At 36.5% G+C, this 288,358-nt stretch overlaps 2 protein-coding genes across 2 annotated transcripts; both read right to left on the reverse strand.

Moving 5' to 3' along the window:
• Positions 1 to 19,980: 19,980 nt before the first annotated feature.
• On the reverse strand, positions 19,981 to 143,550 carry LOC131068041 (indole-3-glycerol phosphate synthase, chloroplastic). The gene is made up of 10 exons (XM_058003247.2): positions 143,224 to 143,550; positions 143,017 to 143,124; positions 86,644 to 86,820; positions 48,287 to 48,361; positions 48,108 to 48,152; positions 47,609 to 47,773; positions 31,378 to 31,456; positions 21,611 to 21,693; positions 20,746 to 20,814; positions 19,981 to 20,573 (listed from the first exon to the last, which is right to left on the reverse strand). The coding sequence occupies exons 1-10, from the start codon at positions 143,389 to 143,391 to the stop codon at positions 20,481 to 20,483; spliced, it is 1,062 nt and encodes a 353-aa protein (XP_057859230.2). The 5' UTR covers positions 143,392 to 143,550; the 3' UTR covers positions 19,981 to 20,480.
• Positions 143,551 to 195,383: 51,833 nt separating this feature from the next.
• Positions 195,384 to 195,897, reverse strand: LOC131068024 (dirigent protein 11-like). Its single transcript, XM_058003230.2, has one exon. It carries the CDS (start codon positions 195,831 to 195,833, stop codon positions 195,411 to 195,413), a length of 423 nt encoding a protein of 140 aa, XP_057859213.2. The 5' UTR covers positions 195,834 to 195,897; the 3' UTR covers positions 195,384 to 195,410.
• Between the last annotated feature and the right edge of the window lie 92,461 nt (positions 195,898 to 288,358).

Genomic DNA, 288,358 nt, shown 5'->3' on the forward strand with positions numbered 1-288,358 from the left:
CAAGCTTCATGGTATCTTGACAACCTATGAAATGAGAATGAATATTGAATCTTCATCGAAGAGAGAAACTACCTTCAAAGCTTCAAAGAAAGGTAAACAAAAGGAACAAATATCTAGTGATAGTTCAAATGATGATTCAGATTATCAATAAGCATTGTTTATGAGAAAAGTTAAAGAAGGGTTCTGATAAATTCAAAAATAAGATGCCTTTTAAGTGATTTAACTGTAGTAAGGAAATCAAAATAATATAACAAAAAGTATATAGGAAAATAAAAGAAGACTAATAAATATAAAAGGAGTCTATATTCAAAAGAAGAAAATGATTCATCAGAATTAAGTGATGAGGAATCTTTGACTGAATAAATTTTGTTTCTTGCCATGAAAGAAGCACCTACTAAAAATTAGATTTAATAGAATGAGGAACATGTTGAAGAAGAAGAAGAAGAAGAAAAAGTTGATTTTTGAGTTAGAATTGATAGTTGCCTTAGCTGAAATTAAAAAACTAAAGAAGAAAAAATAGAATTTGATGATGCTGGTCCAAGAAGAGAGTGAAGAAAAACTAAGAAAATCTCAAGCACTTGAACACGTTGAAAAACTCTTGGTTGATTTCAAAATCCAGAATGAAGAAGCAAGGAAGATTGAAGAAGAACTAAAAAATCAAATCAAGCTAAAAGAGAAAAGTTGTGGGAAACTTGAGGCTGAGATTGTGTCTCTCAGAAGGTTAGATAAATATTCACCACTTCTGAACCATGCGAGAGTATAAATCAAAAAGGTTCTATGTGATTGGATGATATCTTGAGTTCACAAAAACAATCTTCTGATAAGGGTGGAGTTGGCCAATAAGAAGGTCAATGTTCTAAATCTGCACATAAGGAACAATAGACAGTATTTGGTGGAAGTTCAAAGGATTTAATGTCTTAAATCATCCATAATGCCTTCAACAAGTCTCCAATCTCAAAGCAAGCACAAATAACCAAGTTTAATAACTCTTTCTTTTATGGCTATTGTCTTGCTTGTAATTATTTTGGACACAAGGCAATGAACTATAGTGTCTACTAGAAATGATTTTAGACATATGAGTAGAAACTCTTTTGCACCTTTGAGGAATTACAATGTTATATGTTATGTGTAATAACCTTGGTCACAATGCAAGAGATTGCAAAAGTGGTATGGCATATTTTTCTAAGAAGGATTCAAAGGTCAACACAAAGGAAAGTACCAAAATTTGGAGGAAGAAGGAGAAACAAATATAAATAGAATCTTTGATTGTGCAAACAAACATTCTTGCACAAAATGAGAGATATTTGGTATGTTGATAGTGGTTTCTCTAGACATATGACTGGAGATGAGAGTAAGTTCTTGACTATCAAAAAATCTAATGGAGGCAAGGTGAGATTCAGAGATAATTCATCAACAAAGGTAGCAAGTAAAACTACACTCATGTTAAATGATCGCAAGACAAAAGTTGAGAATGTATTGTTTGTAGAAGGTTTGAAATAAAATTTATTGAGTACAGTCAGTTATGTGATTAGGAACATAGCTTAGTTTTCAATTTCAATTGTTGTAAAATTAGTAAAGATGGTGTTCACATTGTCAATGCTAGTAGGGTAGCTAACAATTGTATATTCTAGATGATGTTAAGAGTGAAACATGTTGTTTGAATCAGCTTAATGAAACACGGTTATGTCACAGGAGATTAGGGCATATGAATTTTGATAGTCTCATTCAGATCAGCAGAAACGAAGTTGTTAGAGACATGCCACAACTTACTAATCCTTCTGACACTGTGTGTAAAGAGTACCAACTAAGAAACAAACCAGGAGAAGCTTCAAATCAAAGGAGTACTCAAGCACAAAACCTCTTGAGATGATACACACTGACCTATGTGCTCCCAAAAGAACTGCAAGCATGCAAGGTAAAAAATATTTAATTCTATTGATTAATGATTATTCACCTATGACTTGGGTTAGTATTTTTGAAGGATAAATAAGAGGCTTTAGCGAAGTTCAAGGATTTAAATCTTTGGTTGAAAACAAAAAAGGTTTGAAAATCAAGTGTCTAAGTTCAGACAATGGAGTAGAGTTCACATCCAATGACTTCATAAGTTTTTTGTGAGAAACATAAAATCAAAAGATAGTATTCAATTGCTAGAACACCATAATAAAATGGAGTTGTTGAGAGGAAGAATAGATTAGTCCAATAAATGGCAAATAGCATGATGAATGGGTTAAAAGTGAGTGATTGCTTTTGGAAGGAAGCAGTCCATACATTTGTAAACATTTAGAATAGGTTACTCATTAGAGAAAAGCATGACAGGACACCATATGAACTATGGAATGGTAAGGAAGCCTCGGTTAAATATTTTAAAGTCTTTGGCAGCCCAAGTTACTTTAAAAGAGCTGAAGATAACCTTGGTAAGTTTGATCAAGTATCTTTTTAGGGTATTATTCCAAAAGCAAAGCTTATAAATGTTTTAACAAAATATTGCATAAGATTATGGAAAACACTAATGTTAAAGTTCATGAGATTTCTAACATATGTGAAAAGTTGCAAGGTTGTGATGATAGTTTATAGAATGATGAAGTTGAAAGTGTTGATTAGCAACCTTATTCAAGTATACAAGCTAGGATAGCATGTAATAATGTTTGAAATACTACTGAAAATAGTCAAAATGAAGCAATTGATACACATCCAAATATTGAGACAACATATAATCAGTTTGAGACAGTATATGCTTCAACTAGATACACTCCATCACATGATCAAAATAAGACAACCATCAAAACTTCTCTGAAGACTTCTTCTAAATTTGTTCAGAAGAATCATCCAATCAATCAAATTCTAAAAGAGGACAAAACCATTGCCACAAGAAGGAATGTTAATTATTATGAGGATGAAGACGTCTCCTTGTTTTCCATGATCAAATGTAAAAAAATTTGAGGTAACAAAAGATAGGTCCTAGGTAGCTACTATGAAAGAAGAGCTAGATCAGATTCAAAAGTGTGAAACTTGGGAATTTGTCCCAAAACCTAAGGATAAGAATGTGATTAGTACAAAATCGATCTATAGAAACAATTTAAATGAAGATGGCCAAGTGGTGAGAAACAAGGCAAGGCTTGTGTGTGAAGGATATATCCAAGTAGAAGGTAGTCATTTGAGTGAAACCTTTGCTCATATTGTTGGTTTAGAAGCAATCAGAATGTTTTTAGCCTTTTCTTCTTTTAAAAGTTTGAAAAAAAATTCACATGGATGTCAAATCTATCTTTCTAAATGATAATTTAAATGAAAAAATTTATGTAGAACAGTCTAATGGATTTGTGTTATCAGAAAATCATAACTATGTTCGCAAGATGAAAAAGGCCATTTATGGCCTTAAACAAGCACCACGTGCTTGGTATGATAGGCTTGACCATTATTTATAGCTACAAGGATTCAGAAGAGGAATAGCAAACAAAAACTTATATGTGAAAGAAGGTGGTAATCACATGCTAATCATCATAGTCTATGTTGATGATTTGATTTTTGGAAGTGATTGTGAAAACATGTGCAAAGTGTTTGCTACCAACATGAAGAAAGAATTTGAAATGTCCATGCTAGTTGAGTTATATTTCTTCCTTGGCTTACAAATTCATCAAACTGAGAAATGTATTTTTATTTCTCAAGACAAGTATATTAGAGAAATGCTAAAAAGGTTTAAGATGGAAGAATTTAATCCAGTAAGCACTCCTATGGTGACAGGTTGTAAACTTAGTAAGGATGATGAGTCTCCTAAAGCTAATCAAACACTTTATAGGTCAATGATAGGAAGTTTATTATATGTTATAGCTACTGGACCTCATATTATGCAAACAGTTTGTTATGTTTCTATATTTCAAGCTACTCCTAAAGATGATCGTGTTCATGTAGTTAAGAGGATCTTCAAAAATTTCAAGGGTACTATGGATTATGGACTTTGGTATCCAAAAGGTAATGATTTTATTCTCGTAGATTATACTAATGCAGATTGGGGTGGTCTTGTTGATGATAGGAAGAGCACAAGTGGAGGTTCTTTCTTCCTTGGTGACTGCTTGGTTTCTTGGCTAAGTAAAAAACAAGCATCTACTTCTTTATCTGCAACAGAAGAAAAGTATATTGCAGTTGTGTCATATTGTACACAAGTTTTTTCGATGAAGAAGATATTGAGGGATATTAAGGTAGAATTCAATCATCTTATTTTTATCTTTTGTGATAACACGAGTGCCATTAATATTTCCAAAAATCTTGTTATTCACTCTAGGAATAAACATATCCCTATTAAGTATCATGTTTTAAGAGAACGAGTTAGCAATCAGGAGGTTAGGCTGGAATATGTTTCAACTAAAGAGAAAATTGCAAATGTGTTTATAAACCTTAGCCAAAACATGCCTTTGAACACTTGACACGGAAGTTGAGAGTGATTTCACTCCACCATTAAAGTGTTGTTCTAACTCAAGGGGACTATTTATTGTCACATTTTATGCCCCAGTTCAGTTTTGCAAATTGAAATCAGCCATTGATGTCAAAGGGGGGGTAGTAATTTAAGGGACATTGCTTTGGTTTCAGGGTTGTTGCAGATGGAGTTGCCATCAATGACAAAGGGCAAGTTTGTTGCATATATTTTCATTGATGTAAAGGATGATTGTCATTATTCATTAAATGAGTTTTTGGAATGAAAAATGTCTTTAGTTGCTTGAGCTCCTTGATAGTCTAGTTGAGTTGCTTGGTTGCTTTCTTGAGTTGCTTGGGTGTCTACATGAGCTTTTTGGGTACTTGAGCTAGTTGGGTGTCTACTTGAGTTGTTTGTATGTCTACTTCACCTAGTTGTCTGACTAACTCAGCCGATTGCGTGTCTGCTTGTCCACTTCTTTGCCAAGTCACATTATAGGCCATGTCAACTTTGGAATATTCAAAGGGTTGACTTCTTTATTTAGGGGTTGAGTTATTTTTAAATAAGACAACTAAATTGAATGAGATTTCCCAATGTTTCTCAGCATTATAGAGTTGGTTAAATTAAATACATGTATCCACCCTATTTTTGAAATGAAGTCTGGACGACGTCAAAATTCTTATGAATGGCAAACGAGTTCATTGTAACATTTTTTTGTTGTCTAACAAGAGATTATTCTATCGTATATGCTTAGAAATTAAATTTATTGCCACGATATTCTCTAAATCATGGAAAAAAAAATTCTCTTAGATGGTGCGATGGTTAGAAGTCTAAATGGACCGAGTTGAGAGTTATTTTTTAAAACCTTACAGCAAATTGTGATTGGCTAGACTTGCATGGAAATTTTAGTGGCTTCAAAAATTTGTAATGTTTTCATAGCTAAGCCTTGGTCAATTTTACCTATGTGTGAGTGAATGGAGATCATGCCAATGGCTTCTTTTATGATGTTGTTTTGGTTTTATTTTTGTATGGATGTGAATATATGTTTTTAAGTGTGATTGGTGGAAGTTTTCTTTTTTGGTGTGTGAGATGTTTTTCTAACTTTTTAAGTATTGGAAGCTACGAGTGAACGAGTTCATGTTTGTAGTGTAAGATTTGCTTTGTTGAACGCGATGGTGTTTATGAAAGATTTTTGTTTTAAAAAGTTGTGATCGAGCTAAAGATTGAATATACGGTGACTTTCAAAAAGACCTTTTTTCAAAGGACTGTGAATTCAGATATTTTTTGCTAAGTGTAACGTTCGATCTCTATGTTATTGTGCTCATGGGAGTATAAGCAATATAATTTTTGAACAAAGGTATGTGGATAGATAAAGTTAAAAAGGGGAATGTTTATGGGGCTGAGAAGATGTTAACGTGAGTATTCTCAAGATAGTTAAGTATACATATTTTTGCAGGAAGCATTTTTTGTGGGATGAGTATATTATTTTGGTCTCGAGGGACACTTGTTTTTTTTTTTAAACAAAATAGAGAAATGAAAAGATATTGAGATTGATAATATAATGTTGTTCATTTAATTTATCCTACTCTAGGTTTACAATGGAATTTAGTGATCTTCATTCTAGCTTGGGACACAATTTGATGATCTTATAACCATGTTGGAAATAATTTGACAAGAGCTAATTCAAGTTTCAAAAATTTTATTGAGTTTGTATTGTTTGAAGTTCGTGCTTCAGTTTTCTGGAGTTGGTGCTCCAAGGAGAGTGGTTTCTCTTAGTGAGTTGGTTCTCACTTTTGTAAGTTGGGTTGGTCCTCATTTTGATTTTTGAAAGCTATTGTTGAACCATCATTTTTTACATGTAAGGGTTTTCCACGAGAAAACTTGTGTTCAAGTGTTCATGCTTATTCTCTGATGTTTATCTTTGTGGTTTCAAGTTCTAGAGAGTAAGTTATCGATTGTCGATAAATCTTCTGGAGGCAAGGTGAGTGGTGCATCCATAACCGGTGAATCCTCAAAGAGAACTGACTGACTCATGCAGCAAGAGTAACATAATGGAAGCAACAATAAAACATTGAAAGATCATAGAATTAGATAATATTATTGTCTTAGAACCTCTATTAACCAACTGGTTATCATCATACATTCATCATAGAACATTCAGTAATCAACCGGTTACATGCAGGCTAACACGCCAGATACAATCCAACCGGAACTCTCAGAGTCATCTGGATCGCTAGTCATGAATCTAAATCCTCATTCTGATCTACTGCCCTACAAATGATTACATAATACCATATATATACCCTCTAGAACATATTTGGGTCGACCATAAAAGATTACATTTACCAATGCAAGAAAATGAAACGTGTATATAAGTTGGCCCCAAGAATGAAAGAAATTCCTCCGGAAAAGAACAAATAGTGCAGATCAACAGGAAGGTTGACCAAGGACTTAGAAACATTAAGAAAGACCCAAAATAGATCCACACACCAAGAAACTACTCCAGAAGCCCAAAACTACTCCGGAACCCAGAAACAATCAAACCGGAAGCAATATCTTGTCGGAAAAGAATCCAAATGGACTGAGAATCTGGAATTAAGCACATAAACAAGCCTGGAAACTAAAAATTGGATCTACAATGAAAAGAAAGCCACCACTGAAACATACTTGTAGGAACACAGAAAGTGCACACAGAACTAAACAAGTACTAAACTGAAAGGAAATATTTTTTGTTGATGCAAGATTACTCATAAACCAAGGATGCTCCTGCATCAGACACCCTAGGTAGAAAGAGATGTTCCGTGAGAAGCAACTCATGAACATCAAAAAGGATTCAGGATATAGATCCCATGCTAATTTCTGATACAAACATCTTCCTTATCTGCAAACCTCTTCCTTAGCTCCTCTAGAACCTCAACCAGATTCTCTAACTCCTAACCCTCTTTATTTCTCTTCCCTTTCTTTAGACATGCACACTGTCTTTGCTTACTGCTCTCTTTTTGTTGTAACCCTGACTTATTTATGCCACAAGTCTTCATCCAGTTTGTCACCATAAGCTTTATGTCATATGTTTCCACCTTGTTATCAGACTTATCTATCAAATCCTTCTACAAATTTATGCCACTTTTTGATATAACCTCTGCAACCAGTTTATTAGTACTGCAACTTCTCTACAGACTCAGATTCTTCACCTTCTTCTCTTTCTCCTTCAAAGAAGCCAATGTGAACTTTTCCCCATCCTTCTCAATAGTGATTAGGTTTCTTCTACAGTCATAAATAGCTCCTCTATCAAACTGCCAAGTTCTTCCCAACAAGACATGACAAGAACTCATAGATACAAGATCACATAAGACCTCATCCCTAAAAGGCCCAATATTAAAACTCATCAAACACTTCTCTTTTACCTCCAACCTTTGATCATCTTGTAACCAATTTACTTTGTAAGGACAAGGGTGCTCAAGCCTCTTCAATCCAAGCTTCACTACCATCTCCTCAAATACCAAATTATCAGTACTTCCACTATCCACAATAACCTTGCAACACTTACCACTTGATTTGCACATAGTCTGGAAAAGACTTCTTCTCTGAGTAGGTCCAATACCTTCACTTCTCTGCTCCATCATGACTCTTCTGAACATAAGGGATTCTCCTTTCTTTGGTGCACAGTCAATTTCGGTAACTTCACCTTCTGGTTCCTCATTTACCACACAACTTCTTGCCATTCCCTGCTTACATTCATAAAATCTGTGTCTGGTTTCTCCACACTTGAAACATTTGCAGGGAAATTCTCTACTGGTACTGCCACTACCTTTCTCTCTGTGTTTTTTGATCCGGTTCTTTATTCCACTTAGGTTTTGATTCATCTTCCATAATCTGCTTCTATGTACTCATCTTCCCCTTAAATCTATCCTTCCCTCTAGGGTTATTTTGTTGTCTTCTCCTCACCTTCTCCTCAACCTTCAAATCATACTAGTAAGCCTCCTCAACTATGGAAATCCTCAACATACTCATCTCATCATGAATGTTAAATGCAAGTCCATTTATGTACCTCGTCACCTTTTCTTCATCCATCTCTATATCCAGATCTGATCATCACCTTGTATAATTCCTGAGTATACTCTTTCACATTCATGTTTCTTTGCTTCAGGTTCTGCAACTTCTTCAACAATTCCAACTCATACTCTCTCGGTATGCACTTGGCCTTCAATCTTGCAACCATATGTCTCCACTAGGTGATCTTCATTTCACCATTCTCCACTTTCTCTTTGCAATTCTTTCCACCATAAGGTAGCATGCCCTTTCAACTTAGTATGTGCCAATCGAACTCTCTATGGGTCCTTGACATCCTCAGACTCAAAGTAATCCTCCAGCTCTTTGATCCAATCAATCAGATCATCCGAGTTCAGCATTCTGAAAAAGTTTGAAACCTCCACTTTATGAACTTTATGAACTCTACTTGCTTGGGCCAATGCTTTCAAAAATATTTCCTCTCTTCTGTCTTCCAATCCTCCCGCCTCAAGCTCTTCACCAACTTCTTCATACTCATCCTCAAACTTCGGATTCCTCCACAAACCAGCCAATGTGTTCCGAATCTTGTTCCGAATCTCATTCTTGAAATCCTCCATCATCCACTCTACCCTCTAGGGGTTCATCCTTCTTGACAGCATCTCCTCCTTTGCTCTAGTGAACTACCTCAACTTAGTGATCTGACTACCATTTTCAATTGCCTCACATTCGGCGATCTATTGAACACACTTGTAGCCTGCCTCCACTTGGCACTTTGTTCACCCAAAAGAATGCCTCAAGGTTCGCAACTAGCTCTTCCACCAACCGGTTCATAACCAGCTCTGATACCACTTGGTGCAACCATAACCGATGAATCCTCAAAGAGAACTGACAAGCTCATGCAGCAAGAGTAACACAATGGAAGCAACAATAAAACATTGAAAGTTCACATAATCAAATCATATTATTATCTTAGAACCTTCAGTAACCAACTAGTTATCATCATACATTCATCATAGAACATCCGGTAATCAACTGGTTACATGCAGGCTAACATGCCAAATACAATCCAATCGAAACTCTCAGAGTCATTTGGATCCCTAATCATGAATCTAAATCCTCATTTTAATCTACTTACCAACAAATGATTATATAATACCATATATATACCCTTCAGAACATATCCAGGTCGGCCACAAAAGATTACATTTACCAATGCAAGAAAACGAAATGTGTAAATAGATCGGCTTCAAGAATGAAAGAAATTCCTTCTGAAAAGAACAACCGAGAATTGTGGATCAAAAGGAAGGTCGCCCAAGAACTTAGGAGCATTAAGCAAGACCCAAAATAGAACCACATGCCAAGAAACCACTCTGGAAAAGAAGAAAACCAACTAGTAAGCCCAAAACTACTCTGGAACCCAGAAACAGTCAAATCGGAAGCAATATCTTGCCAGAAAAGAATCCAAATGGACCGAGAATATAAACAAGCCTGGAAACCGAAAATTTGATCTGCAATGAAAAGAAAGCCACCACCGAAAACATACCAGTAGGAACACAGAAACTGCACACAGAACTGAACAAGAACTAAACTGAAAGGAAATATTTTTTGTTGATGCAAGATTGCTCATAAACCGGGGATTCTCCTGCATCAATAAGATTCAGAGGTAATTCATCAGCAAAGGTAGTAGGTTAAGGTACACTCATGTCAAATGATGGCATCACAAAAGTTGAGAATGTGTTGTTTGTAAAAGGTCTGAAACATAATTTATTCAGTGTCGATCAGTTTTGTGGTCAAGGACATAGGTTAGTTTTTAGCTCCAATTGTTGTAAAATTAGTAAAGATGGTGTTCGTATTGTCGATGCTAGTAGGGCAGCTAACAATTTGTATATTCTAGATGATGTTAAGAGTGAAACATGTTGTTTAAGCCCGCTTGATGAAACATGGTTATGGCACAAGAGATTGGGGAAAATGAATTTAGATAGTCTCATTCAGAGCAACAAAAAGGAAGTTGTTAGAGACGTGTCACATCTTCCTAAACCTTTTGACACTATGTGTAAGGAGTGCCAACTAGGCAAACAAAGTGGGAGAAGCTTCAAATCAAAGGAGTATTCAATCACAAAACCTCTTGAGCTAATACACACTAACCTATGTGGTCCCATAAGAACTGCGAGCATGGAAGGTGAAAAATATTTTATGCATTTGATTGATGATTATTCACATGTGACTTGGGTTACTTTTTTGAAGGAGAAATCAAAGGCTCTAGAGAAGTTCAAGGCTTTTAAAGATTTGGTTGAAAATGAAAAGGGTCTGAAAATCAAGTGTCTAAGTTCAAACAATGGAGGAGAATTCGCATATAATGACATCATAAGTTTTTGTGAGAAACATGGAATCAAAAGACAATATTCTGCTACTAGAACACCTCAACAAAATGGTGTTGTTGAGAAGAAGAATAGATAAGTCCAAGAAATGGCACATATCATGATGAATGAGTCAAAAGTGAGTGATTGTTTTTGCAAGGAAGTAGTCCCAACAACTATCTACATTCATAGCAAAGGACTGATTAGAGCAAAACATGATAGAACACCATATGAACTATGGAATGGTAAGGAAGCCTTGGTTAAATATGTTAAAGTTGTTGGCAACCCTTGTTACATTAAAACAAATGAAGATAATCTTGGTAAGTTTGATCCTAGAACAAATCAAGGTGTCTTTTTAGGATATTCTTCCAAAAGCAAAGCTTATAAATGTTTTAACAAAAGATTGCATAAGATTGCGGAAAGCACTAATGTTAAAGTTCATGAGATTTCTTGCATGTGTGAAAAGTTGCAAGGTTGTGATGATAGTTTACAAAATGATGAAGCTTAAAGTGCTAATCAACAACCTTCTTCTGGTATGCAAACTACGATAGAATGTAATAATATTGGAAATACTACTAAAAATAGTCAAAATGAAGCAGCTGATACACATCCAGATAGTGACACATCATATAATTAGTTTGGGACACCATATACTTCAACTGGATACCACTCCATCACATGATCAAAACAAGACAACCATCAAAACCTCTCTAAAGACTTTTTCCAGATTTGTTTAGAAGAATCATCCAATCAATCAAATCCTACAAGAGGACAAGCCTAGTGCCACAAGAAGGGATGTTAATTATTATGACGATGAAGACATCTCCTTGTTGTCCATGGTCAAATCTAAAAGTTTTGAGGAGGTAGTAGAAGAAAAGTCTTGGGTAGTTGTTATGAAAGAAGAGCTAGATCATATTTAAAGGCGTGAAACTTGGGAACTTGTCCCAAGGCCTAATGATAAGAATGTGATTGGTACAAAATGGGTCTACAAAAACAAGTTAAATGAAGATGGCCAAGTGGTAAGAAACAACGCAAGGCTTGTGTGTAAATGATATGCCTAGGTAGAAGGTATTCATTTCGATGAAACCTTTGCTCTTGTTGCTCGTTGAGAAGAAATCAAAATGTTCTTAGCCTTTGCTTCTTTTAAAGATTCTAATGTTTTTCAAATAGATGTCAAATTTGTCTTTCTAAATGGTAATTTGAATGAACAAGTTTATGTAGAACCGCTTGATGGATTAATGTTATCAAACAATCAGAACTATGTTTGCAAGTTGAAAAAGGCCATATATGGCCTTAAACAAGCATCATGTGCTTGGTATGATAGGCTTGACCGTTATTTACAGCACCAAGGATTCAAAAGAGGAATAGCAGACAACAACTTATATGTGAAAGAAGAAGGTAATCACATGTTGATCCTAATAGTCTATGTTGATTTGAATTTTGGAAGTGATTGTGAAAACATGTGCAAAGTGTTTGCTACCAACATGAAGAAAGAATTTGAAATGTCCATGTTGGTTGAGTTATCTTCTTCATTGGCTTACAAATTCATCAAACTAAGAAAGGTATTTTTATTTCTCAAGCCAAGTATATTAGAGAAATGCTTAAAAGGTTTAAGATGGAAGAATGTAATCCAATAAGCACTCCTATGGTGACAGGTTGTAAACTTAGTAAGGATGATGAATCTCGTGAAGCTAATCAAACACTTTACAGGTCAATGATAGGGAGTTTATTATATGTTATAGCTACTAGACTTGATATTATGGAAATAGTTGGTTATCTTGCTAGATTCTAGGTTACTCCTGAAGATACTCATGTTCATGCACTTAAGAGGATCTTCAAAAATCTCAAGGATACTATGGATTATGGACTTTGGTATCCAAAAGGCAATGATTTTACTCTCGCAACTCATACTGATGCAGATTGAGGTGGTTTTGTTGATGATAGGAAGAGCACAAGTGGAGATTCTTTCTTCCGTGTTGGCTGCTTGGTTCCTTGGCTAAGTAAAAACAATCATCTACTTCTTTATCTACAACAGAAGCGAAGTATATTGCAATTATGTCATGTTGTACACAAGTTTTTTGGATGAAGAAGACATTGAGGGATATTAAGGTAGAATTCAATCATCCTATTTCTATCTTTTGTGATAACACAAATGCCATTAATATTTCCAAATATCTTGTTATGCACTCTAGGACTAAACATATCCCTATTAAGTATCATTTTCTAAGAGAACAAGTCCGTAATCAGGAGGTTAGGCTAGAATATGTTTCAACTAAAGAGTAAATTGTAGATGTGTTTACTAAACCTTTGCCAAAAGATGCCTTTGAACACTTGCAATGAGAGTTGGGAGTGATTTCGCTCCACCATTAAAGTGTTGCTCTAACTCAAGGGGAGTATTTATTGTCACATTTTATGCCCCAGATCAATTTTGCAGATTGAAAACAATCATTGATGTCAAAGGTCGAGTATTAATTCAAGGGGAGGAGCATCGTTTTGGTTTCAGGGTTGTTGTAGATGGAGTTGTCATCAATGACAAAGGAGGGAGTTTGTTGTAGATTTTATCATTGATGTCAAGGATAATTGTCATTATTCATTAAATGAGTTTTTGGAATAAAAAATGTCTTAGTTGCTTGAGCTCCTTGATAGTCTAGTTGAGTTACTTTTTTGGTTGCTTGAGTTGCCTAGTTGCTTGCTTGAGTTGCTTGGGTGTCTACTTGAGCTCTTTGCGTACTTGAGCTGGTTGGGTGTCTACTTGAGTTGTTTGCATGTCTACTTCACCTAGTTACCTGTCTACCTCAACTGGTTGTGTATGATTTTCCACTTCCTTGCCAAGTTAGATTATAGGCCATGTCAACATTGGAATATTCGAAGGGTCGACTTATTTATTCGAGGGTTGAGTTAGTTTTACATAATAAGCTAAACTGAATGAAAATTTTCAATGTTTTTCAACCTTGTAGTGTAACGCCCCACTATGAGGCCCAGAGGACAAACAGATTAAACAATGGAAAATGTGAATAATTTTTTTTGATAAATAAATTAAACCACACACAAAAGAAGAAATAACATAATGTTACAAGATAAAGATAATATGGACATATATATACTAACAAGAGTCCTCAAGGCCCCACAACAATGTTACTCATAATAACATAACCATACAACCAACACAAATGGAACTTCTATAACAAGATAACATTGTCTGATACATGGATCATGATACATAATATATTGCCATGAGAATATACATAAAGAACCTCGATTACATTACAAGGTATCCATAAGGATATAATCTCCAAGAGTACAAACAATGGAGTGAATACATAAATCTAGTACATAATGAAGGTCTTCAATTTCCTCACAAGCCATCACGATCAGGATGTAGGACAAACCAAAACCCAATGGGTGTGAATAGCACTACACCCAACTATATGGTACCATAAGGTCCACCCCTCGTGCTAGGAGATATCAATCACACCCATAAGACAAAGACAAGCAAACAAGGGTACCATCATGCCTCACAAGAGAACCAACAAGATTGTACTCGCAAGAGGATCACAAGACTATTGACACATGAGAGACTCGGCTATAGCCACAAGAGACTCACAAACAAATCAACCACATTCCAGAGGCCAAGCAACCCTCAAGAAGATAAAAGGCATAAGTTACCACTAGGTATGCAATAGGGAAGAGTGTCATCACTAGGTTGTCATCGGTTACCCTGGCAGGTCTTCACTAGGCCTTGGCCCCCATCCTCAGTTACCCTAGTGACCTCTCTCGACCCCCGTTGGCCCCCATACAAACACTAGTGGACCACACCAACCTTTCGAAAGGACAAGATTGGTGGATGTCATTTCAGGCCTTCTCTACTTACCCCAAACCTAAACAAGCGTTTGTGGGTAAAAGAGGCAACAATCAATCTTTATTAATGTGAACTAACTACCCACTCAAGATTCATTAATTAAGTTTTCACTTGATTGAAAAACTCTCATTGAGTTACCCTAACGATCACTTTAGGTCCCGGCCCCCAATGAAAGCCACTCCCCCTTGACTTGCACCTAGGAATGCAAGATACATCACAAGGTCTATGACACCCAAAACACCAAGAGTCTAGACCCTTTTACCGTAGCAAGGTTGACTGACTTGCTAGAACAGGTTTACAACAAGGAGGTTCAATGTTACAAGGAAGATTGGTTGGCATAGAAGTCATACATGGCACCAATCACAATGCATAAAATGACAATGAGAAACCATATACAAAGAAGGAGCTCAACACTGACCTAGGCTCTGGAACCAATTTACATTAAAGCAACATGACTGAGTATTCAACTATGATAGACAAGATACATAAGCAAATACAAGCTCTCATAATGTCAACATAAGAGAATCCAAACATAATAAAACACCAAAGAGGCCATAATACCATCTATGCATCAATTAATTCAAATTAACATTAATTTTAATAACCCAAAATTTAAACCATTATCACTCATTTTATTCCTAATTATTTGCTCAATGATACTAACATTTCATTATTCAAACATTTAAGAAGTCAGTTCATTCCTACAATTGCTATCATTATTTTAGATTGACAGCAAATTAAATGAAGAATAGCCAAGTTCATATGAAAACATATATATAATCCTAAATAGAACTTAATCCAAAATATAACTCTATACTCAAATCTATTAACATTAATCTAAATATAGCTAATTTTATCCTTAACAACTATCTTTATCAAAACCTAGCTATCCAAAATATAACTATTTCAATCCATTAAACTATCTTACCAAAATAAACTACATTTTCCAAATTATGAATATATATAAATTTATCCAATTATTTGACCAACAACAATATACATATACCAATATCCTAATGTATAAATATATATAGTAATGACTTGATATATATATATATATATATATATATATATATATATATATATATATATATATATATAACATGAATTATTTATATTAACAAAACTATTAAATATCAAACAATTTTATTTTATTTTATTTCCACAGTGGGTGGGGTTTTCCCACCACCGTGCGTAAGCCCATGGTGGGTGGGCTCCTCACCATCGTGGGTGCCCAGGGTACCCACAGAGCAGAGCAGAATAAAAATTAAAACGATATATATATATATATAAACACCAAAACAAACAGACAAGGTTTTCATAGAAGATTTCTTCGGGGAGGAAAAATATAATCTTTTCAAATCCACGAATCCAAAAGCACAGATTCACTGCAAAACTAATTCTAACCCCCAACTTTGAATTTTCCTTTTAAAACAAAGATCAACCATGAATTTACAAAACAAGACCACAGATATAAAACTTTTCCCCAATATCAATTTTAAACCCAGAAATAGTAATCAAAATCAATAAACCCAAATTATTTCAAAATAAAATTCGATATCATAATTTTCAAAGACAAAGCATACAATATCTAAAGAAATTTTGATCAAAGCCAAAATCCAGATTTCTTTCAAAACTATCAATGAAATTCTCAAAGAAAGAGAGAAAAAAAATTCCTACCTCCAAACGCTATCTGGAACCAATGCAGAGATGGAACAAAATCAAAATAAAATCCACGGCTTCGCCAAATCCAGCCAACAGAGATCTAGAAAACTCCCCAAAAATTTGCCATACTCTTACCCATGTATTCTATTATGAATCTTTTCCCCAATTTCTTCTTTTCAACCCATATTTCCCAATATTCCTTTCAAAAACCCCATTTCCAGAATATTCATGTACAAAGAGATTTCTTTCCGACAAGAGCTTGCCCCTAATTTCCCCCAAAATATGTATATATATATATATATATATATATATATATATATATATATATATATATATATATATATATATATATATATATATATATATTTCCTCAAAATCTAACTCGCCAGCATGTGAGAACTTTTTTAATTAATTTTGCTCATTAATTACTTTTGCAACTCCCCCTCATGCAAATATAATTTGAAAATAATTAAATAGAAATTGCTTTTTAATAGATTATTTTATGAGCACAAATAAAATACCAAATAAATAATTAACTCCCTTGAAATAATTATTTTCGAAATAGCTAAATAACTTAAACCTTCTAGTTCAACAAACTAAATTAATATATTGATGCAACAATTTTCAATTTTATTAATTAATTAATCCTTAATATTTAATCACCTTTAAAATATTAATATTAATACTTCCTTGCTAATAAAACATTTCACTAACACAAGGGTAAGGGACTGAAACTAACAACTCGAAATACTTACAAGGCCAACACTAATATGACCAGCAACTATGAACAAGGGTACCTGACAAGGATCTAGTTCCCGTAGGAATGATGGTACGACAAGGGTCTGACTAATAACTCCAATTTCCACTTTACCATTGAGTTATAAAGCACGCTAAGACCTAAAAGTTCAGGTGGAGTCGATGCTCGATACCTGCAGCTACATAAACAACTTATCCAACATGTACATATAACCATATAATATCATTCCATGAAAAGGGAATGGAAGCAACGTAGCTTGCCTGTAAAGAGCAGTGCGGCGCTTTTCCCTTTCACCCAAGCACATCAAGGATAAAGCACAATGTATATCAAAACAATTAAACATCGATAAATATAATGACTAAATCCTAACATTACATATATAATCCATCTCATTAATCATCTAACTATTAGAGTATAAATAACAACATATAATCACATCAATATTGAAATTATCGTTCCATAGAGCATATTTTATTGATAGCCACATAAACCACAACAAAAGTCACCCTAAGTCAAACTAGGCTAAATCAAGTATGATCAAGGGAGGGGCATTACATGAGGAGTTGGTTAAATTAAATACGTATCCACCCTATTTTTAAAATGAAGTTTAGACGGCGTTAATATTCTTATGAATGGCAAACAAATTAATTGATTTTATAAGCCTAGTGGTGGCGGCTTATTTTAAGATTCTTTGTAACTTTATTTTGCTCTCTAACAGAGGTAATTATGTTGTGCCTGCTTGGCAATTAAAGTTATTGGCACGATATTCTCTAAATCATGAAAAAAAAAACTCGATGGCATGGCGGTTGGGAGTTTGAATGGACCGAGTTAAGTTTTTAAAAAAACCTTTAGGCAAATTGTGATTGGCTAGGCTTGCATGGAAATTTTATTGGCTTCAAAAGTTTGCAATGTCTTCATAGCTAAGCCTTGGTCACTTTCAGTTATGCATGAGTGAATGGAGATTGTGGAAACGACTTCTTTAGCGTTGTTGTTTTGGTTCAATTGTTGTATGGGCATGAATATATGTTTTAAACTGTGATTGGTAGAAGTTTTTTTGGGGGGGGTGAGATGTTTTTCGAACTTTTTAAGTATTGGAAGCTGTGACCGAAGGAGTCCATATTTGAGTGTAAGATTTGCCTTGTTGAGCATGATGATGTTTATGAAAGAATTTTGTTTTAAAAAGGTGTGATCAAGCTCAAGACTGAATATATGATGACTTTCGAAAAGACCTTTTTACGAAGGACTATGAACTAAAATATTTTTTGCTAAGTGTAAAGCTTGATATCTGTGTTATCATGCTCATGGGAGTATAGGCAATATCATTTTTGAACAAAGGTATGTGGATAGAAAAAGTTAAAAAGGGGACATGTTTGCAGGGTTGAACAAATGTTGGCGTGGGTACTCTCGAGACAATTAAGTATACATATCTTTGCAGGAAGCATTTTTTGTAGGATGAGTATATCATTTGGTCTTAAGATACTCTTGTTTTTAAAAAAAAAAACTAACTAGATAATGGATTGAATACAAGATTCAATCTTCCAATATCCAACAATGAAGTTTTTTTCTGTCAAAACACGCATGCAAATCGAAATCTAAACTAGAAACACACACATGCATGCTACAAAATCCTACTCCATTGCCCTCCTACTATCAAGATCTTGTGTTCAAATAACAAGTGCTCTCAGAAAGCACATGCATGAGAAGCTATGAAAGATGGAGATTTGAGGAAAATTATCAAAATGCAAGAAATGGATGCAAGCAACCGATTTTGAATACAAAAGTTATGGATCCAAGGCCTTCCAAGGATAATATTATAGGTCAAGGGGAGATCAAGGACTTGGCAAACCACATCCTTTACCATAGGACCCACTGTGATAGGCAATGTGAAAAGACATTGAGATTGATAATATAATGTTGTTCATTAAGTTTTATCCTATTATGGGTTTACAATGGAATTTGGTGATCTTTATTCTTGCTTGGGACACAATTTGATGATCTTATAAGCATGTTGGATATAACTTGACAAGAGCTGATTCAAGTTCCAAAGTTTTTATTGAATTTGTATTGTTTGAAGTTGGTGCTTCAATTTTCCGAAGTTTGTGCTCCAAGGAGAGTTGGTGCTCACTTTTGTTAGCTAGGTTGGTGCCCATTTTGATTTTTGAATGCTATAGTTGAACCATGGTTATTTACCCAAAAGGGTTTTCCTCATGAAATTTTGTGTTCAAGTGTTCATGCTTATTCTCTGATGTTTATCTTTGTGGTTTCAAATTCTAAATTGTTAAAATACTGATTCAGCCCCCCTCCCCTCTTCTCAATATTTTTTGTGTGCTTTTCAATTGATATATCTGACTTTTGAAGTAACCCTCTAACAATACCTCAAAAACTTGAGTATTGATAATATTCTTCATTACCAAACGTCTACATATTCATTTCCAAACAAGATCTGTAATTTTGTTTTCTATTTTAAGTTTGATGTGAATTGTTGAATATGAGTACACAATCTTTTCTAAAGCCGCTTTTCTCCATACATTTCATTTGCAAATGTTACCCACAAAAGAAAACATTAAAGTAATTTAATCTCATGAAATACTATAATCTCATTAACCAATATTTTTTTACTATAAAAAATTGAATCCGAGTCCTAATAAAATATTTAGCCATTTTGACTAAGAATTAATATCATTGTATTCTCCTTTACATAAAATCTCTTTAAAATGTCTAAAAATACATAATATAAAATTCAATCTAATAATTCATTTATCTCATTTATCTTTATCATCAACTATAAAACAAATTTAAAATAATTTCAACACTATAATAATAATTATCTCATAGTTTTCTGTTGGACGTTTGGCCCTCCTTACTTTGAACGTTTGGCCCTCCTTACTTTGTATTTCTTTTTATGATTGAATAAATTTTTACAGGCCTCTTTTAATTAAATCTCATAGTTTTTCTTAATTTATTTTTTTTTTTTTTTGTCAAGATAATGTTTGAATGTTTTTAGAGAACAAGATGAGGCCCTATGGGGTCTCAAAGCAACAGCTAAAGGCTTTCGGTACTTTAAAAGATTGTCTTACCATTTATTAACCCCTAGTAAACTAAAGGCTTTCAGTAATTTAAAAGATGGTCTTACCAAAGAGGTCTTTGTAATTTTGTACGAGTACTTCTCTCCTTTCTAGCATAAGACCAGAGAGGTTCCTTCTCGCCAAAAACCATAGTTATCATACAAACATATTTGCAACGATAAACTCTTCTTTATGTGATCACCATAATTCATTCCCCAACGGTGTGCTGGATGGAAAAGCAATGATAAGCTCCAAGATTAGATGATCGCTTTCATAACAACTGAATGATTTCAATGTTGTCAAAAGCATCATCTCTTGTACTCTCAAAATTCCCACATTTTGATGACTCAGGCTGTGGTTGTCTTCATTCAGGTTTCCTTGAAATATCCTTCCCAAATAGCCCAGCAATGCCTGCTGCTGGATCATTCTGCTTGACAATGGATTCACCAACCAGTACCTACAAAGAGTGGATATGCCAAAGAGAACTCTCTAGTTAATGGAGAAACTTACAATGTTACCTCTTATCTATGTGGGTCAAAGTTTCCACTTGCTGCGTGCATATTAAAAGACTCCTCATGAAGAATGGAAAGAAGACAGTTAACAAAATGTCAAATGCTCCACACACTTACTGCTCCTACTCCTGCTCTTTGCACAAAAGCAACATCTTCAGGAGTAAACAGTCCTGATTCTCCAACAACCTGAAATGAAAAGAAAAGTTAGCAAATTCAAAATCAAGTTATCAGAAAGCATAGTTAGAATTACGTCTGTTTTATTGATCAAAGCTAACATTTGAATAATGTAACTTTTATAACCTGTAAACAAAGAGGCTACGGCAGTCGGAAAAAACCCATGCATAGGATGTAAATAAGGTTTACAAAATGTTCACCCCGTTCAGAAAGAAATTTAATATATGACCAGGAATATCCTTTTGAGGAGATATACTATGTCAAGCTGTTTGAAACTTGCCAGGTATATTAATTCGGAGAGACTAAAAGACTATTTGAGTTCCCCTTCCTATTAAATAACCTCACTCTGAAAGATTAATATCAGACATGGTCAAAATGTAATTGGTTCCCTCGATGCACTGTCTAATTTTAACCCCCACGAAGGAAAAGAAAATCCTAGGAAAGTAGGATTTTTTCCCATAAAGGATAGGAAAGTAATGGATTTTCAAATTTTTCCGAGAAAACAAGTAATTTTTGCATAAAATTTCGATCACATTTCATCCTTAATATAACTCAAGCAAACAATTTAAAAAAAAAACACTTGAAAATCTGCTAAAATGAAATTTAATGCTACTAAATAAGAAAAAATACCAAATGATGAATCATTTAAAATTGAACAATTGAAAGCAAAAAAATCAGAAGCATCATGGAGAACATATCATATAGATATTAAATGATTTATGACCCTACAGGCTAGATAGATGCTATCTCTATAATATTTAGATTACAAGGCGAAAATACGAAAGTAAAAGTTCAAATAAATTATTACAATGATATCTCTATCACAAATTATTCCACCTCTGACACCTTGAAGAAGCTTCTCTGTATTGCGTATGTCAACAGTAAAAGTTTCTGCAAGAAAAAGAAGTGTTAGTTTTAGCCTTTTAGGTATAGCAATTGCAATTTTCTTATTAAAAATGGTTACGTATAACCCACAACTTATAGCACAAATATATATATAAATATATCGCTCTTTAGCTCTTAGTCAAAAAGATTTAGTTTATAACTTGTGTTCACATATAGAAAAGCTAAATGAGTCTGAATTTGATGTAAAAAACTCCATATACATATATAATAAGCTAAATTAAGCTAAATTAAGATAAATTAAGATAAAAAGCAAAATAAAAATATATAAATATTAAATATCATTACAGAAATTTAGTAGAACATCAAAGTACCATTATAAAAATAGGAGGTATGAACATTTTTTAAACACATTTAAAATTTATGAAAACACTTATTTTCAAGTGTTGTATTCATTAAACATTACCATCTTTAACAATATTTCTTCTACAAAAATAATTACAATATTTTTTAGGAGAAAATTTATGTATTCTAATTATTCACTTTATTAAATAAAATAGTTATATAAACTATTTCAATGTTAATTATTTTCTAATCAAATGTAATAAAATTATTATTGATAAACATAATTATATATTTGTCAATAGAGTTTTGCTTAAATGGCAAGACAATAAAGTTTTCATATTGAAGGTCCATGTTCGAATCTTCCAAAGCAACACCTATGTTGACTTGAGTTCATTAAATAGCTTTGAATATGTTGAATGGGAAAGAGGTCCCCTACAGTTATGTTGACGTGTATTTTGTACACAACCAAACACAAAATAAAATACCCAAATGGTACCTTATCCTCTCTTGATTAAAGCCTCTGAATGCTGAAGATATCGCGAAAAGGATCAATTAGGGTGACTTCAAGGTTCTTCGTTGTAGGATCTCTACGTGTGGATAAGCACCAGTGGTTGTTGTAAATGCTGTTTCTTCAAGGGGTCTTACGCACTTTCTGAGAAAGCTGGTCCATGTTGCTCCCGTTCGACTACAGGAACAGGATTTTCCTAATACTAACAAATTCTTAAAAAAGATCAAAAGATAGGGGTTTCAAGAGATGAATTCTAATCTAATCCTAAGAATGACTCAATGTAGGCTAGACTTGGTAAGATTCTACCAATTTCAGTATTGCCAAGGAATTACAACTCTACTGGAATTGATGCGATCTTCTAAGGTGATTAGTGATTTTCAAATCATCAAGGATATAGATACTATCATAAAGATACATATCAATATTTCAACAATGATTGAATGTTTAAGCAATCTCAATATCTCCAGTTGACCACACAAGGCGTCCTTACAATCAGTAAGAAGCTAGTGGTTTGGATATGAATCTCACCAAAGATCAAGCACAACACTTAGTCCTTCAAACTTAAATACTACTTCAACTGAGAATGATTCAAGAAGATAAACAACCATGAAGATAGCCACAAGTATTGCAATAAAACACCATAACTTCAATATTTTATTGATCTCAAAGCCAAATGGACAACAATTGTTCAAAATTCTTTCTTCACCACTCAATCTTACTACACAATAACTTTCTTCTCTCTAAGCTCTTCTAATTTCTAATCTCTAATTTCTAATCTTCTTCTAATGACAAAATGAAAATGAGTGAGGGTATATATAGCATCCTCAATTACCATGAACGACCCAGATCGAAAGAAGATCAATGGCTGAGATTTTGACACCTAAACCCTAATTAGGGTTTGCTACAAAAAGTTCCCCTTTTAGATGAACATTATTAAATGCATAGCCAAATATTTAATTGGCACAAAAGTCGAGGAAACATAGACCAATGAGAATTAAGATGCCACATCATCCTATAACAACCTTTCTTCTGGAACTTTGTTCCCTTTCCTATGCTCTTTCTTAGCATATCAATCGAATCTGGACACAATTCCTTCAATCTCAGCAATAGGAATCTCAGGAAGATTCTTCATTCGTTCCTCCAAATGAATGACTTGATCAAAAGCCGTGAGAAGAGCCGTTTCCCATCCAGGTTCAAGTTCTTTGATCTTCTCAATCAAGAGCATGGTAGTGAACATCAAGTCTCGTTGCTCATCTGTGATGACATTCTCCTCTTTGCAAAAGATGACCTTGACTCTATCCTCCAACTCTTGGATGTCCACATCTGTCTCAATCTCGATCCGCCTGCCAAGAATGGTACACAATACCTCAAACACTTTATCCTGAATTGGATGGATGATACCTTCAACTTGACTGCATTTGTGTTGATGTCCTCAAAAAGAATCTCTTTCATCTGGAGCAGAGCTGACCACTATAGGAGGTTATGAGTTCCTCCATCCATTATCTTTTCTTGTGCCAGGATCCGTCTTGGTGTTTGCCTTATTACTTGCAGGACAGGAATGATAACATCTCTAGTGTGAGTGAAAGTGACTACAGTTATCAATAGATTATGGATAATCTCAAGGACCTGGATAGCTCGATGAATTGTCTTCATCATTCTTGTTGCAAATTCAACGGCTACCGTGTGGGATTTATCAATCCAAGAGCTCATAAGTTGAACCAAGCTCTTGACCCTTTCTGCTTCGCCAACTGACTCAAGAGGAAGCGCTTGTAAAGGAGATACTGCTGGATCCTGACGTCTCAAGGGCTGATTGAGATGACTAAAATAGCCTCTCCAAGCACCGACCTCTCTCTCAAGCTTCCTATTATTTTCCATTTCTTCCTTAAGTTTGTCCTTAAGTGCTTCAAACGAATCGGTTGCCTCTTCCATTGCCTGTTCAATAGTGAGTGGACCAAGCTCAAATGTTTCTAAGTCATACTCATCTGCAAGAATTTCACCTTCATACTTGTCCACTACTGGTGTAGCTATTTGCAATTTCCTGGATCTTGTCTCATCTCTTATCACCTTGGACATCTTTGTGGCCTTCCTCTTTTCCATTACCTCTTGAGAATTTCCTATAAGGCTTTCTAAATCAAATACATCTTCTTCCCCTTCAACCACAATCACTCTTGTCAGTCTCTCTTTTAACCAATCCGGGATGGCAGATCTTGTTTCTCTCACTTGTATCTCTTTAGGCAATGGTTCATCTTCTCGGAGAGGAGATGTCGCTTCATCATCATTCTTCTCTTCATGTAGCTCATTAGCATCAACTTGGGGAGATTGACTTGATGAATGTTGAGGCGTCTATCCCTTCTCTGGCTTGTCATTTTGTACCATAGATTCCATAGATTCATCAACTTCAAGTACCATCTTCTCTTGGCCTTCCCCTTGGCTTGCCTTCTTTTCATGTCAAGAAGATGTGCTTGATGGGTGATCTCGATTGGCCTCTTGCTTCTTCTTGGAAGATTCCTTCTTCTCAGGTCTTTCTTTCCTCTTCGCGCCTCTAGGATGAGAAGTGTTTTCACTCACGCTTGCTTCTCCTTCCTCTGGCCTTGCTTCCAAAGTAAAAGTCATTGGTACGTTCTGCTCTCTCAACTTCTGATGTTGTACATCCACCCATCTGCAAGTACATGATAAAACAGGAGCCATCAAAGCTCTCAAGTCTAAAATCTCAGGCTCGTTCCAATCTATCTTCACTCTTTTATCTTCTTTGTCATAGGACGACTGGAGGTACCTGCCATTGTCTTGGGCCTGATCAGCTACTCTATAAACTTTGCATTTCCTAATGAAATCCAAAGGTAGCCTAGAATGCATCTTTCTTCTAACTTCTAAATCACATGAGAGATTCATCCAAAAGTCCTCTACCTGAAACTCATGTCTGTACTTCCTACCAACTGTCTCCTCCATATAACCATGAGGATCAAAATTCTCTCACGAGGCAAAGAATGTGAATGAATATAAGGATAATTCCTTCTCTGCATCTTCCGAGGCTTGAGTGTTAGGACATACCTCAACTGAATTCCCCAATATGATGGGCACGGGAATTCCATTTCCATGCTTGTGTCTGGATACCTTTGCATAAGCCGCCAATTGTCTGGTTACCTCAAGTAGCACTATCCTGTCTGTCATATACCTCAGCAGCATGTAGGGAGGTGAAGGACACCCATGAACTCTGATGTATGTAAACTTTTGAAACTGGATGAACCATGCACCATACTTCTTCACTAGTTCTTGTGCATCCAAAGATAGTCGATTGTGAATCCCACCTTGCAATATCCTAGAGATGTTCATCGTGAAGGTATCATTGACTAACTTGTAGTCACTTCCAGGTGGATGATGCAGATGAACATAAGAGTCACAAACTCTCACTTCTCCGGGTCCTCTTCCGATCACTCCTCTGTGAGGTAGCCCTGCATATTCGAAACTCTTGATCAAGGCATATATAACATATGAGCTCATGTGGAATGATTTGGTAGGTCTTAGCCTTCTTAACTGCACATCCAGACTATTGCTAATAATTTTGGCCCAATGAAGCATTCCTTTTCCTTCGACTATCACTTGAATGAAGAAGAACATCCACTTTTCGAAGTAGAAGGCTTGAGGAGCCCTTGTAACTCGATTGAGCAAAGTTATCAAATCTCTATACTCCTCCTGGAAGTCGATCCTATGCGGTGTGTTGGGAATCTTGTTCAGGCGAGGTCGACTTTTGAGCAACCAATTCTTATTGATAAGATTCAGACAGGCGTCGGGATCATCCTCATACATTGACTTGGCTCCTTCTAAGCTTTTGTAAATCATATCTTTATGCTCTGGAAGATGAAGAGCTTCACTTATAGCTTCCTCTGAAAGGTAAGCTACAGTATTCCCTTCCTTGGATACGATTGACCTTGATTGTGAGTCATAGTGGCAGGCACACTTGAACATCAGCTCATGACACTTGACTGCTGGAGGGAAACCTGCCGCCTTGATGATGCCACTTTCAATTATCTTCTTCGCAACAGGTGATGGCTTGCCAATGTAGGGGACCTCTCGAAACTTCTTCACATTGAAGTTTCCTAAGTTGGTGTCTCCGATATTACTCCATTTGGACACGATCCTGGTCTCCAATTCGTCATTCTTCTGATCTTCCTTGATGAGAGTCGAGCGACTAGTAGATGCTCCCACCTTTGGAGTCGCCATCTTGACACCTACACAACATTTCAAAATTAGTTTTTAAGCATTATATCTTGAAGTGTAGAAATTAAGACTCAAAAGGAAGATTTAAGATTTTAATTAGGAAAGTTCATGATAAATCATAGAGTTATCATTAACTAATTAATTAATCAATCACTTAGATTTTTCTAATAAAAAAGTGTCCAAAAATCAAGTCTTGAACAAGAATGTTAAGATAATTTCGCCATACCTCCTCTTGAGTGCTAAACTCTAAGAAACGATGCAAAAAATGGATTTCGCTAGGCAAAGTTTAGATCAAAGCCCTCTCTTGGATGAATTGTGCCTCCTCTAGCTTCAAAAGGAATAAACTCCACCCTCCTTAGCCTTCAACACTTAGAAGAAATTCGCTCCAATCCAGCTATATTTGTTGAAATTCGCTCCAATCCAACTATATTTCGCTCCTCCAATTTGCTCTTCCAATTTCGCACTTAGGAATGATTGAATGGATGATTAAACTTGAACAAAGCATCCCCATTATATAGAGCGCTCACCCCTTGCTTACCCTAGGCCGACTTGTAAAAAAAAGGTGAAAAAATAAATAAAATCTCCAAAAAGGGTGGCCGACTTGCAAAATAAAGGCAAAATAATGCCTTGAGCGCTTATTTTTAATTCAAAAAATTAATTTTAAATGCCTCTAAGATAAAATTTCGATTTTTTCAAGGCTTAAAATCAATTTATTAAATGCAAATGCCTTTAAATTAATGCAAATTTAATTTTAATTTTCAAAATGCCTCAAATTTAGCAATTTTGGTGATCTAATGCAAATTGGAGAATATCAATTTTTAAAACAAGGCTTAATGAAATTCCATGATGATTTCGCCCTGGACCCTCTCCAAGGGTCAGGAGCGATTTTCCAATTTTAGCCTTGAATACTTCGCATCTTGACTCCAAAAATCTTCTGGAGGATAAATTCATATCCAGTTAAGGCATTGCACTTCAAATTTTGCCATTTTGCGTGAGGAAAATAGGTGGAAATGTAGATTTCACCCTGGACCCTCTCCAAGGGTCAGGAGCAATTTTTTTATCTTAAGTTGTAATCCACCTTAGCTTGATTGTTGAACCCTCAATGTCACTTCTAAGATCCATTTCCTTGCACTACCAAGTTAATTCATCAACAATTTTGAAGGAAATAATGTCCTTAGAGGAAATTTCGCCCTGGACCCTCAGCAAGGGTCAGGAGCGATTTTTCAATTTTGGACTAAAAATCTTCATTTCCTTATCAAAACACTTTCTCACCAAGCTAGACCATGTTAATACCTCCAAACTAAGCAAGAAAATCTCCCTTCCAAGATTTTCGCCCTGGACCCTCTCCAAGGGTCAGGAGCGATTTTTGCAAATTGGGCTTAATTCTCCATCATTTTTCATTCAAACTTTATTCACCACTAGGCAATGTCCTTCCTTTATCCACTCCATCCAATTTTGCTTTGTTGTTGCAAGGTAAAATGAGAGTTTTCAAAATTTTCGCCCTGGACCCTCAACAAGGGTCAAGAGCGATTTTTCATTCTCAGCTTAGAATCATCAATCTTTTGAGGCAAACCATCGTTCATCATGTTTTTGAAGGTCTCTTCTACCTTAGCCTAACCTCGCCTTAGCACCATTTTGAAGGAAATATGTAGTTTTTGTGATTTTCGCCCTGGACCCTCAACAAGGGTCAGGAGCGACTTTTTGGTTTTAGGCATATTTCTTCATTTTTTAGACTTCAAATCGCCTCTAAGGCATAAAACATCATGTCCTCTTCCTATCCAAGCAAGATTTTGCCTTAATTCTTCAAATAAAGGAGAGAATCTTGGAAATTCGCCCTGGGCCTTCAGCAAGGGTCAGGAGCGATTTTTATAATTGCCTTCAAAATCCTGACTCTCAACAATCTCTTTTCACTTCGAGGCTATTAAAACATCATTTCAAGCTCGTGCCTAGGCTTTGCTTCGCTCAAACTTGGAGGAAAAGGTCCAATATTAGGTTTTTCGCCCTAGACCCTCAGCAAGGGTCAAGAGCGATTTTCAAATTTTGGCTTGATTGCTTCTTTGCTGATCATCCAAGTTATATTCAATGGGTAAAGCATGCCTCCTTTCATCCATTCCAATCATAAAAATCCTTTTGACTTTGCAAGAAAAATGTGCTTTTGAAAATTTCGCTCTGGGCCTTCAGAGAGGGTCAGGAGCGATTTTTGCAGTTGTGACCAAAACGCTTCACTTTTCATCTTAAAACCTCTTTGCTAAGGAAGATGTCATCTTGTTTCATGCTATGAATAGGTTTTCATGTCCAAGAAAAGTCAAAAAAATATGCTTGCAAAGAATTTCGCTCTGGACCCTCAGCAAGGGTCGGGAGCGATTTTACCTTTCCTGGGCAAAACTCCTTCATCTCATCATCTTCAATCAAGTCTGGATACTTTATCATGCTCATTTCATCCTCCACCATGCCTTTGACATCTCAAATCGACCAAACAAGGCTAGAAATGACCTCCATAAGATTTTTCGCCCTGGACCCTCAGCAAGGGTCAGGAGCGATTTTGATGATTTCAACAAGATCCTTCATCATTTCAAGTTAAAACCTTTTCAGGCGGGTGGAGAAAGTCATTCATTTTCCATTCATGTTCAAAACTTGGTCTCTTTTCCACTGCAAAATGAGGGAAATCAAGATTTCGCCCTGGACCCTCAACAAGGGTCAGGAGCGATTTGGCCCTTAGTCTCCAAAATTCATCACTTTTCTTGTCTTCAAAACTTCAATTGCCTTAAGTGACGTCCAATCATCCTTCCGAGAGACCCTACACAAAACAATTTAGAAAAGTCGGTGACAAATATGCTTAAACAACATTTTTCGCCCTGGACCCTCAGCAAGGGTCAGGAGCGATTTTCTCATTTTAGGCTAAACTGTTCAAAATTTGAGTCTCAAACCACTTCACTAGGCAAAGTCAGGTCATTTTCAAGGCCAGGAACCAGTTAGCAAGTCCATCAAAAACAAGAAATTGTGCTTAGGATAAAGTTCGCCCTGGACCCTCAGCCAGGGTCAGGAGCAAATTCTCTGTTTCAGGCATCATCTTAGTTTCCAAAAATTGATCAAAACTTCCCCAGGCAAGAACACACAATTTCTCCTTCAAAAATGCTAACACTTAGTCAAAATTGTGAAGCAAATCCAGTCTACAAGGAATTTCGCCCTGGACCCTCAGCAAGGGTCAGGAGCGAATTTGACATTATCAGGCTCTTGATCTATTTCTTCACCTATTTAACTTGGCCCACTAGACTCACTTTCTTCACTAACCATGCTTCACTGACTCAGACTTGGAAACAAACTGGACTTGACTCTAAAAAACCCTTCTTTCAATCAGGACCTAACCCGAGACCTACTTGACTCCCCTGACCTAACCAATTTGATTCCCCTGAAAGGTTTATCTCAATATTCAATCACAATTCTTCAGGGAGACACTTGACATTTTCCAAAATTTGACTGGACTTATCCTGAATGATGCCAAAAAAGAACCCCTAAGGTTTAGCCCTAACCCAGACATACCACTCACTCACTCAAAACCCTAAAAACAGAGAGAAGAACAAGCAGAAAGAAAGCAAAAACAAAAGCAAAAAGAAGGGGTCCCCATTCTAATGGGGCGATGTGTGAAATGGTCACAACAAGTTAATAGATCAAAATTAATGTATACAAGGCCTCCCTCTCAGGTGAGACAACTATAAATTTTTATTATATCAATATATTGGGTGTGGCCCCATAGCGCCACATTTACTATAAAACAAAGATATATTTAGCCAAAAAAATAATATAATAAATATAGTATTTAAAACATAAAACCTAAAAACCTAAAAAATCAAGCAGAATTAATAAAATTATATAGCCTAGCCTTCGAAAAGATTAAAAATACATTCAGGGAGCAATAGTATAAAATGGATAGATGCCAAAGTAGTGACGATTGAGAAAGTTGTGTATCCATTCAGAGCTATCGCCTTTCATTTAAACCCTTTCGCTGCAACCAACCTTATTTCCAGCCCTGATGCTATGGATATCTACTTTACACATGAAAGAATGAATGTAGAGATTCTCCAAAATATGTGATTAATCGCTTGCATAGGGAGCTCAAGAGAAGGAAAGTGCCTCTATTTCACCGTGGAAATCTCTTTGATCTGCCATTAAGATCTCTACAAACGCCTCCGCAACATCAGTTTTAACATTTTAGGGTTAGAATTTTTGAGCTATGGCACAAATATGACTAGCATGCCATATTTGCACATATCTGGCATGGTAAAAATAGATGGTATTTTCGGTATAATTGGACATGGTATCCGGGTTGTATCTGATACAATAGTACGCATACCAAGGATTTTACTTAGGCATATCCTGCAACTTGGTTTATTCTACAATATTACATACTTGGGCAATATTTGATATGAGAATTACCAAAATGCTTTCCCGAAACTTTGATTGCCGAAACTTTAAAATCACAATTGCTGGATTTAACTTAGTCACAAAGTTATTTGGGGTGAAATTGTAAATCACCAAATCACTAACACTGTATAAAATTTGTTAAATGCAAATAAAACTCTTAAGATGTGCAAGGATCAGCACCAAAAAGCAAGTCACCATGGCATATATCCTGTACAATGCATCTTGTAAAAAGAGGAACTGACCAAGATCCCGATTATTAATTCCAATAAGCTTTACTCCCTTGATACCCAATATACGATCAAGTTCCTCTGTGCTATGAACCTACAAAACAAATTGTGTATCACTTAGATGTTCTCATACTTTATAAATTGACTAGTAGAAAACTAAATAAAGGACAGATCTCTATGTTCATTGACCTGGATTCATAAACATCAACTCAGTTTAACCTCACTGTCACAGATGAAACTATGTATCCTAATATTTTCAATATGTATTATGCATACACTAAAATGGAAGATTACATCTTTCATTTTTGTTTGCTCCAGAACTCTTCCAATGCCTGTTATATGTGCTGCCAATAAAATGTAACATTGTAGATAACATAGTGATGACCCTGGTAGTAGGAATCACCTGACTTCAGAAAACTCAGGAAACCAGCTTAGAATTGAGAAGAAAAAAGTGTAAAAATGCGAGACTTATGAAGGTTCTACAAGCTTGGTTTTTTGGAAATCATCTAGCTTCCAGCTAGTCATATATAAAAAAAAAATATAGTAACTAAATAAAAAGACCAAAACTCAATAATTTTCATTTCCTACTATTATTTTTAAAGAAGGCTGTTATCTGCAGACAAAGACATAGTACACCTTTTCAAACTTATTTCACATTTCATACTCAGAAACTCCAGAACAATAAGCATTTTTTACTGTAAAATCAAGTGGGGCACTGGACAGCATTAATTTACAAGATATGCACTGGTACACATGTTTAACCATGATTCCACCACTGAAAAGCTTCCATACAAATTTTACAAAGATATCAGAAGTTAGTTGGGTCAATAAAAGAAAATAAAAAATGTGCCTTCTGAAGATATGCAGGCATTACCATGTTGTACAACAACATACACTGCTGAAGAAATTAAAAACTGCACAGAAAATAACAATAATTGAAGTAATTTGTGGAACAATGGTTTAGAAAACTCCACATATTTTTTGTGGAATAGGAGTTCACCGTTGAAAAGCTTCCATGCAAGATTTGCAAAGATATTGTATCAAATTATCAATAAACAGAACATCAAATTATGCCCTCTAAAGACGCAGGTTTACCCTATTGTACAACATACATGCCTGAAGAAATACAAAACATGCACAGAAAATAACAGTATTTAAGTAATTTGTGGAACAATAGTTTAGAAAACATCACAAATGTTTTTTGGAAAAAAAGTTTACCATTGAAAAGTTCCGTACAAGTTTACAAAGATATCAAAAGTTGATAGTGTAGATAAACAAAAAACCAAAATTGTGCCTAGAAAAGATGCAGGCTTCCCCTATTGTACAACAATATACATGCCTTACCAAATAATAAACTGCACAGAATAAAAAATACTTTCTTAACTTGTGGAGCACATGTTCAGAAAATATCACATATTTTTTGTGGTCACATACCTCATTGAGCATTCAAAAAATGTATGACAGACAAATGAATCACATCCATGACAAAAAATTTGTGCAATTAATCCACTTTCATTCTATTAATGTTGCACAGAACAAAGCCTAATGGACCAAATCGACTGGAGAACAAGGGCTGCTCACAAGGTTGAATTCTTGGGTCAATCTCTGGTGAGCTTGCACAACAAGCCCCACTAAGATACGGAGGGCTTCCCTAAGTCCTTGTCTATGATGGAACTGGAGCTCATAGAGTCTCCAAAAGAACTGTTGCTCACAGAAAATGCGAAACAATAATTGGGTCTCACCAAACAGTTGAAAGCATCATGTTATGTTCTCAATCAGAAATCTACCAATATGCTAAAAACCTAACAGCTCAGATGTGTATAATTATGTTTCTGAAATAGAGATTTGAAACTTTACGATAGAAGACTTAAGGTATTAAAAAAGAAAGCTGAAACAACCACAGTAATCTGAGATTATAATGCTATAAAATTTGAACTGATGTTATGTCTGAGATTTGCTGTCACTGAGCTGGCAAAAAAACTAAAACTTCTGAAAAAATGAAATAGGTTGCTAGAAAGAAAACCGAAAATTGTAGTTGTAATATAACTAAAGATGAAAGATACATTACAAAGGAAAGAAAATATATTTCCTCTGAAGTGTGGGTAGTAACTTGGGCCCTAACCAAGAGCAGCATGAGTTCTGCACTTGATCACAAACAGTCTTCTACAAACTGTTCACACACTACCATTCCAAGACCTCCGACACATCAACGACCTCAAGAAACTTCTACCTTAAGGCATGAGGCCTTTTACAGGTTTGCTTTGTTTGCAATTTTGCTTATGGGACAGTACATAGTATATACTTATAACTCTTCATTACTTTTAAGTTTTGTGGCTTCCTATGACATCTAAGATGCTTTACTTCGATGACTCCTCTGACAATATCCCTTGTAAGGCTTCAATTATGAATTCTATGGCAAAATTCTCTATTGAAGTGTAAAACCCATCTTGTCGGGCCATTTGAGTTACCTTCATTGTGTATACCTTTGGTTGACTTATATTGGAGAATGTGCCCTTGATACGTGAACCTAACATATTATAACATGTTGGAAGGTGTATAAACAAGAGGCTACGTCTCCCACCTATCAATCCATTCATAACCATTGTGTGAGAAGCTAAACAAAGTAGTTGAAACTTGTCGCCATATTGAATTCGATATTTATACTTAGATGTTTTGAAAGCCCAAAGAAGAAAGTGATGGTGTTGAAAATGCATCCCCTAAATTTGTAAGCAAGTTCATAGCCTCAATCATGTGATATATTTGATGATGATGTGAACAATATGGTCAAATTCATAAGAGGACTTTGTGTAACATGGAAATTTAGCAAAAGTTCCAGACTAACATGACCAAGATGGAAAATCTGCAAGAGGTACAAGTACATGGAGTATGAAAAAAAAATATGGCTGAAATCACCACCAAGTTAGATTATGTAGAAGAGAAACTACTTGCAAGTGAATGTCCAATCAACATATGCAACTATGTCTAAGAGAGACAGACACAATTGTGAGACAATATCACTTGATATGCCCTCGTCAAATATAATGAATGACATTGTGCCAACAAATGTAATAAAAAATGTAATTGATGACTATCAATGACACAATTGAGGTCCTTTGAAGATGGAAAGAGGCCAATATGCTACAAATCACAATACAAAAGAAGTGGTTGATATGATGCAAAGAAGCTGCATAGATGCCTCAATAAGTTACTCACAAACTTGAACAAAAGATATGGCCTAAGTTGGGTGGCAACGTCAATGAGGCCCTCAATTGCTTCTCCATGGGAGTTGGAAAATTTGGGTAAATGCTGGCATCATGTCTCCAACAAGCTGTCTAGGATGTGGAACCTCTCATGATTGACAACAATACATATTTCTATTACACACTCTCTCATGCTCTTATCCCTAATAGCTTGATAAATCGAAGTAGTTGACATCAAGATACAAGTGATGGAAAGCATGTCTATCTCACATGTTTTAGCATGCACTTTGAAACAGTATTAAATCCTACAGACCCAACACTATCTCAAATAGGTCAAGACAAGATAGTAAAAGAATACTTAAATAGTTCAACTTGAAAAAAAAAACTAATTTTTAAATTCTATTTTTTTAACATCATTAAACAATAGTTGCAAGTCTTAATTTTTCTTATTCATTTATTGATGCAATCCAAGTATAAAAAGTATTCAACACGCTAAGAACTTCCATGATTAGTGTAAATTTGGTATAAAGACAACATGTTTGTATATTGTGAAACCCTATAATGACATGTTCATATATAAGAATATAAAATCTTTTTACTTAGGTTAAATTGAAAGAACAAAAGCTTTAACATGCTCAATTATCAAAGTGTCAATGTTTCAATTTGAATATCATCTCATGAAAATTAAGAGATGGTTGGTAGGGGTTCCAAGGGACCATGTGGACGAAAGTCATTTGGTTCATGCCCTTGTCTGTAGGAGTTTAGGTTAATACCAAAAGATCGGTGAACGCATCTATTGAGTTGAGTATTGTTGTGACGTATTCACACATCGCCCCATTGCAAATGGGGACCCCTACTTTTTGTTTGCTAGGGTTAGTTTAGTTTGCTTGATTTCCTGGTCTTGGCTATTAGTCTTTGCAGTGAAAGTTGCCAGAGAGATCATTAGGATAGCAAGCTCTGCTTAAGTTGAAGTGGGTCAGTAAGTGGTCTAGGTCACAGTCTCTGTAAAAGCCTTTTCTAGGTCAGGCTTTGCTCTTGTTGCTAGGTGATGTCTTGTTTGAGTTTGAGAAAGTCAATGAAGCTTTGTGAGTGAATATCATCTTTGAGGGCTTGAGATTGGTCCAATTGATGAATGATGAGGTTCTAGGCACTGATTGATGTAAAATTGGCCTATTTTGGCCCTTTGAAATGCCTATGACCAAGCCTAGACTTTGAAATTTGAAAAAGGGTTTAAAATTTGAACATTTTTGCAAATTTCGCTCCTGACCCTTCCAAAGGGTAATCTTCCTTAACTCCCTTCTAACTCCTATTCTAGACCAAACTTTCACTTTAAGGCATGGATTGGGGGGAAATAAGCTTGAGTTCACCTTTGGAGCGCCTTGGATAAGCTTGGACATGAAAATTTAAGATTTAAGCCTGAAAAGACAAAATTCGCTCCTAACCCTTCCAAAGGGTCTAGAGCGAAATTCCTTATAGGTCCTGTCCTTGGCCAAGGCCAAGAGCGAAATTCTTAGAAAACCTTTTTTCCTCACCACTTTGATAGCAAGTTGGCTTGAATATGACAAGATAAAGGAGAAATGGACAAGTCTTAGGCAACTTGAATAGGAATTAAGCCTGGAAATGTAATTTTCGCTCCTGACCCTTCCAAAGGGTCCAGAGCGAAATTCTTCAATGGACCTTGTACCTTGCCTTAGCACTTGAATAACCCTGTCCTAAGCAATTTTTGAGAGCAAATGGCTTGTTTATACCTAGAGGGAGCACAATTATGAAGTTTAATGCCTAGAAGAATGAGTTATGAATAGGGAATTAAGTGAGATTACCAATTTCGTTCCTGACCCTTCCAGAGGGTCCATAGCGAATTTCACTATAGGGCCTGTCCCTGGAGAGGATCCTGAGCGAATTTCATTCTAAAGCCTTCTTGTTGATGATTTAAGGTGAGAAATATCATGTTAGAACAAATATATCATGTATACTTAATCATCCTTTGTTTGTTTTGCAGATTAATAAGATTAGGATGGAGAAAGATCAGGGCAGGACAAGGGCAAACTATTCCAGCTCCATCATCATTAAGGACGCCTCAAATGCATGGAGGACTCAAAGTGCTTCAAAGTTGGAAGACCTCAAGTGTTCAAAGAGTTGCACGTAATAGACCAGGCTTTCCTCAAGGACCTCATTCTACTACATGGAGAAATCACAGGATGTCAAGTAGAAAGATCGTATAAACATTTCAAGGCAATATGAGCTACCAGAGGAGGATTGACTTGACCATCAAGGAGGCTTCATCAAACACATGGGAGTCAAGGAGGTACATCATTCATCAAGTACATCAAGGACAAAGGACGATCAACCGAGGTCAGTACAAAGGAACGTTGAAGAGGCAGATAGTTTCAGAAGAGTTAATCAAAGTTAGCTTCTCAGCATCAACAAATTGAGTATCAAAAGAGATATGAGCAAGTATCAAACAAGGTGGCATCGCAGTCGCTATTCCTCCAGTTAGATAGCTCCACCTCAACATGTCCAGATTTAATGTACCTGACTCACCAATGATGGCACAAACTTCGAGGCACCTACCCCTGACATCTATTGGTCCACATTCATGGAATGTAATTTTTTCATTGGCTAAGGAGAGTTTCTTGTAACAAACCCTAATTAGGTTTTTCATTGTAAAATCTTGGCCATTGACATTAAATTGATCTGAGCCATTGAATTGTATTGAGAGGATTATAAAAGGCTCTGACTCTTCATTTGTAAAGGTTAATAGTTAGAGATCAGTTAATAGCTAAGAATTAGTAGCTAGAATAGTAAATAGAATAGCAATTAGAGTAGATTAGGAAGAGAAGGCAAGAAATTGTTGCCTTGATTGTAAATGAACTCCATTTTCATTGAAGTTATGGTGAAGGGTGTTGTTTCTTTGCAATATGCATGGTCTCTTGTTGAATCTTCATTTAGATGATGGTTAATTAGATTGAACGAAGGAAGTTAACGAATGCACTCGCATGGAATCTGCCTAGTCCAAACCACTAGCCTCTTGCTGACTGTAAGTGCGCCCTGTGTGGTCAACTGGCATAGAATGAGCTCAATCTCGAGTCGTCACAAGTCTATTGTTCATGCATTATCTTGAATGTTGATCAGTGTCTGATGGTGTACGATTTGAACATATTCAAAGCATCCCTTAGAAGATCGCATTGAGTTGGTGTTGAATTGTTCAGCTTGATGGTGAGACCCAGCCCAGTAGGACTCCACCTAGTCATTCATCCATCTTCTCGCATTCTAGGTCTTAGAGTAGACTTTTTGAGCCCTGTATCTTTTGATGTTTCTTTATTTTCCAGCCAGTAGATAGGATTCAAGTTCCAGCTAATCAAACGCTCAGGCATTTGAATGTAAATCCCCTTGTGATTCCAGCATAATCACATCAGACCAACAGAGCTTATCCACACGTAGAGACCCTACATATAAGAACCTTGGAGTTATTTCGATTGATCCTTAGGCAAATCTTCAGCATTCGGATAACTTTGTTCAAGAGAGGATAAGATACCTTGGTATTTTATTCTGTGTTCGTATGTGCATGAAAAACACATCAACAAGTATTAGAGTTCAAGGTCAACTAGAAGAAATAGTAAGACTAGAAATTGAACCATAGAATTTGTGTATTTGGAAGAAGATCCAAAGTAAAAAACTGTTCCAAGTGTTCTATCCCACATGAAATATCACACACTGGCCATATTAAAAGTTTTTGTAATAGAACACCATGGAAACATAGAGGCTTTAAAGTGAGCTACATACAAGAAGGGAGGAAGATGAAATGGCCCTCCAAAAGTCAAAATCCTCAGCATGGAATTATTAAAGCTGAAGGCACTCAAATTTCACTTAGAAGTAGACAGAAGCTATAAAGAGATAGTTGAGAAGGAAATAGATTGTATATACTATATACAAATGTAAAAAACAAGATCTTCCTTTAAGGCCATGGAAGGGATCTATATTATAGAGATATCCATATGGATAAATTAGAAGATAATATCCATAAGCTCCTCACAAGAGAATCAATTTGGAGATTCTTGGATATTCAACCAATTGTACATGATATCCGTGTATGAGCTACGAAAAATTGCGAGACACATGCAGAGTACAATATCTAACCACATCTACGAGGAACTTTGTCACAATATTTGTTAGTGATTTTGATCAAGATATCATGGTCCTTGGAGCACCATATTTCTTTTGAAACAATGGAGTCATGGACTATCTGTTAAGCATTCATAAATTGATTTCATCCAATGGAGGAAATGCTAGTCAAAGCCTCAATGGGATATGCTTGTATGCCCTTCTACAATTTAGTCATGGATGTAAAATGCGTTCCAAATATTGAGAGAAATCATGGGAAAGCATATATGTTCTCCTAAAGTGACTTTGGAAGAGGAGTGACAAAATGTAATGTCCCCTCTTGGAATCTCCCTAATTTAAGCCATAGAATAACAATTTAATTTAAATTTAAGAGGGTAATTACTAATTTATTATTAACTCTAAAAGATAACTTATATTGCAGTGTTTAAATAAGACTGAATTTACAACGATTCAGAAGCTCCTTCTAAAGTACAGACAGTAATTTATTTAACAGTAATTCAGATGTACTATAATTCATATTATATATAGGATAACATTCTGTTCTATAATCTTGTTTAGCTGCAAATAGATGTATCTCAGACTGTATTAAGAATTGCAATTTTGAAAGCATACAAATCATAGAAGAATCTGCTAGGATGTAGTGGCCCTACAAATGAATACTAAAATTATGCCTTAAACAAAGTATAGTGAGATAAGGAGATACCTGGTATCCTGAATGAAGACCTGCAGACAGATTAGGGTTACATAAAATTATAATATAAATGATCATAACAAACCCTAAAAACTTAATTGAATTAAGCATGAGTTCATTCTAAAGGAATTTAGTCATAGAATAGGAATAGGATAGGATGACCAAGTTTGGTGCCCAAGAAACCCTCTACCCTAGGCTCAAGGGCAGCTTAACCCCCTTGACCTCATGTGGACCATGCCATCAATGAGGTGGCTTACCTAGTGAGGCATCCTATCACTGTTTTCCTCCACTTGTCATACCTGACCAAACCCATGGTTTACATATTTAACATGGTAGAAGGTATGAAGTTTATTTCAATAAGGTGACCAGGAAGTCTATTCTTCGTAGGCCCAAGGGCAGCACCTTTGTACCGCCTTGGCCTCATGGGACTCCCCGGTCTTAAACCATGAGGTGGCATGCCTACAAGATAGCACTGTTTTCCTCACTGTAATTCCTCTCCTTTGATCATACTAAGAAACTTTCTAGAACAGATTCACAGTACTATTCTACATATATGAATTCAATATATTATCAACAAGGATTCCTCAGAATTTGCTAATATTCATCATGCGCAGAAATACTTGTGAAAGCAGTGATATATTGCATTTGCCAATGTGCATAAGTTTATTATAGACATGATTGCAGCATAGGAAATTCATAACAGGTTTGTGTGACCAGGTTACTGCCTGAAGTCTTTCCTTTTTTCTTTCTTTACTCCATCTGATCTTCTTCTCAGATATTTCTCCTTTTCGAGATCTTGCAATCTGCTTATAGTAATCACTAACTGCTGTGAATATGAGAAGTTCTGCTGCTGTTTGATCTGCTATGGGATAGGAATCATATCCATGCCTTTCCTTATATCTCTCAATGTGAGGGAGGGGTCACACCTCTTCATCATGTATGCCCTTTGGCAAGAGACACACCCTTTCACCATTAGCACCCTTTGAAAGAGTGCAACCCTTCATTATTCCTGCCCTTTGAAAGGGACACAACCTTTCACAATTGGGTCTGACTACTATTTAAATCAGATCTGCACTTCTGATTTCCAAATTATCCCCCCTCAAATGAGGTTCTCTTCTCCCTTTTATATCTCATGTTTGGGGGAGTCACAACTTTTCCTTCCATGTCTTTTGACCCTTCATTAACTTAATTAAATTTTAATTATATTTAGTTATATTCTTTTATATTTTTATTTTATTTTTTTTATTTTTTATTTTATTATTATTATTTATTATTAAATTCTATATCAGAATGGGGACATTACACAAAATATGAACAAATATCAATGTAGCATAAGCTGAATCAACTACTCCCAAAAGTTTTACCTAATGGACAATACTATTGTAAATGGATTGAAACAAGAAATTACTAAAGATGTTATGGTTTGAATGGTAGCAAAAAGGGAATGATCCATTGATGAAAACAGAAAAACCAATCTATAATGATAAATGTTGCAGAGAGAATTGATGAAGCATTCTAAAAGCCAACGAAGAAGCATTTAGTCATGAGAAATGTTAATTTTATGATCAGATTTTAGGGTAAGCAGATGTAAGACAATTTAATCAACTTTGCACAACATGTACCCTGGGAAAACCCTCCAACATGAGGGAGAAAAACCCAGCAACAAGTATCTCTATTATAATTATCAAATAGGAACAGCAAGATGCTTTTGCAATGGTCAAATGCAAGGACCAATACGAATCGCTTCACTCCTTGAAGCAAGATAGATAACTCGATTTGATCTTGAGAGTCCACGATCTTCTCTAGGTATGCGAACTGTTGTTGACGTTATGCGATCTGTGCTTGATGTCCTTCGATTGCTTATGGGAAGAGATCCAATCCTTATTTATATCCAATCGAAGACACCCCTTTCACCAAGGGTCAGCCTCCTCTGAAACAAGGCGACTTTACACAAGGGTGGCAGACTTTTGCAAAGTCGGGATTTTAGGGTCGGCTTAAACAAATATGCAAAGCCAACGGCTAATTGCATAGTCGGCCAAGGAGACTCTCGCCGCTACAATCGTCAACACTCCCTCTTAGCTAGGGAGGAATCCTTCTTGATATCTGTGTCATGGAATGACATCCACCATGGCTACTCCCAAAGGGTGGAACAGAGTTCATCACGGACAAACCGTATTCCACGTCCATACAGTCTACCGATCACCCCTGTTCATCATTTTGTCATGAACAGTAACTACCAACTCAGCACAGTCCTCCAACTTTTATCGTACACATCAGCAGTCCAGCCAAGTCAGCGCTCGTTCAACCATGGTCCTCCTTCAAGTTCATCGGCAAGCATTTGAGATCTCAAACCGATAGCCCAAGTCTCCCCGACGTCCTTTAAGAAACACTGAAACCACGAGCATCGACAAGAGTCATACCAAACTCACTGTCAGTATTATCGGCAAGAGAACAACCATTGGCAAATGTCTCATCGAAGTCACAAGTCACCCAAAAGACCAACAAGTCAATAGCAGTCCAAATGAACTCATCGGCAAGAGTCACACCGATGTTCAACAAGAACAAATCCATCTGCAGGACTTAAACTATAGGGCCAACATTCTCAGGTCTTACCGAAGAGCAATGTCACACCGACTCCCCAGATCGGCAAGAGTCTCCCCGACAGAACTTCACGACCAGACTTCTAGCATCGATGTGAGTTAGAAAACTCACACCGACAGTCCAGGTCACACCGAAAGTCGCCATCGGCAAGAGAGAGTACAAGTCTCACCAATCCAATCACTCCAATCCTTTAGCGCTAAACTGTCGGTCGCCAAGACATCTCAAGTGTCTCACCGATTCTGCTCTTCCAAGAGATTCAGGTCAGTAAGTTTGAGGCACTCAACGTGATGACATTCATTATGGCTACTCCCATGTATGAAAATGAATATGTACACAAGTGCCCATCACGGAATCACTCAACGTGATGTCGTCATCTCATCATGACATTCACCATGGCTACTCCCAAAGGGTGAACAAACACAAGTGATGTTGTCATGGAGTCTCTCAACATGACATCCACCATGGCTACTCCCAGAGGGTGGAACAAGAGCTTTCACCTCAAATTTCTCTTTCACGAAGAAGAATGCATTAACAAGGGCTTGCACCTCAAACTTCTCTCTCACAAAGAAGAATGCATTAACAAGGGCTTGCACCTCAAACTTCTCTCTCACAGAGAAGGATGCATTAAAGTGCATCTCAAGAAATCATTGATGTTGAGACTCCCTCTCAGCAAGGGCTTCATTCTCTACAATTCCAAGTTTATCTCGAAAATGCACAAACTTCACTTTGGCAAGTGGCTTGGTGAGAATATCAATTGTCTGATCATCAGTGCTAATGTACCTTAGCTGAATGGCTTTCCTTAGAACCATATCTCGAACGTAGTGGTATTTGATCTCCACATGTTTCGTTCTGTCATGAAACACAGGATTGACAAAAAGCTTCACACAACCTTGATTGTCACAGTGGATGACAGTAGGCTCTATCAATTATCCAAACAATCCTATAAGGAGCTTTCGAAGCCACACTGCTTCTTAAGCTACCACACATGCTACAATATACTCTGCCTCTGCAGTGCTCAATGCCATTGAAGACTGCTTCCTACTACACCAAGAAATCATAGCAGACCCCAAAACTGAAGCAACAACCAGATGTGCTCTTTCTGTTAGTTACACTACCGGCCCAATCAAAATCAGTGTAACCTTGTAGATTCAAATCTGCATTGGAAGTATATCTCAACCCATATCCTACAGTGCCACGCAAGTACCTCAATATATGTTTTGCTGCAACTAGATAAATATGTCTTGGTTCACACAAAAACTGACTGAGAGCACTCACTGCATAGCAAATATCAAGTCTAGTATTGACTAGATACATCAATGAACCAATCAATTGTTTGTACAACCAAATCTGAACTAGTTGTAGACTCACTCAACTTCTTCAAATTTGTCTCCATAGGTGTATACATGGACTTGCAATCCATCATTCCAAATCTCTTCAAGATATCTATGGTATATTTCCCTTGACTTAGAATAATCTCATTGGGTCTTTGCCATAACTCCAATCCTAGAAAGTAATGCATAAGATCTAGGTCCTTCATTTCAAACTCAGAAGCTAACTCCTTACATTTGTCAATGAGATGATCTTCTCCAGTAATAAATAAATCATCAACATAAAGAGCCAATATAAGAGCCTCGCCATCAATTACCTTTAATGTCTCCTCATAATCTATTCCCTCTTTCTGAGAGAATCCTCTAGCCACATATCTTGTTTTGTACTTTTCAATACTTCCATCAGCTGCATGCTTGATCTTGAAAAGCCATTTGGAAGACACAACTGATTTTCCTTCAAGTCTCGGAACAATGTCCTAGACATCATTCTTGATAATAGATTGATATTCTTCATCCATAGCATCTCTCCATACATGCTGACTTGAAGCTTCCTCAACACTAGAAGATTTAGATTCAATGATAGCACTCATTGATGCAACATAGCTTGAAAACTTATGAGGTCTTTCGCTTTCTCTGAATGTGCCTCTAGGAGCTGCAAACTTTTCTGCCTCCTACGTAGTTTTCCTAGCCCAAAGAGGTCTCTTCCGACTTATGACAATGTCTCTTGGACCATCAGTAGGTTCCAAGGGCTCAATTGGATCAACGGGCTCTTCTGGCTCAGTAGGCTCCCTCTGAATCTCAGGAGTATGATCAACGTCCATATCTTGAGGAGTCTCCTGATCTTCATTATCTATCTCCATGCATGAAGCTTTAGATCTTCAGAATGCAACATCTTCTTCAAATGTAACATCTCTGTTAACCTCTACCTGTTTCTGACCTGGAATGTAAATCATGTAGGCTTTTGAAGTTTCACTGTAGCCCACAAATATTCCCCTCTTGCCAGAAGGTTCTAACTTAGTTCTTTAATCTTCAGGTACATGAACGTACACTGGACAACCAAAGATTCTCAAATGACTGACTTCAGGTTTAACCCCTCTAAAGGCTTCTTCTAGAGTCATATTCTACAATATCCGATGGGGACACCTATTTTGAACATTTACTGTTGTTCTAGAAGTTTCTACCCAAAGAGAGGTTTGTAGGTCTTAGTCATGAATCATGGCTTTAGCTGCTTCAACTATGTACATGTTCTTTCTTTCTGCAACCCCATTTTGTTGTGGGTTGTAGGGAACACAATACTCCCTCTTAATTCCTGCCTCGATGCAGAAATTACGAAAGCTTGCGGAAGTGTATTCACCTCCATTATCAGACCTTAAGACTTTGATCCTTTTTCCAGACAAGTTTTCTACTTGGGCCTTAAACTCTTTAAATCTATCTAGGACTTCTTCAAACTCTTTAGACCTCAAAAAGTAAATCCAAGTCTTTCTAGAGTAATCATCTAAGAAAATTACATAATACAAAAATCCACTTAGGGATGCCATTGACATTGGACCACATAAATCAGAATGTTCAAGATCTAATATTTCTTTTGACCTACTTTCACTACTATAAAATGGACTCTTAGTATTTTTACCCATGGCACAACCTTTAGAAGTGCCATCATGCTCATGGTTGAGCTTAGGTATGCCTTCAACCATTTTTTCAATGATGGAAGGGCCCTGTAATGCAAATGAGCAAGTCTTCTATGCCATAGCTCGCTGAAACTGGAAGAGTTATGTAGAAGTGCCTAAACTGGATGGATGGACAGCTTGTACACACTCTCATGCCGGTTGCCAATCACACGTGCTTATTTGATGCTAGAGTTTTTGGGCCAAGCAAGAACTTTCCCTTTTGAAAATGCAACTTGATAACCTTTGTCTTCCAAGGCTGAAATGGATACAAGGTTCCTCTTGATTCCTGGCAGGAACAAGACATCACTTAGATGGAGGGGGATGCCAGATTCTAAGTTGAGAGAGATGGCTCCAAAACCTTCCACAGAGTAGCATGCATCATCTCCAATTATTACTTGAAGATTGGTCTTCCTTTCCACCAAATCTGAAAGATGTTCCCTATAATCCGTGACGTGTCGAGAAGCGCCACTATCAATCAACAAAGTGCCACTGTCGGTTGGAACATTGCTTGATAGAGCAAAGATGAATAGAAACCCTTCTTTGTTGTTTCTAGATTCCTTTTGAGGAGACACTTCACCAACATTCGCCATAGAAGCATGTTGCTTTGGCCTTGTCAAACAATCTCTTGCATAGTGGCCATACTTGTCACATCTGAAACACTGGATGTGGGAGAGGTCTTCTTCTTCTTAGAATTAGGTGCAAAATCGAATCTTCTATCTCTGTTTCTCTTGAAGTTGCCTTTTCTCCCATCTCTTCCTTTCTTCTTTGTAGTTTGAGTGGCTAGAACATGATTGTCTTCATTGTGAGAGCTTCAGCCATTTCCTCTTGCAGCCAACCTAGATTCTTCTTGGATACAATTTGCATGAAGACAATCAAACTTGGGCAATTTGGATCTCCCACTAATACTTTGAATAAATGGTTCCCAAGATTGAGGGAGACCATTCAATGCCAACATGACTAGATCTTTATCTACAACTTGATCTCCAATGGCGCATAATTGATGCCTCAGCTCAGTAATCTTCATGAAGAATGATATGACTGATTCTCCTTTCGCCATTTTGATTTGATGAAGTTGTTGCCTTAGAGCAAGGGCTCTACTAGTGTTGTTGAGCTCATAAAGTCCTTCCAAGGTTTTGAATATATCTCTAGCAGTTGTCATCTTGGAAATAAGTGGCACTAAATGATCCTTCACCAAATCAATCAAGATCTTCTTGGCTTTTATGCCAATCTTCTTTATTTGAAGTTTCTCAGCTTCATCGGCTGGTTCAAATATTTCATCCTTTTCTACGAATGCAAGAAGATCATTTTCTTCTAGTGCAATAAGGACTCTATATTTCCACGAAGTGAAGTTTGATGCACCTTAAAGCCTATCCTCAACCTTGAGTCCGTTCACCATTTTTCAATTGCTAAGAATTACTCCTTAGGATAAGAAGAGTAGAGAACTTCGTTGCTTTAGAGAAATCTGATCAAGATCTTCTTAAACCCGCTCTGATACCATGTTAATTTTATGATCAGATTTTAGGGTAAGCAGATGTAAGACAATTTAATCAAATTTGCACAACATATACCCTGGGAAAACCCTCCAACATGAGGGATAAAAACCCAGCAACAAGTATCTCTATTATAATTATCAAATAAGAACAGCAAGATGCTTTTGCAATGGTCAAATGCAAGGACCAATTTGAATCGCTTCACTCCTTGAAGCAAGATAGATAACTCGATCTGATCTTGAGAGTCCACGATCTGCTCTAGGTATGCGAACTATTGTTGAAGTTATGTGATCTGTGCTTGATGTCCTTTGATTGCTTATGGGAAGAGATCCAATCCTTATTTATATCCAATCGAAGACACCCCTTTCACCAAGGGTCGGCCTCCTTTGAAACAAGGTGACTTTACACAAGGGTGGCTGACTTTTGCAAAGTCAGGATTTTAGGGTTGGCTTAAAGTCTTAAACAAATATGCAAAGCCAACAGCTAATTGCATAGTCGGCCAAGGAGACTCCTGCCTCTACAATCGTCAACAAGAAGAATAAAGGAGTTGATTAAAGAAGTTAGCAATTAAATGACTGATATATGACTCAGTTTAGAATAAGCATGTGTAGTCATGTATGATTGAAACTGAAATGTCCTTATTTTACGTCATATTGTTTGAGAGCTTTTAGCCAATTCCAAATTCTTCTGTAAGCTTCTAGGTGTGAGAGAACTCCAAAGTCCAAACTTCTTGAACGATATAGATTCAAAAAAATTTGGCATTTGTTTATGGCATTGATCTCAGTTAGTGTTCTGGATTGCAATGATGCTTTTAGTGTTCTCGTTTGCCTTGTACATGTAGAATAAATAATTTGAAGTTCTCTCATTTTCTCATTTTTACTTTTTACCTTTTACATGTGAATAAATAACCTTTTAGATACTCAGATAGTTAACAGAGTTTTCATTCAAAAACCTTCTTACTTCAAAATTATCGTACGTGAAAACTTAAAAATTCTAACTTACAGTTATTTTTTCTCTTGTTTGATTTAATATATACATCACTTAATAGTCAACTTTTATGTACCTACAAAATTCTAATAAACATCCAAGATCTGTTTGTTTTTTATTTTTAATTATCAAAAAAGAATAGGAACACATAGCAACTAACCTCAACCAAAGCTGCCATGCCCAGAGATTTGCAAATGGAAAGCATGAGCGTTATATCTTGATCTGGCAACACAGAAGCAATCAAAAGAACAGCATCTGCACCTTTCAGCCGAGCATAATATAGCTGATATTCATCAACAATGAACTCCTTGCACAGCAAAGGGCACTGCATTCCACATTCAGGATAGGAGGTAACTAGGCGATCAATATATTAAGAACAATTGTGAGTTACTTTTTGCCTTGAAGCATCTAATCAAGAAACTCAACAAGTACACCATTGTCTGACTTCAGAAAATATCCAAAAGAAATTCTATTAATAAATATACTTTCTACAAGACCCTCACATCAATGAATTTCCTACAGACATTTTTTACTAGATTTCTTTCTAAAGAACAGGGAATAATATCTAGAGTAGGATGTTATTCATAGATTTTGCATCTTCGCCTAAAGAAGGATGCAATGACAAAATACGTCAACTGAGAAGTATGCCAAATGGGCACCTGTATTCCAGTATGTCGAATGGCCTGCAAATTTTCAAAGCTTCCCTGGAAAATCAAATGCAAACATGAAACATCAGTTATACAACACACTAAATTAACCATGAAGCCTAAGCAATATAAATCATATAATTAATGTTGGCACTAACGTATAACACTTGACTAAAATGCAAAAGTATTACCTGAAAATATTTGGAATCCGTTAAGACACTAAGGCATGCTGCTCCACCCTTTGCATAAGCTTGAGCTATTTTAACCTGTTTATGCAGAGAAGCTCACAACCAGGCACCTTAATTAGCCTAACTCTGCAATGAGAATTTGAAATGATCTAAGTTGTAAAAGGATGTACATTGTAATATACATTAGCCATCAAAGGCATATACACAACCAATAAATAGTTAATAGATAATAGATAAAACAAATGTCAGACTACTTACACCGTCGGTATTAACACGAACAGATGCAAGAAACACGTTGAAAGACAAGCATCATCCATAAGTTCAATTATATTGTAACATTTCATGGATGTAAGACTACTACGACAATTTTTCAGAAAACAAAGAGATTATGAAATGGCTATCTAACATATCTATCCCCAGTGAGCAGAAATTGATGGCCTGACACTAAAAGATACAATGAACTAAATAATTGTAGGAGCACAATATTAATACCATAGTTGAAAAACTCGCTAAGTACTCGCGAGCCAATTTTCCAAGCGAGTCACTCGCCCAACAACTTGCTGATGAATTTTTTAAAACTCACGGCAATTTTGCTTGAAAAACTCACAAGTAAATGCAAAAATCATGATTTTTCCTTAAAAAACTCATCCAAATTCATATAATTTATTTTTCTCCAAAAAGAAAATTGGGGGCCTGTTGTGACCATTTCACACATCGCCCCATTTGAAATGGGGACCCCCTCTTTTTGCTCGTTTTTGCTCGCCTTTCGCTTTGCTTTTTAGGGGTTTTGGTAGTTCGTCAGTTGTCTGGATTTAGGGTCAAGCCTTAGGGTTTCCGTTACTATCTTTTCAGGCCAGAATCCAGTTAGTCCTGAGAGCTTTTTTTGAGCTTCCTTTTGTAGGATGCAAATTTTGAATGAAATGAATTCGCCAGAATGGTCTATTTTCAATTGGCATTTTGAGTGCAGAGTCTTAAATTTGTCTAAGTGTTGATGATGAAATGTGAATTTTGTCCAATTGAGTAATTTTGACCAAATTTTGACCTTTTTGATATTTGATCCCGGGCATTGGAAATGATTTGTTTTTGCCTTGTGAAGTGATTAAATTTGTGAAATCTTGATATTTTGGCCTGTAGGAGCAAAATCGCTCCTGTCCCTCAGTGAAGGACCGGAGCTCGTTTTCAAAAAATCTCACTGTCTCTGCAGGGTCAAGATGAATTTCGAAATGGAAGTGATAGAGAAAGGCGTGATCTTTCCGTTGAATATAAATTGAAGAATTTCACGAACACGGAAATGCCCCAGGGAGCAAAATCGCTCCTGTCCCTCAGTGAAGGACCGGAGCTTAAAATCAAATATTGTTTTGTCCTTGCAGGATTTTAATGACTTGATGATTTGAAGAGGTCCAAGGAGAGATGTTTTATCAAATGAATATAACTTGAAGTGCCGTCGTGAAGGAGAATGACCCAAATATGCAAAATCGCTCCTGTCCCTCAGTCAGGGACCAGGGCGAAAACCATTGTAGCTCCCGTCCCTCTCCCAGGAACCAGAGCGAAATCCTTCATAGGGCATGTTCTGGGCAGAGATCAAGCAAGTTTTTGGTTTGAAGGCAAGAAAAGATGTGACTTGAACTCGTTGAAGACAAATTGAAGATTATGAAACGTCAACAAGGGACCCAAATGCCCAAGTTCGCTCCTGTCCCTCAGGCAGGGACCAGAGCGATTTTTTGTCTTAGACAAATTTCTTGCCAAGTTACAATGGATTCCAAGGGTGGATGAGTGGAAAGGTACATTACGAATCCGTTGAAGATAAATTTTGAAGGTGACAAGGTGAGATGAAGCCCACAAGAGCAAGATCGCTCCTGTCCCTCTCCAAGGGACCAGGGCGATGTAATGAGTATGTTGCCTTTTCTTCAAGTTCAAGACACTCCAAGTACCGGATACATGGTGGCAAGAGCATTTCGAAGCATCCCAATAAAGAACGAAGTATCCAAAGTTGCCAATATTGAAGGAATCACACCAAGACACCTAGTTCGCTCCTGTCCCTCAGGTAGGGACCAAAGCGAAATTCTCATAAATGCCTAGATTTCAAAAGTTAAACAAGTATCAAATGATCAAGAAGGATTGAAGGACTTCATTTTACCCAATGAAGGCAGTGGCAAGTTGAAGAAGGCAAGCATGAACCCAGGACCTTGAAGTTCGCTCCTGTCCCTCTCCAAGGGACCAGAGCGATATCTATTATATTTGCCAAATCTTTCCAAAATCACGTTAAGACAAGATCATGCGAGGTGGTAAAGGGTCTAAGGTGTTGTTAGAAGATGATGTGCAAAGGTTTTAAACGTCAAAATGATCACCAATTTGAATAAGGAAGCTATATCGCTCCTGTCCCTCTCCAAGGGACCAGGGCGATATTTGCTAAAGCACTTGTTGTCATTCGAAGATTATGTCAAAACCAAGTTGCAAAAGGATTGAAACGTCTTTTGAAAGGTGATGAACGAGGAGTTAAAGTCAAGAACGAAGAAGTTCAAGCTAGAAGACAAGGATCGCTCCTGTCCCTCTCCAAGGGACCAGGGCGATAACCTTCCAAACATCAAATACGCCTTGTAGAAGTCAAGTGAGACAAGCGTGGAGTAAAGAAACAATGTTATTATTCACCTTATGATGAAAATTTGAGATCGAAGATGTAAGATCAAGGAGAAAACATCTAGATCGCTCCTGTCCCTCTCCAAGGGACCAGGGCGATAGTAGTCATAAAAGGCATTTGTTCACACAAGCAAGACACTTTAGCTCGAAATCCCTAGCGAAAATGCCAAGTTCAACGTGGAGATGAAGACTTTGAACGTCAAAAATGCAAGAATCAAGACCAAGATGATGGATCGCTCCTGTCCCTCAATCAGGGACCAGGGCGATGAGGTTTGTAATTTTCCACTCTCCAAATTTTGGCGCTCAAACACATTTTTGAATTTATTTAAATGCTAGGAAAATCGATATTTAATTAAAAGCATTTAAATAGCGCATGGTATTCATTAATTAATTGTTTTTTTGCCTTGTAAAGGAAAATCGAATTTATTGATAATAAACGAAGGCATTTAATAATTAATTATTAATTATTAATAAAAATTAAAAAAGAGCGCTTGGTTTATGAAAGTCGGCCTTCTATTTTATTTAAAAATTGTTTTAAATTGCCTTATTAATTACCAAGTTGGCCTTAAGGTGAATATGAGGTGAGCGCTATAAAGGGAGGTGAGACTTTTATTTTCACATTATCATTTTATCATCTCACATGCGATCTTGAGGGAGAAGTGCGAATTGTGTTTGAAGAGTGCGAATTTCATTTCAAGCAAGGTGGTGCGAATTTATATCCAAAGGTGGCGCAAATATTATCCAAGGAGGTTCGAATTTGTCAAAGGCATTGGAGATCACATCAAGAACATATCAAAGGTGGCGAAGTTGCTATTTTGAAGGAGAGATCACGTTGAAGACTATATAACTTCAATTTTGCCTAAGCGATTTTATTCATTTTGCATTCTAGAGTTAGCTCTCAAATAAGGTATGGCGATAATGGTTTTATTGTTTTAGTTTTGATCGTCATAGCCTAAATTTTGAAATTTTGAATTTTGAATTCCTGGCTCAATCGTTTTTTAGGAAATGATAACTCTAAGACTTATCATGAAATTTCCTAAAATTATTCTCTAATCTATGTTATTTATTGCAAGATCTAGTTTCTCATTATGAAATGTTGTGTAGATATGGCAACCCCGAAGGCGGGAGCATCCACCAGTCGTTCAGCTCTTATGAAAGAAGATCAAAAGACTGAAGAAGTGGAGACCAAGATCGTGTCGAAGTGGAGCAACATTGGAGATACCAACTTGGGTAACTTTAGCACGAAGAAATTTCGAGAGGTCCCTTACATTGGCAAGCCATCACCTATCGCCCGAAGAATAATCGAGAGTGGCATCATTAAGGCGGCCGGCTTTCCTCCAGCTGTTCAGTGCCATGAGTTGATGATCGAGTGTGCTCGTCATTATGACCCTCAGTCCAAAACGATCGTGTCCAATGAGGGAAACACTTTGGCGTATCTTTCAGAGGAAGCTATAAGTGAAGCTTTCCATCTTCCAGAGCACAGAGACATGATATACAAGAGCATAGAGGGAGCCAGGTCAATGTACGAAGATGATCCAGATGCTTGTCTAAGCATAATTAACAAGAACTGGTTACTCAAGAGCCGTCCCCATCTAAGCAAGATCCCGAACACACCGCACAGGATTGATTTCCAGGAGGAGTACAGAGATTTGATTACAATGCTCAACCGAGTTACAGGAGCCCCTCACGCCTTCTACTTTGAGAAGTGGATGTTCTACTTCATCCAGATGATTGTTCAGGGAAAGGGTACGATACATTGGGCTAGGATGATTAGCCATTGCTTAGACGTACAGTTGAGGAGACTCAAGGCTACCAAGTCCTTCCACATGAATTCATACGTCATCTATGCATTGATCAGGAGTTTTGAGTACGCAGGACTACCTCACAGAGGAGTGATTGGAAGAGGACCCGACGAGGTCAGAGCTTGTGATTCCTATGTCCACTTGCATCATCCGCCAGGAAGCAACTACAAGCTAGTTAATGATACCTTCACGATGAACATCACAAGGACGTTGCAAGGTGGGATTCACAACAGATTATCTCAAGATGCACAGGAATTGGTGAAGAGGTACGGTGCTTGGTTTATTCAATTTCCGAAATTCACTTATATTAGAGTGCATGGATGTCCTTTACCTCCATACATGTTGCCGAGATATCCGACAGACAGAATTGTGTTACTTGAAGTAACAAGACAATTGGCAGCGTATGCGAAGGCGTTCAGACACAGACATGGGAATGGAGTTCCAGTACCTATCATTTTGGGCAATTCAGTTGAGGTATGTCCTAATGCTTTAGCTATGGATGATGCAGAGAAGGAGTTAGCCTTGTATTCTTTTTCAACCTTTGCTTTGAGGGAAAGCTTTGATCCACATGGACATTTAGAGGAGACAGTCGGCAGAAAGTTTAAACATGAGTACCAAATTGAAGATTTTATGATGAATCTCTTAGATGATCTTGAAGTGAAACGAAAAATGCATTCTAGATTGCCTTTGGATTTTATCAGGAAATGCAGGATTTACAGAGTGGCCGACCAAGCACAGGACAGTGGCAGACATATCCAGTCATCCTATGATCGAGAAAGTAAAACAATGAGGTTGGATTGGAATGAGCCTGAGGTCGTGGATCTAGATACTTTGATGGCTCCAGTTTTGTCTTGTACTCGCAGATGGGTTGACGTACGGCATCAGAAGTTGAGAGAGCAAGGCATAGCTATGACTTTCACTTTGGAAGAGAAACCAGCCGAAGGTGGAGCTAGTGTAAGTGAAGGCAATCCTAATCCTAGAAATTCAGGTGAAGGTAACCTTCGATGTGCCAGTGAGGGCAATCTCCATCCAAGAGGTTCGAAGAGGAAAGAGAGACCTGGAAAGAGAGAATCTTCCAAGAAGAAACAAGAGGCTAACAGAGATCGATCATCCGGTACTTCTTCTAGACCAGAGAAGAGGACACTTCAAGTGGAAGAATCCATGGAGTCGATGGTACAGAATGATAGGCAGGAGGGAGGACAGGCACCGCAAGGGTCACCAGATGGATCTCTCCAAGATTATGAGTTAGATGAAGATAAAGAAGACAATGAAATAACATCTCCTCCCAGACAAGAAGAAATAGTACATAAGGAAATTCAAGTTCAAGAGACAAGATCAGCTATCCCAGATTGGTTGAAGGAAAGATTAACCAAGGTGATCGTGATAGAAGACGAAGATAATGCAATTGATTTGGAAAGCCTTGTTGGACGTTCTCACGAAGTACCAGAGAAGAGGAAGGCTACCATGATGTCCAAGATGATTCGAGATGAGACTGGATCCAGAAAACTATAGATAGCTACACCGGCAGTAGACAAATATGAGGGAGAGATCTTAGCAGAGGAATATGATATACAAACATTTGAGCTAGGACCATCCACAGCAGAGCAGACATTGGATGATGCCACCGATTCATTTGAGGCATTGAAAGACAAGCTTAGAGAAGAAATGGAGAAGAATAGAAAGCTTGAGAGAGAGGTCGGCGCATGGAGGACATATTTCAGTCATCTCAATAAGCCTTTGGGACGTCAGGATCCAGCTAGATCACCAGTGCAGGCACTTCCACTTCAATCAATCAATGAGGCAGAAAGATTCAGGAATATGGTCCAGCGTACGAGTACTTGGATGGATAAATCTCATACAGTTGCCGTAGAGTTTGTTACAAGGATGATGAAAATTATTCATCAAGCTATCCAGGTTCTTGAGATAATCCACAATTTGATGATAACAGTAGCCGCATTCGCTCATACCAAAGATGTTATCATTCCGGTCTTGAAAGTCATTAGACACACATCAAGGAAGGTCTTAGCGCAAGAAAAGATCATGGATGGAGGACCTCACAGTTTGCTTCAGTGGTCAACCTTACTCCATATGAAGTGTGTTCTCTTCGAGGACATCAGTGTTAAATGTGGCCAAGTTGAGGAGGTGATCAATCCGATCCAGGACAGAGTATTTGAGGTACTTCGTACCATTCTTGGCAGGAGGATCGAGGTCGAGACAGATGTGGATATGCAGGAATTAGAGGATAGAATCAAGGTCATCTTTTGTAAGGACGCTAATGTTATAGATGAGCAATATGATCAGATGTTTGCCACTATGCTCTTGATTGAAAGAACAAAGGAACTTGAATCTTCATGGGACGCAGCTCTTCTAGATGCATTCGATCAAGTCATCCACTTGGAGGAAAGTATGAAGAATCTTCCCGAGATTCCAATTGCAGAGATCGAAGGAATCGTGTCAAGATTCATTGCATATGCTAAAAAAGAGAATTGGAAAGGGAATAAGATTCTAGATGACAGGTTGTTATAGATGACATGGCATCGTATTTGTCATTGGTTCATGTCTCCTAGGTTTTTGTGCCAAATTTAATATTTGGCTATGCATTTAATATTGTTCAGTAAAAAGGAGGCCATTTGTAACAAACCCTAATTAGGGTTTAGGTGTCATGATCTTGACCGTTGATCTACTTTCAATCTGGACCTTTCATTGTAATTGAGGATGCTATTTATACCCTCATTTTTCATTTCATTTGTAATAGAATAATTAGATATCAGAGAGTTTGTTGTATTAGAGAGATTAGTGTTAGAAGTAATTTTATTTTGTAGCAAGATTGAGTTTTGAGGAAAGGAATTCAAGCAATTGTTGTACATGATGACTTGGAAATCAATGAAATATTGAAGTTATGGTGTTTTGTTGCAATTTTCTTGGTTATCTTCATGGTTGTTCAATTTACTTGAATCATGCTCAATCAAGGTAGTGTGTTAATTTGAAGGACATAGTGTGAGACTTGATCTTTGGTAGGATTCGTAATCCAAACCACTAGCTTCTTGCTGATTGTAGGAATGCCTTGCGTGGTCGACTGGAGAATACCTGAATCACTTAACCTTCAATCATCATTGTATCTTGGATATGTACCTTCGTGGTAGTGTCTTTGATCTTTGATGTGTTGAAAAATCATTTGTTACCTTAGAAGATCGCATCAATTTCAATTAAGTTGTTATCTTATGGCAAAATTGAAGTTGGTTGAATCTTACCAAGTCTTGTTCACACGAAGTCACTCTTAGGGTTAGACTAGATTAAACTTCTTTCAAAACCCTATCCTTTTGTTATTTTTATTTTTTTTTTGAAGGCTTCTTAGTTTAGTAAAATTTTAGGCTTTCGGAAGTGTAAGACCCCTTGAGGATACAGCAAATCACATCATACCACGGCGAGCTTGTCCACACGTAGAGACCCTACTAACCAGAACATTGGAGTCATCCTAACTGATCCTTCATGCGAATCTTCAGCAGTTAGAGGCTTTATTCAAGAGAGGATAAGATGCCTTTAGGTATTTTATTCTATGTATGATGGTGTACAAAATACACGTCAACGGGGCCATAGCCTCTGAACCCCCACTTCCGGCCTACACGAAAATTCAGTTCCCCGCACCACTTCTATTTCTGGCCCATGGGAAAATGAAAGTTTGTTTCCCTGCACCCCTTTTATCGTTGGGTTTTTCTCACATCTAACACCTTGAGGCTTGTGTAGCTTATCATTGCTGCCCCTTGAACCGATTAGGATTTTTAGTTATTGGGATCTCTTGTCATATAAGAAATTTGATTACAATGAGTGGATCTAGGAGTGGAGAACAGAATTAAACTCTAATTTTGATTTATATATGACGGAAACTAGTGATATGCTCAACAAATTTAGTAATATCTGTGGTTTTGAAGAATAATTTTTAAAATTTATGTATTTTAAAATGTTGGATAAATTTGCTGAGTTATTGCCGATTTTTTCCCCCAAGTTTTTTGGCAAGTCCCAAGCTTTTAAAAAAATTTGGCCAGCCTAGTCATTGCCAAGTCCAAGTCTTTCAACTATGATTATACATACAAAATTTGTGTTACATTGCATCAAAATGATGAAGACAAAGGAGTTTATGCCTAATTCTATATTATTCCTCATTCTATACTAACAAGATGAAGACAAAAACTATATTTAATGCTATAGGATAGTAATCAAATGCTCTTAAATAATATCAATCATTCTATAATGCCATATCAAATTGTTATGTCCCATTTTCAAATAGAATACCATCCAAAGCTCATATACCTTTGTAATTCCCATATGCACTATAATCCATGCAAGGAGGCAACAATGCATATTAAAAATATCGATAATTTTATACAAAGTTATTAAGAAAACTGGCGGATCATATTCTTCTGTGTGCATGTCATGCCACACAAAAGGAAACACAGTATTAACCAGCAAATCGCAGCATTCAAACCATGCATAAGCAAAGGAAATAAGAACATATTACACCATAATTATTAAAATACAGCAAAGGATGGGAGCAGCAATTAATCATTAATAAGTAACAATTTAATAGTTACCATTAAAGAACATCAATGTATATTAAGCAGCGATTACATTGTGAAAGGCTGCAATACAAATGAAGAGTCATGATTGTTTGAAAAGGTATGGGTGGTTTCTCTTTCAAGAGACAACTAAATGAATGGGTATGTCTATTCTTTCCACCATGGAGAATATAAATGGAGGAGATTGAAGAAGACAAGGAAGTGAAAGGGATCAAGAGAAAAGTATCTGATTTCAGAATTAATAAGTGCGAAAGTCAGCAGGCTTTGATATTTACAAGGTGCTTGGTATGATGCATAGTACATAAAAATTCTTATCTTGTTGATTTGTTTATCATGTCTTCAATTTAATAATACTTAAGAACGATAAGTAATTAATATAATGCTTCTAAATTTCTAATATATATTTTCATTCCTGCTATTATTCTTAATACATGCAAAATTAATTATATAAATAAGGATTCCTTTAGTGCTTTATCCAACCAATCATCCCATTGTGGAGTGAAGGACGAAATACATGATAAGGAGGAGCAGCACTGAGTTCCCCCATCAAGTACGCCAACCCCTATGTTAGAATAATAATTCCTTATATTGTTAATGTAAAAGTTTGTTCAATTTACAATTCAATATGCAAGATGTATTCTAATTTTAATCTTTATACATCTATGTATTTTATCTCTATTATAATTCTGACTATCTTCTTTGTTTGGCAGGTAAGGGGAGTATTTATTGATTTCGATATCCTCTTTCTCAAATGCCATATGATATATATATATATGAGAGGGGAGGATCAAGCAGTGCCTTGACCGGTCATGTCTTATGGACATGACCGATCAAGACACTACTTGATCGCACCCTTTGGTATATAATATCAACCGGTGTTAAACATATTTGTCAGCCCGATATTAATCAGTGATCACATAACATATAACATATTTGCCAACCCGATATTAATCGGTGATCACATAACATATAACATATTTGCCAACCCGATATTAATCGGGACTCACGTAACATGTTAACCGATATGCCAATCGGTATTAATGATGGCGTTTGGCATTGCAAATTAACCGAAGTGAATCGGTGTCTATGTTAACCGACACCGATCACTTAACTAAGGGTTATATTCATTAATCATTAATAGGTGCATTACTATGCCACCCAATAGTAATATAATAATCACTTGTTGAGAACACATCCGATATAGATCAGGATAGATGATTAATTAGATAACTATCGTTGATTACCAATATGCCATGATTATCGATGAGGAATAATCATCAAATAAAATAGCTTGAAGTTTTTCTTAATGGTTTAATCGATAGGATAAATGATTGAATGAGAGGATAAATGATTGAATGAGAGACCATTTATCTCTCATTCAATCATTTATCTTACCCTAGCTACCATGCATTAACAGTTAATGGTCAAATTAGGTTGTCAAACTTCATTAATGTCTGCAGTTGTAGGTAGTAGGTGACATTAAATATCTACAATATCTTTTGTAACTTCTATATATTGTATTTTTTTCTTCAGTTAATAGAACTAAGTTTTTTACCAGCTCATTTTCCTGAACAAAAGTCTTCCTCGTAGTCAATGACCTCCCGCTGTGTAAAACCCCGAGCAACCAATCTAGCCTTGTACTTATCCAAAGTAAGTACCATCTGCATGATACTTGACTTTGTAAACCCATTTACAGCTGATAGGTTTCTTCCCAAGAGGAAAATCAGAAAGAACCCAAGTGTTGTTCTTTAGAAGACTATGGTATTCTGTCTCCATAGCCTTTTCCCACTCAAGAATGGCTTTAGCCTCGGAACATGTCTGGGGCTCATGGATGTTGTGGATGTTGGCCACAAGTGCAAAGTTGACAATATTCTGCTGCTTTTGCTTGCGGCGAACTGATCTATCCTCAAGAAGCTCCTCATCACGAAGATCTCCTATTGTCTTGGCCCACCATTTACGTCGAAGGGTAGAAGTACCAACATCTGGCATTGGAGGAACATCCCCTGGAGTTTCTGGAACAAAGTCATCTGGATGTGAATCCTGAGGAAAATCAGGTGGTGCTATATCATGACCGGTAGATTCCTCATCTTCAAAGTCAAAATGCTCTGAAACCCTCCCATCATGGGAACCAAGAGGAAGACAAACACCAACATCAAAAGTCTTCACAGACTGAGTCACAGGACTAGGAGGAGTAAGTTAATTAAGTTGTACATTGTAATTATCTTGGTTAGGGGCAACCGAGGGGTGGCAGTTGCGGTGCGGCGGTTGGCGCTCGCACCCCCTCGGCATCTTTATATACTTCTGAATGTAACTTGTGAAGGACAAGGACTACAAAGGGAATAACAGCTTTTATATTTGACCTGATATCTATGGCATTATTATTCTGCATTACGTGCTTTATCTGTGTACTTTAAGTTATTCACCCGAGAGGGTAAACATTTGGCGCCGTTGCCTAGACGTACTCAGGAACGAAAGACGTGGATGGCGCACGGACATGATGGGCCTACCCGTTGGTGAGATAAACCCAGAGGCCGACGACGCGCAAACGGAGCTCTACAACGGAGAAGACACTACGACGAGGGAATTTTCAATTCTGCTCCAGGTAGCCATTGAGACCTACGTCTAACGAGAGGCCACGAAGGCGGTAATCCCACCAAGTGCCGTGTGGACAGCACTGGAGGTTAGCCCGGCAGTAAATCGGTTGATGAACCATCTTCCTCGGCTGCTTGCACAAGCATCGCTGGCACAACAAGCTCGCCTGGAGGAGATTGCCCAGGAAGAGCGATGCCAACAAATTCTTCAACAGTACGAAGAAAGTAGCCGTCAGGAAGCGGAGCGGGATGGCACCAGGCCAGGAAGGAATTGAACCCTGAATCCCATCGGGATAAAGGACTATCCTATATTTAAATAAAAGTGTCATAATATTGACACAAGTTGTATTGACGAAATGAATTAATAAAGGCGTGTTCTGGTTTATGTGTTGTGTGTTAATGCATTAGTAGCTTCTGCAAGATAAGACTCTCCTAACTCATTAATCTCCTCTATTCTATTATTAGTTTACTCATTCATGCTTTATGTTTATCAGACTATAACATTGGTCATAATTATGATATTGATATTGGATAATGATAGATTAGATTGACGACCTGCTTAACTATGTTAAGCATCAATCTAAATGCTATCGGGGTATTAACCCGATAGCATATAATGCTAACAGCTATTGTTATTGTTTACGTTATATTAATCCATTATTATATGCTTTGATACCGATTCATTATCGGGTATGTTTTATATATGTAACAATTAACAAATGATACCGATTCATGATCAGATATGTTTATAAAGCACTGTTACCATTAACAATGATACCGATTCATTATCGGACATGTTTATAAGCACTGCTATCATTAAAAGATACCGATTCATTATCGGGTATGTTTATAGCACCGATTAGTTATGGATCGGTTGATGTTAGTAAGGGTCACGACCAAGTGACATCTTGGTCAGACATGTCTAAAAGACATGTCCCATCAAGGTGCCACTTGATCGTGGCCATCCTACTATTTATACATCATTCCAATCAAAGGAGATGACATTGAAATCGATACATGTTCATCCTCCTTACCTGCAGTAAAAGAAAGATAACAATATTAGTGTCATAGGCATAATATCAAAATTAAAATACACCATCCTGCATATAACTTGTCCATTAAATTGGAAATTACAATACATTTACATGGTATCAGAGCCAGGTTGATCGAACTTGAGGCTATTTAATTTCGTGAAACAAATTTAAGAACAAGTTTATATACTACATCACATTTCTTCAAATGGCCAGTGCTATCAGATTCGAAGACAAACTCGGAGGTGGCGATGATTTTTCAGCCTCGAAATTCAGAATTCAAATGATCTTAAAGGAGAACAAAGTGGATTCATTTGTTCAAACTAAAAATGCTCAACCCGAAAATGAACCTGACAAAACAGCATGGATTGAGGGAAATGAAAAGGCAATAAAAATAATAGTTGATGGGGTGAGAAACAACATAATGCCCATCATAAGAAAACATCAGATAGCCTATAAAATGTTCAAAGCTCTTGAAAGCACATTTGAGATATCAAATGCAAGTCAAACTCTAGCATTAAAACGAGAAATAAATCATATCACCATGAACAAAGGGGAGACAATCAACGCCTACTTTATGCGGATATCAGTTCTAAAAGATGAACTTGCAACTCTGGACTACGAGATCCAAAGCAAAGAGTTAACACTCATTGCTTTAGATGGGTTGCCTGGTGGATGGAGCAAATTTGTCCAAGGCATCAGTGCAAGGTCCAAATATCCCAAGTTTGAAAGATTAAGGGATGACTGTCTCCAAGAAGAATAAAGATTGAACAAAATGGGAATGAAACACAAGAATATAGATGAAGACCTACAAGTTCTAAACACCAACTCCACCATTCAAAACAAGAAAAGGCAGTTTAGAAAGAGAAAAGGTCGTCAAGGCAAGAATACTTCAAAGAAGGACTTATCTCACATTCAATGTTACAGATGTGATCAGTTCAGACACTTCGTTGCAAAATGCCCGGAAAGAACCAAGAAACATGCTACATTTGTCAAAGCAGGAAAGACTAAAGGGGAAGATGACTCCGGGAAATACGTATTCTACTCAGCACTGACAAGTCAAGCTTCTAACAAAATCAACTCATGGGTGATTGACAGTGGTTCATCCAGGCACATCACTGGGTTTAGAGAAGTACTTGATTCCATGACAGAGGAGAGTGATGAGGACGTAACCATCGGAGATGACTCCACACATCCAGTCAGAGGAGTAGGAACCTGCACCATCAAATTGAAGACAGGCATAACCTTGCGGCTTGAAGGAGTACTATATGTCCTCGACATCAAAAGAAATCTAGTCTCTATATCGACACTGGAAGATAACGGATACAGAGTGACATTCATGGACAACAGAGTATTGGCGTGGCCAAGGAACTCCACCATCAAGAAGGCAAAGACCATTGGACAGCACGGGGCTATTTGTATGAGCTGTGCACGGAACCCAATCTAGCCCTAATCCATGAAGCCACTAATGCAAATGAAGTTTGGCATAGAAGATTAGGCCATCTGAATTTTAGGGCTTTATCTTCAATGGGAAACCTTGTCACAAGTCTACCCAAGTTAAAGCAAGATCATTCAGGGGCATGCAAAGGATGTGCCCTAGGTAAGAATACCAAAGGTGCATTCCAAAATAGTACTAGGAAAACTAGCAAAATTCTAGAATTAATTCATTCTGATGTATGCGGACCTATGTCCGTATCCTCTCTAGGGGGATTCTTGTATTATGTAATATTTGTTGATGACTACTCTAGGAAGACATGGATCTACTTTCTGAAAAGTAAAGAATCAGAAGAGATCCTCTCTAGGTTTAAAGAATTTAAATCACTAACTGAAAACCACTCAGGAAACAAAGTTAAAACTCTAAGAACCGACAATGGGGGAGAATACACATTAGATTCATTTAAAGAATTTTGTAGAGATAATGGGATTAAGAGGGAGCTTACTATACCTTATAACCCCCAACAAAATGGGGTAGCGGAAAGGAAAAATAGGACTATAGTTGAAGTTGCCAAGGCCATGATCCTAGATCAAAACCTCAACACAAATCTCTGGGTTGAAGCATCCAGCACCGCTGTATATATACAGAACAAGTGCCCTCTCTCCCCTCTTGAGGACAAAACTCCTGAGGAAGTATTCACTAAGATTAAGCCTGATATTAGCCACCTTAGGATATTTGGATGTCCTGTCTATATCCATATACCTAAAGAAAAGAGACTAAAACTAGAGCCTTCTGGAAAAAGAGGATTGCTTGTAGGATATAGTGAAACCTCCAAAGCCTACAGAATCTATGTACCTGGTCAAAGAAACATTGAACTAAGTAGGGATGTAATATTTGAAGAGGACCTGGCTTTCAAAAGAGCTCAGAACTTCTTAGAACCTGAAATCTATGTACCTACCTCTAACTTAGATGAAAATCTTGCCCCTGAGTTTCAAAGGGAGAATCTAGATGAAACTGAAAATGAAAATGAAAACTCACCTAGAAATCTCAAGAAAAGACCACTATGGGCCACCAAAACAGTAGAAGAAGCTCAGAGGTTTGTTGCTCCTTCTGGAACCTTCAGAGAAAGCAAAAGACCTAATAAATTTACTAGCTATGTTGCTCTTATGAATGATCTATCTAAAAACGAACCTGATAATGTAACAGATGCCCTTAAACATCAAGTATGGAAGGATGCTATGTCTGAAGAGTATCAATCCATAATGAAAAATGATGTATGGGAAATTGTTCCTAGGCCAACTAAGAAGTTTGTTGTTTCTTCTAAATGGCTCTTCAAGATCAAACATGCAACAGATGGCAGCATTGAAAAATATAAGGCAAGATTTGTAGCCAGAGGATTTTCTCAAAAGGAAGGAATAGACTATGAAGAAACATTTGCTCCTCTAGCCAGATATACCTCAGTAAGGGTTGTACTAGCCATTGCAGCGGCAAAGGGATGGAAGGTACATCAAATGGATGTAAAGACAACTTTTCTTAATGGAGAGATATCTGAAGAATTATACCTAGAGCAACCTGAAGGGTTTGAGATCCATCATGCAGAATCTCATGTGTGCAGACTCAAGAAAGCTCTATATGGGCTCAAACAGGCTCCCAGGGCCTGGTATGAAAGAATTGACACATATCTATCAAAACTAGGCTTCTCTAAAAATGATGCAGATCCTAATCTCTACTACAAACAGAATAAAGGTGATATGCTAATGATGATTTTATATGTTGATGACTTATTAATCACAGGAGAAGATCACCTTATAGATCAATGCAAGAAAGAGCTATCCAAAGAATTTGATATGAAGGACTTGGGATTCCTTCATTATTTCCTAGGGTTGGAAGTATGGTAGAATCCTGATAACATTGTTCTAAACCAAGGCAAGTATACATTAGACATCCTGAAGAGATTTGGAATGCTCAACTGCAGACCTATGACCACTCCAATGGAAACCAATCTTCATAAACTTAAAGAAGTAGCAGCAGAATCACCTTCTACTGACCCCACTCTATACAGGCAAATGATTGGGTCTCTTATGTATCTGGTAAATACAAGACCAGATATCTGCTATGCAGTAAATGCCTTGAGTCAGTTTATGTGTAAGCCAAAGGAGATACACCTGGTAGCAGTAAAACACATTATGAGATATTTACAAGGCACCTTAAACCTTGGTCTCAAGTATAAGAAAATAGATCTTAATCTACACGGATTCTCAGATTCAAATTGGGCTGGAAGTGTGACTGATCGGAAAAGCACCTCTGGGTGCTGCTTCAGTTGGGGATCAGCCATGATATCCTGGAGCAGCAGAAAGCAGTCTTCTGTAGCGCAAAGTTCCACCGAGGCCGAATACATTGCAGCCTCCATGGCTGCCCGAGAAGTGGTGTGGCTTAGAAAGTTGTTTGTGGGATTGTTTGGTAATCCAATGAAACCTACTATCATCCATTGCGACAATCAACGTTGCATAAAACTTTCAATGAATCCAGTGTTCCATGATAGATCCAAACATATTGAGATCCCATACCATTATGTACAAGACATGGTAGACAAAAATGTGATCAAATTAGAATATGTTAGTACGGGAGATCAGACTGCAGATATTCTGACCAAACCACTTTCCAGAGTGAAGGTTGATCACTTCAGAATGGGTTTAGGTATGATAGAAAGGTAATCTGCTTTGTAAATAAGATGTTGAAACTGTAAACTTCTTTTGTCATGTTGAGACATTCTGGGTTTTACCCCCTGTGTTCATATCTAAGAGGTGACGATCTCTCAAATTATGAACACTTGTATGCAGACATCATAAGGTGACGATCTTATGATTCTCAAACCAGTTATCATGTTGGATCTCTGGTATGTCATGGATGTGCCATGATGGTGTTGTAATAAAACATTTGAATGAAATGTTTGTGCACATATCACAACCTGGATAAGATGAGAATTTAACCATCCTCATATGTTTATCCTCAGTATCGCGTGTTTAGGCAATACTGATATCATGTGTTTAGGTGATATCTTGTCATAATAAAATGATGAATCTTTTATATCACATGGTTGGGTGATACTCTATGTCACATACTTAGAGTAATGTTTTATGTTTGTATCCTATGTTCTGATGGTAATTCATATCATATGTATAGATGATATATATTCTTGGAGACTGACATTTTTGAAAAAGAAATGTGATGCAAGTTACTTTATCTTCCAAAAGCTAAGAGGGAGTGTTAATGCATTAGTAGCTTCTGCAAGATAAGACTCTCCTAACTCATTAATCTCCTCTATTTTGTTATTAGTTTACTCATTCATGCTTTATGTTTATCAGACTATAACATTGGTCATAATTATGATATTGATATTGGATAATGATAGATTAGATTGACGACCTGCTTAACTATGTTAAGCGTCAATCTAAATGCTATCGGGCTATTAACCCGATAGCATATTAATGTCGATTCATATAATGCTATTGTTATTGTTATTGTTAACAGCTATTGTTATTGTTTACGTTATATTAATCCATTATTATATGCTTTGATACCGATTCATTATCGGGTATGTTTTATATATGTAACAATTAACAAATGATACCAATTCATGATCGGATATGTTTATAAAGCATTGTTACCATTAACAATGATACCGATTCATTATCGGGCATGTTTATAAGCACTGTTATCATTAAAAGATACTGATTCATTATCCGGTATGTTTATAGCACCGATTAGTTATGGATCGGTTGATGTTAGTAAGGGTCACGACCAAGTGACATCTTGGTCGAACATGTCTAAAAGACATGTCCGATCAAGGTGCCACTTGATCGTGGCCATCCTACTATTTATACATCATTCCAATCAAAGGAGATGACATTGAAATCGATACATGTTCATCCTCCTTACCTGCAGTAAAAGAAAGATAACAATATTCATGTCATAGGCATAATATCAAAATTAAAATACACCATCCTGCATACAACTTGTCCATTAAATTGGAAATTAGAATACATTTACATTGTGAATTATGGAAATGTATGGGAATTAATGCCCAACCTATTAAATAAAGATAGAAATAAGAAAGCAGAAATGGACGAGTGGGAGGCCGCGCAAAGGGCCTTGATTCTGGAACAGCAAGTAGAACGTAGACGAAGGCTGAAGCAACTTGCCGAAGGACGACCTGCCAAAGGGTGGCCCGAAGAGAACCAAGGAGGTGTCACGGAGGGTGTAGAAGCCGAGGGAAATTACTACGCGTCTCCAGAACACTGTAGGGTGCAGAGCCACGAAGAGTTTCTGGAGGAAACAAGGTTACGGGGGAATCTAGTTGAAGAGACTCGAGATCAGTTTAGAAACTTATCCCTTATGCCACGAAGTGAGGATCACCAGAGGGAGCCAAGAGTGGGTGCGGGTGAGAACGGAGGGGAGGACAACCGTACGGTTGCAGGTGCCACACACAACAAGCAAAGCACCGTACCTCCAGTCACCTACGCGAGACACACCACCGGCGCCGGAGGGAGCGGCGCACAGACGCAACCACAGCCACCTCCAGGAAGACGACCCCCCTCGATGGCGGGCAAACAGAAGTTGCCTAAATTCAATGGAGATGGCAACGATGACCCCGTACGGCACTGTCGTACATGTGAGACAATATGGTCAGCGAACGGGGTAGTTGACAAAGCGGATTGGGTGGTGCAGTTCCCTGCCACCCTGAGAGGAGTAGCCATTGATTGGTACTCTGATGTGGACAAAACAAAGGTGGGAACATGGGATGACCTACAGAAAGCTTTTGAGGAGGAGTTTCGACTCCTTCGAGATGATAATGAGATCGTGGCGGAGATACTAAGCACAAAGCAGGGAAAGCACGAAACAGTGCGAACATACAGCTGACGATTAAAGGAATTACTGGGGAAGATGGAGAACCAGCCGGCTGACGGACTAAAGAAGAGATGGTTTGTGGAAAGGTTGTGGTCATCCCTGCGGAGGAAGATGAAAATTGTACCGCCCACCTCATACGATGATGCATACAACCGTGCGATGGACTTGGAAAGTGAAGACAAAACATCACGGAAGAAAAAGGACAAGTCCTCTGGAGAAAGCAGCAGTGACGAATCATCAAGTAAGAAGGTGCAAGCTCTTCAAAAGGATATGCACCATATGTTGAAGGAATTTAAGAACATGAAAGGAAGCACGAGCAAAAACGAAGACGTGTGGTGCACTGATTGTAAGGAAGAAGGCCACACAAAAGGCCCCTGCCTGAAAAAGGCCTTTTGTGAGATTTGCCAAGTGATGGGACACTCCAAGGAATGCCCATACAACATGAAAACCCGAAGTATGCAAATGAGCCAAGTGTTGTTCACTAAGCAGGCCACAACATCCGCACCAGCAGGTACGGTCTAGCAAACCAACACAACGGCATCATCTGGAGGTTATCGGGACAACAGACGTGGCGGAAGGAATAACAACAATAACAATAAAGAAAGCCGTATCCAATATGACGCCAAGGGCCGGCCAATGACCCAATGTAGGGCTTGTAATCACTGGGGGCACTTTGCTCGTGATTGCACGAAGGAAGCCACCCCTCAGCACCTGTGCCGATGGTGTCGGCCAGGCGACCATGAGGACGCAAATTGCCCAAATGCAGGGGTTAATCTCCTCGACATTGATAAGGCTGAGAAGACTGGTGAGAAAGAAGTACTGGCGATCACCCGCGCTCAGACGAAAAAGGCCACTTATCCCGACCCCGTACGGAGGAGAGATTACGGGAGGCAAAGGCCAATATTGAACGTGAGATGACGGCCGAACGACAGAACAACGAGGTGGTGAGTACATCATCCCGTACGGAAGCTGAAAATAACATCATTGGGCAAGTACTGCAAATGGAAGTACCTATAGGGGTAAAGGACCTTCTAGAAACAATGCCAGAATTAAGAACCGCCATTTTTAGTTCCATACAAACCACCGCGCAGGCACCTTTGCCTGCCACACGGGCAGAAGTTCCGGTCAGCCCCTCGGCTGACCCAATGTTGTTGGCCTTAAATAGTGGTCAACATCCTGCTGTAGTAGAGATGGGAATTCTCGAGGCTATCCTCAAAGACACCATCGTGGACGGAGGTTCAGGGGTGAATGTACTACAGAGGATACGTGGAAGAAGCTGGGGAAACCAACACTATGGCCACCCACGTTCAACTTGGTAGGTGCAAACCAGCACGGCATCAAGCCACTCGGCACCCTGATGGCCCAGCCGGTCACCATCGGCACGCAACCCTTCATACTAGATTTTGTGGTAATCCCACTCAAGAAGAGGGGGTACGACGCCATCTTAGGCAGAGGGTGGCTAGTTACAGCAAAGGTGAACCACGACTGGAAAAAGAACACCCTTTCTATGGAGAAAGGGGGGCAGAAGTACACCATTGATCTGAGGACCCAGGTTGTCGGTGAGGAACTAGCATCATCTTCGAAATCAGAGGGTGAAGGAAAAGGTGACCTAAGGGATGAAGGATGGGGCTACAGGGAGTCCAACGACGAAGGGATTCTCAAACTAGGAGAGTGCTCCAAGAATGAGACAGGGTCATTGAACAAGCTCTTCCACTGGCAGATGGAGGATTACGAAATGTTCCAGAGCTACTGGCTCGAAGTAGAGGAACCAGAGCAAGTAACAGAGGAGGTGTACCTGCCAGAATACAGAGAATATTGGAAGGGAGACGCCCCAAACCTCGGTGACGTAGATAATCCCAAGATCATTTGTGTCGGCAACAATTGGAACCCTGTGTGGAAGGCCACAGCCTTCAAAATCTTTATTATTCTTCTTCTTATGTACGGGAAAGAGACCATGGTCCCTATAGAATTTGTGGTTCCAGGTCTTCGGATGGCCATTGAAAATAAACTTGCCACCAACGAGTCCAAATTGAAACCCTACCACAAGAAGCGCGCAGGGGACTCGAGAGGCCGAAAGGACACCCGAGAGTCCAGAGGGGAACCCGATAGGATGGAAGGGGACCTGAGAGGCCGAGCAGGCAACTCGAGAGGCACGGGACCAAAGCGGGAGACTCTCGGCCGAGGCAAACCGAGAAAGGGCGATTTCCATAGGCACGAAACCCAAGCTGAATCTGGACACTTCAAAAAAAAAAAAAGGACGTATGGTCGTACGGGTCCGTACGACAGTTGACCATACGGTCGAAATTTATTAAAAAAAGAGAGAGAGAAAATAAAGAAGAAGAATAACCAACACACAATAACAACAAAAAAAAAAAAACGACGGTGGCAGCACCGACGGTGGATACCACCGCCGCCGCAAGGAATAAAGGCACCACGGACATAAAGTCACCGCACAAACAAACACATAGTCGTACGATGGAGGGGTGTTGATGGCACGGGCAGGTGGTCGTACGATTGGAGGTGTCAATACCGTACGGAGAGGTTGTATGGCCGGGGTGCCATCGGGGACATTACAGTGGAAAAAAAAAAAAACGACGACGACCAGATTGAAAAATCATTTGATGACATGTGGAGCCAGGACGCTGAAAATATTAGAGTGGAGAAGAAGGGTTTTGACATCTTAAAATATCACAGAAATTATGCGCACCATGGACTTTCGTGTAGTTCTGAAGGTTGTTCGGGGGGAGTGCACCTGGGGCGCTACCCCCAGTTTATTTTTGAGCTACAATACACTTTTTGAGTTGAGCGAAGGGCATCAGAGAAGGCACAGTAAGTGTTGGGTTGTCTCGTACTGTGAGAAAGAAGCCTACAGCTAAGCATTGGCGGGGAAGCCATAAGCCGTAGAGGGAGACGGATTTGGAGGTTGCGAACAAACAGAGTTTGAGGGAAGGCATTGCAAGAATGCGAAATCATACAGCACCAAAGAGTTATTCAGTTCAATTATTAACCTTTGGAGAGTGTGATGGAGGATTTGAGGCGTCTCCTAGCCTTTGTGCCCGAAAGTTGTGGCCACTTCCAGGCATGAATGGTACGCTTTAAGGAACTCGGAGTATGTCTCGGCTGGACGTGAGATTACCTTGGTGGAAGCACAGAGGGCTCGGGAGGAGCTGACCACCAGGTTGGAGGCAGTACTAGCGTGAGACTGAGCTCGGCGTACCCAAGAGTTGGATGCTGAAAGGGCAGCGCGGGTGGCTATCGAGGACAAATTGTCTAGGGAGACGGTATCATTTGAGTAGCAATTGGTGGAGGCTGAGACTGAAATGCGTGTTTTGCAGACAAGTTTGGTTTAGGCACAGGAGGACTGTGTTGTCAAAGGAAGCAATAAGAGTGAAATCCGCACTTGAGCATCGGATGGTAGCAAAAAAGGGTTTTCAGGCGAGGACGCAGCAGGTGTATGAGTTCCGGGCTCGATGGCGTCAGCAGTTCTGTTTAATGTCATCTCTATTTTGTATTAAGTCGTCCGGAGACGACTTCTTTTCTTTTGGGGGGGATGATGTTAGCGGCAATATTGTACATGAAAATAAAACTAGTTAATTAAGTTGTATGTTGTAATTATCTTGGTCAGGGGCAACCGAGGGGTGGCAGTTGTGGTGCAGCGGTTGGTGCTCACACCCCCTCGGCATCTTCATATTCTTCCGAATGTAACTTGCGAAGGACAAGGACTACGAAGGGAATAACATCTTTTATATTTGACCTGATATCTATGGCATTATTATTCTGCATTACGTGCTTTATCTGTGTACTTTAAGTTATTCACCCGAGAGGGTAAACAGAGTAGAAGGCATAAATGGACCAGTAGACTCATCAACCACAACATCACGACTGAAAATGAGTCGATCTATCTCCACATCAATCAACCTGCAGGCCTTGTGGTTGTCGTTGTAACCAGTAAACATAAGTGTTTACCTTTTTGAATCCAGCTTAGCACGTTTGGCATCTAGAATCCATACATGAGCCGTACAACCGAAGACTTTCAAATGGCCCACTTTAGGCTTGCATCTTGACCAAGCTTCTTCAGGAGTCATCTTCTTGACAGCATGTGTAGGTGACCGATTCGGAAGGTAGATTGCAGTGTAAACTGCTTCAGCCCAGTATTTCTTAGGAACATTGTGATGCTCTAACATAGAACGAGCCATTTCAGTAATGGTGTGATTTCTAGGTTCAACGACACCATTTTGCTGAGGGGTGTATGGTGTGGTGAGTTAGCGTTTAATGCCATGTGTAGCACAAAATGTAGAGAAGTCATTGGAACAAAACTCCCCCCCATTATCTGACCTTAGAGTGACAATCTAAGAACCGGAATCTTTCTCAACTAAGGCCTTAAACTACTGAAATGTACTGAACACATCTGATTTATTTTTCAGAAAATACACCCACATTTTACGACTAAAATCATCAACAAATAACAAGTACCTGCAACCAGTAATAGATGGAGTGTTCATTGGCCCACATACATCAGCGTGAACCAACTGAAGGACCTTGGAGGCTCGCCAAGAATCACCATCCGAGAATGGTGTCCGATGTTGCTTCCCAGCTTGACAAGCTCCACAAACTCCATGATTTTGAGGTTGGATCTCAAGTAGACCAACAACCAAACCCTCCCGATATAATTGAGAGAGATAGTGCATGTTTAAGTGCCCATAACGTTGATGCCAAAGTGTTCTGATGGATGTACTCCTAGCAACCAGAGCGTGCTCCTGAGAATTGTCAAAATCAGCAAGTCTATACAAACCATGATCCTCAAGTCCCATAGCGATTGTAGTGCGAGTCTCCCTATCAACAATGTTGCAGATGGACGATCTGAAGACAACATCTAATTGAGGAGAATGCCTCATGATCTGAATGACAGAGAGGAGATTATGTTCCATGCCTGGAACATAATAGACATCAAGAAAAATTAAATTTCTACCTCCTGAGTGAATTTGGACAGTGCCCTTACCAGCAACTGTGTACTCTTCTCCTCCTCCGAAGATTACTGAATCTGAGAATGGTTCAAATTTCGTGAACCAATCCCAACGATGAGTAAAATGCCACGAAGCCCCTGAATCAATATACCAGGCAGAAGAGTGGACTGGATCAACTGTTCTCTTGGCCATAAAAGCATAGAATACAGATTCTTTCTGCTTTGAGTGCTCTCCAACATTTGCCTTTTGTTGAGACCCTCCCTGCTTCTTTTGTTCAGAAGCTAGTCGAAATCGACACTCGGCCTTCATGTGACCAAACTTATGACAATATTTGCACTAAACATTCTTCTTCTTCTTCTTGTCTTGAGAAGAACCAAAGCCTTTCGGCTGAGAAGATTGAGCCTTCCCTTTGTTCTTAGCAAAAGATTTGGCAAAGAACGCTTGCTCGGTGGAAGTCGAACTGGTACTGCTTCCAAACTGCTGACGCCACCGATCTTGCTGTAAAAGCTTGTTACAAAGATCAAAAAACTTCAAATCAACGTCAGTGGAAGTGATATTGAAGGTTTCGATGAAATGCTCATAAGATTTGGGCAAACTCTTCAAAGTGATGACGACCATGTCCTCTTCCTCCATTGTGCGACCAATCGCCTCAAGTTGGTCACGGATGTCCTTGATCTTTGTCAAGTGATCCTGCAAAGGTGTCCTCTCGTCCATCATAATCGAAAAGAGCATGTTCTTCAGAAAGAATGCCCGACTCTTGTTAGAGGTTTCACGGAGACTCTTCAAATGATCCCATATCTCCTTCACAGTTTTTCCGGACAATACCTAAGGTAGCTGCTCATTGGTGATGGAGAGATTGAAAACCCTAGGCCGCGAAATACAGAGCCGTCGGAAAAAAAAACACAGAGGTAAAAATCGCGGGTTTAGATGAACACAGATCGCGGGAATATTTCTTGGTGCCGAAAATGAAACCCATTTTTCGCGAAATAACGAAAAAATAGTGTCGCGTCATAGAAAAACGAAATCGCGTGGAAAAAACACGCGACAATGCCCAGAAAAATGGTCGTCAGGGGTTGCAGACAAACCCAAAAAAATCATGATTTCACACAGGTTGCAGAGGCAAAGAAACATGCGCGAAAAAAATACGACCTTCGACCTGCAGACTGAAGCTTGAAACCCTACCACACGAACAGATCCGTGAATTCGGACGCACAGGCCAAAGGTTTTGCTGGAAAACCCTAGACGGGTTCTCGAAAAATTTCGAAAATATTATACTGGACAGGATTTTCGAAAAATTTCTTTACCTACGCTTTGATACCATGTTCAGGAAAATGAACTGGTTAAAAACTTAGTTCTATTAACTAAAGAAAAAGATACAATATATAGAAGTTACAAAAGATACTGTAGATATTTAATGTCACCTACTACCTACAACTGTAGACATTAATGAAGTCTAACAAAATAATTTGACCATTAACAATATAAGGAATTATTATTCTAACACCCTAGTATTATAGTAATATTGTAAAATTTATCTTATAATGGTCATTTAAGTCGTTTAGATAGTAACTTTCTATTCTACAAGCTAGTTAGTTAGTATTTAGAATCTTTCTATTTTGTCTTTAGTTCTCGATTATTTCCGTTATGGAAAAAATTTCTGTAATTGCTTATATTATTCCACTCTTTCGTTAATATAACAATCAATTATTATTTCATGGTATCAAAGCATAGGTTCTCTTTTGGCGAATTTTTTGGTTCTTCGTGATCCATTTACTTAGAAATTTGGAGGAAATTTCTAGAAGTTTTCTAATTGGTTTTTTTAAAACAAAAATCATGGTTTTTTGGCAAATTTTTTTATAGAATATAATTTGTGGTTTCTTCTACTCGAGATCGAGGGTTTTGTTTTCTAGTTCGTGTCCCTTTTTCCAAAAGAATTTCAAGGTTTTTTCCTCTGAAATCTCGCATCTAGAGTTTGACGATTTTTCCACAAAATCATGATGCTGTTTTGCAGCAACTTTTTGACGATTCCATCTTTGACAAAAAAATTTGACGATTTTTTATAAAATCACGATTTCTTGCTGTTCATTTTTGTAAATTTTTTGATTTTTAATCAAACTTGGGTTTGCTTCAGCAAGAGTATTTTTCACAATTTTTTAATTAAAATTGTGGGTATCAGTTTTTTGCAGCATTTTGAGGTTGTGCGTAGGGTTTTTAGGATAACGACGATTCTGCAAAAGTACTAACTTTTTGTACAATTTTGTTCCTATTTTTCTCCGAATCAGTGGAGAGTTTTTGACATGGTTTTTCTCTAACGATTTTTGGCAAAATAGTGGATTCTCATAACTATGAAGGTTTAGAGTGATTTTGCGGGTATTCAAAATTTTTACATAATTTTTTAAAAACAAATCATGGGTTTCAGTTTTTTTGCGACTTTTTATCAACAAAAATCAAAAGTATTTGAGAAGTTGTTTTTTAATCTCCTTTTCCATGTCTCTAGATAGCGGGAGAATGTCACTATTGTGGTAAACTTGGTCATATGAAGAAGTTCTACAAAAAGTTGTTGGCTGATCAAGAAACCAACCAAGGAGGGTCTCACCCGTAAGCTCATATCGCAAATCATTTAGAGAAGGGGTCAGCCTTCTATGCATTCATGGCCAAGAGACCAGCAGATCATGACAAGTCTTCTACATAGTAGTTTGTAAAATGACCATTAAGGGAGGGTATTAAAGTATTCTTGTAATATTTCACTTATAATGGTGATTTAAGCCATTTAGTTATTAACTTTCTATTCTGTAAGTCAGTACGTATTTAGAATCTTTCTATTATATCTTTAGTTTTTGATTGTTTCCATTATGGAAATATTTTTTGCAATTGCTTATATAAGGAGCATTCCTCTCCTTTGTTAATATAACAATCAATTATTATTTCACCTAGGCAGGGCCAAGAGGCTGAATGACTAGGTGTTTATTCCATGCTCTTGAGCTTGATTGGAAAGGACAAGCTCCCAACGCCTTATATGATTTCCCGAGGGATTCCATAGTCTGGATTAGCTGTTAGGGAAAGTCTTTAATCGAATCCCGCACATCATGTAATTTGCAATGGTGATGTAAGGATTAGGATTCTCCTTGTAATATTATTGATTATATGTTTTCCAATCTTTCATGAATATTAGACAATCCTCATCAATTATATTAGAAATGCTAACTAACTTGGTTGCAGGATCTAAATCAAGATAAAGTTGGTAATTTTGCATTTCTTAAAGATAAAACTGATCGTGATAGGTATATTAATAAATTATAGTTTCTCACAGGTTTTCTGTTTCAATCAAATATTATCCTTTGTAAACAAATAAAACACACCACCAAAGGCAGCAAGGCTGAAACCCCTTGGTAGTGACCCTCTCAAACCATATGACATTCATTGTTAACAATGTTAAGTATTAAATACCTCTTACATTTTAACTAACCCCAACCCTCCCGCATCTATCCTCAACCCACCACCCACTGAAAAATTTCAGAATCCAGGCTAACACAAGATTCCTGCTCTTGAGATAATGTTCTTCCAAGAGGAGGATAATCTCTATAGGTACTGCAGTTAATGCCATGGCCAGTTGATATTCTTGATCTAGTTGTTGCTGCCAACACTGTATTCACTATTGTTCCAGCTAATTCTACTACCCACATACCATCTAGTCTGCAGGATTATATGGTTGAAGTGTGAAATTACCAGAAACATTAAATTTAATTTTTATTATTGTGTGATATAATATTCTTTGGAAATAAGACATTGAAAATCAGAAATTAAAATTTGTGTAACAAGGATTTCCATATAGCCGGGGCCATAATCAGAGATTACAGAAAAAAAAAGCCAGCAGAGTTTAGCAAACTCCCTAGAGTAAATCAAGACTCCTCAAGTATAGAACAAAGGATAATCCAACCAACTGTAAACGAAGGTGAAACACAAATCCAGGATCTCCAGAGATGCCGAAAGAAATATCTAACAAACAAGAGGGCCTAACTGGGATATTCAAAGAGTAATAAAATTATTATTAACTAATACAATCAGCAGCAACAAATCCATCCTTGTGACTCGAGATTCCTGAGTTACGGTTAACCAAGCTATTCTCCTCAATTGCATGCTTATCCTCGTATCTTTCTTACAAAATCAATCACATATAACAATGACCCACCCTCTGGAAGATCAATGGATAATTCATGCTTTAGTGTCTTCCTTCGTCTAGGGCTTTTTGCATCCAACAATTGATGCTTTATCCTCCTTGATTTCATCAATATTTTGCTGGCATATGCAATTGTTAGAAGTCAATAAAAGATCTTCTAACAAAACCTTACTCTTACATGTTGGATCCCTTGTCTTTTTGCACAATGGTATGCTCCTTCAAAATTTATTGTAGCTCTAGTTTTGACTATTCTTCTTTCTTTGAGAACATTTTGTTTGGCTCCTGTTGAGTTCTCCTCCCTGTCCTGGGCTCCTTCAAAATTTCTTGTAGCTCTAGTTTTGTTATTCTTCTTCTTTGAGAACATTTTGTTTGGCTCCTGTTGAGTTCTCCTCCCTATCATGGGCCCATTCTTCATCCTTAAATCATAGAATTCGCTGAAAGACAAATAAATACAGACCAACTAACTTAGAGCATTATATTCCTCACGATATTTGTTCACATCATTTACTACATGAGGATGAGATCGTTGTTTCTCTTCTAGTTGATCTTCTTCCCTTTGTAGGAATATGGCTTGTAAGGTCTTAAATGGGGGTTGATTGAATTACTTCCTTCTTCTGCAATATTTTAAACTAAGTTAAAGGCCCTCAAATTCTGAGAAAATTCATGTAAGGCCCATGCTATTTTTGAGCTAGTCTCTCATGGAATTTTGGATTTCCTGAGCTAAACTCCCTTGACTTCAACAGAAAGTTTCCTGCAAATTTATTTCTTTTTTCATCTTGGTCACCTATGACTTTTTCCTTTTTCCTTTCTCTTTGATAATATTTGGTTTCTCTTTCACTATTGTCCAAGACAAAATATGCCTACAAAAATTAGCTATTTCCACACAACCTAGCAAAATCAAAGCTCTAATACAATAGTAAAGTCCCCAATTAGACAACCTTAGGAAATGGATGAATTTTCAAACATATGCAGCAGAAATAGTGAATCAATGTCAAATATAGGTGTCAAACCCAACTAAATTAATGTTGATCAGCAATATGTCCATATTGCAAATCCCTTATCAATCAAAATGCATGTTATAAACAGATAATTCAACCATCCCCAATGCTGTTTAAGAATTATGAAACTCTCATATCAAATAAGTGCCATTTGCACTAAAATTTTCAATGGAATTTGGTAATACCATTTTGCAGCTGAAATTGTTGTTCAAAGTCTAATATGAAATTTTGTGTATGCATGCTTAGATAAATAGAATTGCTTATTTGAATTTGCAAGCTTTGTATTGCAAGTTTCTATAAGTTGGTGATTGTGGCTTTGCACACAATTCTTGATTGTTTTTGCTGAATCATGCATCTTTTGTTTAGATCAATTCAATACTTGTGTTAAGAACACTCTTTGGTTTCAATCTTCAGCTGAAAAGTGCGAGTCTACTGCCGGAAATTGCACGCTGAAATCTCCCAATTTGGTGACTATGGCAAATTAAATAATTAATTAATTAATTATTATGTTGTTTTAAAATGCTTTAAAACAACTAATATTTAATTAAAAATTATTTAAATTAAAGTGACTTTTGGAGAAAAATACATAAAATATTAATAAGTTACTTTATGACTTAATCATTGTTGGTGTTGGAAATAAGCCACACCCAGACCGGCGATGGACTGGTCCAAGAGGGGCCAGTAGCTCACTGGTAGAGCACTCCAGCAATGTATGGAAGGTCCTAGGTTCGAGTCCTAGCTAGTCCATGTCTCAACATGGTATCAGAGCCAAGTCCAGGCTCGGAGCCCCAAGCACATGCAAGGTGTGGCTTAAGGGGGGGTGTTGGTGTTGGAAATAAGCCACACCTGAACCGACGATGGACTAGTCCAAGAGGGGCCAGTAGCTCAGTGGTAGAGCACTCCAACAGCATATGGAAGGTCCTAGGTTCGAGTCCTAGCTGGTCCATGTCTCAACAATCATAAAATTTAAAATAAACGGTTGCCAATATTATTATTAAAATGGACTTTGATGTGGAAAAGAATCATCATTTGGGAAAATATTTTATCATGAGGTTTGGAGAACTTGGTTACAGGTTCAGCACCCGAGGATGGAAACCGTTGGGATTTGTGAATTGGATGGAAACCCAGTTCACTCTGTTGGGTGGATTCATCTAAGAATTCACATGGAGCTTTATTGACTCATTTTAAGGATTTATCAAAAATTTGTGTATCTTTATTGAAAGACAAATTTCAGATGTTCAAGAATCAATATAAGGGTTATTTGCAGAGATAAATCTGTGATTTTTAGAATAAAATTGTTAAAAGATTCGATGTTGTTAAACAATAGAGCGAGAACACTATATAAAGAAGTTACAAGAGACTATGTTTCTAAAAGAAACAATCGTAGACTAAAGCTAAAAATAGAAACTAACAAAAGACGACTAAAATGACTAAGATGACCATTAAAGAAACATTACAATATTCTAATACCCTCCCTTAAAGGTCATCATTCTAACTACCCAGAGAAAAACAAAGAAGGTTGCCCCCTTCTTCTCAGAACGTCTTGCGACATGAGCCTGCCACTGACCTTATCTCTGAGATGAGCCTACCACTGGCCCTGCCACTGGCCCTCCCAGAATATAGAGAACTTCTAGATAACACGAATCGTCCACAAACTTTTGCAGATGAACATGACGCCCCAAAACATATTGCAAGAAGCCACGATTTTTGAGGAAAAAATCGCCAAACCCAGAAACTGAAGTTTACAAACCATCGTTTTTTCAGAAAAAACAATAAAAACCCTAAGACAGGAACACCAGTACTCATGATTTTTGAGGACAAAATCATGCAAAACCCAAAATCCCATGCAAACATAGAGAATTATAGATGACCAAACACGATTTTTGAGGTGAAAATTTGATCAAACCGGACACGATTTTTGAGGTGAAAAGTCGATCAAATCCGGACACAATTTTTTAGATGAAAAATCAATCAAAACCGGACAGGAAAACCCCCAGAAATCCGAGGCACAGATCAAAATACAAAACTTCATTTTTGAGGAAAAATGGTAAAACCCAACATAATTTTTTAAGGATAAAAATTATTAAAACCCTCCCAGAATTTTTTAAGGGCAAAAATTATTAAAACCCATCAAAAAAAAATTTTAAGGAAAAAATTTATAAAAAGCCATCAATATTTTTTTAAGGGAAAAAATTATAAACCCAACAAAACATCTCTAGGCGACCAAACAAAGAGGCAGATTGTGTGCACTGGTCGCATTGTTGCAGGGAGATGAAGACATCGAACAAGGCCCGACTCCACGAATCCCTAGACCACAAGTACAGAGAATCTGAAACCCTAGGTCGCAAGATGCAGAATACAAATGTGGGTTGCAGATTTGAAACATCACAGTCGCGAATAGAAACCAGAAATCCATGGGCACGAAAAAACAGAAGAAAACCTTCACGATCTTCAAACACAACACCCAAACTACCCACAAACACAAGTCCATGAACCCACAAAAATTTCGAATTATAGCTCCAAAAGAGCCCACGAAATTCTGCAAAGATTTCAACAAAACCTCCAATGATTTATAAAAAATCGAAAAAACAAATTTCTGGAAAAAAAATCTAGATAAGAAGAGGTTACGAATTTTTTCTCAAAAAAATCGCCAAATTTTATGAAATCCCATTGGCCTACTCTAATACCATGTTAAAATATTCAATGTTGTTAAACAATAGACCAAGAGCTCTATATAAAGAATTTACAAGAGACGATGTTTCTAAAAGAAACAATTGTAGACTGAAGCTGAAAATAGAAACTAACTAAAGACGACTAAAATGACTAAGATGATCATTAAAGAAACATCACAATATTCTAATAAAATTACTATAACTAGGAAACAATTAGTTATTCCTGGGAAATCAGAAATTTTATATTTTTAACAGAAAAACTATAGTAATATTATTAAAACCTTTGGCATGAGAAACAATTTAGTTGCAGCTCTTATTTGGGTAATTAAGACTAGCCACCAATATTAACTAATATTCCTTGTTCTTGAGGCTCGATCACATACATCTGGGCAATTCTCATTGGATGATTTAAAATGTTTGAGTTATTAAGGTTTGAACTAAATTGCTCAGCATTGAAATCAAATACCTTTGAGGCCACATGTTTATTTTTTGTCGAGCTGTGAAGTTCTTTACTTCTAAAGACCTGTTAGTTGAGACAAATATTGACTATGCACAGTTAATTTTGCAATCGTGGTTGTTCCTGAAGGGTTGCGGACATATTTCAAGGCAATACATGTGAGTAGAGAGTTTGTGGTTTGTGTGAACCTTCAACCAAAGGTCACGGTTACAAGGAAGGTCCTGTGGAATCTAAAAGACCCATTCTGCATTGTGAATGCCTTTCCAGGCTGCGTGAACTCTTTCCTCATGTCCATGGATCATTTGCAGGCCATCACACTGCTAAACAAGGGATTGCAAGCTATTGGCGAGTGCAGATAGAGCAGTTTATGCTAATTCATGACTCATAGGATTTGCTGGAGGCTATTGACAGTGGTGTAAGAATTTTACGGAGTTGATCTATTATGTTTCTATTTGCGAAAGAGATGTGTTTCTATTTGGGAAAGAGACTAGGCAGCTGTGCACTTATTGGAGTTTAAGCAGAAGTCTCTACATGAGTATCTTAGATGCTCAGTTATATGTACTCTGCTATATATCAATCATAGTTACTAATCAGTATTTCAAGTCTTGGTAAGCATTGCCACTTTTTATTGAGGCGTAAGGATTGGTAGTCACCATTTTGGGGAGTCCCTAGAAACATAGATTTCCTTAAGGTTGTTGTTACTGTTATTAAACTAAAATTGTAATATTTAACTTATAATGGTTATTTAAGTCATTTAGTTAGTTTTTAGTAACATTATATTCTATAAGTCAGTCAGTATTTAAAATCTTTATATTTTGTCTTTAGTTCTCAATTGTTTCCATTATGGAAAGATCTTTTGTAATTGCTTATATAAGTAGTATTTCTCTCCTTTGTTTAAATAACAATAAATTATTATTTCATGGTATCAAAGCGTAGGTTCCTTTTTTGGCGAATTTTTTAATTAAAAATTTGTGGTCTTTACCTAGAAATTCTGAGGAAATTTTTAGAAGTTTTTTTGCCTGATTTTTTTGAAAACAAAATCATGGGTTTTGTCTATAAAATCAAGCGTTTTTGTTTTTGGTTCATTTAAAAAACAAATCGTGGATTCATGACCTGAAATTTTTGGGAAAAATTTTCAGAAGTTATTATGAATGATTTAAAAAAAATTGTGGAAGTTATTTGCTCAAATGAACGTTGTTTTGCTAAAGATTCTATTAGAATAATTAATTGTTTTAGTCAGTTACCTTTTTAGTGGTTCTATTAATGGTCATTTAGTTAGTCATTTAGCTTTTTAGTTCGTCATCTTAGTTGTCGACTTATTTAGCTTTTTAGTTCATTTAGTCTTTTAAGTGCAACTATTGCTTATTTTATAAGAACGCATAGTTTGCCTTTTAGTGTTTAGCTTTTTAGCTTTATTTAGCGTTTTAAGCGTTTTAGCTTCATGTTGAAGCTTTAGTTTAACGGTTCGTTCTTTTTAGAACATCGTCATGTAGTTCCTTTATATACGGTTGTATATTCGTAATTAATTCATCCAATTATTCAAAGATCATTCAATTATTTTTCAGGTTGCATCAAGGAATCGTGGGTTTTCTTTGACTGAAAATCGCGATTTTGTTTTTTGAGGTTTTTGTGGGCTTCTTTTTAGAGATTTCATGGCAGTTTACTATCAAATCGCGGATTTGTTCCATTAAAAAATTTGCGCGTCTACTGTATTGTTTATTTTGCACGATTTTTTCAACAAATCATGGATGTTTCCTGGTCATTTCTACTCATGACATGTCGTTTTTCTTTCTTCAATGGCTACAACTAGTTTTTACTGTGCGCAGGGTTTCAAGCAAACGATTTTTTGATGATTTTTTTACAAAATTGTGGCATTTCCTAGCTCTTTTTTGCTCACGTCGAGATATAGGGTTTTCCCGCTGCCATGACTGGTGTCTTTTCGATTGCGGCTAGGGTTTCTATGTCCGTCTTTGATGAAGATTAGCAAGTTTTTGTTCACCTTGGGTTTCTAGGGCAAACTGAGTTTTTGCACAATTTTTTTACAAAATCATGGGTGTTGATGTTTTTCTCCAAAGCAGTGAAGGTTTTCTTGACCTAATTTTTGAAATTTTTTCACAAAATTGTGTTTTGTGTGCCTAGGTTTTCTAGGGCATATAGGAGTATTTGCAAATTTTCTGATTTTTTTATGAGACTTGGGTTTGCTTTAGCAACCAGTTTTGCACGATAAAATAAAAAAACAAATCATGGGTTTCAATGTTTTTCCCAATTTTTTATCAACAAAAATCGAATGTATTTGAAAAGCTGATTTTTAATCTCATTTTCCGTGTCTTTGGATAGCGGGAGGGATGCCATCATTACCCAACATCACTCAGAGGTTCAACAGCAAGAATTACAATGCCCGGAAACAGAGGATGCTTACTATTTTTGAGTATTGGTGCCTAGATCAGATTATTCTGGGTAATTTAGTTCATCCCACAGTGGCAAGCAAAGACCAAGACAAGTTTGATGAGCATAATCATGAATCAGTTATGCTACTCAAGTTATCAGTCATCGATGAGATGCTTCCACAAATACCGTCTGGCAAGACTGTTGCATAAATTTGGACTCACTTGAAGGATCTGCATGAGACGTCAAATAAAGGCAAAGCTTCCTTCCTTAAAAATATGTTCTCATTTATGATGGATGACTAGATGTCTTTGCAAGATCATTTAATGAAGATCAAAGACATTCGCGATCAACAAGAGACCATTGGTCGCAAGATGGAAGAAGAGGATATGGTGGTTATCACGCTGAAAAGCTTACCACGATCCTATGAGCACTTCATCGAAACTCTCAACATTACCTCCACCAATGTTGACTTGAAGTTTGATGAACTATGCAACAAGCTCTTGCAACAGGACAGGTGGAAGAATCAGTTTGGTAGCAGCAGCAAGACTACTAGTGTTGAACAAGCTTTTACTGCCAAAGACAAAGGCAAAGGCAAGTCCTCTTAGTAGAAAGAACAAGACAAACCTGATGATTCTTCAAAGAATCCGAAATCTATCACATGTCACTACTGTGGTAAACTTGTTCATAAAAAGAAGTTTTACAGAAAGTTATTGGCTGATCAAAAATCCAACCAAAGAGCATCTCAACAGCAAAGTCATCTCATAGAGCATTCAGAGGAGAAGGGGCAGCTTTCTATGCATTCATGGCCAAAGACCAACGAATCATGACAAGTCTTCTACATGGTAGTTAGTAGAATAACCATTAAAGGAGGGTATTAAGTGATATTGTGATATTTAGCTTATAACGGTCATTTAAGTCGTTTAGTTAGTTTTTAGTAACTTTCTATTATGCAAGTCAATTAATTAGTATTTAGAATCTTTCTATTTTGTCTTTAGTTCTCAATTGTTTCCATTATGGAATGATCTTCTATCATTGCTTATATAAGGAGTATTCCTCTCCTTTGTTTAAATAACAATCAATTCTTATTTCAACTGTTAAACATCATTTATACATGTTTCCATCATTGCTATTTGAGGTGTTGAAGATATAGAGCAATAGAGTCAATTGGTGCTCAGAGTTTTAGATGGAACTTGTAATTGTACCATATGTGGGAATTTATACACTTCAGGCAGTTCAAACTTCATTAATGAGTTGTGTTACCGAGTTGTGAAGACTCGAGCCAAACTTGTATATACTGGTATTCTCATTATCAATAAACTTGCTACAAACAAGGTCAGATCTTCTGTTGTTACTACTGAATTTCTATCAGAATACATTTGAACTATTTTAATACTCTAGAAAGATTCCTGTTTGGAGCATTTGTCACATGTTTATGCACTGTTCTAGATTCTGTACATTTGAACAATTCTCACTATATTTATGCATACATAAATTTAACAATGCATATTTCTTTCTTATAGGCAAATTAAAGTTATTAATATATTTCTAAATTTCTTTAAATATACTTTTATTACATTTTTACTTTCTAGCAACTATAAAATTTTCCATATCTATTCAACTACTTATCAGTATATAGATTTATTTACATACTTACAAGCACTTATAAGTATACAATAGATCTATATGTATTGATTTATTTTTATTTTATTATTCTTTTGGTTTATTTTACAGACTTTTTGTCCTCTCTTTTCTTTTAACTCACACCTTGAGTTTCGCATACAAGCTCCCCTCTCTGCCCCCTCCCTCCCCTATTGTAGTTTGTCTAGGTCTGCAACTTACCATTTCTCCTTCTCCTTATGCACTCTTTCATCCTGATGATGGATCCTCGAGTGTGATCCAAAATGTTGATGCAAAAACTTTCACACAATCGAATACAGAAACAGCAGATCATCAACATAATGGATTGTGTGGAGTATATCGTTTGAAGTTTGCACTAAAGAATTAGAAATTAAATTTCCTGGTCAATTGCAGTTAGCTATGCAATTATTATAATGAAATTAGGAAAGCTTATTGTTTCATAGCCTGCTTCAGCTAAGATCATTTAAATCAATAATGGTCAGCTTATTACATATATACTCTTTAGAATTTTGGAATACTTAGTCATTTGCCTGAAAGTAAGTTGCTTATTTTCTCAGCATGGAATTGGTGAGACCCCTGGCTGTTCTCTATGCTCAGAAAGTCCTCATTTAGGATTGTAAATGTAAGTATAGTTTCAATACGTGTTACGGACAAGTTGTACATAACAATTGCCCACAGTTTGGGTATTGTGGTTGCACATCTGACCTTTGAGCCACTGAGCATTGCTGTGTTTTGAACATATATAAACCACTTTTATTTATCTTTAACATTTGAAACTGAATCATCAATTATCAACTGAGAGATGGGTTTTGTTAACAACTAATCACAAAATATACGCCAATGGAGATTGGCTCAAAACTATGCAGTTGAATCCCAATAACACGTAACATAAATTGATACAGTGCAAAAACACCACTTACTTGAAAATTATCAACTGTGTTTTGTATTTAATTTGTCTATTTTGTGAAAATTATTTTTTTATATATTTTTGTATGGCTGTACCCAGCCATAACAAACCTTGGTAAAAAAGATCACCAAATCACCATACCCAAAACGTGAACTTAGAAAACATTAAATACAGTAGATTGAAGATTACTGATTGTAATTTTGTATTGGCATTTGACATCGAATCAATGAAATTATGATTCAATATCAAATGTCAATACAAAATTACAGTCACCCCCAAGGTGTAGACAAATCAGCAAGTCATTGAAAGACACAAATGTATGGCTGCTGTTCAAACCCCACCACACCACAAGCGGGGGCCACATTGCCTCAAAAGATTTATGGTAAGGATTTGCCCATAATGATATATAGTTGTGTGGTTCTTGATTCTTCTTGGAAAAAAGGAAAATTAAAAATATAAAATCATAATTAATAATCTTCAATTCTCCCATATTTGGAGTCAAGTCCATATTTATGGATTTGTTGATTCAATGTCAAATGTCAATATAAACATACAAAATGTCAAATGTCAATGCATGGGTTTAGCCAAGGTCAACCCCAAGGTGCCAAAGCCAGACCCTGGGTGAACCCACAAGCCATCCTGAACTGTATTTTTCCAATTCAGTCAGCTGTTCTACTAAAACTAGCTTCTTCGGGTTATATAAATATATAAAAAATAGTGTGAAACTGCCAATGCAGATAGGAAACCATGGTGACAATAAAGTTCTCATATATACAAGCATGTTCTCATAAGGCAGAATTCAAAAGTATCCTCTTTGTGAACCTGCTACAAGACATAACTTACCAATTACACTTAGATTTCATATGAAAAACATCCAAAAATATGACATTGAATTTTCGTTCAAGAAAAACTGTGCCTAATAAAGATTCTTAAAAATGACTGAATTATGATATGTGGCAAATTTTGCAAGTTTTGAAGTTTACATGCATGCAACTGTGTGTGTAGTGCATACATCTCTTATTCATTTATTCATTCTTCGCAGAACACAAATTGAGACTTGTTCCTTTGATTTTAAAAAAATGACAGTGTACAAAAACTCATCGCACTCAAAATTAAAAAGATGGATACTTGATGAAAAAGAAAAGGAAACAGTATTAGAAAAGCATTAACGAGACACTTACTGGGTCAAAGTTAGGCTGAATTATCCCTCTACTAGGTGATGCTTTCTTCACTTCTGCTATTAAAGCTGGTAAGCCAGTTTCCGCTGCACGGACTTTTAATGCTCCAATAAAATCTCTGGGAGGCAATGCATGTGGCAGAGCTTCTTTCACACTTTCCAAATGCATGTTTTCTTTCATCTGTTTCATTCAAAAAAAATTGTGTAAATATGTAGTAGTTTGAATAATAACGATTATCAGACACAACAGAAGACTGAATCCCATAATACAGAGAAATAAGCTAGAGAGCATCCCAATGATTGGCATCCCATCATATAGTTGAGTTGGTCCACCCAATCCTCAACCACCACTCATCATTTACTGATGCAGGGATGCAGTTGAAGCCCCTCACTGCTCCATTCTCACACACATATTGTTGAAGTGGTTTGTGTGGAATAGCACAACAACAAAGGAGAAAGAGAGTTGCAGATGAACAACAACAAGAGCCTTGCCTGTTTCATTGCAATTCTTCCTTCCATTTACTTGTGCAGATTTTTTAGTGGATTTCCAAAGGCTTGACATAATTTGTTAAGGTTTTGTTTTGACAGCGATATGTGATTTTCCTCAACTTGGGAGCATTATTGATGCCAAGAGGCATATTAAAGTAATTATGTAATGTATCTATAATGATCATTCAGTTAGTTAGTTTAGGATCTTTCCCTTTTCGTGTTTAGTTTCTTTTTGGTCTTTCGTTTCTATTTTAGAAACTTTGCTTGTAATTGCTTATTTAAGGAGCCTTCCTCTCCTTTGTTAAATACAACATCGAATTATCATTTCATGGTATTCTACAGTTGTATATAGGTGTGACAAGGTTGTAGGGAAACGTCTCCCCTACCACCTGGTACAGGTTTGCATATCCAATACTGGCAACGCCTATGGATTCATTGGTTCATGGGCGGGAGATGGAATAAGGTATCCCGACATTTCCTCGCCGGAAAAAGTAGTCAACCCTAAAACGCGACTTTTCTAGCACGTCAAAATACTTGCGGGGGTAAAACCAACAACGTTTGGAGCCATTTCGTAAGCCACGCAAAGGGCTTTTGCAGTCAAAAAACGTCTGGAGCCTTTTCTATGCAGAATTTTTACAGATCAAAAAACGTTTGGAGCATTTTTTATGCAGATTGTTTACAGATCAGAAAACATTTGGAGCCTGTTCTAAGCCGCACAAAGAGATTTTTATGGATCAGCAAGGCACGGGATTCCGTTTTTTTTCCCGCAGAAAAAAAGGTATTTCCAATTTTGTTTTACTATTTAGTGAGTGTTTACACGTGCATGTGGATGCATTTTAAATTTTTTTCTGAATCATTCAGTGTAAATAATAAAATATGTATTATTATTATTATTATTAACCATCGAGCATGCTGCATTTTATATTTTTTATATTTATAATAATTAATAAACTAGTAAAAATTAAATTATTGAGTATAACAGTTAACTATATTATTAATTTATTATATTTTATTTTCTCTGAGTATAAAAGTTTTCTTATTGAATATATATTTTATTATTGAGTATAACTGTATAAATTATAAAACAGTTAAAATAATAAACTCATAATAGTTGGATTTTTCACAGAGTATATAATTTTTTTTATACTAAACTAATAAACTAATTTAACTGGTTAAAAATTTTAAAAAGTTATATACTCAGTAAAAACTAAAATCCCACTGTAATAAAATAATAAACTAATTGGTATAATTTTTTTTACTGAGTTATAGTAAATTAATAAACTGTATAATAATTTCTGGTAAATTAGTAAAAAAATTATATACTCAGTACTGTATTACTAATACAGTACTGAGTATATAAAAAATTTTACCAATTTATCAGAAAGTAATAAATTATTATACAGAATTTGAAATAGATACTGGTAAGCAAATCGAAATCAGAAGTATCATACACTAAGAAATTAAAATCAGAAATCAAATACCACAAAATTAACAATAAAAAGATGAGAGAACTAGACCTAAGACAATCAAACTCAAAAATTAAGCACAGAATCTAATATTCTTTTTTTTTTTTTTTGTTCAGATTCAAAATGTCTGTCGGATGAAGACATGGATTGTACCCACTATGGAAGTATGTTGACCGTGTTCCAGGGCCAAAAGGATCAAGTGGAACAACCACTATCAAATGTAAACTTTGTCCATTGACATGGAAAGGTACCTACATGAGGGTGAGGACTCATTTCCTTCACTTGCCATGTAACGGTGTTGAAGGTTGTACAAATGAGTCTGAACGATATGATGCTATAAGAAAACAAGAAAGGGCTGATGGGAGAGTTGCTATTTGAAGCTCTCATGCTTCAAAAATAGGGGCAACTACTACAGCTTACAGTCATAATATAGAGTCAAAGGTGGATGTAACTTCTAGAGATGTAACAACTAAACAGGCTCACAAAAGACCACACATTGGCAGCTCAAGCCCCATTGGAAGATTGTTTGATGTGCAAGGTCAAGAAGCAGTTGATGCAGCAATTGGACGATTCTTTTATGCAAATGGAATACCATTTAATGTTTCTCGCTCACCATTCTATGGAGAGATGGTCCATGCTATCAATAATGCACCAGCAGGCTATAAACCACCTGGGTATGAAAAGCTTTGCACTACTCTAGTTGATAAAGAAAAAACTTGATTAGAAAAACAAACTGCACCATTGAAAAGAGTGTGGGCTCAAGAAGGATGAAGTATTGTGATGGATAGGTGGACAGATACTAGGAATCGTTCACTACTTAATATCATGGTAACATGCAGCAAAGGGCCTTATTTTTTGAAGGCAATAGATTGTTCAGGGCAAGAAAAAAAATGCAGAATTTCTTCATAACCAGCTATGTGACAGCATTGAGGAGGTGGGGACATCACATGTAGTCCAAGTTGTTACTAATGCTGCCCCTATTTGTAAAGCAGCAAGCATGTTGGTGCAAAAAAGGTACAAGCAGATATTTTGGACACCATGTTGTGTGCCATTGAATGATGCACTCAAATATATTGGCAAGTTCCAATGGATTTCAGATCTCATAGAGAAGGGCAAAAAGATACAAATGTTCATATGTAACCATCACCACACACAAACCATTTATCGTAAATTTGCCAAGGAGAAAACTTCTCAAACTTGCTGATACACGTTTTGCTTCTTACTTCATTCTTCTTGACCGCCTTTGTGAAGTCAAAGGAGCTTTGTGTTCCACGGTTGTTAGTGATTCATGGGAAACTTGGAAACAATCTACATCAGATATTGCAGTTGAGGTGAGAGGTATGGTCCTTGTTGAGCATTTTTGGGTTGATGTTAAGTTTGTTGTGGACTTTATTAAGCCCATATGTAAGGTGATCAGATTTGCAGATTCAGACAAGGCATGTTTGGGAGAGGAAGCAATAGATTCCATGTGTGAGATAAAGAAGATAACAAATGCAAATGATATTTCTCTATATCCTTTGATAGAGGAAAAGTTACATGGAAGGTAGTGTTAAAGTGGATCAGATTTATATATAGGTAATTTTAAATTATAATGTAGTATAGAATTATGCACAGTAGTATGTATGAATCAGAATTTCCTCTAAAGCTGATTACACAGTTTAGATTATATTATTTAATGTAACTGAAGATTACACAATATTCTGTATAATGTTACAACTTATTGTATTGCAGATCGCTGTTGTATGCACAATGATATCGACTGCTCCTATTATCACAACAACTTCAATATTAGTCATCGAATGGAATGGAGCCAAGATATAAACTCTCGATGATCAACATAGTCACGGCTCTATGTGGAATCAACATGATTCCACATAGAGTCGTGACTCCTATGTGGAGCAACGACCATTGATAACCGTTGATAGACATACGCAATGTTTGATTAAACAATTAGTGATCAGTATAATTAGTATGACCGATACTATGACTTAATAAACACATTTAATCATCGCTCTTGATAATCGATATACAAACATAATCAATACTATGTATAATCCGATTGTCATATTGATGATTATGGAGCAAATCGATCATCATACAACATTGTGATCTGTGATCAAAATATGCATATACAGTGAAGCACAATCAAGGGTAGGAATAAAAGAATTTATCATACAGATGTCTAAGGCTATTAGGCCAAGTAGATATTACAACGGTTAGAATTATCTAACCGTTGCTACATATTATTTCAACAGGTAGAACAAACTTAACACACCTCTTCATTGTGCTACCTATGCCCTTAATCCTAAATGGTATGATATAGAAGTGACCAAAAAGAGGGCTTCACATCAGGACAGAGGCAATGAAGGGATTTTGGGCTGCGGTTAGATTTATGGCCGAGGTGAGGAAGCTTCAGTTATGAGGACTCAATGGAATAAGTTTTCACGTGGGCAGGGTGATTTTGTTTCCGTGGAAGCTATATATGATATGAAAGTAAAGAAAGACCCTATAGAGTGGTGGTGGAACCATGGAAGTGAAGCCCCTGAATTGCAATCATTTGCAATACAATTGCTCTCACAAGTAGCCAACTCTTCATCTTGTGAGAGAAATTGGAGTACTTATGGGTTCATTCATTCACTAAAAAGGAACTGATTAGGATCAAAGAAAGCAAAAAACCTAGTGTACATTTATAGCTCACTTCATCTTCTCTCTCGTGTAGATCCTGGATACAATGAGGGTCCTTCAGCAAAATGGGATCAAGATTCACCTAATGGAGAAGTTGCAGCCATTGCAGATGGACTAGCTGATTTACACCCTATTATTCTACCACTAGAGGAACCTAAATTTGAGAGTGATGACTATTTGGAGAGCCTCATAGCTGACAACCTTGATATGGATGATCATGGTGAAGAAGAGTAGATGATAGATATAAGATTTCTGATTTTTGTTTTCAGTTTTTTGTTTGCATATCAGCTTGCTGCTTATCAAGCTATTTTCAATATGTAATCACTAATCATTTTGAAACTTTGACACAATGATTGTATGACATTTTGATTTGACTCATTTCACAATTATGTACCTAAACTTCGAAGTTAATGTTAATTCTTGTTTTGAAGGTTCAATGTCATTATAATTTCAGATTTTCTATAAATTATTATATTATATTTTTAAAAAAATTGGCGTTGTACCGGTACCAATACCAATCTCCGGCATCTCCAAGTACCCCCGTATCCATGCAACCTTGAGGTGTGAAGAACTTGTGTACATAAAAGCCCCCCATGATTTATATTGACGCCCATTTAACCGTTTTAGATATTACTTAAAATTATATCAGTTAGCAATTGAAATTTAAATCAGTGTAAATGCAGATGTATTTGAAAGATGGCAGATGGTGGAAACCCTACCCATAAGAGTATGGCAGCATAAATTTTGCTTTGCACATCCAGTCAAATCTAAAGATCCAGAGAGAAGCAATGCATTTCTGGGATATATAGTTGTAATGGTGTTGTTTTCTAGGGATGCAGAGATTTGAACTAGAGACATGTTTGAGAATGGGGGTCTTCAAGAAGTGGATGATTTGAATGTTGATGATAGCGTGTGTTTGTAGGCAGACAGAGATCCCATGTCTGCGGTGGTTACACAATATGAACATCCACACAACAAGGTTTTGAATACGGTAAGGAAAAAATAATCATACTATTTGATATTTTTTTCGGTTTGATATATGCACATATAAATTTTCAGTGTGCGCAGTTTTTAATGATGGATGTGGTGAAATGTAAGGTGATTAATTGGTGATTTGGTTATATTATTGAATTTGAGCGGGTTTTCGAATGTTCTATTTTTTTGGTTTGTTTGTCTATTTATTTATTTTTATTCTATGCAATGCAAATTTTAGGGCGCAATGAAACGAGCAGTTTATTAATTGATGATTGTCCAAATTTGTGAAGTTAGATGGAGCTTTAGAGTGCTAAAAAAGTTTTTTGTTTGTTTGGATATTTATTGATTTATGTACTACATGCATTGTGAATTTAAGGACACTAAAATGTAGTAGTTTATCATTTGGGTTATATTAGTTAATTTAGATGGGGTTTCAAAGAGTTTTTTCCTTTTTATTCAGTTTATCTGTGCAGGCATTGTGAGAATGCAGACAGTATAACATAGTAAAGTATCAATTATCTGTTTAGTCAAATTAGTGAATTCAAATGAGATTTCAGAGAGCTCTTAACTCTTTTTATTTTATGGTGTATGTGAGCTTCTGGATTTGACTGTGTGTGCCTTTTTCTTATCAACGTTTCGAATCATACTCTATGATTCATCATCAGGATAGTGAGCTAGAGAAGAGAATGACTATGTGTGCCTTTTTGTTTCATTCAGTCTATGCATTACGAATTCAGGGATGATGAAATGTAGTATTTTACCAATTGGTGATTTGATTGAATTTTGATGGATATTTAGAGAACTCTTAAATGTCTTGATTTGAATTTGGGGATGTTGAAATGCAGTTGTTTATTAATTGATTAAAAAAAATAGGCACCTTAAGAAGGATATGTCTCGGCATTTTTTACATAAATTATTAAAGATGTATATGCTAGTTAAGTAATTACTTAGAGTTTGAGTGATGATGCCAAAACTATCTAAGAAAGGAGAAAGAAGCTTGATGGAGCCAAAAAAAGCAGGCATTGGCGAAAGGCAGGTTGGCAAGTCATACTGCCAGCTAAACCGGTCAACATTCTCAGAAATAACAAAATTTGCCATGGGGGCAAATACAATTCCACTTGGAAATTGCTAGGCCCGAACAAACAATTTTGATGAAGACAGAGGATGTGGGAGAAACAAGGGAGCAAAGAATTGGGGAAGGAATTGGCAAAACTACAGAACAATCCAGAAGGAATTACCTAGATCTAAAGTGAAGATTGATTCCAGGTTCACAGGCAAAACTGCGGCAAGGTTACCCAGCTCAGATCATAATAGAAGATCGGCCAGAGCGATCAAATCAGATCAAAGCAAAAGAGATTATATAGGAAATGGACGGGTCCATAAGAATAGAAGCCTTCACGCAAAGCCGCCTTCTGGAAGACAAGATTCGAGGAAAGCAGACAAAGGGCAAGAATGGTATACCCCACCCGATAAAAATCAGTGTTATGGTCATTTCATCTAAAACCCTAGAGCCAATTGTGGGACAATTCAAAAAATGTGGCCTATTTATGAAATGGACTAGAGGAGATTCCCTGGTGGACAAAATCATCAATTGGCGGACATCTCAATACGGTGGACGAGTAAGTGCCAAAGCCCTTGCTAATGGTTTCCTTCTCATTGATTGCATTGACAAATTCTTGAAGAAAGAACTATTATATGGAAAACCTATATTCTAAGAGGGTTTATGTTTTTATCAAATAGATTGGGATCCTAATTTTAATCCATTAAACCACAAACCTAGCAGTTCCCTAAATGGATTAGACTTAGTAAACTTCCTTCAGAATACTAGTATCTAGACGCCTTGGAGCAAATTGAGGAGGCGTTAGGATCCTGTTGTGACATTTTCACACATCACCCCATTGCAAATGGGGACCCCCACTTTTTTCTGCTTTCTAGGATAGTTGTAGAGTCGTGTAGCTATTAGCTTTTATTTGGAAGAAGTGCAAAATTGAAACAATCAAGAAATTTGGGTAAGGTATGAAAATGATCTAGCCTTCCAGTATTTCCACACCCCCCTTCCAATATTTTCGCACCCCCTTCCATTATTCTCGCACCCTCCTTCCAATGCTTTTGCACCCCCCTTCATTATTCTCGCAACCCCCTTCCATTATTCTCGCAACCCCTTCCATTATTCTCGCACCCTCCTTCCATTATTTTCATACCCTCCTTCCATTCTCATCGGCACCTCCTTCCAATGATATCGGCACCCCTTGTCATTGACTGCGATGAAGTAGGAAGGAAACTAAGAAATTTGATCAGGTCAAGATCAATTATAGAATGAAAGATGGCGATGTTTCATGATGTGAGATGTTATGAATAATGAGCCACAATGCATGCGATGCATTCAATGACACTAAGCTTGCATGATGAAATTTTATGATATGATCAATGCAAGTTGTAAGTTCAATGAAGAATCCAAGTGATCGATGTAAGGCAATTAATATGAGAGGCAAAACGAAATGAACTTATTCTTCCAAGATTCCACGATTTTGAATGAAGTGCTTTCATTTAGAGATCGAAATGATAAGTTTTGCAAACATTAAATGAATGGGGATAGATCACCTTATTGTTTTAATTGAAAATACATTTAATGAAAGTCACCAAGCGATGTGTGATGATGTATCGACCTCTTCAAGCAAATATAAGCCTAGAATTGATCATTGCCATTAGATTAGCAATTCAACTCTCTGTTCAATTATCAGCAATCCTACTACATCAGCGAATTAGTTTAAGTGCCAGCGATTTTGATGAATTCATGAAGTACAATTCTCACTTTGGGATTGTTGTGAGGTATTCACACATCGCCCCATCGCAAATGGAGACCCCCACTTTTTTGCTTTCTAGGTCAGTCCTCTTGGCTTAGTTCTTAGTTGTTGTCGAGTCTTTGCTATTAACCTTTTATTTGTAGTTGCTCAGGAGCTGGCCAAGTCTTTCTCTTTGAGATAAGTGAGGTTTAACATTCCCTTTGCCCAGCCAAGGCATAATCCCTTCCTTTTCTCCTGATCCTGTCAATGGGTGCCCAAACCCAATCACTGATTGTGTCACACATGTTTCCTTCCATGTTGTGGTTCTTCGTCTCTTTCAATTTGTCAGGATCAAAAATTCTTTCTAATTCTACCATTCCCTTTGGGATAGTGTTTGTCTTTAAATTCAAAACTCCTTCGGCATCAAATTCGGCTTCTCCCACTTCTTCCTCATCAATGATCTGGGTTAGGAAGATATCTGTGTTGGTTAAGAAATCCAATATGTGCTTGTCGTCTTCGAAAACTTGAAAATTGGTGATGTTATCTGGGACCGAAGGGACTGATGTTAACTCAACTGTGAACTTCTTCAATCCTTCTATTGCTAACGGTATCAATGAACTGGCGGCTTGTGCAAGGGAATTAGCCACTTGATTTTGATGCCTATATATAGAATTGATGTTGAAGGCCTCAAAACTTTCAATGAGGTCCCAGACTCGGTTTCGGTATCTGGTCAACCTTTTGTCATGGCAGACATACTGCTTCCTGATTTGCCTTATAGCTATTTCTGAGTCTCCATACACTTGTAGTATTTTTTCCTTCTTTTTGATAGCTAACAATAACCCATGAATCAAAGATTCATATTCAGCTACGTTGTTGGTGCAAGGAAATTGTAGTCTGTGAGCGGCAAGGTAGGTTTCTCCCATTGCGCTAATTAATTCGAAACCGGCTCCGGATCCTTGTTTGGACTTAGACCCGTCGAACCTTAATGTCCATATTGCATTTTCTAGATCTTCCGTCTCTTGGTCTCCCTGACTTTCGGTTGATGTGTCGGATAGAGTTTCATCTTCTGAAGAGCTTTCCACCTCTGACTCTTGAACTTCTTCTATAATCAACGTCTGCGGGGCTCTTTTGTATACTTGTTCTAATGCGGTCTGACATAAAGCACAAGACAGTTCTGAATGGACGGCATTATGTATTCTACACCAATTTGGAAGAAGCAGATCTCGAATTGATGCCAAGTTACCAAGTTGCACACTTTGCTGTATGTTTCTATGTACAAACCTTCGGAAATTTTCAAACATTCCATCATCTTCTTGGTCAGATCCTTGATCACTTTCGACGACAATTTCTGTAGATTCTATCACTTCTTGCTGGTCGTCTTTATCTTGTATGTTTTGTATCATCAGGACCTCACCCACTTTAGGCTTGTATGTCCCCAAATCAGATTCTAAGAACAGGACCTCATTGTCTTCCCCATACTCGGTTATCATAAGTCTCAATCTAGGAGTGTTGTCGATCTTGATTTGATTCGGGACTCCTCTCCATGGTAGCCACATATGTGCGAAATCAGTTGACACATCCATTCAATTTTCATGACCAATCTCTACTCAGGAGCATCCCATATGAATCTGGAATATCTACTACTGATATGTCTATGAAGTTTTGAACCCTCGGGTCCGCGGCTAATTGCATGTGGATGTTGTTCAACTCGCCCATGACTGGAACTTCTGTCTTGTCTAGCTGAGTGACCTTTCTTTTGGTAGGAGCGGGAGTTATACCTAGTCTTTGACAGACAACCAGGGGCATCACATTGCTGGAAGCTCCTGAATCATAGAGGCAATTGTGTAATAGTTTCCCAAAAATTCTGACTGACAGCAGGAACGGGGCTGGTTCATCTTTTCCATGGGAAAGAGCTGACGAATCCCCACTGTGTTCTTGATGTTTCACTTCATTGACCTTTGGATTGTTGTCCTTTACTAGACCCTCTTCATTTGAGTGATCAGTTTTGTTTTGAGATTTTCCTTTCTTGACCACATCCTTTTTAACGGCAATCTCCTTTTCTGGAGGGATCTGACTAGTGGTGAGGCCTTCTTTGATAGTAGGTTGAGTTCTCTTAGTTTCGCCTCTTTTGAGTAACACCTTTCCTTCTAACATGTCTTCTTTTTTGGCTGGGAAGGTTATGGTCTGGACCATACATTCGTCTTGTTCAGATTGCCCTTTGTTATCGGCTTCCTCTTGGGTCACATTGATGGTAGCTTGAGCTTTGTTGGCCGAGTCCTGAACATTTGACCATACTGTACTAGATTCACTCAAACTGTTGATCACTGCATCTTTGATTTCTGAAACTTTGAGCAACTCATAGAGTGATAGACTAACTTTAACTTTCTTGAGTTCTTCTAACACCAACGTGGCTAGTCTTTTCATTTCATTGCCCATGGGGGGTGCAATATTTCCTTGTCTGTATCCTTGTGTATTTTGTGGATATTCTGGATTGTTGCTGGCTTGTGGATCTGGAGGAGTAGAGAAATTGTTCAGAGGGATCGATGTAGTTAGGGGTTCTTGATTTCTCTGATTTCTATGATAAACCCTTTGGTTCACACCTCCCGAAGATTGGTGGAATACCTCTTTTATTCCCTCGACTAGGACACTGTTGTTCAAAGGTGGAAAATAATATTCTGAGTCTTCAACGGGTCCATTTGCAGATGCAGGTGGGAACTAGGAGCCTGGAGGTACCATCGGTCCATTAACAGATTCTGGTGGAAATCTCCCATTTTGTGCTTGATTATCTTCTTCTTGTGAATATCCGTAACTTTCCACAATCATGGCTTGATCATATCGTGTAGTTGGGACCATTTCATATCCAGTTGTTGGTGGATTTTCAGGTGGATCAGTGCTACGCATTTCCTGCTGGAATATGTCGGCTGCGATTTTGAATTCCGGACATTGCAACTCAGAATGTTGGTTCGTATTGTGGAGTCTACACCAACTGGACAAGGCCGCCTCTGCTAGAAACACTTTACTGGCAGAATGATTTTCTTGGTTCTAAGAATTTGGTGGGTTATCTAGTGGCGTCACCACATTTCCATTATTGGGAGCCGTGCTCCATGGTCTCTTCTGAAAGCCTTGGTTATTATTTCCTTGATAATTATTTCTGAAACCTTGGTTGTTATTTCCTTGGAAATTTTGATTGTTCGCATGTTGGCCGTGGTTGGCCCTCTGCATACTTTGGAGTTGATTATTTTGGTTCCTTAAATGAGTTACTTCGGTTGATAGTTTCTTGACTTGTTCAATCAACTCTTTCATTTCATCCTTTTCTTCCTGTGTTCTTGACGAGTTTGTTGCATTTTGCAGGTACACAGGTTGTGCTGGTGGAGCTTGTGAAATTGGAACTCCAGGATGAAGGACCAACTGATTTGTCGGCTGCACACTCGGATATGTTGCTTGTGGAATCGGATTCATGACTGGAGTCTGGTTTGTTAAGGCCATACCCACTGCTTGCATTTGATTTGGTGTTGCGACAGGTCCCATGTGTAGTAGTGGTCCAGTGATGTTCTGTCCCATGTGCTTACTAACTTCAATAGCCTTCGCGTATGCTGCGTTTAGATCATTTGGGATAGGATGCGTCCTTACAAACATAGCAGTGAGATGGTCTAAAGCCTCATAGTAGATTTCCCTTAGGTCCGCAATGAGATAAGGATGCCGTAACATCGTGTATGCGCGGTGAAACCTGTTGTTAAAGGAAGTGATTGGTTCATGTTCTCTCCTTCGGACCTCAACAAATTGTCTATACAACTCAGCTGGTGTGGTTGGTATACCAAACTTGGCAATAAATGCATCTTTCATCGCGTCCCAAGTCCTAATTGACCCTATAGGCAAATGAATGAACCAAAAGTACGCCTCTTCTCCTAATGAGTAGGGAAAAAGCCTACATGCTACATCTCCATATTCGATTTGTCTGTTACGAAGATGATCTTCGAACATCTTGATATGATCCTCCGCTGTACGATTGAAATCACTGACATTGAATTTGGAACAAAAGTGTTCTGGATTCTTAGGCATATCACGATAGACCGCAAATTCCAATGGTGAGGGATTGTTGATTAGCCAAGTTGCGCCATTAAGTGCATGAGCAGGAGGAGGAGGAGGAGGAGGAGGAGCATGGTGTGCCATCGTACTCTTCGAGGCTTGGAAGTTTGTCGAGGGGCTTGATGAACTAGCCTGGCCTTTCGTCTGAGAAATTGCTTGGATACTTGCTTGAATCGCCTCTTGTACTTGTTCTTGAAGAGACGGAGCTTGTGATGACTCAGGGGATTCCTCTAATCTTAGTTCAAATTCCTTGGGAGTATCTTCTCTTTTGACTCGCTTCGCCTTTGAAGTAAATTGAAGCTCACTTAGATTCTTGATGCCTGGTGTTGACCTTAATAGTCTTTGATGTTTCTCGGGCGAGAAAGAACCAATGCGATCCAGCGTGAAGTCTTGCGAAGATTATTGTAGGTTCCTTTGATTGCGAAGCTCTCTAGCTGCGACTCTTCGGTGTTCTTCAGCCCTAGCGAGAAAGAACCAATGCGATCCAGCGTGAAGTCTTGCGAAGATTATTGTAGGTTCCTTTGATTGCGAAGCTCTCTAGCTACGACTCTTCGGTGTTCTTCAGCCCTATCTTCTTCTTGTTCCAAGATGATTCTCACTCTGTTATACTCAACTTCACTTCTCCTTACGTTCCACGCTAAGTGATTCAATCCCGAAACAATGTCTTCTTGAATGTCGCCTATCTGCAAATTAGGTTGCACTACTTGATTCAATCCCTCATGTGGCAACACCATCGTGATTCATGATCATGCTTGAAATGTATTCTTCTTTTTTTTTTTTTTTTTTTTTGGTAAATTTTCTAAATAGTACTGTTCCTTTGGATTACTTGGTTCAGACGGCCCTCCTTCTAGCGCCAATTCTGTTGACGTGTATTTTGTACACAATCATACACAGAATAAAATACCCAAGGGTACCTTATCCTCTCTTGAATAAAATCTCTAACTGCTGAAGATATCGCAAGAAGGATCAGTTAGGGTGACTTCAATGTTCTTTTAAGTAGGGTCTCTACGTGTGGATAAGCACAAGTGGCCGTTGTGATTGCTGTTTCATCAAGGGGTCTTACGCCAAATCCGAACTGCAGGAACAGGGTTTCCTAATACTAACAAGCTCTCAAAAAAGATCAAAAGAGTAGGGCTTGCAAGAGATTTAATCTAATCTAACTCTAAGAATGACTTAATGTGGACAAGACTTGGTAAGATTCTACCAACTTCAATATTGCCATAAAGTAACAACTCAATTGAAATTGATGCGATCTTCTAAGGTAACAAATGATTTTTCAATTCATCAAGGATCATAAACACTGCCACAAAGGCACATGTCCAAGATACAACAATGATTGAGAGTTTAAGTGATTCAAGTTGATCCAGTTGACCACGCAAGGCGTTCCTACAATCAGCAAGAAGCTAGTGGTTTGGAAAGTGAACCTCACCGACAATCAAGTCCAACACTTTGTCCTTCAAATTAAAACACTATTTTGATTGAGAATGATTCAAGAAAACGAACAACCATGAAGATAACCACAAGAATTGCAATAAAACACCATAACTTCAATATTTTATTGATCTCAAAGCCATCATGAACAACAATTGCTTGAAATTCCTTCTTCAAAGCTCAATCTTGCTACAAAATACTTGCTTCTATCAAATTGCTAATCTCTAATCACTAATGCTGATATCTAATCTCTAGTTTCTAGTTACAAAATGAAAAGAAATGAGGGTATATATAGCATCCTCAATTACAATGAACGGTCCAGATCAAAAGAAGATCAATGGCCAAGATTATGACACCTAAACCCTAATTAGGGTTTATTACAAATAGCCTCCTTTTTACTGAACAATATTAAATGCATAGCCAAATATTAAATTTGGCACGAAAATCTAGGAGACATAGACCAATGACAATTAAGGTGCCACCTCATCTATAACAACCTCTCATCTAGAATCTTATTCCCTTTCCAATGCTCCTTTTTAGCATATGCAATGAATCTAGACACGATTCCTTCGATCTCAGCAATTGGAATCTCGGGAAGATTCTTCATTCGTTCTTCTAAGTGGATGACTTGATCGAAAGCCTTGAGAAGGGCAGCGTCCCATTCAGGTTCAAGCTCCTTGGTCTTCTCAATCAGGAGCATGGTAGCAAACATCTGGTCCCGTTGCTCATCTGTAATAATATTCTCATCTTTGCAAAAGATGACCTTGACTCTATCTTCTAATTCATGCAAATCCACATCTGTCTCAACTTCGATCCTCCTGCCAAGAATAGTACGTAGTACCCCAAACACTCTGTCCTGGATCGGGTGGATAACCTCCTCAACATGATTGCATCTAGTACTAATGTCCTCGAAGAGAACTTCCTTCATCTGGAGTAACGTCGACCACTGAAGTAAACCATGAGGTCCTCCATCCATTATCTTTTCTTGCACTAGGACCTTCCTTGATGTTTGTCTAATTACTTGCAGGACAGGAATGATAACATCTTTAGTATGAGCAAAGGCAGCTACCGTTATCATCAAGTTGTGGATGACCTCAAGAACTTGAATAGCTCAATGAATGGTCTGCATCATCCTTGTTGCAAATTCAATAGCAACTGTATGGGATTTGTCAATCCATGAGCTCATAAGCTGAACCAAACTCCTGACCCTCTCTGCCTGGCCAACTGATTCGAGGGGAAGTGCCTGCGCAGGAGATACTGCTGGATCCTGACGCCTCAAAGGCTGATTGAGATGGCTAAAGTAGCCTCTCCAAGCACTGACCTCTCGCTCAAGCTTCCTATTCTTTTCCATTTCTTCTTTAAGCTTGTCCTTAAGTGCCTCAAATGAATCAGTGGCATCATCCAACGTCTGCTCGGCTGTGAGTGGACCAAGCTCAAATGTCTCTACATCATATTCCTCTGCGAGGATCTCGCCTTCATACTTGTCCACTGCTGGTGAAGCTATATGTAGTTTCCTAGATCCTGTCTCATCTCTGATCATCTTGGACATCCTAGTGGCTTTCCTCTTTTCTGTCACTTCCTGAGAATTTCCAACAAGGCTCTCTAAATCAATCACATTATCTTCATCCTCGATCACAATCACCCTTGTTAGTCTCTCCTTTAACCAATCTGGAATGGCAGATCTTGTTTCTCTAACCTGTATCTCATTAGGCAATGTTTCTTCTTTTCTGAGAGGAGATGTTACTTCATTATCTTCCTTATCTTCATGTAACTCATTAGCTTGGAGAGACCCACTTGGTGACCTTCGAGGTGCCTACCCTTCTTTATCGTTTTGTACCATTGATTCCATAGACTCCTCCATCTCAAGTGTCCTCTTCTCAGGTCGAGAAGATGTGCCGGATGAACGATCTCGGTTGGCCTCTGGCTTCTTCTTGGAGGATTCTCTTTTCTCAGGTCTCTCTTTCCTCTTCGAGCCTCTTGGAGGGGGATTGCCCTCACTTACACTTCGAAGGTTGCCTTCGCTTGCATTTCTGGGATTAGGATTACCCTCACTTACACTTGCTCCTCCTTCAACTGGTCTCTCTTCCAAAGTGAAAGTCATAGATATGCCTTGCTCTCTCAACTTCTAATGCTGCACATCAACCCATCTGCGAGTACAAGACAAGACTGGAGCCATCAAAGCCTCTAGATCCACAACCTCGGGTTCATTCCAATCTAGCCTCACTGATTTGCTTTCTCGATCATAAGATGATTGGAGATGTCTGCCACTGTCCTGAGCTTGGTCGGCCACTCTGTAAATTTTGCATTTTCTGATAAAGTCTAAAGGTAATCTAGAATGCATCTTTCTTTTCACTTCAAGGTCATCCAAGAGATTCATCACAAAGTCTTCTATCTAAAACTCATGCTTATATTTTCTTCCGACTGTCTCCTCTATATACCCATATGGATCAAAGTTCTCTCTCAAGGCAAAGAATGAAAATGAATATAAAGCTAACTCTTTCTCTGCATCATCCATGGCTAGAGCATTAGGACATACCTCAACTGAATTCCCTAATATGATAGGCACAGGAACTCCATTTCCATGTCTGTGTTTGAATGCTTTCACATAAGCTGCCAGCTGTCTTGTTACCTCAAGTAACACTATTCTGTCTGTCGGATATCTTGGCAACATGTAGGGAGGTGAAGGACATCCATGAACTCTAATATATGTAAACTTCTGGAATTGGATAAACCATGCACCGTACCTCTTTACAAGTTCTTGTGCATCCTGAGATAGCCGGTTGTGAATCCCGCCTTGCAATATCCTGGTGATGTTCATCGTGAATGTATCATTGACTAACTTGTAGTTACTTCCTGGCGGATGATGCAAGTAAACATAGGAATCACAAACTGTGACTTCCCCGGGTCCTCTTCCAATTACCCCTCTGTGAGGTAGTCCTGCATACTCAAAGCTCCTGATCAAGGCATATATGATGTATGAACTCATGTGGAAAGACTTGGTAGCCTTCAGTCTTCTTAACTGTACGTCCAAGCAATGGCTAATCATTCTAGCCCAATGGATTGTTCCTTTTCCCTGAACTATTACTTGGATGAAGTAGAACATCCACTTCTCAAAATAGAAGGCTTGAGGAGCCCCTGTAACTCAGTTGAGTAATGTTATCAAATCTCTGTACTCCTCCTGGAAGTCGATCCTATGTGGTGTGTTCGGGATCTTGCTCAGGTGAGGACGACACTTGAGTAACCAATTCTTATTGATGATGCTTAGGCAAGTGTCTGGATCATCTTCATACATAGACCTGGCTCCCTCTAAGCTTTTATAAATCATATCTTTATGTTCTGGCAAGTGAAGAGCTTCACTGATAGCTTCCTCTGAAAGATAAGCAAAAGTGTCTCCTTCCTTGGACACTATCGATCTGGACTGTGGATCATAATGGCGAGCACACTCGATCATCAACTCATGGCACTGGATTGCTGGAGGGAAGCCGGCCGCCTTGATAATGCCACTTTCAATTATCCTCCTGGCGACAGGTGATGGCTTGCCAATGTAAGGGACCTCTCGAAACTTCTTCACACTGAAGTTCCCCAAGTTGGTATCTCCAATGTTGCTCCACTTAGACACGATCTTGGTCTCCAATTCTTCGTTCTTTTGATCTTCCTTCATGAGAGCTAGACGACTGGTGGATGCTCCCGCCTTTGGGGTCGCCATTGTAACACCTACACAACATTTCATAATAAGAAATAGATTTTGCAATGCATAACTATAGATTAAAGATTAAATTTAGGAAACTTCATGATAAGTCTTTGAGTTATCATTTCCTAAATACGTTTGGGCTTACTGAAATTTCAAAATTTCAAAATTCAAAATTTAAGGCTATGACGATCAAAATTCAAAATTCAAGACAAAGGAAGACTTCGCCATACCTTACTTGAGAACTAACTCTAAAATGCAAAATTAGGAAATTCGCTTAGGCAAAAATGAGGTTTGAAGATTTCAACGTGATCTTCTTCTAGCGAATGCCTCTTCCTTATCAACTTCGCCAACTTGGAGTCTTCAACGTGATGATGGCAAATTCGCTCCACCACAAACCAAGTTCGCACTACCTTTGATGAAATTTTGCACCTCCTTGATGAAATTCGCACTTCTTCCTTGTCTTCTCCAAATCGCATGCAAAGGAATGTTTGAATGATGATTTGAAAATGCAATATCACACCCCCCTTTATATAAGCGCTTACCCCTTCAATTACCTCTAGGCCGACTTTTGGAAATAAGGCAAAATAAAAACAAATTTTAAATAAAAATCAAGGCCGACCTTTTTAAAATATGGAAAATAAAACCCAAGCGCCCCAATTTATTTATTTAAAATAACAATTAATTAATTTAATGCCTTCGTATTTAATTATTTCGATTTTTTAAAAGGCAAAATTAATTATTTAAATGTTTCATGCGCAATTTTTAAATGCTAACTTAATTGAATATTTCAAATTTTATCGATTTTTAGCATTTAATATAATTTGAAAATTATGTTAGCGCCAAAATTTGGGAGATGTAAAGAGGTACAAACCACATCGCCCTGGTCCCTGGGAGAGGGACAGGAGCGAACTTTGCATTTACCCCTTGGCCTTTATCTTCCAAGTTGCCAAATTGATTCGTGAGGTAGGCAATGATCTCCTTGTTTGTTTCACACACGCCAAACTTCTTCTTTGTAAAGCAAATTTGTCCTTCAAGTGGTTTTCGCCCTGGTCCTTGACTGGAGGACAGGAGCGAATTTAGTTTCTAGCTCAAATTTGTGATCTTTTAACATTCATTTCTTGTTTATCACCTTTCAAATGACATTTTCAACCTTGTATAACTTTGCTTTGATGTGATCTAGGAAAGGAAATGATTGATTTTATGAATATCGCCCTGGTCCTTGACTGAAGGACAGGAGCGAATTTGCCTCTTTGCTCAAGTTGATCACTTTTTGACGTTTGGTTCCTTGCATATCATCTTCTCAAAGACATTTTCGACCCTGTGTGACCTTGTGCGACCTTGCCTTGATGTGGTTTTTGAAAGAAATGGCCAATTTAGTGAATATCGCCTTGGTCCTTGACTGAAGGACAGGGGCGAACTTTGGTCTATAGTGCAAATCCTCCATCATATTGATATCAATTTGTCTTCAAGGCGTAAAATGACGTCCTTTATTCCTTCTTGAACACTTGAAACGAACGTGGCCTTCAAAATTTAAGCATACTTAGAGATTTCGCTCTGGTCCCTAGGAGAGGGACAGGAGCGAACTTGTACTTGTAGGCTCAATCACTTTTTGCCAATGCTTAAAACTATCTTCAACGGACTCGTCATGCTCCCTTTCATTCACCTTTGACATGGAATTCGTTTCATCTTGGCGAGAAATTTGTCTAAGGAAGAAATCGCTCTGGTCCCTTGGAGAGGGACAGGAGCGCCTAGGATAACATGGACTTCGCTTGGCGTTTTTGTAATCTTCAAATTATCTTCAATGGGTTCGTTACGCCTCCTTTGCTTGCCTCAAACTTAAAACTTACTTGATCTTTGCCCAAAACTTGCCTTATAAGAAAAATCGCTCTGGTCCCTGGGAGAGGGACGGGAGCTATCACTAAAATTCGCCCTGGTCCCTGTGAGAGGGACAGGAGCGATTTTGCTTCTATGGTCAATTTCCCTTATGATGGCAGTTTCAAGTTATATTCAACTGATAAACTGTATTTCCTTTGTTCTTCTCAAATCGCGAAATCGTTCAAATCTTGCAAGGGCAAGGCAATTTTGGATTTTAAGCTCCGGTCCTTCAGTGAGGGACAGGAGCGATTTTTGTTCCTGGCACATTTCTTTGTTTGCGAATTTCTTCAAATTATATTCAATGGAAAGAACATGCCTCCCTTTATCTCTTCCAATCCAAAATTCGTCTTGATCCTGCAAGGACAGCAAAATTTTGGGAAACAAGCTCCGGTCCTTCAGTGAGGGACAGGAGCGATCTTTGTCCTTGAGGGCAAACGTTCAACTTTTCTTCGCAAACGACTAAGTCTGGACAATCCGTCATGTTGATTTCACCTTTCATTATGCCCTTAACACTTTAGTTTGATCAAAATGAGGTCAAAATGGCCCAAGTGAGTCATTTCGCCCTGGTCCTTGACTGAAGGACAGGAGCGATTTGGCTTAAAACTCCAAAAATTTGCCATTTTCGACTCTCAAAATCTTCAAAGCTTCCAATTTACGTTCAACTGTATCTCCTGGCGACCCTGCACAAGACAAATGAAACAAATTAATAACCAGGATGCATAAAATATCATTTTCGCCCTGGTCCCTGGCTGAGGGACAGGAGCGAACTTGCTTCCTTAGGCCAAAATATCAAGTTTTTAAGACCTCAGTCACTTCAAAAGGCAAAATTAGGTTATTTCCAATGCCTGGGATCAATTGTCAAAATTTCCAAAATTTGGCCAAAATCACTCAAACAAAATTTCAAAATTCCATCATCAACACTTAGGCAAAAACTCAGACTCGCATTCAAAATTCCGACTGAACCTAGACAGACTTACTTGACCCCCTGACAACTCACCTTACTTCAAAATTGCACCTTACGAGAGGAAGCTTAACAATCTTCAAAATTGGACTGGACTCTGGCTTAAAATCATCGAAACGGAAACCCTAAGGCTTAACCCTGGTCCAGACGACTGACCCACCTACTCAAAACCCTAAAAGCAGAGAGAGAAACAGGCAGAACCGAGCAAAAAGAGGGGGTCCCCATTTTAATGGGGCGATGTGTGAAATGGTCACAACAAGCAGCTACCCTTAACATTTCCTACCACTCCCCCCTCATATTTCTCTCCACCGTATCACATTACATTTTGGGCCCCACAAATTCTAAAATGGAGATCTAAAAGGTTTTCTTAAGACAGAGTATTTCACTCTTCTCCCTCTCTACCGTATAACTGTTTGGGCCCACAAACTTTAAAGAAGGAAATTTTAAAAGGCTCCACATGCTTTGCCACATCGTTGCTTGGGCCCCACCAAACTCTAAGGTGGAGATTTAAAAGTTTTAAGACATTTTTTTTAAGAGAAAGAAAAGAAGAAAGCATCCACCTCACCATTTCCTTGCAAGGTGTGGAGTTAATGATAAGGAAGCTGGCTCTTGAAATTAAAGACGTGTCCTTTAGACCAAAACCATTTGAGATTTTAAATTCAAATGAAGTAAATTAAAGCAAATTCAAAATCAGAGTATAAATGAGCAGAAGCAGATAACAACATAAAGGAGCAAATCCATATTAGAAATAAGGGAAATCAGATTCGAAATTTATTTCCAGATTTGAGAAAACATTGTTCTCTTTCTAGTATCTTGATCAAAATATGTTTGTTTGCAGGTCTAAAGGGAGCAAGGATGCATGGAGCATGGAACGAAGGAGATCAATCAAGAATTCAGGTTTCACATTCAATACAGGGAGAGTGAAGAACTAAGAAATGCAAATTTTAACAAGGAAGAGTGGTGGATATCCATACAATTCAATCACAGATTCAGCTCAGTTCAGATCTAAGTGAAGATCATGTGTGAATTCATATCATATAGGCTGCACCTATACAATGGGATCAACTTTCAAAGAAGAAAGTGACCTTGATGAGTGCTTGCTCAGTTAGTCCAAGATTGTACGAATGAAGCTTACAAAGCTGCTTCAAAACAGACTACACAAACGAAGCCTTAAGGGCTGATTTCATGAGGAGCAACTAAGTGATCAAAGTTGATCAATTTAATCATCTGCTACAAATGAAGCACCAGATTGATCTTCCTTAGAAAATGAAAGGTTGGCAAATTACTAAGAAAACTGCTCATCAACTTGAGATCATGAGGAGTATTTGAACGATGTAAGAGGAAGAACTATAACTACACTTAGAAGGGAAGATGAGGTAAAAGGAAGTGGTGAGATTCATGTCCTTGTAAAAGCCATAAGGTGAATTGCAAAATCTTGTTATATAGGCCCTGTCCTTAAGGAGGTTGTAGAGTGAATTTCACCTATCTTGTCCTTGTCCTTGCAAAGGACAGTAAGCAAATTTCACCTATCTTGTCCTTGTCCTTGCAAAGGACGGTAAGCAGATTTCACCTATCTTGTCCTTATCCTTGCAAAGGACGGTGAGTGAACTGCACTTTGGGTCTTGTCCTTACTAAGGACATAGAGCGAAATCCTCATCAGGACATTAAGCAAGTCTCTTCACTTGATCATGTATCTTCCATCAGCTTAGGCCTTGTCTTTGGAGAGATCATGAAGCGAGATTTGATAGGGCTTGTCCTCATTTAGGTCATGGAGCGAAGTTTGTTATAGGCCTGTCCTTAGAAGGGACATAGAGCGAATTCATCTTTTAGGTTCTGTCCTTCCAAAGGACATGGAGCGATCTGCATGCCTTGTCTTTGCTGATGGTAAAGAGAACCTGAGTATGAGTGTAAGGGTGAACTTGGTTTACAATCATGCCTTGCCCTCACCATGGTCATAGAGCGAATCCACCTCTTGAGTCTTGTCCTTAGGCCAGTCACCAAGCGAGCTTGACAATATAGGTCCTATCCTTAGGGAGGTCATAGAGCGAGTTTTACCTATCTGGACCTTGTCCTTGCTGATTAGCATGCCGTTTCCTTGCTGATGGTTGAGCGAGCTAGAATCTGAGCTTTGTTAGAATCAACTCCTTACTGGCTGATCATAGAGCAGACTTGAGTATGTGTCTTGGAGCAAAATTAATCATTTGATTATGTCCTTACCTTGGTCCAAGAGTGAACTTCATTTGGAGCTTGTCCTTAGGGAGGTCAGAGAGCGAAAAATGATGATATAGGTGCTGTCCTCATCAAGGACACAGAGAGAAAATTTTATATAGGACCTGTCCTTAGAAAGGACATGGAGTGAAGCACTTGTTTTGACCTTGGCCACCCAAAAGACATTAAGCGAAGTGATAAGAAAAGCATACCTTGCAAAGGTTGAGGAGCAAAAAATGTTGATATAAGTCCTGTCCTCATCAAGGACAGAGAGAGAACTGCCTTAGGAGACTTGTTCTTAGAAAGGTCAGCCAGCGAACTTTATTATAGGTCCTGTCCTTAGGAAGGACAGAGAGCGAATTTTTGTTATAGGTTCTGCCCTCGTCAAGGACACAGAGCGAAATGCATTATATGTCTTGTCCTTAGGCCGGTCATGGAGCGAATTTTATCATTATAGGGCCTGTCCTTGGAAAGGACATAGAGCGAGCTGCTAATCTTGACCTTAACCACTCAAATAACATGAAATGAATTGATGAGAACATGCATTACAAAGGTAAGCAATCAAATTTGACATATAGGTCCTGTCCTTGGGAAGGACAGAGAGCGAAAATTTCATTTATGCCTTGTTCTCTCAAAGGTCAAAGAGCGAAATCTATGTTATAGGTCCTGTCCCTAGCAAGGACATAGAGCGAAGTGCATGTACCTTGCATGAGATCCAAAGTGAAATTCAACAAGGCAAGTATTTTGGCACCTAAACAAATTCAAAATTTCAAATTGCTGAGGGAAAACAATGATTTACCAAGTCGGCCAGCACCAAGAAGGATAATTTACATTTTGTTTACACCAGATCAAGTCGGCCTTGTATCCCAAAAGACACACCTCTACCCTAGGTCGCATATATATGAGAGGTTGAAAAATCATTTTAACATCAAGTTAAATCCCTCTTTATAAGCAGTAGATCACCGAATCACTCCAGCAAGACAGCGGATTTCTCCAGCTAGACATCAAATTTTGTCAGCACATAAGCGAATTTCATCAAAATATAAGTGAATTGCTCCAGTACAAGGGCGAAATCAGACTTTGAAGGTGCAGACCTGATGATCAAGGAAGACAGATTTCATCATTAGACAGCCCAGATTCACCCTTAGACGTTAAGTTTACCTCTTAGACAGTGAATTCAGTTATCAAAAGGAGCAATCTCCCCTATAGAAATACATATCAGACCTGCACATGTAGAATAAGAAATTAAGTCAAAATGATAGTATGCAAGGGTCATATACCATGTATGTTTGATGCCCAATTGTTTATTTTGCAGGAGGCAAGGAGAGAGATCAAAAGGGCCAGGTTGAAGGAAGATCGGAACAAGGATCTGTTGATGTGTTTTTGTACACGACCAAACACAGAATAAAATACCTAAAGGTACCTTATCCTCTCTTGAACAAAGTTTCCCGACTGCTGAAAATCTCGCCGAAGGATCAGTCGAAGTAATTCCAAGGTTCTGATATGTAGGTTCTCTACGTGTGGATAAGCTCTTTGCGGTACGATGTGATTTTGCTGGAATCACAAGGGGACTTACTTTCGACGACCTGAACGTCTAATTTGCTTTGGATACTACTGGAACGTGGAATTTCACTGGCCCTTGATTTTGAAAAAAGGAAAAAGGATAAGGGTTGGAACGGGATCTATTTCTAACACTAAGAATGTAAGAGCAATGAATGACCTTTGATGAAATTCTAACTAAGTCTTGCTTTGACATCCTAGGATCATCTCCACAAGATTAGTGCGATCTTTTGAGGAAAGCTTTATGATGTTTAGATCACCGCTACAAGCATGGGCACCGTCAGGGTGATGCATATCAATGAAGAAGCAATAATTGAAGTTAAGCTTAAGCTGAATGATTCCAGTTGACTATGCAAGGCAAGTCTGCAATGAACAAACCGGTAGTAGTATGGATATACGAATTTCACCATTGATCATACAAATTTCTTCCATTCACCTAATAACATGAAATCAAGTTTGAGAAGTATAGAGACCATGCAAATTGTTGAATCGACCCATAGAATTCACCATTTCTTCAATGAAGTTTACAAGTCTTTTGCAACAATATCTTGGCAACAATCTTTGCCTTCTCTTTCTACTCTACTCTAACTATTTCCTACTCTTTGACTATTCACTATTAGCTAACTATTAACTATTTACCTTTACAAATGAAGAGTCAGGGCTTTATATAGAGAACCCTTTACAGACAGGCGACTCTAATTGACTGAGAACCAATGGCTAGGATTACAAGATAGAAACCCTAATTAGGGTTTGCTACAACAAACTTTCTTAGCCAATTAGAAAATTACATTCCCAGAGCGAGGACCAATAGGAAGCATGGGTAGGTACACCGAAGTTTGTGTCGCCTCCGATGAGTCGGGTACATTGAATCTGGACATGCTGAGATGGACCAATCCGATTGGAGGAGCAGTGACTGGGATGCCACCTTGTCTGACGTCTACGTCCTGGTTGATTCTTTTATGTCTCTGACGTGATGAATGATGTACTTCCTTTGCTTGATGAGGCTTCCTTATTGTCAAGTCTTCCTTCGTCATCATGTGGTCCCTTAGCGTGGCGAAGTGAAGGTTTTGGCAACTTCTTGAACACCTGTAGTTTTCCAACGTTTCAAAACACCTCGAGTCCATCTTTGTGCCTTTGGAATGTCCTTGATGAGGATGGACTGGAATAGGTCATCCTTGTCCTGGCTTGGTCTCCTCCCATCTGCAAAATAAACCAAAGGATGATTAAGCACATATGACATATTCATTTCAACATAGCATTTTCCACCTTAAATCATTAATGAGAAGACATCAAAATGGAATTTCGTTCAATATCCTCTCCAAGGACAGGCCCTATCAAAATTTCGCTCTGAACCCTTTGGAAGGGTCAAGAGCGAATTTTGACAAAGTTGCTCAATCAGACCTCATTTTCAACATTACTTCACCAAGATCAAGTCATTTACCTCCAAAATTGCCAAGGAATAGGTTTTGCTCAAGGACCGAGGCAAAATATTAGACCACTTAGGAATTTTGCTTTGGACCCTCTGGAAGGGTCAGGAGCGAAATTCTTGTTTAGGCTCACGTTCTATCACTTCTCCACTCCAAAATGTCTTCCAAGGCAAGCATAGACTAGTCTTCTCTCCACCAAGGCCTGGGAATCCATCTCTTGACCTTCATCATGAGCAAATTAGGTGAAATTGAGAATTTCGCTCTGGACCCTTTGGAAGGGTCAGGAGCGAAATTCTAGACTTGCTTGTTTTCCTTCACCTAAGTCTACTCTTTTCACTTTTCATACCTAGATTTCATTCTTGGATCCCTCTCTCAACATGACAAAACTTGCTTGACCCTCAAAATGGCTAGAAAGGAGAATTTCGCTAAGAATCTTGGCTAGGGACGGGACCTATTTAGGATTTCGCCCTGGACCCTTTGGAAGGGTCAGGAGCGAAATCCTAGTTTAAGCTCAAAATCTTGATTATTGGTGGCCACAATCAATTCAAAGGCATGCCTAGGGGTCCTTCCAAGCTCAATCTACCTTGATCCACACTTAGCTTGACACAAAAATGGAAGGAAAAGAGGGATTTTGGGAATTTCGCTCTGGACCCTTTGGAAGGGTCAGGAGCGAAATTCTAGACTTGAGCACATCTCTTCATTTTTTTCAACCCCAATCCACCTCAAAAGGCAAGGACACATCATCTCACTTCCATCCACACCATAAAAAACCAAGGATTTGACCTTCTCCAAGGGAAAAAATAGGTGTTTGCAAGAATTTCGCTCTGGACCCTTTGGAAGGGTCAGGGGCGAAATTCAAGATTTAGGCTTGATTCTTCATTCCCTTCGCCCTCAATCACTTCCTAAGGCAAAAAACATGTTGATTTACTTCCAAATACGCCCCAAGGGACTAAGATCTTGGTCCAAACAAGGAAGAAATGGGTGTCTTCTTGGAATTTCGCTCTGGACCCTTTGGAAGGGTCAGGAGCGAAATTTGCATTTTAGGACAAATTCTATCACGTCTCTCACTTCAACTCACCTCAAAGGTCAAGGAAACGTTGCTCCATTCTTCCCTAAGCCATAAAAACCAAAAGTTTGACTTGATTTGCAAGGGAAATAGGTGATGTTAGGAATTTCGCTCTGGACCCTTTGGAAGGGTCAGGAGCGAAATCCTAGTTTTTGCTTAATTCCTTCAAATTTGTTGATTACTAGCAAGTCAAAGTCATGCCTAAAGACATCTCCAATCTTAATTCATCCTAACCCATACTTGACTTGGCACAAAATTGAGAGAAAAGAGTGGTTATGTGGATTTTCGCTCTGGACCCTTTGGAAGGGTCAAGAGCCAAATCCACATTCTAGGCTTGACTCTTCATCTTTTCAACTCCAATCTTCTTTGCAAGGAAAACATACATCACTCTTCGCCCAAGGAACAAGGTTAGTAGCCTAAGCAAGGAAGCAAATGAGGTTTATGAAGAATTTCGCTCTGGACCCTTTGGAAGGGTCAGGAGCGAAATTCATCCTTTAGGCAAAATCTTCATCTTTCAATGCTTTCAACCACTTCTAAAGACAAGAACACATCAATCCACCTTCCAACATGCCTTAGAAACCAACACTTGGCCAAAACTAGGAAGGAAATGAGAGTTATGGGGATTTTCGCTCTGGACCCTTTGGAAGGGTCATGAGCGAAATCCTCATTCTTGGTTGATTGTCCACTTCATTTATCCAATTCTCTCTCAAACTTGATCAATTTCAAGTTTCTTTCATCATAATCAAAGCAATCCACCATCAAACTAGCTCCAGACAAGGCTAACATAGAGCCTAAGGCAAAAAAGAAGGTCAAATGGAGGATTTCACTCTAGACCCTTTGGAAGGGTCAGGAGCAAAATTATCCTTCCAGGTTGATTTCCATCATTTCATCGCCTCAAACCTCCTCTCCAAGGCAAATATGCATCCAAGTCTTCCAAACCATGCCTTAGAAGGTCCAAACTTGGTCAAGTTAAAGAGCAAAATAGAGGAAATATGAATTTCGCTCTGGACCCTTTGGAAGGGTCAGGAGCGAAATCCATGTCTTACGTCAAAATCTTCATTCCTCAATGCTTTCAATCATTCCTGAGGCAAGAACATATCAATCTACCCCCACCATGTTCCAAGGAACAAGGATGTTAGCCCAAACAAGGGAGAAAATAGTGTCTAGGGAGAATTTCGCTCTAGACCCTTTGGAAGGGTCAGGAGCGAAATTCACATATAGGCTCAAATCTTGACTTCATTTCTCACATTTCTTCATCCAAACAAGTGTTTTGCCCTCAATAATGCCTAGGAATGAGTTAGTTCTAAGTTTGGATCAAAGTAGAATGTCTTATAGAGGAATTCGCTCTGGACGCTTTGGAAGGGTCAGGAGCAAAATTGAAATTCGCTTTGGACCCTTTGGAAGGGTCGGGAGCGAAATTTGACATTTCCTTATATCTTTCTTCTTTCTTATACTTTAAGTTATATTCCATATATACTGTCAGGATGTTTGAGAGTGGTTTCGGACCTCCAGGAGTTATAATGCGAAATCTAGTTTTTGGAGGATTTTTCAATTTTCCAGACGATCAAATTTTAGGATCAGGATGACATTCCAGACTTAGCCAAATTTCAAGACATTTGAGGATCAGGATGACATTCCAGACTTCATCACTCACCAATTTGACTTAACTCAAACCTTCAAAGATGATATTCACTCACCAAGCTTCATTGACCTCCTCAAACTCAAACAAGACACAATTAGCAACAAGAGCAAAAGTTTGTCCTAAGGAAGACTTTCAAAGATGACCCTAACTCGGAGCATCCACTGACTCACCTTTAGCTAAAACAGAGCCTACTCTCTTAGTGATCCCTCTGGCAACACTCAGCATGCAAAGGCTAATAGACAAAACCCTAAGAGACCTAGAAAAACAAACCCCAGAAAGCAAAAAGTAGGGGTCCCCATTTGCAATGGGGTGATGTGTTAATACGTCACAACAGGATCTCAACGAGAAAATTTCAGCATCAAGAACAAGATACAAGGAAGATGCCTTCAAAAAGATTCATCATGCAAATACAAGAACATCAAGGGGAGAAGATCTCAAGATATTCAAAGATTCTCACCACACCCTGGAGACATGAAGAAGATTGGAGTGAGGATCTTAAGGAGAAGTCATACAATCACTCCAAAGCAAGTAAGGATGGAAGAAGGAATTAGTTACATCAATAATTCCCATCACCACTACTTTGAGCAAGCTAGATAATGTTGAGGATCAAGAGATATCTCTTGATATCTCTTCATGATGATGAATCTATCTAGTCTACAAAGGTGCAAGTTAAAGGTGGTGTCCTAGTCATCATCCCAGTCACCATTCACCAATCAGGGAAGGTCTACCTCAGCGAGTCTTGATTCAATGTACCAGACTCACCCATGGATGCACAAACTCCGATGTAACTACCCTCAATATCTATTGGTCCACATTCTCTAAATGTAATTTTCTCATTGGCTAAGGAGAGTTTGTTGTAACAAACCCTAATTAGGGTTTTATTGTAAAATCTTGGCCATTGATGGAGAATCAATCCTGGCTGTTCAATGTAAATGAGCTCTCTATATAAAGCTCAAACTCTTCATTTGTAAAGGTTAATAGTCAGCAAATAGCGAGTAGAATGGCTAATAGTCAATAGATAGTCTTAAGAGAATAAAATAGTAATTAGAGTAGAGTAGAAGGAGAAGGCAGAAATTGTTGCCTAAGTTGTAAATGAACCCCATTTTCATTGAAGTTATGGTGAAGTGTGTTGTTTCTTTATAACGTGTATGGTTTCTTGTTGGATCTTCATGTTAGATGATAAATAATTAGATTGAATGGAAGAATTTGTTGAATGTATTTGTGTGGAATCCACCCAGTCCACACCACTAGCATCTTACTGATTGTAAGTGTGCCTTGTGTGGTCAACTGAAATGATATGAGTTTAACTTCGAATTGTTATCCATCCATTGCTTATGCATTAACTTGAATGGTGATCAATGTTTGATGGTATCGATTCAAACATCTTTGAAATGTCCTTAGAAGATTGCACTGAGCTTGTGTCAAATTGCTCAAGTTGATGGTGAGACCTCGCTCAGTAGGGTTCCATATAGTCATTCATCTATGTTCTTACATTCTAGGCCTTAGAATAGACCTTCTCAACCCTTTACTTTTTGCCATTTTTTCAAAATCAAGCTAGTTTAGGACAAAGAGCATCACTATATAGCAACATCAGATGATCGAGTTCCAGCAAATCAAGCATTCAGGCATTCTAATGTAAGTCCCCTTGTGATTCCAGCATAATCACATCAAACCAATGAGCTTATCCACACGGAGTGACCCTACATTCATGAACCTTGGAGTCTTTTCAAGTGATCCTTAAGCTAATCTTCGGCATTTGAGAGATTTTGTTCAAGAGAGGATAAGATACTTATGGTATTTTATTCTGTGTTCGCATGTGCATAAAAAACAGATCAACAGGGATCAACAATTTTATTATACAGTCCAAATTTGAACCTCACATGACCAGCGATTTTTAAGACTACTGATTTTATTTGGAAAGCAATCAGACTGGAGCGAATTTGCCAGTTAAGGGTGGCGATATGGTTGGATAGTGAACTAAGTCATACAGTGATCACATTATACATGGGCATGCTGCAACCAGCGATCTCTTTTAGGGTCTGTGTGTTCATCTTCACATATAAAGGCAGCAAGTTTGTCACAAGTGATTTTCTCTAGATTGAAAAACGAATTTGTTCTCTGTGCATCCATTTTTACATACGTCGATCTCACTATGACTGGCGAATTCATTTCTGTACATGCAACAACTTCATTCAGTGAAGATTGACCATGACCAATTGCACTTTGAGCCTCAGCAAATTCATCTCATTTGATCAGTAAATTGTCATCGCTTTGAACAACAAATTTTACCTTTTGGACGGCAACTTGATCATACATATTAGTCGAATTCATTGATAAAAGGCCATTTTGACAAGTCACTGCAATCAAATTGAAGTTACCAGCACATTTTAGATTAATTCGCAGGTCTGAGACAGGTTAATTTTATTATATCAGACCTTATTTCAGTACTGGTAAAGGATGGCTGGAACACGACAAATTCACATCAAGGAGGACATTGCCTTTCAAGTCGCAAGATCTACAAGGCAGCGGATGGGATCGTCAACTTGCAAGCAATCAAGGCAAAGGATAGCATCAACATCAAGCATTCAAGGACGAAATTTTCACAACCTTGAATTTCCTTCGGAAATCCAAGAATCATTGTCAGTATAGCCAGATGGAAGCTCCAGAATGCAAGTGATCAAGACAAGACATAGTTTCAGAAGAGTTAATCAAAGTTAGAAGATCGACATGAGCAAAGTCATCATCACACCAGGAGCTTGATAATGCTGAGTGTCAAGAGATATGCCTTATTCAATTACACACTTGTGATGAGTTACAAGGAACAAGTTGAGGTGGTGCTTAGTCATCATTCATCCAATCACATTATTTCATGAGAAGGCGTCCAGATTCAATGAACCCGACTCATCCTATAAAGAAGATAACTACTACATGGGCACAAAGTTCAATGTACCTACCATCATCATCTATTGGTTGAATTTTCTATGAGGGACATGTGTCCCATCAAATGTAAATATATCATTGGTCAAGCATTAAATGCTTTGCAATAGGGTTTCTATCTTTCAATCTTGGCCATTGATCATGAATCAATCTAAGCCACTGAATTGTAACAAGAGCACTATATAAGGCTCCACTTCTTCATTTGTAAAATTAATAGCGAATAGACAGAAAATAGATAGTAGTTCAAGATTAGCAAGCAGATAGTTAGAGTAGAAAGAGAAGGCAAAGATTGTTGCCAAGACATTGTTGCAAGAAGCATGTAAACTTCATTGAAGATATGGTGAAATTGATATGTTGATTCAACAATTTGCATGGTCTCTACTTCTCAATTTGATTTTGATGTTGTTAGATGAATGGAAGACTTTGTTTATGATCAATAGTGAAATTCGTATATCTATACTACTAACACCTTGCTGATGGTAAAGTGCCTTGCGTAGTCAACTGGATTCATCTTAGCCAAAGCTTAACTACAATTATCGCTTCTTCATTGGCATGCATCAACTTGATGGTGTCTATGCTTGTGGTGATGATTTGAAAATCATAAAGCTATCCTTAGGAGATTGCACTAACCTTGTGGAGATGTTCATTGCATGTCACAGCAAGACTTAGTTTGAATTCCACCAAAGATTGTCTATTGCTCTAACATTCTTAGAGTTAGAATAGCCTTCCTAAACCCTCATCCTTTTTTTCCTTTTTTTAAAGCAAGAGAAATCCTGCGTTCCAGCATCATTAGAGCATTCAAGCATTCAATGTAAGTCCACCTTGTGATCCCAGCAATATCACATCATATACAACTGAGTCTATCCGAGATCACATCAAGACCTGACATTCGAGAACCTTGGAGTCATACCACTTGATCACGCAGCTTAGCATTTGGGAGTCTTTGTTCAAGAGAGGATAGAATACTTAATATTTTATTCTGCGTTGAATAGTGCGTAAAAGCACCATCAACGGATCCCTTATTGGAGTAGAGGAGGACTTTTTCTTCAGAAAACCTAGAGTGAATGCCAAGATCTTAGTAGATCTAGACAATGATTTAGGGAATTTAGACAATTTGGAGATCATCACAGCAAATGGGAAATGGTATCAAAAAATAGCAATGGATTTAAAAGAAACAAAGGGGAAGTGTGTCCTTGGGTTAGGATACACAACCAATTGTTCCAAGTATGTAGAAGGGATAAGCAGGAATAAAGAGATGGACCCGACCCCTGATCAATGTATGAGCAAACTATACAAGCCAATACTGCTAACTACGAGCTGGACGAAGGGGAATCGATTGAGCCCGAGTCCGGATTCTTGGAAGTAAGCAGAAGCAATGTTGAAAATTCTAAGGAAAACATTCAGAAAGATGATGAACAAGATAAAGAGAATGAAACACTCAATGAGGAAGATCTAAAGTTCCTCAAACAAGAAGCTGAAGCCTTACAAAAAGAAATTGGCAGACGAATCTATACTCTGAGAATTGAGGAGCAAAGTAAAGGGGAAGGTATAGGACCTCTCAAAATGAAAAGAAGTGTAGGAAACACACTTGAACTTTGCCTGGAGAAAATAGAAAAGGTCATTCAAGAAGCTGATCCAAAGAAAGGCATGCAAACAGAGCATGGGTCCTCGGAATCGAAGGGGGATATTAGGAACTCAAAAGATAGAGCCGAGAATGATGATAGATCCCAGAGGGAGCAAAGAGAAAAGATGGAACTTGAAGCAATATGTGAATTCTTGGGCATCACTCAAATCTCAGAACAAGAGCATGAGGAGACTATCAGAGAAAAGTAGGAATTGATAAAGAAAATCTTGGATTTGGATGAAATGGAGGAAGCTGATCAGGATGCCCTGTTTGGTGATGAGGATATTCAGGGAGAGGATGAAGAACAGGAAGTCAATAGGGAGATGGAACTTTTTCAAAACATGACAACAACGTTAAACCAGATTGTGGGAAATTGCTAGGGAAAAGAAAGGGCAAAAAATCTCTCTCTGAACTAAGATCAATAGCTCGAGAGGCAGGGGATCAAGCCAAAATCACAACACTTCTGAAACCAAGGAACGGCAATACCCTTCGCTAGGAGCCATGATACTCCTTACATGGAATGTTAGGGGCTTGAATGCCCCTAACAAACAGCGCTTAGTCAAGCACTAGATTTCAACATCTAAGGCTAACATCGTAAAGATACAAGAGACAAAACTGACTAATGAAGAGATACAATCATTTCACAAAAGATTAGGTAATTGGAAATTGGAATGGATCCAATCAAAAGGGGCATCAAGGGGGATGCTATCCTCTGGAAACCAAGAGGACTTTCTTTTGAAAAATTGGCAAGTGGAAGGAACTAGATTGGTGGTACCGTCAAAAGCCTATTATCCAACCTTAGCTTCAATTTAGTGAATGTCTATGGGCCAATCCCCAATATCAAAAAGAGAGAACTACGGGAAGAATCGGATACTTTCTTAGTATCCTTCCCATCTCCTCATACTATATTTGGGGGAGACTTCAATGCAATTCTGCGTTTGTCAAAAAAGAGAGGTGGGATACAGAGAGTCAATCAATCACAACTTGATTTTGTGGAGTAGGTTAGAAGAAGTAGTTTGTTGGAAATTGAATTAGAGAATGGGGTTTATTTTGGAATAACAAGAGAGTGGGCTTCAGCCACATTGCAAAAAAATTGGACAAGTTCTTTTTTCATGGGGATCTTTCTACTTTCCCCTTTGGTCTCAAGGCATCCATCCTCCCTTGCTCTCTTTCTTATCACTTTCCCCTGCAATTATTGATAACAGGAGATAAAAAACCAAGAGGTTGTCCATTCAAATTTGAAAACATGTGGATAAGAGATACAAACTTTTTCAATATGATAGAGACTTGGTGGGGGGAGGAGCAGTTTGCGGGCTCTAAACTATTCAGCTTCATACCTAAACTAAAATCGATCAAGCTAAAACTCTTAAAATGGAACAAAGAGAACTTCAAGGATATCTTTTCAACCAAGAAGGAAATTGAAGGAGATATGGAAGCTCTAAACTTGCTGGTCTTGAAGCATGGGATGGACCAAAAGAAATATTATAAATTATTAATGAGATATGAAGACATCTTAGCTAAAGAAGAGATTTTTTGGAGGCAGAAATCTAGAGAAACATGGCTGGCAAAAGGGGACAAGAACTCTAAATTCTTTCACAATGTAACCAAGCAAAGAAGAGACATTAATAGAATCAGCAAATTGAAAAAAGATGATGGATCAATATTAGAAGACCTGATGGAAATTGCTCAATACACAATCTCTTACTTCCAAGACATTTTGAATAATTGGGAAGGATCAGACTAGAAGAATCAACAGGATTTCATCACTAACATGCCAAGAATAGTAAGGAGGATCAGAACAGAATGACGACTGGGAGGTTCACTAATGAGGAAATTAAAGCAACTCTAGATCAGCTACATCCAGTTAAGACACCAGGCCCAGATAGTTTCCTTGCTGGTTTCTTTCAAAAATGTTGGCATATTTTGGGAAATGATTTAGTAGAGGCCTTCGAGGCAGCACAGAATTCAGGAAGATTCTTAAGAGAGATCAACAATACCTTAATAGCTCTCATCCCCAAGAAAGAGAATGCCTCTAGTTTGGATGAATTTAGACCTATACCATTATGCAGCATGATTTATACGATAATGGTAAAGACAATGGCTAATAGACTAAAACTCATCCTTTCTCATATCATCTCGAAAGAACAGACAGGTTTTGTTCCAAGGATGTAATGTCCCCACTTTGAAATAGAATTTAATGCTAAATATTAATCATAAAAGTAAAATTTAAAAGAATAAAAAATAGTGCTCCACGGTGACGCGTCCCCCCCCCTTTTTGGCTGCGTCTCCGAGATGGGGACGTCTCTAGGACGGGGGGACGGGGACGCGACGTCCCCCGTCGTCCTGCCACCGCCACCCAAGCGCCGCCGGAGATGGGGAGATGTCTCTGCGTCTCCCAAAGAGACATGGAGGCCATGTCTCCTTGGGAGACGTTTGGGCGTCTCTGAGAGACGTGCAGACGTCTCTCAAGGGACAGGGAGATGCCCAAACGTCTCCTATCGCCCCCACGTATATGCAATGTTTAAAATTAAATAAAATTTTAAAAAATGACTTTTTTGGGGGTTAAGGGGTAAACTCTAATTGGACGTGGGCCAATAATAACACCCGACACCTTTAGAAAATAATAAAAGTATTGTTGGCCTCGCGGGGCGCTGCCCCTCGACCCCACCCTGTATCGCGACAAGGGACACACAAGGGGCGCTGCCCCCAAACCCCCGTTGAAAAATAAAGGGGGAAACCGCGCCGATAGAAGTAGGGAAAATCTAACCTCCGAATCTGATTAGGCTCCATATAACAACACAACTTAGAAATCTTGGTATTTAGATTTAGTATTTCAAATTTCCTATAGTCTCATTTGAAATGTAATTCTTATACTGTAATACTGTCATACATCTTTTCAAAACTAGTTTTTCAAGTACTATATGTATATGTATAACTATATCAGCATCACCACCCCGCCACCCCCCGTCGTCCCCAAACTTAGGCCCTTGGTCCCCCTATCCCCAATGCCCATGGAACACTAATAAAAAATAAAATTAAAATGAAAATATAAAAGAACATAATTAAAAAATTTAATTAAGTTAATGAATGGACAAAAGGCATGAAAGGATAAGTTGTGACTCTCCCACATATGAGATATAAAAAGGAGAAGAGAGACTCATTTGAGAGGGAATAATTTTGGGGAATCAAAAGTGCAGAACTGACTTAAATAAAAAGTCCAGATCTGATTGTAAAAGGTTGTGTCCCTTTCAAAGGGCAGAAATAATTAAGAGTTGCACTCTTTCAAAGAGTGCTAATGGTGAAAGGGTGTGTCTCTTGCCAAAGGGCATACATGATGAAGAGGTGTGACCTCTCCCTCACATTGAAAGATATAAAGGAAAGAAATTAAAGCATCCAGTAACATCACCATCAATCAGTTCAGATTAGAACTGTCATTAAGTAACATCTTTGTTCTTGGTGGCGGAAGGAATACAGATAAGGAAGGTGTGTGAAAAGAGAGGCACACAGACAGACTTAAAGGACGGAGTATCTGGTATGCGAACTTGCACAAATACGTGTAAATTCTGTAATTCTATTACAACTAGTTCTACACAATAAGATACGCATAACATCACTGCATTTGAATTATACATATCCTCGCATATCTAGTTTGTGAATATACTTGGAGTCTGGAAATCCCATGCAGGTTGACATATTCAATCTTGGTGAACACTTCATAAGTAAGTATGACTCAAGGTAGTGATTTGCAGTAAGGAGAACAGTGTTGGGTCACTTTTAAAGGCACGCCACTTCATGATTTAGGACCAGAGAGTCCCATGAAGCCAAAGGGGCATAAGGGATGCTGCCTTTGGGCCTGTAAAGGAGGGGCTTCCTGGGCACCTTGCTATAAATCACACATCTTCTGTCATACTGACACAATTTGTAACCCCAGATTGTGGGATAGATATAGCAAGTGGAGGAGAACAGTGATAGGGTGCCACACTAGGTAGGCCACCTCATTGATGGCATGGGCCACTTGAGGTCAAGAGGGTTAAGCCGCCCTTGAGCCGAGGGTAGAGGGCTTCTGGGGCACCACACTTAGCTATCCTACTCCACAATCTGTTCCTATGTTTAGGTTCTTGAGAATAGGTTCATGCTATACAAATAATAGGATTTTAGAATCTGTCATAAATCTTATAAATCTATATACCCAAATCTATATACCCTAACTTGTCTGCAAGATCCCACCTCAACATATCAGTTATTTCTTTATCTCTTCTACTTTGCTTAAGTTATATCTTAGTAAATCCTTCAGGGTTTATAGACCCTTAAATTGCAATTACCATAACAATCTGTGACATATCTATTTTTCAATTAATTTAGATACAAGATTATGAGACATAGATATACAATACAACTTGAATCTGTTATTACTGTTACTGTTTCAGTTATATGTAAAATAAACTTGAGTTATTAATTAATGAACTATTGAACTGGATTAACAGCACAGTGGGCTTAATTTGGGGAATCCCAGTTAAGGACATTACAAAGGAGATCCATCCTAGATGGCGTGATGATTGCCCAAGAGGCAATACATTCAATTCAAAACAACAAACTTCCAAGTATGCTAATCAAGTTGGACATAAAAAAGGCCTATGATAAGGTGGACTGGAGATTCTTGTGCGAGTGTTTAGAGGCTTTTGGATTCTACAAGCAGTGGGTGAATTGGATCTTCTATTGCATCTCCCGCCCAAAATGCTCTGTTATTATTAATGGCTCTCCAGAAGGATTTTTTGAAATCTCACGAGGATTGAGACAAGGTGATCCCTTTTCCCCCTTCCTATTTATCATTATGGTTGAAGCTTTGGGTAGGACTTTTAGGAAGGCAAAGGAGGTGGGGTTAATTGAAGGAATAAAAATCACGAGTGGACTACCTGCGATCACCCATCAGCAATTTGTTGATGATACAATGTTATTAAGGGCAAGAAAGAAAAGGGAAACACAACAATTCAGGAAATTTCTTAGACAATATGCATTGGCATCCGGGCAAGAGATCAATCAAAACAAATCTGAGGTTTTCTTTTTCTATGTGGAACCTAGAAAAGAGGCTGAAATTCTTACTACTTTGGGATAAAGAGCAAACAAATTGCCTTGTATATACTTGGGACCACCATTAAACAAAGGATTACGCACTTCAAAGCTTTGGGACCCTCTGAGAGAAAAAATGGAAAAGAGGTTAACCTCATGGAAAGGAAAATGGTTATCTTGGGCAGGAAGATTAGTCATGCTGAAATCAGTCATATCTGTTTTATCTGTGTATCTGCTCTCTTGTCTCAATCTTATTGTAGGGGTGAATTCAAAACTGGCGCAGTTGATGAGGAATTTCTTCTGCCAGGGTATTGAGGAAAAGAAGAAAATGGTAAGGATCTCTTGGGATAAAATTTGTAGACCCAAAGAACTAGGGGGTGCCGGAATAAGAAATCAATTGTGGCAGAACAAGACTCTTGGAGCCAAATTAGTCTAGAGGATGTATAAAGAACCCCACTTAAAATAGGTAAGGATTCTTTAAAATAAATATTTGGAAAACAAAGAAGCATGTGGAATTCTACGAACTCCCAACCCTCCAAAGGGTTCTAGGGTATGGAACTTCATCTTGAGCTACAAATCAGTCATATGGGAGCATATCTCTTGGGATATTTTAGATGGTAGATCAGCCCTATTTTGGGAGGAATCTTGGGAGGGCTATCCAGCCATTGATAACTGCATGGACACTAGGAGGATTAAAGATCATTTCAAACAAGTGTGGGGTGACAGAGTTAGAGATTATGTAAAGGTGGATGAGAATCATCCCTCAGTAGGTTGGAAATGAAAAAAATTTGCAGGCTGTCCTTTGCCAGCACAAGATGTGGGCCAACTCAAACAGATTTTAAATGAAAGATTGGTAATATTCAAGCTTGGGCAGGATAGATTGGTCTGGACTGAATCAAAAACAAGGTAACGTAATACAAAGGAGGGGTATAGGATCATCATGCAAAAGATACAAATACAAAAGACAAAACTTCCGATAGATCTTTGCTGGAGCAAACAGGTGCTTGCCCAAAGCTGGAGTTTTTGCCTGAGCTGCACTCCCAAGGAAAAATAATTACAACAGAATGGTTCAAGAAAATAGGATTTAAAGGACCTTCAAGGTGTGTCTTATGCAGAAATGCAGAAGAATCAGTTGATCGCTTATTGCTTAATTGTCCATATTCACAAGCATGCTAGAGATGGTTGTGTGCTACATTAGGTTGGGTAACAACCCTTCCTAGTGATATATTGAGTCTTTTCAAATGTTGGCCTCAAGGAGGCAAGAAGGATCTCTTTGGAAATCTTTGGATTTGTAACCCATCACTTTTATTATGGGAATTATGGAAAGAAAGGAATTGGAGGATATTCCAAGAATAGGCTATGGATAGAGAGTTGCTACTAAATAAAATTGAGACAGCCATTGTGGAGGTTGTTAATAGCAGAAACTCTACTCACTTGGCTAAAGGACTTTGCTTCACGGAATGGGACAATTGCATTAGGAAGGGCTGGTGTGGTCTGAAGATCCCACCCTTCTTCGGTAAGAGTGGGGGTTTTTAGTTTTAAAAAAAAGACAATCCTGTTCCTGGAAACCCCCTCAGGTTGGGTGGTTCAAACTAAACTTTGATGGGGCTTCACGTGGCAATCCGAGGTTATCAAGGGCTGGAGGAATAGTGCATCTATGGGACAGCTCAGTAGTTGCTAGATTTGCAATCCCATTGTCAGAGGATACCAACAATATAGCTGAATTCAAGGCTTTGAAAGAGGGTCTTTTGTTATGCAAAGACTTGGAGATCGAGAGGATTGAAATTGAGGGTGATTTAGTAATAGTGGTCAATGCACTTAGGACCAAACCAACTGTAATGTCCCCACTTTGGAATAGAATTTAATAATAAATAATAATAATATTAAAATAAAAAAGAATAAAAATAAAATTAAAATTAAAATATAAAATAATATAATTAAAATTTAATTAAGTTAATGAATGGTCAAAAGACATGGAAGGAAAAGTTGTGACTCCCTCAAACATGGGATATAAAAGGGAGAAGAGAACCTCATTTTGAGAAGGGGATAATTTGGGAATCAGAAGTGCAAATCTGATTTAAATAAGAAGTGCAGATTTGATTGTGAAAGGTTGCGTCCCTTTCAAAAGGTAGAGGTAATGAAGAGTTGCACTCTTTCAAAGGGTGCTAATGGTGAAAGGGTGTGTCTCTTGCCAAGGGCATCCATAATGAAGAGGTGTGACTGTTGAGTTTTGATGATCAGAGATGTAAGCAATCAGACATGATAATTAGGTGCTCGTTCAACCACTGGCAATGAATCATAGTAGCCCTCCCAACCATAGACGATAAACTGATATCGTCACCCCCGAGCACATCTCTTCTCAATCTATAGATCTGCTATGTGATATCAATCTCCTTTGATGGTTCATGAACTGCTGTGGCATATTCAGCCTGTCAAGGAATGTTCTATAATCTTCAACCTGATATGAATTTAATGCCTGATCTGCAGATGAAGAAATACAGTCTACTGAAGGATGATTGTCGATCTGCAGATGAAGAAATACAGTCTACTGAAGGATGATTGTCGATCTGCAGAAGGATACCGAACTGTTATTATTTTTCTATTATCTCAAAGAGAGGAGATCCGAACTCCTATATATCTAGCCCAATGAAATCACAAGAGAAGTCGGCTCCCTTCAATATGAGGCACCTCCTCAAATGATGCAACGTGAATTTCCATTAAGGGGTGGCAGTCTTTTGCCAAAAGTCGGCCCCTTTGATAATCATACTTATTAACAACCCGATAATGCACATTTAAACATCAAACCCGATAATGCACATATGATCTAATAAGGATATTAATAGATTAATATAAGTTTATCGGTTCATCAGATGTGTAAGGCCGGTAGGCCAATCACACATTTGTTCTTGCTGAGTCGGCCTGTAGGAGTCCGACCGAAGCTATATCATCAACATTGACCTCTCCCTCACATTGAGAGATATAAAGGAAAGGAGTCAAAAGCATCTAGTGACATGATCATCGAACAGATCAGATCAGATCAGATCAAAACTATTATTAAGTTACAGGAATTGGCAGCCTCCTAGTAGGGGACATTACAGTGGTATCAAAGCAATGATCCTGCCATCCTGTAGGGTAAAGAATCTAAAGATGAATCAATGAATCATCCTAGTTAAGGAAAAAGATCTAACAATATGTGCATTCACATGTATCCGTGTTTGCAGATATCCATGTGTATGCTTCGTGTTTTCAAGTGCATGCTCCGTGTTTGATTCATATCTAATGTGTTTGTTTGCTCCATGAGTGTCTATGATTACTATAGACATATTTATTTAGGAACATTGTATTTGAGGTCATAGTTGTGTGTCATGCTTCTAATCATAAGTTCTTAACATTAAGTGATATCTATGATATTGTGCAAACCATTTAAGAAGTGATGCGAGACAGGGATGAGAGAAAACTTGTCTTAAAATTACATAATTATGAAATGTATATGCAATTCATATTATCATTTGTATGAAGAATACCCTATGATGCATATGTTGAGCGAGCTGCCATGGTAGTAATATAAGGAAGTACAAAGAGGGAGAACGGTGATGAGGTCCTCCTCTAGGTAGCCCACCTCATGGTAGTTGACCAATGGTCCCATGAGGCCAAGGGGGTGTAAGACGGAGTCCACCACTCTTGGACTTAGAGGGGAAGGACATTCAGGCCACCTTATTGTATCAAACCAAAAACTATCATAATTGATTATTAACAAGGGGATAAGGATGGAAGTGATGAAGGGGAACGGTGATAGGATACCTCACTAGGTAGCCCACCTCATGGTAGTTTGAGGCCAAGAGGGCTCTGGCTTTCACTCCACTCTTGGGCCTAGGGTAGAGGGTCTCTTGGACACCTCCTCATTCTTCTTACTCCCACTTTCTTATGATTGAGATCCTATAGCGAGTTGGACCAGACCTTGGTTAAGTTAATTTATGCTTAATTATCTTTCTTTAGAGATTTATATTATTAGTTCCAATGGTTTCCTAACCTATTGCAGGATCTCAATCAGGTACGCATCTTGTTCCATTTGTAGTTTTACATAAAATGGTGATTTAGGGCAAGAACTAGGGTTTTTACAAAAAAAGTAGCAGCATGTTTATTCTATGAGTGTTTTGAAAGCCATTTCATATTGGGAATCATTTTGAACATTCCATGATCATTGCTTGAGGACAAGTAATCTTGAGTGGGGTGGACTGTAATGTCCCCACTTTGGAATAGAATTTAATAATAAATAATAATAATATTAAAATAGAAAAGAATAAAATTAAAATTAAATTAATATAATTAAATATAATTAAAATTTAATTAAGTTAATTGATGGTCAAAAGACATGGAAGGAAAAGTTGTGACTCCCTCAAACATGGGATATAAAAGGGAGAAGAGAACCTCATTTTGAGAAGGGGATAATATGGGAATCAGAAGTGCAAATCTGATTTAAATAAGAAGTGCAGATCTGATTGTGAAAGGTTGCGTCCCTTTCAAAGGGCAGAAGTAATGAAGAGTTGCACTCTTTCAAAGGGTGCTAATGGTGAAAGGGTGTGTCTCTTGCCAAAGGGCATCCATAATGAAGAGGTGTGACCTCTCCCTCACATTGAGAGATATACAGGAAAGGAGTCAAAAGCATCTAGTGACATGATCATCGATCAGATCAGATCGAACTTTTATTAAGTTACAGGAATTGGCAGCCTCCTAGTAGGGGACATTACAGCAACTCCTAATTGGAGACTGAGATCTTTGTTGGATAGGGCGCTAGAGATTTTAGAATTATTTGAAGATTTTAGCATCAATCATATTTTTCGAGAAGGAAATGTAGCTGCGCATAAATTGGCAAACATGGCAGCTGATGGACTTATCTTTGGCAAAATAGGCCTATTAGAGTAACTCAAGTTAGCAAGATAGTACTATTTGTTGGTGTTGGAATAAGCCACACCCGGACCGACGATGTACTGGTCCAAGAGGGGCCAATAGCTCAGTTGTAGAGCACTCCAGCAGCGTATGGAAGGTCCTAGGTTCAAGTCCTAGCTAGTCCATGTCTCAACATGGTATTAGAGCCAGGTTCATGCTAGGAGCCCCAAGCACACGCGAGGTGTGGCTTAAGGGGAGGTATTGGTGTTGGAATAAGCCACACCTGGACCGACGATGGACTGGTCCAAGAGGGGCCAGTAGCTCAGCGGTAGAGCACTCCAGCAGCGTATGGAAGGTCCTAGGTTCGAGTCCTAGCTAGTCCATGTCTCAACACTATTTGGACAAGACGGTGAATGGGATGGAGTTGAAGTATGGTATTGAAACATAGTCTAGATGGAGGCACGGGTGAACTTTGCTGTGGTTGACCACGAGTTCCTAAGAGGCAACATGGGAGGTGGTTGCATATTAATCATTTGGCGATCATTTTGAGATTGTTATCTTTATCCCGCAAGGCAATATGCATAACCGATGATGGGGGGTGTTGAAAATTCACTTGGTTGGTAGCTAGCAGTCGATGTCTTGATGTATCCCTATGTTGACTCTAATTTGGATTGAGATGCCACAGAGTCTTCATGATGTTTGCCACATTAGCTCATTAATGGGAACATTTTTTAATCAATATTTTGGCAGCAAGACCGACAGCCTGGATAATGTGAGATCAAAAGGAAATCTTATGGACAGTACTTGGAGTTGGTTATTATTGGCCACCTCAACCAGCTGAAAGGACGAGTAGTCCTATCCACATGCGGCCATAATGGAGCTTTTATGATCCATCTCTTTGAGTTGTTAGGATTGTCAGGAAGCTTTTGCCATAAATAAACGTCCTCGGCAAGAATGAGATTCATTTATCGCTTTGATCTCTCTTCCCATTTCTGCTCCCTTTTCTTGTTCCTGGTTTCCATGGATTCGCCTATAAGATTCATCGCAGATAAAAGACAAATGTCCTTCTTGGGCCCTATGACTAATAAGCGACTAGGCGAGGTGCTCAATCATTCCCACAAGCTCTTCATTCATGTAGTCAAGAAAATCTTGGGTGGCAAGTTTATCCGAGCCGATCATAGATATAGAATTAACACTAACATTCCTGCAGTGTTTCTCGCTACTGTTTTGATGGTTGATGAGCGGAAAGTTGTGGCTGGGGAGCTATGTCGTCGGGTTTTCAATAATTCCTTCTTGGGGAATCTTGATAGAATTCTGCATAATGTGGAAAGGAATCTCACGATTCCTTATCCTATGCATAATTTTGTTGTCATGCATGCTGGAAAGGCAGTCCCTAGGCTTCCAATTCTCACAATTTGGGATGAAGAGTCATTCGACATTAGGAAGCCTATTATTTGGAGGAGTCTGGACTTTCTTAAGAGGCTGATGGCCTTTACCCCTAATGGCTTATTGAGGGATGTTGTGGGTGATGCTGTGAATGAAGAGGAGGATTGGGTCTATCAGTATAACTATAAGTATGATGAATGCTTGGATGGCTTGGGCAGTGAAAACTCTAGTGAGACCGAACCAGAATAGATGGGCGAGGAAAATTAGAATCTTCCTGCTACTTTGGTCAATACACAACTTGGCTCAGGCACGGACATTGCTGGTCCTTCATTCACTCCTGCTGCTAGCGACTAGGGAAAGGCACCTGTCGGTGTTTAAGGTGCTCTTTACATGTTTCGAATGCTCATCTATGTCTCTATCCTGTTATGTTTGCCATTAGGCCTGCTATCTCGAACCCCATAAAGGGGGCATTTTGTGATCCGGCTTACTGATGTTCTTGGTTGCAAAAGTTGTTTTAATATGGATAGATAGGTTTGGAGATTAGGGTTGCTGTTTATAAGGCAATTTTGTTTGCAATTGCCATTTTCAAGGACTGGCAGTTGGCCTAGAGCTCTGCTCGGCCTCTCTGCTCCTTTTTTTTATAAACCTTGTTCTGATAATATAAAATCTTTGCGGCTTCGGCCTTTTACTGATCAAAGAAATAATAATAATAATTACCTAGAGTTGGAGTCAAAAATTTTAATGGACTTTAGAAGATAAGTAGAGAGCATTTAAGTCACGATTTATTGAGAGGTGTGTTGGATTTATGGTGAATGGGAAGGACAATGTAATGTTCGCTATTTTACCCACAAACACTGAGTTGTTGGTAGTAGACATGGATTGAGGTTGACTGGATCCTGTCAGCTGTTAGATTTTGTTAGTCTTTTCATTAGTAAATGTAATATACACCTCTTTTTTTGGGGGGGGGTTTATGTTTTACCAACCAGCTTAGCAACAATCAACATGAGATATGATAGGTCACTGCTGTAGCAATTGCTATATCATTTGATAATGCAAACAAAGGTTCCCTGCTGATGCAATTTTCTGATTTGATATTTATTCAATTGCTCATGCAATATGCTGATTACATAGCTCTTCAAAGGGAAATTTTCTCAATTATCCATTGCAACTTGAAAAGTTCATACATCAATCAACAATACTAGCAAAAATACCTTGAAAATGCAAGTTATTACAACTATTCAGACCTATTGCAGCAATTCTGGAAAGTGGACAGTCATCAGCTCTGCTATATCAGTCTTCTATGGTTCATTTGTAAGGTCTCCAAGGCAGCAATAAGGTTATTAAACCTCCACACACCAAACCCAACAGTTCAAGAATGCTCAGACCAATTATTCTTCACTCCAATGGCATGAAATCACCCTCTACAGGTCTGAAACCTGCTCAGAATAACCTGCAACAGCAAGCTGGGCACTAATGGAACAGGGGTGGCTAGAAATAAAAACCAAAAGGACTCATTTCTTGGCACCAAATCTGCAAGGGATGCCACCTAGACGCCACAGAAGGAATGATTTATAGCCACTATCATTCAGCCCTGAATACTAAAAGGGTTCCCACATGCTCCTTTCGGTGCTTGTACAGCCTGCTCATGGGGCGATTCACTATGAAAAATCAATATCTGTCAAACCCCTTGATAAAACACATTAAACTTGATTGCCTAACTCCTTGGATGATTTTTAAACAGTACCCACAAAAAGTTCATCAAACCCTAGACCTTCATGTAAATGTTATTCAAACTTATGTTCAAATCTAAGTTGTAGGAGGTTTGATATTCTTTTACAGTTATTGACTGTTGCTTCTTATATTTCAGATTGCTGTAGATGAGATTAATTAATTTCTATATTGCCTACAGCATTTCACACGGCATCTACTTATATGTGATGCCCACCGATCAAGGCATGCCTTGACTGGACATGTCTCTTGACATGCCCGATCAAGACATGTCTTGATCGGTGCACAAGCATCGTTTCATTTAAAGTGTTTACCGATAACCATCGGGTCACGTCGAATGCCATTTAATGTTTAACAACCGATAACAAATCGGTTCACGTCAAATGCTATTAATATTAACAACCGATAACAAATCGGTATGATGAGATTAATACGATAACTATTTATAGTTATCATATGATAACATCAATCGATGCTATCATATGATAACTATGATAGTTATCATAAATCCGATCTGTTCTATTGCAATCATAGCATATGAAATATGGTCATAGCACGATCGATTACATTTGGTAATGATGTCCAAGTATCGAATTGTGCAATCCGATGTTTGGATTGTGGAATGCATATAAAGATGATTAAAACAAGTTTATTCATTCAATCATGAAGTCTACCATTAGCTTGTAGTTACATCGATAAGGTAGATGATTGAATGAGAGATAAATGAAGTCTCTCATTCAATCATTTATCTTACCGAAGCTACTTAGTTTCAACACTCCCTCTTAGCTAGGGAAGATAACTGGAGACCTATGTAAACATTGCAATAAACATCACATTACTCATAATAGAATGTATTACATGACCTCGTAATACAAAGGATCATATCACATATACTTGTGACATGATGTATCACATAATAAGCGACACAGGAATATATCACATCATCTCGTGATATCAGTATCGCATAACACGTAACACCTTGGATATAAAATACTTGAGAATGTTGAATTCCCTTATATATCCAGGTTATGGTATGTGCACTGACATTACGTCACATAATGTCTACCACAACATATCATGGCACATCCATGAGTCAAAATGATATCAAGTCAGCATGATATCAACATTACAAGATCGTCACCTTATAATGTTTAATACAAGTGTTCATTGTCTAAAAGATCGTCACCTTTTAGAAATGTACACAGGGGGTGGAGCCCATAAAGTCATAACACAACAAAAGAAGTTTACACATTAAACATCTCATATATTAGTACAGATTACAAAACTAATTATAACTCAATCATACCAAAACCTTTCCTGAAGTGTTCAACTTTCACTTTGGATAGAGGCTTGGTCAGTATGTCTGTTGTCTAGTCTCCTGTACTAATATACTGCAACTAAATCACATTCCTATCCACCATATCTCTCACATAGTGATAAGGAATCTCTATGTGTTTGGATCTATCATGAAATACAAGGTTCGCAGAGAGTTTTATACAACTCTGATTATCACAATGAATAATAGTAGGCTTCAGTGGTTCTCCGAATAATCCTACAAGTAGTTTCCGTAGACATACAGCTTCTCGTGCAGCCATGGAAGCTGCGATATATTCGACCTCTGTAGAACTCTGAACTACTGAAGATTGTTTCCTGCTAATCCAAGATATCATGGTTGAACCCAAGCTAAAGCAGCACCCTGAGGTGCTTTTCCTGTCAGTCACACTTCCAGCCCAGTCTGAATTAGTGAACCCATGAAGATCCAAACCAATATTCTCATACTTGAGTCCATAGTTAAGAGTGCCTTGAAGGTATCTCATGATATGTTTTACAGCCATGAGATGAATCTCCTTAGCTTCACACATGAACTGACTCAAGGCATTTACTGAATAACAGATATCAGGTCTAGTATTGACCAGGTACATTAATGATCCAATCATCTGTCTATAGAGAGTAGGATCTACCAATGGGGAATCTGTTGCTGCCTCCTTCAACTTGTGAAGATTAGTTTCCATAGGAGAAGTCATGGGTTTGCAATTCATCATACCAAATCTCTTCAATATGTCTAAGGTGTATTTTCCTTGATTAAGTATAATACTGTCAGAGTTTTGCCAAACTTCCAATCCAAGAAAGTTATGTAGAAGGCCTAAATCCTTCATATCAAACTCTTTTTCAAGGTCTTTCTTACATTGACCAATAAAGCGATCTTCTCCTGTAATCAGAAGATCATCAACATATAAGATCAATATCAGCATATCACCTTTGACTTTCTTGAAGTAAAGATTTGGATCTACATCATTCTTTGAGAATCCCAATCCCAGGAGATAGCTGTCAATTCTTTCATACCAGGCCCTGGGAGCCTGTTTTAGACCATATAGGGCTTTCTTTAATCTGCACACATGTGTCTCTGCACTGTGGATCTCAAACCCTTCTGGTTGTTCTAAGTAGACTTCCTCCTCAATTTTACCATTCAAGAAAGCAGTTTTCACATCCATCTGATGGACTTTCCAACCTTTGGCTCCTGCAATGGCCAGTACTGTTATGAGTCGAACTTATGACAGAGGTGTATCTAGCAACTAGAGCAAATGTCTCATCATAGTCTATTCCTTCTTTCTGTGAAAACCCCCGGGCAACAAATCTGGCTTTTTGTTTCTCTATGCTACCATCTGCAGCATGTTTGATTTTGAATAGCCACTTGGATGAGAAATGGATTTCCCTTTTGGCCTAGGAACAATTTCCCACACATCATTGTTTAGGATGGATTTATATTCTTCCGACATGGCATCTTTCCAAACTTGATGTTTAAGAGCTTCTGGTACACTAGAGGGTTCTGATTTGGAGAGATCATTCATTAGGACTACATAGCTAGTGAATCTTCGGGGCCTCTTACTTTCTCTAAAAGTCCTTGAAGGAGCTGCAAAGTCCCTTGCATCTTCCATTGTTTTGTGAACCCATAGAGGTCTTTTCTTAGGGATTTCTTGGGGAGGAATTTGTACTTCATTTTCTTCTGAACACTCCCTCTGAATCTCGGGAGTGGGATCCTCTTCTAGGTCTGAAGATGGAGCATAGATTTCTGACTCAATAGAGTATTTAGCCCTTTTGAAGGCTATGTCTTCTTCAAATATTACATTTCTACTAAGTTCAATATTGCTATGTCCAGGCACAAATATTTTGTAGGCTTTAGAGGTTTCACTATATCCAACAAAGATTCCTTTTCTTCCAGAGGGTTCTAGTTTTGTTCTTTTCTCTTTAGGTATATGAAAGTAGACAAGGCATCCAAATATCCTAAAGTGAGTGATATCGGGCTTTATCCCTATGAAAACTTCTTCAGGAGTTTTATCTTCAATGTGGGAGTGAGGACATCTATTTTGTATGTATACAACAGTGTTGGAGGCTTCTGCCCAAAGATGAGTTTCTAAGTTTTGATCAAGAAGCATGGCTTTGGCTGCTTCTACAATGGTTCTATTTTTCCTCTCAGCAACCCCATTTTGTTGGGGATTGTAAGGGACAGTGAACTCCCTCTTAATCCCAGCTTCTTTACAAAATTCCCTAAAAATGTTAGGTATATTCCCTCCCATTATGAGTCCTTAGGATTTTTATTTTCTTTTCGGAAGAGTTTTCAGAGAGAGATTTGAATTCCTTAAATCTCTTGAGGATCTCTTCAGATTCTTTACGTTTAAGAAAGTAGATCCAGGTCTTCCTAGAGAAGTCATCAATGAACATTACATAATAAAGGAACCCTCCTAATTATGGTACAGACATTGGCCCACATAGGTCAGAGTGAACTAGTTCTAAAACATTGCTTGTTTTCCTAGAACTATTTTGAAAGGAACTCTTAGTATTTTTGCCTAGGGCACACCCCTTACATGTACCAGAATGGTATTGTTTTAACTTAGGCACCCCAATTACTAATTTTTCCATTGAACATAAAGCACGAAAGTTTAAATGACCTAATCTTCTATGCCAAATTTCATTAGAATCTGCAATCTCATGAGGTAGGGATAGGTTAGATTCAGTACATAAATCATACAAATAGCCTTTTCTATGCCCTAGGGTTATAGCCTTCTTGATGGAAGAGTGTTGTGGCCATACTAGAACTTTACCATTCATGAAGGTTATTATGTACCCATCATCTTCAAGTGCAGATACGGAGATTAAGTTCCTCTTGATGCCAAGAACGAATAGAACTCCAATGAGTTGGAGAGACATGCATGTCTTCAGCTTAATGGTGCAGGTACCAACGCCTTTCACTGGATGTGCAGAGTCATCACCAATGGTTACTTCTTCATCAATTTCTTCTAACATGGAATCCAATAATTCTCTATACCCAGTGATGTATCTTGAAGACCCACTGTCAATGATCCAGGTGTTAGATTTATTGGATACTTGGCTAGAGAGGGCAGAGTAGAATACATGCTTCTCGGAGTCATATTCTTCCCTTTTCACTTTTGCAAATGTAGCTTGTTGTTTGATTCTATCCGGACATTTTGCTGCATAGTGTCCATATTGATCAGACCTAAAACACTGAATGTGAGAGTTGTCTTTCTTAAATGACCTTTTCTCATGTCGGTTCTTTCTCTTCTTGAAATGTTTCTTCTTGCTTTTCTTGTTGGAGTTGGTATTTAGAACATGGAGATCTTCATCTATGTTCTTTTGCTTGATCCCCTTCTTATTTAACCTTGACTCCTCTTGAAGACAATCTGCTCTTAGCCTATCAAATTTCGGATATTTAGCCCTTGCACTAATGCCTTGGACGAATGTTTCCCATGTACTAGGCAACCCATCTAGAGCAATGAGCGTTAGCTTTTTGCTTTGGATCTCATATCCAAGCATTGCCAGTTCATCCCTTAGGGCTGATATCCGCATAAAGTATGCATTGATTGACTCTCCTTTGTTCATACTTATATGATTTATTTCCCTTTTTAGAGTCAGGGTTCTACTTTTGTTGTTTATCTCGAATACACGTTCGAGTGCTTTGAACATATGGTAGGCAGTGTCATGCTTTGTTATTATTGGCATAATGTGATTTCTCACTCCATTGACTATGATCTTCATGGCTTTTTCATTTCCCTCAATCAATGTCGATTTGTCAAGTTCATTCTCTGGTTCTTTAGATTCAACTCTTACAAATGATTCAACTTTATTCTCTTTTAGAATCATCTTAATTCTGAATTTCCATGCTAAGAAATTATCGCCTCCTTCAAGTCTATCCTCAAATCTGATAGCATTAGCCATGGAAAATGTGATGTTTATATCTTCGATTTGAACTTCTAAAATTTGAATGCCTTAGGTTCGATCAGCGTGGCTCTAATACCATGTAAATGTTATTCAAACTTATGTTCAAATCTAAGTTGTAGGAGTTTTGATATTCTTTTACAGTTATTGACTGTTGCTTCTTATATTTCAGATTGCTGTAGATGACATTAATTAATTTCTATATTGCCTACAGCATTTCACACAGCATCTACTTATATGTGATGCCCACCGATCAAGGCATGCCTTGACCGGACATGTGGTGCACAAGCATCGTTTCATTTAAAGTGTTTACCGATAACCATCGGGTCACGTCAAATGCCATTTAATGTTTAACAACCGATAACAAATCGGTTCACGTCAAATGCTATTAATATTAACAACTGATAACAAATCGGTTCACGTCAAATGCTATTAATATTAACAACTGATAACAAATCGGTATGATGAGATTAATACGATAACTATTTATAGTTATCATATGATAACATCAATCGATGCTATCATATGATAACTATGATAGTTATCATAAATCCGATCTGTTCTATTGCAATCACAGCATATGAAATATGGTCATAGCACGATCGATTACATTTGGTAATGATGTCCAAGTATCGAATTGTGCAATCCGATGTTTGGATTGTGGAATGCATATAAAGATGATTAAAACAAGTTTATTCATTCAATCATGAAGTCTACCATTAGCTTGTAGTTACATCGATAAGGTAGATGATTGAATGAGAGATAAATTAAGTCTCTCATTCAATCATTTATCTTACCAAAGCTACTTAGTTTCAACACTTCATGAGCATTTTAGTGAGTTTGACTTGCATAATGAAGAGAATCAACCCAGTCTGATCTGCACTGTGAAAAGCATCAAAAAGCTCCCTAGAATCAATGCCACAACTCAACAAAGCATTACCACAGATACCCTAAATCATCCACCAAAAAACCCTAAAGGTTCTCATCATTTTTTAAACCCCAAATCCAAGAAAAACAGCAATTAAATCCTCTGTGTTTCCTGTGTGAAAACACGTGACCAGCTAGGGTGGGATGCCACAACTCAACAAAGCATTACCACAGATACCCCAAATCATCCACCAAAAAACCCTAAAGATTCTCATCATTTTTTAAACCCCAACTCCAAGAAAAACAGCAATTAAATCCTCTGTGTTTCCTATGTGAAAACACTTGACCAGCTAGGGTGGGTCTCTCACCACCAAAACCAGCAAGATGAAGAGGATTTTCGTCCTCAACAATACCTGGAACAACCCAAATGCTCATTCTGATAGCATATATATATGTTTGCAAACTCTGAATCAATGAAATGAGAGCCAAACCCCCAATTTATAGGGTTTGGAGGGAAATCAAGGCACTTTAAAATTCAAATATTTTATTTTCCCTCAAAAAGCTCCAATATTATCTTAAAACAACTTAAGTCTCCCCCCCCATCATCTAGGCATCGAACTTTGAGGGTCAATACATAACACTTCAATATTTAAATTTTTGACACTAAAGTGAATAATTAAATGTCACTTTATTACTTTAGAGAAAATATTAATATAATATCCATCACCTAAGAGAAACTTGAAATAGAAAGTTGATCATGTCGGAACATAACTGATGTTGAAATATGATCACTGATGCTGACACAAGCACTTACTATAAATCACTAAGAAGATAACAAACCCAGAAAAACCCAGAAATATCGGTGTCAAACAAGCACATACTATAAATTATTAAATAGTAGTGTTCTCTAAGGATTGAGGAGAACAAACCCAAAAAATCCCAAAAAGATTCAAAATAAAACAAAACGCTACAAAGAGCATTGTCACCAATTGACAAATACACAGCTGTCAAAATCCAAGAAACTATAACCCGAGCTCTCCAACAACATTGGAAGACTTCCCACACACCTGGGAACTTAAGGAAAACCCTGAAAACTAGAAAACGCTCACAAAACAAGATGGCATAAAAATAGGGACATTACAGTCAGTTGGTTTAAGTTGTGTCAATTAGATAAGGAATGCTGCAATTATTCTATTACTTATCTTCAGATAAATAGGAATCAGCTTCAATTAAAAAAGGATTCAAGAAGTGAGTTATCTGCCTAAATTTTGGGAGAGTGTTTGTCAGTTTGTTAGCATTGAACATAGGATTAATTACCATAATATGTGGATCGCATGAGTTGAAGATTATATAGGTAGTGCTGGGAAGAGGAAAGGCATCAGTTATTATTAAAAACACAAAAACTTCATTCTGTTTACAGAAATCGGATGCTGCTACAGCAGCTTGTTGCTTGAGACAAAATCCCCAAACTTTTTCAGGTTCTCGTAAGGAGAGAAACCATTTCAGATATTCGGCAGGCAGTATAGAGCAGCATGAAGGTTATTCCGGGGTATTCAGTGGACCAAGGCAACAACGAGGTCATTCTGAGGTCTTCAGCAGTACCAGGTAGCAGCAAGGATCACGCAGAGAAATTAGTGTGGGTGAGTAGCATAAGTTTCTTGTATTGTTTGTATGTATTTCAAAAAGACAAAATATATACATCTGATATCATAATTGTTTCTGGGTTACTTTCTGTGTATTTAGACTACTTACTACAGTCTTCTTCTGGGTTTACTATCTATGTATTTAGACTGTGTTACTACATACAATTTAGCAAGTGTGAGATGAATTGGAAAGTGCCAGGAGATTTTCAAATCTGGATTAATACAAATGGAAATGGACAGAATAATTATTTCATTGAATATCCATTGCACTATCAATCTGCAGTTCTGAGAATAGCTACTACTGGTGCAACAAGATGAACACTTGAAAAGGGAAGAGAAGATACAGGCAGAGGCTACTAAGGTGAGAGATCTATGCTAATTTCTCTAAATGACTACCTGATTTCTGCAATTCATCCAAATGAATGCCAAATAAGTGAAGTTGGAATCTCTCTTGTTTGTTATGGCTTTCCTCCATCAAGAATCTTTTTATAACTAGATAAAAATTTGTGGCTTAAAATTGGACTGCAAGTGGGTTTTTAAAATGGGTCAAGCAGGGGATTTATTTGATCTCTTTTTAAAGACTGCTTCGATGACTTAAGAATTTGTTAAATAGACTTTCGGTACTTATACATTTCCAAGATGCTGTAGGGAGATTCGCATTTAAACTATGTTTGGGCTGGTAAGAGTGCAATTAAAAACTCCATTTTAGTGCAGTTGAAAGCAGTGATTGCAAAAGCAAGAGCATCGCCGATGTATGAAAATAAGGAAGCAGGTGAGGATTCTCATTCACATCACTTGCAATCTAAGAAGAGGATCATGTTGAGGTTGTAATCTGAATTTAAATTTTAAGATGTCAATTCGACCATGTGACATGAAAATGACAGCTTTCCATTCAACCCACCTGATCAACAATGAGATCAACTACTTTGAGTTATGGCTGGGACATCAACTATTCCATTTAAATTATATGGTTGCAATGTCAGAGGCCAGATTTTTTCCCGAAATGGCAGCAGCTTCTGCCTTATGCACTCTGTTAGACCTTGATTTTAATGAAGCAAAATAGAGTGGAAAGATCATTTTACCCCTAGCTTCTTTCTAATGAGATGACCATAAATCAGCTAAATGTGGACTTTGAAATGATGAATGAAGCTATATAGAGGGGATAATTATTGAATCATTTGTGGAGTGGCGAGAACATAAACCATCTGGGGTGACAAAAAACAACCAATATAAGGCACTTCAGCAGCTACACTGATCCAGTTCTCCACTTTCAATCTGGCATCCACATTGATCCGATTCACTATTTTCAATCTGATTCTCCATTTCAAATGCCAAACCAGACAACCAAAGTAGTAGCAGCATCTCCTCATCAGCAACCTGTGACTTTCTTTTGCAGTGGATTCATTTGAATATTTGAATAATATAGTGGGAGAGCCTCAATTGGGTTCAAAAAAGTCATTCAAGATATTGATATCCATATTTTGCCCAAAGTGGGGCACATACATGATGGTCTTTGAAGCTAGAAAATATCAAGCTTCTACCAGATGGAGCTAGTTGTCTGCTACTGAGTCCGGAGAATACGATCTTCATTGATTGTAAGAACCAAGCAACAGAGTCTGGAGATTATAATTTACATTGCTTGAGAGAATCAGCCAGAATGTACACAGCACACCTACATTAGTGTAGGTATATAACTCTGGCATTTGAATGAACCATATTGCAAGAGAGCAAAGATATCCACAATGATGCTTTTTCCATCCTTTGAAGGGTTAGACATATCCACAGGTGAGTTAGGCGAAGGGAATAAAAACTCTCTTAATATGTTATGTTGGGCTCTGGTCGAGATCTCAGGATTCAGAACTATACCCCGGTCATGGTTTACGCAGCTATTTAGTCTTTTTATGTTTTGATGTTTGTACATATGGGCTATGTTCCAAGAACAAGTAAAAGTTGTTTGTATTAGTCAAATGAGAGCCAAACTAGCTAGTTTGGAGTAATTTTGAAATTTATGTCCAGACTATACTGTATTTATGGACTGCATATAATCGGCCTTATAGTTATAATGCCAAGGTTCTGGAAGTTTTAGCTGTTACAATCCTCTGGAAGCATAGATACACTGTGTTGCAGTCCATTGGAACATCTTATTCTGTTGAATGTAAGGAATCCCATACGCATTTTTTGTATCTGCCAGAAAAAAAAATTGCAGGATCTTCTGGACAATTTAAATCATTGAGGAAAACTCTGTAGCTTCTGTTTTCTTTTTTATATTTCACGAGAGGGGAAATAAATTAATAATTTAAACCCTGAGTATCATAGAAACTTAATGGATCAGTCTTTTTTAAATCTTTTGAAAACAAAAGCAATGAAAAATTCAAGTTCAATGGGTAGCCAAATAATCTAAATATTTGCCAAAGGGAATGAACTAAATCCATATATCATAGGGGCTTTCATGTGCTAATTGCTAGAACTAGAGAAGAAGTAAGGGAGCAGTAGAGGATGCCTGGGTTAAAATAGCCAAGACACATGATATGTGTTGAAAAAGAGAAATTATTGCATCCAACTATAAATGACGGAGGTTACCAGTTAGCAGTGCAAGAAAAAAGTTCCCACTAAATAAAACTAAAATTTGAGAAAAAAAAAAGCGTTGATGTAGAAGCTTGCCTGTGCAACCTCTGAACCCTTATTCCAAACAATCTCCTCCAATATATTAGAAGGAGCAGAACTTCCTTCATCCCCACTGTGAGGAGGATACCTTCTAATGCCAACCACCTGGACAAAGCCCACTATGAACAATAATTAAAAAAAGCACCCCAACACAATGCATAATCCAGTGAACTGACAAGGAAAACACAATGCATCTTATTATACCTGTTGTGCACTGCAGACGAAAGTGGAATGTCTGTTGGTGGCACTGGTGTTCCACATGAATCTTCTGTATCTCAAAAGATGATGGTGATTTATTGAAAATGGCCTACAACGGTCCTTCTGTGGGCTTATAAGGGCTGAGAATGAAACCCCCCATGCAAGACTTCCCATTATTAATATTTTGCCTTCTTACAAATCCCTCACTCTATCCAAGAGTCTACTGCATTCTTGCAAGCTGAGTTGAGGAGCTGAAAATCTGCGATTTGGTAGAACAAAATTAGTTTAAGAAGTCTTTAATCTGACATAAGATCGATCATAATGGATACAACACAGCACGTTTTTTCAAATAGAAGAGACACATTTATTGTTCTAATGATTTAGATTAGTTTAAAGATATAATGATAAAAGAATATAGATTAGTTTTAAAGAAAAATTATAAGGAGAAAAATATACTAATAAGAGACGCAAAGCATCATGTTTCTGTCATTAGTTTGAAGTACATAAAAGTAAAGATGAAGATAGACGAGGAGAGGAAGAGAGAGAAATAGATAGAGAGAGGTAGAAGGAGAGATAGAGATAAGAGGATTGATAGATAGAGAGAAAGATGTAGAGGGAGAGATAAAGGTAGAGAGAGAGAGAGAGGGGTAAATATAGAGGGAGAGGTAGAAGGATAAATAGAGATATGTGGCACTATCATAAAGAGATAGAGAGGTAGAGATAAGTATATATGTTATTTGCTTTTATTTTAGATAGATTTTTATATGAACTACGATTTGTTAATTTTCTAGGATGTTAAGGCTATTGTTTAATTTATGCATATTGGTAGTTGTTTGGTTGCCTCTCATGATGTAATTTTTTCCTTTGCTCCATTCAATATCTTGGTGCCCAAATTGGGTTTTATGCTTTGAAAGTCACCAATACACTCAATCCAATTTCTATGAAGCAGCCAACTTCAATTGTGGAAATTATCACGAGGATTGGACCAACTGACAAGGATTCTGCAAATCCTTCTACGCTTCGGGCTCTGCAAAACTCGGGAGGGTAATCCCTTTAGTGAATTTTTTGATCTTTGCACCACACTCAAAGATTCACTAAAACAAAGCAGATGATCTCATAAGCCGGCTCAACAACAGGAAGAATACTAAAGGATGGCAAATCCTTCAGTGATCCTCAACCTAACCGGAGCATGAGATGGGTAAGATAAACAATAACAGACATGAAATGAAAGGTATTCTGATAATCAACAAATTATAGCGATTCATCAGTGAAATTGAAACAAGACTGGTATTTAAAGACAATTACAAGCAGTGATCAGTGCCTTACTCCATTGGGCACCTGAAGATACAAAATGTAAACTGAAAACATGACAGAATTTTATCTAATAGTATAAGATCTAAGATAATATTGCCTTACAATATATCTCATTTGCAATCCCAACTTAAACTACTTATCTAAATCCCTACATAAGCCCTATCACTCTGTAATCCCACTCAAGTATTTAATCGACCCCTTAGGACGAGGCATGAAATGAAAAATTGCATACATCATAACAATGCAACAAATGAAAAAACCCTTGATTCTATTCATTTGAAAGATGATAGAATTATACACCGGAGAGAAATAGATCCGAATTTTATTTCTATTGAATAAAATTACTACTTTTGTCACAGAATAAAATTTACATATAACTCCTTCAAGAACTAGCACAAAGCTTGACACTAAATGCTTTTGATTTGCTCTGTAAATGACTTTACAGCTTCCTTACTTCACCTAGACTCTCTACTGGAACCAGACAAGGAAACCCTAAAGGAACTAGAATCTTCAAACCCTCTAGAGACTCCCCAAATTTGAACTCGTTAAATGGCCTTGATTTCCCTTTTTATAGAAGAAAAGGGAGCAACAAGCTTCAGGCCAAGAGACACATGTCAACAACATATTTACTCTCAACAATTAGGCCCAAAAGGCCATATGTTGTTACAAAAATATTCTATATCCATGCACTGGCGCTTGTGAATCAAAATTTTCAATTGAAAATTGGTAGAAGCAAAACTACTTGAGTCATGCCATTATCACCCTGATGCCTTCATGTTACGTTCTATTCAACAGAGCGTTTCCCTTCTTGGAAGGGATATTGGATCCAGGCAAGAAGAAAAGTCGCATTTAAACTAGAGGAGGAGCTTTAGCCTTCATGCCCAAGATCAGAGAAAGTAGAAGGAGGAGCTTAAGGGGAAACATAATATGTTGGGGAGAGGTCGCAGCTTCCATGCAGTCACAGAGATGACTAGCTTCCACTCCCCACCCAAACAAATCCTTCTTTCATTCCTCTACGGGCTCCTTCGAACCCCCTGCCATCCAGTGGCAGAGTAGAAGCAGAGGTTGTGTCATGCATGGCCTTTGTCTATAAGAAAAGGCTTTCATGCCCCCTCTGGAAATCCTTCTCACTTTCACAACCCCTCTGACAATAAACACACTCACACAGAAGAAAAAACACACATCTAGTATCACAGAGAACACAACAACTCCATGCACAATCCTGCTCAAACATCATCTTCCTTGCTGAGGAAAGAACTGCTCTCAAAAAATGAAAAGGCTTCTTTTCTCTTCTACCAATTAAGTCACCACCCCATTGTATTTATAATAAAAAACACTTCATCTGGTGATGCTCATTCACATGAAAAATCATCATTTTGGTGCTTTCAACTCAACCTGCCAGCTATGGATTCTAGAAATCATGCCTATCAAATCCACTACATCCTGCTAAGGTTCATCTTTTGTGAACGATTTTGTTCTGATTTTATTCTTCCTTGATGTACAAATTTTGCGTCAGAATCCCTGACAACAAGCAACCTCTGATTTCTCAGAGAAACCCGTGATCTCCCATCTCTAATTCACAAGCTATCCAATCCTTTCATGCCTCTGAGACATCATCCTTGCTTGTTTAATCAATCCTAACTCAGTAGAAATCTTCAAACTAGTCCCTCAGGAATGAGTCAACATCCAAGTGTCCCAACTTGTCGCTATCTTGTTCCATGTCGACAAGCCTACATTTTGTTTGTTCTAACTTTCCTGCATGAGTGACAAATATTACCTTTGATTACCTTTTAAAAATCAGTTTGAAACTCTGTTGTAGATCTTGCCCAGCCTGGAAAATCAAACGATCACTAATGGTCAATCTGGCATTGACCTTCCATCGCGGCTTGTGGACCCATTAAACATGTGACGTAGCAGTGCCATATCATCTCCTAACCTAACACTGTCAGCAACCCCACCATCGGTCTTCTTGGTCAGCCTGGGACACATGGCATCATCTCATGATGTCGCGGTCCTTAAACTTCTTGCATCTTCCTTCCCGAGGTTATGAGAGTCGTTAGATCTGTTCACACTTTACCGTGCAACCACAATGCCCGCCAACCTTTGGAAATTAAAAGTCAAGCACCTTTTCACCCAAATTATAACACCACCATCCATTTGAAACACGTGCAAATTGATGGAACCATTAGTAATCTAGTCTTTACCTCTTGAGAACCGATAATATGAGGATTTTGAATAGTCAAACCACCGGCTTACCCTTCTCCGTCAAGGACACGTGACATCATCTCGTGATGCCGCGGTCCTTATCTTCCTTGCACTTTCATCCGCGAGGCTGCGCAAACTGTAGGATCTGTTCTACCTTTATCCACTGCCCGAAGTATTTAAAATTTTAGACTTAGGAAAAATATAAAGGGGCCGACCAAAAACAACTTAATGTTTAGGAAATACAATGGCCCCACCAACGATAACCAACCCTTGGCTTAAGTGGAAAAAGGTAATGACGGAATATAACAGGCTTAGGGTTTTTCTTTTACAAGACTTAATTAGAAATTCATAAACCCTAAACCCTAGACCTTGAACTTTGACAGTGGGCAAAATAAATCCAAAATAACCAATATTTTGACTCAAACATGAAAAATTTTGTGCAGTCATTTTTAGGACTATCACAATAAAAAAGTCATAGCATTGGAGCGTGATTATGATATATATATTATAAAATCTAAATATTTATTTTATTTATAAATTTAAAATATTTAGTTTTTCAAAGTGAAAATGGAGGCATGGCTAATATTAGGTGAGGACATTATTGTATACATTTTAAATTATAATCCCCATAAAAATAATTTGATATTAATAATTCAAAGTTTGATATGTGTTAATTTTACTAATATATTTTATATTTTTATTTCAAAGATAAAAATAATGAAAGGAAAACATCCATGTAATCATAGCAAGTTAGAGGAAGATTCTCCATAAATTTTGAAAATTTTATTTGCTAACTTTCACTTTAAAGTGATTTTAAATTTATAAAGTGAAATTAAATTTATGATCCAACTTTAGTTATGAATTTAGAAATAAGTTTCCTTGATATTTGGAATAAGAATTTTGTAGTTTATAGATGATTTGGTAGTTTGTTATCTAGATAAGTAAAAGTAATTATTTTTTCAAAAAATCTTTAAAATACTAATAAAGTTGAATGGTTCTAAACGAGTCTACTAAGAATTAAATTTTTTCTCTATTACTATAAGAGATAAGGCTAGAATCTCAAATGACATGGATTGATTAAATTTTTCTGAATCTCAAATTCTTAATCAAAGAAGTATTAAGTTACACTTATCTTTCTAAATTTAAAATAAAAATAATTTAAATTTATTAAATCATTTATACATAAAATAAAAAATAATAATTTTACTAAAATAAAATATACATTAAATTTGATTTTTACATGAAATTTAATTTCACCTAAAATTTACTTCTAACTATTCTTCTATTCTTTTACTATTAAAACTATTGTATACATTTTCATCATTTTTCATATAAGAAATGGATTTTGTTTATAAGTAAAATCACTAGATAGGGCCAGCACCCATTGTGTTAGATCAAAAAAAGGATTTTTACAGTGTTTCAGGGCAATGCCAGTTCCCAACCAAAAATGAGATCATCTCCTACAGCTACAACTACACCATCATCCAAAATGTAGAAAAACAAACCACCTACACCTATACCTCTAACAGACCAACTACACACAGTTCTACTAATGATTTCAAACATGACATATATACTTAGGTAGTGACTAATAACAAAAAGGCCCCAAACCAGGTAGCCAAGAATCCTCTAAGAATGCCCGACCATAACTAGTAACCAATCCTCACATACCTACCAGTCGCATCCTCACGTTCCCTTTCCAACTTCATTTGCCTGCCTTGTCTAGCTTGTTGCACTGCCCAACAATCTTGATCACAGGTGGCATGGACCTCAGTCCTAGCAATGTCCTCCACATCACGATCGTCATTGGAGTCCATTCCTCTCCTCGACCAAGCATCATACCATCTTGTTCGTATCATCAAGCACAAATTTGTCTTCATCCAAGAGCCCCCCTATGGTCAAAATATCTCAATACTACTTTGCCTTGACATGGTTTTTAATCCCAACCACAAACAATAGGAAATTGATGCTTCGGTCCACTTCATTCCAACGGGCCCACGTCACCTTTAGTTGCAGTGTGGTCACGATTGGATACCTGTGCGCTTGCCCCAAGTAGTATTGATGTGGGAGGGTAAATCACAAATTCACATCTAAGTTATCCAGTGCAACATCAATCTCTCCCAAAAAAGCATGTTTGAATACCATTTGGGTAAGCTTCTTTGACCATTCCTTCGAAACGCCCATGTACAGAAGCATGGTCAAGAAGAAGGCGGGGATATCAAAACTTACCTGATATATGTGATGGGACCACATGAATTCCCTTCCCAAGATTGTCTTCATAGCATGTTGAATGTACTCATGATTGCTCTCCAAGACCCCACCTAGTCGTTTGTCTATGATCTCACCTAAGAAAGCCATTTGTAGTTTTGTGGCTATGATGACGATGGGCGTATCCATTGTGCCCTACTCAAACGCGATGTTATCAAAACTAAGAGTGAAAGGCTTCCTCATCACAATTTAAGGGTGGTTCTTACACCTAAAACCATTCCACATTTATTGGCATTAATGTTTCATCATAGCTCCTGTAAAATCACCGCATGCAGCTGGTCATTTAGGGAGTCGTTGTGTTAATTAGGAATACTCCCAAATCCTCTTGGGAAGATCGTGCCAACTCATCACACCAATGAACATACCATGCAATTCGATGATCATACCACCATATCTCATATGGGGAGGACATAGTATCTTGTCATCATTCTAACACACAACCCTAGCCATTCCACCCGAACAACTAGCAAGCGGGGCTACATGGAGTATCAGTCTGCCCCTCCTCCCCGCAAGCGTGTTGATTTCCTACCATTCTCTTTGCTTGAGTCATCAATCATGGTGTTTCCTTCTCTATATATGTGGCTGACCTTGAAATCCGCCAATCCCTCAATAATATTTATGATGTGTACAATCCATCTATTAAGCCTCCAATCTGATGTGGAATTTAGCTGAATTGCATTGACTACGATCATAGAATCACCCTCCAGATGAATTTTCGTCGCATTTACCTCTTTCCCGAGCTCGAGACGATGCAGCGTAGCATGGATTATGTCGCATTGTTTGTCGCTACCCCAATGTCTTATGAGCATTTCACAATAATATCTGCATTTTCATTCCTTACTTCACAACCAATCCCACTAGGGCCAGGATTTCCACTCGCCGCCCCATCAAAATTTTCTTTGACCCATCCAGTTTCAGGGGCACACCATTAAACCCAATCCCTCAATTTCCTCTTTCGATTGCAATTGTCATCACCCATCATTTTGGGGATCGCCATACCTTTGAATGTTTTGGTCATGATGTCATCCCACATTGTGAATACACTTTTCCTAGCAGGTTTTGATTTGGCCGAAGCATTTGCAAGCTTGGTGATAGAGTCCTGCATCTTCTTGATCAACCTATCTGGTGCAGGGCACCTAACACTCCAAGTATGAATTTTTTGTTTCTTTTCAAGTTTGTGAGTTATCTTTGTGATGTAATAATGGACCAACCATTTAGGACTCAGTAGAGCCATGGTTGAGTTGTCCAAGTTTTGGTTTGAGTCGATTGTGTTCATGATGCTGACAGCCTGAGAAGTGAGATGCTTAGGTAGTTCACAAGTGAAGTACTCTAGATGAATGTATTCATGTATTGGGGGTCAATTGTGTTGTGTTTATGTCTTATAGGGTGTTTGAGGACCTTTAGGAGTCTTAAAATGCATTAGAATGCAAAGTTGCATCCTAGAGCCAAAAGATGTAAAAAGTTGTTGAGCAACATTTTGCAATTTCTTGCAAAAGTTGCATTTTTTGTTGAAAGCGTTAAAAAATTGGTTGAAACAACTAAAACAAGAGTATAAAAGACAAAATTCACTTCATTGTACGGGTTGGAGGATTGGAAATGCAAGAGCAAGTTTTTGGATTGTGAAGCAAACTTGTTTTCACCGGTTTTTGATAGTTTTTCACTTGTTTTCATTGCTTTTACGGTCCAGTACGGACTAGATGGTGTAAAATCATTGCAGTTCATGAGTGTTCATTGTATTTTTCTTCATTAAGTTTGATTTGTAGGTTTGATTATCCCAGGTTGCAGAGATTTCTTCCATACTTTGCAACTAGGTGCAAAACCCTTGCAAGTAGGGTTTAAGAGCAAGAAAATGGCTCTAACCTAGGCATTCTTTGATGGCACCTGTTGAAATCATTAAAAATCATAGGTTAGGGTATTTACATATCTTTAGGATAGTATTTGTGGTTTTGCAGGTCCTTGAGGAGGAGAAACAATGAAGCCCTAGGCTCACCACTGGGAGTAGGTGAGTTAGGACAACAAGAAAAGTGTGATTTGTGAGCACATGTGGATTGGTGCAGGACCAAGTGACACATGAATGTAAAGCCCTTTGAGTTCCCTTGAATATTCCTACATTGTTTGGAGCAGGATTTTTGTCTGGTGAGGATTTTTAGACACATCTTGCCAAGTCACTTGGTGATGCCTAAACCCTCCAAAATAGTGCAGCATTGGAAACCCCACTTGTACGGATAACCCAGATGCACTTTTCCAGAATTGTCTGTAACTTCCAAAAGGGTACTTGAATCCATGATTTATTTCTAGCTTTGTTTGGTAATTTTACAAACTAAGACCCTAAAACCACCAAGGGAGGGCTAATGCAATTGGGCCTATTTTGAGCCCGGTAGAGACCTAGAAAGGCTAGGAAGCCAAAGCGATGGGTTTGGTGATCCTAAAGCCTCAAAATACTTCAAAGAAACCTGGTAGATGCATTGAGAGCCCATTGGAAGTGGTTGTGTGTTGAGATCCTTACACGAGTGGTTGGAGCCTTGGAGTGGCGTGTGTGTGATTGAGGTGGCAACCTCAAGAGGTGGAGTTGATTGTCCAAAAACCATTGGCTATACCTAGGAGGAAAGCCAAAGAGGTTCAGACCTTGGAGGTCTCATTAGCATAACCCCTACTAAGTGCCATTGGATGGACTTGAGAAGTTGAGTAGGACAAGTCACTCAAGAAGGTGTATTGAATCAAGCTCCAAGACTCGCTGCATCACTGTGGTATCAGAGCCATTCTTTGAAAGATTTGGTGTATGTCAGATTGTGAAGAATCAGAAGCAAGCTCAATGCCTCCAAAGGAAATGACTCCATAAGCCATCTGTCAGTTGGTGGCAGAGATGATATAAGGATTGAAGGATGCATAAGGAAGTAGAGGAACCAAAGAGGTTAAGAAGGAGAAGGGAAAGGTTAAGACAGAATGGGGTGATGAGACTGATGAAGAAGTGGAAGATGGAGAGGAACCAGTAGCAGTAGCCATGCATCAAGACCAAAATCTATTCTTGGATGCAGTCAAATCCATTTCCAAAGACAACATGGATGGATTACCCACCTATGGAGGAAACCTCAATGGAGAAGAGTTGCTAGATTGGATAAAGGCTCTCAATAATCACTTTGATTACAAAGAGGTAGCAGAAGAGAAAAGAGTAAATGTGGCCAAATCAAGATTGAGAGGATCAACATTAGTTTGGTGGAATATGATGCAAGAAGAAAGGATAGAAGAAGGCATGAAGAAGATAACTTCATGGGAGAGTATGAAGATCAAACTTAAGGCACAATTCCTTCTAGGGGATTATGAAGCTCAAATCCATAAGAGACTGCAAAATCTAAAACAAAGGGAGTTAGATGTCAATGCATACACTGAGGAATTCAACAAAATCAGTTTGAGGGATAGGAAGCATGAGAATGAAGTGGAGAAATTGGCTAGGTACATGAATGGCCTTAGACATAATATACAAGATGAGATAAGTATCCTCACACCAGACACTGTCCATAAGTGGTTTTAGTTGGCCCTAAGGGCAGAAGAGAAGATCAAAAGGAGGAGTGAACAAAATCAGAAATATAGGGGAGGTAAGAATTTCAGAGGTAGAGGAAGCTTAGGTAGAGGGCAGCAATCACCAAGAAATGAAGAGCAGTACAACCAAGAAGGCAGTGGGGACTCTCAAAGAGGAGAATTTAGAGGATCCTATAGAGGAAGGAGCAATTTTAGGGGCAGGTTTAGAAACTCAGGAAGAGGAAACGTAGTCTTCACCGGTAGGTGTTGTCATTGCAATCAAGTTGGGCATACCATGAGTAAGTGCCCGGGAAAAGCCTCAAGCTCAACAAGCTCATACATGGGGGAAAGAAGAACTCAATTGTTACAAGAGGAGGACATTTAGAGTGTAACTTATTCAATCAACAAGGCAGGGCCAGTGACAGATGGAGAAAACTTGATGATGAGGAGAACAATGCTCAAGATATCCCAAGCTCAAGAGCCACCACAGAGGAAAAGTTTGTTCAGGACCACTTGTAGGTCACATGGGAAGATTTGTAAGGTGATTGTAGATTCAGGTTCCACTAATAATATTGTCTCGATTGAAATGGTGGACAAACTCAAACTAAAAAGATTACCTCATCTCACTCCTTACAAGGTATCATGGCTCAACCGGGGTCAACATGTCTTGGTTGATGAACAAGCATGGGTGTATTTTGAAATTGGTGAGTATAAGGATAGATTATTATATGACACAGTGCCTATGGATGCTTGTCATTTACTGTTGGGACGTCCATGGCAATATGATGTGAGAGCTACTCATGATGGAGAAAAGAACAACTATCTTATCACTAAGAATGGGAAGAAGTACCAAATGGATCCACTACCTGATCCAAAGGAAGAAAAGAAAATAGGCTCAAGTGTGATGTTGATGAGAGGTAAGGAGTTTCTCAAAGTGTTGAAACAAGAAGGTCATCAAGGCCATGCTATAGTGTTGAAGCCTAGAGATGAAGCTAAGGAAGATCCAATGAGTGAAGTGCCTCAAGAGGTGCAAGGTCTACTATAAGTGATAGGGGATGACATGCCTGATTCTTTGCCTCCAATGAGAGATGTGAATAATCAAATAGACTTAATACTAGGGGCCAATCTGCCAAACAAAGCTACCTATAAAATGACACCTAGTCAAAATGAAGAGATCGCCAAACAAGTGCAAGACTTCTTAGATAAAGGGTTTATCAAGAAGAGTCTGAGTCCATGTGTTATTCCTACTGTGTTAGTGCCTAAAAAGGGAGGCAAATGGAGAATGTGCACGGACTCTAGAGCAATCAATAAGATTACTATAAGGTATCAATTTCCCATGCCAAAGATTGAGGACCTATTGGACAATCTAGGAGGTGCAAGCTACTTCACAAAGGTGGAATTGAAGTCTGGTTATCATCAGATTAGAATCAGACCTAGAGATGAATGGAAGACAACCTTTAGAACCAATGCAGACCTATATGAGTGGTTGGTGATGCCATTTGGCCTCACCAATGCACCTAGTACCTTCCAAAGGCTCATGAATGAAGTCTTAGTTGAGTTTATTAGTAGACTTGTTATTGTATATCTTGATGACATTTTGATCTTCACCAGGTCCAAGGAGGAACACCTCAAGCATATGGAGATGGTCTTGAAGAAGTTAAAGGAGGCTCAACTCAAGATTAACCTTGAAAAATGTGATTTTTTGAAAACAAAGCTTGTATACCTTGATTTTGTTATTTCTCGTGGATGTTTAAAGATGGATCCAAGTAAGGTAGAAGCGATACTTAATTGGCCTATCCCTAGGGGCATAAGTGAATTTAGAAGCTTTCATGGAATGACATCTTTTTATAGGAAGTTTATGAGAAAGTTTAGCCATGTTTGTGCCCCTATTCTCAATACCATCAAAGGAGGGATTAAGTGTCACTTTAAGTGGACAGAGGAAGTCAATAAGGGGTTTGAAATGTTGAAAACCAAGATAGCAGAGCTACCAACCCTTAGATTGTCTGATTCCAATCAGTTGTTTATAGTAGAATGTGATGCAAGCCAAAGGGCGATAGGGGCAGTTTTAAGCCAAGAGGGTCATCCTATAGCTTTCTTCTCAGAAAAGTTAAATGAAGCTAAGAAAAGGTACTCCACATATGACTTGGAGTTGTATGCAATGGTTCAAGCATTGAAAAAGTGGCGTCATTACCTGCTACCCAAAGAATTTGTAGTCTTCACTGACAGTCATGCCCTTAGTTTCCTCAATGGGCAAGAGAAGTTGAACCAAAGATACCTAAAGTGGGTTGAGTACTTACAATCCTATACATTCACTATCAAACACAAGAAAGGGAAAACCAACAAAGTAGTTGATGCACTAAGTAGGAGAGTCATGACTATGCAGGAGATACAATTGCAAGGTGTGGGTTTGAGTGAGTTAAAAGACCTCTACAAGGATGATAAGGATTTTGCAGAGATATATAATGTTTGTTCTCATTTTTCTAACACCTCACATATTTATTATTCAGAATACATGATACAAGAGGGTTTTTTGTTCAAAGGTCATCTTCTTTGCATACCTCAATGTTCTATGAGGAAAAATATTATCCAAGAGAAGCATCAAGGAGGTCTAGGAGGTCATTTTGGCATTGATAAGACTTTGGAGCAGGTTGCTAGGTTTTATTATTGGCCCAAGTTGCAATCAGAAGTGAGAAGGTTTGTAGAGCAATGCACCATCTTCCAACGAGCAAAAGGAACATCAAGTAATGCAGGTCTATATCAACCCTTGGTCATACCTCAGAGGCCTTGGGAATGTTTGAGCATGGATTTTGTGTTAGGCTTGCCTAGGACCCCAAGAGGATTTGATAGTGTGTATGTGGTGGTAGATAGGTTCAACAAAATGGCACATTTCATACCTTGCAAGAGCACCAATGATGCCACCTATATTGTAGGCCTCTTCTTCAAGGGGATAGTTAGAATTCATGGTCTTCCAATCAGCATTGTTAGTGATAGAGATGTGAAGTTTTTGAGCCACTTTTGGAGGACACTTTGGAGGAAGTTGGGAACCAAGTTATCTTTTTCATTTTCCTATCATCCTCGATCAGATGGTCAGACAGAGGTAGTCAATCGGTCATTGGGTAACTTGCTAAGATGTCTTACAGAACAACATGGGCAGACTTGGGATCTAGTACTTGGACAGGCAGAATATGCATATAATGACTCAGGTAATCGTAGCACAGGTAAAAGTCCTTTTGAGACAGTGTATGGATTCCATCCTAGGGGCATATTAGAGCTCATAGATTTCAGTTCAATGGCACCTAAGAGTGCACAAGGGGAGAACTTTGCAGAAGGTATTACAGAAGTGCATGATAAGGTAAGATAGTCCTTACAACAAAAATCCGAGCAGTATAAGGTTCAAGCTGATAAACCAAGGAGAAATGTACAATTTAAAGTGGGAGACTTAGTGTTATCATACCTTAGGAAGGAGAGACTTCCAAAAGGGCAGCCTATCAAGCTCATGATGAAGAAAATTGGACCTCTCGAGGTGGTGCACAAGTATGGGCAAAATGCATATGAAATTGAACTTCCTCCTACCTTGGGGATATTTCCTATTTTTAATGTATGTGATCTCTATCCATACAAGGGAGTGTCACCAACAAATCAGATGGACATGCCATCATTGGTTCATGAAGATTGGATAAAGGATTTGCCACCTAGTCAACCGGTTAAGTTGGAGAGTATCTTGGATACCAAGATAGTAAAGAAGACAAGGAAAGGAGTCTACAAGAAATATCTTGTCAAGTGGGAAGGGTTACCTAATTCAAATGCCATGTGGATGTCAGAGACAGATATACTTTAGCATGGAGTGGAGATTGCAGACCTTTTAACTCAAGGGACTTGAGTTCTTTGTCCCAGGGGAGTATGGTGCAGGGCACCTAACACTCCAAGTATGAAATTTTTGTTTCCTTTCAATTTTGTGAGTTATATTTGTGATGTAATAATGGACCAATCATTTAGGACTTAGTAGAGCCATGGTTGAGTTGTCCAAGTTTTGGTTTGAGTCAATTGTGTTCAGGATGCTGACAACCTGAGAAGTGAGATGCTTAGGTAGTTCACAGGTGAAGTACTCCAGATGAATGAATTCATATATTAGGGGTAAATTGTGTTGTGTTTAGGTATTATAGGGTGTTTTAGGACCTTCAGGAGTCTTAAAATACATTAGAATGCAAAGTTGCATCCTGGAGCCAAAAGATGTAAAAAGTTGTTGAGCAGCATTTTGCAATTTCTTGCAAAAGTTGCATTTTTGGTTGAAGGCATTAAAAAGTTGGTTGAACCAACTGAAACAAGAGCATAAAAGCCAAAATTCACTTCATTATACAGGTTGGAGGATTGTAAATGCAAGAGGAAGTTTTTGGATTGTGAAACAAACTTGTTTTCACTGGTTTTTAACAGTTTTTCACTTGTTTTCATTGCTTGTACGGTCCAGTACGGACTAGATGGTGTAAAATCATTGCAGTTCATGAGTATTCATTGTATTTGTCTTCATTAAGTTTTATTTATAGGTTTGATTGTCCTAGGTTGCAAAGATTTCTTCCATACTTTGCAACTAGGTGCAAAACCCTTGCAAGTAGGGTTTAAGAGCAAGAAAATGGCTCTAACCTAGGCATTCTTTGATGGCACCTATTGAAATAATTAAGAATGATAGGTTATGGTTTGTAAATAGATTTAGGATATGATTTATGGTTTTTCAGGTCCTTGAGGAGGAGAAACAATGAAGCCCTAGGCTCACCGCTGGGAGTAGGTGAGTTAGGACAACAAGAAAAGTGTGATTTATGAGCACATGGGGATTGGTACAGGACCAAGTGACACGTGAATGGAAAGCCCTTTGAGTTCCTTTGAATATTACTCCATTTTTTGGAGAAGGATTTTTGATTGGTGAAGATTTTTAGACCCATCTTGCCAAGTCACCCGGTGAGGCCTAAACCCTCCAAAATAGTGCAGCATGGGAAACCCCACTTGTACGGATAACCCAGATGCAATTTTCCAGTATTGTTTGTAACTTCCAAAAGGGTACTCTAATCCATGATTTATTTCTATCTTTTTTGGGGAATTTTACAAACTAAGACCCTAAAACCGCCAAGGGAGGGCTAATGCAATTAAGCCTATTTTGAGCCCAGTAGAGACCTAGAAAGGTTAGGAAGCCAAAGCGATGGGTTTGGTGATCCTAAAGCCTCAAAATACTTCAAAGAAACCTAGTAGATGCATTGGGAGCCCATTGGAAGTGGTTTTGCATTGAGATCCTTGCAGGAGTGGTTGGAGCCTTAGAGTGGTGTGTGCGTAATTGAGGTGGCAACCTCAAGAGGTGGAGTTGATTTTCCAAAAACCATTGGCTATACCTAGGAGGAAAGCCAAAGAGGTTCAAACCTTGGAGGTCTCATTAGCATAACCCCTACTAAGTTCCATTGGATGGACTTGAGAAGTTGAAGGGTTGAGTAGGACAAGTCACTCGAGAAGGTGTATTGAATCAAGCTCCAAGACTCTCTGCATCACTATCCCTATCCATTGATTTCTCATTGAATATTATTTTCTTTCTTTCTTTCCATACCTCCCAGTCAACTATTGATGATATGACCTACCATATACTTCCAAACACACTCTTTTGGTTATTCCTAGGCCACATACATAACCAATCTTTCAAGCATCTAGGTAGTGGGGTTTGAAAATTGAGCTTTTGTAGAAAGTACTTCCAACATCTCTCTATGTATGGGAAGAGTAGTAGTAGATGATTCAAATTAACTTCATGGTTTTTACATAACATGCACCTTCCAAGCCTAGTTATTCCTATTTTCACCAATCTATCATGAGTTAGGATTCGGTTCTGAATTGTCAGCCATGAGAATGCCCCGGCCTTAGGCAGATTAGATTTGCCCCACAGAAGGTCCTTCGACCACTATTGATCATTCAAAATGGCTTCCTTGACTCAATATCCCATCTTAACCTTGTACTCTCCATCTTTTGAAGCTCACACCACCTAATTTCATCAACTGCTCATGTCCATATGATACATCTACTTGTTAGTAGCCTGTGTAGTTCATCTTTTTGTTCTTGTGGGGCATTGATTGCTTTTAAGGATTTCCAGCTCCATTTCTGCTTGCCATTGATATTATTTATATATCCATAATCACAAAGTCAGTTTCCCCAAATTCTTGAGGTTTCTTCCTTAATGATGTCTAGATGGGGGAAGGAATTTAGCTAAGGGTGTTCATCCTAGAAGAGTCCTCCTAGAAGGAAACACTCTATTCGTTATTCACTTCCCATGGAATATGTTTGGTTATGATATCTCTGCATTCCAGAATGAAATTCCAAATAATTGATCCTTTAGGTGAGTTATGTGTATTTAGGATCATAATTAGCTCATTTGAATCCAAGTATTTGCTCCTCAATATTTGTACCTATCTACGGTCTCCATTGTGGAACATATTTCAAACTAGTTTTGTCCCCATAGCCAAGTTCATGATGTGTAATTACTTGAGGCTTGCACCTTTATCTCCTGGAGGTTTGCATATCTTATCCCAGGACATCAAGGGGATTTTGTGGTTGTCTTCTATCCCATTCTAAAAGAAGCATTTCATAATCTAGATCAGGATATATTCCATAGACTTGGGGATCTTCATGCATGACATGGAGTAAATAGGGATAGCAGTTAGGACTACTTTCAACATTAGTATCCTACTAGCTAATGATAGCCATTTCCCTTTCCATAATTCCATTGTCCTTTTGCAGCTATTGATCAATGATTCCTAGTAGTATTTTTTGTTATGCCCACCAAATAGAGGAATCCCTAAGTACCTTCTAGGGAGGTTGGTAGCTCCAAGTCCCAAAATCCTACCAATATCCCTTTGCAAACTGGGTTGAACATTTAAGAAGCACACATTTGATTTCATCCAATTAACTGATTGCCCCAAAGCTTTATTATAGTTATCTAGTAGAGTTCTGATACTTCTTGCTTCCCTTTGTGTAGCATCCCCAAAAAGAATCATGTCATCCACAAATTACCACCCTAGGAGTGATTTCTATACCATGCCACTACCCAATGCTTCTAAGACGAGATAGTGCCCTACCCAATGCTTCAACCATAATTATGAAGAGGAGAGAGGATAAGGGGTCTCCCTGTCAAATGCCCCTAGTTGACCCAAAGAAACCATGTGCCACACCATTGACAAGTACTAAGAATTTTGGAGTGGATATGCAACTATTGATCCATTCTACCCACCTATCTCTGAAGTCAAACTTTCTTAGGATGCCCAGTAAGAACTGTTTGTCCACCAAATCATAAGCCTTAAGTATATCCAATTTGATCACCATACTATGATGCCTATTTTGCCTCACCATGTGAGTAGCCTCATGAGAAACGATTATGCCTTCCACTATAGATCTGCCTGGAGAAAATCCACTCTTCTCATCTGAGATGATCTTCCTTAGCATTTTTTTTAGACGATTGACAATTATCTTGGTTACTATTTTGTATGTTGTATTGGATAGTGCAATAGGCCTGAAGTCACCCATACAACGTGTATCCTTCTTCTTGGGAATAAGTACAATAAATGTATGATTGAGGGAGCCAAGCATTACTGATCTTCAACTAGATTCCTCCACCACCTTATGGAGATCATTACCAATGATATCCCAAAAGGCCTAAATTTTTTTTGCCAGGAAACCATCTAGTTTAGGAGCCTTGTCTGACCCAAGCTGGAAAGTGGCCATCTTTACTTCCTCAATGCTGACAGGTTTGAACAATTCCAATTTTTTGTCTTCATGAATCATATTAGGAATGTGACTCAGAAAGTCCTCCCTTTCTATGACATGATTATCTATAACCTTATTCAAAATTGATTGGAAGTAGTATATCGCCTCCATGATAACTGTTGATATGTGGCGACTGATCATGTAAGTATTGTACACTCATTATGTATCCTCGTTGAGGTTCTGGGGTAGTCCAATCCTTGAGTGAGGGTTTGAGGGTGATAGCCCCAAAGAGCACAGGTTTGGGGGCGCAACTCTCAAGAAAGTGAGGGTACACCCCTGAGGAATTTTTTTTTGCCGTTTTTTTGTTGAAAAAAAACCGACAATGAGAAAACCCTAAAAATAGATGACTTTGTATGTTGCCCTAAAAATTGCATGTTATAAGTGCCCAGAATGTAAAAGGAATTGTAATGGTGTTGTACTGATTTATTAGATAATAAGAAATGATTGGACGACTGTGTTTTGTGGATGTAGCCCATCTTGGGTGAACCATGTTAAATCTTTGTGTTATCCGTGTTATGTATTTTTTTTTCATCTTTTGTGTTTGTATATGCATATAATTGTTAATTCATATTTGCTCTGGATCTGCGTAAACCCTAACATTAACTTCCTTCAAAGATTGTGTTCTAGTGCCATCTTCCCGTTCTATTTTTGTAATTCTGCTCTTATCCCTATTTGCAATTGGTGTTCTATTAAAATATTTGGTATTCCTATCCCCCTCTTTTAACCAGACCTCTCTTGATTTTTGGCACCAATAGATTTCTTCCCTAGCCATTATCTCAGTAAGTTCCGCTTTCAAATGTTGCTCCCGCTCAAAATCCTCTTTCACCATTCCTCTCTCAATAACTTTCATATTTAAGGCTTATATTTCCTCTTCCACCCTATTTTTTCATCAAATATATTGTTAAACTGAGTTTTATTCCAGACTTCAAGCTTATTCTTGATATGAGCCAACTTCTAGCTAAGCAGATACAACCTCGAATTGGCCCCCACCTTGACTTCACTCACTATAACTTGATTAGTCTATGTAGTTTAGCATCTCTTAACCACATATTCTTGAATCTGAATGGGCTACCTCCATTGGGAATCTTTGCATTAATGGTAAGTTGAATCGAGAAATGATCTAAGATAGTGAATGACAATATCGTGGCCTAAAAGGAATCCTTCAGATGCTTCCAATTCCCATATAGCATGAACCTGTCCAATTTTTCAGCAATGCTGGTGAAGCCTAGCCTCCTGTTAGTCCAGGCGAACCTCCCATTTGTGGCCTCAATCTCTCTCAGATTATTTTTCATCAACAAAGCCTTGGAAATCCAATCGAGTTTTGCAAATTTGCTACAACTCGCCCTGTTTCTCCATATTATTCAATGTAGCATTGAAGTCGCCAGCTAAAATTGTGGGCAACCCACTCTGCAACCCCAGCCACAACTTTAAGTCCTGCCACAAGTTCTTCTTAAATCTATTGTTGAAATTGGCCCATACACATCCATGACCAATATCTCCCTATTCTGACTCAGTATCTTGCACCTGACCACCATCCAATTTTGACATTCTTTCACCAATGAGAATTGAGTTGTTAGAGGGTTCCATATGATACCTATACCTCCAGACACCCCAACCACCTCTACAAAACATCCTTCCCTTTTCTTCCATATCCTCATTTTATTATGAGATTCCTCCTTGTTCCATTTGGTTTCTTGCAATACCACCATATCAACTTTGCTTTGATCTATTTGACGCTTAATTAAGCGTCATTTGCTAGGTACATTCATGCCCCTAGCATTCCAAGTTATGAGTTTCATGCATCCTTGGGAAGGATAACCTCCTTCCCATTTCTCAATTTCATTTGACCTTTGGTGCTCGCTACCATGGCCAATTTGTCTTTGTTTATAGTTTTGGCCTCCCTCTTCTTCTTTGCTTCCATATGAGGTTTCTTTAGTTTAGACTGTGTTTAATGTATGTCACACTCTTCCATGATGTTAATTTGATCTTCTCCAAATTATTTTTCTTGATCCGAGTTTGAATCCATGCTCCCCTCCTCCATTAACTCATTCTCCTTGACATCCTCCTTATCCCCTTAAATGTATTCACTCATCCTGTTCAACCCTGGTGTGAGTGCCTCCATATTGCCCAAAGCCTTTATTTGATTATCTATGTTTGATGAGATCCAAGCTTCCCCCTAACATACATTTCTTATCCCAACACCTCCAGTCCCTTTAGCGAAGGGAGACACCATTTTAGACTCCATATTAGCATTGTTGCTAGTCTTATCCAAATCCAGATCCTAATCCTTCCAAGTACATTCTACACTATTCTATTTGTTAAGATCTCTAGAGAGGTCCATCATGTTGCAAACCATCTTCTCTTCCTGTGGTGTGAATGTCTTCTCGTTACGTGATTCAATCTCTAAATTGACCGGGCCCCTATTGATTATATTTGTCAGATTCATCATGAATAAATATTTGCTTCCCACAATTGCCTTAATGAACTCATCCTCCCAATTATGCTCTAGTTCCTAGCAAGTCTTTTGATCACTTGAACTTGTCTTTATTTTCTACCTTCTCATAGTCCGATCATACATGCTGCCCTTGTTGATTCATACTGTTCGCATATAGTCCAAATTCCCATGCTCCTTTGATCTACAAATCAGGCACAAGACTAATTGATCTTCTCTTTCTACTTTGATCATTTTTTTCTCATTCTTAGTAAGGAGATTGATTAATTGTGGGAGTGTCTGTTGAGGTGTTATCCCTGGGCACAACCTAATATAAGCCCCTTGGCTTTTATCAACCATAATCTCATCCATAGCAATGAAGGAGCCCAAATAACTGCCAATGCCTCTTAGGATTCTTGCTTCCCAATATTCAAGCAAAATTTCATATAAACTAACCCAAATTGGCCCTTCCCCTAATTCATGCTTCCACGGATTAAAGTTTGGGTACTAGTCAGTCATATGAATACCTGTGTTATTTTAATTATACGTGATGATTGTCCAAACTAATGGAAAAAGTTGAATGGATAAGTATTGCCTTAGGAAGAAGTAATAAAATATTTTTTCAATTATTCATTATAAATTAACTAGCATATATCTTAAAATTAATTTATATAGAATACATTAAAGATATCCTTGTCAAAGTGTCTATTTTTTTATTTACTTTGGTTTAGTTATTCAATTTAATTGGAATAGTGGACAAATATATCTTCTATATGGATTCATTTTAAGATATATATGCTAGTAGGAATGGGAGATAGAACATGTAAAAAAATAAATCAATTTTAATTTAATATTAATATTAATACTACTTTAGTTTTAATTAATATTTATATTGAGAATTGGTGTCTCAAACTCACTAGTTTAAATCTTGATCAGATAACATTTGCTTCCTGCAATGAGCAGTTCGGTGTGACTTTGATTTGTCTTGGCGACATCAAGCATAGAAGGGATTTCAATGTAACTTTGGCTTTCATTGGGATGCTTCTAGTGGTTGGTCGAAGCCATGTCTTCCTCTGATGAGTTCCCATTTCGGTGTGACTTGTCTTTAGTATAGGTGAAGAGCTATTTTTGATGTGACATTAGCTTTCGGTCAGACAATTTGAGTGATTAACCTTTGTCATGTCTCTCACCGATGGACTATGTTTTCAATGAGATAGCTGATGAGCTTTGGCGACAAGCTAAGGATTTCATTGTAACCTTGGTGTTCAATAAGACTCTTCTTCGAGTTAGCTAAAGGCATGTTCTTTGTCGATGAGTTCATGTTTTGATGTGACTTTTGTTGAGTCGTGGCAAAAGAGACTATTTCGTTATAGTTTTGTTTGGTTTGGGCGATGTCAGGGATTTTGGTGTGACTTGAGGTTTTGGTAATTCTCTCCAAGCGGTAAGTCAAAGTCATGGCTTCTCGCCAATAAGGCTTATAAGAAGTCTTGGTGACGTCAAACATTTAAGACTATTTCGGTGTGACTTTTGTTGGTCTTTATGAAAGAGCAGATTTCAATGTGACTTTGGCTTTTGGTAAGACGCTTCAAGTAGTTAACCGAAGTCACATCTCTTACCGTTGAGCCATTTTCGGTGTGACTTATGTTGGGTCTAGGTGACGAGCTGATTTCACTATGACTTTGGTGTTCGATGAAATGTTTCAAGTAGCTAGCCGAGGTCATGATTCTCTCCAATGGGATCCTTTCAATAAGACATGGAATTGTCTTCCTGATAAAGGATTTTTGGTGTAACTTGTGAGTTTGATAAGACGGTTCTAAGAGGATTGCCAAACTTGAGTCTCTTGCCGATAAGCCATGAGATAAACTGGGACCATGGCTGACTCATGCGAAGTTGGAAGCCGATGATTGTTCCAAATGGGGATAGTTGTCGATATCCTTTGAGACTTAGTGGGGACCACGATAAGCTCATGTTGACCTACTGAATTGGATTTTGATGATAGGTCCAATATGGAATAGACTATTTGATGTAGATTTATCAGTGTTTATTCGACAGTTTGAAAAGCCCGATGGTTGGAGCCATGAGGATCTGAAACAAACTGTTTTCTTCACAAAGAAATATGAACATCTAAAGAAATGATTGCTAGAGGGTTGGAAGTTGGTTGACTATGTAAGTTTGTTGGATGCCGAATTACAGAACGTTGTTCCTGTTGCATGTGTGATCTGTGTGGATGTAATTCAATTTGGAATGTGTATGCTGCCTAAATAGAGACTGTGAATGTATACTTGAGAGAATAATTTGTAACGTATGTAATAGAAATTTTACTGTAATAAAAGCAATTCTTCTTTGGTGGTGGGTTTTTCACCCGTAAGGGTTTTCCCATTTAAATTTTGTGTATTCTCTATGCTTGTGTATATCTTTTGTTTACTCTGTCATTATGAAAATGTTCATCTCAATGACTACAATTAAAATTGAAAGTCACCTCTGCTTCTCTTCTCTTTGAATCTAATACTATGGAAGACATTTCTACTTTGTGATTTCCTTACAAGTGGTATCAGATCTTGCTTAGTTGTGTTATCCTTATGGGTAGGACATGTTGTTTGTGTTAATTTTGTTGTGGGGGTTTTGTAGAGTACTGAGATTGCAGATTGAGATGGCAGGAACATCAAGAAGAGTAGACATTGAGAAGTTCAATGGTAGAAACTATGAGTTATGAAAACTCAAGATGGAAGACCTATTGGTGGACAGATACCTTTGGGTTGCAGTGTCTGGAGTTAAACCACCAGGAATGGAACGAGAGGATTGGGATCTCACAGATAGGAAAGCCAAAGGGATAATTAGACTCTTCCTTGAAGATTCTATTTTGTTGAATGTTCATGAGGAGAAGATCCAACAACTACTATGTGGAAGAAGTTTGGCGACATTTATCAGGGAAAGTCTCTGGTGAATAAGTTATTCTTAAGGAAAATGTTGTACTCCTTGAAGATGAACGAAGGTACATCTTTAACAGAACATCTGAATACTTTCAACATGATTGTTGCATAGTTAACTTCTGTGGGTGCAACAATCAATGATGAGGATCGATGTATGCTTTTGATGCTCCTTGCCTGACACATGGGATCATCTGGTAATGCCCATTGGAAGTACAACCACTTTCAAAATGGTAGATGTGGTTGCTTCACTATTGTTAGAGGAAGCACAAAGGAAATCTTCTAAGACGGTCAAAGATACTCTGGCTATGCGGGGCAGATCAAAGGAAAAAGGAAAGTAGAAGAAAAGAGATCCAAATCCAAGTCACATGGGAGATCAAAGTCTCTAGGAAAGAAGTCCAAGGCAAAGTGCTGGAATTGTCGACATATTGGCCATATCCAAAAGGATTGTGAGGAGAAGAGAAAGTCGAATGCTTCTGACACTAAATCTTCTCAGAGTGATGCTAGTGCCTATAGTACTTCCTTAGCAACATGACATCTCAATAAAGGTGAGTCTTGGTATTGAGTGCTTTGATCATTTTCTTGGAAAGCTTAATGATGGTGCAGTGTTGTTTTTTGGAGCTTAGCATGGTTTGATCATGAAGGTGCTCTGGAATATGAAGAGACTTGTGGATCTCCTGAAGAGCTATTTTCTAGGTTGTTACTGGATGAGATAGTTGCAATTCTACATGGATGCTTTGTGCATGGTGAGAGGAGGTGAAATTCTTTTTCTTCATAGGGATGTTGATAGTGATTAGTAACTCAACATTTATGTGGTAGCTTGATAGATTCCTAGACTATGTGTGCTCGATGTGGACATGATTGACAAATTGGATCTGTGCCAGATCTAGTGCTTAAGTCATATTGTTTGCATGAATATTCCATTTGATATCTCAGTTTGCATGTAGCTAATGTGATAGTGAGTTTGTATGTAGTTGATTGGATCTTCGAGTTATGCAGTTGTGTGGGTTGATCACCTATTCAGTTACAGTGAGATATCTCAAATGTGGACCTGTCTATACCCACGAGGTCTAATTAAGTGCTTATGTAGACTTGTTAGCTAGCCTTGTCTATGGTCAATTGTGCATTGGTGTGGTTGCTTTGAAATAAGAGGATGGATGATAAGTGAGTACTTGGATAGTTGGTTATGAGGTCCTATAGCATGTTGCATTTACTTGGTTTGGAGATCTTGGTTTCACTTGGTGTGACTAGTAGTACACCTGTGTGTATGGACCTGGAAGATTTTTATATTTGGAAGATGGTGTGTCATGACGCTTGGAGAGCTTGGTACCACGGATCAGTGGGAGCTTTAGCAATAATTGTATATTCACCAGTGGATGGTGGATGATCTTATTAGTGTGCAGATGTTTGGAGGATGCCTTAGATCTTGTTGTTGCAGAAGGGTCTTTCACATCTGTGGGTACACTTGTAGGAGATGGTTATCTTCATGATATGTTGACACCTTAAGGGCTCACAGAGTCCTTGATCAAGGTGTTTTTTATGCTTGACAGGTGATATTGGTTTAGAGTATGCTGGTGTTATGTCAGGGTACACTCTTGATACTAGTTTAGAGTCTAGCATAATACATTGCTTTTGAGACCATGGTATGTTCACTTGGAGCATGTAATCTCCTAAGAGGGGATGATAAGATCATGAGGTCATGATGGGTTCTTGATTATGTAGATTGGAGCTTTGGCAGTGGTTCGATGAGTTTTCTTTGTATTGGGTGCGTTGGTCATATGTCTGAGAACTTCATGTGAATATTGAGATGCATTTGGAGTTTGATAGGGATAGATCAATTGTTGGTACTCATGGATACATAGAGACTTAGGTGAGGCTATGGTTCTCTTGAGATGAGAGATGCATGCTGAGGTGGTTACTCTTGATGATATTTTAGCTATCTAAGTCCGAGGAGCCTACATCTTGGTTGGATAAGAATTCAATAGAGATCTATGAGGAGATTGCTCTTGGATTAGTCATGATAACTTGGAAGGCTTGGAGGAGCATTCTCGTTCCCCACTCTTGGTCTACTCGACAGTTTGTCACTTGAGAGATATTTCCCATTGTTTCTTAGGTGCTTTATGTTTTTTTTTCATACTCTTCGATCTTGAGCTAAAGTTAGATAGTTCTGGAGGATTCATTGTGAGAGATGGATAGCATGTTTATCTCCTTAACATAGGAGATGACAATGGGTTAATTTCTTGAAATAGGAAATGAAATAGTTTGATTTTGTCTTGGGGTTATAAAGGAGATGTTACTTGTCACAGTTGACACTAAGAGGTGTATGTATAAGGACGTGCTGCATGTTTATGGCTTGCAACTTTCTCTCTTTGGTTTTTTAGTGATCTTCATGGATGTTCAAATTCACTTAGCATTGGATGTGAGATTCTGTATGGAGCTGCAGCGATCACTAGTTTGTGGTCATATGTTATTACTTAGGTGATGACATGTATATTTTTGTATCTCTTTTTTCTATTAGATGTGGAGTACTTGGAAGAGCTATGTGAGACTTGTTGAGAGAGGTGTTTCTTGCAGCAGTATTGTTCATAGGATGTGCTTATCTTTGTGGATGGCCCTTGGTACTACATGGTTACTGTTTCTATGTGTTGTGATTGGTAAACTCTTTATGTTTTTAATTCTTTTCAGATTCAACATTACCCGTGCAATGGGAGTTTCTGGATATGTTTGGTCTTCATCAACTAGTTTGCACAATCTTGTGGTTGTTGATTATGGGTTGGTTATGCTAGTGGAATGAGTTTACTAATGGTAGATTCCTCAATGGTATGTGAGATTGGATGGTTAGTACTTGCTGTGGGTGCTATTTTTCAATCCCGTGGATTTATTAGCTGGATGGGAGTAGTCATTTTGGCTCTTGTTCTAGTTGGTATTTAGTATTGAATGTTTTGGTGCTACCATTAACTTCTTCATCAAGTGGGAGAATGTTTAGAATTGGTGTCTCAAACTCATTGGTTTAAATCTCGATCAGATGGCATTTGGTTCCTATAATGAGTAGCTCAATGTGACTTTGATTTGTCTTGGTGACATCAAGTATAGAAGGGATATCAGTGTAACTTTGGCTTTCAGTGAGATGCTTCTAGTGGTTGGCCAAAGCCATGTCTTCCTTCGATGAGTTCCCATTTCGACGTGACTTCTCTTTAGTCTAGGTGAAGAGTTGTTTTCGATGTGACATTAGCTTTCGGTGAGACAATTCAAGCGGTTAACCATAGTTAATATGTCTCTCACCGATGGACTATGTTTTTTGATGAGACAACTGATGAGTCTTGGTGACAAGTTAAGGATTTCATTGTGACCTTGGTGCTAAATAAGACTCTTCATGGAGTTAGCCGAAGGCATGTTCTTTGTTGATGAGTTCCTATTTTGGCGTGCCTTCTGTTGAGTCGTGGCGAAAGAGATTATTTTGATATAACTTTGTTCGGTTTGGGCAATGACAGGGATTTCAGCATGACACGAGGTTTCAGTAAGTCTCTCCAAGCAGTAAGTCAAAGTAGTGGTTTCTTGCCTATAAGACCATATCGATAAGACTTATAAGAAGTTTTGGCAACATCAAAGGTTTAAGACTATTTTGGTGTGACTTCTATTGGGTCTAGGTGATAAGCTGATTTCGGTATGACTTCGGTGTTTGATGAAATTTTTCAAGTAGGTAGTTGAGGTCATGATTCTCTTCGATGAGATCCATTTTATAAGAAATGGAACTGTCTTGGTGAAAAAGGATTTTCGGTGTAACTTGTGAGTTCAATAAGATGGTTCTAAGGGGATTGTCGAAGTTGATTCTCTTGTTGATAAGCCATGAGATGAAGTGGGACCATGATTGACTCATGCAAAGTTGGAAGCCGATGATTGGTCTGAATGGGGATAATTGTCGATAGCTTTTGAGACTTAGTGGGGACCACAATGGGCTCATGTTGACCTACTGAATTGGATTTGATGATAGGTCCAAGCTGGAATAAACTATTTTGATGTAGATTTCTCGCTATTTATTCGACAATTTAAAAATCTTGACGGTTGGAGCCATGAGGATCTGAAACGAACCATTTTTTGGATAGAGAAATGTGAACATCTAATGAAATGGTTGCTAGAGGGTTGGAAGTTGGTTGACTGTATAGGTCTGTTGGATGCTGAATTGTAGAATGTTGTTCTTATTGCCTATGTGATATGTGTGGATGTAATTCAATTTGGAATGTGTATGTTGTCTGAACAGAGACCATGAATGTACAATTGAGAGAGAATAATTTGTAACTTGTATGTAATGGACATTTTACTGTAATACAATTGATTTTTCTTTGGTGGTGGGTTTTTCACTCGTAAGGGTTTTCCCACGTAAATTTTGTGTATTCTCTATACTTGTGTGTATCTTTTTTTTACTCTGTCATTCTAGAAATGTGCACCTTAATGACTGCAATTGAAATTGAAAGTCACATTTGCTTCTCTTCTCTTTGAATCTAACACTGTGGAAGGCATTTCCACACTATTCTTTCCTTACAATTTACTTTTATTCTTCAACTAGGGTTAGTTCAATTAGCATTATGGTTATGGTTAACATTAAATTAGGGTTAGGATTTATTTATAGTTAGGATTAGTATTTAATTAGGATTAGTATTCAAATAGGGTGAGGGATAGGGTTCAATTTGGGTAAGGATTTAATAAGGGATAGTTTTTTGGTTCATTTAGGGTTATGATTTAGTTAGGATGAAAGTTGAAGTTTTGTAGTGTAAATAATATCACAAATGTTATTTAAGCTTGCAAACCCTCCTAAATCAAGTGTTGTAACTCTCATAGGTTGCTAATGGCATTAGGGAGGTTATGTAAGTTTACACACTTTTTCAAGTAGTATAGCTATGGTAGGGTGCCAATGGTCTCAAGGTTGGATTTGAATAGATAAAGATTGGGGTTAGAGTTATGCTAAGATTTGGCATTGGGATAATCACTAAAATATAGTTTAGTTAGGCTTACAATTACAATTATTATTAGTCTTGGGGTTACAAATAAGGTTAGGGTTATGTTTAGGGCTAGTTTGAGAGGTAGGATTAGGGTTAGTGTAAGGATTGGAGATAGAGTTAGGGTTATGGTTAGAAGTGGAGTTAGAATTAGTTCTAGTACATTATTAAAGTTCACATTATAATTATATATTGACTCATCTAGTGTGATGCACTAAGACAAAATTTACTTCTAGTAAAATATGATTGTAGAATATTGAAACCACGAATTTGTGGGCTATCTCCAATCATAAATCAATACCGAAGCTTTTAGTGATCTTATATATGGTGTATAACAAAACATCATTTAGTATTCACATTAGAGGAAATCCTTTAATTGCTCAAATATCATTGTTAAAGTCATCTATATGTTAATCCAATTAGATTAGTGTCAGGATTAAAAGTTATGATTCAAATATGATTACACATAAGGCTATGTGTCGACTTGAATTCCATCATCAGAATACTACCCGCAACATATTAGTTTCACAAAATACAAAGAAAATGCTACAGGAAATCCAAACTCAACCAATGAAACTACATGAAATTGATATAAAATAAAAACTCTATTATTACCTTCATGATTTAAGTCTCATTGTGTCCTAATTCCACTGTTCCTAGTTGCAGATGATGTGCTCTTAAACAAGCACTGGTAGCTTCCAAGATGGCATATGAAGAATGGACTGATAACTGATAGTTAATTGATACTATGATATGCAATGCAAATGATTTAAGGTTAAATGATTATGCTAAATGATTAATGCTAAATTGCTAATTGCTTCAAGATAAAAACTCACAGATGCATAAGTTTTTCTTAAATTGTTAACTTGAAAACTCACTTGAAGACTAATTCATTCTCAACTCAAACTCCCACATTTATAGACTCTGAGAGGATAAGATGATGTGGTCTAGATCAACAGTCATGATCAGATCTGCAGATTTGGATGACTTTGAGCAAAGGTGAAGGTTGAGAGAAAGGGGGAAGGAGAAGACAAGTGTCACTCATCTCACCTTGACTGGGTTGTTGTCTGAGGGAATCTAGGGATGGTTGAAGAAGATTTAGGTATGAGAGGACAAGTGGACTCAAGTCCTTCCTAAGATATAGGGATGTTGGAGAGAATATAGAAGAAGGTCAAGAAATATGTGTACGTACACAATATTTTATTTATTTTGGAAGTTGAAGATAAGTGGCTAATAAATGATTTATTTATTTTAATTTTGTTGAATTAATTTAGCCACATGATGGATGAGTTGGCAAAGGAAAGATGAAGTGGAGATGAAAGGTGAGTTGGAAAAGGGGTTTAAATAATTTTAAAATATTTAATATTTGAGACTATAGGATAGAAGAATAATCATTAAATATTAGATATTTAATTGATTAGAGGAATAACTAAATATTAGATATTTAATTAATTGATTAGAGGAATAGGATAAATGAATTAATTAATAAAACATTTCAATTAAATTAATTAATACAAAAAGATGAAATGAATTAAATAAATTATTCTTTTCAAATTAACTATTTAATAGAAGAATAATTATTAAATAAATATAAAATATTTATTTAATTTCTCATAGCCATTTTTATGTGTATACATTTTGCCCCTCTTTGAAATGATGTTGAGACAATGTTGTTTCAAAGATTAAATCAAGTCTTGATAGTGCGCTTGATGCTCTGCAAAAAGGATTAGAAAATCTGTTTGATGACAACACACACAAGAGCACAAGAAACAAATGTTAGTGTTAGCAACAAAAGATTACCCTAAACATGCATATCAAGAGAGATATTAAGCGTGAAATAGAAAGCATACAAACATAGAATAGATAAACTATACTCCTCCAAATGCTAATCAAGATGCTCATAGTTGCTCCTCCCTTGTTCCTCTCCTCTCCAAGTTCCACATGAGTGTAGCTCTCAGCTTTTAGCACTAGCCATGGATGCCATATGGAGATTCAAGATGGTTGAATATGATAAACAAATGCTATGCAAGTGTAGATAGTGATGCTATGAAAAAGCTCTATGCTAATACCAATATAACAACAATACTCTAATGCTTCCTTCTTTGCTTTGAGGAGAAGGGTTCTATTTATAGAAGAAATGGAGAAATGAAGGGTTAAGATTGAGAAATCTTAACAAGGGTTAGGATTGAAAGATATTCAATCCATGTGAGACTTTCAACCCAATCTCATGTTGACAAGTGTCACCATGAGGAGGCTTGAGAGGGGAGATAAGGAGCATTAAATGCTTGAGCGGACATGATGGTTACCCTAGGGGGTTGGGTTAGGGTTAGGTTAATGGATATTCCTTTTATCCAAGGGATAAATGAATGTGGAAGGGTTAAACGGTTACCTTAGTCAAAGAAATAAATGCTTTGAAGAGACCCATGAGTCAAATGGATGGTTAAGTTAGAGGAAAGTCTCTAACCAAAGGTAAAAGGTGAGTTAACCATAAATGATTATGTAAGAGCCTTTAATGGTTTGGAAGACTTTAGAGGTTAACCATTTGAAGATATAAAACCTTTAATGGTTATTGAAGACTTTGGAGGTTTTTGAGAAGTGACTTCCTTTTATTTAGGAATGTGACAATGATTAGGATAGGATTAGGCTAATTAGAAGGAGTTAGAAGAATCTAGAAGGGATTTAGGCATGCAAGTGGATTTTGTAGGAGAATGCAAGAGGGAGGAATTTTGAGATTTTCAATTGAAATAAAATCATTTATTTCAATTAAATGGTGTAATTTGCATTTGGATAGATATTTAAATAAATATTAATTTATTTAAATGTGAATTTGAATTTTGGATTTTATTTAAATAAATCTTAATTTATTTACATGAGAAAAAGGAAGATAAAGCATTAAATGCTTGAAGACTTTGAGGGAAACCATTAAAGGCTTGAGAAGACTCTAGAAGGAAGCCATTAAGTTTGAAGACTTTAAGGGAAACCATTAAAGGCTTAAGAAGACTCTAGAAGGAAGCCATTGGGTTTGAAGACTTTAAGGGAAACCATTAAAGGTTTCAAGTGGGTGAGGATGAATAGGATTTTAAATAAATAATTTATTTATTTAAAATAGTTGCGCAACTTGCATTTGTAGGAAAATGCAAGTGGGTGGAGGATAAAGGTGATTTAAACAAATGTTAATTTATTTAAATGTGAGAGATGGGATTTTGGGGGATTTAAATAAATATTAATTTATTTAAATGTGAGAGAAGATTTAATTAAACAAATATGATTTATTTATTTAATTAATGGTCTGAATTTGGTTAAGTGAATTAAATCAAATAAATCGAATAATTTATTTAATTAATAGGAGAAGAGGGTTAAGATGAATTAATTAAATATTAATTTAATTAATTATTTATTGATGGTTAAATAATCAAATAAATACTAAATATTCATTTAATTAAGTGGACAGATTTATGTGACTACAATGCCTAATGGAGATAAAAATCTTGATTGTGTGCCCCCTCGGGAGATTGATCATGAAATTGTTGAAAATTTTGGATAAGCGATTGATCTCACGATTATTGATAAGGTCCTTCAATTAAATTCATTTATGAAAAATAAATTAAATTGCCCCATTTAAAAGCATTAATTACCCTTCCAAATGGTAAATAAAAAAAAAACCAAAGGTAATTTTAATTTCATTTGTATCCTTGTCAGCTTGTGAAGAGAATTGTCGTTGGTGAGATGGCAAAATGGTGATTCCGTTAGAGAACTATCCATTTGAGCATGTTCAACGATATCAACGACCTCCTAACTATGGTTATTCGGTATGTACCTTATCCCGAGCCTTTTGTGCAGCTTGTCATACGAATTTCCTTGTTTTTTGGTGCGTGTGAGGCTTTTTTGATTTTTTTCGATTTTTGGCTTTATGTTTTAACGAAATTTGTTTTGTATGTTAGCGCTGTTGCATTTGATGTTAGTTTTAGCGCATTTGGTTGTTTTGTTCACGCCTTTATGATGTATGTTAGCGCTTATGCTTTGAGTGTTTGCGCATATGTTAAAAAGGGTAGCGCATATGAATGTTTCATGCTTTTGTTCCAAGAGTTAGCGCTTTTGCAAAAAAGGTTCATGCATATGTGTGTTTCAGTGCCCATGTTTAATAGAATAGCTCTTTTGTTAAAAAGATTAGTGCTCTTGTTTCAGATGAATTTGTTTGATGTTGTTCATGTTAAAATTCATTTTGATGATGTGATTGATGCATTTTGATGCACAATTGTGATTGATAGGTATTCGATTGATGTCTTGATTGAGAGAAATTTGATAATGTTGATTGATAGGATAAACGATTGATTGATTTGATTTGATTGGTAAATTGATAGATTATCTCTAAGAAACCAATGCAGTGTCTGATGAAGAGCATAACAGAGTTTGATTGAACTCAGTGATTGATAGAAAACCATGATTGATAGGTTTATATCAATTTGATAGCCTGATTTGCTTCATTTGAAAAGATGTACCAATTGTTGATGTGATAGATTAGCGATCTCTTTGATTTGATAGATAGATGAGTGATGATTGATAGAGATCAAATTCTCTTGTTAAATAGGAGAAACGCGATGTTCTACAATGTCGGGAGAAATTCTCGGCTATGCGCCACTTAGTGCTAGAGCTTACACAGGCTGAGATTAGACACATAGATGCCTGCAGATTATGCCATTTGTTATATATGCCTGATATTACCCATAATAGGGGATTTTTGACTCGCTTAGTAGAGAGATGGCATAGCGAGCATAACACTTTCCACCTGCCCACTGGTGAGATTAGTGTGACACTTGAGGATGTCTACATGATTCTCCACATCCCCATGATTGGTGAGTTATTCCAGTATGATTTTCAGGATCATGGAGGGACAGAGGCTTGCAGAGCTATATTTGGTGATGAGAGAATTTCTAAAGGAGAGATCTGATGGGAGGATGTGATCATGTATTACGAGACTCTCCCCGTGATTCTTGCAGGTTTGATTGGGGGATTTATTTGTCCAGACAAGAGATCTTGAGGTTTTGTTGTTGGTTGGGGTGAGATTCTTCATAGCATGATGCAACATCAGACTCGATATGTGTGGGGTGTTTGCATGCTCGCTCATTTGTATCATGATCTTCATCAGGTTATTTTTGATGAGAGTGCTAGTCTGTCTACAAGATGCATGCTTTTATAGATCTGGTGCTGGGAGCACATTGCTATTACTCAGCCTATCCATCATAGAGTTCATGGTGAGAGGAAACCATATGTCTATTTATACACAGGTATCCTTACTCAGCATAAGATGGGTAAGATGGAGTATTGGCATTGGGTTCTAAATTCATTGGATAGTGTCATTTGGAGACCTTATATCGACTGTGAGCCATGGATGGATGATGCATGAACATTACCATATATTATGCAGAGTAGATATCTCATTGGTCGGACTCCATACATTATTGAGTGAAAGTTGATTAGTCACATTTTGAGATAGTTCGGTATCATTCATCACATGGCTACTGGTGTCACTATCTATACATGACGGTACAAGGATAGGCGAGATTAGGGACCATCTTTGTCTTTTGAGATAGTATGTACAAAGTTTCTAGCTACTCCTAGGGTGGCTTATGATTTGAGATTACACATTCTAGATCCTAGGGTGATTGCAGATTATGCTTAGTACATTCTTGCACACCCATTTCTTCGTATTACTGATCCAGCAGACCCTCCTCTCAGCTCAGGATATGAGGAGGTTGATTCAGATGATCCTATCATTAGGAGACAGAGATAGAGATAAGAGCTTAAAGCTGCTCAGGAGGCCAGAGGCGATGGAGATGAGGGAGGAGATGGAGGCGGAGGCGGGAGGAGATCCAGATGGAGAGGAGGTCGATTGAGGGTCTGTGGAGGACCTTTTGGACCAGTTGGTAGGATTGGGAGACCACTTCCCATGGGTGGGAGAGATGCAGGATGGATTGGGAGGGATACTGGTAGGGAAGGTATGAGATCAGTGAGAGGGTTAACCTCTATAGGAGGAGGCAAGATTACTAGACTGGATGGGGGTTGCAGGAGGGGCATTGATTTTGGTCAGATTCAGCCAGACCCTAGGGTTATTGCAGCTCATGGTGGAGAGGAGGAGGATCTAGAGGATCATGTTCCTCTTATTAGATGATGGGTTCTGAGAGCTACTCGGCCTAAGATTCTAGCAGGTGGACAAGGAGATGGAGATGAGGGGATTTAGGGTCATGTTCCTCAGCAGGATACCTTGGAGAGTTTCAGAGCATAGATAAATCAGCTTAGAGAACATGTGCAGACACTCATGACAAAGAGAGACATGGATGTTAGGAGACAACAGGATACTCAAGGTCTCCTTGATCACATTCAATAGGTTGGATTGGGCACTCTCTTAGTTGATACCGTTAGATCACTATTTTGGGCCGGGAAGGAGACATCACACTGGCGACGATTATATGAGGATTTAGTTGCAGAGAGCTAGAGGGCAGGTAGCTATCATACCACTGTGAGGATGGATACTAGTAGTGGTGGACTCATGGGACCTCCTCAAAGGAGTGGTGATTGTGTGAGACAGGCATCTGGAGGATCGTCTCACCCACAACCACAGAGATGAACAAAGTCAGGTGGTAGTGGCATAGGACAACCTTGACTTGATTTATATTTGATGAGGCACTTGTATTTTGATCTGATATCATTGTATACTTAGACTTTTTATTGTTTTATGATGATCTATATGTAGACATGGACTCTATATGATGATCTTTTATTATGCATGTTACTCTATATGATGATCTATATGCATTGATTACATGGATGATGTTATTTTCTTTCCTTTTATGATGATGATGTTCTATATGATGTAATGATAAATGCTTTTGATTTTTTTGATTTTGATGATCATGGATGCAAATGAAAATGATTACTAACTTAAATGATGCAAATGCAATGATCTATATGGGAATGTAAATGAATGATTGATTTAATATGTAATTCAAATGTTTTTGATTTTGATGATTTAAAAATTCAAATGATGATTATGAAATGCAATTAAATGAAATGAAAGATGATTGAAATGATTCTAAAAATTAATGCACCTACAATGATCAAATGCAAATTGTTTTTGTTTGTACAAGTATACTCAATCTTTATTTATGACCGTTGATCTATGAATGAAATGAAATTCTTATAATGCAACTGACAATGAATGCTTATAATGCAGATGAATAATGAGCTAATCTAAAAAAATGATCTAACTAAAATGATACTTCCATTCTTCATATGCTATTTTGTAACAGTGCTTGATTTCATCATTGAGCTTTTAAAATGTTGTAAGAAAATACAAGCAACTTGACATAATGACTCAAGATGACTTGAGTATTTCTTACATGAATTTTGATATAGCAAGTTAATACAAGCAACTTGATATAATGAATCAAGTTGACCTGAGCATTTCTTGCAGAACAAACAAGGATTATCTCTTTTCATGCATGACTCAGAACATCCTCCTTGATCTTTTTCCGATCATATCCTTAGATAAGTACATACCTTAATAAGAGATAAACCACATATAACAATCAAAGAAAATAATCATGCCCCATCATAGCTTCTCTAGTCATGGACAACCTTGAGTCGCATAGAATATATGATTAGCAATAAAATCAAGATATAAATACTGTATCTTGTATGTCATTCACATGTTCTCATGGTCATTAACTATTATAATCATCTTGATGAATGATCATTGATAATCCTTTATTACTTGTTGGTTGATTGTTTTTTGTTTTCTAAGTTTCACGATTTAGTTGTCATAAAATGCCTTGATCTTCGTTGCTTTGTTGCTCGTTATCTGTTTCAAAACCCTAGGTGTTTTTGGTTTTTCTAAGTTTTCCGAATGTTTTGGATTTTCAAAGATTCAAAAGATCACCTTAGCAAAAGGAAATAGGATTTTGCCCCCAGTGGAAACAAAACTTTATTACGGATGTATGAAAAATGATCAAGATCCAAACCATGGCGGGATACAAATGCAGATATGATTGATTATGATAAAATCTAAAATAGTGACTATGATAAGTATGTCAAATATTGATAACTATTGGTAAGGTGCATATTTCCTGCTAAATGGTTCAAAGTAATGGATGCGGAAGCTGAATGGATGAGATAGGACAGATATAAGCGATATATGTAATAGGATGAAGTGGATAGGTGTGTGAAGCGATCTCATAGATGGAAGAACTCACTTTTTAGATAGTGCCTGTTTACCAGGTTTTCACTATCTAAATTTATTGCATTTTTTCCATATTTTGATTTTTTTTTTCACTGTTTTATGCCTTTTTAGGGATTTTCTACTTTTCTGATTTTTACTGATTTCTTCAAGACTTTATATGCTTTTTCTTGATATTTTTTCCAAGAATTTATATCTCAAGCATAAAAATTCTTGAGATGGATATAATTGATAGGTTCATCAAACTAATCACCTTCAAGGGTAGATAACTTGTATGCTCCTGAGCCATATGTTGCTACTATGACAAAAGGACCTAACCAATTTGGTTCAAATTTACCCTTCTTTTCTCAGTCTTGTTGGTTTCTTGGATTCTCCCTTAGAACTATATTTCCGATCTGAAAAATGCGTGGCTTGACTATGTGATTATAACTTCTTGCCATTCTTTGTTGATATACCTTCAAATGATCTATTGCATTTTGGTGATGTTCCCAAATCAGCTCAAGTTCTTGAAGTCTAGAGACTCATTCTTCTTCTTCTGGAATAAGACCTTTCAAGGAAACTCATAGAGAAGGTATCTCTACTTCTATTGGTAATATGGCTTCTGATCCATAGACTAAACAATATGGAGTTGCCCTCGTTGGTGTGCGGATGCTGGTTCGGTATGCCCAAAGAGCAAGATTTAGCTGAGCGTGCCGGTCTTTTCCAGCTTCATTGACTGTTTTCTTCAAGATTTTAAAAATAGTCTTGTTTGATACCTTAGCTTGACCATTTCCTTGTGGATAATATGGAGTAGAAAACCTATGTTGGATATGGAATTTCTCACATAGTTCCTTCATATCTTGATTCTTAAATGGTCATCCATTATCAGTGATAATGGTCATAGGAACTCCATAGCGATAGATTATATAATTCAAGATGAATAATGATATTTGCTTTCCTGTCACTTTTGTCAAAGGTACTGCTTCAATCCATTTAGTGAAATATTTAGTAGCAGTCAGAATGAACTTATGTCCATTAGAGGATGAAGGATTTATCTTACCTACCAAATCAAGGCCCCATTGAGAAAATGGCCATGATCTTGCTATAGGATGTAATTCTTGTGCTAGTGCGTGGATGAGATTCCCATGGATCTGGCATTGTTTGCATTTCTTGGCATATGTGAATGAATCTCTCTCCATAGTAGGCCAATAGTAACCTATACGAAGAAGTTTCTTAGCAAGTGTTAATCCACTTGAGTCTGTGCCACAAATACTCATGTGAAATTTGTTAAGAAATTTCTCAGATTCTTCTTGTTCGAGACATCTCAATAAAGTGCTATCTAGACCTTGCCTATATAAGGTATCAACATTAATAGTATAGCGGGATGACTGACGGATAAAATTTCTTCCCTGATTGCGGGATAGGTCAGGAGGAAGGATATTCTCTTTTAAGTATTGATAAGTTTGGCCGTATAAGGATTGATTGGTTCCTATTATATGAAAAATCATGTAGGTATGCTGGGATTGAATGGTAGGGGTTAAGATATCTTCCACTAGGAATTCATAACACTGTCGATTCTCCTGATTCTGCAAGAGAGATGCTATTGTAGCCATTGCATCTACTGCTTTATTCTCATTTCTTAGGATTTGAGTGAATGATACTTCTTTAAAGTTTTCTTTAAACTCTTCTACCAATTGTTTGTAGGGCACGAGATTGTCATCCTTAGTTTGATAATCATCATTTATTTGGTTGATGATAAGCTGTGAATCACCATAGACATGTAATTCCTTGATATGCCATTGAATAGCCATTTTGAGACCAATAGTCAATGCTTCACATTCTGCAGTATTGTTTGTGCATGGAAATTGCAGTCGATATGATTTTGGAATTGTGTGTCCTTGAGGTGTGATGAACAAAATTCCTGCGCCTGATGCATATTGTGTATAAGAACCTTCAAAGTACAACTCCCAAAATTTTGTACTTATTGTCAGAATGTCTGCATTAGGAAATTCAATGTGCAATGGTATGTCATCTTGTAAAGGCGCTTCAACTAATTGATCAGCAATGACTTGTCCTTTGATAGCTTTTCGATCAACATATTCTATATCAAACTCACTTAGTACCATAACCTACTTTGCCAGTCTGTCTGTCAAAGTTGACTTGCTCAGCAAATACTTTAGTGGATCTATTTTTGCTATCAGTTTCACAGAATAAGTCACCATATAATGTCGCAGCTTCTGAGTTGCAAATACAACTTCTAGGCATGTCTTCTCTATTGATGTATAATTCAATTCATAGCGGACAAGTATTCTACTGATGTAATACACTGCTCTTTCTTTACCTTCTTCATCATGTTGTGCTAGGAGAGCTCCTAATGATATATTTGTCATTGAGATATAAAGTAACAATGGTTTCCCTTTGATTGGTGATACAAGTACTGAGGATTCATGAGATATTCTTTAATTTGCATAAAAGCCTCTTCACACTTCTGATCCTATTTAAATGGAACGTTCTTATGTAAAAGATGAGTGAATGGATGACTTCTATCTGCTAATTGAGAGACAAATCTTTTGATTGATTGCAATCTTCCTTGTAAAGAACACAATTGACTTATGTTCCTAGGTGACTCCATTTCCATGATAGCTTTGACCTTTTCTGGGTCTACTTCAATTCCATGAGCTGATATAATGTACCTAAGAAGTTTTCCAGAGGATACTCCAAATGTACATTTCTTTGAATTTAATCTTAACTAATATCTTTCAAGCCTATCAAAAATCTTGCCCAAGATGTTAAAATGTTCTTTTCTTATATGAGATTTTGCAAGTATATCATCCACATAATCTTCCATAAATGTATGCATCATATCATGAAAAACTATTGTCATAGCTCTTTGATAAGTTTCTCTTGTATTCTTAAGCCTAAATGGCATAACACTCCTGCAGTAAGTACCCCATGCATAGGTGAATGTTGTCTTTTCTTGATCTTCAGAGGCGATTCTTATTGGATTGTATCTTGAGAATCCATCCATTAATGAAAACATCTCATGTCCTGCTAATAAGTCCACAATTATATCAATGTTGGGTAGTGGGAACTCATCTTTGGGACATGCCTTGTTCAAATCTCTGAAATCGGTGCAGACTCTTATGCTTTTATCTGGTTTTGACACTGGCACAATGCTTGAAACCCATTCTGGATAGGCAATAGGTCTTATGAAACCTACATCTAATAACTTCTTTAGCTCAACTTTTATAAGGAGAGTGATGTGTGGATGTAGCTTCCTTAGCTTTTGTTTAACTGGTTTTGCTTTTAAATCCATATTGAGATGATGCATGGTAAGATCTGGATTAAGTCCTGGCATGTCTGCATAGGACCAAGCAAACTTTATCTGTCTTTGTCTGAAGAATTCTATGTATTCTTTTCTCTCTTTATCTGATAATGATGTAGCAGAATGAAGTATCTTGGGATCCTTTGGTGTGCCAATATTTATTGCTTATGTTGGTTTTATTAGAATAGCAGATCTCTCCTAAAAATATGCAGGGAGGATGTCAAACTTTCCATCTTCTGGCACCTCAAAGAGGTTTTCACTGTCAGATACGTCCTTTATTTTTCCTCTTGATTTATCTAGTGTTGCCATGAAATGTTTTTTAGCACTAGGTATTTTTCCTTGTTTTATTTCAATTTTGCGACTCGAAAGTTTGGCAGTCTCTTGATTGCAAGAAACGTTACTTGATTCCGCGATGGAAGATATCTTAGGTGTTATGGGCTCGGCAACATTAAGATACACAACTAAGTCATGGTCTTTGGAAAAGACATCCAATTCAAGGTTTTCTAGGCTATCCCAATCAATTAGTTCTGGATGAAGAAGGGGTAAATCATAATCATCGTCATTGTTAGGTGCTTCAAGGCTCATGACATAATAGTCATAATTTGGCGTAGAGTAGGTAATGTCATAGATAGAATGATCTTGATGATAGTCTCTCCCAAGTGTTCTCCAATCAGTTCTAACAAAATCAATATTTGTATTTTGTGGTTCACACTCAAGTGACTCTTCATCTGACATTTGTCCCTCAAACAAATGGATTATATCAACACACACATCCTTCTTGATTAATTTCAATAGATTCATTTGTATTTTGAAGTTGAAATACTTGTGCACATGATATAGAGGATTCTTTTGATAGCTTCTGTCTTCTCTCAAACTCAACTTCTTTTGGACTAATAGTCAATCCTACTTGAATATCTCTTAGTTCTTCTATGGTTCTTCCATACCTTGGTACATCTTGCTCCTCATTTGATAGAGATATGATATTCCCGATGCTTGATCAATATCTGTTTGTGCTTCTTGTGGCATTACTTATTGGTCTTTTTCATCCGCTTTCTTTTGTTGTCTTTTATATGCCTCTTTTCTTTGGATTTTGAGTTCTTCTTGTCTTCTTTCTAACTCTATCCTTTGTTTTGTAAAAGACAAGTCTTCATTTGTGATAGTTGCTTGCTCTTCATTCTTTTCATCACTCGTTACACTAGATGATACATGTGGACCCCATTCATATTCATTTGAATCTGTCTCTAAACCATTGTCTAGAATTACATCACTGTGCCATACAAGAATATTGTATGGTGCAAATAGTTCTTGGATTTCTGTCATCTCCGCTTTTACTACTTCTGGAATATCTTGTTCAGATTTAACATTTTCTCGTATTCCTTGAACTTGTATATTAGATTCTTCTCCTCTTTTGATTGCAAGTTCTTCTTGTTGTTTCTCATATTCTTCTTGTTTTTGCTTATTGGCTACTATTTTTGCTGCTTGATGTAGCTTTTCTTGCCATTGTTCTTCTTTAGAACTGATTTCTTTCTCCACTTTGGTTGTTGATAATTATGCTGCTGTTGATTTGATTTTGGATATCCAAGTCCTAATTTATCTTCTTTAGATTGTGAGTGAGGAAAATAGGTTATGAAATACCTTGATGTCGCTTACCAATTGGTCCTTTTCCTTCATATCCCATTTTTTGCATGATCTTATAACCATTGCCATATTTCTCTATGGGAATATTGACTTCTACAACTGTTGCTATAGTTTCATTTTCATCTTTGTACAACCAACCAAGAATGTCCGTGTCTTCAGTTTCTTCTGCAAGTGTTCCAGCTCTAACAAATGCTCCATTAAACATTTCTTTTGATTTTTCTGAGATCCGTGGTTGGATATTTGTAGGCTTTCCATATGATTTAGGTGAAAGTGGAAAATTATGCAAAGAATATTTTCCCATTCCTTCATCATTTAATTTGAGCTTTTTCTCGATGGTTTCCCATAAATTTTCTTGAATTTCTTTGGTAGGATATGTTTCACACTGACACCCAGTCTACACCAGCAAAAGATCTTACCGACACCCCAATCGAAATGGAAATTATAATGTTTTGTATTGTAATTATATTGTATAGCCGACATGATTTATTGTAAAGACTCATATATGTATGAGATCTTATAGGTCATTTTGTAGAGTGAAAAAATATGTATGGTATGTAAGCGAAGGAAGGATATGTAATTAGGTAATGAATATGAGACCGAATATCTGTATATGCATTTTGATGTAATAATTTTGATGAGCAAATAAGAGCAGAGCATAGCAAAGAAAGGTTTATGGCAGAGGTATTTGACAAAACTTAAACCGGTACTGAATCCAACATTGCAGATGCTATTTTGAGCAATACATTGCCATTGGATTTAATCATCCAATTTTGTAGTCAGTGTGACTCCTTTTTGTGATTGAGCAGTGAGCTCTAGGCTATTGGCCTTCCTGCATGTGCAGGCCCCTAGTGTATCGGTAATATTTATTCATATTGGCCAATGAGTAAATATTGTGGGTCACAAATCCCATTGAGGTTTTTCCCCTACCGCGTTTCCTCGCCAAAATATCTATGTTATGGTGTGCATTGATGGTTATACTGTTATTTCTCTTTATTGCTTTATTTCTTGTTTATCGGTACATTAATTTGGGTTGTAAAGTTGCAAACAAGTTTAAATATTTCATTTACCGGTTAGACACTGATTCACCCCCCCTCTCAGTGTCTTTGGGATTGATCAAGTATCTAACAGGATATACTGATTCTCTGTTATGTGGAACTCTTGTACCTTGTGTTGGCTTTAGATTATTGCAATATTGGCTAGAGTCTGCAATTATAGTGACCTCTTGTCCCTCATGAGGAAACTTTACACATTGGTGATATGCAGAAGGAATTGTTTGCATGTTGTGAATCCATGGCCTTCCCAGAAGAATGTTATAAGAGAGATTCAAATCTAAAACCTGACATAAGTATTCCTTTCCATAGGTCCTATTTTGATTGGTAACACCACAGTTCCTTTAGAAGAACGCTCCTCTTCATCATAAGCCTTAATGGTTATTTTCTTCTTTGGATCTACTGCATTTTCTGAATATCCCAAAGCCTTTATTAAACTTAATGAACAAATGTTTAAGCTAGCTCCACCATCTATGAGTACGCGTTTGACACAAGTTTTATTAATGGTGACTTCAACATGTAAGGGAGCATTGTGAGGATGTTGCAAGGATGCGTCATCATTTTCATAAAATGATAAGCAATGAGGGGCTATAAGGTGTCCCACCATGTTTTGGAACTGATCTACATCCAAATCTTTTGAAACTGTTGTTTTCGTTAGAACTTTTTCCAAAATTTCCTTATGCATAGGTGAAAATTTGAGAAGCTTTAAAATTGATATTTGAGCAGGTATTCTTTGTATTGTCGTGAAGTGGAGGTTGATTCAATTTGTTATACCTAGAAATGAGACCTTCGCTTTACTTCTCGTAATAACGTTGATTGGTTCCAAATGTGTGTTATCTTTAACGATGATGACATTTACCACATCATCATATGTATAAGTGTAGTTTACTTTGGATTTGCCTTTTTCATCTTTTGATTTAGATTGTTCACCTTTTTCATAGTTTGGAAGCGGAGTTTTGAATGCTAGGTGGGATAAATTTGTCTTATGACTATCCACTGTGATAGTTCCATTATCGGTTAAATCTTGGATAAGGTGTTTCAATATTTGACAATCATTAGTTTGGTGTCCTTTATTTCGATGGTAATTGTAAAAATGATTGTCGTTCCACCAATTAGGTTTGACTTGTGGTTCATAACTTCTTCCTTTTGGTAAAATAATTAGTTTGTTCGCAAGAAGAGTTTTCAAAGTTGATTCCAAGGGTTCTCCAATGTTTGTAAATTTCCTGCGAGGATTGGAGAAGAAAGACTTGGATTTATTGTTTTCTTGATTGTTATTTCTTGATATTTGACTCGATAGATTAAAGATTGGTTGCTATTTCATAGCATTACTATCGTCATTTCCCCCATTGATGACATTCCTATTCTTTGACCAGAACTTGGGTTTGTCATTGTTGTGGTTGTTGTAAGAATTATTGAAAAGCTTTAGCTCTCATTTCTCTACCATTGCATTTTCTATTTTTAGACCATTCTCAATCATCTTGGCGAAAGGAGGACATTGCATTTTTAGACGATAACTCATTTCATTGATAAGATTATCAATGAATATGTCCATCTTTTCTTGATCAGGTACATCTCTTGGATACCTATTAAACATTCGTTTCCATTGCTGCAAGAAGATCATGAAATATTCACCATTCTTTTGTTTAACATTGCATAAATCCAACATTGTTATCTCATTCCTTACATTGTAGGAGTATTGTGAAATAAATCTATTCACGAGTTCTTCAAAATATTTGATTCCACATGGTAATCTTGAAAACCATTCCATTGATTGTCCATGTAAACTCCTAGGGAATAGACGCATCAGGTTAGTTTCGTCGTGTGCAAATTCCATACTCATAGTACAAAACTCCCTAATGTGATCTTGAGGATCAGATTTCCCATCATATTTATCATATTTAGGGATTTCACAATGTTGTGGAAATGGTATCATATTCAAACTTTTATCAAAAGGATATGGGCAGATATTTTCCAATGAATACTTCTTGGAGCTTGTTCCATTCTGCATATCTTGTATTTGTTGTTGTAGAGTTTACATTTGCTAAGTGAGTTATAACAATGGATTATCCATACGGTTTCTCCTTGTCTCTTCATAATTTCTTTTATCACTACGCTCTCTTCTTGTGTCATCATGTTCTTTTCTCGTTTCTTCATGGATTTCTTTGTTTATATCTTCATTATTTGGATCATCTGTGTTTTGAGTGTTACTTGTCTCCGCATCTTGTTTCAAGCCTTCTATGTTAAATTCTTGTGGCAATTTAGCTCCTGATTTTGCCAACATCAAAAGATATTTTTCTTTTTGCTTTGCTGATAATTTTTTCATTAGTCTATCAAATTTGAAATCTTGCTCAAGGTCTCTAATGGTGTTATTGACCGCTTCTTCATCAACAACCGTATACCCAAAAGTTTGGAATGTTGAATTATCTTCTTCTTCCATTTGTTTTTTTGTTTTTTGAGTTGTTCATATTAAGCTCTAGTCCAAACTGGCATGTGATTGTTTCGAATTTTTTGAATTTTCTAAAGACAACTCAATAGGTGATTATTGGTTTAGGAAGGTATGCTTTGTTGATTTTACCACTGTTGTTTGTTCATTGTGATAAAGCGTCTCTTTGTTGAAAAGCACATCCTTGCAAAATTTCTCCGTCAAATTTTGTCCCGTAGCCATGTAAATAGTGACGAAAATGGTGTAGGAATGTCCTATGTTTTAATAAGATCCTACAATTGATATACACGAATCTTATCCTTTTCTAAGTAGATTTATAATTGGGTTTTCTTTTCTTAAGGCGATACTTAAAAGTCATATAAGCATATGATAGTTTACAAGTTTGCTTGATTCCAATGTGAGCACAATTCTGATTTTGATATAACCTAGGTTCAAAATAAGAAAGATATATCCAAGGTAATGAACACAAGGTGGATTGATCAAGTTTCGTGATAGAGGATTTGATATATCCTGATGAGAAACTGATAATGATGTTATTTTTCGCACTTAAGATGTTTTAATCAATAGCTTATTGAATGTTTTATCTTTATGGAAACCTTTTTGGAAATAGCCTGTTGGATTGGTGACCCAGTTATCGAACTAGTTTGAAAATGTATGATAGTTTAAAGACAATTCTACTCAAGAAGTGTTTTGATATTGACTTTGAAATTTTGGTTTGATATGCTCTGTCTCAGATGTGAGAAAGCAAATATTTATGCTAATGTTTTGGTCAAAAGTGCTAACTTATGGGACAAAAGCGCTATTTTGTTGCTTGAAAGCGTTGCTCTGACTATGTTTCAAGGATTCTTTTCAATTTCTCCAGCAAGTTGTTCAATTTTTGCTCAGTTTTAGATGACGAATTTCTTCAATTTTTGACCATTCTGAGCATGTATAGACATAGAAGACACAATGTTTGAAAAATAAAATGCACAAGCAAGTACAAATCTTATGGTAGGCTGAGACAATAATTGTTGAATCTCACATGGGATTTCCCTCGAGGCTACGCTATTGAAAGCACTCACTTCTCTGGGGCAGCCACCCTCGACACTCACTTCTCCGGGGCAGCCAAGCACCAGTTTCCATGACAACTCCCCATGGCAAAATTTATATCTCTACTAAGAACCATATGTGTGTGAGCCACTTCAAAGGTCCGACCTCCTGCGCCAACAATTAGAAGGATTTTGGCAACTAGTACAAGTGGTTTTTAATAAAGGCTTCCGGGCATGTGGTCATACATGTGGCACTTTCAGATCTGTATATACAGAAGGTTCCCAGCCTATAGAGGTTATGCTCCATAGGGTTTATGGGGAAACATAGTGTCGGTATGAACTTATCAACACATGTTGCTTGTGACTTTCGTTACAAATATGATTTATTTAGAGTGGATTGGAAGGAGTCGGTATTAGCCCGTTTCCACTTTGGGTCGTTCCCCTCTCAATGGCCCCGTCAAGGTAGCTCAGGTAGGCAGACCCTCTAAAGGTTGCACATAAAAGAAAGTAGGTCTGATTTTCTGATCACCATATTAAGGTGAGAGAATACTTACCTACTACTTCATCAAGCACAAAAAACACAAGTTTATTTTAGCCCTCTACAATCTATGTGTAACTACTTTAAAGAAGTCACTCAAAATGCAAGTTGCATGTTGCCAATTTATCCCCTTAGTTAAGCTAAATGAGCAAGATATGATGTGTTACTTTCCAAAATAAAACTCTTAATTAACTACGTGAGGAAATGCATAAAATTTTCTTAAAAACGATCCTGCAAATAGATATGTTAGTAGTTTGAAAATTTTAGTTCTTGGACATTCGGACCTTCAAAAAAAGTTTTTTAGTTGCAAATAAAAGTGCTATCCTAACAAATGCGTTGTCTTTCACCTCAAAAGCGCTGACCTAGAGGACAAAAGCGTGAACCTGCGAGACAAAAGCACTACTCTGCAGACTAAAAAGCAGAAATCAGTGACAAAAGCGCTGACCTAGAGGACAAAAGCGTGAACCTGCGAGACAAAAGCACTACTCTGCAGACTAAAAAGCAAGAAATCAGTGACAAAAGCGCTAACCAAAATGACACATGCACTAACTTGTGAGATAAAAACACTATTCTAAGGATTAAATGCATCGATTTGCAGACAAAACGCTAACCTAAATGTCAAATGCACTAACCTGCAAGGCAAAAGCGCCAACCTATTAAATAAAAGCGATGTTGGAACTCACACAGGCGTGAATCTGGATTACAAATGCGTCAAACTTGTTTTTGCGAGAACTAGACAAGATATTAGAAAGATATATGCGAGGCTCCGGCCCCACGGTGGGCGCTAAAATGTGTCGACTTGAATTTCATCATCAGAATACTACCTGCAACATATTAGTTTCACAAAATACAAAGGAAATGCTATAGGAAATCTAAACTCAACCAATGAAACTACATGAAATTAATATAAAATAAAAACACTATTATTACCTTCATGATTTAAGTCTCATTGTGTCTTAACTCCACTGTTCTTGGTTGCAGATGATGTGCTCTCAGACAAGCACTGGTAGCTTCCAAGATGGCATATGAAGAATGGACTGATAACTAATAGTTAACTGATACTATGATATGCAATGCAAATGATTTAAGGCTAAATGATTATACTAAATGGTTAATGCTAAATTGCTAATTGCTTTAAGATAAAAACTCACGGATGCATAAGTTTTTCTCAAATTGTTAACTTGAAAACTCATTTGAAGATTAACTCTTTCTCAACTCAAACTCCCACATTTATAGACTTTGAGAGGATAAGATGATGTGGCCTAGATCAACGGTCATGATCAAATCTGCAAATTTGGATGGCTGTGAGTAAAGGTAAAGGTTGAGAGAAAGGGGGAAGGAGAAGACAAGTGTCACTCATCTCACCTTGACTGGGTTGCTGACTAAGGGAATCTAGGGATGGTTGGAGAAGATTTAGGCATGAGAGGACAAGTGGACTCAAGTCCTTCCTAAGATATAGGGATGTTGGAGAGAATATAGAAGAAGGTTAAGAAATATGTGTACGTACACAATATTTCATTTATTTTGGAAGTTGAAGATAAGTGGCTAATAAATGATTTATTTATTTTAATTTTGTTGAATTAATTTAGCCACATGATGGATGAGTTGGCAAAGGAAAGATGAAGTGGAGATGAAAGGTGAGTTGGAAAAGGGGTTTAAATAATTTTAGAAATTATTTAATATTTGAGACTATAGGATAGAAGAATAATCAATAAATATTAGATATTTAATTGATTAGAGGAATAACTAAATATTAGATATTTAATTAATTGATTAGAGGAATAGGATAAATGAATTAATTAATAAAACATTTCAATTAAATTAACTAATACAAAAAGATGAAATGAATTAAATAAATTATTCTTTTCAAATTAACTATTTAATAGAAGAATAATTATTAAATAAATATAAAATATTTATTTAATTGTTCATAGCCATTTTTATGTGTATACAGGTTCAATAAAGGTTATTATTAGGTTCAAGTTTATGATTAAATCAAGGTAACATATAGGGTCAGGTTCATGATTCAATAAGGGTGACATATAGAGTTTAATTATGGCTAGCAATTAAATTATTAATTAGGTTTGATGTTCAATTTTAAGGTTACTATTTAGTTACAGTTAGTTTTTCAATTTAATTAGAGTTATTTTTCACTTTGGATTAAAGTTATATTATCATAGTGTTAATTCATGGTCAGGGTGAAGTTTAGGGTTTGAATAAGAGATAGAGTTTTATGAGGGTTTCAATCTATTAGTTTTAATTACTAGTACAATGATCAATTATGCTTACTATTAACTTAGGTTTTGGGTTTTAATTCAATTAGGGCTGGTTTTCGTTTAAGGTTAAAATTTAATTAGCCAACCCTAACTCTAATTATCTATCTAACTTTAACCCTTTTAAGTTTTATATGATTTATTTTTATTATAAATTAGGGTTTTGATTTTATTATAATAATATTATTATCTATTTATCTTATTATTATATTAGTGAGTTTTTTCTTATTATTCTTATTATATTTTTAAATTATTATGTTATTATTAGTTCCTCCCACATGCAATCCAATGCTTTCACCAAACTTATTAATTGTCAAAGCATCAACCAATTAGAATCAAGAATTAAAATAGGTTGACCACATTTTCTAATGTTTATATTTTTTTAGAATTATTTTAAAATATACAAATTGCTTTATCTATTATTTTATTGGATAATAGTACTCGATAGTCATATTGGGATGATGTCAACTTTGTATTGTTCTATCAATTTTTTTAATTTTTAAAGTACTATTAAAATAACATTCATATTTGGACAATAGTATTACTATTATGAAATAGTGCTTGAATAATGAATCTTACTTTATGAGATTCTTTTCTTTGACTATGCAATAGCGAAACATAGACCTATTTGTTTTTTATGTAACCAATATTTATATTATACAAAATATTCATTATAGTTATATATATAGAATGCAAATAAATAATTATTAAAATTGATAATAATACACAAATAATTGGTGATATAGACAAGAGACTAGATGAGGCAAGCAATTGAGATTTTTCGGTTGCATGTGCTAGGGTTTTAACCTATACATGCCCTTCTGCTTCCTTTTGTGTGCATGTCTCAGTGCTTTCAGGGGTTTGTTTTGATGTGAGCCTGGGTGGGGTGGCACTAAGGTGTTAGGGGGTTTATTGGGTGTTTTTTTTGTAGATTTTTTTTTCTGCTTCTTTCTATTTGGTCTTTATATATCGTGTGTGGTTATCAGTGCTTACCTCTCTTGATTTATACATGGCATCTATGGTCAATTGCATGGACTCCTCTTTTGATTGGTGGGATTTCTTTCCTATTTTTTATTTTGTTTTTGTGCCCTAGGTGTTGGGATTGCAATGGAGGGTAGAGATGATTCTCCAAATTTGGGGACTTCTAATGCTTTGATCATTGTTAATCCCTCTTCACCAGTGCATGTGAAGGCTATGGAGAATTTTAAAAAGAAGACTACGAGCATAGTTTCGTCCTCGATGAATGGTGGACCTTGTATTAAGAATGTGAATGACTATTTGGAGAGAAGACAAGATCATCTTGTTTTGGTAATTTAGCTGGAGACAATTAATGAGGATTTTGCTTATTTGAACAATCATTCTCTTATTTGCAAGTTCATGGGGCTTCAAATTTTTGTGCCAATTTTGCAATCATAGGTTCAACGGATTTGGAGATAATCATAGTTGTCAAAAATTACTTTCTAGTTGTTTTCTCATACATGACTAGTAGAAATAAGGCATTTGAAGATGGTCCTTATTTTTACAATCAAGTCGAGCTCTTCATCAAACCCTAGCATGTGGGGTTCAACTCTACTAAGGAGCTTCCATCAAGGGTCCCTATTTAGGTCCGTCTTCTTATTGAATGTTATTACGCACATGACAACTAAGAGGGGAGGGGGGGTTGAATTAGTTGTGCACACCTCTCTAAAATCTTTTCCTTAAACCGGGTCCATAGTAACTTAACTTTATCACTTAATCCTTATATATACTATGTGTGTAATGATCAATTCATGTATTAGTAGAAACTCCTATATCATGTGTCATAATTGTTATATGTAAGCTTATATGGTGTAAAATGTGTTCTTGGATAACTAGAAAAAAAAATTGTTTTATAATATAAAAGACTATAGTGAGAAAGAGTGAACTTGAGAATCTTTGTATGAATTCAATGATTAGGAATACATCAAGGCCTTTAGGTGTACATATCAAATGCTTAAATTTTTAATATCTTAGTTTTTCATTTATCCTTCTTTAATTCTTCATTATCAAGAATTTTAATTTTTTGTCTTTTTTTTTCTATCCACATTTCATTGTTTTTCCTTATACATTTTTATGTCAAAAAATGAAATCCATCTTATAGTCTCATTTTAGTGCATGATTTATTGTTATTGATGTTAAATCACATTTATATGCTTTTACAAAGTAAATTGATTCATTGGTTAGTATGTAAGGTTGGAATTTTGAACAAGCTTGTTATGAAATGTTTTTAATTATTTTTTTTGATGAATATATGTGTAAAATTAGAGGGGCACAAGGTCAACCCTTGAGTCATATTTTGAAAATGTGAGACTTTATTGCTATAAACAAATGAACGTAGGTAATAAAACTTTTTTCCTTAAAAAAATAGGTAATATATGTAGTTAAATTATGTTGTTTCTTAGTTTTACAAATCCTTCATGACCTTTAATATTAGTCTACTTTATTATGTTTTCAACTTTAAAGAAAAGGTTTATTATAAGTTTGGGTAATCTAAGTCTATCCATCTTTTTATCATTAAATCTTATAAGAAGATTTTAGTAAACTAAGATTTAAATTTTTGTGTGTTCTTTATCAATTCGTAGTCTATAGTTTATTAATTTAAGATAATTAGGTCTATTTTTGTCGTATTAATAATTTTCATGCTATTTCGCTATAATCATTTATATTATATGTTTATTTATGTTTGGTTATTGTTTCAAGGCCTCTAAACTTTCATTTTGAGGTGTTAGAATTTAATTATTTATAAATTTCTTATTAATTTCATTTTTTTTCTTCTAAAGATTGTTATATCTTTCAAGGAATAAATCCATAAAATATATTATTATTATTGAAACTCAATTTGGACAAATTCACACTATATACTCTCCTTAGTTATGCCTCTTGTACATTTATTTTCATACATTTATTAAATAGTGGAAGGTTAAGAAAGAATAATGGTTTATTTAATGACTCTCATGTTTTGTTAGGGACCTATTTTATGCTTGCACTACCTAATTCCACATAGATATATTTTAAATATGAAAATTATGCTTATTTTAATTAAAATGTGAAGAAGGAAATGGTAGGCCTTTGACATGTAAGGACATGGAAAACACACGTTGATAGATCTTTATCTAATCTTTTCAAATTAAAAAAATTCTCAAAGACAATATAAACATCTTTTGAACTACAATGGTTAGTATTTGCTACTATTAAATGAAGGAAAGGTAGAGATATGATTATGCTTTTGTTTGGTATCTTACATGTGTTTTGAACTATTTAACACATATGCTACCTAATTGGATATAGATTTATTTTAAAAATATTCAAATTATGCTCATCTCATTAAAATATGAAGATGGAAATGGTAGACTCTTGATAAGGACATGCAAAACATATTTTGATAGGTCCTAATCTAATATTTTTAAATTAAATAAAAAAAAATAAAAATTCAAATATCGACAATCTCAAGGATTCTTTATTTGACTATTTTATGTGGAGTGGCCATCTCATGAATCAAAGTGTTTAGTTTTCCCTAATAGTAAATGGAGGAAGGGTAGAAAGAGGATCATACTTTTGTTTGATGTTTCTAATGTTTTTTGGACTATTTTATATATGAACTATCTAATACCACACATATGTATTTTAAAACATGCAAATTAAACATACCCTAATTAAAATATCAAGATAGAGATGATAAGTCTTTGACATATAAAAACATGAAAAATATATTTTGATAAATCATTCTAAAATAAGTTCGGATAGATAGCATAGTTGAGTTGGATTGTGGGCTTGCTCCCATTGATCTCGAGTTTAACTATGAAATGAGTGGATACCCCAAATTAACCCCAAAGAAAAAAAAAAATCTAAATTTTTTTTAAATATTGACAAACTCATCTATTTTTTATTCTACTACTTTATGTGAATTGCACATATCATAATTCACAAGAATTAACATTCCCTGTTGTTAACCACCACACCCAGTTTTTTCCCCTTATTTCTTTGATATTAACCAACACACATATGTATCTCAAGAAATGAGAGGGTTAGTAGTCCCTTCTATTAATCACCACATACAGTTAAAATTTGAAAAATTCTGATAATGAATCATATTATAGGATTCACAGAGTCAAAATAAAAAACTCAATCACATCAACATGAAGTGTAAAAATCTAAAAATCTAATGTAGATCAATTGTTTTTGATTTATTCGAAGATGACCAGGCATACCCAATATAGGAAGTGAAGATCTTAATTTACTCGGAAGGTAGTGTTGAATTTGACATAACCAACATAGTCATCTGGATCAGCATTAAGAGTAACGATGGAATACCCACGAGCATACCTCAATTTTCCCGTTCCTCCCACCACAGAAACTTCTGTTCCAGAGGATTTTGTCCAGAGATCTGTTCCATGGAATTCAAGTGTGCTTCCATTGTATTCTTTGTTCTCAAACACAACAGAGAAAAGCATGTGAATTGCATAGCCCTTCACATCTGAACTTGCATATAATCCTTTGGCCCTTCCCACAACAGAGGAGAATCGAGATGGCCCTTCAGTCAGAAGATCGTCCATAACCAGCACTGTTCCAAAGTTTAAGAGCTCTGAGGATGTCCCATTTACTCCTGCTACTACTATGGCTGTTGGGTTGGCTTTCTTCACTACGTCATGCATGTAAAACACAATATTCTTCTCTTGTATGAATACCCAAGAAGAAGAAATTAGGGTATAGAGGACAAGCGTGAGGATTAACATTTGTGCAGCCATTGCAAATCTGTAATCACAGAACATGCTTTCTGATACAACTAAGAATACTTACAACACTACAATGAATAGAAAGAGAAAGATACTCACAGTACAACAGAACTACTTCAACTCAAATGAATAGAAAGAGAAAGATACCAATAACGTGTGATTACTGGAATATTTGTGCAAACGGCTATATCAGCATCAACTCAAATGAATAGAAAGAGAAAGATACCAATAACGTGTGATTACTGGAATATTTGTGCAAACGGCTATATCAGCATCAACTCAAATGACCACTTCTGATCTTGTACACAAGAAATTCTGCTGCATTCATCCTTCATTTCAAATCTGTAATCGTAAAACCTCTGAATACTGACAAGACTTCATTTAATAGAAATTGAGAGAGACTGACAGTACCCACTGTTTAAGAACATCATCACATGGCTGGACAAAAATTTACTGTGCAAGGCGAAAACAATTATTGAAATTTATTATTTTAATAGCATATTTGGTCAGCAACAACATTTCTCAACCGTGCATATTGCCAATTATAAAGACAAATAGCATAAATTTCTTAAGATGACAGTTTTTAAAAGATTTTTAAAAGATTTTTTTACATCTTTAGTTAATGAGTGATAAATATGATATTCAAAAAAGAGATGTCAATATGCAATGGAATCTTATGGTTGGTATAGTGTTTTTAGTTAAAAGAGATTTAGTTTTGGAACATATATAAATTATAAATTATTGATAATTATTTTATGTGTAAATTAACAAATGATTAATTTGTTGATAACTATTTGATAATCTATTTGATCAATAACAAAAACATACAATAATGCACATTGTTGATAATAATGATATAGTTGAACATCTTAACTACATGACAGTTTTGAACTAATCTAGATTTTTAAATGAGTTTGTTTGTTAAGTCTTTTGTTTAAATTTAAGATTTCAATTTCACATTATTAAATATGATGCTTCTTAAAAGGTTTCAAAAATATAAATTTTTAATATCTTTAATAAATGAGTGACAATTATGATACTTAAGAAAGAGGGGTCAAAGTTGGATGAAATTTTATTGTGGTAATGAGATTTATCTATATATATCTATATGTGTATGTATGTGTAGTGTTGTAAATTATACCCAATGCATTTATGACACTCTCACATTATGCTCGGTGTATTTATGATAGAGCTCATGATCGATATTTCATCATTCTTACATCATGAACTCCAAAGACCAAGCAACACCAATCACCCTGAAACCTCATTTGTGATTATTATGGGTTGGATGGTATTGCGACATGAGGATGTTCGTGTGGTGTGCAAACGTCCCAAAAGATTCTGGAACTCGAAATAGCATATTTCGCATCAGGTTTTTGTTGATGTGTGTCCCTTCGCTTGGGCGTGTCCGAAACGGTCACTCCTGCCCATTCTGAGTATCAAATCCTCATTCTTTGTTCATTGTCTAAGCTTTGGATCTTCATTCTTTGGGGCTCTCATTCATACCTCTTGGCTCTCATTTGCTACAACGAAGCTCTACTGAAGTTTACACTAAGAGCATTATCACATTATCTCAAGAGAGGGATTTGGCTATAACGCTTCTTCTTCTCCCTTATCTTGTTTATCTTTAATCTTGCAATATTACATCATCATAGTTATCAAATATTTAAATGCATCTATCATCTAGTTGCATTTTGATCAGTTTCTCTTAGTATCTCTTGTAATAGGGGTTTTCCTCCATTAAGTGAAGTTTGCTTCTATTATGTTATCAATTTATCTTTTATCCAATCTATTTATCTATCAGGCTATCTGTGGAGGTGGAAACACCAAAGCGGGGGTTTGGTTGAGGCGAACCCCTATACAACCTCAACATTTCCCGTCTCAATGTGTGTAGGCGACGAACATATTCAGAAGTGAGGAGCTAGATTTAGAAGTAACTTTACATAGTTTCAGCATTTTGTCCCTACAAACAATAACACAACGTGCAGATGTCCTCATGGCGCGCTAGCGTCCGAGGCCAAGACTCTTCTTGGTTGACAGTAAGACTCTTTTTTTCATACAATTATCGTTTATATAGTTAATTTTTTTTTAGCATCATTGGATGGTTCATTATTTAGTATTTTCTATTTTGAGTATGTAAGTAGTTTTCCATATCTTCCTAGCTCACCAGAGCACTAGTTTAGTGAGGTAGCAAAGGTAGGTTTGTTCCTTGGGATCAATCATCCTAAGGGTAGAAAATCCCATCCTCTACAGTATGTATGCATAAACAAATGATCATATGTTTTTCAAGATGGACTCTTTTGTGATCACCAAAGAACTTATGAATATTATATAAAAATCACAAATATGTTAAAAAAGTTTTTTTATTTAATATTAAATATCATAACTATTCAATATGAGTTATGTATAAAATAAGGTGCACATGTGAACAAGTATTTATCATTTATACACAAATTCCATTCTAGGTGGCAATATACATGCATTGGAGTACTTAATATTATAAGTTTGTTCTATGACAAATATTAAAGATGAGTACAATGTAAACCTTGTATTTTATCATAAAATATAAAATATTTATTAAAAAGTTTTATGAAAATTGGAACTTGAATATAAGTTATGTTTTAAATAATGTTTTAGCTCTATATCGAGGTTAAACAAGTCATTTTTTGTTGGAAACATGAGCTTGTGTTGTCATTGATGTCAAACTTGTTGTCATAGGAGACTATGTGCAGTTTGCATGTTGTTCTCATTGATGTCACACTTGTGTATACTATTGACAAAGGTGGAGAAGAAGTTGCTTTTGTTCAATTGTGTTTTCAGTGCAGTTGTGGTCATTATTGTCAATTTTGATTATTGCTTGGTATGTACGGTTCGAAAATGAGGGTTCATATTTTGTTATTGATGTTTGGTGGTGATATTAAGTGAATATATGTTGTTTCTGAAAGGTGACAATAGTGGAAGTTGAAATATGTAGGAAATAGTATTTAAAGTCTTTATGGGAGAATGCTCCACATTCCTTTTCTTTTTCTAGTTGATGGCTTGCAGCTCTGGATTTAATATCTATGCTTTGTGGATGTTGCACTCTTATGTTTTTCAAGTCCTTAGTTGTTCATATGTTGAAAGTTTTTGCAATTTGCTAACAGTGAGGCTGTTTGTAGGGACTGGTCCAAAGAATGCTCCATAATGTTACTTCAAGTGTTGTAGCTTGGAGGACATGTTCATATTGTTTGTGTAGTGTTCCAGTTGAAAATTCAAGTTTTGGTTTGCTCTGCAAGTGAAGTTATATTGTTTTGTTGTTTGACACTATTTGTTATGTTGGTCTCTGGTTGACTTAGTTGGTTTATCTTATTTGGATCATACTCGTTTGGTTTGCATATGGATTCAAGGTTGAGTTAGAGTGTTATTATGGGTCTTACCATGGTGTGCATAGATCCACGTTGGATAATGTTTTTGGGCTGATTGGTTAATGTGCTTTATTCTTTATCTACACGTTATGTTTGATGCTGACTTTGGAGGATATGTTGGTATGTGTGGTTCATTGGGATAAACTTAGGAAGACATGTTGTGATGTATTTGGGTCCCCTTTATCTCCCGGAGTGGATCACATTTAGTGCAAGTGTTCTTGGTGGCTGACTTTGTGTAATTTATTTTTATTTTGTCTGTGGCTGACCTAGTTGAGTGTTTCAGTAAACAAGTTGATATAAATAGATGTGCAGATGTGTGAATTATGGTGTGGATTGATTGAGGATGATCCAGAAGTATATCTATGGAATCAGAAGTGTGAATATCATTTTGTGATGGGTAAAAGCACAATGTTGTGCCACACTTTTATAAAGGAAGTGGCCAACACAACTAAAATTGTTTAACTTAGATCGCATAAAAGTGACATTTCTAAATTGAATTTCAAAATGATGTAAATTGATCAAATATAGAAATATTAATGAAATTTATGTTTGTTATTTTAATTTTATTTATTTTTTTAAAAATTTGACATTTGTTTTATATATTCAAAGACAGATTTTTTATTGGTGAAAAATGCTGAAAATCAAGGGTTCTAGTCGGCATCACCAAACAAAATGAAAATGAACTTATTTTTTTGCTGATTTTAATTTTCTAAATAGAGGACATATCTATGCAGTGTTAAAATAAAAATTTAAATTTTGATGTATATTTTTCTCCTAATAATATTTTAAAGTCCAACATAGCTGAATTTGGTAGTTTTCATTCGGTGTCACCTTTTGTCTACTAAATTTATGATTATAAAAAAAATTATACTCTTTTGAAGAAGATTCTCTCATCTAGTGAAAAATATATTTTTAAATTTTTTTAATATCATTTAATATTTTTTAAAAAATTTCTAATTAGCTTCTTTTTTAACTTAAAAAACCTATTTGCAATGTTTAATTAATAAAAATATTAAAATTAATCAAAATACTAAAAAAATTATATGTTCAAATTCGTGACTTCGAGCTCTACAAAAGGGTATTTTTTGATTTTTGTAAAAAAATATTCAGTTTGAAGAAAAAATGAGCATAAGTGAAAAGTTTCAGAAATATATACAAAATAGGTGATTTTCAGCTGCCACATCACTTGCCACATAGGTGAGTTCGACCAAACTTAGTCCGGCTATACTCGGTTTGGTCAGAATGAGTTCGGTCAAACTATTTTATATTTTTTTGAAAAATTCTAAACTCAAGCGCTCACAAAAACCGCCTAAATGGTGCCATGCTAATGACACAAGGTGTCACGTGGTAGGGTGGTAGTCTAGCCGGACTACCCCCAGTTAGCCCCAAGTGCGACACAACTTCATGCTTTTTCCCTGATGTGTTTATGGTCAAGAGATCCTACTTTAATTAACTTTATCGTTTCTCTATGCCTACTGAAAGACAATGAGTTCTTTGGAAGCTTGTGTAGATCTATATCTTGTCTTGGGATCATGTGTCTCAATAATGCAAGTCCATTGCATATTGCCTTAAGGTTGTGCGCCTTAGCCTGCAAGTCTAAATCGAGAGCAGTGAGCTTCCTGGGCCTTGCGCCCAAAATATTGTATTAACTATTTATATTATGAGCATGTGTTTCTCATCATGGTTTTTCTCACACTAAGTTTTCCATGTAAAAATCTAATGTTCATGTGTTTGGTGTTCATTGTTTCATCTTTCATTGGTGTTTAGTTGGTTAATGATAATTAATAAGTGTTTGTGATTGAATAAAAAGTTTAAGGAGTTGGACAAGATTTATTCACCCCCTTCTCAGTCTTGTGGTGTGTTCAACACTTTTTTCATCTCACTAGCAAAAAATATAGTCAAATTAAAGTTTACTAATTTATTTTATGAATTAGAATGAGATGGGGCACAAGGTACAACAATAACTTTTTTTTATTTTAAAAATTTGGTTTTAAATTTTAAGAATTGCTATTCTTTATATTAGTTAACCTATTGGAATCATTGTAAATATAGCATGAATTGTAGTCCTAATTCAATTGTATATACTATGTGGATAATGATTAGCTCATCTACTAGTAGAAAGTCTTATAACATGCATCATAATTATTAAATGTAAGCTTATATGATGTAAAATGTGTTCGTGGACACCTAGAAAAAATGACTATTTTATAATATAAGACTACAGTGAGAAAGGATGAACTTGGGAATCCTTATATGCATTAATTACTTAGGAATACATCAAGGCCTTTAGGTGCACATATCAAATATTTGAGTTTTTAATATCTTAGTTGAACTCATTTATCTTTCTTTGCTTCTTCATTATCAAGAATTTTAATCTTCTCATATAATTTATTTGTCCCCTTTTCTCTCCATATTTCATTGTTTTTCCTTATACGTTTTTATGTCAAAAAATGAATCCATCTTATAGTCTCATTTTAGTGCATTCTTTGCAATTATTGATATTAAATCACATTTCTATGCTTTTATAAAATAAATTGATCCATTGGTTAGTTTGAAAGGATGAAAATTTTGAATAAGCTTATTACAGAATGCTTTCAATTTTGAAAAAAATCCTAATGTGAGATTTTATTATTGTATACAAATGGGTGTAGGTAATACTTTTTTTTTAATAAAATAGGCACTACGGAGTTAAATTATGATGTTTCTTAATTTTACAAATGTATACATGACCTTTAATATTACTCTACTTGATTATGTTTTCAATTGTAAAGAAAGGTTTATTGTAAGTGTGGGTAAACCAAGTCTATACATCTTTTTATCATTGAATATTATAAAGAGATTTTAGAAAATTAAGATTCAAATTACTTATTTTATGTGTTCTTTATCAATTCATAGTCTACAATTTACTAATTTAAGATAATTAGGTCTATTTTTGTGTTGTTAATAATTTTCGTACCATTTTGCTATAATTATTAGTTCCTGCCTATAACTATAGGTGAGGCTGCATTTTTTTTTTTGCTCGGTAATAATGTTTGATTTTATTAAAAATTTGGGTTTTTAGCTGGCCCGAACTAGATGGGGCTACATTCAGGGAGCCACCTCCCCACAATAACTGATCACTTAGAGGGTCCTTGATTACAAAGTTGAATCACATCCCCTGCCCCTTGAGCATGAAGGAGTGTGCTGATGCTCTCCTTCTTCTCTCTACTGTCTCTCTTCCTCTTAATCTCAATCCATCCAGCTTGTTTTGTTGTTTCTAACATTTTCATCTGGGAAGCATCCAACCCATTCTTCCCTCCTTCATTTGGATTTTGCAAACCCATTTGTTTTTCAAAACACCCCCTTGAGTTGCACCCTACCTCTGAACTAAAATTTGCCCTCAAATCATCACCGCAAGTGGTAACACCCCCCACATTCACTTCACCCCTAGCATCAACAGCCAAACCCTGTGTATCCTTCCTACTCAAAGCTTGACTTTCACTCTCCTTAATCACCAACACCTTGTCACTACCATCCTTCACACTCTTAATGGTATTATCTACATTCGTTTCCACTGTGTAGTGCTGCGAAGTCACCTCTTTCCACTAGGTTGCATTTTTGTCTGTTCTACGTTTATCACAAAAAGAAGCATTATACCCAGTCTTAAAGAATCTCCTGCATCAAAAGGGAACCCGTTCAAAATCAACAAGTTGAACCTAGCTTCCTTTCAAATTTTTGATAGAAATATCTTAAGGGAGAGCCTTGGATACATCCATTTCCACCAAAATTTGGGCAAAGGTAGTGTGCAGCAGATTTAGAGAGCCTTCATCAACCATCAAGAAGCTACCAAGAGAGTTGCCAATATACTCAAAATAGGAGTCAAACCAAAACTACATGGGAAGATTAGGTAGCCTCACCCACAAGGGAGCTCGATCAAAAGATTCAGTCAATGGGTTAAAATCTAGATGCCAAGGCTTCAACATTAGAGGGTGATTGTCCTCTCAAAACCATTGATTGTGACAAAGAATCTTGTTTCTGTCCAACACATTCTCAAAAATAACAACAAAAAAACCTCAAGCATGGGGGTAAATTTGAACACACCCATCCAACAAAGGCTCTCAATGAACGTAACTCAATTTATGTAGATCACAAAGGCTGGGCCATAGGCCTCTAAAACACCCTAACCCAGAAAAAAAACCATTAAATTGTGATCAACCTCCTTCTCCACCTCCTTTGATTTAGGATGTTCACATCATATGACAGGTGATAAAGATAAATTCTTGAACTTTCAAGAATATAATGGAGGTCTAGTGAGATTTGGAGATGATAAAGCTTGTCTAATCAAAGGTAAAGGTACAATATCTCTTGATGGTAAGCATAACACTGACAATGTTTACTATGTTGAAGGTTTAAAGCTTAATCTTTTGAGTGTTGGTCAATTAGTTGAGAAAGGATTTCAGTTACAATTCAAAAATGGAAAATGCAAAATCATGAATAAAACTGGTTTAGAAATTGTAACCGGTAATCAAACTAGAGGTAATATCTTTCATTTGAATAACAGTGAAAAGACATGCTTGATTGCACATATTGATGAAAGTTGGCTATGGCATAAGAGACTCTGTCATGTAAACTTTGATTGCATGGTGAAAATCAGTACTAATAAGGCAGTTAGAGATTTACCTAAAATTGGCAAACCTCACAATACAATATGTAAGGAATATCAATTTGGAAAACAAGTTAGAACTACCTTTAAAAGTATTCCAGAAAAATCCAATAATGCTCTTGACTTAATTCATATTGACTTATGTGGTCCAGCTGGAACCAAAAGCTTGCAAGGTGATAGATATTTCATGCTAATCATTGATGACTATTCTAGAATGTGTTGGGTTACTTTCTGAGAGAAAAATCAGAAGCACTTGTGAAGTTCAAACTGTTCAAAGCAATGGTAGAAAATGAAACCGGTAAGAAAATCAAATGTCTAAGATCAGATCAAGGAGGAGAATTTACATCTAAGGAATTTAATACATTCTATGAAGTGAATGGAATCAGAAGACAACTATCAGCACCTCGGACACCACAACAAAATGGAGTTGTTGAAAGGAAAAACAAAACTATCTTGGATGCAGCTAGAAGTATGTTATTAGAAGAAAATCTACCACATGTATATTGGAGAGATTGGTATGGAAAAACACAAGGAAACACATGTTACTCTCAGGGGGAGAGATTGTTACTTTGGGAGAGCTTACTTATATTTTGATAATTATTGGTATTTTGGTATTTGGCATTTCTATTTTGGCACTTTGATGTTTTTTCATCTTGTGTTGCCATCAATGCCAAAGGAGGAGATTGTTGGTATTTTGGTATGGTTTTGTCATTGATGTCAACACCTACTAAACTTACTTCAGAGAATCAACAATATTCACCGGCAAGCAAATGACTTATAATGATCACCGACACTTGGAAGGGCATGGAAAACACTTGGTTATGTTGAAGACATCGTGTGGACACATTGTCTTGGAGATTTGTTTATTGGTATATTCGTATTTGCATATTTGCTGTTACCGACAAATAGGTCCAGGTTATACATCGGCAGGTTTATCTTTTCCAGATCAACATGACATGCTATGGAGATGATTTATTATTGTTGTAAATGCATCAAGCCGACATGTTGAATCGGTTATTGCATCGGATATTGTTTTGTTTGTAAAATGATTTTATTGTAATATCTTGTAGAGCCGACCTACTAAAATTGGTCTTAGGTTATGATATAAATATAAGATCTTATTTGTAAGATCGGTAAGGGAGTGTGAAAAAGAATTGTGTGAAGGTATATGCAAGATTGAGCAGAGCTATACACGCAGACATCATTTGAAGGTGAAGCAAGGTTTTTGTGAAAGCATATCAGAACTACACCGGTACTGAATCCAGCATATGAAGATGTTATTTTGAGCAATACATCCTCATTGGATTTAACCATCCAATTGTAGTCAGTGTGACTCCTATTTTGTGTTTGAACAGTGAGCTCTAGGCGCTTGGCCTTTCTGCATGTGTAGACCCCATTTGTATACACTTACTATCTGCAATAGTATCATCTGATTGTGGGTAAGGTTTCCCACCGTGGTTTTTCCCCTTATAGGGTTTCCACGTACAAATATTGGTGTTATGTGTTGTGGATGACTTTGTCTTTTTGTTTCATGCATTAATTTTTACTGGTATTGCAATTATCTGATAAAATTGTTCATTGGTATAAAAGACTGGTTCACCTGTATTAAGCAATAAGTTGGTTAAGTTGTTTTGTTTTGAATTTATTAGACAATTGATTCACCCCCCCCTCTCAGTTGTCTTTGGGACCTAACATAAGCCCTAACCCAGAAAAAAACCATTAAATTGTGATCAACCTCCTTCTCCACCTCCTCTGCCAGATTAACTATGATAGGTACACCATCCTCAGGCCCAGAGCCCGAAATGGAGGGCCTTGCCGACTCTTGAATCTAAGGGATTTGCCCCTTCATTTGGGACCTAGCTGAAGAAAAAATACCAACCCCCTCAATCCCCCGCTCAGTTCTCTCTGACCTGCCTTCCCCCGCACCACAACCACCTAGGGGTCAAGGCTTCTTACCATTATTCCCATACTGAAAGCCCTTGTCTGCACAATGAAAATGGCTAACATGAGGAAAAAAAGGAAACTTCTTATTACCACGCAAGGAAAAAGAAGCAGCCTTCACCTGAGAAGAAAATTTTTGAGCCACTGCAGCCCATGAACCATGCCCTCCAGGCAGAAATGAGCCCACAATAGGACGCTGTTGAGGCAAAACCCTAGCTACGGGAGCAGAACGCAACGCCAATAAAAAGAGGTGAGGCTGCATTTTTAACAATAACTAACAAGGGAATAATAATAACAACCAATCAAAATCAAGCAAATGAATTTCTTCCAAAGTTGACAAGCATTTGATTATGAAAGTAAACATTTTTTACAGATATGTCAAAAAAATTCATTTTATTGTTGTTATGACTGGACAATACATTTGTCACTAGCCAATTTTTTTAATAAGACTAAAGTGTTTGACGCGTGACATTGTAGTTTATAAATTTAAAATAAAAGTTTTAAAATTTTATGAAACTGAATTGATTAATTTTTTTCATAAATCTAAAATATAAGTATTTTATTTAATAAAACATATAACATATATCATAAATCATTTTTATATTCAACAATTAGATTTAGATTTTTGTATATTAAATTAATTTTTTTGATTGGTAAGAATAGTTTTTTATTAATATTTACAAAAGAAAGTTTATATTTTTAACTAAACGAAGTCATCAAAATCACCTACCGAAAGGCATCCAAAATACCACCCATCTAAACCACCCTACAGGAACCAAGAAACCACCAAACCCAATGACTCATGCAACCACCACCGCCTAGAAAATATACAGTATTTGCGAGCATACAAAATTTGCTTGATACAACCTCCCAGCTTATCAAAGTTTATAAAGTTTTGTATGGTTTGCGTAAAAAACTCTGGAAAAAACCTACAAGGATTAACCCCACAGACTGAAAACAAGAAAACACACCATGTAATAGAGAATAGACCATTGGAAGCTACCTGGAGAAATTGCTAGGGTTCATTTGCCACTCGCTTTCTCTTCCTCATCCATCATCCTCCACATTCCATCGCTCTCGCCTCCTCTATGGCTTGTTGCAGTTCAACTTTGATCTCCATCAAGTCCACAAAAACCTTCAAGGCATCCCATCCAATGCAAATCTCCTCTCTGAATCGTGCCTTCGTATCATCATCACACCACCTCACAAACGAGATGAAATTTTCCTCAACCACATGATGAAAATTCTCAATACCTTCACAAATGTCAAAACCACCACCAGGAACTGCTCACTCGATAATTGACTCCATCTGCAAGCAGTAATCTTTCAGGACAATGCCATTCATCACCTTCATAATCGACTCCACAAAATTTTCCAACTCCAAATCCCACACCAAGATGAGAGAGTACACATCCATGTTGGTTTTGTATTGATGTTCAACCACTCCAATGGTTCCCCCCGAATCCTCTACACACATTTCATCAATTTTTCATCTTTGAAGAGAAACATCCTATTTAGCCACCTCTCTTAGACAAGTCTGAGAAACATACAAAGTTGTTTCTTTGTTTTTAATGTGAAATTCACCTCTATTTCTTCCTGTTTTGATAGTGATGCCACCTCCACCAACCTTTACCTGTTATTAACTTCACACAACGCCTCTTGAAAATTTGAGAACACTGCACTGGGAGCCATAAAAACCAAACTGCCAAAATTAAAACACCCATTTAATCTCCATAAATGTAGTGTACCATCATTCCTCGCCGCCCTTACTAGCCAAGTTGGCAGATTTCACACACTTTCCAAGGATGGATAAATGTAGGATCATTTATGACTTGTACCTGCCATAGAGGATTCAAACATTCTCATCCAACGATGTCCATCTGAAATCTTTAGAATTTATTTCACCTTCATGAGAGTTCATTCTCCAAGTGTACTGTACTTAATTCGGTGACAAGTACCATCATCTACACCTCAAAACACTAAGGACAATGCCATCAATGACCAACTAGGCTGACCAAAGTACTTCCTCATTAGCACTATCCCACCATCAGGTTACAAAAGGGTCCAACTCACATACCACATTGGACAAAAACTCCGCCACCCCATTCCCTACCCTTCTAATATGTGATTCAAAAATATTGAAAAGAAAGTAACTTTGAATACATGATTGAAATAAATTTACTAATACACCAACTTGGAGAAGAGCCCTTCAAGATTGCATCTACTACAATTTTGGAATCTCCTTCTCAGTGTACCTTCAAAATTTTAAGATTGCTAGCCCACTCGACCGTAAGCAATGCTGCTTGCACCTCCGCCTCATTATTAGTCCCATCCTGCAACCTTTGGGCTCCTTTAATTAACACCTTTCCTTTCACATCACAAGACACACATCCTGCACCTAAGATTCCCATATTGCCTCTCGAAGCCCCATTGAAATTTACTTTAACCCACCCTTGCTCCGACTTGACCCAAACACTGTCTGATCCCCCTCCATCACTAATATTAGCTCTAGAAAGCCCATGAATGGGCCGTATATTAGATTAATTTGTTGGTGTAATTATTTATTCACATTGGATATAATTACACTTTACTTAAGTTGACTTAGGATAATTCATTTAATAGTAGTTTGGATATGAGACACTTAGGGAAGTGTGCGCATAGGGATGATGTATGTAGGAGAAATTCCACCTTTTGTGGTCTTATCTTGTTGTTACAATCTGCCTTCAGTGGGTGATCCACCTCATGTGGAATATTTTATTATTTCTCCTACCTTCCCTACCTACCCTTGTTTCTCATTGAGCCACATGTCATGATTGTGTGCTCACATATCCATATGGTCTTGCCTTTATAAGCAGACTCATCTTCATTGTATGTAATTTTTGATGATCCAATTGATCAGTATTTTTTATCTTGATTAGAATACAGTTTATTCTTATCAATATATTTTTCTCTCTTATTGTGCTATCAATTGGACTCTAGATCTTGGCAAATTCTCACATGGTATTAGAGCCATTAGAGTGCAATTGGTTTGCTATTTGAAAGAAATTTGATGCTATTTGGGGTTGTGTATTTTGGAGAGTTCCATTGTAGGTTATTATTGAATCTTGATGGGTCAAATTTGAGGTCACCATTGGATTGAGGAGGTTTGAGAAAGTTAGAATCACCTTTTGTTTTGTCCAAATCTGACATCCAAGGTCAAATCTAGAGTTGTTTGAAGGTGGTGACTTGTCCCAGGAGCAATCTGCAATTTTGGAGCATTTTTAGCCAAATCTGTCGTCGTCATCATGCTCAAAAGGCCCAAAAATCACAATATTGACTATCAATTCGTCGAAATCGGCCTCTGTCACCTTGAGTTGAAAAAATTTCCCCTCCTTGGCAATCGTACGAACTTGCAGGTACAAATGATTTAAAAAAATATATTTTCTATTTTTTAATATAATTTTTCAAAATTATTTTCTATTTTTAAAAACAATTTTTCAAAAAAAAAAAAAATCGAATTTATAATTCACCGGGGGGGGGGGGGGGGGGGTGTATATTTTTTCTATTTTAAATCAAAATCGAAAACTTTTTTAAAAAAAAGGCGATATTTCTTTTTAATGAAAAAATAGTTTTAAATTTTTTTAAGTAGTACCTTGCGGGTATAGGGTACTTGACAGGGGCCTGCCTACGTAGACCCTGTCGGGCCCTATAGCTCGTAGGGTCCCATACCGTATGGTACCCTGCTACGCAGGCTACTATACAGTCTGTTTTTAAAGTTTTTTAATTAATTTTTTTTTTTTAATTTCATTTTTTCATAAATGTTTTTTAAAATAGTTTTTTTTTATATATGTCAAGAAATTAAAAAACATGGTATTTTTTTTATAATTGTTAATAAAGTTTAATTAAAATAAATAAAAACAATGTATTTTTTGCTTTATTGTTTATAAAGTTTTTTTCATGCTTTTTAATAAAATGTTTTTATTAAACTTTTAGTTAAGTTTTTAAAAACAAAATTTGCATGTAATAAGAAAAATTGGGAACAATTTTTTATTGCACACCTTCATACCTATTTGCAGTGTCCCCAACCGACAGTCAAGGGGGGGGGGTCACTTTGCTCCTTTATATCTCTTGGCAACATCCCAATCGGAGGCATCTTCGTCTGTTGTCTTCTACAAGGCATCATTTTGGTGGCATCATCTTCATGTTTCCAAATTTGCATCATCTTCATGTTTCTAGATTCGCATCATCATGTTGTATTCTCTTGCATGAGCTATGTCGTAACATAATAAAATAAAGTGCCACAACTCTTTGTACTCTGTCATTGATGACATATTTGATGTAATCCTCTTGTACACGTAGATTACGAATATTCATGTGAGACCTTTATTCTCTTGTTGAGAAAGTATTTGGATCGAGTACATCTTCCATTGGTGTTCATTTATTTGTCTCCTTGTGAGACTTGGTGCATAGCTCTCGTTGAGACTTAGATTGTACACATTTGTACATGGCTCCCGTGAGACTTTGATTGTATCAATATTCTTGCCATTTATGAGTATTCAGGTGATGCTCAAAGCAAGTTGTCTCCATGTCTGATCTTCATTTTGTTGCAGTGAGTGATTCATCATCATCAACATTGGTACCTGGTTTTGTCACGTTTTGACATTATTAGTGAGGCATTGGCTCTATTTCTTTCTTAGGGGATGGCATTTTGGTCAACATCTTGGACCATCTTTGGAGGAGATTCTACATTGAGGGAGGGGCTTCATGGTCTCTCTTCTTCTCTTATGGGGGGACTTTTTCCTAACATGAGGTTTTGTTCTTCTCATACATCATTGAGAGCATTGTTTGCTTTCATCATCTCTCTTTTGGGGAGGGAGTTTTTTCCCATTAGATTTTTCTTTCTTTCTTCATTTGAGAGATTACATTGGTTTGCATGAATTTTCATTTGTACATGAGTACCTAACATGGCCTCGTAGCCGGGACCCATCTTGCATTGTTAGCTTAAGTGCATTCCCCTAAGTTGCACTTAAGGGGGGGTGTTGGTGTAATTATTTATTCACAGTGGATATAATTACACTTTACTTAAGATGACTTAGGATAATGCATTTCATAGTAGAAATGGATATGAGGCACTTAGGGAAGTGTGCACACAGGGATGACGTATGTAGGAGAAATTCCACCTTTTGTGGTCTTATCTTACTGTTACATTCCACCTTCGGTGGGTGATCCACCTCATGTGAAATATAAAATTATTTCTTGTACCTACCCTACCTACCCTTGTTTCTCATTGAGCCACATGTCATGATTGTGTCTCACATATCCATATGGCCTTGCCTTTGTGAGCAGGTTCATCTTCATTGTATGTAATTTTTGATGATCCAGCTGAGCAGTATTTTTCATCTTGATTAGAATACAATTTATTCTTATAAATCTATTTGCCTCTCTTATTGTGCAATCAATTGAACTCTAGATCTTGACAAATTCTCACATAATTAAAAAAAATGTTCAAATAAATAAAAATAATTTATATATTTTTATTTAATATTTTTTAAATAAAAAAATATTAATATTTAATTTTAATTTTATATTAATTATTAATGTTTTATTTTAATTTTATATTAATTATTTTAATTTAATTTTATGATTAATTACTTGGATGTTTATATTATCTATATATCTTATTTATCAAATTTTAAAATATATTAATATAATATTATTAAATAATATTATATTAATTAAAAATTTCTCAAAATGAACTTTAGAGCATTCATTATGAAAACCTAATTAATTTTTCTTTTTAATTTCTTGCTTGAATATGACTAATGTAGCTAACATTACAAAAATAAAATTTCAAAAAAATAATATTAGAGAATTAATTATGAAAACCTAACTACTTTTTCTTTTCAATTGCTTTCTTAAATGTGATGTAACTAACATTACAAAAATAAAATTTAGAAACAATAATATTGAAGAATTAATTATGAAAACCCAACTACTTTTTATATTCAAGTACTTTCATATTTTCTTGAATATGACTAATGTAACTCACACTAGAAAAATATAATTTTGAAAAAATAATATAAATCTCTTTTCATCAAACTAAAATATAGATATTTTATTTAATAAAACATTATCTATCATAATTTTTTTTTCCAATAATTAAATTTAAATTTTTTTACGTTGGATGAATTATTTAAAAATATTCAACTAAATTAAAATAATTAATTATTTTTATAAAATATTTTTAAAATAGAATATTCTTAATGTTTTATTATAATGAATAATTTTAATTTAATTTTATATTTAGTTATTTAGATTTTTTTACTATCCATATATCTTTTCTTTAATATTATATTATATTAATATTATATTAATATAACAATTAATTAAAAATTCCTCAAAATGAATATTGGAGAATTCAATACGAAAACTAACTACCTTTTCTTTCTAATTGCTCTTTTGAATATTTTCTTAAATATCACATTACAAAAAATAAAATTTAAAAAAGTGATATTGGAGAATTAATTATGGAATAAAGGGGTAAAAACTTTATTGAAAATCAGACACAAGAATGACAAAGAGAACCAGAGCCTTGAGGCCCCAAAAATGAACCACAAAACTAGCCCCCGATCAACCAACTTCATAACTATCCATGTCCTCAGCAAAAATCTTCTGCAAGTCCTGACAATAATCCGAGGAGAGATGCTCCCAACCTTCAACTCTCCAATCACTACCATGTTCTGAGGCCCACTTAGCCAAACAATCAGCTGCTCTATTTCATTCACGAGGAATGTGGATGAAAGACACCTGCTCCATTAAAGAACTAATTTGAAGAATCTGCTGAACAATCCTTGCCAATTGCCACTGAATCCCACCCACCTTCTGCTCAGTCAACAAGTTAACAATAATTTGTGAATCCAATTCGCAAATAACCTTCCTTCGTCCCAACTCCCAAGCACGCTCTAGGGCATAAAGAATCACAAATCCCTCCATAAAATTATTAGACTTCCACCCTTTATGCACCAAAAAGGGGAAAACCACCTCCCCCATACTATTTCTACCAACACCACCAACTCCAGCAGGGCTTGGGTTACCCCTAGAGGAGCCATCGGTGTTAATCTTGATAAACTCATCCTGAGGGGGTATCCACCTTCCCACCCTTTGAACCTTCTTCATAGCACGTCTACCTCTCCCGACACAAGCGGAGGCAGGAGACAACTCCTACAAACCAAACCTACTCACAATATCCGCCTCATCTCTACCCAGAGGAAAATTCATCTCATATTTAGCTTCCACCGTCTCCCGAATCATAACAATGATTCTATTCCACACTTGCTGAACTAACAATCTGACCTCATGAAAGATCCTTCTGTTCCTCTCGAGCCAGATCTGCCACAGAATGAAAATGGGCCCAATATACCAGACAGTCTGGAGGAAGGAGGACAAGATAGGAGGTCTGCCCAAACTCCTCCAAAACTCCACCAGAGAATCTGCGTGAACACAAGGATGCTTCCACACCCTCCACTAGTAATACCAAATAAGAAAAGAGAAGGGGCATATGAAGAATAGGTGTGAGGAATCTTCCTCCCCGTTACCACACAAAACACAAATATAATGCCCCAAGAATCCCTGCTTGCGGATATTGTCCCAAGTTAGGCATCTATTCAAAGCCAAAGTCCAAGCAAAGCAGTTACACTTCGGCCAAGAAAAATTATTCCACACCTGTTTCCACCAGTGCACCTCTCTTCCCTCCAGTCTTCGGTTCAACAGTTCTCGGTATCCACTAGCCATAGTAAAGACACCCTTAGGATTTGGAGACAAAGAAAGTCCATCCCTACCCTTGAGGGAACTACAATGTCTACTTACCAGAATGCCATGCAACTCAGCACACTCTTCCTCCATCCCAACAACTAACCACTCATTATGAGCCTTCCACCGCTCCAAATCCAGCCACTTACACCTATAAACAGCCTTGAAGTCACTCACCCTTGACCACCCTACCTCCAAAAACCTTTGGCACAGATTCCCAAGGTTAGGAAACTAATCAAGGATGGGGGGGTATCCATCCCAAGAGTCGTTCCAGAAAAGGACCTCTTCCCCCCTCCTGCAAATCCAAAAGAGTCCTGCCTTAATGAGAGAAGCCCCCCTCTTGAGAGTATACCAGATCATTGAGCCTTTTCCCTCAAGCGGATATTTGGGGATTTCCTCCATCAGGATCCTCTGCATATATTTGTTGGCCAAAATCCTAGCCCAACCTCGATCTTGCTCAACACACCACCTCTAGTACAATTTAGCCTCGAGAGCTTCCCCAAATAAAATAGACTACCTTAAACCAAGCCCCCCTGACTGCTTCGGGCTACACACCAAGTCCCAATTGACAAGACTCCATTTGGAAGAGGAAAGATTGCCTGCCCATAAGAATTGCCTAGCCAGAGAGTCCAAACCCTTCAAGAACCACTTAGGAGCCACTTGTACCATACATCGATAAACCGGAAGAGCCTGAACCACCGACTAAATCAGTTGAACCCTTCCAACAAAGGATAACCATTTGTGAGTCCAGTGTTCAACCTTCGTGAAAAATTTATCCAGGATACCCTGCCATGACTCCCTAGGAGGGTTACTAGGAGAAATAGGAATACCCAAATAAGTCAAGGGAAGAGAGCCAACTTGGAATCTCAAGACAAGAGAAATCCTCCTTTGAATAGTTCCAGGAGTGTTGAAAAAGAGGATAGAAGATTTATCCTCATTGATCAACTGGCCCGAGGCCGCAAGATAAATATCCAAAACCTTACGCAGATTAGTAGCTTCTCTGATCTGAGCAAGTCCCATAAGGGCCATGTCATCAACAAACTGCAAATGAGACTGCGGTTGCAAGTCATTACCCCAACTCCAACCCTGAATAATACCTAGACTCACATTATGCTTAATCAGCCTCCCCAGACCCTCAGCCAGAAGAATGAATAAATAAGGGGAGAGGGGGTCCCCCTGGAGAAGACCCCTAGAAGCACCAAACAACTCAGTATGACCTCCATTGATTAGCATAGAGAAAGAAGTAGACATAACACAACTCATAACCCATTGGATCCATTCATCAGCAAAGCCAAAATCCTTGAGGATCTTCTGGAGGAAGGACCACTAAACTCTATCGTAAGCCTTAGCCATATCCAACTTGATAAACATAGCTTTTTCCTTGGAGGTTGCCATATAATGAATGGACTCCGTAGCAATGACCACACCATCCAAAATTTGGTTCCCTTCCACAAACCCACTCTACTTCTCAGAGATAACATCCCCGAGATACTTCTTCAACCTATCCGCTATTAGCTTAGAGATGATCTTATAAATCACATTGCAGAGAGAAATAGGGCGGAACTGGCCTAACCGGTCGACCCCATCACACTTGGGGATTAGAGAAATGAAAGTCGCATTCAAAGCCCGAAGCATCTGCTTATTCCTCTAGGACTCCTAGACTACTTCTAGTAAGTCCAGTTTGATAATATCCCAGAATTCTTGAAAGAATTCAACCGGGAACCCATCCGGTCCAAGAGCTTTTCCTTTCCTCATGTGAAAAACAATCCTCTCAAGTTCTTCCAGCAAAATAGGATCCAAAAGCTGCTCATTCTTCTCCCGAGTGACAAGAGAAGGAATGCAAGAAAGAACCCGATTCTCCTCCACCGATTCCCCTTGAGAGTCCTCACTTTAGAGGGACCAGAAATACTGTAACGACTCCCTAGAGATCTCCTGCAAGGATAAACACTGTTCACCTCTATCATTGACCAGAATAGGGATGGAATTTCCATGTCTTCTTTCTTTCATTGAGTTGTAGAAGAAAGCAGTGTTCTTATCTCCCACTTGAAGCCAATCAATACGAGCTCTTTGTTTCCAGTATATTTCTTCCCTAAGCTCCCATTCCTCTACAACCTTGACAACCCTGTCTTCCTCCCTAAGAAAGGCCTTAGACAAACCATGCTCTTTGATTTCATTGGTGATGCCATTCAACATAATTTGAGCAGCTTTCTTAGCATGAAAAATGTTCCCGAAACCCTTATGGTTCCACTATTTAAGCTGAAACTTAACAAATTGCAGCTTCTTGGCAAAAGTGTACATAGGAGTGCCAAAGGCCAGCCTCCCTTTCCTCCACCACTCCGCTACAAGAACCTACAAAGAAGGATCCCAAAGCCACATAAGTTGGAATTTGAATGAAGGAGAGCAAGCGACCTGAGTCAAAGAAGAAACCAACTTGATGGGCCAATGGTCTGACCCTCTCTAGTCAAGAATCTCAGAACTCGTGGACCACCCCCCACCAATCCAAAAACTAGAAACCAGAAAATGATCCAACCTCTCTGCAATCCAAAACTTCCCCACCCTCCTATTGTTCCAAGTGAACAAACCATTACTAGGCTTAATGTCAACAAGATGCAACGATGATATACTATCCCGAAAAAGGAAAGAAGAAGGTTCCAATGGCATAACAATCCCCTTCTTCTCACTCAACTCAAGGATGGCATTGAAATCTCGTGCCATAATCCAAGGATGAAAAGGGACCAACCTTCACATACAAGAAATATGAGACCATAAGTTCTGCTTACCCTGAAGATCAGTAGGGATGCTAGATGTTAGAAAACAAGATGAATTACCAAGTCTCAAGACTAGAGACAATCTCGGATAATGAAGATCTGAAGGCAACCCACTGGACAAGGTGAAACCTTAAAGGGTTCCAAAGACAGGCCACCCCTCTAGAGGAACTAGCTGCCCCAATACACTGACACTTGCTTTGCCCCCACAGCTTCGGCACCAAACCCATCATACTCTCCACCAAAATTTTAGTTTCTTGCAAGAATAGGACATTAGGTGAATGATTCCTAATCAATTCCCAAACAAATTTTTGTCTAGGGCCATTGTTCAAGCCCCTCACATTCCATGAAAGCAAAATCATTTTGGAGGATTGGAAAAGTGAGAATCTAGAGTCTTTACTGACCTTGACTCAACCAAATTCTCCCCCATCAATTTGATCTTATCCAAATCCTTTTTTCTACCAACCTTTGAGTTCTTCTCCAAAGCACTTTTCTTAATATCTTTTTGATGTAGACCCAGGTGAATGGAGGACTTATTACTTTTACCCCCAACCAGTTCCAATTTTAGAGTTGTCAGAGAACCCTCCCCCCAACCAAATTCACCTCCAAACCAGAAGTGAGTCTCACTTGGACCCCTACTAGCTGATCCATCTCCATTTGCTGGCTTTCAACCACTTGCAGAGCCTAGGAAAAGTCCTCAATCACTCTTTCTGGAGCCCCCCCTGATGCACCTTGGTCCAAAGGGGCTAACCCCAGGTTCACCTCCTGCTGGCTAAGGTCATCCAAGGCCTCGAATTTGTTAAAGGTATCCTCCTCCTATCTCTCCTATAAGGACCTCTTTTGTCCTCGATTCCTATTCTTTGTCTTAACCGAGACAAAACCATCAACACCCACAACCTCGACCGACATAGCAAATTTTCCTTTATCAGCCCCATCTAGGCTGTGGGCCGACATCCGAGGTTGGTGCACCACCGGTTTATATCTAGGGCACTTGCACTGTAAATGACCATACTCATGACATAGATGACACCAAAATGGTAAAGTCTCATAATCTAACTGTTGAACCCAAGAATAAGAGCTCGCACACATATCTATAGCATCTGGTATAGGTTTAATAAGATCAATTTCTACATAGATACGTGCAAAGGTCATTACCATTCTCCCTAGGGTTTGTGTTGAAGATCCCACTGACTTGCCAAGCAGTGCAACAAGCATGCAAAGCACATCCTCCTGACAATATTCCACTAGAAAGCGTGGTAAACAAACCCACACTGGAACCCTATTTAGGAGCTCCTCCGAAGGGTTAAACCCTGCATGCCAAGGTTTGATGAACAACCCCACCTGGTTGTAAAAATACGAGCCTCCTTCAAAAACCCTATTGCGATCCTCCATGCAGTTGAAAGTAACCATGAAGTAGTTGTTTGCTAGCAACATAATCTCCATTTCCCCTTCCGGTGCCCAAGTCCTCTGCGCCTAGTTTTCCAAAAACTGCAAAGAAACCCTCATTCCCAAAAACTTGCAATATAGCGAGTGTTTTGAAAAGTACTCAACATCTTCAGCTATCATCTCTAGAGGAATAACCAGCCTCGGCCTCTCACTGCATCTCTCCAAACAACCATTAACCTTCATAATGCGAGAGCTACCAGCACTACCAGACCCTGAATCTGAGGAAAAAAGATTATTGTTAAAAGTCTTCATGCTCTGGGTTGGGGATTTTAAGCCCACCGCAGCACGAAAATCCATGGCGAGAGGTATCTTCGAGGCCTCACCACCAATAATCGATATTAGATCTCAAAAAATATGGGGAACCCACACCCCAAAGGGGCCCACTAGAATGCACGGTACCCAAGACCCCACCCCTCCCAAGCACCACTAGGATGAAGATCCAACCGAAGACCCCAGCTCCACTAGAAACCCTCGACTTGCAGAAAAAAGGACCCCAGTCGCGCAACCTACACCCCTCCTGCAGACCACCGCTCTACTCCCCACACCCTCGGCCTCTCCCTGCCCTGCACAATCCTCCACTGCCCACCCCCGACGCCCTGCATGCACAACCACTCACAAGCTAGGGCATCGGTGCCCTAACTCGACCCTCTGCAACCTCCCGCATGCACATCAACATCGCCATTGGAGAATTAATTATGAAAACCTAAATATTTTTTCTTTTAAATAAACTAGACTTGCAAATAAATCCAACTACCCAAGAAATCGTTCAGTGATCTAATGAATGTTAAATAGTATTGATTAATAGTTATACTTCTTGCAAATTTAACTATGACACTAAATTGAAACTCTTAGAATGTTGACTAAATTAAATAATAATTTGAAATCAAAATTGCAAATTTGGTTTTTAATTTTTATTACACTTAAGTCTATGAAATTTTGAAGTCAAAACAAAGAAATTTCAAGTTATGCCTCTTGTAAAATTATTTTCATACAATAGTGAAAGGGTACATAAAGGACTATACTTTATTTAATGGTTCTCATGTTTGGTTAGGCACCTATTTTATAGGGGCACTATCCAATTGCATATAGATATAATTTAAATATGTGAATTATCTTTATTTTATTCAAAATATGAAGAGGGAGATGGTAACCCCTTGACATGCAAAGACATGGAAAACACATTTTGATAGATCTTTATCCAATCTTTTTAATTAAAAAATTCTCATATTTTTAAATATTGACAATCTTATCAATTCTTTATTTGACTATTTTATGTGGAGGGAACCTATTTTGAACTACAATAAGAGATATGATTATGCTTTTATGTGGAGTGAACCTATTTTGAACTGCAATAGTTAGAGATATGATTATGCTTTTGTTTAGTGCCTCACATGTTTTTGGAACTATTTTATACATTTACTACCTAATTGGATATAGAATTATTTTTAAAATATGAAAATTATGCTCATCCCATTAAAATATGAAGATGGAGATGGTAGACCCTGAGAAATATTTTGTAGTACTTATTCTCACTATTATTTGTAATATATTTTATAAGGGGTGATGGGTTGCACTAGTATCTGTAAGGGTGGGTTGTGAACATAATAATTAAATTTTATTTTCTCCACATGTGGATGTCTAGAATGGGATAGTTTTTGACATGGGAAGTGGATAAATTAGTGACTTTTGGGATTCTCCAAGTGGATGTTTGGAAGAGGCAACATGTGTTTCATGGTATCACACCATTTATTGCATTTAATGCAATTTATATCTTTCATGTTTGGGTGCCCAAGTTAGAGAGAAATTATTGAATCCATAATTGATGTCCTTTCATCTTTCATGGACGTAATACTGTAAGGGTTGGGGACATTTGGAATGAAGAGCCTTTCTTGGATACCCTGTTTGATGGTTTTCAATCTCTTATCATTCTATATAAACAACTCTTTAGATATATGATTAAGAAGCAAGATATCCCTTCACACAAAAGATCATCTATAACTAGCACTATTCCAAATGTTATGAGCTATGAGGATGTCCCATTTACTCCTACCACTACTATGGTTGTTGGGTTGAATTTCTTTGATATGTTGTGCATGTAAGACACAATTTTCTTATCTTACATGAAATCTCAAGAAGAAAATATTAGGGCATGGAGGAGAAGTGTGAGGATTAACATTTTGGCAGCAATTGCAAATCTATAATCATAAAAAATATTTTCTGAATAAATATGTAGTCTCTTCAAAAACACAGTGAGAACCTTCAAAGATTGAATTATAGTAGCCTACATTGGATAGGAACAATGGGGTTTCTCTGTTTTAAAAAAATATAGGTCTGATTACTTCGGCCAACTCAGAAACACAATCCAAACAATGAGTTAGAATTCATAAGGAGCATTCACAATCATACACCATTTGATATCAAGGTAGTGAAGTGATGAATAAGATAATAATTTTACCTTGAAGGCAATAGCTATTATCAGTTGGTAGGGTTTTGGACCAAAAGGACAATCATGTTAAGGAGATTCAATGGTGAAGTAAAGAGATCAAGTATGAATAATAAGGCCAAAATCCATGAATATAGTAATAGAAGCTTCAAAGAACAATTCATGAACATTGTCAAGCTTAGAGAAGTACCTTTAACATTTAGATCAATGGTCAGAAGGAGAAAACATGAGATTCTTGCCCTAGATAATGTAGTAGTGATAGTGTTAGCAACTCCCTGCTAATAAAGATGATTTAGTATTTGCAGTTTTTGATCATGAGCTATGAATACCAGGCAATAAAGTGCAGTTAAGAGATAAAGGCCATTGTCAAGTGAAGGGAGTCTTAAGTCTTGTTGTGATACCCCACCAAGAAGCCCTAGAGGAACTAACTAACATTCCCAAATTAGAGTGAATTTTTTTTTTTAAAACTATTAAGTGAATGTTTTATAACATTAGAATGATAAAATTAAACCATAATGCACAAGCAGAAAAAATCTATTAACTTTCCCCCTAAGGTTTCTCAATGATGTTACTAATCTAACCATACTACATTTGAGGAAAATGAACTAAACAAAGATAACCTTGATACATAGGCAAACATATTCCAAAATAACAACTAAAGTAATCCATTGAAGCCATTCATTGAACCATACAATTAAATTGCATAATATAAACAATTTCTAAAGCTACATTCATTGAAAAACAAATAAGGATAGTTTATCATAACATACAAAGTACTATATAATGAACATGTACACATTTAATTTCAAGATCAATGTTTTCATTTACAGACATAAAAACCTATCACTTAAATCTCATATCACTTGCATCAAGATTACATCATAAATACATCATAGTTACATCATTTTTACACCATTTTCCATGTGGGCATGTCCATACATATTTACACCTAATAAACATATGTACAATATGACAAATGCATAAAATCTCCATTTGACACACTGAGCTGACCAAAACCAAGAGTAGCAATTTGGATCAGGAACGAAACCAATCCACACATAGACAGGTTCAAAATCCCCGATGGAAGAAGGTGTAGACACCTAAAATTAATATTTAATTAATTTAAGCTTATCAACATAATTAATTAACTTAATTGTGTTATCCTTATTCCTCTCAGAATCAATTAAATCTAATTTAATTAATCCTGTCACTATAGTCCAATAATTAATTTATCAAATAAATTAATTTCCCCTATTCTTCTAAAGTCCCCTCCAATAATTATTTCCTCTAAAACCCACTCAGTTAATTAATTCTAATTAATTAACCTAGTCATGTGATTCCTACAAATCACTTTTCCTAATCCCACTCAACCTAATTAATCCTCCTTGAATCTCTCATAATCATGCTTATCAATATTCTCCAATTTTTAATTCCCACTCATGTCACATCAAACTTTGAATCTCTCAAAGAAATTCAAATTTCTTTGAATCCCTCAATGCATCCTTATTTTGGAATTTTTAATTCCTCAAGTTTGAAATTCAAATTTCTCCCCCCTTTTTCCAAAGGAATTTTATATTCCTGTTTATTTTCCCAAGGCACCCTTGATCCATGCCTTCTATCCAAAATCAATCTCGACCCTTCATAATCAAATCAATCTTGGCCCTCCATTGGCCTCCTCCAATCTATAAATTTGGAGCATATTATCATCACAAGAGGATCCACTTCTCATGCATACTCATGCTACTCTATTCTCCTCTCATCCTCTTCTAAATCCTCTCTCAAATCTATCAAATTCATAATCCATCACTCAAATCCAACAATCCAATAATCCTTAATCCATCTTGTTGAGCACAAAGGAGAGCATTCCACATCACAAGCAATCAAAGGAACACATGAAGTGGAGCATCATCAAAGGGCACCTTCACTTCATCAAGCTCAATCTGAAGGAGAAGGTAAAATAGCAAGGTGAAATGGTCTCTTTATGTTTTTAGCATTTTCATGTTTATTTCATTATGTTTTGATCACTTTCACCTCTTATCCATTTTCCCCTCTTCATTTTGGCATTCCCGGTGGGACTCACGTCCCTAAATTTAACCTCTTTTTGCAAGTTTTTGTGAATTTTTGTCGCAGGTTCCGCTTCAGCGTGAAAGCTTGCACGAGTTTCTATCTAACATAGAACGACTCTGTTTCTTTTGTCGTATGGACCACTAAGAAAACTTGTACGAATTTCTGTATATATGTTGTGTTGATTCTTTTCTTTCTGCTTTCTGTCCTCTATACTGAAACTCGTACAGGTTTATGTCTTACATAGTACGAGTTTCTATGTTCTTTCGTATGTTTATCTGGGATTTGTCGTATGAGCCTGTAGAATAAATCGTACAAGTTTCTGTTTCTGTTTACTCGTATAAAAAACAAAGAGTTTTTTTAGCAGTTTTATATATGGAATATAACATTTAAGTATAAGTGACATTTTCCTCTTTTCTTTTCTCTTTCTTATACTTTAAGTTATATTCCATATATATTGTCAGGACATTTGAGAGGGGTTTCAAACTTCTAGGAGTTATAATGCAAAATCTAGTTTTTGGAGGTTTTTCCAAATTTTAGACTTAGTCAAATTTCAAGGCTTTTCCAGGATCAAGAGTTTTTGGATGTTTTGACAGTCTAACAAGTGTTTGCAGATCTCATTTGTCAAAGGATTCATCAATCAAATCTACGCTTGTCAAAGAATTCATTTTGAAACTACTAGCCAAGTGCTTTTGCAGGTTGCCTTGGAGATTCAATTAAACTGTGTGTTTTCAATTTTTAGGCACCTAGATCTTAATTAGGGGTAAAAGAACTCTTGCTTTTTGTGTTTGAGGAAAGTATTGAGGTAGGAGAGTATGCTCTTGTCTACATAGACAATCAGAAATCCCGACCCTCGAACCTTTTCTTGTTTGATTGCATGCTTACCCTTAGCGGGCCTACCCTCCCAACTTGCTCTTTGAGAAGATAAGAGAGGAATGACCCAAGTGAGTACACCCGGACCTGGGGTTACCAACTCACTATAATAAATAGGCCATTGACTATGAAAGGGTCAATGGTTGGGGCTATATGAGAGTTCACTCTCACATTGGGTGCTTAGTAGGATCCTAGAGATCTCAATCACGCTTGCGTGACTACTAGGTTCTTGGTGCTTCGTTGGGCTATAGGCCTCAATTGCGCTTGCACAACTTCAAAGGGTAGCTCCTAACGGGAAGCCTTACTAAACACCTTGTTTATAGTGGCCAAAAACCTTCTAGTCATTGGTGCAGGAGGTCGGACCTCCGAAGCCACCCATATTTTTATGGCCCTTAGTAGAGAAACAAAGGGTGCCATGAGGAGTTTTCATGGGAATTGATGCTTGGCTGCCCCGAGAAGTGAGTGCTGTGGAGGGGAGCCAGTGGGGTCAAGCATCTAAGTGTCTGCTCTGGGTAAGCGTAGCTGGGAAACCAATTGGGATCCATTGACTATTGTCTTTTCTCGCCATAGGATATGTTGTGAAGGAGCATGAGTGTCTTTTAAGTCTAACTTATTTTGACCATTGTGTTTTCTTTACTTGACATCTCTTGCCAAGTCCATCCCCCACAACCAATCAATCATCCCTCTTTCCAAACTCCATCTTGTCATTATCCATTTCTATCTATAAAAGAAATTATCCAACCCCCAATTCACTTTCATCCATCCAAACAATCATCCTTCCTCAACTAATATTCATTCTTCCTCTAATCCAATCAAATCTCCAAAATTACAATCCAAATCCAAATCCAAATGCAAATCCAATTAAGTCCTAATCCAAGGACTAATCCAATCCAATCCAATCCAATCCAATCCAATCAAACCAAATCCAATCAAATCCAACCTAATCCAACCCAATTCAATTCAATCCAATCCAATCCAATCCAATCCAATAAAATCAAATCAAAACCAACTCAATCCAATCCATTCAATCAATCAACTAATCCAATCAAATCAAGTCCTAATCCAAGGACCAATCCAATTGAACCAATTCCAATCCAAATAAAATCCAATCCAATCCAAACCTAATCAAATCTAATCCATCATCATTCCAAGCCAAATCCAAATCCTCATCTTAATTTAACATCATCTTCATAATCTTTCCCAATTCCAATCTAATCCTTCACTCTCAACATGGCTACCCAAAATTTCAAAGCTTGGTATGAGAAGATGCTCATGGAAGTTTACGAATCTTCATACCAAGTTAATCCCATAATCTCCCACTCTCCTATCATACCTTCACCCATCCCATCTCAACACATTGCACCCAATCCCAATCTATACCATATCTCTTATCCTTCTTCTACCTTCGACAAGGGAAATCCATCTTATTCCACATCCATATCTCCATATTATCCCCCATCCACATACTCTTCTAATCCAATATGTATACCTCCATCTCCCCCCCCATCTACATCCCAATCCCCATCCTTCTACAACACATTCATTAGCTCTACTCCCCATCCAAATCCTTTACTCCATAGTCCTCCAATCATTAATCCTAATTCCCCAATCCATTATCCTAATCCTCCATCCAATTCCAATCCCAATCCCAATCCCAATCCCACATCTAATCCCAATTTTCCATCTAATCCCAATCCTCCAAAGTCCATATTTTCCACATCCTCCAAATCCATCATCCATAATCTTATCAAAGACATGCTAGCAAAGGAGACAAAATCCTCACCTCAAAGCAAAGTGGCCAAATCTCCTCAAATCCTCCATCCACCCCAATCACTTCCACCTCAAAACAAATCCCAATCCCCCACACTTAATGATACTCCCATTTCCCCATCTACTCACATCAAAGCTTCCATACCTTCCTCCATCACACAATCCCCACAACTCCAAACATGCCAAAAGCTTTTTCTAAATCATGCTAGCATAGAAACCTTTCCATCTCATGATACATCTCCCTCCACTCCATCTCATGATGCATCTCCCTCCACTCCATCTAATGATCCCATACCCTCCACTTCCTCTCATGATCATATGATTCCTCTATCATTGTATGATCCTCTTCCATCTCATGATCCAATCACCCCTCCCACTCCATCTCATGATACCCTCTCTAGTCAAGATCAAAGTCCCCCTTCATCTCCATGTCATGATCCCAATCCATCTAAAGATCTTAATCTTCCTTCCACATCTCATCCCCCTCAAAATGGACTCACATCTTGTTTCCAAAATAATAAGGGTCCTCAAGATAATGCTCAAGATGTTGGTACATTCTCTATTCCTCCTAAATCCAAATTTCCATACAAATCAAAATCCCGTTATCCCTCATCTTCCGCATCCATTTTGGGACCCTATGTTCCAAAGTTAAACCCTTCATTCCTTCCATCCATTTTGGGCCCCTATGTTCTGATGCTCAATCCTCCATCCCTTCCATCCATAATGGGTCCTTACATCCCTCCATCCACCACTCCATCACCTCAAATAATCCCTAAGCAATATCAACAAAGGCACACATCCTTGGATGCCTCCCAACACTCTCTTTCCACCATCCCATCCATCAATCCTTCATCCTCATGCACCCATCCCATTGCTATTGGAAGCAATTTGGATGCCCAATCTAAAAAGCATAAAATTCAAAATCCACAAAAATCAAAGGATCAACATGTCCCCTCAAAACGACATGCTCAAAAGAAAAATGTGATCCGAAAGAAAGAAAATCAAAAACTATGTGGATTCCCAAAGAAGCAATGCATCCCAAAGAAAAATCAAAATTCGCATCCAAACTTGTTAATCCAAAGGCACCATCCATTCATAAGTCTCCCAATCCCCCATCTAATACTCCATCTTCAAAATCCATTTTGGGTCCTTATATCTCAAAATCCACCATCCCAACCCCTTCCTCTATTTTGGGTTCTCATTTCCCAAAATACATATATAATCCAAAATCCTCTCTACTCCACCACCCTTCAAGGTGTGTGCCAATGTTGATCTTCCATAAATTCATCAAAACCCCATCCATTATCCACCATCCATTTTTCACAATCCCATTCCGTTAGTCCAATCCTTTCCAAATCCTTATCTTCCATCCCCTATCCATTTCATCTCCCTAATTATTGTTACCAACATTTATGAGCATACCTCTAGTTCAAAGAAATACTAAGGGATACCATCTATGGAACTAGATGCTTGATTCCTCCCTTCCTCCTTCATGCATCCACTATCTTCCATATCCACTCATCCTCATCCTTATCCATCCAAACTAGTCCAAAAATTCAAAAAAATAAAAAAATCAAGAAAGAATACAAAAAAATAAAAAAAATAAGAAAAAAGTAAAGAAAAATCATTTCATCCAATGGTGAAAACCACTTTTTGTGGTGACTTGGGTAAGTACCATGATGAAAACTTGGCAAACAAGTGTCATGTGTAATCCCCTCATCCCCTTGTACTCTACACTTGGGGGAAAGCTTCATCCACACAAATCCTCACATCCATCTACATATCCTCCATCTCATATCCCTCATCCTATCAAAATAAATCATCCATTCCTATCTTTCATCTTGATCATAAAAGAGGCAAAATAATGTATATGCATATATACTTTGGAACACACAAAGCCTTAAATACTCTATCATCCATATCCATTACACATTATCCTTCCACCTCATACATATTTATCCACCATCCTTGCATCCTTAATTCCACTACCTCTAGTATGGGGCATTGCACTCCTTTGCAGCATAGTCCTTGGGTCTCCATCACCCAACTATCCATCCTTTATTCCTCCATATCTTATCCATATCCATCCACTCCACCCACCCATCTCCTATCCAAACAATAACTCCCTCCTTCCATCCATCTATCCTCTTACCAATCCTTGGTTCTCCCTTGTCATTGGTTCCATTCAATCAAATCCTATCCACCAATACACCCCATCCAATCCCATCTCATCCAATCATATTCAATCAAATCCTATCCACTAATCCACCTCATCCTATCTAATTTCTAATCCAATCCTATCTTATCCAACCATATTCTCCATCTCTTCCAATTCAATCATTAATCCCATCCTCAATCCAATCCTATTCAATTGTCCATCTCCCTTTTCATCCTATCTAATCATTTATCCTTCTTCTAATCCTAGCCAATCCATCAAATTGAGCTTTTCCCATCTACCTGAGCTTGCACTAACTTGTGCCTAATCCAAGCACCCATCCATACTACGCTAATCAAATCCAAGTGCAAATCCTCTCATCTGCAGATCTTACACATCCAACTTGTCTTTTGTCATCCATCAATCAATCCATCACCCTGCCCATTAGGAGGCATCATTACCTAGTCTGACAGTTTATCCAAATCCATATCCTACTCTTGGAAAGAGATATTAGTTGGTCATGTGCATGTTGTTTGCATGCTTGACCTTTTCGCTTTGTTTTCATCTTGTGTCCTAGGACTATACTTGTTTAGGACTGCCTTGATCATCCTATATCTTGGTATGTCTTGGCTGGTATATAATGGGGCATACTTTTCATGGCATGGTGTGTTTCAAGGTCTTCCTTGTTGGAACCGACAACCCTGCATTAGTGTTTATCAACACTTGCATGATTGTGTGCAAGGCATTCCTGTTTGACTGAGCGTCAGTCCACGCCTCGGATTTTCATATCATCCTAGTTCTTATAATCAGTGGTGTAGACTATCCATGGCAATATCAAATCTAGGTTTACTCTCTATACTTGCTCAATAAGAAATCCAATCCATTTATCATTTCTTTGTCTCATTCCATTCACAACACTCCAACTCATCATACTTCCCTCTTTCATTATCTTCATCCTTCATCACTTATTCTTCTAATTCCTTTCGAGAGAACACCCGTGTTCTTCAAACTCACATGTCCTCTCAAGGGGGCAACCACTGCTTCCTCGTCATCCTTCCTTCTTATTATTATTCCTCATCCCATGACTGGGGCATCATGCTACTAGTCCTTATCCTTTTTCTTCATCTCATGACTGGGGCATCATGCTACTAGTGTTTATCCTTTTCTTCCACTATGTTTTATTCTTCTTTGTTATAGCATCATTTCACGATGCTATATCAAAGAGGGGCAAAATATAGACAACTAAAATTAATATTTAATTAATTTAAGCCTATCAACATAATTAATTAACTTAATTGTGTTATCCTTATTCCTCTCAGGAATCAATTAAATCTAATTTAATTAATCCTGTCACTATAGTCCAATAATTAATTTATCAAATAAGTTAATTTCCCCTATTCTTCTAAAGTCCCCTCCAATAATTATTTCCTCTAAAACCCACTCAGTTAATTAATTCTAATTAATTAACCTAGTCATGTGATTCCTACAAATCACTTTTCCTAATCCCACTCAACCTAATTAATCCTCCTTGAATCTCTCATAATCAAGCTTATCATTATTCTCCAATTTTTAATTCCCACTCATGTCACATCAAACTTTGAATCTCTCAAAGAAATTCAAATTTCTTTGAATCCCTCAATGCATCCTTTGGAATTTTTAATTCCTCAAGTTTGAAATTCAAATTTCTCCCCCCTTTTTCCAAAGGAATTTTATATTCCTGTTTATTTTCCCAAGGCACCCTTGATCCATGCCTTCTATCCAAAATCAATCTTGTCCCTTCATAATCAAATCAATCTTGGCCCTCCATTGGCCTCCTCCAATCTATAAATTTGGAGCATATTATCATCACAAGAGGATCCACTTCTCATGCATCCTCCTGCTACTCTATTCTCCTCTCATCCTCTTCTAAATCCTCTCTCAAATCTATCAAATTCATAATCCATCACTCAAATCCAACAATCTAATAATCATTAATCCATCTTGTTGAGCACAAAGGAGAGCATTCCACATCACAAGCAATCAAAGGAGCACATCAAGTGGAGCATCATCAAAGGGTGCCTTCACTTCATCAAGCTCAATCCGAAGGAGAAGGTAAAATAGCAAGGTGAAATGGTCTCTTTATGTTTTTAGCATTTTCATGTTTATTTCATTATGTTTTGATCACTTTCACCTCTAATCCGTTTTCCCCTCTTAAGAAGGCAATGACCACCCAATCATGTGGAACTCGAAGGACCATCCCCCGTGCTAGGAGATAACATAAGGCCCTCAAGAATACAACCAAGGAAACACAACACATGGTCTAAACACACTTCCACTAGGTAGAAACACAATCATGATAAACATAGATAAAACTCCAATCAAGAAAACTCTAGAGGCTACAATCATAGAGATAGGACACTAGTGTTCACAAGGGGACAATGCCATTGCATAACTTGACATGGGTTATCCTAGCAGGTCTCCATAGGCCCCGACCCCCATCCTGGGTTATCCTGACAGCCTCTCCTGATCCCCAAACCTCATTCAAGACTCATGCAGAGCCAAAATACCTTTCAAGAGGACAAGGTAGTCAATCACTCCATTCTAGGCTTTCCCACCTCATCTTGAGCATATATGAGAACTCAATCCATGAGTGGGGAACACTTAATCTTGTTTAATGTGTTTAACTACCCAACCCCCTAATTCATTAATTAGGTTATCACTTATTAAGAAAAATTTCCAATGGGTTATCCTGTCAGCCACTTTGGGCTTCGACCCCCACTTGGAAGTCACTCCCCCTCATGAAACTAAGCCTACCCAAATCCAACCATAATTAAATAACCAAATAATAAGATCCAACCAAGTCTTGGATAAAATTGCATCTCAACCACATAAACATCAAATACAATAGCTTCCAACAAAGACCACATCATAGCTCAATTCCCATAAGGAAAGTAATGTTATAATACTGAGAGACTGATAAGCCACCATAGCCATCCATAAGTAAAGCCCATGTAGAAATAAAAATAAAAAATACTGTCAATAAAGACAAAGCTCAAAGACCAACCTCTGGAGCCTCAAAGACATATGACCCAAAACAACATAAAAGGCACAAAACCCTAACCCCTGTTGGTTAAGTTACTATAACATTAAAGGTCAAGTGTTTGGTTTATTTAAACATCAAAACAATTTCAAAGTCAATAATACTCACATCAAAGGCATAAAGTAACCTTGGCCATTTAACTTCTCAAAAAGCTCCAATACAAAAACCACCATTACACTAAGCCACATTCATCCTCTACTCAGGTATAACACACAAGAGGAAACCAAGATGAATAATACAAGACAACTCATGTATACAAAACCACTGATGGGAAATGATGAGAGGTGACATAATAGCAAACATCATAATTATAGCATCCTCATAAAAATTAATACAAGTTTATTTTCATTAAAACCATAAACTTATTTTAATAAACCCATTTAAAACACATATAGAACACACATTCCCATTTAAAAATATTATACCAATATAATCCTCCAAATAGATAAATTTGACCAAAAAATAACCAATAACCCATTACATTGTAGATTTTCAACATAATAATTTACAAAAGATTAAATAAACTTTTTAATCAAAATATGTGTCAATGGGGTTTCTTTTATATATATGTAAATTTTATTTATAACTAATAATTTTTTAATTTTTAATTTTGTTAAAAAAGAATTGTGACAACCATGGGGATACCCACGGTAGTGGGAAGGTCCACCAGTCGTGGGCTTACCCATGGTGGTGGAAGCCCGACCCTACCGTGGGCACCCACGGTGGTGAGAGTCCCCACCCACCGTGGGCTTACCCACCTTGTTGTGGGCTTACCCACGGTGGTGGGTAACTCCACCACCATTGTGGGGAGCTCCATGGTGGTGGTTGCCGCCAAACGAAAATAACAAACTCAAAATAAGGATATTTTTATTATTATTATCGATTTGACAAGGAGATCCACGGTAAAATAAAATAATAATAAAATGTCCTTTTTTTGATTTTGTTATTTTTGTTTGGCGGTAACCACCACTATGGAGCTCCCCACAATGGTGGTGGAGTTACCCACCACCGTGGGTAAGCCCATGACAAGGTGGGTAAGCCCACGGTAGGGTGGGGCTCCCACCACCGTGGGTAAGCCCACGACTGGTGGAGCTTCCCACCACTGTGGGTATCCCCACGGTTGTCACAAATTTTTTTTAAACAAAATTAAAAATTAAAAAATTATAAGTTATAAATAAAATTTACATATATATAAAAGAAACCCCATTGACACAGCTTTTGAATTTTAAATGAAATTTATAATTATAAATCTGTAAATAAAATTTTACAGAGATCAAATAATTATGACAGAGAATTTGATAATAAAAAAAATATAAATTTAAAAATTCCCTGACATCAAATCCATAGCCAAAATTTAATAATCCAAATTTAATACATACAATATACAGATTTACAAATTGAAAATCAACCGACACTTAAAATCAATAATGTGGATGTAGACATGGAAACACCAATTGAAAAATAAACATGTTTGAATGATAATGAAATGAATGAATATTTTCAAATTAAAAGTGATGTGCTAGACAATCTTCCTGACTTGGTTTCGTGGAGACAGATTAGGACACATGCAAATAGATTGTTTAGACAATTTTTTTAATAATAAGAAATTTGGGTTTCAATGTCAATTAATGTTTCAACCAATTAAAATGACTAAAATGCAAAAAATGATGAAGAAATTAGGCTTTTATGTCAAACCCAAGAAGAAGGATGAGTCTTTAAAAAAAATTGTATCGACTGTTGCTAGCGCCTTTGATACAATCAGAAAGAAAATTCGTTCTAAAGATAGGAATTCAGCACAACGAGCAATAACAACAACTTTAGTAAGAAAAACAACTTCTAATAAAAGAATGAGGACTAACATAAGTGGATATCTTAATATTCGTCATAAAACTTTGTCAAGAGATGTAAAGAGAAGAGTTAACTTTGAAAGTGATCCAACAAACAATTTGTGGACTTTTAGTGGTAGACTACCAAGGTCTGATATGAAACTTACTGGTAAAGTCAAAACTTTGATCAAAATTTTTTGGCATGATAATACGAGAGTATCACATAATGCTAGAGATGTTCTCGAATTAAGAGTTGGGTCAAAAATTCGTGATCCACATCCAAAACACCTTTTGGACATGACTCCAACTGAATTGTACAAAAAAAAATTGGATGATAAGGTGTTAACTATTAGAATTAGTCAAAGGTCTTTTGAAAAGTGTAAAACTTGGTATGTTTGGATTAACAAGGAAAGAGTCACACGTTGTTGCAAAACTCATGTTCAATTTCATTACCATTATGATGTATTTCGATATATATGTGTTACCATGCATAGTAATGGAATGTTGCAAGAATGTGGTATAAATATACCACCTGAAACTATAAAGGAGTTTATATCAATTTTGTTTTGCAACCCACCTAATGAGCAATATATTCTTTTCAATGCATGTGTTTCTGGTGTATGTGATATATGTGGCAATCTTGCATTGCTGGGTGAATGTTTGCATGAAAATATTTCAATTGATTTTGGACAACAATTAGTTGATGTAAAAAGATTTAAAACTGTTGAGTATCCATTGAAGGATGGAAAGGTTGGAAGACGGTGCGATCTAATTACTGAAAAAAGTTAGCGTTCATGCATTTATGAATGAATTTAAGAGTAAGATCGTACCTGAATATGTGAAACACTCTCAAAATTCTAGATGGCTCGATGGTCAGTTTAGAATATGTAAGAATACATTTCCTGTTGGTAGTATACTTTCAGTCATTGACTTTGCAGAGAACTACACGCTTGCACCACAAGATGAGGTCCAATCACAATATTACAATTCAGTGCAAGTAGCAATTTTTGTTCACATTGTCTATAGGCATGCACTTGATAGTACATAAGAGGATCACAAAATTTTGAGAGGACCATTTCTATATAAGTGATAATAAATTACACTCATCAGAGTTTGTCCAGTTTTGCTTCAAGACCTTTTATGAGAATTTGAGGGAGAGAGAAATTCAGAATACACAACATCTAATATAGTCAGATAATTGCACAAGGCAATTCAAAAGTGCTATAATGTTTTATTGGTTGAGTAGGATACATAAGCAAACTAATATCGAACACATGTGGAGTTTTTTTGAGGCTGGACATGGGAAAGGAGAACATGATGGTGCCGGTGCATGTGTTAAGAGAGCCCTTTACAGAGAGCAACTCAAATTTGAGGAAAAGCTAAATTTAAATATGCAAGTGCAATTATGGGTTGGTGTAGTGCAACTTTATCCAAAGGATCAAGTCAGAACTCTATAATCAGATGTTTATTTTGGCTAGTTGAAGAGGAAAATATCCTTCCAAGATATGATTGTGATACAATCAATGGGTCAGCTAGATGACATTCATTTAAGAGTTCTAATTCTAACACTTGGACTATATGGACTAGGGAGATTGCATGTTTTTGTCAATTTTGTGTTGCAGGTGAATGGGAAGAATGTGAGAATACATAATGGGTTGAAGAGTGACAACAAATCCTTAACACCTAGTGAGACACAATATCAAGATGTTTGAAGAAATGAAGACCCAAATCATGCATTTGCATCAGAAGATTATGATCGTGTTTCAGACCTCATACAACCTAGTAATTTAATTCAATTTCTTGTTTATAGTTTTAAATTATATTATTTATTTATTGTCATATAATTTATGATTGTATTTGAATTATAAATTCTAACAAGTTTTATTTCTACATGTACTTAATTTTATTTTCCCGGACATGTGTATGCTATGTTGCAGCTAGGATAATGATGAGCAGGTTGAGTATTGTCTAGCTAGATGTGTAGAACCTAAGAAAAAAATGACATGTCATCAAGTAGATGATGATGGTTTTCAATATCCAGTTGGGTCTATTGTGGTAGTTGGCACATGGATATGCAAATACCTAACAAGAAGGAATGGCTTACCAGCTTATGAAGACTACCAATCAGAAAAGAAGATTATACACTATTCTCATTTGGTGGTGGAAACAAAAATCAAATTAGAAAGATACAAAGGGAGACCTGCTAATAAGGTATTATGGAAACTTTCAATGGAAGAGCATGATGCAATCATAGATGCATTGTAGAAGAGAGAGGATGCAGATGGTACATTAGGTAGAATCAAATTTATGCATGTAAGTTTGTGTTAATTGTGTGAACTTTTTAAATGTAACTTTCTATATGTATATATGTCTTCTTTATTCTTATATGTAGCTAATTAATTTGGTGTTCCGGTGTCAAGTACAACTTTATGTAACATGGATGACACTGAACTTGTGCATCTTACAACTTTTGGCTAATCAAATTTGTAATACTAGGTGAGTGCAATTCTTTTATTGTTGTTATATGGTAATACAAGATGAGGTCCTATAATTCAATTTAATTATGATAAATTTTTGTCTTTGTCCCTTTAACATATATATTGTTGTTATATACATAGGTAAAATGAAATTTTGGTATTGAGATGTCAAGTACAACTCGACGACATGGATGACATAGATACAAATTGGTGAGTACATTAGATTGAATAAAATACATTTAACTTTTTATAGCGTAAATTGAACTTTACTTTTAAATATATATTTTTAATAACATTTGAACATTTTTTTTTGCAGGACCCCTAGAAGAACATACGTGCACATGAATTATTTATGTGCAACAACACACAAGTGCATTGATATAATTTTGGTTTCATAAACAACATTGTATTCATCTACTTTTGTTAAATAGATAAACTATGTACATTGGCCCCATGTTCACTAATTGATGATGATAGTTATTTTTTCTTGTCAATTGATGTTTCATTCAATATAAATAAGTTGATGTTTGCTTATATATATGTATGTATATGTCCTACTCTAATCTAGTTCTCATAAAATCAATTCATCTTGTCAATTACATGAACAAATAAGTACATAATAATGAATGATAACAAGTCTATGTTATAAGTCCACCATAGTACTCATTGTGAATATTATTATTTCAATTGTAAAAATGACCCATTCAATTATTTAGGATATATATTGTTTTTAAATTACATCTTTTAGTGAACAATTCAACAACTTCATCCTATCTCTTCATATTCTAATTTTATTGCTCCGAAAAATGTCAATTTTAAAGGCTAATTGTTTCCCATCACTATTTATGCTAAACCAATATAGATCTAGCATTTAAGATTTTGTGTTCAATGACAAGTTCAAAATTCATTGGTAATTATGAATTAGATTGAAAAGAAGAATGAACCAATTAATTTTTATTACATCCACGTCAATAGATACAACATTATCATAAGCATTTACATACATGTCATGTGTGTCTTTAATTTATATGTATATTAGAAAACAAATTTGGCTTAATGCCAACAATGTGTCATGATTTTTCTACACATAATAAATTCCCAATATGTTTTTAGTACCCCATTTGTTTTTGACACACATTTAAGCATATGTTAAATTTCATTGAAATCATTAGATTTAAAGGATGTAACCACATCAAGTGGACAAGACTATATGCACATGTATTCATCTCAAATATCACAAACATCTTTCTTAGGTTTTATTTTCCATATGTATAGTATTTCAATTTTAGATCTAGACTATCACACTAGTCATAACATATCATTTGACCCAAAGGGAGAAGTCAATAGTAATTATTAAAATAGTTGAGTATTACTTATCTATCACATTTTCAATTATCATTCTCATCTCTTTTAATAAGATTCGAGTTTATATTGCATTGTTTGTTCTATTATTTTATTATACAAAATTGATGAGCTTTATGTGAACATGCAAGATTTAAAACTACCTATCACATTGTTCTAGGTTAAATTTTTTCTCCACTCATAGTTAATTAAAATTTATTTTATTTCTATAAAATTTCATAACTATTATATTTTTCATCAACCTATGCTTCTAGTTAAGATTATAATGTCTTTTCATAATTAGTAGTTTTATCTTTGATCTTTAATAATGTCATATCATGTGCATGTGCGGGCCTCTAGAATGGAATATGATATTGGAGAATATGTGCCTGTCATATAATCTTTGTCTTTTATAGTTTTAGAATGTCATATCATGTGCATGTGTTAAAAAATTTAGTTTGATTATTTTCTACCTAGGATGCATGTGTGAGCCTAGAATGACAACACGACACACAAATGTCTTGTACAAGTAAAGTGTGAAAAAATTCGTACTAGAGGGCACCAAATCACATAACAGCTGATGATATATAATCACATAACAAATATTGATATCATAATAAAAAGGAAATGACATAATAACAAGTTCTAGTCCAAATAACATAACAAGTCCTGATAACATAATAACAAGTCCTGATAAAATAATAGCAAGTCCAAATAACATAATAACAAGTCCTGATAAAATAATAACAAGTCCAAATAACATAATAACAAGTCCTGATAATATAACAAGTGTCATCATAAAAATTCTATAATATAATAACATAACATGTTCTAACATATATAATCTAAGAGCTCTCGTACATCTGATCTGTAGTCCTCTTCACTCACATGAAGATAACTGAGATGCATCATCCTACTGGATGTGCTCCTGAGATGCACCATCCTATGTGTCTACAATATCAATGTCTGTGCCCTCCTATACATTATTAAAAGATAACATGAGAAGAAGTTATGTGTGTTTAATTCAAATGACTTGCATAATTCACTTATAAAGTAATTAAATAATGAATATTTAAAATAAATTACCATACGACCGTGCTCTGTAATGCCCTCAGTGGTATGAGGAGGTCCACTCTCATGAACAAAAAAAGTGGCTGCAGTCAAGTCCTATACAAAACAACATTACATCAATTTTGATACCCTATAAAAGACAGATACACAATAGACAAATTAGAATTTATTTTTTAAATCATGACCTCAAATGACAATGTCGATGGTTGCATTTGGCTCAATCCCGTAGCCATACCAAGACTGATAGTGGTGTCGACCTGAACAACATACATAAATCATGAATCAAACTTGTATATATATAAATTATAAAGTATATAAAGACTACAAGTTTATGGAAGAAAAGCATACATATGGTGTCTGAGGTGCAACCAAAGTCACTGATGGGTGAGGACGTACACGTGATGCATCATCAGATAATCTAGAAGCCTACAATTGCAAAAAATGGGCATGAATTAGAGTTGTACATAAATTAGTAAGCATGTAAACACTTCAAATTAATGGATGAAAAACATACTAGGGGTATATGAGGTTGAGCCTTAGTGATCGATGGGCTGGGGCATGAAGAACTGCCAACCTCAGTGTTACACGAAACACCCTACAAAATTGAAAAAAATATCATATGCATTATTAAATTCAAGTTTTAATTGTTTATTTTAAATGTACTTCAATGTATCTAGACGAAAGTGCATACTGTAAACGGGGGCACCGACATCTCGAGGTATCGAGGTAAGATGATGGTGGTCCCTCGATGACATGGTATGAACTCTCCTCTGTTCAGAAAAAAAATGACTCATGTTATGGTTCATATATGTATATATATTGAATTTAATATTGCAATGTAAATTATATAAATAAATTTATACCTCTGTAGGATGATCATCATCTATGCACAAGAGATTAACATATAAAGAGATCACATCATCATGTACACCCTCGCCAACATCATCATATCCACCATGGGCCACATCAACATCGACAAGATCACCATCTCTTCCATGGGAAACATCACTCTGGGGACCCTTACATATACCCCCATAGCTCATGCAAACATGTGCTATGCTGGGGGCATCCCTCACCTGGTGCAACTGATCTAACAAATCGCCCGTAAGGGCACTCAATAAACCAAGATAAGCTTCAACTACTTGATGATGAATGAGTGCAGGAACAAATGGTGCGGGAAGAAGAACATGGGAATCATCACGCACATGATTTATAACTCCATCACTCAATTTGGCCCCTGGCCTATCCTATGGCATGCCTCAGTCAACCCCCTGGAATGATCTGATGTCAAAGTAATTGGGTTTTTTACCCAATTCAAATTAAGCCCATAATTTTTTCAAAAAATATATCGACACCTCATGATTAGAGTGTGGTGGATGGTCAAATACCATCCACCAACACTCCCAAAAGCGTGCAACTATCTGTGGGTGCCTACACCATCTAATAGATATACGTGGCTTCTTGGGATCTATCTCCTCACCCGTTTTCAGGTTCATAAAATAACGTTTCAAATTATTTTTTGTTATTTTCAACTCATTGAACTATTTATAAGATAGGCCATCGGAATAATAAGAACGCACAGACTCCCTCCACATGCGATAACTATCCAACTCATCATCCAATGTCTGTACAGAACGGACAATGCCTTGCATACTATCTACAAGGCATAGTAGCTGGGGAGGAGGATGAGGCTCATGTCTAATAGTGTGAATATCCCTCATGGGGGAAGCAATATTCCTCCTCATGCTCTCCCTCAACTTCTCGGGAGTAGTTGGGGGTGGAGGTGGCATATGACCTAACATATCATCTATGTCAAACTCATCCATGATGTGAATATAATATGCATATATATACAAACATGAACATTTACAATTACTATTTAATTTAAATTTCACCTTTCAAGAAAAAAATTATAACTAAATACAATATTTAGAAATATAAATTTAAACATTCAAAATTTTATGCACGATTAAAATAAAGAGAGAGAGAGAGAGAGAGAGAGAGAGAGAGAGAGAGAGAAATTTAAACATTTAAATATATGTAGCATTGGGGTGAAAATGGGTCTAAGGAATCTTATGTCATAAAAGGTCCTACCAAGGGGTCCTAGGTTATATACTAAGGGGTACTAGGATATCATTTTATCTTCTAACTATACATGTTTAACATTTTAAAAAATTTAAACATTTAAACATCTAACTATACACATGTATAACATTTAAATATATGTAGCATTGGGCTGAAAATGGGTCTAAGGATATAGTAGGATGTATTAAAGGGTTCTCGGTTTCTTACAGGATCAAAAGATGTCTTAGGATGTATTAAGGCTTCCTATAATGTCTTAAGAGGTCCTAGGATGTACTAAGGGGTCAGAGAGAGAGAGAGAGAGAGAGAGAGAGAGAGAGAGAGAGAGAGAGAGAGATTTAAACATTTAAACATCTAACTATACACATGTATAATATTTAAATATATGTAGCATTGGGGTGAAAATGGGTCTAAGGAATCTTATGTCATAAAAGGTCCTACCAAGGGGTCCTAGGTTATATACTAAGGGGCACTAGGATATCATTTTATCTTCTAACTATACATGTTTAACATTTAAAAAAATTTAAACATTTAAACATCTAACTATACACATGTATAACATTTAAATATATGTAGCATTGGGCTGAAAATGGGTCTAAGGATATAGTAGGATGTATTAAAGGGTTCTCGGTTTCTTACAGGATCAAAAGATGTCTTAGGATGTATTAAGGCTTCCTATAATGTCTTAAGAGGTCCTAGGATGTACTAAGGGGTCAGAGAGAGAGAGAGAGAGAGAGAGAGAGAGAGAGAGAGAGAGAGAGAGAGAGAGAGAGAGAGAGAGAGAGAGAGAGAGAGAGAGAGAGAGAGAGAGAGAGAGAGAGAGAGAGAGAGAGAGAGAGAGAGAGATTTAAACATTTAAACATCTAACTATACACATGTATAATATTTAAATATATGTAGCATTGGGGTGAAAATGGGTCTAAGGAATCTTATGTCATAAAAGGTCCTACCAAGGGGTCCTAGGTTATATACTAAGGGGCACTAGGATATCATTTTATCTTCCAACTATACATGTTTAACATTTAAAAAAATTTAAACATTTAAACATCTAACTATACACATGTATAACATTTAAATATATGTAGCATTGGGCTGAAAATGGGTCTAAGGATATAGTAGGATGTATTAAAGGGTTCTCGGTTTCTTACAGGATCAAAAGATGTCTTAGGATGTATTAAGGCTTCCTATAATGTCTTAAGAGGTCCTAGGATGTACTAAGGGGTCTGTGTGTGTGTGTGTGTGTGTGTGTGTGAGAGAGAGAGAGAGAGAGAGAGAGAGAGAGAGAGAGAGAGAGAGAGAGAGAGAGAGAGAGAGAGAGAGAGAGAGATGGGGGGGTTATTGTTCATTTTCTATCTATATTTTATTGTTTGTTTTTTGTCTAGGGTTTATTGTTCGTTTTTTTTCTAGGGTTTATTGTTCGTTTGTTTTCTGTCTAGGGTTTATTATTCGTTTATTTTCTGTCTAGGGTTTATTGTTCATTTGTTTTCTGTCTAGGGTTTATTGTTCATTTACATTTTTCTTTTTGTTTTCTACCTAGGGTTTTAAGTTTTAACTATTTTTTATTTTTCACGTTTTCTACAATATTTGAAAACTAAAAACAACCATTTTAAACATAAAATTAAATAATTTTTTTACACTATTAAACAAAAATGTTTTTTCAAACTTTAAAATTTTAATCTACTTGTTACAATTAAAAAATAACAATAAATTAACATGTTTTTAGAAAAATAATAATAAAAATTGAAAAAATATATAATAAAAAGGTACGTACTTTGAATGAGGAAAAAAATGGTCTGGGGGGTTGGTTGACAAGCTAAAAACGGGCACCCATGCTTCCTGAAATCGCTTACCCATTTTCTGAACAGTGAAATGAGGAAAAAATGCCTAAAAAAAGAAATTAAGTACATTTACAAAATGGGCGCCCATTTTTTACAAATTAGGCACCCGATTTGTAAAAATCGCGTGCCCGTTTTGCTTCAGGGGCCCAAACCAAAAATAGTCGTACGTTTTGAAAACATCTGCTTGTTTATTCATGGCTCGAGCCCTCAAAGCGAAACAAGCACCCGATTTCTAGTGGGTAATTTTCCCAACCCGTAGACTTTCGTGGGATTGGGACCCAACTTTCAACTCTTACCCCCAACAAAGACATATACACAACATACCAGGGAGATCAGATTTTTTGCCTAAGTGACAATTTGATTAGTTGACACTGAACATAGGCCATTTCTCTATTACCGAGCAAGGATAAGGGTATGAACATGGGGCCTTATGCTATCTCCCACAACTTCCATTAGGATTATGTAGGCACACTCAGACATGAGAACTAGGTCGGGTTGATGCCCTGTACCTGCAAACCTGCATCACCGAGCAGAGCATATATACAACAACATACATATATCCAGCAATTATATGCACACTGGTGAAGGGGAATTGTGACATCCTGTGTCTCTCCGAAGTGATTGACGGAAGATCATCCCCTCACACCCCATACAAAATCAAACACATAACATGAAATCTAACACATGATACATCTCATAAGTTAAGTGAATATGTCAGTCCATGGGTCAGTACACCTAAATAAAATCTAACATCTAATCTTACACAAAGAAAAAGTGCATAACTAACATATATCAAATCAAAACATCATAAAATATCTCAATCAAGAGGAATTCAATCATCAATAAGGAAGTCAAAAGCACACATGAGATTCATTAGTGTCTAACATAACTATCATAAGATTGATTCTTGGAGGGGCATTACACTTATAGCAGAGGTTTATAAAGAATGTGCTCTCAAAATCATATAGTACAAAGGTTTGGAGATCAGACTAGGGGTTTGAAATACAATTATCATGATTGAAGATATACTGAGAGAACTATGAAGATTTTGAGGCAATCAGTATAGTGAAAAAGGCAGTGATCTCCAGCTCAGTCTAGGAATCTTAGGGTTGAAGAAAAAAATGAAATCTCTAAGATTTAAGCCAGTATGACTAGTAATTTGTAGAAAACAATGCAAAGTAAATACAATCTTTGAGCCAAGAAAAGTGCCCTGACAATGATTATGAAGGAGTAGTATATTCAAACCATGAAGGATTGCCATAACCATATAAGGGCATATAGATTTTAGAGTAGTACTAGCTACAATGACCATAATGCACATAGATGACCAAAATAGTGAAGAGACAACAATGCAAATATTAAAGATAAAGGATAAGTCCTTGACATAAGAGCAGGTAAATAATAGTTTTGTGTCAAAATAGTGGTTATGGGAGGGTCTAAGAAATCTATAACAGTAAAAAAATATTTAAAGACCTAACACTCAATTCACAGAAGGAATGAATCCAAGGAACAAGGCACCCATGTTAGCGCATAGAAGCTTCTAGGCCTAAGTATGAAGAGACAATGATATATTGAAGTTGTCATAAAAATATAAAGATAGAATCCCATATGACATGTTTCAAGGATGAAGTCATAGATGACCAAATCATCAAGAAATGAAAGGAGTGGAGTCTTCATAAAGTTTTAGTTACAAATTTTAGATCAGAACAATGATCAAAAGAAGACTAAAGGTCTTACTGGGCAAATATCATATGGAGGGCAAGTTTGTTACAAGACCAATATAGTGGATATATCAATATTTTTAAAGACTATCAATGGGTGAAAAGAACATATTCCTTGCAAATCAAAATGGGGTTTATTGGAAAATTTTGGTAAAAATATTTAATAAATACCCTATCACAAAACCCTTACCAGGGACTACCACAATAATGAGGTCAAAGGGTACTATAGATGCACAGTCCATGATAGAGCTAAGGTAGCATTGCAAATGCCATTTATAGTCATACCACATAACAAAGGGAATCACTATTAAAAGATAGTGAAATAATGATGATTATAAGGTGGTGAAGATATATTCCATTAAAGATCAATGAGCTTATCAGAGATTCATCATGCTCAATGCTAAGTCCTTACAATCACAATCATAAAGTATGAAGCAATCAACAAGAATATAATGAAAATACAGTCTAAAGATAATCAAGAACAAAGCAACAATCTAAGTCACAAAAGCCACAACTTTAATGAAGGGAGTATCTAAAAGGGTATGAACATTTTAAAAGATCAAACAATGAAATAAGGGTTTCTTTGTTGTAATTGCAACATTTTGTGATTGTCAAAATAGAGAGTCACCAAAAGATAGAGTAGAAATTAATACACTGAAAAAAAGCTGTCATAAACTGTGTAGAACAGTATGAGGGGTCAATTCAAAGAGCAACTTAATGGAAAAATAGAAGTCTTGGTGTAGTTAAAAAGACAATAAAAATAGTAAAAGCAATGATGTCAAATGGTGATATTTGAGCAAAACACAGTCCGAGAGTTGCAAGAATGTATTGGTCAAGCAACTGGGCAGAGAAGACTGTTGGCTTGATGATGTTTTTTGTAATGGATGAATTTATGTGTTGTCATTGATGGCCCATACACACACACATATGTTCATATTGTCATAGTAATCTTAGTTAAGACAAACCGGTACTACTCCTAAGTCTTTTTATTGCAAAACAATATCATTTGTATAGAGAAGTATAATCGGTATATGTAAAAAACTGGTATATGCAGGAATGGCAATTGGTTTTGGTCAATTCCATTGACACCAATTTGGAGATACCAAAAAGAACAACAAGGAGGTGAATGGAGGACAATTGGTATGTGAGTTTGAAGTAGTTAACACTCAACCGATATCGGTGTTTCAACTGGTTTCACTGATTGTGTGATGAGTTATCACTAGTTGTAATGAGTTATCTCTAACCAACATTTTTGGCAGTGATCTATGATATGTTATGGAAGATTGTCCAGATACACTAAACCTAAGAAATTGTGTTGAGGTTCTTGAGCTGACATGAAATCTAATGTCTATAAAAAGACATTGTGATGAGCTATTTTGTAATGCAAGATACAAGTGATGTTATGAGTTAGAGTTGATACAATTTATTGAAGGAGTTGTAGAGTATGTCGGTGATGCAGTATTGAGTTAGCAGAAGAGGATCCATACAAGCAAGATGTGCTATTTATAGATCATACCACCTATTGTTTTCTAATCACTACAACAGTTAAATCCCCTAACCGGGTGAGCTCTAACAAGCTTCATTGTACAAATCCTCTAACCAGGTGATCCATTAGTTTGGATTTGAAATCCTCTACCGAGGTTACTCCTAACAGGGTATTACCTTTAACCGGGTATAGCTCCTAATAGGGCTTTGGGATCTTTAATAAGATTCGCTCCTAGCAGAGCACTTTGTAGACCTTAACCAGTCAGTTACCTATTTCTGTAGATAGTTAACTTGTGAGTCCCATCTCACCGTGGTTTTTCCTAGTTGGGTTTTCCACGTATAAGCACTTGTGTTATGGAGAAATTTTTACTTGTTGTGGATGCTTCTATAACACTTTGGATTGCATGCAAAGTATTAAGTAAAATGGTTAATTATTTTTACTAGTCTGGGTTTAAAGTGATATTATTTTTTCTATCACTGATTCACCCCCCTCTTAGTGCTTTATAAGTATATCAAAGACATGTCTCAAATTTAATAGTAGAAGAACAATTTAAGAAGTAGCATAAGGTGAATGATAAGACAATGAAGGTTGCAAAGCAATAGTTAGCACCTATGCATAAATAAGGAGCAACATACTATGAACAACCACAGTATCACAAAGTGCTATGGTGATAAGAGAAATGCAATCATAGTTGACTGATCTTCCTAATGGTTCAATGATTAGACCTTGAAGTCATACCTCAGGGAATGGACATCTGACTAAGTAATTATCTCTCATCATGAAGGTTCATTTAGTTGTTAACCTAAGGTGTATAATTGAAATGGGTCCACAAAGTATATGCACTAGAAAGACTGAAACAACCACTTTTCCTATTTCTGGAATTGAAATGTTTCTCTAAGACAATGCTAGAAACAAATAACTAAAATGCTTGTAAGGAAAGATAACTATCTTCTAAAAAAAAACTAAGAAAAATAGAACTTATCCATGATCAATAAACAAGATTCTACTAAGTTCGTGGTGGCTGTAGGAACAATTACATGAAGTATTCCTGTGGCTGCAGGAACAGTCTGTGATCAAGATAATGCTAAGTACAAAATAAGAAATGACTGATAAAAGAAACCAAAGGAATACTCACTAAGTGGGCCCCCTTAGTAAGCATCCAAATAACTGAATTAAGTGCCTGGAGCTTAAAGTATCATCTTTATTGATTTAAAAGTACTTGACAACATAACAACAAATTACTTGAAGTCTGCTTCTTTTTAACTCAAAACTGTATTACAATAACTGAAACTATCTTATTCTCAACCACCATACAAGAGAAGGTGGGAGGTTATTTAAAGAATTAAATTCCTAACTAACTAGCATACCATTCCCAAAGTTCAAGGAGGATGATTTTATTGAACAAGGAGAAAAAGAAGGTGAAATTACAAATGTTGAGAATCAGTCAAAGTCTGTTGGAACAACATAGCGAATCTAGGATAACCTCAAATCCTAAATCTACTCCTTCAACAAAGGAAATCATTAAGTCTTTAGATAAGTCATAATGAACCACTTCCAATTGCCTACTGACTCCTTCAAGAATAATCCTTGTTGTCCTTTTCCTGACCAACAACTCCATAATCTTTATTGCTGAACATCCTAGACCGGTTCACCATTCTTCTTTAATCCCATATGAAATTGTTAACGTGCACAAATATAGGCGTAATTATTCCTACTAGAGTAACATTCAAAATCTACATGCAACATTACCATGGATATTCCTCATAGCACAATTACCTATTATATTGCATCAAAAAGGAACATATCAAATGAGTTTATGTCATATGACCATATCATCAAGACATATAAAATATTATCACTTAGCAAAGGTTCTAAACTCAAAATACATAACTAGACTCTTAATGTCCTAGTAATGACAGATACACATAGATAAAATAGAGCCATTCTTTTGGCTCATCATTCCTCCCAACCTAAAATCTTGTTAGTCCTCCAAAAGATGAATATGTTGCATTCCTTCCCCTTTCTTGAGCTCTATAATTAATGACTTGAGTTTGTCTTGAGCCTCCTGTAACAATGTTCCAATAAAACCCCTTGTTCCTCTCAATCCTATCCCATCTAGCTTTTTCTGTTGTCTCATCAAATTAATTGACATACCTGTTACAATCTGGTATTGGCCATAAAAGTATAGGTGGCTAAAAGAGTAAAGGAAGCCAATTATTCATTTTTGTTCGTCCCAACTTAAGGTACCATAAAGTTCTTTTTAAAGCTGCATAGTAATTTTGCAAAGAATGTGGATATTCCATCTATAGTTCTTCTGTAAGATTGTTCCACCTTCTTGCTACATGACCCAAAGATGACTGTGCCTCAGAGGGCCTCATTGCCTCAAACTCCTTATATGCTTCTTCCCTCAAGAATAATATTTTGGGCTTAAAATTAGGATGATACAACCCTTTCTGCCAATCATAATACAGTCTCTTGGGATTATCACTCTCTTCTCTTATTGGCAAGAGAATTCTAAGTTCTTCTTCTTGATAAGTTTTAGCTTCTTTACCGCTTGCATGTTCATTATGGATCCAAGATATTAGTGCCCTTAAATGTATGACATCAATATATAAAAGAGGGTTCCATTCTCTATCACCAGGTACTGCATAGTTGTGCAAATAAAATTCACAAAGCAAGTTTCTAATTATAGTAGGAGAGTCCTGATAAATCTGATAAAAGTCCTGAGCAGTTTCCAAGGAATGATCTCGATTTGAAAGAACACTGGACATTTTGAAAGTGAGGAAGCAATCCTTTAAATACATGGCATAGACCGTAGGTGGTGGTATACACTCAAGAATGTTGGAAACCATAGTTACCACAGTGTCCATTTTCCCTTTAAGAGTGACAATCTCTTCATCTTTCTTCTTAATTTCCTTTTGTAGTTGATGTTTCTGATGAACTTATAAGACACTGAGAGGGGGGGGGGGGTGAATTAGTGCAAGAAAAAATAATATAAAAATGATCACCAACTTTAACAACTTAAAACTTATCAAGCACATGAGAAATATCACCACATAATAAAATGCCCAATAAAAAAATTCCACATAACACGAGATTATACGTGGAAAACCCAAAAGGGAAAAACCACGGTGGGAGTTGGTACCCACAAGATTCACTATCTGCAGAATAGAAATCTTGACCGGTTAAGGTCTTACAACTATGCCCTGTTAGGAGTAGACCCGGTTAAGAGTCACCCAGTTAAGGGATTTGAATGATAAGCCTTGTTAGGAGAAATGACCTGTTAGGATCAACCTTGCAAGAGGATTTGAGACTCTGATTTAGAGCTACCCTATTAGGGGATTTATAGATTAAGGCTTGTTAGGACCTACCTAGTTAGGGGATTTTGCTGCTGCAAACTGTTAGGAAAACAACAATGATAAGAACTTTAAGTAACACTTTATGTGTCTGATAAGATCCACTTTTGATCCTTAGAACATCCACAACACTTCATTACATAACTTTCCTAATCACCCCACGATCACATTCATAATATTCGCTCATGAATTCTCTCTTCACACACATACCAACTTTATACCTCATCACACTTTTTACAAACATTTACATTTAGTCGGCTACAACCTTGGGAAAATTTCCTAGGTTCAATGAATCTAGACAAACTTACATCACCACTTTAGATATGTCGTCCACTAACATAACAAATTAAAACTTGTGTCGTGTTACCGATTTAAGTGTCTATATCACTACCGGTTAAGTGTTCGACCAGTTTGTCTATTTTGTAAATCAAATCTCGCTCATCCAGTTGAATCTACCAATGCGGTTGTGAACATAGCTCCAAATACCTGTCACCATCATTGTTGTGAAACCGCATCATCCAACTCTTCATGAATCGCCTATACCGGTTGTTAGAATGCAACTCTATCTCAATTTACCAATTGAGATCCTAATTATCCGTTCTTTGTAAAATTGTCTTTTGTACTGGTTATACCTTACCGGTTGGCTTCTAAGACTTAGATTACTACAAAAACATTGTTGCCATCAATGACAACACAAAACTTAGTCATTAAACATGAATCTCAATCTCTTCATCACATTCACTAACTAATCATATGTCGGTTGGATAACAACAACAATCTTTATCGGTTTAGTTAAATGCCAACAATCTCCCCCTTTGGCATTGATGGCAACACTTAGGAAAATTTTTGTCAACTAAGTGTGCAAAACAAAAATTGACTACATGACATATACTCCCCCTTAGCAATTACATGCTATAACAAAATAAATACAATTAATAGTTCTTATTTCCGGTGTAGCAAGAATGGATTCACATTCTTTGTATGCTCTTTGTAATACTTCGACCTTCGATATGAGCTATGTTTGAAGTTCCTGCAGGGATCTGACTCTCTTCACTTGTTCCTGCTCATATACTTTCAACTTGTTCTGAAGTTCTACAACTGATCTTCTAAAATGAATAGCAGAGTCATTAAGGGGTTTAAATGACTCACTTAAAACCTCAAGTTCATGCTCAACTTCTTCTCTTTTCTTCTTCAAATCAACACAAAATAAGGAAAATGTTGAAATAGTAGAGAGGATTTTACCTCCGGTTTCTAGTGCTTCCTTCAAATTATCCTTATTAACAATAAGAGCCACTTTACCTTTATCAATTTTAGACATCAAGTTCTATGTCCTCTTCTTCTTGTAGTTTTTCTCCACATTGACATAAGCTGCATCCTCTAATGACTTCATCTGCTCTTCAATATTAGAAACAAGTTGTCCAAGCTTGTCAATAGGTGTGGAAAAATTTCCAATATCAGTCTCTGGTAGGAGACCAGACAAAATATCTACTGCACTCTTTATGGTCTCTACCTCTTTCTATTGTTCTTTCATCCTCTTCTTTTTATCTTGGGATTGCATAGTAGTTACAATCTCCATTAAATCAGTAGAACTCAGTTTATCCATGTTAAGAGGTCCTTGGATGCTTAATGCATTATCATCATATTATTCATCAATACCTTTCTTTTTGGAATCAAGTGACAAAGGTGTCACTATGGGTTCAGTCTTTTTGCCTTTTTCTCCTATGTTCCCTCTTTATTTTCAGTTTTCTCTTCTTCCTTTTCCTTTTCAGTTTCTTCATTCTTCTCTTCTGCTTGCTTTTCTTCATTACTTTCCATTACCAGTGGCGGTTGAGTATCTACAATTTGATTATCTACCGGTGGTTCCTCATCCTTCTTTTCTTCATCATCTTTCTTTCCTTCCTATTCTTTATTCTACTCATGTTGTTCAAACATTTGAATATCTAAATCATATACATCTATATTATCAACAATATTACCATATCATCATCATTAGGAATAAACATTGGTTCTATTTGTGTGTTCATCGGTTGGTCATCTAACACAATGTCATCAGGCTTAAAATCAGTAGGTTTAATACCTTCAGGAAAATATTCACCCTTAATCTTTACAGGTTCAACATCCTTATCATATTCCTCTTCGATAGGAATTAGACCCAAAGACTTCTTTAACAAAATTTCAGTCTCTTGCTAGGCTGATTGAGTCTCACTGATTAACATCCTTGTCAATCTTTTCTTAGATCTGAAGGAAGATTTTGCATTCAACAAAATATCATCTAATTCTTCCTTTGTGGCTTCCGGTTGAAAGCTTTTGAGTGTATACTCAACAAATTCTCTGTCCTGCTTCATTGCAGCCTGCCACCTTGCATCAATTTTGTTGTATAATGAATTTGAAATTTGCCCTTGCAGCTTAATAAGGGCTTTACTATATTTATTCATCACATTCACAACTGCATCTTCTATTAACCTTTGTTCATTCTCACCAAGATTATCATACAATTTATTCAATCCCTTAAGAACACCATATTTCATAATACTTTTTAACAATTTATCAAGCGCAATAGGTTTATTTACCGGTTTCTCCACAGATTGTATAGTGGAGGTTCCAAAAACCTTAGATTTCTTGTGACTAGTCCTTAGGAATTTCTTCTCTTTCTCAGATTCAGTGTCTTCATCATCTGCATCTATCGGTGCTAGTTTTTGAGCTTGTTGCTTCTTTTTTTTACCAGTTTTAACCGATATAGTTGGAGGATCAACAACCTTTCCTCTTTTCTGGAATTGAATCTTTGAAGATTTTACTACTAGTTTCTCTTTCTTTTACAACTGCTGGTTTTTCTTTTCTGCAGCTTTCCCTTTTCTAGCTCTAGTTTGCATACCGATGGAGGTGTCGATTGGGGTACTAGATGTCCCAGCCTATTGAGAAGCATGCTTTTCTCTAGCTTCAACAATGCCTTCCTTTGTGAATCTAGCTTTCTCAACAAAGGCTTCAACTTCCTTTCTAATTTTCTTAGCTATCACTGGTTGGTTAAGTTCAAAGTGTACTTATAGGGATTTCTCCTTGTAAGTACCAAGCATCTCTATTGTGGTATCAACTAGTTGTCTAATTAGATGATCAACGTATGCAATTAATAGATCTTTATCAACTTCATACCCCATGGGCAGGACCCAAGTAGTTCGGGGTTCTATAGCTTTCATCATACAAGTATCTGTGTCCACCATAAAACAAATTGTTTTCTCATACTAGTTAACTACCTCTTCCGGTATCCTTTCTCTTGCATGCATTTTCTTATGAAAATATTTGAAGTTTCCACATGCAATCTTATCAAAATCATTACCTAGCATCCTGATGTTGTTCTTCATTTGCATCAAAGCAGGTGTTCCTCCAATCCATTGAATATCACCAATACCAAGAAAATAATTTTGAAAATAAAAGAATAGACCAAGAATGAGCTGACCAAATTTGAACCTCAATCTTTTTTCCTTGTTAATAACCTCCAAGTTCAACATCAATTGACTCTGCAATGCTTCAAATAGATCATAATCAACATCTTCTATGATTATCTGATAATCAATATGAATAGTAGCTACCGATACACTGTTCATTCTGCTTGAGTAGTATACCCTGCAACCAATCACCATTGAAGCATATTTCACTATCAGATCAATGATATTATTCACTGTCATAGCTCTGCTATCCCATTTGGATCTTGCTAGCTTTTCTACATCATTCTTTGGAACAAATCTCAGTAAAGGTACTTCACCAGTTGCACAAAGTCCGATGACTGCATGAATGACTTCCTTAGAGATTTTATGTGGTCGATCAAGGCACATAAATTGATCATGTATCCTTCTAAGCACATATCTAACATGTTCATCCACAAAGTCATCAATAAAGTTAAGTGCATGATGAAACCCTTTGTTGGTAACCTTCTTGTATTATTCCTTCAAGATACCATTTTCATCACATAGTGCTCTATATTGATAAAAAATAGCAACCATACCCAAATCTTCCACTTTGAAATGGTAAAATGATCTAACATCTTCAACATGTAATATACTATAGGGTACTCTGGATAGGGCTCTGACGGGGTCAGTTTCTTCAGATTTAAATGGATGTCTTTTGAATTCGGGTTGTGGCCTATCAGTAACATCAACTAGGTGTGGTGTATCCATTTTCAAAAAATAACTCTTTAGAAATAGATTGCAAGATCTTTGAAAAATACCTTTTCCCGCTTCAGCACTAGGGTTTCAGACATCGACGAAGTTCTCTAAACTAATTGTCGGTCGTAGATCGCACCAAAACACTTCAATATATGTCAAATAGGTTAGATGCTACAAACACAAGTTCTATTGTTCTCTATTCGCTCTCCAAGTGCTCATACAAGTGCAATGTGACAAATAAAATTAAAAAAGTTCCCTTTATTTGCCCATTATCTACCACATTAAATGCCATTACCGGTAAAACCCTAAAATATCTTAAAACACAATACCGGTTCACATAACACATCAAACCTATTGGTTTGATCATATCATCACTTCTTAACATCATATTACTTCAAAGTATGCAGATTTAACATACCTCATGGTCCTTCAGGGGGTTCAGAGATAGATCTAACATTAAGTTCCCCCTAAGCTGTATAAAAAACTTAGTTTGTCGGTGAAGGGTTCTCCACACTAGGTGAAGAAATAGGATCCTCAGATGATTTTACTTCAGTTATCTCATCATCCTTCTTTTTCCATATTCTATTCATTTTTTCTCTGGTCTCCTCCATATCAACTTTCATTTTCCCTTTCCGGTCACCTGATTGATTCACCAGTTTGTTCACTATAGCTTTGCATAACTTTGTCATATGTCTTGGTTTATGAAAATGACAACAAGCCATACCAGAAGCTCTCCAAGGTCCAATATTGCCTATGCTAGTCCTTCTTTTGCAGTTCATAGCCACATGACCAAAGTTATTACAAATTGTGCATACCACATTTGTTCTCTTCTCCATCTCATAGAGACTATGCCGGTTAGCATAGGGTCTTTGCCAATTTAGACTTCTCCAATCATTGAAATTCCTTCTCTAATCACCAATAGATCTCTAACTCATGTGAGGTATTGGATTATTAGCTTCATACCTACATTCAATAGATCTATGCCCATACATGTTGCATGTGTAACAATAACCTTCAAAGCTTCTAGGCATATATCTCTATTTAGTATTAGGTCTATAACTAGTATTAACAGCAGATCTGCTTCTACAAACATTAGCAGTATGTCCTCGCTTATGGCAATTGAAACAAACAGGTTTATAAGATTTCTTACCAGTGGTTTTCTGAGTCTTAGGAGCAGTTTTATCTTCATGCATGTTGACCTTAGTACTGGAAGGTTCTCCTTTCTCAAATGTATTGTATCCTAACCTAGATGTATCACCATTCATCCTTTGAGATTGGATCTATTCATCCAGCATGGTATAGCTCTTGTTAAATTTTGCAAGTTTCTCATTAGCTTCAACAAGCTCTTTAGTAAGATCTTCATTCTGCTTCATAAGAGTCTCTCTAAGAGAAATTTCCATATCAAGATTTGCTTTGATTTCTTAATTTTCTTCTTTCTCCTCATGCTAATGTGCATATAGAGTGCCATTTTCCTGATTTATCTTAAAGATCTCATGATTTTTCTCTTTGATCTTGCCTTCAACTTCCCTCCTTGCTTCAAGTTCTTGACTCATTTGGATTGTAAGGGCTTCAAGCTCTCTCCTCAGGTTAGTTTTCTCACCATTTAGTTTCTCCACTTACTCAACCAATGCATCTATGTTTGCTTCATTAGAAAAGTTGCTGTCAGAGACTTCCAATAGTTATTCAATAAGCTCTTTCCTTTTAGCAAGTGAAGTTTTATACTTGCCTCTCAAAGGTTCTAGGGCATCCTCAATTTCAACAAGTTTAAGAGACAACTCTCTATAACTCATGTCCCCCATGTCTTCCTTATGAATCCTTCTCAAGAAGTTAGGCCTCAAAGAAGGTTGGCTTTGATACCAATTGATGAACTTATAAGGCACTGAGAGGGGGGGGGGGGTGAATCAGTGCAAGCAAAACCAATATAAATTTGATCACCAAGTTTAGCAACTTAAAACTTATCAAGCATACGAGAAATATTACCACATAAGAAAATTCCCAATAAAACAAATTCCACATTCCACAAGAGATTATACGTGAAAAAACCACGATGGAAGTTTCTACCCACAAGATTCACTATCAACAAAATAGAAATCTTGACCGGTTAAGGTCTTACAACTATGCCCTGTTAGGAGGATACCCGGTTAAGAGTCACCCGGTTAACGGATTTGAATGATAAGCCTTGTTAAGAGCAATGACCTGTTAGGATCAACCTCGCAAGAGGATTTGAGACTCTGATTCAGAGTTACCCTATTAGGGGATTTACAGATTAAGGCATCTTAGGACCTACCCCGTTAGGGGATTTTGCTGTTGCAAACTATTAGGAAGACAACAATGATAAGATCTTCATGTAACACCTTCTATATCTGATAAGATACACTTCTGATCCTTAAAACATCAACAACACTTCATTACAAAACTTCCCTAATCACCGCACGATCACATTCACAATATTCGCTCATGAATTCTCTCTTCACACACATACCGACTTTATACCTCATCATACTTTTTATGAACATTTACATTTAGCTAGCTACAACATTGGAACAATTTCCTAGTTTCAATTAATCTAGAAAAACTTACATCACACACTTTACATATGTTGGCCATCGACATAATAAATTAAAACTTGTGTCGTGTTACCAATTTAAGTGACTATATCACTACCGATTAAGTGTTCTACTAGCTTGTCTGTTCTGTAAATCAAATCTCGCTCATCCAGTTGAATCTGCCAATGCGGTTGTGAACATAGCTCCAAATACTTGTCACCATCATCGCTATGAAACTGCATCATCTAACTCTTCATGAATTGCATGTACCGGTTGTCAAAATGCAACCCTATCTTAGTTTACCGGTTGAGATCCTAATTACAAGTTCTCTGTAAAATTGTCTTTTGTACCCGTTATACCTTACTGGTTGGCTTCTAAGACTTAGATGACTACAAAAATATTGTTGCCATCAATGACAACACAAAACTTAGTCATCAAATATGAATCTCATTCTATTCATCACATTCACTAACTAATCATATACCGGTTTCATAACAACAACAATCTTTACCGGTTTAGTCAAATGCCAACAAATTCTCATTTTCCCATTCTGCTTCCTTACCCATCATATCTAGATATAAATCAGTTGCAACTAACATCTAAGAAAAAGGAGTAGGCCTATTCCTAACTACCTGAAGAAACATCTTTCCTTTCCTATGTTCTGCAGTCAATTGTCCCTGCTCTGCCATTTGTACATTTACTGGTTCCTATGCAAGAGTTTCTTTTTGCCTTATCTCATTTTCTTTCTCTTCTATAGGAGTTACTTTCCTTCTCAACTCCAGGGGTCAGCTGCATTTTTTCTTGTTGTGTTTCTTCTTCAATGGTAGAGTTTTGCCTTTTCGCTATAGGAACTCCCTCCTATTCTATCATGAAAGTAGTTGTTGCAGATTTTGTGCCTTTTTCCTATTCAATTACCTTTTCTACTACTTTTGCCAAATTATCTAACCCATCCATATTCCCTTCATCACAATATTGTCCTTATTGAACTTCTTGTTGTTCTTCAATGCCATGTTCTTCCTTAGAAGTTTGATTTTTTTAGAATCTTCACTCATTTCCCCTTCCTGCTCAACTTTTTCTTTGTTTTTCTTCAGACTCGGTGGTTTGAGAAGCTGAGTTTGAGGAATCAACTTGAATAGGTCCTCTGGATTTCACATTTAAGTTTTTCTTGGGCCTTCCTTTAAGCTTATGACTTCTTCTCTAAAACTTAGTTGGAACACTCCTATGGGTTCTAACAAATTTAGATTTCTTTGTACTCTCTTTAAATTAAAGAGCCGCAACAAGAGATTTTACAACTCCCTGGTTTTTCCTTCCAAGGGTTAAAGTTTCTTCTTCCAATTCCTCATTGAGTTTTCACTTTCCACCTTTCTTGTGCTGGAATCTTATAGGATTCTCCATACTAGGGTTTTCTTCTACAACCTCAGCTATCTTTTTTCTTTTTCATTTGTGCAGGAAGTGGGTTTTCTTCTTCAATTTCAACCTCGGTTGACTTTACTAGCTTACCCTTTTCCCTTCGAGTAGAAGCCCTAGTTTTTCTATAAATGTCCATTAAAATATCTCCACTAGTGACTACAGGAATTCGATCAACATTGCTAGGGATTTCTTTTGTTGCAGGAAATTCTGCAGTAGAGATATCCTTGGAACTTGAGGCTCCAGGAGTGGTTTTCCTTTTCTTCTTGTAAACTCTAGTCTCTTTTTCAGAAACCCTTTTCTAACCCTTATAATTTTCTACCCTAAATTTATGAAGTGAAACAAAATCCTTCCAGGACAACTGAGAAACATCCCTCAATGACCATTCTACTAATAATTTAATTAAACAATCATGGGAGACCAAATTTGACCTACCTTTTTGGAATTCAGTGGCCATGATCATCAGGAGGTTATACAACACATTTAGAACGTTCATCCTAATTCCATGCCTGAGATGACTAAGCAACTTGAAGTAAATTGAGTGAAAACAGGACTGTCTCCCTTCACATGTTAAATACTTAATTATGTGAACAATCGCTGCCATCCATTTATTTGGTAAAGAGATTCTTCTGGCCCCTTTCTTATCAACAATCAGTGGATGATCTCCGGGTCTTGTAAATTCCACTTGGGCACTCTTGGCATCCTTTGATTCTGGATACTTTTCTCCTTCAACAGGTAAATCGGTGACTTCTGCAATCCTTTCTTCAGTGGCTAGAACTCTCAGTCCTTTAACATTTGCTTCTCCATTAGAGAATGTCATGGCAAACTCAGTGGCTATTTCTTCATTAAAATCATCCAACTTCAAAAAGTAATTCAACCACCCACTCTGAACAAACTCTTGACCACATACTTGATCCTACAAAACAAAGCTATGAACTGTAGGTTCGTGCCTTATCAAAGATCCCATTATTGTCCTCTTTCAGTGCGGTTGTACAATACTCTGAAACCTTCTATTTTAACTTCTTACCAGAGTCTCTTGTAGCTCATAACTTGTTATTTTTCAAAGAAAACCCTTTTTGACCAAAAATAACTGAGAACAATGATTGGCAATCACAAGGGTGATAAGACAATGTAATTATGACTCATAAAGATGACATAATTAATCCAGAAAGGCAACTCGTGCAAGGGCTTTCAAAAAAGCTGCATGCATAAAATGTCATAATCACTTTATTCACTTATCTTAAAATTTGATTTTCATAAAAAGCGATACAAAGTATTGATGATGTAAGACATGAAAAAGTCAAATCACATGTAGGAATGAATCAAATCACGATATACTACCCCCAACCAAAAGTGTGCCAATTGTCTGCACATGGCAGAAGAGAAATTATAGAAAGGCGATGAGGAATATACATGGAAATTTTTATGTAGATAATGAATGAATCTAACAGGAAATAATGCTAGCATCAATTTGTGACGTACCTAGAGTGATGCGGCATTATGCATGTTAGAGTCCTTTAAGCATACCTGCAGTTAACTTAATGATAAAACTGAAAAAGCGAATGAACGTGAAGTGAGGTGAAGTGATACAAAAGATATGAAAGTGTCATGGAGTGAAGTACAAATGTTATTATGGAGAAATAACTTCCAGTAATATGGAAGTGTTTATTATGAATCAATATAACTGATTAATCAGAAGGAAGGACTAAGGGCCCACCTTCATCGACTGCAAGAAACTCAAAGTTTGAAGCTGCAAGAGAATCAAAGTTTAAATTAAATTATTTCAGGAACTCTTCTTTAGACGAGGGATTACAATAAAACTTCAATCTATGCCCATTGACCAATAACTTGAATCTTACAGGATCAATTTTTGTGAGTTGAATAACGCCATTGCCAAACACCCATGATGCCTCATATGGGCCTAGCCATCTAGTGTGAAGTTTACCTAGATTATATTGATACCTGGAATCATATAGGAGAGCCCAATCTCTTGATTGAAAGTTTTTATCCTTGATATATTTATCATGCCATTTGATTCATTGATTTTGCAGGAGTTCTATGTTTTACAGTGCAGTTGTTTTGAATTCATCTAACTCATTGAGTTGTATAATTATTTCTTGTTATGTAACAGTAATATCCATCCCCAATTCAACTGTTGTTCTTAAAGTTTTAAGCTCAAATTCACTGGACATCATTACTTTATTTCCATATAGCATCTTAGAAGGAGTAAACCCTGTTGTTGTTTTCCATGATGGCCTATATTCCTAGATTGCTTCGGGTAATCTAGCTGCCCAATCTTTCCTATGAAGATTAATAGTTTTGGTTAGGATGCTTTCAATTTCCCTATTTGTAATATCTTCTTGTCCATTGGCTTGAGGATAGTATGGTGTAGATTTCCTATGCCTGATATTGTATTCATTCACTAATGTTGTAACAAATTGAGATGCGAATTATGCTCCTTGGTTTGTGACAATTTCTCTAGGAACTCAATATCTTGTGAAGATTTCTTCATATGAAAATTCAACAACTTTGTTATCTCTTGCATGCTTCATTTCCTTAGATTCTACCCATTTGGTGACATAATCAGTACAAACCAAAATGTAAGACTTACCATTAGAAGGTGGATCAATTGGTCCTACAAAATCAAGGCCCCATTTGTCAAATGGTGTTACCATCACTTGAGGATGCAAGGGCATCTCATTTGATCTGGTTGGTCTTCCCACCCGTTGGCATCCGTCACATTGAGTTGTATACCTGGTTTCATATTTATGAATGGTTGGCCAATAATATCTGGTGTTAAGTATTTTGATAGCTTTTCTCTTAGTTGAAAAATTTCCCCCATAGGGTTCATCATGACATGCATGAAGTATGTCATATGCCTCATCTTCTCTCTCACACATGTTCACACTACCTGATTCGGTCCTATGTAAAATAAACATCCTGCTATCTAGGTGAATTTGAAACTTTTCTCAACAAGTAATTTCCTTTCTTTTGGAGAAAAATGAGGGGGCACCTTTTGAGCAACCAAATAGTTGGCTATATCAGCATACCATGGTGTTTGAACAATAATAGAGAATAGATGCTCATCTAGAAAGGAATCATACAAAATGGGTGATTCTTGGTTTTTTGTTAAGCGTGAAAGAAAATATGCAACTACATTTTCTCTTCCTCGTTTGTCTATGATTGTGATATCAAATTCTTGCATTAAAAGAATCCATCTTGCCAACCTTCCTGAAATTGAAGGTTTGTTCATGAGATATCTGATTGCTGCATGATCAGTGTGGACAAATACTTTATATCCAGTTATATAATGTTTGAAGTTATTGTGAGCATAGATAACTGCCAACATTTCTTTCTCTGTTACTATGTAGTTAAATTCAACAACCAACAAGTTTTTGTTGACAAAATAGATTGCATGTTCCACTGTTGTCTCTTTTTGTCCTAGAACAACTCCAATTGCATGATCAGATGCATCGATGTATATATGGAATGGAAGTTCCCACTTAGGACCTTGAAGTACCAGTGCATGAGTTAATGCTTCCTTCAACTCAGAGAATGCTTTGCTGCATGAATCTGTCCACTAGAATTCTACATCTTTAGTGAGGAGTGTATACAGTGGTGCCACAATTTTATTGAAATCTTTGATGAATCTTCTGTAATAACATGCATGGCCTAAAAAAATCCTAACATCTTTCTATTTTGTTGGTACAGACAAATTATAAATAACTTAAATCTTTGCTAGGTCTACTTGAATTCCTTTATGAGAAAGATAGTGGCCAAGCATAATACCTTCCTGCATCATCATAAAACACTTCTCACTAATTAAAGACAAATTGTAATCCTCACATCTCTGTAAAGTATTTTCTAGGTTACTCAATGCTTCTTCAAAGTACCACCATAAGTAGTGAAGTCATCCATGTATATCTCCATACAGTCATGAGAAATATCTGAGAACAAGCTTATAACTGCCCTTTGAAAAGTAGCTGGGGCATTACATAAACCAAATGGAAGTACTGAGTAGGCATAGGTCCCCCATGGGCATGTGAATGTTGTCTTTTCCTGGTCCTTAGGGGTTATTCTTATCTAGTTGTATCCACTAAAACTGTCTAAGAATGAAAAATATTTCTTCCCTGCCAAGGAGTCCAACACTTGGTCAATGAAAGGAAGAGGAAAGTGATCTTTCTTGGTTGCAGCATTAAGCTCCCTATAATCTACACAAACTCTCCACTTTCCATTTTTCTTAGGAAGAACAACTAGAGGTGATACCCATTCACTTTTAGAAATGGGATATATAAATCCTGCATTGAGTAACTTCTGCACTTCTTTCTTAACTATTTCCCTTAATGTAGGGTTGATTCTTCTTTGAGGTTGCCCCATTGGTTTACAATCTTCTTTGATGTAGATTCAGTGTGTGCACAATTTAGGATGCAACCCTTTCATATCTATGTAGTCCCAAACAAATGCTTCCTTATGAGACTGTCGTATTCTTGTTAGAGACATAGTTTGTTCTTGAGTAAGGTGACTATTAACATTCAACCATTTATTTGGGGCCACTTCAACTTTCTTAGTTATCTTTATTATAGATGCTCCAGGAAAATGTGGAATTGTAACTTCATGCGGCAACAATGTATATAGTAAATCTATAGCTATAGGAGATTCTGCAGAAGAGGCTGATAGTAATGGTTACAAAGAACATACATTTTGTGCATTACAGTCACTAGTTTGATCAGGAATTCCATATTGATTTTGCAAAATATTAGAGAGCACATCCTCTTCTTCTTGAAGTTGCAAGAAGGGTCCCTTCTTATCATCATCAATTGTTGTATTGTATTGAATTTATTAGATTCTTCTTCTATATCTAGCCAAACTAAGTGCTCTTGCTCAAGTTGAGGTTGCACAAGTGAATATAATGCAAGTGTTTTAGTTTTTGTCCCATCAGAAATGGTCATGTCCCTTGACCTACATCCTATGAAAGCATCCGTTGTGGCTATCCAGCCTCTACCCAAGATAATATGAAAGCCTCCTAAAGTTTATTTAGGTGAGAGGATGACAAAGTCAACTAGATATTCCCAGGAATTCAATGCTACAACAAGGTCTTCCACCATACCATCTGGTGTAATAGTAGAACCGTCTGCAAATTATAAGATAGTAGTTGCAGATCTCAGGTTAGTGATGTTGAGTTTCTGCATCACATCCTTTGTCATGACATTTATAGCTGCCCCAAGGTTAATAAGAGCATTCTGAACTTGAACTCCATTAACGACTACTAATACAACAAGACTTCCTGGGTTTAAATACTTATTGACACAAAATTTACCTAGCATAAGGTTTGCTAATTGGCCTACAACATGGACCGTATGTGGGTCTTTCTTCTTTCTTCCTAGTTTTTCAAACAAGCTTCTTTAATTGCCTTTCCATATATTGAAACATCCTTTATTGCTTGAAACAAAGGAATCTTGACACATATATTCTTTAACAGATCCACAATATCAAATATGGGTTCTTGTTTTTGTTTGGTTGACTCTACCTCCAATCTTTGAGGAAATGGAGGTGTATTGTTTGATTCTTGTTGTTCTGGTCTTGATGGAACCGGTGAGTCTTTGACACTTTGGTGGATATGGCCTTCATCAAGCATTTCATTTATAACTGGAGGTGAAGGTGCAGGAAAAGTTGTTTCTGACCTTAAATGGATATCACTAATACTAACAAAATAGGTAGGCTATTGATTTGGATCAGTAGGATAAACATGTTGTTGTTGTGGTTGTTTATTGTTAGGATTTGGCATGGGCTGAGCTAGCAACTGAGTAGGTTTAGGCGGGGTAGCAATATTTTTATTAGGTGAAGGCATTAGAGCTTGCTGTTGAGACTGTTGAGGAGGTTGTTGGAAACTAGAGGAGTGATTTGGCCATTGCTGTCCTCCTCTCCACTGAGGTGTTTGTTGCTAGTTTCCTTGAGGTGGTTGTCAATTTCCTTAATTTCGTTGCCATGGAGGAGGGGAGTTTTGGTAATTGGTCCACGCATTCTGGGAATTATTCCAATGTTGTTGAGGAAAGTTCCCATAATAGGGAGGATATTGATGTTTTCATTGATTACTAGAATTATATGAATTTTAATAAGGACCATTAAAGGATAAAGGATCAGGTGGCATACCTTGTCATGTAGCCCATGGTCTTCTTTGAGATACATAAAATATTTGGTCCTCTTCTCTTTCAATAGGTTTGAATTCTAATGAAGCATGATGGTTTTCAATACTCGCTATTGTCTTTCATCTGCAGTCTCTTTTCTTCTATCTACAGTGAGGGCAACATTCAGTTAGGATTGCCTCTTCTTCCTCATGCTTCCTTTTTACCTAAAGTGTGTCCAGCTATGTGGCCATGTTATTTATAATACATTTCTTGAAGTTAGATAGTAAGTGAGTAATTTCCATGCTTGAAACTCCATTGGAGGATTTTTCTTTGGTAACTTGATATCCTCTTCCCTTTTTCATAGCTGCCTGGGAATGGTTCTAACATATCTTATTTAGATCTTCCCAAGGGAATTGAGTGATGTCTCCCCCTCCTATCAGGTCTAGAGCTTCAATACAATCGTCACTTATTCCTTTGAGAAAAAGCAACTTTTGGGACTCTTGATTAAAAGTATATAATTTGAGTTTTTCTTTAGGCAAAAACAAGAACCTTGAAATATAGTCTTCCAAATTTTCATCATCTTTAAAAGTTGCATCCTAAAGATGTCATCTCCCCTATTACCACTTCTGCAATATTCTTTGTATTTATCAAGAAACTTAGTTTTCATGGCTTCCCAACTGTCAACAACATCTCTCCCTAGACTCATAAACCATCTCAGGGCTCCTTCTTTCAGAGTACTAGGAAACAATTTGAGTCTATGAGCATCAGTAGTGTAATCATATCTCCGACAGAGGATATCAAATTCAAACAAAAATGTGTCTAGATCCTCTGTTACAACCCCATAAAACTTAGGGAGAACTGAAGTAGGGATATTCTTGAGGTTATTACTATCTTGTTGATCAGTGATAGGGAATTCAAAGGTAGTTTGGTTAGGTGGATTTTGGCCCGCCATCCTTTCCTGATAAAGTATCAAGGCAAATGGGTTCTCAACAAGTTCTTGGTCTATAGGATCCTCAATGTTGGTAAACAACTTAGCCAATGGGTTTATATTTTGGTCTCCATCTTCAAATATATTATAAGCTTGCTCAAAATTATTACTAGGATAGGGGTTGTTAGGGAGAAACCTCCCTAAAGTGTCTCTTCTCCTAGGCATGCAGTAGTATTATGGGTCATTACTCTAGAAAGGTAAATGGAAACAGGGTTTTTAACTAGTCAAAATAAAGTACAATTATTAAGGATTGCAAAGATTTCTACTTTGACACCATCCCCGACAACGACGCCAAAAATGACTGATCTTCCTAATGGTTCAATAATTAGACCTTGAATTCATACCTCAGGGATTGTAAATCCAACTAAGTAATTATCTCTCATCATGAAGGTTCATTTAGTTGTCAAACTGGGGCGTATACTTGAAATGGGCCCGCAAAGTATATGCACTAGAAAGGCTGAAACAACCACTTTTCCTATTGCTGGAATTAAAATGTTGCTCTAAGACAATGTTGGAAAGAAATAACTAAAATGCTTGTAAGGAAAGCTAACTATCTTCTAAGAAATGACTAAGAAACACAAAACTTATCCATGATCAATAAACAAGATTCTACTCAGTTTGTGGTGCCTACAGGAACAATCACAGGAAGTATTCCAATGGCTACAAGAATAGTCCGTGATCAAGATAATGCTAAGTATAGAATAAGAAATGACTGATAAAAGAAACCAATGGAATAATCACTGAGTGGGCCCCCTTAGCAAGCATCCAAATAATTGAATCAAACGATTGGAGCTTAAAGTATCATCTTTATTGATTTAAAAGTACTTGGCAACATAACAACAAATTACTGGAAGTTTGCTTCTTTTTAACTCAGAACTATATTACAATAACTAAAACTATCTTATTCTCAACCAACGTACAAGAGAAGGTGAGAGGTTATTTAAATAATTAAATTCCTAACTAACTACCATACCACTCCCAAAGTTCAAGGAGGATGCTTTTATTAAACAAGGAGAAAAAGAAGGTGAAATTACAAATGTTGAGAATCAGTCAAAGTCTGTTGGAACAATAGAGAGAATCTAGCGAAACGTCAATCCTAAATCTACTCCTTCAACAAAGGAAATAATTAAGTCTTCATATAGGCCATAATGAACTACTTCCAACCACTAGCTGACTCCTTCAACAACAATCCTTGTCATCCCTTTCCCGACAAAAACTCCATAATCTTTATTGTTGAACATCCTAGACCGGTTCAACATTCTTCTTTAATCCTGCATGAAATTGTTAACATGCACAAATATAGGCCTAATTATTCCTACTAGAGTAACATTCAAAATCTACATGCAACATTACCATGGATATTACTCATAGCACAATTACCTATTATATTGCATAAAAAAGGAACATATATCAAATGAGTTTGTGTCATATGACCATATCACCAAGATATATAAAATATTATCACTTAGCAAAGGTTCTAAACTCAAAAGACATAACTAGAATCCTAATGTCCCAGTAATGACACATACACATGGATATAATAGAGCCATTCTTTTGGCTCATCAATAGTCATCAAAGGGAATTTGTAGACCTTGGTGACAATATTTGACAATATTTTAATTTCAAATTTAAATTTCAAAATGAGTTAAGGGGGCCATCCAAAGGTAAATCCCACATTTTGGGGATTCTTTTAAGGCCTAATCAATAGTTCAATTACTAATTTAAGGGCCCCCAGGGGTGAGTCATCAACCAAGGGGAGTTTTAGAAGCACAAATAGCAGGTAAACTTTAGTTTTGACCCTTATTTTATGAAATTTTCAAGCTGATACGCCCAACAAGAGGGATTTAAAATTCACAATCAATTAATGAATTGATTTTGAGGACAAGGAGAAACCAACACACTTACAAATCAACTCAGTCATCAAGCCAAAAGGAGCCAGAATTTCAAATTTCAAATTGTTGGAGCAACTTTTCAATAAAAAGCCAAATTTCAACTCATTTTCAGAGTCAGTTCTTGCTTTATTTTCTTTATGTACAACAAAAAATTTGTCTTTTAACTCAAGCATTTTGAGTTCTTTGAAGTATTTTCATGTATTGTAACTAGATGGTTCTTCAAAATCAATAAGAAAGCTATTGTTCCTGCATATTATCTTCTCAAATTCATGATGTTTGCATGATCTTATGAAATTTATTGTGAAAGTTTCAATCCTGTAGTTTCATTTCATCTATGTTATGCTATTTAGCAAGCAATTTTAAGTGTTGATTAGGTTGTATGTTGTGTGAAAATCCATTTCAACAAGCAATATTTTATGAACATATCATCTCTATGCAAACTGAAACAAGTTACCTTCATATGAAATATTTATGGTCCACTTAGACATTGATAGGCTATGAATAATACCTATTTTCGTAGTTGATATAGTTGTAATAAGTCATTTCAAAATCAGAAAAACAAAACATCTTGGTGCATCACCTCAAGTTAGTGTAGGTTTTCATTTTCAAGGCATTTTTCCTTGTCAAAAAATTATTAATTTAAAAAAATTTCAAAGGGAACTAGCCCTCTCTAGAGGTCTACTTTCGCTATAGGGTACTAACAACTTGAAAGTAGTCCCATGTTTCACAGGTTGGCTGAGTCTAGGCTTAGCTAGGGTGAAAACCTTAGTGATAACAATTATCTCCTTAATGAATTTGAGTTAAACAATATAAGTATTTTAATTGACAATTAACAACTCTCCCATGATTATCACATCTATTCATTAGCCCCTTGAATCTTGGTTTAGACTTGAAATCCAAGATTGAATCTTAGCCATGCTTTTTATTTTTATTTTAGAAATCTATAAATTAAACTTATTATTTATCATTGAAAAAACACTTTCATACATTTAAATTTAGTAAGTTTATCATGCAAGAAATGTAATTGTTATGTTGACTTATTGAGCATCCATATTAAAAAATGAGCACATCTTTACATTAAGCTCAATATGATGTTCACATTGATTTAGAATAATATAGTGTTTTAATTATTTGATTTTAAAACTTTTATTTATTCTATTTCTCATTGTGAACATCTATATTTTAATCAAAATGTAAGTGTTTACTATTCTTGTGTCTAGGAATATACATGTTCAAAGTTTCAAATAAGCATTATTAAAAAAATATCTAAAAAATATCTATAAATTTAGTTATTGACAAGTTTTATATATAAAATAATGTTCTTCCTTTTCTATTTGATCTTTCATTAAGGCTGATTTGTACTTTGAATTCAATATGTCAAATTAAAGTTTACTAATATTTTATGAATTAAAATAAAATGGAGCACAAGATCCAACAATAATAAATTGACCATATTTTTAGAATTGACCATATTTTTTCTATTAATCAACCTATCACACCATTGTAAATCTGTTATAAATTGTACTCTTAATCCAATTGCATATACTATGTGTATAATGATCAGTTCATGTACTAGTATAAACTCCTATAACATGTGTCATAATTCTTATATGTAAGCTTATATGGTGTAAAATGTGTTCTTAGGTACCTAGAAAACAAATATTGTTTTATAATATAAGAGACTATAGTGAGAAAGAGTGAACTTAAGAATCTTTGTATGCATTCATTGATTAGGAATACATCAAGGTCTCTAGGTGCACATATCAAATGCTTAAATTTTTAATATCTTACTTTTTCATTTGTCTTTCTTTAATTAATCGTTTTGTATGATTTATTTGTTAATCCATATTCTATTGTTTTTTCTTATATATTTTTATGTCAAAAAATGAAGTGCATCTTATAGTCTCATTTTAATGCATGATCTATAGTTATTGATTTTAAATCACATTTATATGCTTTTACAAAGTAAATTGATTCATTGGCTAGTTTGTAAGGATGAAATTTTGAACAAGCTTGTTATGAAATAACAACAACAACAACAACAAGTGTAAAAGTAGAGGGACAAGTAGTTAAATTATGTTGTTTCTTAATTTTAGAAATCCTTCATGACCTTTAATATTAGACTACTTGATTATGTTTTCGACTTTAAAGAAAAGGTTTATTATAAGTTTGGGCAATCTAAGTCTATCCATCTTTTTATCATTAAATCTGATAAAGAAATTCTAATAAATTAAGATTGAGTTTTTTGTGTGTTCTTTATTAATTCATTGTCTATAGTTTACTAATTTAATATAATTAGGTTTATTTTTGTTGTATTAATCATTTTCATGCTATTTTGCTATAATCATTTATATTATTTGTTTATTTCGGTTTGGTTATTGTTTCAAAGCCTCTAAACTTTCATTTTGAGGTGTTAGAATTTTATTATTTATAAATTTCTTATTAATTTCATTTTTTTTCTAAAGGTTGTTATGTCTTTCAAGGAATAAATCCACAACATTTATTATTATTATTGAAACTCAATTTTGACAAATTCATACTATATACTGTCCCTAATATGCATCTTGTAAATTTATTTTCATGCATATTTTAAATAGTGGAAGGGTACATAAAGGATAATGCTTTATTTAATGACTTCCATGTTTTGTTAGGGACCTATTTTATGCTTGCACTACCTAATTGCACATAGATATATTTTAAATACGAAAACCATGGTTATTTTAATTCAAATGTGAAGAAGGATATGGTAGGCTCTTGACATGTAAGGCTATGAAAAACACATGCTGATAGATCTTTATCTAATTTTTTTAAACTAACAAATAATTTCAAAAAAATATTTTAAATATTGTTTCAATCTCATCAATTATTCATTTGACTACTTTATGTGGAATGTACATCTTTTGAACTATACTGGTTAGTATTTCCTACTACTAAACAGAGGAAAGGTAGATATATGATTATGCTTTTGTTTGGTGCCTCACATGTTTTTTTGAGCTATTTTATACATATACTACCAAATTGTACATAGATTTATTTTAAAAATATGCAATTTATGTTCATCTCATTAAAACATGAAGATGGAGGTAGTAGACCTTTGATAAGAACATGCAAAACATATTTTATAGGTCCTAATCTAATATTTTCAAAATAATTTTTAAAAAAAAAATATTTAAAATATTGACAATCTCATGGATTCTTTATTTGACTATTTTATGTGGAATGACCATCTTATGAATTAAAGTGTTTACTATTCTTTAATATCAAATGGAGGAAGTGTAGAAAGAGGATTATGCTTTTATTTGGTGCTTCTAATGTTTTTTGTTTTATTTTATATATGAATTATCTAATACTATGTGGATGTATTTTAAAACATACAAATTATACTTATCTTAATCAAAATATGAAGATAGAGATGATACATCTTTGATATATAAGAACAAGAAAAATACATTTTGATAAAGCATTATCTAATTTTTAAAAAATATTCTTTTTCTAAAAAATTATTTTAAATATCGATAAACTCATCCATTCTTTACTCTACTGCACATATCAAGAAACACAAGAATTAGCATTCCCTACTATTAACCACCACACATTTTCCCCCCTCATTCCTCTTAATAGAAATAGAAAGATAACAACAATGCTGTTAATTACGTGGTTGGACGAGACTTTAGCTTACAAGATGCGAACAATTACTCATAAATAAACATATGTAAACTTTAAAAGTCATCACAGGACCATGTTATTATCCAAATTTCAATAATTGTTTAATATATTTTGTTAATTAAAGTTTATGGTTTCACTTTATAGTTGAAAATAAAATTAGTGATTAGAGAAGTTTTTTATTGATGCAAATAACTTGTGATTATTGGAATATTTATGCATAAATATTGAATCAATTGTACTAATTTAAAAAAAATAAAAATAAAAATGGATTATTCCACCAAACAATGATAACTTTTTTATTCTTATACATGATAAATTTTATTACATTTATTCTGACAAAAAAATAAAATATTAACTATAAACATTTAAATCACATATAAATTAAAATTTATCAACAACCATTGCAATTGCAAATCTGTAATATTAAAACCTCTGAATTCAAGAAAGAATACTGACAAGACTTCATTTAACAGACATTGAGAGAGACCGACAATACCTACCGTTTAAGAACATCATCACATGGCTGGACAAAAAATTATCGTGCAAGGTGAGAACAACTTAAAAGTTCATCACGGAGAGCCATCTCCAACCCACGCAAAACATGACGTCATTGAAATTGATTATTTCGAGCCCACTGTTTTTCTAATAGGGAAAGATATTAGTAGTTACTATAGTTAATTTTAGATATCTATAGATTTTAAATGGATGATTTTTTTTGTTGTTGTTTTGTATAGACTTAATTATTTATAGCTATTGTTTTGACTTCAAAGAGGTAAGGATGCAGATCAAAAAGTACACATTTCAAATTATCGTCTGATATCTATTTAAAGATGCCCCAATAACCATTCACTTAAAATTGTCAATATTTATACACAAATGACTTAGTAGTTGTGCATAAATATTCGAGTAGTCCCCCACAAATAGGTCAATTATAAAGAAAAAAGATAAAAAGTGAGCCGCTATTAGTAAATGTGAAATTTATTAATGCCATTTTAGTTATCATTTTTTTTGTTTTCTTTAAAGTTAATAACTAGGGGGTTGGGTTGACAAGGAGTGCTCTTCCCTAGTGCATCATGTCAATGATAAAGACAAATAGTCTAAATTTTTAAAGTAGTACTCGTGGTAATCAGATTTAGTCTTAGAATTATACACACACAAAAAAACTTAAGAATATTATATAAAAATCATAAATATCAAATATCATAACTATTCTTATAAGTGGATTATATATGAAATTATAAGATGCTCATGTGAACAAGTATTGCTTGTACATACACAAATACCATTCTTATGAATACATCTAGGTGGTAATGTGCATGTCTTGGAGTACTTAATATTATAAGTTTGTTCTATTACAAATATAAAAGGTGAGTACAATATATATCTTGTATTTTATTGTAGACACCTAAAACTTGCACAACTAATTAAATGAATTTTTATTCATTTAATCGTCTATTAATTAGACTAAGGTTTAATTAATATCCCTATCAACCTATTAATGAAATTAAACACTTGATTAAAATCCATTTCTTTTAGCTCAGCCTATTAATTAAACTAAGGTTTGATTAAGTACCCCTCTAGCCATTTAATTGAATAAATCTTATTTATTTAATTAAAACCCCTTTTCCCTTTTAATTGAATTTATATTTAATTAAAAATTCATTTGCATTTAAATAAATCATTATTTATTTGTGAATAGTCCTCCCCACTTGCAAAATCCTACAAATGCAAGTTGCATCCCTTTTGGCTAAAATATATCTTTTTATTTCATCTAAAATACCTATTTTCCTCCACTTGCATTCTCCTACATTTCCCATTAGCATGCTAATAGTCTTCTAGAACCCCTCTAACCCCTGATTAATTAGCCTAATTCTTCTAATCATGTCACATCCCTAAATTTGGGGGATTCACTTCTCCAAATTTGGAAGAAAGTATTCTAAATGCATTTAAGACTTTACCTTCTTCAACAAGTTAACTTGTTGAGTTTTCCAAACTTGTAAAGTTATCTAACTTTCAACAAGTTAACCTCCAAAGTCTTCAAAGAGAATTTAATGCCTCTTACAAGATATCATCCTAGCCCATGATGGTTGTCCCTTTGGCCATCCCTAAACTTTGCACAAGAGTTTACCTCTTGGACAATAGCATGCTCCCTTGGATAATGGCATTATCCAATGATGTCATCCCTTGGTGGTATCCCTAATGCTTACTTAGCATCTAATACTTACTTAGCATCCTCTCAAGCCATCTCAAGGTGACATTTGTCAACTTGGGATTGGATTGAATTCCTCCCATGGATTGATAAATTTCAATCCTATCCCTTGTTGACATTGCTCAATCTCAACCATCCATTTCTCTATTTTCTCTATAAATAGAGTCCCTTTCTTCATTCTATAGATCCATCCACTTTATGCATCCTTATTATAGTTGTTTTTGCAGGTTATCAAGGAGCTCTCATTGTGCCTCTCTCAAGCATTTAGGCCATCCTACTTTCATCATGTTTAGATTATATCACGTGTTAGATTAATCATTTAGCTTAATTGCATATCATTTCCATAGCATTTTCATCATCATCTTAGCTTAATTAGATAAAAAATCCTTCAATTTAGAAACACACCTCCATTTTGCATATCATCTTCATATCAATAGTTTTTCATCTAATCACTAAGATCTTAGTTGCATCCATTTGGATTCTAGTTCATCATTTAAATCTGTTCTTTAGGTTGTCATCTTAAAGATCAAGTGCTCTTCCAAGTGAGGGCCACCTTGAATCTTGAAGATCCTTGGAGATAGAGGACAATGAGACGATTTTGAGAGTTTTTTATTAACTAATGTGTTTGATTGATTTTAATCTCTAATGCAATGTCCTATTGGTGTGTTTGTGTCTCTTTTGTAGGTGCAAAGATTTGAGCATACATTTATCATAAATTATAAAAGGCTATTCAAAAGTTTATGATGATTTAAATTTGAATATAAGTTATATTTTAAATAGGAAAATGATATTTTTATAACAATAAATAATATTTTGTGGTCAATTATTGGATCATTTATATTGGATATAAATGTTAGAGATAACATAATTTATGGTTACAACTGGTATTGAGACTATCTAGACATTCATGACAAAGTTTTGGTAAAATATTTAAAATTTTATTTAAGGGCATCGCTCACTAAATGTGTTTGTTAGGATTAAAGTTCCATCCATTTTGTAAATCCTATGACATGGTTCCAACATTCTTAGAATTTTTTTGAAGGCACTTGGAGTGTATTGGATAAATATTTTGTAGTACTTATTCTCACTATTGTTTGTAATACATTTTATAAGGGGTGATGGGCTGCACTAATATCTGTAAGGGTGGATTGTGAACATAATAATTTAATATTATTTTCTCCACATGTGGATGTCTAGAATGAGATAGTTAATGACATGGGAAGTGGATAAATTAGTGACTTTTGAGCTTCTCCAAGTAGACGCTTGGAAGAGGCAACATGTGTCAAATAGTATCACACCATTTATTGCATTTAATGTAATTTCTATCTTCCATGTTTGGGTGTCCAAGTTGGAGAGAAAATATTGGAGCCAAAATTGATGTCCTTTCATCTTGCATGAAGATAATACTGTAAGGGTTAGGGAAATTTGAAATGAAGAGCCTTTTTTGGATACCTTGTTTGATGGTTTTCAAGCTCTTATCATTCTATATAAACAACTCTTTAGATGTATAATTAAAGAGCAAGACAACCCTTCACACAATCATCTATACCTAACACTATTCCAAATGTTATGAGCTATGAGGATGTCCCATTTACTCCTACCACTGCTATGGTTTTTGGGTTGAATTTCTTCGATATGTTGTGCATGTAAGACACAATTTTCTTCTCTTGCATGAAAGCTCAAGAAGAAGATACTAGGGCATGGAGGACAAGTGTGAGCATTAACATTTGGGTAGCCATTGCAAATCTGTAATCACAAAAAATGATTTCTGAAGAAAAATTTGGTACAATAAAGAATACTCACAATACTTAAATCAATAGGAGAAAGATACCGACATTACCTACTATTTATGAACATCATCACGTGGGTGGACAAAAATTTACTGTGCAAGCTGCGAACAATTATTGAGAAATACTAGCCAAATAAACAAACACATGTTATAATTAGAAAAGTCATCACAGTACGCCATCGCCAAAAAAGTCATCACAGTACGCCATCGCCAACCCACCCAACACATGATTTGATTGAAATTGATTATTTTGAGCCCACTGTTTGTTAACAACGTAAAGAAATTCTCAATAGTACATATTGTCAATAATAAACAAATAGCTTAAATCTTTGAAGCAGTTTATTTGATAAGTTTCTCATTAAATATTTGATTTCAATGTTCATATTATTAAATATCAAAAACATAAATTTTTCATAGTTCATGTTGAATTAGTGTAGTTTCTAGATTCAACTATATGTAATTTTTTTCTGCATCAAATTCGCACCCAATTGAATCCAGTAACTACACTCATTATTAAATATGTTTTTTCTTAAAGATTTTAAAAATATGTTATGTGTGATGAATATGATATTTAAAAACAAGAATTAATAGTTGGACAAAATCTTATTGTTGGTATCTATGACTTGTAGTTAAGAGATTTAGTTTGGGAACACACACTAAATTGTTGATAATTATTTTATATTTAAATTAGTAAGTGACCGAATATTTGATGAACTATTATTTGAACACACAAGAAACTATCAATGCTATAGAAAAAAAAACTATAAATCTTAATCTAAAATATCATAACTATTCAATATAAGAATGCTATTTAAAAAATAAGGTGCTCATGTGAACAAGTATTGCTCTTATATGCATTACGAGTATTATCATGTATACAACTAGGTGACAATGTATATTTATTGGAATACTTCATATTATATGTTCTTCCTATGATAGTTATAAAAGGTGAGTACAATACATATCTTGTATTTTATCATGAAATATAGAAGGTTATTAAATTTTTTATGATCATTGTAACTTGAATGTAATTTAGATTTTAAATAAGAATATGCTATTTTATAACAATAAATAATGGTTTTTGTTTGTTGGATCATTTAAGTTGGATATAGATGTTAGAGATAATGATATTTATGGTTACAAAATGTATTGAGACCATTTAGGTTGCATTTAAGTTATATTTTGATTTATTGCAAGAATGTTTCTAACAATAAAAAATATTTTTTTGTTTAGCTAATAAGGATTTCATGACAAAGTTTTGACAAAATATTTAAGGGCACCTTTCACTAGATGTATTGACGTGGTGAGTCATGTTATGAGTCACACCTTCAAACATTAATTGTAGATAGCTAACAGTTCATGCCACATTTTTAAATAATATATAGGTCCCACACAATTCCATGCAACCCCTACATGATTGCAAATTAGCTTGCATAATTACTAGCCACTCTCTCTCTTTCCCTAGTCTTTAAACTATTTATACCAATTTTGAAATGAACATTTTTTCATTAATATTATTCATTTGAATACTCAAGTCATTTAATTTATCCTATTTTATAATATCTATGAAGGGCTACTCCACTTAGCACTCATACATAGTAGACCAACATATAAAACACATAAAATGAAAGAAAAAAAGAACCTACTTTTAATTTATTCAATAAAATGAAATTCTATTTAGAAATTATAGTGCTAGAACCACATGGGACTAAATCGTTACAAAGAAAATCAACAATCTAAGAAAAATATACAATTCAAGCCACAATTTGCATTGATGGAGCTATCCTTTGTCACTTATTTTCACCTCTTTATTAGCACTAAAAACCATCTTAGAATGTTTTAGAAAGTGTAACTCACCCTTTTTTTGACCTATCACTTTCCCCTCCTTTTCCTTTACCTTGGAATGTACCTAAAATATACCCAAAATGAGTTTATGGCATCAATCAGAGTATTTTGAAATTTTTTATTTTCTCTCCTAAAGTAGCACAACTTTCAAAGTCTATAAATTTTGATCCAGTAACCTAAATGAGCTGTAATGCCCCGCTAGGAAACCCTGAAGGGATAAAGCTAAAAACACACACATGGAGTGCAAATATATATATTTTTTAAATAAGACACAACATAATGATACAAGGAGTTATCAAAAACTCAGATAACTCAGCGGAAGACTACACAATACCTAAGGAGTTTCCCAACGTGATTACGTAACTTAACATCTAACTCAACTCACAACATCCGACCCAATAAAACAGGTTAACTTAATTTCATGTTATTACTTTAAACAAGGATATAATTTGTTCAGTAATTTAAAATTATAGATTATAGGACATGCTCCTCCATTAAGGTTGAAGATGAGTCTAACATGAGGAAATTTACCCATTAAAGTTAAAACATAGATAATATATGAATTCATCCATTAAGGTTAAAATATGGTTAACTTGATGAGTTCATCCATTTTAGTTACCATATAGCTAATATGATGAAGTTCATTTATTAAGGTTAAAATGTAGAGAACAAAATGAAGTTCATCCATTAGAATTACAATATAGGTAACATGATGAGTTTATCCAATAATTTTTTTAACCATCCATTACATTCAATTTTACATTAAACATATTCCATGCATCTTGTTCCAAAACGCACTATAATTTCATCATAACTAATGAGAACTTTTCAGGCATACTTATTTTAATTAACAATAATAGAATTCATTCTGCTAATCAAACTACACTCTTTCATGAACCACTTTACTGCATTAAGAGACAACTGCGTTCATGTATTTACAATAAATCTCATCTAATCCACGTACACATTCTATCAAAATGCCATCAATACATGCTAACACTAGAACATGAAACATAAGAACAAAAGAAACACATAACACCAAAGTGATATCGGAGTTCACCCCTAAAGGGCTACATCTTCAAGTCTGCTCAACTGCAAGACCCCTCTGATCATTTAAATAAGTTAAGGGTACATAAGTTTCACATCATTTACATTCCTGCCATCAAGGAGAATCATACCAATAAACAATCGACCACATTGGTCAATAATTACATAAATGATCCCTACATAGAAACGGATCCAACTGAACATATTAAAGCTAATACAAGGTCCATTGCCCGATAGTACTCTAACTAGAGACCTGACTCGCTATGGTCAACCACAAATCATCACTCGACACCCACATAAAGGACAAGACCAAACACCATCACAAGGCAACAACCAAACTAGAGACCGAAGACATAAACGTGTACCCCAAATCAACCAAATGACAGGGTCCAAACAAACATATCAAGACCTTGCCATTACTTTAAACGAAAGCGAATACATAAATTAAACTTGTATAGGCAATAATCGGGAAATGACAACCTTCTTTCCTATTGGTTTTAACAATAAAAGTCGATCAAGTTTTCTAAACGATGTAAGTTTTCAAAAAATACATTAACAGAAAAATCACCATTGCAAGGTGAATACAATACTAAAATTGCAATATTACCATTTGACAATTTCACATTACAGAGGAAGAACGTAACTAAACCATTTATTTTACTAAATGAAGATATCATTAACTTACCAATTTTCCAATTGATACATTATTAAATTTCCAATAATTCTAATAGCATATCATTTAAGTTTTCAAAATATCCAATGATAAATATTTCATTTTTCAATTACTCATATACTTTAGTATTCCATTTCTAAAATTCTCAGATGACCTATAACATTCAAATCCAATAATTATATATCCCTGAATAACATATCATTTAGAAATTACCAAGATATATTTTATTTCAAGAATTTTCCAATTAGAATAATATTTAGTCTTTTTCCAAAAAGATACTTCCTCATTAAAACAGATGCCCAATTTAAATATTAATTGTTATATATTTATTAACCCTTGGATAATAAAATATAAACAATTAATAATTTATTAATACACAATTCCAAATTAAATATTAATTAATATATATATTAATCTCCATTAATAAAATATATATTCATAATAATTTAATAATACCCCGTTTTCAAATTAAATATTAATTAAAATATATTTATTAATCCTCATTAATAAAATATATATTAATTAATAACAACTAAATAAAAACACTATTAAAATAACTTTACATAAAACAAGTTTTATATTACACATTTAAAAAAAAAAAAAAAACTTAAAAAAAAATACTGTGGAGGCCATTGCGGGGCCCACTTCCCATCACGGGAGAGGTGGGAAGCCCCTCGCAAGTCCCTCGTGGCCACATTGTGGACACAGGTTTTACCTTGCGACCCGCAGGTAGAGCCCTTGGCTCCTCCGCTCTCCAACCCTAGTCCGAAAAAAATAAAATAAAATACGATTTCGGATTAAAACAATATGATTTTAAATTAAATCCTCAATCCCATAAAACACAATAAGGAAAATAAACCAAAACCCCCGATTTTTCTTTTGCTCACAATCTAATATATTTTCCAGAATGACCAAGAAACAACAATATTGAATATTTTTCCAAAATAATCTTGGTTTTTTTTTCAAAAACACAATAACTTTCAAATAGACAAACTTCAGGAATTAAAAAGCTCATTTCATATACAATGATTCATATATTCAGCCAACCTTTAACTAATTTCCACTATGAATCTAAATCTTGAGGGCATTCAATGGAGAATTTAAAAAAAACAAAACTGCATGGAGAACATTGAAACCCCCATTTTTATTTTTATTTTAAACAAATAACCAAATTGATAAACAAATTCCTACCTCAATAAGCATTCCTGGAAAAGATCTGATGAAGAGCCCAACCTGCAACTCAAGAAATCCTTCCTTCCCAAAATGCCCAAATCTCCTCCAAAAATCCTTCTTCCAAAATATTTTCCAAAAAATGCTCTCCAAAAATAATCCCCCAAAAATATTTCCAAACCTAGGGTTAAATAGAAGAATCCCCTGACCTAATCCGTTATTTTAGAATTTAAACAACTTTTGAATAAAAAAGAAAAATCATTCTTTTCCACTATTCAAATAATCTAAACTTGCTTTTCTAATTAAAAATCAAAATGCTTCTCTCCCTCATTTAATTTTAATTTTTTTAATATTAACAAAGCTAATATTTGTGTTTCACAATATTAATGAGGGTAAAATATTTTTAATTAAATTAAATTCTCAAAATCAATCTTTCACACTATATCAAATATATATGAATAAAACTTACTTTTCTAATTAAAATTAATTTTCTTAAATAATTAAAATTAACCTTTCTATTCCAAAATGCAAAAGAGATTAAATTATTTCTATTTCGATAAATTTAAATCTTCCCTTTCAAAATGCATAAACTAAATAAATTCACGATTTAAAATTAACCATTAAATCAAACTTGCTACAAACATAAATAGAGCGATCTTTTTAATTAATGATCAATCACATAAAACAAACCTATTTATTTTAATTCCTCAATTACTAATGCATAAATGAACACATTAAATCAAATTAAATACTTAGGATGAAATACTCAATTTTACCACATGCAAAGCACACAACCCAAGAAAGCCATCCAAATACCCGACCTGCAAACCCAAATGAAAAGGGAAACTGACGGACCACAGACAAAGCTCACTTGAGCATGACTAGGGTAAAATGAGGGTTTTACGACCTCCTAACCCAAATTCTAAGGACAAAAGAGGTATACTCAACCCTGCGAATCTAGGTGAAGACGAACCTTGCACCTAGGCGGTACTATACCTGCAATCTCCTACAACCAAGAGTCACACACACACACACACACATAATGAAGGTGTTAGCTCGAAATTAATAACAAGAATCAGGAGGACAATTAAACTTACATAAGAATCAATGCGAAAGCACATTAACAGGTATGCACAATAATCATAATATCTGACTACAACATTACATCATGGTAATTCAACCATTTAAGAATGCCACATAAAAAGTCAACCAAGGTCAAACCAGTTTTACAAAGCTGACTAGGGTAGGGGCACTACATGAGCCCCCTTTTTATAAGCTGAAAGTATTGATAATTATTTTGTATGTAAATTAGTAAGTGACGAAATATTTGATGAACTACTATTTGAACACACAGGAAACTATCAATGCTATAGAAAAAAACTATAAATCTTAATATAAAAATCATAACTGTTCAATATAAGAATGTTATTTAAAAAATAAGGTGCTCATGTGAACATGTATTTCTCTTATGTGCACTAAGAGTATTATCATGTGTACAACTAGGTGGCAAAGTACATTTATTAGAATACTTTATATTATATGTTCATCTAATTATAAAAGGTAAGTACAATATATATCTTGTATTTTATCATGAAAGATAGAAGGTTATTAAAATGTTTTATGATCATTATAACTTGAATGTAAATTAGATTTTAAATAAGAATGTGCTTTTTTATAACAATAAAAAATGGTTTTTGTTTATTGGATCATTTAAGTTGGATATAGATGTTAGAGATAACGAGATTTATGGTTACAAAATGTATTGAGACCATTTAGGTTGCATTTAAGTTATATTTTGATTTATTGCAAGAATGTTTCTAACAATACAAAACATTATTTTGTTTAGCTAATAAGGATTTCATAACAAAGTTTTGACAAAATATTTAAGGGCACCTTTCACTAGATGTATTGACGTGGTGAGTCATGTGATGAGTCACACCTTCAACTAGTAATTGTAGATAGCTAACAGTTCATGCCACATTTCTAAATAATAAATAGGGCCTACACAATTCCATGCAACCCCTACATGATTGCAAATTAGCTTGCATAATTACTAGCCACTCTCTCTCTTTCTCTAGTCTTTAAAACTATTTATACCAATTTAGAAATGAACATTTTTTCATTAATATTATTCATTTGAATACTCAAGTTATTTAATTTATCCTATTTTATAATATCTGATTAAGGGCTACTCCACCTAGCACTCATACATAGCAAAACAACAAATAAAACATATAAAATGAAAGAAAAAAAAACCTACTTTTAATTTATTCAATTAAATGAAATTCTATTTAACAATTATAGTGCTAGAACCACATGGGACCAAATCATTACATAGAAAATCAACATTCTAAGAAAACTCCACAATTCAAGCCACAATTTGTATTGATAAAGTTAGCCTTTGTCACTTATTTTCACCTCTTTATCAGCACTAAAAACCATCTCAGAATGTTTTGGAAAGTATAACTACCCTTTTTTTGACCTATCACTTTCCCTCCTTTTCCTCTACCTTGGAATGTGCCTAAAATATGCCCAAAATGAGTTATGGCATCAATCAGAGTATTTTGATTTTTTGATTTTTTCTCTCCCAAAGTAGCACAACTTTTGAAGACCATAAATTTTGATCTAGTAACTGTTAGGTTCCAGAGACAACTGAGAGGGAGGTGGGGGGGGTGAATCAGTTGTCTAATAAATTCAAACCAAAAACAAATTAACCAACTTAATGCTTAATACTAGTAAACCAATATAATATGCCAGTAGACAGTTTTAACAGTTAATTGCAATACTGGTAAGGATTAATGCATGAAACAAAAAGACAAAGTCATCCACAACACATAACACCAATATTTGTACGTGGAAACCCTGTAAGGGGAAAAACCATGGTGGGAAACCTTACCCACAATCAGATGATACTACTACAGATAGTAAGTGTATACAAATGGGTTCTGAACATGCAGAAAGGCCAAGCACCTAGAGCTCACTGCTCAATCACAAAATAGGAGTCACACTGACTACAATTGGATGGTTAAATCCAATAAGAATGTACTGCTCAAAATAGCATCTTCATATGCTTGATTCAATACCAGTGTAGTTCTGATTGTCTTCACAAAAACCCTCCTTCAACCTTCAAATGATGTCTATGTGTATAGCTCTGCTTATTCTCACATATACCATCACACAATCCTTTTTTGCATTCCACATTCGATCTTACAAATAAGATCTTACATTTATACCATACCCTAAGACCAATTTTAGTAGGTCGGCTCTAAAGGATAATACAATAAAATTAATTTACAAATCAATTAATACCTAATGCAATAACCGATTCACCATGTCGGCTTAATGCATTTACAACAATAATAAGTCATCTTCATAGCGTGCCATGCTGATCTGGAAAAGATAAACCTGTCGGTGTAACCTGGACCTATTTGTCAGTAACAACAAATATGCAAATACGAATATACCAATAAAGAAAACTCCAAGACAAGGTGTCCACACGATGTCTTCGACATAACCAAGTGTTTTCCATGCCCTTCCAAGTGCCGATGATAATTATATCTTGCCGGTGTACCAGATACCGGTGACTGTGCATAAGTCACTTGCTTGCTGGTGAATGTTGCTGATTCTCCAAAGTGCCAGAGTTGATAAGTGTTTAGTAGGTGTTGACATCAATGACAAAACCATACCAAAATACCAACAGTAACCTAAATGAGCCCCCTTTTTATAAGTTGAAAATATTGAAGTACTCTACACCATGCTTTTCCTAGATAAATAATTAATTAACATTTGTCGAGATCTCATTTGATCTTCTAAAGGTAAAAAATTCAAGTTGAATATTTTTTATAGGATTTTTGAACCTTGGGACATTAATATGTTCGAAATGGTAAATGATATTGAAATGATTCTTTCCCCACTCATTATATTTTTTAATTATGTTCCTTGGTGTTAATTTTCATGTCCACACATGTTTGTATAGGCTAACTTACTAAAAATAGAAAGTGATTATCTTTAGTTGTTTCAAACTTTTGATTGTCCTACACCTTGCAAGTGTTATCATGGGATCCAAAACCACTAAAGAAACTCACAAAATAGCAGTTAAATATATTTTTTTTGGGTGATACAAGATTGGCTAAACACAATCGGATGCTCCAAAATCATATAGTAGTTCATTAAGATCTACTTCATATCCTATACAAAGACTTGTTGACAAAGAAAAAATGCTTTGAGGACATGAAACTTTAAGTATATAATGGGAGGAAAGAGATAGATGATATTATGAAAATTCTATGGATGGAGGTATGGTGGAGAGTGGTTCAAAATATTTTGAAGGACCAGTTATAAGATGTTGTAAATAATTTTTAGTTGTTAAATATGAAAATGGAATAAGGTAGTATTAAGACCAAGATCCACTTTCGGACAAAAATTGGAATACAATGCCACAAAAAATGTGATTGAATTTGACAAACTCTTGTCAAAGAGAGCCAAATAGTACCTTAGGCCTTCTATTCCCTTTGTTTCTTTAGAAAGTGTATGGATTTGAGATGATGTTAAATTGAGATCTATATATGATGAAAATGAAAACTTAAAAGACTATGATAGACTGATATAGAAACATAACCTTTGCAATAGGCACAAAAATGAGCAAAAAACATAAAGGTGCACTTGTGATTGAAATCTGGAGCCAAATTCCTAGACTGGGGTGCCCATAGTGCATTGGTCTTCTGACTATTGTATACAAATCAAGATTTGCCTTCTTGAGAACTTTCATTACAATGCTCTTGTCAAATTGGTGTTGTTTTCTGGGGACTGAGATGCCTAAGGCACTTTGGTCCAAGGTTTTCTTATCCTGGTTCTGGGTGTTGGTTTGTATTTGTCTATTGAATCTCCCATGTTCTTATCTCTATTTAAAATATCTAATTGCTCTCAACGTGAGAAAAATGGTGTTTGGGTGGTTTATAGGGGTTTGTTTCTCTCTCTCTCTCTCTCTCTCTCTCGCTCCCCCCCTTGCTTTCTCTCTCCCTCTTTCTCTCAAACTCCCTCTCTCTCTCTCAAAATTTCTCCCTCTCTCCATATCCCTCTCCTTCTCTCTCAAGCTCTCTCTCTCATCCTTAGACTCACTCGCAACCTCTCTCTCACTCAACCTCTATCTTCCTCTATTATTTTATCTCTCAACCCCCCCCTCTCTCTCTCTCTCTCTCCCTCTCCCTCTATCTTTTTATCTATGTCAACCCCCCACTCTCTCCCTCTCTCCTTCTCTATCTCTTTCTCTGTCAACCTCTCTCTCTCTCTCTCTCTCTCTCTCTCTCTCTCTCTCTCTCTCTCTCTCTCTCTCTCTCTCTCTCTCTCTCTCTCTCTCTCTCCCCCCCCCCCCTCCCTATACCTCTCTCTCCCTCTCTCCCCTTCTCCCTTCCTCCATACCCCATCCCTCTCTCTCTCTTCTTCTCTCCCTCCCCACTCTTTCTCTCTCCCTACCCTATTTATCTCCCTTACTTTATATTGTTGTATTGAAATTAGGTCTGCCATGTAGTGGTCACCATTTGGATGAACAATAGACCTACTAATCCCAAGGTCCACAGTTTGAGTTCGAGAGGCTATGCTTTCCTTGATAGACTTAGAATTTGACTCAGTGTATAAAACCATTGTGCATCATCCCTCCACCACACTCCTCCTGTGGTGGGATTTGGACAATCTTTGGTAATGCATATTTTTTCTTCCTAATTTTCTCCCCTACAATTCTTAGAATACGAAGTGGTTTCCAAACTCATGGTCTGGGTAGCAATTTATAACTATACCAAGGAAATAAATTCCACTACATTTAACTATCTTATTAGCATATGCAGTAAAATAGATTTAATAGGATACAATTTTAATTGATTGCTCTCTCTCTCTCTCTCAAGGCAGGGAGATCCAATGAAGGACAGACCAAACTTGCAGCTTAACACATAAATCATGCAACACATACCGGTAACCAGTAACAAGATGCCAAAAACAATAGAAAAAATAACCAATAACAACACATAACACACAACTGGTAAATAACTTGAATAAATCTTATTACAATCTGAATAGTTACACATGTCACATGATGGATTGCAGTCTAGGATGCAAATAATGATTACAACACAATTACAAGATCCGTAGATCATGCACATATCATACCAGCTTCCAGAAATAGTCTGCCGGTTCTACCCTAATCCAGACCTCAGCCTTCCGACCTCAGTCCACCAAATCTACATCTTCACTCGATCTCTAAACTCTGTCTTTGATCCTCTAACTTTTGTCTCTCAATTGATTCACAAAACTTCTCTTTATACCATCTGCAAATAATAATAACTTGAACAAGTCAGCCCAAAGACCAACCGATTAACAATGAAATGTGCTAATGGTAACATGTCAGCTCAAATCACTAAGAACATCTTCTAAAGCATGAAACGATGGGTAGATCTCTGGAAATACTGGCCAAGTCCCCAAAAACATCTCCAATGATCCGCAAGTCACAAAAACCAACCGCAGCCCGATTTAACTTTGCTCAACACACTGCCAGACTAACTGGTAAGAACATATCAACTGGACCATATTGGAATTGGTAACTCACCAAGAACTAAGCCAACTGCCATGAAACTCAAACATGAAAAAGATCATGAACACAAGGGAAGAAACCCAAAACGACAATGCTAAACACTCAAACAAGAAGAATGCCACGATCTTAAGCAACTCAGCTGAAAATTGCTCAACTGATAAGAACTCGATCGGTGCTCCTGCATCAGACTCTCGGGGTTAATTGAAAAGTGAGTCCCATCACTTGATCTGGTTCAACAATCTGTCAACAGGTACTTGCAACTACCTCAGGGGGGTTCAACAATCTGACTACAGCTACCGATTGCCTCTCCATGACAATCTACCGGTCCAAACTATAGTCTTCTTCAATCGATGATCAGTTGAAGTCTCCACCCATTAAATGCCTCAAGATCAAGATCGAGGATTGACGGTCTACTTGCGAACCTTTCTCTGCCTCACGTTCGATGATCTGAACAAGTCCACAAGTTGCCTAAACTTTCTCTCCAACCAATTGGTGCATAATCAACACTCTGTCCAACAACAGGTTCACAAACCAGCTCTGATATCGTTTGACATAGTCAAGGTAGATAGATCCAATGAAAGATGACCCAACCTTGTAGCTTAACATATAAATCATGCAACACATATTGGTAACTGGTAACAAGATGCCAGAAATAGTAGAAAGAACAATCGGTAACAACACATAACACATAACCAGTAAATAACTTGAATAAATCTTATTATAATATAAAGAGTTACACATGCCACATGTTGGATAGCAGTCTAGGATACAAATAATGCTTTCAACACAATTACAAGATCCACAGATCATCCACATATCATATCGGCTTCCAGAAATAGTCTGTCGGTTCTACCCTAATCTAGACCTCAGCCTTCCAGCCTCAGTCCACTGGATCAGAATCTCGTCAGATCTACATCTTCGTTCAATCTCTAAACTCTATCTTTGATCCTCTAACTTCTATCTCTCAAATAGTTCACAAAACTTCTCTTTATACCGTCCGTAAATAATAATAACTTGATAAAGTCGGCCCAAAGACCAACCGGTTCACAATGAAACATGCTAATGGTAACATGTCGGCTCAAATCACTAAGAACATATTCTAAAGCATGAAACGATGCACAAACCTCTAGAATTACTGGCCGAGTCACAAAACAACATCTCCAATGATCCGCAAGTCACAAAAACCAACCACAACCCGATTCAACTTCACTTAACACACTGCCAGACTAACCGGTAAGAACATATCAACCAGGCCAATATGAGAATAGGTAACTCACCGGGAACTAAGCCAACTACCATTAAACTCTAACATGACAAAGATCACAAACACAAGGGAATAAACTGAAAACTACAACTCTAAACACTCAAACAAGAATAATTCCATGATCTCAAGCAACTCAACTGAAAAACTGCTCAATCGACTGTAAGAACTAGACTGGTGCTCCTGTATCACTCCCCCCCCCTCTCTCTCTCTCCCTCTCTCCCCCCTCTCTCTCTCTCTCCCCCTCTCTCTCTTTACTTCTCTCTCCCTCTCTCCCCTTCTCCCTTCCTCCATACCCCATCCCTCTCTCTCTCTCTTTGTCTCTCCCTGCCCACTCTTTGTCTCTCCCTACCCCGTTTATCTCCCTTACTTTATATTGTTGTATTGAAATTAGGTCTATCATGTAGTGATCACCATTTGGATGAACAATAGACCTAATAATCCCAAGGTCCATATTTTGAGCTTGAGAGGCTATGCTTTCCTTGATAGACTTAACATTTGACTCAGTGTACAGAACCCATTGTGCATCATCCCTCCACCACAATCCTCCTGTGGTGGGCTTTGGGAAATCTTTGGTAATGCACATTTTTTCTTCCTAATTTTCTCCATGCAATTCTTAGAATATGAATTGGTTTCCAAACTCATGGTCTAGGTAGCCATTTATAGCCATACCAAGGAAATCAATTCCATTGCATTTAACTATCTTATTATCTTATGCAGTAAGATTGATTTGATAGGATACAATTTAATTGATTTCTCTCTCTCTCTCTCTCTCTCTACCTCTTTCTCCCTCTCTCCCCTTCTCCCTTCCTCCATACTCCATCCATCTCTCTCTTTTTTCTCCCTCCCCACTCTTTTTCTCTCTCCCTCTCTCCCCCCCTCTCTCCCTCTCTCCCTCTCTCCCTCCCTCTCCCCCTCCCCCTCTCTCTCTCTCCCCCTCCCTTTCCCTCTCTTTCTCTCCCTTTTCCTTCACATTTTCTTTACTATAAATAGCGTATACGAGGTACTAAGCCTATTATCTCATTGCCCTGCCATAACATTTTTAAGGCCTAGGAGCGCGTACACAGTATTTATGAGTTCTAAGCGTGTACAGGGTGCCAAAAAAATACCATTGGACTTGAAAACATTTTAGGGACTAACAACGTGTATGCGGTACTTAGACATAGTTTTAGTTTCCCAAGATCCTCAACAACCTCAAAAGAAGTTTTTGAGGTCATTGAAGGCCCCATTGTAGCTATGTTTGCAATTCTGTCACTATTTTATACATAGAAGTAAGTGATTTTTTTTGTTTTTGCATGATTTCAAATTATTGAATTGTTGTTCTTATTAGTTTTTCAATATTATTATGATTGTTTAATAGTTTTGATTCAAAAAAATAATGATAAGATGCATATTTATGTTTATTTGATTGTTTATGAACTTTTATTTACATATATATGTAATATGATTCTATTTAGGACAACCAATATCAACCATGGGAAAGAACAAGCGAGGAACGATGGAACAATGAGAGGCTGAAAAGGAAAGACAAAGGCAATGTATGAAGAAATTACGTGACATAAGAACAATGGGACAAAAAGGTATGCCATCCTCAACATCTCAATTCGATTTACCAAAAAAACATAATGCACCTAATGCAATTGAAAAAGATACATTTGATTTATCATATGAACCTAATGCAATCAAAGAAGACAACACATTGAATAATTAATTAAATGATGAACATACACCTGCTCTATTTGATGAATTGAATGTACACAATACATGCAATGCACTGATGTTAACACCTCCTAGAATCATTCATAGGAAACCAAAGTATTTAATTAACATTGATGAGAATATATTGAAGCCAATGCCTGATAAAATGAATAAACGAACTTGTAGGAGAATGGTTAAAAGAATATGGCAAAAGTATTTTGAAAAATTAAATCAAACCACAAGATGTCAATTAATTGTTGAAATGATTAAAAATTTGAATTTTAGAGAGAATGAAAATTCTAGGCCTAAGATCATCCGAAACTTACATTGAAAGAACTATTGTGAGAAATCTGTTTGATGCATATCAAGATATTGGTTCAAAATAATGTACTAAAGATTCTAATGTTACTCGACGTGTCATTACATCAACCATAATGAGCAAGAAAATAAAAAAAGATCATTTGATAAGCAAAACAAGTAAGTCATTAAACGTTAGTAGAACAAAATTAAGTAAAGCATTATAGAGGCAGGACAAATTAGAGGAACCTAACAATAATTCTCTTTGGGCATTCTCGGGTAGACTACTACGCAAAGACAAGGTTGTTGTTGATGCACTAAGAACATTAATTGAAAAAATTTGGCTTGACAACACAAGAGTTTCGCCCAACCAAAGAGATGTTGTTAGAAGGCGAATCAAGTCTACAAATCATGAGCCACATGCCAAACACTATTTGGATATGACTCAAACAAAATTTTATGAAAGATTCCTTGAAAAGTTTCCTCAAATAAGAATTTCTCAAAGATTTTTTGAAATGGAAAAACCTTTTTATATTAAGATTAATCATGTACGCACCACATGTTGTTTTAGGATGCATATTGAATTTTCCATGCATTATGATATTTTTCATCATATTTGTTCCACTTTTCACACTAATGATGTTTTGTAGGAATGCAATATACAAGAACCTCCTAAGTCGGTAAGAGAATTTATTTCAAGTGTGCTATGTAGTAGACATGATGGTTGCATTTATAATAAGATGCCTTGTTTGGAAGGTTCTTGTGCTATATGTGGTGGTTTGCAATGTTTACCAAGACGTGTACATTTGGAGAGAACACATGAAATTGGTAGGAAACTAGTTTCTCTTGGAAAATACAAGATAATCACATATGGAGTTAAAGATTTGAAGAGACATGAGTTAGTGAAAAATGATATATGTGTAGTTGAATTTATGAAAATGTTTCAAGAGAAACTAGTTTATGAGTACACAATGCATACACATAGAGCTTGATGGTTAGATGAGAAATTCAAGTTATGTAAGGACACATTTCTTATTGGCACCATTGTCTCTATTGTTGATTTTGCTGAAAATTATACAATACAATCTCAAAATGAATTACAATATATGTATTATCATTCTACACAAGTTTCTATTTTTGTACATATAACATTCATGTATGCAAATGATAGCACAAAGGAGGATATAAAGGTTGTATGAAAGTATTACTTCTACATAAGTGATGATTGTACTCATTCATCGAAGTTTGTACAAGGATTATTTAAAGTTTTCTATGATAATTTAAAGGAAAGAAACATACAATACAAACGATACTTAATATGGTCAGATAATTGCACCACAAAATTCAAGAATGCAAGGATATTTTATTGGTTGACAAGGAAGCATATGACAAGCGGTGTACACCATTTTTAGAATTTCACTGAGGTTGGACATGGTAAGGGAGAGCATGATGGTGCAGGAGCATGTGTAAAAAGAGCCCTCGCTAGAGAAGAATTGAAGAACGAAGGTGGTGCTGAGTTGTTAGAT

This window comes from Cryptomeria japonica, chromosome 6 (genome assembly GCF_030272615.1).
Source record: "Cryptomeria japonica chromosome 6, Sugi_1.0, whole genome shotgun sequence".
Lineage (NCBI taxonomy): Eukaryota > Viridiplantae > Streptophyta > Pinopsida > Cupressales > Cupressaceae > Cryptomeria > Cryptomeria japonica.

Excerpts from the sequence above, each read along its gene's own strand:
- LOC131068024 (XM_058003230.2), bottom strand. The coding sequence starts at position 195,833 with ATGCATGACGTAGTGAAGAAAGCCAACCCAACAGCCATAGTAGTAGCA.
- LOC131068041 (XM_058003247.2), bottom strand. The coding sequence starts at position 143,391 with ATGGGAAGTCTTGCATGGGGGGTTTCATTCTCAGCCCTTATAAGCCCA. Across the intron at positions 86,821-143,016 it reads AGGGTTCAGAGGTTGCACAG|ATGAAAGAAAACATGCATTT; the intron begins GCAAGCTTCTAC and ends TGAATGAAACAG. Across the intron at positions 48,153-48,286 it reads CGGATTCCAAATATTTTCAG|GGAAGCTTTGAAAATTTGCA; the intron begins GTAATACTTTTG and ends TTGATTTTCCAG.